This window comes from Blennius ocellaris, assembly GCF_963422515.1.
Source record: "Blennius ocellaris genome assembly, chromosome: 7".
Taxonomy (NCBI): Eukaryota; Metazoa; Chordata; class Actinopteri; order Blenniiformes; family Blenniidae; genus Blennius; species Blennius ocellaris.
Window position 1 is genome coordinate 11258278 of NC_137656.1, and position 288358 is coordinate 11546635.

General features: G+C 39.7%; 14 protein-coding genes across 16 annotated transcripts; 10 read left to right on the plus strand and 4 right to left on the minus strand.

Annotated features, from left to right (window-relative positions):
• Positions 1 to 13202: 13202 nt before the first annotated feature.
• htr1aa (5-hydroxytryptamine (serotonin) receptor 1A a) lies at positions 13203 to 14512 on the minus strand (the record flags this gene model as incomplete). The annotated part of the gene is made up of 1 exon (XM_080499401.1): positions 13203 to 14512. Exon 1 carries the CDS (start codon positions 14484 to 14486, stop codon positions 13203 to 13205), a length of 1284 nt encoding a protein of 427 aa, XP_080355527.1. The 5' UTR covers positions 14487 to 14512.
• Positions 14513 to 18066: 3554 nt separating this feature from the next.
• rnf180a (ring finger protein 180a) lies at positions 18067 to 25800 on the plus strand (the record flags this gene model as incomplete). The annotated part of the gene is made up of 4 exons (XM_080499991.1): positions 18067 to 18210; positions 21300 to 21570; positions 23681 to 23814; positions 25603 to 25800. The coding sequence occupies 4 exons, from the start codon at positions 18067 to 18069 to the stop codon at positions 25798 to 25800; spliced, it is 747 nt and encodes a 248-aa protein (XP_080356117.1).
• Positions 25801 to 28923: 3123 nt separating this feature from the next.
• Positions 28924 to 34646, plus strand: rgs7bpa (regulator of G protein signaling 7 binding protein a; the record flags this gene model as incomplete). The annotated part of the gene is made up of 6 exons (XM_080499158.1): positions 28924 to 29073; positions 30037 to 30203; positions 32929 to 33059; positions 33297 to 33441; positions 34394 to 34464; positions 34555 to 34646. 6 exons carry the CDS (start codon positions 28924 to 28926, stop codon positions 34644 to 34646), a joined length of 756 nt encoding a protein of 251 aa, XP_080355284.1.
• A 2173-nt stretch (positions 34647 to 36819) lies between these two features.
• Positions 36820 to 43639, plus strand: c7a (complement component 7a). Of its 2 annotated transcripts, none has more exons than XM_080499681.1 (18): positions 36820 to 36930; positions 37170 to 37231; positions 37347 to 37425; positions 38101 to 38263; positions 38354 to 38498; positions 38586 to 38724; positions 39089 to 39232; positions 39346 to 39589; positions 40570 to 40683; positions 40786 to 40952; positions 41060 to 41288; positions 41477 to 41648; positions 41747 to 41834; positions 42046 to 42178; positions 42264 to 42452; positions 42547 to 42643; positions 42756 to 42940; positions 43025 to 43639. In XM_080499681.1, exons 1-18 carry the CDS (start codon positions 36916 to 36918, stop codon positions 43207 to 43209), a joined length of 2550 nt encoding a protein of 849 aa, XP_080355807.1. In that variant the 5' UTR covers positions 36820 to 36915; the 3' UTR covers positions 43210 to 43639. The 2 variants fall into 2 exon arrangements, with proteins under 2 accessions (XP_080355807.1, XP_080355808.1); XM_080499682.1 differs by having other exon boundaries at positions 38122 to 38263.
• A 4627-nt stretch (positions 43640 to 48266) lies between these two features.
• On the minus strand, positions 48267 to 66336 carry plcxd3 (phosphatidylinositol-specific phospholipase C, X domain containing 3). Its single transcript, XM_080499411.1, has 6 exons — positions 66219 to 66336; positions 55986 to 56242; positions 55156 to 55329; positions 52180 to 52355; positions 51771 to 51872; positions 48267 to 50601 (listed from the first exon to the last, which is right to left on the minus strand). Exons 1-6 carry the CDS (start codon positions 66319 to 66321, stop codon positions 50442 to 50444), a joined length of 972 nt encoding a protein of 323 aa, XP_080355537.1. The 5' UTR covers positions 66322 to 66336; the 3' UTR covers positions 48267 to 50441.
• A 2080-nt stretch (positions 66337 to 68416) lies between these two features.
• Positions 68417 to 114445, minus strand: oxct1a (3-oxoacid CoA transferase 1a). Its single transcript, XM_080500170.1, has 17 exons — positions 114216 to 114445; positions 112812 to 112920; positions 112019 to 112109; positions 107372 to 107507; positions 107019 to 107168; positions 106482 to 106588; positions 105638 to 105698; positions 92940 to 93047; positions 92508 to 92622; positions 91892 to 91986; positions 91182 to 91230; positions 89585 to 89657; positions 88584 to 88659; positions 78704 to 78793; positions 77734 to 77814; positions 69567 to 69668; positions 68417 to 69471 (listed from the first exon to the last, which is right to left on the minus strand). Exons 1-17 carry the CDS (start codon positions 114333 to 114335, stop codon positions 69436 to 69438), a joined length of 1599 nt encoding a protein of 532 aa, XP_080356296.1. The 5' UTR covers positions 114336 to 114445; the 3' UTR covers positions 68417 to 69435.
• A 1020-nt stretch (positions 114446 to 115465) lies between these two features.
• rimoc1 (rab7a interacting mon1-ccz1 complex subunit 1) lies at positions 115466 to 119284 on the plus strand. Its single transcript, XM_080499629.1, has 6 exons — positions 115466 to 115570; positions 116175 to 116284; positions 117410 to 117556; positions 117792 to 117923; positions 118040 to 118154; positions 118243 to 119284. Exons 1-6 carry the CDS (start codon positions 115477 to 115479, stop codon positions 118476 to 118478), a joined length of 834 nt encoding a protein of 277 aa, XP_080355755.1. The 5' UTR covers positions 115466 to 115476; the 3' UTR covers positions 118479 to 119284.
• A 94-nt stretch (positions 119285 to 119378) lies between these two features.
• fbxo4 (F-box protein 4) lies at positions 119379 to 123303 on the plus strand. Its single transcript, XM_080498934.1, has 7 exons — positions 119379 to 119622; positions 121021 to 121292; positions 121361 to 121581; positions 121868 to 121943; positions 122156 to 122328; positions 122423 to 122640; positions 122739 to 123303. Exons 1-7 carry the CDS (start codon positions 119455 to 119457, stop codon positions 122829 to 122831), a joined length of 1221 nt encoding a protein of 406 aa, XP_080355060.1. The 5' UTR covers positions 119379 to 119454; the 3' UTR covers positions 122832 to 123303.
• An 8555-nt stretch (positions 123304 to 131858) lies between these two features.
• On the plus strand, positions 131859 to 163388 carry ghra (growth hormone receptor a). The gene is made up of 10 exons (XM_080499129.1): positions 131859 to 132102; positions 140532 to 140653; positions 153285 to 153414; positions 153970 to 154139; positions 155095 to 155273; positions 155883 to 156036; positions 156186 to 156276; positions 156404 to 156473; positions 157361 to 157596; positions 157688 to 163388. The coding sequence occupies exons 2-10, from the start codon at positions 140536 to 140538 to the stop codon at positions 158445 to 158447; spliced, it is 1908 nt and encodes a 635-aa protein (XP_080355255.1). The 5' UTR covers positions 131859 to 132102; positions 140532 to 140535; the 3' UTR covers positions 158448 to 163388.
• A 3584-nt stretch (positions 163389 to 166972) lies between these two features.
• Positions 166973 to 170726, minus strand: selenop (selenoprotein P). Its single transcript, XM_080499543.1, has 5 exons — positions 170610 to 170726; positions 169835 to 170065; positions 169060 to 169272; positions 168816 to 168933; positions 166973 to 168726 (listed from the first exon to the last, which is right to left on the minus strand). The coding sequence occupies exons 2-5, from the start codon at positions 170035 to 170037 to the stop codon at positions 168379 to 168381; spliced, it is 882 nt and encodes a 293-aa protein (XP_080355669.1). The 5' UTR covers positions 170038 to 170065; positions 170610 to 170726; the 3' UTR covers positions 166973 to 168378.
• Positions 170727 to 174731: 4005 nt separating this feature from the next.
• znf131 (zinc finger protein 131) lies at positions 174732 to 180762 on the plus strand. Of its 2 annotated transcripts, none has more exons than XM_080499407.1 (9): positions 174732 to 174807; positions 176431 to 176590; positions 176679 to 176780; positions 177988 to 178132; positions 178274 to 178379; positions 178565 to 178756; positions 178865 to 179240; positions 179371 to 179501; positions 179904 to 180762. In XM_080499407.1, exons 2-9 carry the CDS (start codon positions 176449 to 176451, stop codon positions 180426 to 180428), a joined length of 1719 nt encoding a protein of 572 aa, XP_080355533.1. In that variant the 5' UTR covers positions 174732 to 174807; positions 176431 to 176448; the 3' UTR covers positions 180429 to 180762. The 2 variants fall into 2 exon arrangements, with proteins under 2 accessions (XP_080355533.1, XP_080355534.1); XM_080499408.1 differs by having other exon boundaries at positions 178565 to 178744; positions 178868 to 179240.
• Positions 180763 to 187942: 7180 nt separating this feature from the next.
• Positions 187943 to 191148, plus strand: nim1ka (NIM1 serine/threonine protein kinase a; the record flags this gene model as incomplete). Its single annotated transcript, XM_080499881.1, has 5 exons — positions 187943 to 188244; positions 188379 to 188491; positions 189533 to 189654; positions 189786 to 189932; positions 190390 to 191148. The coding sequence occupies 5 exons, from the start codon at positions 187943 to 187945 to the stop codon at positions 191146 to 191148; spliced, it is 1443 nt and encodes a 480-aa protein (XP_080356007.1).
• A 2895-nt stretch (positions 191149 to 194043) lies between these two features.
• On the plus strand, positions 194044 to 201173 carry creb3l3l (cAMP responsive element binding protein 3-like 3 like). The gene is made up of 10 exons (XM_080499534.1): positions 194044 to 194130; positions 195772 to 195912; positions 196097 to 196490; positions 196576 to 196688; positions 196834 to 196926; positions 197296 to 197402; positions 198121 to 198189; positions 198304 to 198388; positions 198502 to 198595; positions 199532 to 201173. The coding sequence occupies exons 2-10, from the start codon at positions 195772 to 195774 to the stop codon at positions 199936 to 199938; spliced, it is 1503 nt and encodes a 500-aa protein (XP_080355660.1). The 5' UTR covers positions 194044 to 194130; the 3' UTR covers positions 199939 to 201173.
• A 2787-nt stretch (positions 201174 to 203960) lies between these two features.
• gadd45ga (growth arrest and DNA-damage-inducible, gamma a) lies at positions 203961 to 205578 on the plus strand. The gene is made up of 4 exons (XM_080499012.1): positions 203961 to 204088; positions 204187 to 204288; positions 204405 to 204615; positions 204790 to 205578. The coding sequence occupies exons 1-4, from the start codon at positions 204036 to 204038 to the stop codon at positions 204901 to 204903; spliced, it is 480 nt and encodes a 159-aa protein (XP_080355138.1). The 5' UTR covers positions 203961 to 204035; the 3' UTR covers positions 204904 to 205578.
• Positions 205579 to 288358: the final 82780 nt, after the last annotated feature.

The following is a 288358-nucleotide window of genomic DNA, read 5'->3' on the forward strand; positions in this document are numbered from 1 at the left end:
TCAGCTTCCATACTGCAATTTTCAGTTTTGACCAATGAATCTGTTGTGTGATATCTGTAAAAATGTCACATTTTCCCTTTCATGGGACAGTATGACATGTGAGGGCAGATGAGAGCAGCTTTACATGAAAGAAAGTCAATCAGGGCATGCATAGGGGTCCTAATCCTGTTCACTTCAAATTATCAGTGAAAAAGCAGGTCGCCACTATTCATATTTCATCAAACAGCATATTGTTCCAGTTCAGACTTTTTCTCTGTCGATGCCTTCTGTTCTTATTCCATACAGAGAGGGGATCTTTGCAATAAGCATGTTACTACAGTCTGTGTCAGGAAAAGAAAAACTATCTCTCAGCCAAAGGAAACGTATGACCTCGAAATATAAAAGTGTCACTTCTCAGATTTACTGACATTTAGCAAGCAAGTGAGTTTGAGTTTAATATATTGGTTCATCTGATCCAAGCCTCTACGGATATGGAGGGTTTGAAAAACAACTGGAGTCCTATCAACCATTTTGAATACAGAAATGTGGGAAATGCAATTAACACCGTGTCCTACAACATAGCCATTGCAACATTATGTAACATGTATGGTGGGACTGCCTCTACTGTGTAATTATTCAAATGTGGTTTCACCAGATTAGTGTTCATGGATAAACAGTTTAACCATAGAACCATGCGTGGTGCGTCTCATCCCGTCTGCCTTCAGCTGAAAGAGTTCAACCGCATGTCAAGAGCATCCCGTCATTTTTTTATTGCATAACTGCAAACGCATAGGTTTGACAATGAGGTAGTGGTACAGTAAAAATGGTCTCCCCGGTCGCTGCATTGCTTTCATATTTTTTACAGGACAGCCCTAACCCTCCCACTGCATTCATAAAGTTATTATTTCACCATGTCTCATGGTCTGCTCTCTCATCTGTGATCTGAATGATGGCATGGCTGGTTTGCTTTTGTCAAACGACAAAGGCATATTTTAATTTGTTAACACCAAGGAAAACAATATCTGGCTTAGTTGAGTATTGCCATTATTACTCTACTTTAAGAATTCTGACAAATGGGTTACAAAATGAAATGCGAGCAAATACTGTGTATTGTAGATTAAAAAAAACAGACAAAATTAAAAAAAGTTAACTGTTTGATTTCTGGCGGCTGGTTTCTGTTCTTTGACACTGACATGCTTCTGTGATGCTTTACCCACTGAAATACAATGACAAAATAACTAAAGATTGTGATTTTGTGATATATATATATATATATATATATATATATATATATATATATATATATATAACACAGAATGTGTGTGTGCATGTGTGTGTGCACACATGCAATTTGTGCGGTTTCACAAAAAATGGAACATTAGATGAGATGAACCTGGATTGTCTTTCGCATAATATTAAGTCATTGAGCATTTCATATCAACAGCATTACAGAACAATTGAATTGTGAAGCTTTACTGAAATATATGTATACCCTCACGCGTCTTCAAAAAGTACACAGCTTGTTTTCACTTCAATTGAAAGTGAATATCTTTCAGACATCTTCCCAGTTGAAATAAAATTTCCTTTTAAATATGCTCATGACCCTTTCCCGAGTTTCTTTTAGCACCTCCTCCTGAAAATTGACAGCTTTAGTTGGGTTTATCTCTTCCTCCCTCCCTCTTATCCTCTGCTGTTATTTTCCTCAGGCATTTTGAATTAAGAGTGCAGCTCCACATTTTACAGCATTCTGTCACTGAACCTTTCCTCTTACAGTATGCAACTCATTGCTACCACACGCATGGGTAGATGGCACCATGTCAAGGTGTGAATGTTAGCGGGTCAGCTGATTGGCCCCCGTCACTTTGTATGGCACTTCATGCTCCAAGCTGATCAGGGCTGAGCATGTGTTAAATTCTAAACAACACCCTTGAGACGGACACATAAGCATTAGCCCTGCCAGCTGTCAGCGGGCCTGACAACTTGAAATGCAAATCATGTGTGTCAACAGAAATTCTAATATGATCACTGGCATTGTGCACGCATCACTTATGCAAACGTGCAAAACCTCATGCAAACACGCAAACTGCTGAATCAGCCTACATGCCCAATGAACCTTCTCAGAGGACTTCAATATATTTTGGAGCAGTTTTAAGAGTAAGGATCGTAATAATATACAGAATTTTTGCTGACTTTGCAATCATTGACAGTCTGCATAATTAATAGGAGCTAAGACAAGCATATATTATCTATCCAGGCTGCAGTATCATTCCATTTTTTTTATTTACTGAACAGGAACTATTTTTGTGCATCTCAATTCTCCTTGTTCATATTTACTTATGATGATGGTTTAAATATATACCGATAATTAACTTAATAAACAGATCAATTTATCGTAGTGTTATATTTGAAAATGTTAAATGAAAATGTAAAATGCCTGGTGGTACCACCCAGTTTCATAATGATACACCAAATCTTTACCAAACTTTTTTTTTTAATGTTTCCCAACAAGAACTAACCAAGTAAATCAATCTATCCATTCACATGTCACATGTCAAAGCTGACTAAGGTATGACAGGTCACCAGTCCATCAAAGGACAAACACTCAAATTCACCCCTACAGGCAATCTAGAGTGATCAATTAACGTGAAATGCATGATTTTGGACTGTGGGAGGAAATGTGAAGTACCCAGACAAACCCCACACACAGAGGGAGAAAATACAGACTCCACTCAGAAAAGCCCAACGTCTGGACTTGAATCAGGTTATTGAGACAAAGTTGTTAACAACAATAGTACCATGCATCTCCACCCTGTGGATAGCAGACTGCAATTCAAAGCGATACGGAAAAAACGTTGCCCAGCTTAACAACTTCCAGCTCACTCTGTCCATCTAAATCTGTGTTTCTTTCAGCAGCTTCGGAAGGGCCTCTCAACATTCAAGACAAGAGGTCATGTAAGTGGGACCACAGCTTAGAAAAATCTAATAAGATCGAAAGGTCAACGATTTCTGCCAGCCAGGCAGCATTTGGGTGCTGCTCTTCATTGACCTGCTTTTCTTTCTTTGGATGTTAAGTGGGAAGTCTATGAAGCTTGACATTCGGGAGCACAGAGGACTGTTACTGGTTGGGGATTAGAAAAGGTAGAAGGAAAGAAATAAGGAAAATACAAACAAAAGAGAGAGAGAAAGACAGATAAAGAGATGAGCGAGAAGTTGAGCAAAGATGACATAAATGGAAATCGAATGAGTGTTAAGGGTTATGTGGAGAGATTCCTGTGCTCGTCACACACATCTATGTCAACGACTTTGTTATTTACCCTCATTGAAATTCATGTTGATTTTATGGTTATTGATTCGATAAAAGCAAGAATCTAAATCCCAGTCGTGGAAACACCTGTAAATTATATACAAAGAAAAGCCTTCAAATCCTTTTCAAGGACGTCTGCCAACTGGGAAGAAACCCCTGAGTAGATTCAGAACACGCTAAGCTTTTCCTCAGCCTACCTGGGAAACCCTCAGGGTTATGTGCCAGATGTATTTACGTCACGGTTGAGTGAATAGCACACACTTGTGCTGCTGGGAATGTTTATTGTTCCTTTTATATATGGTCTCTCTATATGCTCCTTGTGTAACACCCATGGTGTGCCTGTGACTTCTTACTCAGCTTTGTACAAATGACCATGCATGGCTTCCCACAGAGGTTTGTCTGTCCATGCCGTCTGTCCTTCTGTTAAATGGTGTGGTCAGAGCACAATAAGATAAGCCCCTGGCCACTGTTGGCACTGCATGTACCTAATTGGCCTCAGTTATTGGCTCGGTTTGCAAATGATGAAGTGTCAGTGAGCTCTTATCCTTTAGGCACACAGAATTGGAGCTACACAATGACAGAAACTAATGGATACACTTTGACATGGGTACTTCGGCTCATCTCCCCTATCATTAGTCGGCAGTACATGGATTGAAAGAGTGCACACACATTGCAAATTGTAACAGAAATGTACACTATAGACACAGTCTGTTTACCCATGTATGGCAATCTGGTATATTCATATAAACACCCCCGGGCTATCTGCCTATGTCCAAACACATTTAGATGACCAAATAAAAACTCATCTGAACAACACATGCGGTTTACACAGTATGTTAGTAGAAGCATAACATATGGGGTTTCTTTCCCATGCTTGAAGGAGAATTGTCTCCACATGTGCACACTGCTTCAGTATTTCTCATCTGAACCCTCAAGGTTTTTTTTTAGCTTAGCCTTTAGCCTGGAGCCCCCTCCCCTTACACAAGCCCCAAACTGAGATGTTCTCTGACTGGTAACTAATTTGTGAAATTGTGCAGCAGCATGAATTTAAAGCTCAATTTTTATAGTGAATAAAGGATTGATCCATCAAAAATCTCTCAATTTTTTCCCCTCTTTTCATGAATCTATATTACTTGGTTTCTCTCTTATGTAGGCACATATGACTCTATTGTTGAATCGACCTGCTTTAACGTATGAGCAAATCTATATTGTGGCATCATGCAGGTAAAGTGGCAGTGTTAAGTTAGTCAGTCAGACACACAGACAGACAGACAGCAGTGACAGTAATTGCAATGTAGCTCTTGCCATCTATTATTCAGCCTGCCATCCCTGAGTTCTTTCCGCGCAGAGTACATGCGAAGATTGAAATAATAAACCTCTGTTGCATAATAAACCACAGCAAGAATCACTCCAGATATGACTGGCTGCATATGAAAATGGGTCTGAAATATGTGTGAAAGCTCATGGGGTCTGTCCTGTTGGGGTTGAGGTTTGTTTTTGCAAGTTATGATGTTTATTTCACTGGCTCAGAGCCACATCGAATCAGGGATTTGTTCACGCAGAGAATTGTTTCATGGTATTTGGTGAAGTTATGCATATCATCAAAAAACAAATAAATAGCTCTATGCATACTTCATCTACTCTATTTGAGTTTATGTATGTATTCAACTGGACATATTATAATATTTAAGTCTTATTATCATCTTTAATCTGAGACAGTTGTTGAAAAACCCATAAGGTTAACACATTTCCACCAAAAACTGACAATGAACCAAGTCACATCAGTGTGAAAAAAAACTTTGTTTCCTGCATTTGAAGGCAACACAAATGCTGCTCAGTAAATTGCTCATTCACTCAGCTAACTTGTGTTACAAACTAGAGATAAAGGCTTTTACAGAAAGGCACAATTAATTGAAAACCAGGGTGTCAGGGGGGCTTAGGGGGGAAAGCATGTTTTGTTTGTATCTGTGTTTGAATGGATGTGCATGTGGGGTTTTTTTAAGTTCCCAATTAATGAGCACATCTTCTGTCACTGTCGGTATCTTTTAGGCAATTAAGTCAACATGACAGAACTGCTAAGAGGTTGTCTCAGAAGACACAAAACAGCAATCATGGGTATGATGTTGTTATTAAAGATCTATGAAGCAGCCATAAAGCCATTGTTACTGGTGGCGTAGACATGCAACTGCCAAAAAATCATACAAGGTGGATTTGAGGTTACTTGGAAACATGAAGGAAATTAAATACTGAAAAAAAAATAGTATGAGACATTTTCCCTCAAGTAAAAACCTGACATGTTAAGTTATTTATACTCAGACTGTGAACATATTTACAGGACACATGGTGTGATGCTGTGAAAATGCATTGCAAGAATTGGCACCAGATGAGAGGAAAACAGAGGGAGCTATTTTTGTGTGAAATAGTTCAATTTAAGGCAATAGATCTTACTCTTGGCAACATGCTTTACTGCTGACAGGCTCTGCAAATGATGCAATAAGCCAAGAGATGTTTCCTCTCCAAGACCTCCTTTTCTTTCCTTCTGTCGCTCACCCTCTGTCGCTTCTTCTGTCTTCCAGTGCCATTAACAAGGTGCCAGAGGCAGCACAGTCCAAACTGACACCTATATTAACTTGGTCTTATGAGGGAATCACAGCTACTGCAGTACTCACCAACACCACATTGTTATTTTCCACAAAATTTTTTAAAGTCTGCTAGACAGTGAAAGAATTGTTGATACAGGTTTATGGGTCTATAACAATAAACACACTCACAAACAACAACAACAACAACAATACTATCAATAATAATAATAATAATAATAATAATAATAATAATAATAATAATAATAATAATAATAATAATAATAATAATAATAACATTGATGATGATAATAATAATAATAACATTGATGATGATGATAATAATAATAATAATAATAATAATAATAATAATAATAATAATAATAATAATAATAATAATAATAATAATAATAATAATAATAATAATAATAATAAAAAGAAGAAGAAGAAGAAGAAGAAGAAGAAGAAGAAGAAGAAGAAGAAGAAGAAGAAGAAGAATGTAGATAATATAGGATACTGATTCCAAAGGGTGGGGCAACAATCAGCCAATGAGTGAGAAATCCTCAGAAAGATGCTGAGAAATACCAAGAGTTGAAGGAACAGCTGGAAGAGAAGAGGAGGGTTAAAGCTGATATGGTTCCTGTAGTAGTTGGAGCACAGGCTCCATTCAAATTGCACACAGAAATATCTCCAAGACTAGAATTGAACCAATGAAGCAGGAGTACAATCTACTTCTCCATCTTGCATTCTGGGTTTTAAAGTTAATTCAGTTCAAGGGCTGTGACAAGTAATTCCCTAAATTGATGGAAAACTGAATTTTTTGTGCATAATGAGTTTGCCTGTTTCCTCTGAGTGTGGGTTTTCTCCAGGTCGTCTTGTTTCTTTTCACTGTCCAGAATATCTGAAGTTAACGGGTTACTGTTAATTGTCCCTTAGTGTGAATATGACTGTCTGTCTCTCTCTGTGACCTGAAGTTGCATAAACTGGTAGAGAGTCGGGAGGGTGGATGGATTGATCAATGGATGAATGGCTTTTCCCCCCAGTGACGTGCAGGCTAACTTTCTATGGAGCACTCTGAAAGTCATATTTTGAAATGTGTGCACTGGTGAGGAATTTGAAAGCTGGTTACTCACAGAGATATTGAGCATGTAGAAAGGCATATATAGGGTTGTACTTGCTTGACAGGTCTCACCATTGTTTCCTCAGCCCACCCTTCCCCCCTACTGTTGTTCATATCTGAACTGTCTGGATTCAGACAAATGTAATTTCTATGAGTCAGATGACAGCTTAATGGTGAGCTGTAAAGCCATGTGAACCATTTCAACTTTCTTTCAAGCACCTACACATGATGTCTCCCGGATCACACCTCACACTTCAGTGATGCCAAGTCAGTCAATTCAATCACAAACCCTAATGTGATTGCTTTGTGGATGATGTTCAAACCGCTGATGAGGATGTGTGGGTTGGATGATTTTGGCTGGATGTGCTGCTGGATCATCATTACTTAAAAGAGATTTTAATTTTCCTAAAGTTGGGATTTTTGGGGGGATTTTCTTTCCCAAATACTGCCCATCAAGTCATTTTAGTTAATTTCTTCTGATTATGCTCTTTTAATGTTTCTTGCACTGCACCTTAAACAATTGTTTTAGAATTTTGCTATAACATTAAACTATCATCACCATTATTGACCTGAAAAGATGTGACTTCTGTAATATCTGTTCAGCTGCAGACTCACTCTCAGGCAAACACACACACACACACACACACACACACACACACACACACACACACACACACACACACGCACACACACACACACACTCACGCACACAAGTACACACGGACAAACACATGCAGTGGAGGAGTAATTTTCCGCAACAAAACTGGCTGCTGGGGTTGTTTTGTTTAGAGTGGCCTTTATTCAGTGATCGTGTTGAGCAGTGTTTGGTCCTCCTTGTCTGCATCTGTCTGCTGACTTCCCACCACAACACTTTAGCCAAGTGACACTGAACAATCCTCCAAGAGAAAAGAGGACAATAATAAATAAATAAAAAAAAAAGAAAGTTTAAGGGATTCAATTGAAGTGCAGCGCAGAAAGTGTTTCAGTCTTGTTGATGGGATTGCAGAGGTGTTTCTAAAGGTCTCTAAAGCTGAGGTGAAGCATTCCTCACCAGCTGTTATACTAACAGCAGCGGTGGGGTGCAACGCTTCGTCTCTGTCATGCTCTCAAACTGTTTGTAAACGCAGCAAGTGGCAGAATGGACACTTTGTTTACTTTTACTGTTTTGGTCTATTTGTCCTTAAATACCAGTTTCCATCAGAGTGATGGGTTTGTGTGAGAGTTGTTGTGCAAGCGAGTAGCCATCTATCCATCAACATTTGTACGACACTGGGGAACAGAAATGACACATCTGTTTGCAAGTAAAAAAAAAAGAAAAAAAAAGCATGTCTGAAAAACACCCAAACCCTCATTTCTCCATGTCAGAGGCAGTTTTGCAGTGCGCTTTCCTCTCTGCCTCTCTTTTCAGGCCTAGATGGGGAGACAGAGCCTCCAGTGTGTGGTGAGCTGTGGGCTGTGAGATCCCTGAAAAAAACTGACAGATCAAAAAGACCCTCAAGTAGGAGGGGGCGAAGCAGAAACATGTGTTGTGCTTGAATGTTCAGTCATATCTATTTCTCTCTTACTTCCTCTTAGTTTCAGCCCGTTTCATCTCATCATTCTCTCTTCAACCTTTTTCTCCTGTCCCTAATTTATCGTGTGTTTTCTTTGTATGATTTTCTTCATGGTTTCCGTCAGCATTCCTGTCCGCTCATCCACATTCTCACTTTGATTTAACCATGTAATCTTTCCTTACAGAACCAATGACATGCACATTTAACACTGTTGTACTTGGCGCGCGCATAATTAAGCACAGATTAAAATGAACTTGATTTGTTTTCATTGTAATGCAAAACAACTAAGCTTGATTCATTTGAACTGATATGAGTTGAATTGTCATCACAAATGTATTTGCAGTATTTTATAAGAAATATTATCAATGAAAAAAAAAACATACGCAACAAATTCAGTAGCTCCTTAAAAGAAAATATGAGAGATTTCTATTTGATGTTTGGCTGTCTTAACCACTGTTTTCTTTGTTTCTATTCACACAATCATTCCTATTCCAAAGGAAATTTGCAGAATGTTGCTTCAATTAACTTTTCCATGATGCTACACTCTATTAACAAATTGTATTTTTTTAATGAAGAAGTACTATTGTTTAAAATCTACTTTATTCAAATGGTAACACATTTGTTGCATTGAACAACTGCTATCCATTCATCTTCTATACTGCTTCATTCTGCTCATGGTGGCTGGAAGCAGAAGTCGGTCTTAGCTAACTGTGGGCTCGGCCAGGGGACATCTGGACCCGCTGCCAGTCCATCACTGGGCATCACTGGGCAACAGAAATTAATTTAATTGCCTCCTTCGTATATACAATGTTGTCTGTGTGTACAAAGTTATGTCGTTCTTGTGGACAAAAAGTGGCATCATATTTTAAATTGTACTTAAAATCTGCTGTTTGACTTGCAATTTTGTGATTGTGGGAATATTACAACTTTTTTTTTTTTTCATTGGATGTGACCTTGCGGCCACCAAAGGCCACTGGAGAGCAGAATAAACACAAAAAGTGATAAATCTATTAACTCCTAAACTTTGAAGTATGCATACTTTATTGATACTTTGTGTTGCAGGCAGCTTCTGGTATGCTGCTATTAAAAACCAAGAGGCTATGATGCCAGTACATTTTTCGGGTGCCAGCTTTTGTTTAATATTGATCAGTACAATCAATTTCAAAGTAGCACAGGGAAGAAAGCAGAAATTATGCAGCCAAATTAAATGTCACTTTAAAAATGACAAAGTTTCCTTCAGAATAACTCTTGTAATTTCCTGTGTTACCTTTCCATACAAAATCTATAAATATTTAATATGTCCTGCTGAAAGAGGAAAGAAACATAAGCACTCTAACTCATAATACTGTAAAGCTTTCCCTAAATGAGACCAAAGGTCCTTTATGTAAAGCAGAATCTGTCAGATTTCACACTTTATGGCCAAAAGACAATGCACCTACCATTGTCTTTAATCTGTATGCTAATGGAACAATCTTCTATCGTAATCCTCTGATGTTGCCAGGTTGGAGGGAAATCTGCTGCATTATCATACACAGCACCAACCTCCCTAAAGTACATTTGAGAATCTGAGAATGAGTAGGATTAAATAACAAAGTCCCACAATCCAAACCTGATATTACAACATAGTTCAAAACAGGCCAGCTTCTTCGTAATCCAGCATATCATATGTAATGATTTTAATGGTCTTTACACAGAGTATGACTCTCAACTGAGAAATATACTGGATTTTGCTCTGTACTCTATGGGCTTCTCCAAGCACATCACGAGGTCCAGACCTTGACCTTGAGGTCACGGTTATGGGATTCATTTCCCATGAAGTGTTTTGAGCACTCTGATGTGGTACTAGTCCACCACTGAGTGATGAGATGACATGAGAAATCCCAAAGCATGGGGAGTTTTTCATAACTTCCTCTCTCCACCTCAGTTTTTTTTTCCAAAGTTAAATTTGAAATCTCCATGACTTGAAAACACTGCTGCTTTGCAAACTGTGAATTGTTCCGTTCACCGGGTTTTTGTATTATTTCAGTTGTGCCATTGTTAGTGCTTATCAGGGCTGCAACAATCTTTGTATTCAATCAGGTTACTGTTTTTGGGTGAATACATTTGATTTCTGCCATATGTACAAAACGAAAAGCATTGAATTCCTGCATGAACAAGGTTATAGAACTTGATCAATTGGTAATTATAAGAATACACAATACATATATGCAGTATTCATTGTGCTTTCGCCTCAAGTGTACTGAATGCACATCAGTTTTCATCACGACATTGCTTGAGACGGAAACTGCAAAGGGTATTTACAGTGCCATCTGTGGATGTCTGATCCCAGGTCACAGCTGTTAACAAAAGGGTGATGGAGCTTTTGCTATTAGAGCTTCCACACTGTGCAAAACTCCATCTGCTGAACTCAAAGACAAAACAAAGACAACATCGGTATTTCTTTTCAAATATTTATAAATGATTCACAATTTATTTATAAATAAAATGTATTTATTTAATTTTGTCTGTCTTTTTTATGAAATTAAACTGCAAATTGCTTTTTCTTGTTATATGCAGTAAACAACAGAAAACGGTATAACCTTCACTAATATTATTATTAATATTATTATTAATATGATGATGATGATGATGATGATGATGATGTTGATGATGATGATTATTATTTTTAGTAGTAGTAGTAGTAGTAGTAGTAGTAGTAGTAGTAGTAGTAGTATTCTTAACAATTAGTAATTAATCATGCTATATATAATCCAAACCATAAATATTCTCAAATAGAGGCCTCAAAATGTGCAGGAAATGGAACAAATTGATTTTTTAACACCATTTTGTGAAATTAATGCTCGAAATGGATATTACTTCCTGAAACATGAAGACAAGTCAAGGATATTTTTCATGCAGTACTTGCGGCAAAGGTTTATAGGCTTATCAATCCTTTGTTAGCTATGAAATAACTAAAAACTGATTTCTTTATGGGATGAAAAAGCTGTATTGAAAGATGGAACCATATAAGAGATATTAAAGTAGTAGTAAAATAAAGATTATCCTTGAATCTCCAAGTACTTTAAGTCAAAATAATTCTTCCAAAGTAACAAGTAACAAGAGCTTATGGAACATGTGTTTATTTGAGTTTCACACCACTCTCTTGACTGGAAGTGTTTGTGTGCCACAGGTGTCTTCTCTAAATTGCCATCCTGCTTCTCCCATTCCTGCCTGTCCTCAGCCGGCCTGTCTGACACCCTATGTGACCCATAATGCTTTGGGCTTGATATGTTGCCATGTGAATGAGTCAGATAGCCACCCATGTTATGAGGTATGTAGGCTTCACTGGCTGCTTCTGCTTGAAAGTTGCTTTCCTCCTCCTTCCTCTTGTAATGTTTTGACACTTGTATCATGGTAGCTGCTGTAATATTTTTTTTTTTGTCTCAAATTAGTTTGGGAACAATTTCTGCAGTGAATATTATCTGAAAATGTGCTCTCTTTTCAGAGCAACCTCATCTTATTATGAGTATATGTGCAAAATTTAACTGAATGATTTGATACTAATTATGTAGTAAGCTGTCTATCCAACTCAGATTTTTTTTTCCTAAAAATGCTCCCTGCAATAATATAAAATAAAGGGAACATTTTTGATATGTCCTTTTTGGTTGTGTTTTTCCCTCTCACATGGTGTTGATTGTGTGTTTCTCAAAAACAGGAAGGTAGCCTGACAGTCTGAAATAGAGAAAATTAATAGGCCTACCCCAGGGAGAGATAGAAAACAAATCTATTCATCAATGTAATACCAAGCTGTATTTTTGAATAAAATAAAAGATAAGAAAGAAAAGCTACTTTTAACTCTGAAGTGGGTCAGTTGATAGATCGTTGGCTTTGTTTAATACCTATTTTCTGGAATATTTCAAATCCCTAATCACTGAAAACCTGGTTGTCCGTCATCATCATCATCATCATCATCATCATCATCATCATCATCATCATCATCATCATCATCATCATCATCATTATCATCACCATCATCATCATCATCATCATCACCATCATCTTCTTCTTCTTCTTCTTCTTCTTCTTCTTCTTGTGCAGTCTGTCAAAGCAAACTGATAAGTTTGCTAAACATTAGTAATGTCCCATCCCTAATGGGGGGGGGGGGGGGGGGGGGGGGTGACGACACAGGTATGAAGTGAAACTGTGGCCATTCAAAATTGGGCCCGCTCTTTTATTTACTCTTTTTTTTAATTTTCCAAACAAAAAAGATGAACTCATGTTTCTTAATGACAAGCTTGGATTGCTTTTATTGTTCTGGTGCTACAAAGCTCGTGACATGGGACAGAAAACCCTTCGTGCCTCGTGATAAAATGCATTGAATCAGCACATGACACGTCTTGCATGGCAATACAAGAATGGCTGCCTTCGCATATAGGCTATATACTGTAGCTACAACACTGATTAAACATGAGCTTGTACATTAAGAGCGAAAGTTTTTTTTTTTTTGTCTGGTCTCATTTCGCCGATGGTTTTATTTTTACACTATCTTGGAGCACACGCTGTAAAAGAGACTGTCCCTGAATCAAAGTCTGTGTATTGTTTTTTTTTTGCTGTACAATACAGCCAGCGAACATTTTACTGCTGCTTGGTTTGTCCACTTTTAAGTTTGTCATTTCTCATTGTGTGGTTTAGTGTCTGTGGAATTTACATTTAATGATCTTCTTGAAAGCATTTTGGAAGTCTTTGTTGAAGTAGGCATATATGATGGGGTTAAGGAGAGAGTTGGAGTAGCCCAGCCAGTTTATGACAGCGCCCAGCCAGTCGGGCATGTAGCAGCTTTCTGCACAGAAAGGCAGCACGAGAGCGACGATGAAAAAAGGCAGCCAGCAGAAGATGAAAGTTCCCATGATGATCCCGAGTGTTTTCACCGTTTTACGCTCCCTGGCCAGTGCAAGCTTCCTCTTAGCTCCCGAGTTCTTCTCATTCATATGTTCATAACCTTGTGAGGAAGACTGCGGAGTGTTGGGCAGAGGCAGGTGCGTCTTTGAGTTGCTGATAACTTCTATGATCTCCAGTGACTCGCCCTCGTCTCCATGCTTCACCGCTCCGTTTACGCACGGAGAACTGGATTTCGATTCGTCGCTGCGCTTCCAGCCCTTGTCGACGGCTTCCCCGTTGTTTTTTTTGTGGAAGATGGCCGGGGACACGGTCAAGCTCTTTTCTGACGTCTTCGTTTTCTCGGTTTTCTTCACCGTCTTCCGAATCCGAAACCGAGCTGCCCTGAATATTCGCCCGTACAGGACCAACATCAGAATGAGAGGGATGTAAAAAGCCCCAAACGTGGAGTAAATCGTGTAGCCCGGGTCCTGGCTGATCATGCAGGCGTCTGGATTCGCCCTGTCTTCATCGCTTCTCCAGCCTAACATAGGCGGAATAGAGATGGAAAAACCAATTAGCCAAGTCACGCTGATCAAGATCGCAGCTCTTCTTGGTGTCCGTTTATTTACATAGTCAATGGGGTCTGTTATGGCCCAGTACCTGTCCAAGGCAATTGCGCACAGATGTAGAATGGATGATGTGCAACACAGTACATCCAAAGAGATGAATAGATCACAGATCCCCTGACCCAGAGTCCACTTGTTTAAAACCTGGTAGAGGGCTGCCATTGGCAGAACCAGCACGGATACCATGAGGTCTGTCACTGCCAGGGATCCGATCAGATAGTTCGCCACATTTTGGAGAGACCTCTCCAAGGCGATCGCCGCCACGACGCATGCATTGCCAAATATGGAGCAGAGGATGAGGGCCCCCAGGAGCAGAGAGGTGATAATCTGGTAACTTAGCGCCAGATCTGGCAGAGACCCAGACCCCGTGCCATTCTCACCCCGGTCCCAGTCCGCAACTACGTCCACTCCGCCAGGGTAACCGCTGGTTGCGTTGCTGTCGTTGCCGCTTGTAGTTATAAAATCCATACTGCGCGGCCACACTCTGAGCGCAACTTTCCCAAAACAAGCAACTGTACAAACAGACAGGAGACAGTCAGCCCGTCAGACTCCTGCGGCTGTGCGTTTTACCTTGTCCATCGGAGTTACCGAGTTCGTGCCGTCGCTCTCAGGACGCATGACGCAGACGTGTGTGAGTGTGTGTGAGGGGGGGTTGTGTGTGTTGTAGCCCATGAGTGTTGACAGTCGGGTGCACTCACTGGTATTGCGAATCATCTGAGCTTGGTGACGCCGTGAATTCATTTATAGCAACTGGTTTGGGTACGTCAGACCGGGAGGAGGTCGCCCTGGAGTTTTGTGCCTTTGCTCCTCTTGTTGCGCCGCTTTTCACTGCCAACAGCTGGTGAGAGTGCAGCGCACCACTTTCTTCTTTCTTATACATAATTTTACCCTTTTGGAATCGCCGACCAGATCCTTTTAAAAACTTTTATTTTTCAGTTTAGCCTTCTCTGCGGGAGCAGTGTGACAGCAGGGACGAACTCTTGTGGGCGGATTTATTTTTTAAATATAGCAAATAGAAAGGCAAACAGGGCGAATTGGCTTTCAGGCTGTTAGAAATTAAGCTATTAACCGAACAAAGATTGGAAAAAAGAAGTTTAAAATATATATTTTTGAAACAATTTTATTCGAATCAATTTGTTTTTATTAGGTTAAAAATTATCAGTTGAATCAGGACAAAGCTGAGTCTTTACGGGTGCAGCTTTGTGTTTTGAAACAAGATTGAGAGAAGGGAGAAAATGCCCTGGGCGCTGAAAGCAAAAGGTAATTTCAGGACCAAGGACAGCTTCTCCACAGTCCAGAAAGGATTACTGCTGCCATCTGCTGTCAATTGCCAGCATAACAATACGCAGAGGCAGCTCAATCGCTGCCTTGAGTTTCGTGAAGACTTGCGCTCCGGAGCAATACGGTGGGAACAAAATGAGGACCGATATTGTGAGGAAGCTCGAGACATTCAATGCATTTGCCCGAAATTAACTTGATTCATCTAATATGGCCACTAAGAAGTAAATACATTACAATAATGAACACATTGATGGTTTAAGAGAGTATATGTGTTTGTAGGAGATGGGGGGTTGTTTATAGCAAGGGTGAAACGTGGACCTTGTAGAGAAAGAGGACCAGAATCATTCCAAAAAATTATAACCAGAATTATTACAGCAACAAAGCTGCTCCTCTATTATAATTATGACCTCTCTGTAGTCAGGCAAGGCCCTTATAAACCTTAAAACCCATAAAGCCAATCACTAAAGTGACAAATTGATATTTTGGCATAGTCATATGAAGGGAAAACATGAACTGTAGGTATAAAAGGGTGAAAATAACAGTTAATTCAAAATAGAAAACTGGATCCAAATATTGGCAGTTCGATAACCTGCTCTGTCTGTTTATGTGCCAATGTGTTTTTGGGCAAGACAATGAACCTTTATGTGTCTCCCAGTGGTCACTGCCATTGCTGGGAACAACTACAGTCCCCCCCCAAAAAAACCTCTGAGTTGATAAATGTAATATTTTACATTGTCCCCCACCATTTTCCCCACTTCTGAATATGTACAATTGGGACATTTTGACAATACAGATGCTGGTTGCTTGCAGGCATGATGTATTTTGTGAGGGGATGTTCATGATTCTGAGAGTGATGTGGGCAGCAATTTGCATATATAATTCCTGTAAATGTTTGTTACTCGTGATGCAAGCTGAAAGGTAATAAGCAAATCCACAAGAGTCAGACTAGTTCCATCATATCCATCATGAATGATGCTTCCTATGTGCAAATACATTAAATGAAGACTCACAGCCAAATACAATCTTTTTCAAGTGTATCATAAATAGTGGGGAAATGTCAATCTAAAAAGTCATTGTTATTAAATATTAGCATATCTTTTGTTCATGCCCCAAATTTTTCAAACAATCAATTGCCCCCATGTGCCATTGTGTAGGTATTAATGATGGGTTTCAAGTCGAACTAATGATATTGTGGTGTGGCAGCTTATAACATTGTGCAGCTTTGATGGCGGAGAAAATGTTTGTACTTCACTTCAGTGTGAAAGTGTAGCCAATTACCTTGAGTTAGAATGAATTCATCAATTCACATCTTGATCCAAACCTGGAGAAAAACCTCATACCACACACACACACACACACACACACACACACACACACACACACACACACACACACACACACACACACACACACACACACACACACACACACACACACACACACACACACACACACACACACACACACACACACACACACACCCAACCATCCAACTGCTTTATCCAACTTCATTGGGTCGAAGGGGTTGTGAGTGAAAAAAGCTGACGCAATGGTAGTGTACATGAGGCTAAAAAGGTGGCTCTGGCTTTTTCATCTTATTTTAGTGAGTTCAGTGCCTGCATAGTGGTGTGTTTTCTATAGGGCCCACGGGACAATAGAGAGGCCACGAACAGTGCATCTATTGTGATGGGCTCAGTGCAGGGACTTTGTCTGTGTCAACAGTGTGGAATGCCCCAGGGGGGCTGACAAGGGCAGGATAGTCCAGGCTAGAGAGCTGAGCTGCTCACCTCCTGTGCAGTGGAACAGTATTTCTAGCTCCTAAAATATAACCGAAATCTATACATTCAGAAGAGGTGGGGACTGAAAGGAAACTCGGGGAGACATGATGGAAGGAATACCAGGCTAGTTGGCTGCTCTGCTGACAACTGAAGGGCTTGAAAGTGCTGTTATGAGCGCCCACGTGGGAGCTTCCTGTGTGAATGTCTCAAGTAGTGTTGGAGGTGGTGGAATCGAGGAAGGAAGTGAAGAAAACTGTAACAATGAAACTCACTCTGTGTGCTCAAAGGTTGTGACACCTCGGCTGAGGAGTGCTGATCCAACGGGAGAGGAAAGATCGAGCAATGTGGAGCAAGTGGTGAGGCCTGGCCAAGCGGGGAGAAAAGCTTACAGGAAGACCAGTAGTGAGGGAAACAGAGGACAATGGAGAGAGAGGAATCAAGACAGGGATGAGGAGAGACTGAGTGTTGAACACATGAGAGGCTGGGAAAGAAGAAAACGGCAACAAAAAAAGGAACGATCTGTCACAAGTGGAGAGGGAAGCTGGGAAAGAGGAAGTACTGAAAGTTTGACCAGCAGCACTTCTAACGCGCAGCTCTTCGGAGAAGGGTCGAACATCTTACAAGGGGGACCCGCACGTCAAAGACCTCAGAGTATAAGCTCTACATGGACCACCAGTTCTCACTCGCAGTTCTTTCGGCCTGCTGTCCAAGTCAGATCCACACCACACTTTCCTTCAAAACACTCATCCAGACCAGCAGCAGGAGATCGACCACACTACTCATTCAGTTCAGTCAGACAGCCTGATGCATTCCGGGCTGAGCTGCGATCAGGAGTGGCAACTGGATGGCCATTGCATGGCCAGGCGCGCATACCACCGCTCATCTTCTCAGAGCCTGAAGAGGAAGAGGGAGAAGATGAGGAGTGTGAGGAGGATGAGGACGATGGCAACGAAGGCCACAGTGGTGTGATGGAGGTGATGTGTCAAACCATGCCATCGGCAGTCTTGGCACCGTGTGCTGCCTTTGGAGAGAGGAGGTTGAGTAAAAAAGAGAAGAATAGGATCAAAAGCTTGAAGAGGAGGCAGAGGAGAAGAGAGAAATGGAGGCAAAGTCAGCAACAGGAGAGCAGACAGGTAAATATTGGTCTCCAAATTTTTCTTCTTGCGTATTACCATTGAAACATTGTGTTACTATCATATATTTCACTTGTGTGCTACAAGAACAAAAACAAAAAAAGTTAGTAAGTCCTTCGTTCTGTTTTTATATCTTAAAATTATGGTTCCATAATGTCTTTACAGTGTCACTTGTTTATGAAGTATTGAAGTACTTTGTTTAATATGTGGCCATTAACAAACTTGTAGAACTATGTGGTAATGACTACAAACAAGTGGGACATCAATGCTAATTCATTGGCAGTCTCTGTGATAAACAGGAAAACTAGAGTCTACAGTGGGGCAGATAGTGGCGCTGTGAACTGCAATGTTTTTTTTTCTCCATGCCTTAATGTGTTGTGATCAGGTACTCAAGCTTTAAATTGCTTTAATTGATCCACTTAAAAGTCTATTTATATTTAAAATGGAACATTATTGCAAATCTTAAAATGGAGGAACACAACACCACCATACAACAAGACCTAAATATTGCTCCACAGCATCTTTTTTTCCTTGTGTTTATTCACACAACTTTTTCAAAGGCAGCATTAGACTAAATGTGTGTCCGTGTACATAAATTTTATGTGGACCTTGACTGTCGACAGTCGTATTAGCACCCAGCTCATTTCAATAGCCATTGTGTGTGCAGTTTAAAGTGGGGTTGCATCTGAATTAGTTGCATGATGAGGCTTGGGCAGAGAGCCCTTCACATCTAACCAGACAATAGAGCAGATTCTCTTCTGATTGGTTGCTGCGGATCTGCAGTCACGTTGATAGACTGAAATGATTCTGTCTGATGTAACATAGAAAGATAAATAGAAATAGTTACTTTCAGACCTTCATAGAACATAATTTTCTCAATTATTTGTCTTTATAGTGATACTATTGAAATATTCCTCACACACGGTGGTCAAACGGTTCATATTTGGCTTTTCTGTGAATACACAATGTAGTAACAGATATAGTTCTATTATTACATGGAGGCACCAGTGGCATGAGCCAATGATTAGCTTGGGGGTGAGGTAGATGACTTTGCTTTACCCAACTTCATAACCAAATGTTTCAATTTTTTTGTACATGATTAAATACCAACCTTGACAATGGACAAGGCTGTATATAAATTCATTCAGCACTAATGTCAGCAGACCCAAGAACACAAATAAAGTGAGGTCCCACTACTCCCTTAAGCCTGGACTCCTTGCAGCTTCAGCTCCCTGAAGCACCACCAAAGTGCCAAGAACTGAGTTGTTTGTGAACTGAAAAAAAAAGAACAGAAAAAAAGAACAAAACGTTGGTGACATTTTTAAGCAAAGTTTACCTTCACATTCTGGTAACAAGAAAGAGACCGTTTTGCTTTTCTGTATTCAGTACTATATCATCCAGTAAGTTGTGCATCTATTTGACCCAAACCACAGGAAACTATTGCATCATTTGTGATGGAGACAGCAATTAGTGGCTTGTGCAGATTATGTTCCAGTTATGTTGAGTGCTATAATTGAAAAGCTAATGTGGCTGCTATTTGGAGTTCTTTATGGACATCATGAGCATTGTCTATATTGACATCGTAAAAATGCCTCTTCCAGGTTCGTGAGTTGAGCTGCTCCCAAAGTCATTGGTTTTGAGTGGATGCAGTTTGGAGAGGCAAATTCAAAGATTAATCTAAGATTGAGTTTCCTTTATGCGAGTCAACTTTTCTTGGATCATTCGTTTAATTATAGTGTTTTCTGTAATTATGGAAACATTTACCACTGTAACCAAGACAAAGCTGCCTTGTTACTGTGCATGCTGCCAAGGGAGAGCCTCGATGTTCGTGATTACACAGGAACTATGTGCTCTATGTTCTCTCTTCTGTGTTAATGACACACCTTGGGAGGCAGGGCTGGTGTGACAGGGTAGTCCCTGGAGCTCCCCCTTGGTGAGAAAGTGGTAATTACTCTGGCAACACCCCGAGGCATCTCCAGGTCTGGAGCTTTAGACGCCGATCCTCAGGGGTCCTCTAACACCTGTCTGAGGAAGAGGTACAGGACACGAGGAGGCCCAGATACTGCTCTCTGTGCATCCTCTTCTATAAGTTATTGCTGTGATAAGACATGGAAGAAAAGCTGTGAGTTAGAGAAATTAGCAAGCAAATGGCAGCAAAGGTTTTGTGCTCTAACAAATAAAAGGTAACAAAGTTTTTTTTTAGGGCAATATTATCAATTTTATAAGTACAAAATGGTTGCAATTTCTTATATAATTCTGAATAACCTATAATGTGTGATGCATGGAAAACCACCAAAATGCAGAAGTAGTAAATCCTGAAATACAAGCCTTTATATTTTCTGTAAAGCAAATGACATTTGAAAGAAGGGCAACACTGAGGTCAGATCGCTCTCTCTTTCTAGCAAACAGTGTTTTTGCTTTACTGTGAGATTTCAGAAAATGTAGGGAGGCAAGCATTACACTGAACTGAACTCACACCTGACACCCTCATGTCCTCACACATATTATTGTGCTGATATGGTGGGCGTTGAGGAGGCTTACACTCATCAAATATGGTGGAAAAGAGATGAGAATTCTAAACAAAACGGCTAAAGAAGACATTTTCACATATAAGATATTTAATTCCAGTTGCGCACACATATCTCGTGTTGGTAATATTTCATTTGCATCTTATATGTTAGGGCTCAGAATTGTGTGTTTGGGTCTTTGATACTGCTATATGATTTCCAGCAAGTTATTAACACACCTATTTAAGAATTCAATTCAACTTTATTTTTCTAATACCAAATACAACACAGTCACTTCTTGGTGCTTTTTACCAAGAGAAACCAAACGAATCCACAAGGAGGTCACAAGTGGAAATGACTAACTCAATCAAAATCTTTGCAGAACTATAAAAACAAGATATTTCAGTACAACTATATGAACTCCTAATTGAATCCTTAGATGCATGGATATATTAATTTTCATCAAAATGAAGTAATAAAAAAGTTATTTCTCGCACATGTCGACATCAACTTTCAACAAGCTGCTTGATTTGTCTTCACTCAGAAGTGTCTCTTCTACTTGTGCCTTCTTTCCACACCCAGAGTTCAACAGGAAACCCATCAAGCAGCAGCAGCAGCAGTAGCAGCAGCAGCAGCAGCAGCAGCAGTGAGGACGAGGAGGCCCGGAGCAGCAGGGACAAAGAGGGTTACATCTGCGCTGTGTGCTTGGATGTGTACTTCAGTCCATACATGTGCCAGCCCTGCAGCCACATTTTCTGTGAACCCTGTCTAAGGACCCTGGCTAAGAACAGCCCCACAAACACCCCCTGCCCCCTGTGCAGAACAATCATCACACATGTGTTCTTCCAGAAAGGTAAGCTTTTCCGGAAATGTATTTAAGGAATATCATATTGTAACAGTAGTGCAGTAATATTTGCTTATCACATCCATTCATACTATTGCTTGGCATACTAGAAACTAAAAATGCAGTTTAAATGTCCTGACACAATTCATCCATTGATTGATTGATTGATTGATGGATGGATTGATTGATTGATTGATTGATTGATAGATTGATTGATTGATTGATTGGTTGGTTGATTGGTTGGTTGATTGGTTGATTTGTTTTATCTAATGTTCATCTATACCAGGGGTGTCAAACATGCGGCCCGGGGGCCAGAACGGGCCCACCAGAGGATCTAATCCGGCCCGCCATGTGATACATTTTTTTTTAAGTATAAATATGAAAACTGACAGAGGCTGATCTAAAAACGCTATATTAGCAAAAATGACATTCAAAAGCATCCTTGGTCAGAATTTGACCCTCAACATTAATGCATCTGTGGAGGTCACGTAACACAACGCCTTTCACAATAAAACAATGAGTCCAATTTATGTGAAGTGATACTTTAGACATGTAAACTCAAAACAATTTCCAGGTGATGACAAATTGTTTTAATCCTGAATAAAAATATGATATCCAGATACAGGTGACTGAGGGGTTTTTGTTTGTTTTTTTGCAAATATAATAATATCTGACCTCCTTTAATATGTATATTTCAGAATAGACTGGCAAATTCTTGCAGTTACAAAAGGATCAAAAGAAGGAAAGACTTTGCATTTGTCTGTATCTGCAGTTTAATATGTTATGTTTGACTTGTTGGGCCCTCCAGAGGTCAGATTAGATTGAATGTGGCCCCTCAACTGAAATGAGTTTCACACCCCTGATCTATACCATACCTACCCACCAATTGAGTGGTTTCCATTTCTTCCTGGAGAATAGACTGAAGAAAGAGTCTTATTTACAACCCTTGATTCGGGTCAGATGGAGCTTAACCTCACAAAAAACATTTTTAATTGAAATTCCAACCCATGGGCCTTCAAATATTACCACTTATTCAAATCTCAAAAGTGTGGAGATTTCATCTCACATGTTTCTGATACTGTGAGAGGAAACCAGGATACGCAGATGAAACTCGCACACACGCAGGGAGAACATGCAAACTCCACACAGAAGTGCCCCGGTCAGATCTGAACCAGGGCCTCCTTGCTGTGAGGCGAGACTGCTAACTACTGTTCCACTGTGCAGTTAGTATCGTAGTATAGAATTGACTAAAGAATCCAGAAAATGCATTTACTGCACATTAGTTGGATAAAATGCGGCACCCAGTAAATTGACAGACGTAACAATGGTATAGACATAAGCTTGAATGTATCTCATTTTTCAGTTGTTTCTTACTTTTCTTCATTGTGACACAGATGATATCTGAGCTGCAGATTGCTGGGAGGGCCCAGCTGTAGATGTCCCACAGGGAGCACAGTAGATCTTTAGCTCAGCTCCGACCAGATGAGTCACCCACACAGAGAAGACAGATTCAAACACAGTTCCAACTCTTGACCTGGTGTTGCTTCCTGAAGAGAATACCAAAGTCACATTTCTTTAGGGTGGAAAGTGTGCAACAATGAAATAAGAACTGACATTTTGTGGTGTTTTATTTTTCTAACAATATCATCCAATTTGTGATATTGCACACTGACTTCTGTAAAGTGACAAAAGCTTTTTTTCTTTTTTTTTTTTTTTATGTTATCTCATGATGATTGCAAAGTGATTGCATACAAAGTAGTCTGATTCGGACACATTTATGAATAAGTAATGATCCTCTGTGATTCATGCTGTCCTGCTTGGAGATGTATATGGCAGGAAGTGAGTGGCCGGGATGTGCTGGTTATGAGGACTGTAGAAACACTGAGGGCTCTTGTTAATGATTAGATGACAAGATTAGATTCTTGTGTTGATTACCAAAGCCAAGGTCACTCCGATGCAGAACAAGGAGAAAAATGGGTAACACCAAGTGATGCTGCATTTACTGTTTTTGAATACACTCAGCAAATCAAACCTTTTCTGTCTGGCCCATTAAGAGGTGAATGTGAGTAATGTCTTCACTTCAGATGGAATTACATGAGTGTCTTTGTCTTTCTTACAGATCTGAATCAGACAGCAAGGACATTCTTCCCAAAGGAGTATCTTTCCAGGAAACAGAACTTCCAGAAAGCGAGTTGTGCAAAGTGGCCTCTCCCGAGCTGCAGAAAACTCTTCCGCATCTTTGGAGGCAAGTTTGTAATTCCCCGTTAGTGGGATCAGTCATAGGACAAATATCCAGCTGCTCAGAAAACATGCAATTTGAGTCTAAAGCACTGCTCAGTTTGTTTATCTTGTTGGCGGAGTGAGAAAAGTATCTCAAAGCATCAAGAGGATTTAGTATATTAAAAACAATCCTTCAATTTTGTTGTAAACAGAAGAGAAATACAGGATTCTGCACAGACAACATTGTTTATATTTGTAGGGGGGGTGGATAAAATTAGAATTTGCATGTAACAGGTTTAAATTGACCTTATTTATATACAAATCACATATATAATATCATTTTTTGATTTTCAGGTTGCTACTGCCTGCTACTGGCCATATAAGGAAAACCGCGTTTTGGGCGAATTTCTCGAATTTTGCCACTTTTGACAAGTTTTGTGATTTAATGGCTCAACAGTAACGTATCATATATTACATTCACACATTTGTCATGCTAATCAATGTTTTATTTGTTTATTTTAGGTAGAAGTAGCCAAGTTTTCAGAATATTTGCCACTGTGGGACGAAAGAGAACAATGCTAACACCAGAACAATTTGGCAACAACCTCAAGATAGTTTTGGGGAAAACAACTGACAGATCCACTGTTACCTTGACAGAATCCCGTGCCGCGATGGAAAGACTGTCTGTTCAGCCATTATAATCATTAATAATGTGCATGCTATTGATTTTTTTTTTGGTGTGTTCTAGTATAAACCATACCTTTTAGTTCATAAATAAACAAAATAAAACAAGTAATCACTATATTTGTACACAATGTTGAGACAGAGTCATTGTCCATTATCATATATAGCTGAAAAAAGCGTGCAAAAGTGTGATATACGCAGTACATCAAAACATGCCAGTAGCAGGCAGTAGCAGAACCAAAATTGAAAATGCAGGTTACTTGTGTGTTTTATATATAAATAAGGTCAAAATAAACCTGTTACACGAAGGTTTTGGGAAAAAAGGTCATTTATCCACCCCCCCTAATATTTGCTGTGTAAATCTTGGATAAAAGGCTGAGATTAATAATCCCACCCATCCAAAACATGTCCCACTATTCACAAAGCCATTTCATCAGTGGAGTTAAAAAATGTTTCCTTTTTTTTTTTTTCTTCAAAAACATTTCCTCTCCTTTAAGAAGAGTCTGTGGTGTAGTGGGTAGAGGTTAGCACTCGCAGTGTGATTATCCCATCTTCTCGTCCGGGTTTGGCTTGGATGTCTTCATGATGTTTTCTCAAGCTGTGTGGGTTTGTTTTCCAAGTGCTCCAATTTCCTGCCACTGCGAGGTTAATTGCCATCTTTAAATTGCCCTTGTGCAAGAGTGTTTTTTTTCTTCTGTGTGTTCTCTGTGATGGACTAAGTGTGCCTTCAATCACACTCAACTGTGATTTAAATGTTGGCTAACTCAAGATCGATTGTGAAAACTAAAAGTCAAAGCTCAATATGGTTACTTGAGCATCTACAGAATGATTCTATAGCAACAATCCAATATCAAAATGTGTGTTAGTTACAATAAAACACAGTATGTATATTGTACACTTCTGCAGGTGTCAGTAAATTACCCACACATTTCTGAAGCATGAGACGAGATGTCAGATGCATCCTCTGTCACGTTTTCAATGCTACAAAATGCCAATGTAGTCCTTCATATTCAGTACTTCATATTCATTTAAAATGGGCAGAAAGAGTAGACCTATTTCAGTAAAGTTATTGAAAACCACTGGCTCCAACAACCAAATGAATAACAAGCGGATTTGTCATTCTAATCAGGCTTCCAGAGGCAGTCCAGCCCCATCGCTCGACGGCAGTTCCCCCATGGAGGAGGCTACCGGCTGGATACCATCGACTTCGAGGATGACTCTCGAGGCTGGCGATTTGACATGGACATGGTTATCATCTACATTTACTCAGTCAACTGGGTCATTGGCTTCTTTATTTTCTGCTTTATTTGCTATCTCTTCTTCCCTTCGCTTTGAGAGTCTTGGTGGTAACAAAGACGATGAAGAAGAGGAGGAAATGTTTGAGAGTACAGTTAGGAACTGGTGGTCAACAAGAGGGCAGGCAAGCGCACATAGAGGAGAGTGGACACTAAGCTGTGGGGGTTTAGCAAGAAGTTCGTGAGTGAATTTCAAGCAGTTAGGATGGCATGGTGGAGAGGAAAACAAATGTGTGCCAGCTTGTTGTTTCTCCTTAATAAATCATTGAAATGGGAAAAAATCATGTAGGGGGATGTTTGGGAATCCAATGTTCTCTGTTCTCTGCTCAGATGTAATGTAGACTGCACAACGCATCCTGCTCCTGTGCGGACAGGAGCTGATATGATTCCTTACAGATTATTTCACTGGAAAACATAAAAGTTACTGCGACTTGAACTGTGAAAGGAGCCTCTCACATGTACGATTGGAAGGTCAATTAAAATCATGTAATTGGCAAAAGAAAAAAGGAGCAATGTGTTACTGTGTGTCAATGTGCATGAATGATTCAAGTTAAATATTGCATTTTGAACCCAGACCACAACGTTTTGCATTTCACAGTCATGGTCACTGTCCAGCATGGAAGAAAATTGTTTAGAGTGAAAAAAAACAACAACGAATGACGCTTGTGGACATTGACATTAGAGTGTCACTTTATCAGGTCTGAACTGATGAAGCCTTTTGAATGAGAAGTGAAATATCTTCAAAACTTTAACCGAGTCCAGTAACATATAATTACATATTTATTAAACAAAATTTGACAAATATACACCTTTCTGCCATTCTTTCAATATTTTCAGATGTTTTCATGAAAGCTGTACAGTTTCCCATTTGCTGATCAATAACGCCTTCTGTATTGCTACCTTATGAATTGATTATAGCATATTTTGCACATTTTTATTATGTTTTGTTCTCTAGCAAAGTGACAGTGTTTTGTGTGAGATAAATTGTATTTTCTGTCAAATAAAAATCACACAGATACATACAGGTCTGTGTATGTGGATTTTAAAATGAATACAATTTCAGCCATGCTTAACTTTGGTGCTAAACTGCTAAACTGCTTAACTACATTCCTTTTATTTATGTATTTTTTTAATATAATGAACTTCTTTTAGGCAAAGCATTGACAAAAACTGTGAAACAGGAATATTTCAAGTGGATAAAGTAGATATTGATATCAGAAGTTTGTTATTTAGCCACACTTTTGATAAGAACTAAACTATTTGTATTTTCTTTTGAACACAATTCTTCCATTATCTTTTATATTCAGGACACTCAACAAGAGTTGCCAGCTTGGCCATGTAATGACCTCTGTCCATTACAACAACCGGGACAACTGGCTTTGTCATGATGCTGGGGTTGAAATCCTAACTAAAGTAAAAACTCACATAGCTCCACTGAATTTATTTGGGTTTCCTCTGTGTGAAAAAAAACAAAGTTTTGATACTCCTGGGTAGAGACTGAACCATGATCTCTGTCAGAGGTTCCATTACGAGAGTTGCAAGGTTGCAGCAAAAAGACAGCAAGAGGAAACTATTAATTGAAATCAACAGTGCATTTCCCATCAATTTATCTGCAAAAAATGCATACAATCTTTTTTTTTAATGAGCTTTATGGAGACCTAGAGCTTATCCCAGGTATCACTGAGTCAAGATCAGGCACTAACATTCTGAATAGACCTTTAGAGACTTTGAAGAGAAAATCATCCACACACACAAGGCTACTTTAGCTCTGTGTCAGGTAAGTGACAATATTCAGAATATTAAATATGCTGAAAATGTGACTCCAATAATTTAATATTTTTATTGCATATACTTTTATATCTTTGTGTGCACTATAATTACTCAATGCTTTCAGTTTTGATAGCCCAGCTCCAGGGCGATACAGTGATCTGTTCTTCCAAGGAATTGGTGTTGGGGGTATTGACCCCCTATCCACCATTGATTTTCACCTCTGAGTTAAGTAGCTGAAAGTCAGTAATAGCATTTCTAGCATAAGAAATCCACAAAATTAAAACATAAAGTGGAAAAAATAACCTCCCAAACCTAAAAATTTAATTAAGACAACCGACATGCAAAGATAAATAAATACCATCAGGCAGTGCTAATAATACTTTTATGTGCAAACGTTTGAAATGTGCTCATTTCACCATCCAATATCTTTATAGAAATCTGGAAAATACTTTATTGTGCTTGAAAACTATAAAGAAAGTGTCCCGCAGTCCACATGTTACACGTTTGGGAGTTTGCACCTTAGGGCGGCGGAAGGTGGATGAGTCCTATTAGTATTCTCATCCTTTGGGTGCAGCAGTGTTTGCAGCCACAGAGCCACGTCAGGCCTGTATACTGCCCCTCTACTGCCTCTCCAAGGTTAGAGACAGGCCCGCCCGTCGAGCTCCAGACACTCTGCAGTCCCAATCCAAACCGACTACGTTCAAGTTTTGTTTTTTTGTGTTTTACTTTTTTTTTCAGGACCGTTTTTTTCCCCCCTCTCTCTCCCTCAGACTCTTAAAGTGAAGGTGTGGACTCGGGAAGCCGTCGGTGTGGACTGTGTCTGCTTTATTTGTCATCTATAGGTGGTGGCACAGCTACAGATCGTTATCGGCCGTCTTATTGGCACTTCATGGGAACGCGCAGTCACACAAAAAATGGGCGCATTTGGAGAGCATCCGTGAGTGCAATCGTTTCCTCTTGACATCGGTGCGTCAGGAAAGACACCTCGACTACAGCTGGAGTCCGGGTTGGGTGTGAAGTCTTCACTGTGCACCGTGTGCTGCTGGAGTGAAGGTGACTTGGACCCGACGCAGTCGAGGCAATGCGGAGAGGAGTCACGGGCGCTCATCCGGTACTTCTGCGCTCTCAGGCTCGTCTGGGAAAATATCTGCTCCCTCTCCCACGTTAGAGGGAAAGAAAGCGGGAGGGATAGACGGAGCGACACCAGTAAATCGAGGTGCAGCCCAGCCAGCAGTTAGCGAAGGTGAAGTGAGCGTAAACAGAGGAGAGGATAAGGTGAACCGTCGCTGAGGTGCAGGGTGGTGAGGCAGGAAGAGAGAAAGTGGCGGAGTTTGGAGGGGGATTACACCGAATCGTTCTGTCCTAGGGCTGTTTTAATAGTGGATGTGTATGCATGAGTTCTGCATCGAATGGGCGCAAAAACCGCCCCAGATCCGCCGGGAACATCTTCCAGATCGGCAAGCCTCCTTACCGAGACCCACAGAGGAGGGAGAGCACCGAAAGTACCCGCAAAGCCCAGCGCGCCGTGGCCGACTGCAGAATGGTAGGTTTGCGGCACGGCAATGCCTGCATGGTGCCTCTGATTAGGATTGCTGTATGTTATGATCCCAACCTTCTCTTTGTTCCAGGACCATCAACTATCCCGTGCATGCGGAGGGTGCATGAACCGCAGCTGCTAATAGCTGCAAAAAAAAAAAAAAAAGAGAGAGAGAATGTAACCTGGTCTGGCAGCCTAAAAATAGCTATATGCATTTGCATTGCTTTGTTGGCAGTGAAGACAAACACCTTGGCGTGCAGATTGACTGTGATTTGCATTTTTTTTTTTTTTAGAGTGGAAAGCTGCTGGTGATCTTGGTTGATTTCAAAATAGATTATAAGATTATCTCCGGAGATGTTCGCGATCATGGAGTCATCATGCAGATGTCCCGTGTTTTGAATCTGTCAGGAATGATATAGCCTCTTTCACCCGTTCATACATCACCGATCGACATGGAACCTCGCTGTTCGTTTACGGGACTACGGCAAAATGCAGGAGTTGCACACAGCCCAAAAAAAAAAAAAAGAATTAATCGTGCCCCAAAAAGAAGCTTGTGCAGACAAGCGATTTCAACGAACCTACCAATCAGTTCATTAGTCGTGCACTGTGTTTTATTTAATGGCGCTCAGATATAATTGTGGCTGTGCAAAGCAGCAGTTTTTTCACACTGCTGGTGCTGATGCATGCCATCATGCACATGCACAATACACATTATGTGTCCCCTTGTGCAGAGAAAAGTAAGGCTGGGTATGATAAGGTGACGAGCCATGCTGAGGACAGAAATTGCTGCAGTCATCAAGCCAAACTTATGCGTTAAATTCGCGTGATTAAGTTCATTCGGGCGCTAACTCCTTTGTGGGGGACTTCTTTCTTTTTTTCTTTCTTTCTTTCTTTCTTTCTTTCTTTCTTTCTTTCTTTCTTTCTTTCTTTCTTTCTTTCTTTCTTTCGCTCTTTCTCTTTTTTAAACAGATCGTTCAAGAATTCAATACACTCGTGGCTCTGTACCGTGAGCTGGTCATCTCCATTGGAGAAATCACCGTGGACTGTCCGACTTTACGGGCCGAAATGCTGAAGACCCGAACTAAAGGCTGCGAGATGGCCCGAGCGGCGCACCACAGCCTCTCCTTGATATCTGGGTGAGTTGGCACAGACGCTGTCCATGGTCCTGAAAAAAGATCCCTCTCACACAAACCCGCACCCAAACGGGGCGCTGTGCAACACTGCAGCGCCCCAGGTTGCAAAGTGGCTAATTTTACCACAGAAAATCTCTCATTTGCATAAGTATCTCAGTTTCAGCCTCTTCTATGGCTTTGTAAGCCCACTTATTCAGTCCTCGAAGAAAGCGTCCAAGTTCTAAAGTAGGGCAAAGTGTGCGTGGAAGAAGAAAACACAGACAGTGGGATGAGCTTCTTAAAAACATATCTAATTTGCAAATTTCACTTTGAGAGCGTTGCCAGGAAGCAAACACAACAACTGTAACTGATCACTTGCCATTAGCTGTGCCTAAAGTATTAATGCACCAAGTGGACTGGAAGTGCGAGGCATCCCAGGATGAATATCTGCGATAAAAGTACCATTGTGGAGCAAATTAGGTTTGGTTTTTTTTGCTTGTAATGCATTGTGAGAGTGGCTGTGACGATGCTTTTGGTTTGTTTGTTTGTTTGTTTGTTAATTTGTTTGTTTGTTTTTTGTGGGTTGTGTCTTTGTTATGGTCGTTTAAACGTTTGGATTCTTGCAAGCTTTTCAGCAAAGCAAAATATATTTGTTTTGCATTTTAGAAAGATGTGTGTAACAATCCAGGTATTTCTTTTAATTTCTTTCATAGATACACTACACAATTTCCAGATGAAACAATCCATGTCGAGCAGTTATTTTTGGAGTTGTTGAATCAGAGTATATACTTCAGTGCTGAAATGCCATTACAAGTGAATTGTTAGTAATTAGAGATCTGTTGTAAGAGCTATTCTGCTATTGTTGAAACCAAAAGTTGCTGTTGACTTAGCCCATAACATCCAATCAATATTAGACTGCTTTGATGACATTGGAAAAAGGTCAAAGAGAGAATTTGGAATTTTTGGAATTCTGGTTGTAAAGTTGCTTATAAACAATTGGATGGACTGAATCCAGGGGCAAGGGAGATTTTGAAGGAGGTCTCCAGCTCCATGACATAGCCAATGCAGCTTTGGAACTATAACAGCATCAGGTTTACATAGATGTATGCAGAGGTGCAAAAAGTAAATATGTTTTGTCCTTAAATAAAACCACTGCTTTTAATTATATTGCATTTATTCCATACATTTACCTGTATAAAATAATCAGAAATACACATTTAGGCAAATGATAAGCAGATACAACTGCACAGTAGACATAAAGCAGGACTTTTCTGTTGAAAGAATATAGTGATTGACTAAAAAATTGCAAGTCAAACGTTCAGAGTTTTGATTGGAACTATGGCATGAATAAAATTGCAACCTTCTGGAAAAGAAATGTATAAAGCACAAATGCCTTGCAACACTACCCAAATACAGTAGTTTATTTAATCCGTTTGACTTCTTCCTACAGCGACTTCCTTCTACATATTTTGCACACACATCAGAAATGTTCCAGTTCTTTGAATGAACTTGTAGTAAAAGCTCTTTAACTTGTTTCTTGACTCAATAATTGTTCTTCCTGCTGCGGGATATTAACAATGCATATACTTCACTGCTTGATACATGCATGACAAAATATCTACATTGAACATATGAGGGATTGTAGCTGCATGTGCATGCGTGACACTTATTGTTAAAGCCTGAAAACACATCTACTCCAAGCTTCCTGTCAAGTGGGATGAATGAGTCACACAACAATTTAATAGGCGCAGATTATTTTTATAAACAGCCTTTTAAGAACCGATTACTGAAGTAGTTGGATAAATAATGAAGTACATCGATGTATATTTCTGTCTTGCACTATTCCTTTTTTAGCATATGGCTCATAATCATACAGAGAGAGTGAGTGATTTAATAGTCCTGAATATCCTGTTGCTGTTAAATAAAAATTTTATAGCAGCTTTAGACACAACTCAAAGTTCTGGCTGATAATAGCATCAACATCATTGTCATAATCATCCTCAGCACATACATTCTAAACATTGGCTTCTAAAAGCTCTCCAGGCCATTCCAGTATCTGCACCTACAAGTTTCACACTTTCAGTTGTTGTAATTTTTCCCGAAATGATATCACACCTCATATTAAAAAACAATAAACAATAACAAAATTCTCTTCAATTCAATTTTTACTTTGTAATTTTTTTCTTTTATCATATACAGCACTTAGCCAATTGCCCAAACTCAAAAAAATATCTGTTCGTCATTTGATAAAACAAGGATCATTTTACTGACAACTAACATTTGAGCACAAAATGAATAAATAATATGTAGTTATTGAATTTTATTGTTTGAAGTCTAGTGGATGCATGTTGGTTTGATAAACTTGATTTTAATAACTCAGAGACCACTTTTCATTCAGTTGTTGACCATATTTCTCATCAAATTAGAAGCATTTGGTCATAATTTGGCTTTTTGTCACTTACAACATTTTTGGGGCCCAAAAAATGGTCAAAGTTGTCTATCTCTGATCAAAGTTGAATAAGCGGAGCTGGTGACAGTTTTCTTCAACACATACACCCTAAATAACTAGAAGAACCTCACATAGACACATCTAAAAACACTTTTTTCCCCTATGCAGTAAAAATAGCATCATATTTGTTTTCTAATTAAAACTACACTTTTGAATCTGTGTGAATCTCCTAATTAATTATATTTTCCAGCAAGCCTCCAACCTTGTTCTTCTGTCAAAGTTTACAATGTGTCATTTCAGGCCAGAGGACGGGGAGATCCACCCTGAGATCTGTAGGCTCTTCATCCAGCTGCAGTGCTGTTTAGAGATGTACATCACCGAGATGCTCAAATCTGTCTGCTTGCTGGGTTCCCTGCAGCTCCACAGGAAAGGTTAATACACTGTTAACCCTTTGGGTTGCTCACATTCAGCATGCTTTGTCTCATTCTGTTGTTTGAGCTGCACTACTTCAACAATATCCCCAGTCTGATCAATAAACCATTAAATGTGTACAACTTGTGCACCCCCGTGAACATAAATCTACAAGGATTGTGTTTGTATTTTTCTCTCATGTTTAAACATGCCTTGCAATTTCACACAATTAAAGCTCCTCCCTCCGTGTTCTTCAGGTAAGGACTCCTGTGGACCCTCTGGAGCCGACAGTAAAACTGACGAGAGTTCGGACATCCCCATCCTGGAGGACACGTCTTCCTCCCCCACCGACTGTCCTCAGCTCTGCTGGCTGGTGGCCACTGACATAGAAAACATAGAAAAGTAGGTGGACACAATGTGCATTGGGTTGTGTGTTTATAGTGCCAAAGATTTGGCATGCGCGTCATTTTGCGAAAGGGAGAAAAAAAGTGTTGCACGCAAGTGAGAGTTTCCTCAGCTTTTGTGCCTTTACAATCTGATTTTACAAGGTGAAAAATATAACTTTTGTTATGTTTTCATCAGAAACATTCTTCAAAATTAAACACTATAATATATTAATGATATTTGAAAAATGACCGCACAGAAATGATCTCATAATAGTGCCACAGTTAAACATTTGGTTATTATGACCATAAGCAATCATATGCATGTTTCCAAGTTTAGATCTTTATAAAACCTGTAAACACTGAATTGTTTTTTTTTTTTTCTCAGAATTGTCAGAAGTTAGCATTCAAAAGATCCTTGGTACTCTATATTTTTGGAGTCTATACCTTATTGTACTGTACTCTTGGCTCATTAGTCAAGTTTTGACCTTGTGGGGACCATGGTCATAATAAATATAGTGAAGTCTCCAGTGCAGGTCACAAAAACTCACTGTGGCGACCTCTGCTGACCCAGCTGAATAGAACTGACTGCTAATAAAAAAGTAATGCATTTAAATTTAGAGACTTATTTTTCCCCATTTTGTTTCTTATTTCTAACTTAGTAACACAATTTAAGTTGTTTTTTTTTTTTTTTTTAAATGTGCCCAGTTGTTAAAATCATGTAGTGTTTGTTCCTTTTTTTTCTATTCAGATTGAATGCTATGTAACACACAATACATGTGATTAGATGTTAGATGTTGCTACAAAAACAGTTCACAATGTATTTGTGGAGATGATTTGTGTATACAATATAAATACCGAAGGTTTTTAAGTGTGAGGTGAGTATTATTCAAAAACGTGTGCTTCCATGTACCCAAATGCGGTAGAACCTCGAGTGACACTCCGATAAATCCTCGTGCTTGTGTCTGCAGGGATATGAGGGAGATGAAGAACCTTCTCAGTAAACTCAGGGAGACAATGCCTTTACCACTGAAGAACCAAGGTAAGAGACCAAATGGTCCCACCTACATACGGAAGCTCCCGCAACGCCACATATGACTTAGCCGCGGTGTACGTGTGTCCGTGTGTCCAGATGACAGCAGTTTGCTGAACCTGACTCCCTACCCGCTTGTCCGACAGAGGAAGAGGCGGTTCTTCGGGCTCTGTTGCCTGGTAACCAGCTAAGGTCCCCGCCTTGGTGGGTCAGAGGCGGCAACAAAGACACCATTACCTACTGTCCTTCACCACTTGTGTCTCCCACCAATCTATTACTGCCATTTTCCAATAAATCGTCTCTTTCTCTTTTTTTTAAAGGCTGCCCATTTTCTATTTTTATTTTGTAATACAAAGAATTGTAACTGCAATGTAATGAAAACAAAAGTCATGAACATATATTTTAAGATATTTTGCAACAGATTTGCCATTTTTGGGGTAAATGAAATCAGATATCTGCTTGTCTAATGTAAAAGAGAATGCAAGGTCATCTGAAATTGTGTCAATGTTCACAAGGCTGTGTGAATGCAATGAGGATTTATGTTTATTAAAAAGGGAATATTAATGTCTGTTTTGTCAGAAATAATGTGATAACTTATGACCAGATGCCATTCAAATACTTGAGGATGGCGCTTGCAAAGGCAAAGTTACACCTTGGTTTGTCTGAGCTGAAATGACAGGCTTGTGCAGAATAAGTTTGTTGTGTATTACAGTCTTTGTTTTCTGTTTCTTGCTGTGTTCCTTCTTAATGTACTTAATTTAGTCTTCCATAAACCAAGAACCTGTACCCAACTTTAGCTTTCCAGCTTCAAAATGGAATATATGATACAATACTCAAAAGAAAACTTCTTTGCACACAATATCTATCTATGAATCAAGACATTAGACTTGTATATACACATACTCTTTACGCAATGCTCTCTGAATTATTTTCAAAGCTGGAGGTGGTTAGTAAAGAATCTGTCTGTTGGTATAAGCAGAGCTCTCTACTGCATACGAGGCAGCCGTGTCAACAGAGAGCCTCTAGTATGAGTCTTGCTTTTTAAGGATAGTGATCAGTGTTTATGGCATGGTGAAGGTACAGTAGTCAATGCGGACATAGGTCATTTTACATTGTTAATAAAACTTTTGTTATTGAAACTTATCCACGAATGTTTGTGATTGTGTTGCATGAAGGACACTGAAGTGTCCACTGGGAGGAGACAAACGCCAAGTAGAGATAATGCAGTGAACCTGTCAGTCACACAGAAGGATTTTTACATTAGATAATTGGGTTATTATCACCATCTGCAAATTCAGTTATAGCTTAAAAATCAATCAATATTTTAAGTATATTTTACATTTATTTCTGTTCCTTCAAATTGTGGTGTGCTTCAACAAAGCATGCTGTAGCAGTTTGAACAATTAGTTTGTTTAACAATGCCTCAAATGTTCCCAACACTAAATCTGGAAATGCTCATTAGTTAATATAAGTTAAATATTTTGCCATGTTTTAACAATATGTGCAATTATAAATTGAATTCTATGTCAAATGGTTGTGAAATGCTCAGTGCTTATGTATCATTGTGTCATTATTCTCATTTTGAGGCTAAATACTGTATCAAAATGACTTGTGGGTGTGAATCTTCGTGTTTGTGGCTGTCTGTCTCACTGTGTTTAACCCTTTGATGGACTGGCGACTTGCCCAGGATGTACCCTCCTTCACTGATACTCATCTGGGATTAGTTCCACTGACCTTTGACCCTGAATTTGATCAACCGGTATAGAAGATGGATATTATCACTAGGCTGCATTTTATTGGTTAGCACTGTCACCTCACAGTCAGAAGAGTTTGAGTTTGTGCCCGTGAGATTTCTCCAGCTCCAGTTCAAAGTCTTGAACATGAGGTGAGTTGTAGTTTTAAAATTGGCTGTAGGTGTAAATGTGGGTTTGTGTGACTGTCTGACTTCTTTGTGTTCGCCTTGGGATGGGATAGTGACCTATTCATTGTGTATCCTTCTTTCATTATAGACCTTGTATGGATATATTTTATTAGCAAGGTAATAGAAAAAGTAACATGCCAATTTGTACTTTGTTCCTCAAATTAGAACTACTTTATCTATTTGTGTGTGTGTGTGTGTGTGTGTGTGTGTGTGTGTGTGTGTGTGTGTGTGTGTGTGTGTGTGTGTGTGTGTGTGTGTGTGTGTGTGTGTGTGTGTGTGTGTGTGTGTGTGTGTGTGTGTGTGTGATTCTAGAATCTTAGAATTACATCATTGCTTGAAAATATTATTGTTACCAGATGTGTTGCTCAATTTCACATGTTGCAAGCGCTGCTCGCCACACACACACACGCACACACACACACACACACACACACACACACACACACACACACACACACACGCATACGCACACACAGTTTTATTCCAGGAATATTTTCTGCGCCACAGTCTGATCGTTGTTTTTCAGCACTTCTCTCAACATGAAGAACACAAAGGTAAGTATGGAGCAGATATTTCAAACACGTTTATCAGCTACTTCACGAAGTTTGGGATAATTGATTACAGCAAGACAGTGGCCTTTGCTCTCTCTCTCTCTCTCTCTCTCTCTCTCTCTCTCTCTCTCTCTCTCTCTCTCTCTCTCTCTCTCTCCCTCCCTCTCTCTTTGTCTTTCTCTCTTTCTCTCTCTTGCTCAATCTGTGTTAACTTTAACCATAACAATGTCTTCTCTTCTCAGAACAAAAGACAACTTAGAAAAACAGTCCTGCCATGGCTGTTTTTCTTGTTCATCACCACAGGGTAAATCTGTTTTCTTCACTGCCTCAAATGCATCAATGACATATATGTTGTCTGAATTTGTTTACCCAGTGTTAATGGTCTTGGATTATTTCAGAATTTGACTTTCCTTTTCAAGGTTTTGTGACCAGAGAGTCCATTGCCAGTGGGGGCCCTATGGTGCTTGGTCTGAGTGTGATGGTTGCACCAAATTACAGGTCAAATGACTTCTCTATCTATCTATCTATCTATCTATCTATCTATCTATCTATCTATCTATCTATCTATCTATCTATCTATTACATAATGCAAAATAATGTATTTTTGCCACTTTTTGTCAACCAAAAGCACAGTAGCAACAATCATTTCTATTAGTCAGACTTACTTTGCAGATACATTCTTTGGCCAGATAATGTTCTCACCACAACCTGACTGCATGTTAAATATTTGACTACCAAAGGACATGGATGATGTTTACAGTATGTCACTACAGGCTGATCAGGCAAACAGGAGGTTACAGACATAATGCTGCAAATTTATATTTGTATTTGCATCATGCTATGAAAAAGCTTTATTCTTTGAATTTTGTGTCACAAAAAAGTATTCTAACAACAGTATCAGTCATTTTAGTAAATTTTACTTAAATCTGTCCACAATCGTTCATTGCACTTTGCCCTCATGTCCTCAATTTCTTTGAAGTAGTGTGTATTGCCTGTGATGTGTTTTTTGCTTTGAATGGGATGTGGATCTGATGTTTGCTTCTGATAATTGATTTAACAGTTTTACAGTAATGTACTGGGCTTTCAGTCCACTATAAAAAAAAAAAAAAACAGCAACAATCCACAAAGTACTGTGAGAAGTGTTCCATATTTTCTGTTCTTTCAAGTTGATAGAGATCATGTAACACGCTACAGACTAGAACCCGAGCCATGGCTGTCTTTGCTCAGTTCAGGGGGAACTCCTGTGCTGGAGGGCACAGTGAGACCAGGTCTTGTGAGACCACCAGAGGTTGTCCTTTAGAAGATGGATGTGGAGGCTGGTTCCGCTGTGTATCAGGTTAGAAATTAAACTATTCTACTTTGCGGTCATATCAAGTCCATCAAACAATACCTCATGTGTGTACATGTGGGGTTTTTTCACCCCCAGGAAAGTGCATCAGCCAGTCTCTGGTGTGTAATGGAGACCAGGACTGTGAGGGTGATATGCAGGATGAAGTACTCTGCCAAGATAGAAGATTCAGTGTCTGTACGGGATCAGTTCTGCCACCAAATATTGAACTTCTTGGACTCGGGTAAGCAAGTCTTGACAATGAATCTGTTTACATCTGTCTGGCATGTCTGGTATGTCTAGACTTGGAGATATTTTATTGTTTCTGTAGGTTTGATGTGGTAACTGGGAAGAGGAGAGCCAGTGTGATCAATACAAAGAGCTTTGGGGGCCAGTGTCGCCACATCTTCAGCGGCGTGCACAGAACCACCTATCGTTTGCCCCTCAGTACCACACAGCTCAACTTTTTGGTCAGTGCAGTTTTGTGTTACAATATCAGTGCATACGGTATAATCTAATTTCAGCATTTATGAACATCTTTGAGGATAAGAAAGGTTTTTTTGAATTAATGTACCTATGTCTATTTTTGGTCTGTTAAATCCCACTTTGGTTCCATGAATTCACTTCTTTTTGGCTTTTCATTATTTTATCCCCACCATTTACAACAAATTAGTGCAATCAAACTGACAAATACAAATGCAAGTTAGGAAACAAAGCTTTAATTCAAGTGAATCAAACACTGATATTGTGCTAATACAATATTTATTTTTACATATCCCCCAGGATTAACATAATACTTGAAGTTACTAACTTTCTCCAACCTGCCATTCTCAGGTAAAAGCTCAGAATGACTTCAGTGATGAGATGTTTACCAGTGAGTGGCACTATGCAAAGGATATTGTGAAGAGGGAAGAAGTGTCTGGGACCACGACAGGATACAACAACTATGACTTCCATCAGAGAAATGACAGAACTCAGGTGTGTGAAAAATGTGGTTTCTGTGGCTTCGGTATCGAACCAGACATCTTTTTGTAACGGAAAATCTAAATAGAAAGTGATATCAGTAATCTTTTTTTTCCCTTTTACTGTAGACCCAGAGACTTCTCGTATTGAACAATGACATTGAGATAGCTCAATTCCAGAGTAACTCTCCTCAGTATCTCCCAGTATCTGAGGACCTGTGGAAGGCTCTCATCAAGCTCCCATCTATCTATGACTATTCAGCCTACCGGAGAGTTTTAGAAAAGTTTGGGACACACTACCTATCTGCAGGAAGTCTTGGAGGCTCCTTCAAAGTCATTACAAGTCTGGATGAAGAAAGTGAACAAATGACAGGTGCAATTTTTTTTTTTTTTATCATGTGAGCACTTTATGGCAAAGGCCCAGTAAAAGACTCAAAAAAGAGTAAATGAAAGATGAGTTTTAAATGAGTTTTAAATCAAAATTTAAAGGAGTTTTAAATCATAATTTATAGGAAAAATACATATGGACAAGTTCCAATCTTAAATGTCATTTTTCTTTTCTGCTATATGTTTCATAATTCATTTGAGTTTAAAAAAAATGCATTTAAACAATTGAGGTTTAACATTTACAGCACGATTACAAATTGAAACAGATTTGATACACACACCAACTTACTTTAGATGTGTTTTTGAATGGAAGGCGAGTTTGTTATAGCAAAATACCAGATGAAAAGAGTACTGGAATAACTGATGCTGATATACCAATGAATGTTCTCTCTGCACGTGTATGGGTTTTTCTTGGGTACTCCAGTTTCCTGCTATAGTCCAAAATTATCTGAGATGAAATGATGACTAGAAAATTGTCAGTAGGCGTGAAAGTGTGTGACTGTGATTGCCTCCTTCGATGTTTTCCCTGTTGGGATCCACTCTAGTTGAGGACCACAGTAGTGTAGAACCTGAATGGATATTTGCATTTTAAGAGTCCAAAAAGCCTGAGGCATGATTGTTTTTGTAATCAGCAACCTTCAACTTGCATGCTAACATATGACTGCATGGGGTATTTTTGTTAATAATATTATGAATGATGATAAATAAAATTCTTTTTGGCACAACACAAAAGAATGTATCTGAAAATGTTATAATTCCCTTCTATGTTGCAAAAAATGTCGACCTACAATTCAAATAAATAATCCTAACAAAATAAGCACATGTGGTATTTGACAAATTAAAAATACAATAATAGTAATTGTATCAATGGGCACATCACAGTAAGCTACAGAACAAATTGAAAATGCTGCCTCACTTGTGACATTTGTTTCTATCACTGACATTTGTTTTCTTTTTGTTTTCAAGTCATGCAAAGCCATGAGTCTAATGAATGTGTACGGACCAAACGTTGGTTTCTAATATTCCCCATCACCCATGTGGATTGTAGGAGTAGTCAAAGTCAACATCAGTCATCTAACGGTAAGTCATGGATGTAATTATATATATCAAACAGCACCTGTACAGTCTTTGCATCATTCATCACCTCTGTCAACCTTTTTTTTTTTTTGTGGGGGGAAAAAGGTCATTCCGAGAGGAACAATGTGATCAAAGTAGATGTGGAGGGAGGCGGCATCTCACATATTGCCGGTCTGAAAACCATGCAGCTCAATAATGTGGATAGAAACTGGGAAATGTACACAAACTGGGCTGATTCTGTTGGATCATTTCCACAGGTCATAAAACAAAAGGTTAGGAGAAATAAAATTATCTCTTTTAAATATAAAACAAACATGATCAGAAAACACCTCAGCATCTCATCCTCATCATATAATACATTTCTCATGAAATCTACCAGCTGCGGCCGCTGTCAGAACTGGTAAAAGAGGTTCAGTGTGTCGGAGTGAAGAAGCTCTACTTGCGCAGAGCCATAGACCAGTACCGCTCTGAGAACGACCCCTGTCACTGCCGGCCATGCAGAAACAACGGCATCGCTATCATGAACGGAGCCGAATGCAAATGCATCTGCAAGCCCAACACATCAGGGCTGGCCTGTGAGCAGGGATCTGAAGTGGGAGGTCAACAAGGTCTGTCTGTCATTACTTTTTACAGCATGATGTCCTGTTTGGTAAAACTTTACAAGAGAGTCTCAACCACAAAGCTTTATTTTCATGTATTCATTTACATTTTGACTGTTCAGACTGAAAGTTTTATCTTTGAAATGATCCTCCAATTTCTGTTTTTTTTTTTTTTTTCTTCCTTTCTGCTCATTGAGGGGTGGTTAATGGTCGTTGGACCTGCTGGTCTCAATGGTCATCGTGCCACGGGGGTCGAAGGTCACGAAGTCGATCTTGCTCTAATCCGACCCCACTGAATGGAGGACAACACTGTATTGGGGAAGCTGTTGAGACATCTGGCTGTGAAGACCAGAAACTGCAATACCTACAGTCAGAACAAGCTTAAGCTTTATTGTACATGTGTTTGATGTGATTTCCATAATGGCCACAGCCAGTGAGAGGATGATTCACACATGTTGTTTTTACAGAACCATGGAACCTCAGTGCTTTGACCAAACTCTTGCAGCACCTCCAGCGTGTGGACCTCCACCTGTTTTGATCAATGGCTACATCCTGGTAAAAAAAAAAAAGAAAGCAGGGAATAGTATTGATACAGAGTTCTTTGCAAAGTCAAAACTGATGCTGTTTCTTTTGATTCAATTTTGATTCACCCATATAGTGATAAGTTATGTCATTTGTTAAACATAAAAAGTGCTGAAAGCATTAACGCACATCGGATAAGAAATTAAAACTGTTCTATTGATTTGTTTTTATCGCTCCTTCATAGGATCCGAAAGACGTTTATTATATTGGTAGTAAAATTGAGTATACCTGCACTGATGATTTCCATCTAATCGGTCACAGCATCATCGAATGCACTTCTGATCTAATCTGGTCTGCCAGCCCTGGACTGTGTACTGGTGAGTTCATACAACCAAAGGAAAATATTTCTGATCACAGTGAGTTATGTAGCTGCTTTATGAAGCACGTTTTTCCCTCCCATAGTTTCAAAGTGCACAATTGAGTCCCTCGCTGATGGTGTCACAGTCATTCCTTCAAATCAGGCATATGGCATAGGAGAGTCTGTTACCTTTTCCTGCCCGGAGGGTAGAGAGCTGCAAGGTGAAGCAACAAGTATCTGTGATCCCAGTCTTCATTTTTCTCCGGACCCAGCAGGTGTCACATGCAGCCAAGGTAAATTTATAATAGTGAGATTTTAGTCATTCTTCTCATTCAGGGTTTTGCATCTGTAACAAACGTGAAAGACTGGTGTATTTGTATCCTACAGTAAGAAGAGCAAAACTCAGTCCTACTTTGGTTCAATGTAAACAGTGGGAAAAGTTGTCCGGAGGAAGATGTATTTGTAAAATGCCCTTTGAGTGCAGGTTTGTTTCCTTCTTCAATCACCACTTAGCTGATTTGATTATTATTATTGTACTTGTGGTTATTGTCTTTGGTGCTGATGGTGTATGTATTTTTGAATTTAATTGTGATCAGTTCCTCCTTGGAGTTCTGTGCCAGGGATCCTGTGAGTGGAAAGTCAGTTGTTCTGAATGCATGCAAAATGCACTCACTGCAGTGTATGGGTAAGGACTACATCATCGCAGAGGACAGAGCCTGTACGTGGCCCCAGCAAAACACAAGAAGCTGCGCAAACTGTCACATATGGGAAACCTGTGATGGTAGGGAAAAACAACATTACAACAAAGTATGGTGTTTCTCATTTGTAGCTATCTATCCTGAGCTTTTACTTCTTTCACTTGCAGATGGAACTAAAGACTGTCGTTGTAAGGACTTTCCAGATTGCTTGAGCCCCGGATTAGATGTGTGTGTCCGTGTTGGGGAGGATGACAATGCTGGTAATCAGACCATGACTGAATGTGAAGCAGGACTTCAACAATGTAAAGGGGAAAAGGTAGTAGTTGTGGGTGTCCTACCCTGCACTACCTGAGGATTCAAATGTTCCATCTTCCAATAATAACTTCTGATATTCGTTTACTTTTCTCACAAAGGTGCATCTAAAAAAAAGAATTCAATGGAAAAGTTAATTTACCATATGATTATTTTGAAAATTAAAACATCCATATATTTTAAATTTGTTATCAAACTTGCCAATCCTTTATGATTTATTTTTCAAGGCTTTAGCTTATACATTATGGAAATTGTGTATGTTGTAATGTGTTAGTGCAGAAATACCTGACAAAACAATTAAATATTCAATGATATACATTTTTTTGGTTGCACCTATGTATTCTTTTCAATTACTCATTTTATCTTTCTGTAGAATAGCTTTTCTTAACACACTTAAAGAGCACATTGTTTTGGATCTGTAAAAGCCAAAATGACCTGTATAAAAATGTCAAATAAAAAGCACAAAACAAGTCATGTTTAATTCTCTTCTTTATATAGTATTATACTTCAATTAATGATGTGAAGGAACTGCCCTCATAATTAGGCACTGTGAATGATATAGACAAGTAAGTATCCCAGACACACTTATTTTCATAATATACCATAAAACCTGGGGTTTTCATCTGGAGGAAATTTTCCTCTGGCCTTTTGTCCTCTCATATTGTGTGTGTGTGTGTGTGTGTGTGTGTGCGTGCGTGCGTGCGTGCGTGGGTGGGTGGCTGTGTGAAAGGAAATACAACATTGCTCATGAGACCTTTGGCCAAACTCTCCCAGACCATCATCCTGAAACTGAAAGTAAATCTTGCAAAAAGAGTCAGAGCTTTCTCCAAGTGTACATTTACATTTTCCATTGCAGGAAGTTCTGGAAAACCACAGGTAATGCAGAAAGCAAGCGAAGCTAACATATACAGTATATATGGCCTGCCTAGTGTGGCATTGCATTTGACTGATGTCACAGGTCTAAAGATATTCATCAGCAGTAAAGCTTTATTCAGTTTTGGACCAGAATCCTATCCTAAATTGGCTATGTCACCTTCCAGCTAGAAGTCTTTTAATTATGTTTTTTATATATTTTAAAAGGCCCCCTTGGTAACAATGATTATTGATTTGTAATCCCAAGCCTTAATCACTGGATGGCGCCAAAGATCTGAGAACCGTCCGCCGTTCATACGTTGAATTAGGATATAAGATCGAGCACATTGTTTGGAACAACTGTTTTAAGTTTGCCCCACATTCAGAGAAAAATCAGTTATCGGAACATCCACTAAAATTAGCTGTGATACTCCAGGGGAGACGTCTTCCTGGAGACCTTTGCATGTGTGATTTGTGTCTCCCACAAATCATTGCAATACATCTGCTGTCACGACCAGTGGAAAGAGTCAAGCTGTGTGTATCCATCACATACTGGCAGCTCAAGATGGCACACTGATGCACAGAAATGTGCTTCAGCTTCTGTAGGGCACTCAAGGTTGGGCTGTGGAGCAGTGATTTCTGTAGCCTATGATTTATAAAAATAACCTGGAGATGGTTCTTTCCAAATTTATGATGTTAGATGAATGGGGGGGGGGGGGGGGGGGGGGGGGGGGGTTTAAGAAGTACAACCCTAAGCGAACTATTTGTGGCCACAATCATATATTTTCATTCACTGAAAAAGACGCTTTCTTGAAATGACCTTGAAACCAGCAAAAACCATTTTGTTGAAAAATTACCTCTAAAAGCATTCCAAGGTGACCTCTGGTCACATGACAATTTTCAGCAAATCAAAACCTCAGTCATGCATTATTCACAGACATCAGAGAAGAAGGGGAAAAAATGGAATGGAAAAGTGATTTTTTTTTTTTTTTTTTTTTCTATTTTCTCTTGCTGCATTGACCACCCGATGCTAAATGACTCAGCTACAGTGCAGCAGCAAGCCAAGTCTCAGCACCTCCGGCTTGAATAACAGTTGGCTCAGAGAATAGACCACCAGACCATGCCCTCAATTAGTTCTGCTTCTGTGGGTCTCATAATGTTCAGAGGGTCATCTTTGACCGCCATCTGCCCTGAAGTTGGGTCTGACAGAGGAGTGAAGTCTGTGATGCTGAGAACAATAGTGGAAGTGTATATTTTAATGTATAGTCACTCACAACACTTTACCATTTCACATCCAAAAGATTTGGCCTACAACATGCTGCAGATTACGAATGGTGAAATTAGAATGTCATTAACAAAGCTTTACAAAAGAAAGAGTCAATTGCACATAAATAATCAGCTTAAGATGATAAGATGACCAATAATGAGAAGTGTCTGTTCCCTTTTATATGGGTTGCCACAATTTCCACTGTCTTCAGTAAATTGTTCAACATGAACAAAATGCAAAGCTATATGAGATAACTTGTAACTGGTGTCTCAAATATATTGTTGTTCAGATCTACATATTAACTGAACCAAAACAGTGACATTATATATTCAAAATCGATAAATACCAATGAGTCCAAAATCTTCTTGTTTTCATGCATAAACATACAAAATGTTCTTATTTTATGCAATTTTTCTGATATTTCTTAAGATGTAGAATCACAGTCTGGAATGACACAATGTGTACTTGATGTATGTCTTCAGTCTAATGTTGGTGAATACCTGTTGCAGTATTTCTTGCAGCTTTTCGCATGAATGTTTCCACCAGCTCAACCTCAGAGTGTGGTTTTAATGTTTACTACTATTTTGGTACCAACTTAGGTAACTTTGACCACTGTTTCCCTGATCTACGGTTCAGTTCTGGATGTGGTGCATACTGTTTTCTTCTCGTTATAAAAGCGATTTTAGGAACAACAGTCAATATTTTGCTGCTTTTGTTGATATCTAATCACACTTTACAGAGGAGCTACTGTTCCCTCCTCTATCGCCCAACATTTAATCTAACCGGGCTATGACCGGCTGGAGCGGATCTCAGCTGACAAATTAGCAAAGACAATTTGAAATTAATTGGTGAAGCCAGATGCTCTGGTTTCATCCCACAGCCCAATGTCAGAAAGTGGGAGTGAGTGAAAACTCATGCAACTTCCAGAAAGCAAGGCCTGAAACTGAACTGGCTTTAAGTCTAAAGTAGTTTCCAGGAAATCAATTAAACTGTTTGAAAACCTATGAATGTGCATCAGTAAAGGCTTTCAAGCAAACATGCAGAACTCAACACAACATTACAAGAATAGTTAAAAAAGAAAAAGAAAAGAAAAAAGAAAACTGATTACAGTACTAATGACAATTGGAAGGAACAACACCGCTGCAATGAACAGCTCTTATTGAAGGTTTGTTAACATTTATCAAAGACTGCTAATGCTACAAAGCTACTGTGCAGAAAACAAGGCTTGTCTAAAGATAACGGCCAACACAGCGACCTAGAGCTCTACAGCTCTTTCCATTTCGAATACTAATCCTAAACAATTACAAAAGTAATATTAGACAAACAAAGAACTCCAGTACTTGTAAATGCTTTATTAATTAAATAATATTAATGTGTTACCATTATTGCTAAAAGTAGTGGATTTAAAGTAACTTGTAATTGTCTGACGCTGATGGTACTCCCTTAATGTCTGGGCATTTCTGCCCCAAGTTCTTTCAGTTCTTTCAGCTCCTTTCAGTCTCTTTTTGCACACTCCTTTGTGTTTCTTTAGTTTGCAATCTAGCCTCTTGTTTGTGTAGTTTTTATTTTCCAAGGTGAGGCCCTTGTGGCAAACTTGCACTGTTTTAACTTATATATTTATCTCGTTGTATTATTATCGACTGTTTGTTTGCCGATTTTCGGCCTCTGTTCGTGTACCTTCATGAGGAGACGCAGGAGTGGCTGGTGAAATGACTGTTCCACCTCCGCACACTCCAAACTTTTTTGAAACTGTGCATCTCACTACTGCCCCTCTTTAAACTGTCTGAATGCCATCATCCATCTCTACCTCCCACACCTCTACCTCCTCTTCATCTGTGTGCCTGCTTGTTTGTGCGTGACAGAAAGAGACAGACAGAGACAAACACGAGCTCGCTCTTAAGCATACAGCAGCAGCATATTTATATCTTCAGTGTGTGTGTGTGTGTACTCGTATTTTTGCACATTAAGCATTATTAACCACCAGAAGTCCACTGAAAGCAAAATGAGTCCCTGCAGGCAAGCAAATGTAAAGACTCCTTCCTCTATGTGAAAAAGGATCAGCAAAGAGAAATGAAATGTGCCTTTTCTTTCCCGACCCAATGTAATAAGCAATCAAAGCACTTAATACCCATCTAGAAAGTTAAGCTGTTGTTAACACCGTGACACTGCTACTGTACTGAGCGGCTTCCAGAAGAGAACGATTCTGAGAGCTGAAAAACAGTGACTTTACTCAGGCAATTAAGCTGTGCAAATAAGTGTAAAACAACCTTAATATGACAGCATGAATTATTCAGTCCAACACAGTGATTTGTTGCATTACTACATGCTTAGATTGCAAAATTCCCACAATGGTATAACTCAAGTGGCACCTATCAAAGTGCAGCAGTGAAGGATTCAATACCCACCCCCAAGCAAACATGTGAAGAGTGCTGCGCTTGGCTGTATGTACACCCTGGTTTCCCTTTCATGAGCAACACCTGGCTGCAGAATGGCAGAAGCTGAATTACAAAACACTGTCTCAGTAAGGTCACCCTGGGTGCTGCTGCCCACCCACCTTCATCCTCATCACCCTGGAAACAGGAGGATTTTTAGGATGCTCCTCGACACAGATAGGGAAAGAAAAACTGATGTGCTCATTTACAAGATGAACATCAACATTGGACCTCGAGTGCTGCCGCTTGCTGATTGAATTAGTTAATAGTTTTGATTCTCTCAATCAAGCGCCTCAGCGATTAAGCAACAGGTGGCGAGGCAGAACCTGTTGAGGGAATTATACTTCAGTCCATAAAAGTTTTAACTGGCCATTTTCCACTTAGAACAGAGTCACTTTTATTTGAACAGAGGATTTTTGAATTTTACAACAGCAAAGGACTCTCATTTTTTACAGCAGAACATAAATGCAATGACAACAGTTTGGAACAGGGGAGACACAAATGTCTTTACAACACAATTTGCAAGCATTTCCAGGTCTGCTCGTGTGTGGGTGTCATTCATGATCTGTATTAGGTTGGCGCAGTGCAACAATTAAAAAATACATAATGTTTGATATCCGTCTTGAAGGGAGGGGACATTTTAAGCTGATGTGCACACATGCTTGAAGGCAGAAAAAACACAAAGTTATGCACAACCCTGGTGGGATCTTGTGTTGTGATCATGCACATGAATGAAGTACCGCTGAGTTTGAACAAGAGTGGTTTGGCTACTCAGAGTACAAGTTAAGAAAATGTTAATGGCTCTTCGTTACAATTGAAATCATTTACAATTTATCGACAGTATACAGAATACAGAATGTAGAAACTTTGCACAATATAAAACATTTCAACATGAAACCACACAAAAGTGGAAAGAAGTAAAATAGAAGCATATAATAGAAACATGTCTTTCAAGTTAAAATCTATCACTCAAATGAAACTTTATTTTTTTTTAGGAATGGCACAGTTACGCCTCACGAGATACATACATTCACCACATCCAAAGAGAGCTTCCTGTTTTGGGCTTTTCATTACCAAACTTGATAAAAATGTCCCAGCAGAATACATTCTTTGCAGAAAATAATCAGACATGAATGTCTGATGATAACGGAACTTATTTTCATGCATAATACTGTATGCAAAACCTTTCAGTACCAATAATTCAGTTTGTCAACATGTGTTACTTTAGTATATCTGTTCATCTTGGAATAATTCAATGAAATGTGTTCAACTTCTTTTTCCCAATGTGAGTGGACCAAATCACATGGTCTTGCGCCGAGATAGCAGAAAAAAAACGTTATTCAGCCAAGGTAAGCATCTGAGAGCTACACCTTGATCGTAACCGAACCCTTTATTGTGTTGTTGTCAAAGTACTGCTGTCACATTCAATCCTCTTGACTCTGAATTTTGATGTTAAGCCTTTTTCTATCTTCAAATAAAATAGGTCTCTGAGTGACTGTTAGGCAGCTTTATCTCCTGTTATTATGAACAACACAACTCAGTTATACATCTCACGGTGACTCATGTACACTATATGAGTGCAGTGCACACACAAACACACGGGGGGGGGGGGGGGGGGGGGGGGGGAACAAACAGCAATGCAAAGACAGACTGTGGATATACTCTTGCACCCAGAAATATTATATTTTTATATATTTGGCTGTCACGACTCAGCACCCACCAGATCATACAATAACCGTGTCAGGCAGGATTTCTCACCCTCACAAATGAATAGTTACATTGACTGCATTTCCATCAGATACTTGCTGCTTATATAACATTTTTGAACACAAGGTTCATGAAAGTTCTTGTTGAATTGGCAGATTTTCTTGACTGGCCAAGCTGCAATCTAATTCTCTCTTCCTCTGTGAATTTGAATGAGTGAATCAGTGGATTTTCTAAGTTAATCCATTTCGTATCAATATACAGTCTTTACTGGAAACATAGCAGATATCAGTCAGTTAGAAACAAAGATTGATTAATTTAGTGTAGCACTATGTTTTAAATCAATTATGCATTCAAGCTGCTGGAGACATTTTTTTTTTAGTGTATGTAGAACCAAAAAAATACATGCAGTGATCAGATCAGAAATGCATATTGTTAGAACTTGGACAGATTTTCATAAACGAGACATAGACTGCTAGCTACTAACACCAGCCTACAACTTCAGTAACACAGACTTTAATTTATAAAACAAACCTCTGGAGAAACAAAACCTGTTACAACTAGAATACCAAGATTGATGTACCAGTACATTTAGCAGAGAGTTCACATATGCTCTGAGTAACCTACCTCCCCCTCCCTGGTAAGTCTAAAAACAGTGGACAAAGCAGATTATTTTACAGCATGGGGAATAAAATAAATTTAAAAAAAAGTATTTGTTTAAAAAAAAAAAAAAACATCAAGAACAACATGAGCATTTCCATCCTTAAAATTAGAAAACGAAACCAAGAAAATCTCGTTCTCCTGGCACTCCAACCAAACATCAGCAATGTGTCTTCCAGTTGCAACTCGCCTGTCAACCGCACTTGATCTCGCAATTCACTATAGCCCTAAATAAAGTGAAAGGAGCAATGCGGCTCCTCTCTTTAAATAAATGCTAAAGAGAAAAAAGTGAGGGCACACACCCAACCACTTGTGGTAGGAGCTGTGACTGCGCTCCCCGACGCAGCCTGTCGGCTCTCAGGTGGCATCATCGTCATCGTCTTCATCCAGGTGATAGTTGAGGGTGATGACGGCGCTGATAAACTCTCCGAGCTCTACGAAGTCTGCCGTGATAATGTTGATGCCACTTTCACCTGGTCTTTGTGATCTGATCCACTGCATCATGCCCGGTAATGCCCTTGGAGGATGCACAGAGAACATCACGTCAGGGGGAGGGAGCTCGGGGGAAGAATAATGTAGAAAATAGATGGAGAGGGGAAAGAATGATTCACGGATGGTTGGTTTAGCACAGAGAGGGGCACACTGTGATAAAAGATCTCTGTGACACAGCGTGTGATGTCTGCAAGCCAAACACCAGCTGTGAGAAGGACACACTGAACACACACTGGACATGTTCGTATAAGCCAAGCGCCAGGGGAGGGTGTTACTCCTGCAGATGCTTCGCCCAGATTTCTGCATGAGAAAATTTTACCAGTTGTCTCCTCCACACGCCTGCTTTCTCGTAGCGCTGAGGCCTACGCTGGCAGCCTGTGTGGCAAAACGAATGAAGTGAATTCTGAAGGATGTCTACATCAAAGTAACCAAATGCCTGGTGAGAATAGCTGATAGTGGAATTATCACATGAATAATTCATGCAAAGAAAATGGGTGGTTTACTTCTGAGGCTTTTACAGTAACAAACTGGTGACATAAAGAGGAAGTGAAATACACACAAAGCTGCGAGTAAATCAAGAAAAAAACATATCCTGCACCAAAACTGAAATGGAAAAGGGAGATTGGTTGCATCTCTTTTGGTTTGTGGCAACTGTTTCGGAAAGAACCCTCAACATGGCCTGTTATTCAGAGCCTACAACATGGCTCAGATTGTTTTAAATTGAGCCAGTGACAGTGACTTGCGTGCAAGTGTATGTGTGTGTGTGTGTGTGTGTGTGTGTGTGTGTGTGTGTGTGTGTGTGTGTGTGTGTGTGTGTGTGTGTGTGTGTGTGTGTGTGTGTGTGTGTGTGTGTGTGTTGCAGGTACACATGCCCATTTGTTTTGGGGCGTATTTAGGTGGAAGTCATGTCTCTCCTGAGGCGCCTGACTGCTGAGGTGCTGCTATAATTGCATGTCTGTGAACACAGCGAGTGCCACCAATCGTGCTAATCCTGCATCTTTTCCAGTCCTGTACAAGGCTGCATATTAATTCAAGCGAAAGCTTATTTTTTGCATTATACACAATCACACACACACACACACACACACACACACACACACACACACACACACACACACACACACACACACACACACACACACACACACACACACACACACACACACACACACACACACACACACACACACATACCTTTCTGTGATCGTCTCTCTCAGTCCGCTCGCCACTCCTTTCATCACCGTACTGGCTTTTGGAGTCAGAACCACCTGGGAGACAAAGAACGTTCCCTTCCTCCTACAGGAAGCAGTTTATCATTTGTTGGACAATTACATGAGGCTCCTTTACTCATTTGCTGTGAAGAACGTGCAAATGAACTTTATTTTGTATTTATTTATAAGCCAATGACATGATTAAGCAGAGGAAATTATCCTCTAATGAGTCACATAAGTTAAAGCCTTTCAAACTCCAACCATCATGACATCTATTTTTGAAACTAGTCAAAGTCAGTGGTTGCACACTTCATTAGGATAATGAGAAAATAACCTGCGGATATAACATGACAGGGTACCAAGTTTTTGCTGCCATAAATATACCGACTGACCTGCGGTCCGTGACGGATGACTGGAGAAACTGAACCAGCTTTTCTGGGTCAGTCGTGTTGGCCCATGGAGCGGGCATCATCTGGCCTGGCCACAGAAAGGGTACCTCCAGGGCCATGGGGTGGTGGTAGAAGACAAGCACCTGGTACTCCTTCTCCCACAGATACTGCAGACTCACCTGAGTATTAAAGGGTAACAATCAGGGAAACAAGAAGCTGAATGTAGGAATAATAAAACATTCCTTTTTTTAAAACAAGGTTAATATATGAAAGATAAGCACGTTTAATTTTCCTTCCCCATACGGCTGTGTATAGTCATGACTAATCATAGAAAGAACCACATAAACAACCACAGCTTTATATCGGATATTATAATGCTGTCTAAATAACTATATTTGTAATATATCACACTATATTAATGATGGGGAAGAACAAATTACAAACAATTACTATAACAAAGGGATTCATTAGGATTAGGAATAGGATTCATTATTTAACCACATAAAATGTATATCGCAATGAATTAAAAGAAATCTGAGGACTGGCTGCAAAAAAGATTTTACGTAGATATATGTTTTTATGTATAATTGAACTCTATAGTATAGACAGCATGTTTCTATGATGTTTCTATTTTCAGAAAAATTCAGTTGGAAGACTCCAGCTAACAAAATAAATAAAAAAACAACATCCCTTAGTCATTAAAGTGAGCAGCCAAGTACAGTAATGGTGTGCAGAGAAGTCAAACCTTTCGATCTCAACCCTTGCTGGCTGCGGCTGCATGGGCTCTGAATCTGAAAACTGAAGACCCCCTATACTTCAACTCTTTTAATGTTTACTCTCTCACACGAGCAGGTTTACTTTGTGGCAAGGACCTCAGAGCTGTACACATTTTCCTAAAATAGATCAAACAGCAGCTGAAGAGAACTGGAAGCGTGCGTATAGGAGAGTAAGTCTGAGAGCAACGAGAAAACAAGAAATGATAAAGTAATGAAGTGAAAAAGAAGAGGATAAAATACTGTTTCAATATCAATACCAGGCACGTTTCCTTTCAGAAATTATGCATCAAGCTATGTTTCCCACCGCATGAAATATGAGCATTTACTATCACTCTGGAAACCTAAAGTCTCCATTACGTTTGTCGTCTTCCCCTCACTTAATCCTCAGTCAGCTGCAGCACCTGTCAGGAGTGGGAGTGGGAATTTTACGCTCGACTCCTTCCTGCAGGTTCGTCAGACAAAGGGAGAAGGTAGAGATGGGAGAAGGGATGGATGATGCAAGAATAAATCAAAACAGCAGTCATGTCATTCCACTGATGTTTATCTGTATGTAACAATGTTGGCAGGTCACCCACCAGCTACAGCTTCTCGAGCCCAGACTTAGTCCAATAAGGAAAATGTCAAGAATGAGTCATTAATCCTTTATAGCATGGAAATGGAGACTTTGATCACTACAGATTTCTTAAAGAATATTTAAGACTTACTTTATGAGTCACTTAAGAAAGGCACAACTAAATGTTATCTATATTTGTAATAAAAATGTGTTGGAAAGTCCAAAAATGGATCAAAATTATAATGTACAATGTTTTATCAACGTTTTATCAGCAAAAAGTCTGAACACACTTAGATTTTCACTAATCCTAATCACTGCATGGTGGTATTGTCCTGCGGAAAGAAAAATTGTGTTTCTATAATTTTCTCATGCGTTTTAAAGAAAGAAGCAAAATCTGGAATTTAACGTATTTTGCTACTTTGGGGTTAACAGAAAATAGGGTTCAGCTTGAGGTAATTGCTAACTAAATATCAATCTACTGAAACTCTGACAGAACTTCACAAGATCTGGACTGAAAAAAAGTTTTTATATCTACCCTCACCTTCAACTAGTTATTCTGATTATTTCCAGGTCGGGAATCTGAAGTCATGGCTACATGTTCAGATTGAGGGCATACCAAAGACATGAACTGTGTTGGTGATATGTATTTTGCACACAGCAGTTCTCGCACACTTACATCCATCCAACTTATTAAACTAAAACTTTCCTCTGGGCCAAGAAACTCATGGATTACATGCATCATATCCTTTCTCAGATAAAAATATAGTACAATTAAATGCATGAATTATTATAATGTAATACATTAATAATAACATGTTAAAGTTTCAAATTACTACCAATCATGACAATAACATGACAATAATCTCAAACGGAGCAAGCCTTGCCAGTGTAAAGTTATCATCCAAGCTATTTGATAACTTGAAGAAATTTTGAGTATGACCGCCCAGGGCCAGACCTGACTTACAATCCACCCTTGTGTAGTATTTGTACTTCAATTGATCTACAATCATACCATGTTACCCTAAGTTGATAAAGGAGGTTACGCTTGCTCAGGTAATGATTTGAATGTTACTTTTGCCTTATGAATGCCATCCTTAGTAGTACAGGGGTTGTTGGGGGTTGATCCACATGTGACATGTGGGTGATTCTTCTTCAATTTCTCAAGTCTTTTCCATTTGGGTAGTTTCTGACTACCTACCAAATTGGATTTGATTGTTGTTGTTTCCCCTCATTTCTGTTTACCAAACCCAGTTTTCAGTAAACCCTCTTTCCCATTTTCACACCTTATCTTCTGCATTTGGGTCAAGTCGCATCTTTTCAAGTCATTATTTTCCCAAGGCAGAGCAGACAGAGAGCAGAGTCTGATCACGCAGCAAAGACTGTCTTCTGTGCAAAAGGGCATGTTCAGCATGGAAAAACTGAACTATGATTAGGGAGGTGATAATCATCATTCTGCATCGCAAGTGATCAAAACGCATGAAATACTGTCGAGCAAGGCAGAGAAACTAATAATTAGCAAACAGTCCTCAAACAGAAACAGAAAATGTCTAAATTCAGCATAATTACAGTAAAACAAGCAACTGCATTATAGTCAGTACAATATATTTGTGGCTGATTCTATCCAACGTTAAAAGTGAAGTGTATTTGTACCTCCTGAGCAAAAACAACGGGGCAGAGCTTCTCTCCAAACACTTCCTTCAACATGGCCACCAGTTTTTCATGGTGTAGGTTCTGCACGCCATAGAAATGGTTGAAATCCAGGAAAACAACCTCTCTGGCATGAGCTGACAGGAAGCTACTGATCTGGTCCAGACCTTCTCTGACCTGCAAATAAAAAGATCAGTGAGGAGACCCATACTATTCATTAGTAGGCCAGACTGTTATAGTAGGAGTGGCCAAAGGGGTCCATGACTAATGTTAGGTTCCTTCCATCACATTAGCATTAATAAGATCTCTTCTTTTGTACATGTGCATTGGCAAGTAATGGCAACGAATTGAGATTAGTTTAAAGCTATTTGAGAAACCACTTTAAAATAGGTTGACGTATTTAAACTGGATTCACAACAAATTACTCACTTGATTTACCCAGTATGTTTCAATTACTTTGATTATGTATCATTTAATGCAACATCAATAGCCTGTCCATCACCTGGAAGGACACCTGAGAAGACTAATCCGATTTCACAGATGTTCTATACTAACCCAATCACTTCTCAATCTCCACCTCTGAGTGCGATGTTATTCTGAGATTATCGCCCTTAAAACACATGCAAATCTATTAGCATACAATATGGCACACTTTAGACAGGATCTAGATAAAAAAAGGCCCTTTCAATCTGAAATCTTTGAGGGACCTCGCTCAACTAATCTGAGCATGCAAGTACCAATGCCACACAAACTGAAATGCACAAGCGCAATTTAGCAACCAGAGGTATTACACAATATTCAAAAGCCATTCAAACTCAAAGTTCTCTGCTGACCGTGGCACTGAAGAGTCCGTGGGCGAAAAACAGCTCATTGTCGGGGTCACGGGGCTTGGTAGAGATGCGCAGGTCAAAGAAGCGGATCCCAGCCTCCAGTTGGCTGATGAAGTTCATAGTTTGCGTTGCCAACCACTTCCTCATTAGCTTCTTGGCCACCGTGCCGAAAACAGAAACAAAGTTCTGCACCGTCTCCGGCTGCTCAGGGCCCACTGGAGACGCCTCATCGATGTAGAAACTGAAGGAGTCATGCGAGCCTAAAGAAGACAAAACAACATAAGAGTCTGTGCAGGAGAGGATTACTGCCTGCAGTCTTGTTGGTGCCAGACAGCTATTGGATCTTCAGACTTAATTCACCAGCTCCTAGAAACATGAGAAGAATTGAAGCACTGACGGTCATATCTTCAGGTTAGGACACAGTCTGCAAACTGAACACTGCTTGTGCTCATTATTTTACATTTTCTCACCTTCCAAGCACATTTCTATTGCAATCACTTGTTTCTTTCCTCCAGTTAATGTTTCATCTTGAAAACAGCAGCCTGACGAGGAAACTCTTAACAAAAGGTCTCGCCAAAGAAAGTATTTGTCTTCATCAGCAGATGAAGTTTCTCAGTTGTCATGGAAACTTTTTACTTGTTACGGAAGAGCTGAGGCAGGAAAAAGATGCATGTGGAAGGAGTCTGACTGTGTGTTGTGAATTGGACAGATGAATGAAGGCATATAATCATGCTCTTCAACAAATGAATTATGTTTGGTTGAGTGCTATCAATGACTTAAGTGTCTCTGTAATTGTACCATTCTCAACACAAGGGCACTTATGCTGAACATATGCTACAGGATTACAGCTAATTGTCCCATGCATCCTTTAAATAACTTGCAAATATTACTTGTGATCAATTCCTGTTCCATATTTGAATGCTTGCACAAGAATGTTTGCTGGAACACCAGGTGACGCATTTGCAAATATCTTCACAAAATTGTGAAAACACAGTTGAGTCCTCAGCATTTTTCAATTTGTAGTTTTCAAACCACCCTGAGATATGCACACTAATTTGTCTCGTCCCACACAATTGTTCATTCCCATTAATAGAATTGCTCAAGGTTGCATCCTCCATTTATTTTATTCCTAATAAACCCAATAAAGTGGAAAAAATAATGCTGGTAGTTAGTATCCAATAAAGTTTTAAATTGGCAATTTTGTATTTGCTCAGTGCAAATACAATCCTAGATGTCATTATTATTAAGTTTAATAATGTGTAGTATAGTTTTGATGCATGGTCCACAGATCAGGGAGCATTTTGCTGATACAGTACTGTATATCTCAAAACCTCAGCAAGTAAAAACCTTCATCTAAATGGATGATGATGGTGATGATTTCAAATACGTATCTTTATGAGGTATTTTTGCATTAAAATGAAACTGAGAATACAAAATACTAGAATGTAAAGGTCTGTCAATACGTTGATACAGTCTTCGGTGACACTTTGAATTGAACTGATGGAGAATGCTGGTATTTAGATATGAAGGTCATATGTTCATCCACTTGGGAGAAGGGGAACACGCACACACGGTATGCACAAATCAGTTCATGCTGCTCTTGTTGCTGCAGTCTCTCCTGACTTTTCATCACATTCCACCGTTTCTAAAATACATCAACACATCCAACTTCCACCAGCACAACACGGTGACCTGAAGTGACCTTCAGCTATCTATTCTCCAGTGCCCGATCTTCACATGCGGCACACAGAATGACCATAAGCAGGATAGACAGCTGAATCCCGGGGCAGGGCAGTAAATCGTATCACTACTGGCTGAGCCACAATACCAGGGTCACAGCGTAACAGAGCATGACCTTAACCAGTCACAGCAGATGTGTCTCGAGAAATCGTTTATATTTGGCTTTGAACGTTATGCAATCAAAGATCACAGAACTAAAGTCATTACCTCTAGCTATCACTGACCAAATAATGTATTTCATTCACATTTTATTTTCTCAATTCATCAATGAAATTGATGAATGTGGTCAAAAATACACATTTTGTCCTCAGTTCATCATAAAATCCTACATCTGTGGATGTAGGTAGTATTGGGCTTTTACCTTCAAAATGTATAATATTTGTATGATTGTAACAGCTTATTTCTGTGATGTCGGACCCCTGGATGTCCATTTTTTCATAATCTTCACATATTTATGCAGAAATCATAATCCCTGATTGTGCATGTGAAATTGTGTAAATTAATAAATAAATAAATAAATAACTTAGATATTTATCATTTATAGTTATATTAGCAGTAAAGGTGCAGTTAATATGAATTGAATCTAGCAGTTCCACCGGACTGTCTAATGGAAGGTTTAATGAATGCTAATGACTTTAGGGAAACGGATAACGGCTTGTTAGTGCATTACAAAAAAAAAAAAAAAAAATGCATCACGCTAAATGTGTATGAGCAGAAGTCATTGGATACTCTGTTATTGCTTTACTGAGGAAAGAGCGTCAACTCTGTAGGGTATAAACATGTTGCTGTGAGTGCACAAGTCCTGCTGTAGACGCAGTGCAGAGACATGGGGACTGCAGTCTAACAAAATCAGGCACCTTCACCTGAGCTCTGAAAATGATTAATTACTGTTTATGTTGTGAAATAATTTGCGCCACCTCAGAGCTGTGCCTCAAGGGCAACATTTTCATTTGGAAATGTGAGGAAACATTTTAATTGTTCAGCTGTGGCAGACATGCACTCTTAAATTGAGCTGCTTTTTCTACAGGAACTGCAAATAACTTTCATTAAACAATCTCATAACAAAGGTTTGATTGTCTAGTTGCAATCTTAAAATTAGATGAAGGAAAGTATCCAAAGAATGGCTGCAGTTTGGGGTTAATTTCTACCCCAAAAACAACTAGAATACACTCAAGATAAGATATATATCATGCAATCAGAAAATGATAAGTTGATCTCAGTTAACAAAAGCAGTGTACACCTGAAACAGCTCACCAATTAGGCACAACATGTTATCATATCCGGAAAACTGGAAGCTCTGGATTTGAACGTCTGACACGATATGAGATATCCACTACTCTGTGGAGAAGAGGAGAAAATGGATGAATGGATGGATGGATGGACTGAGAGGGGAGCAGCTAAAGTTTCAAAGTTTCTGTGTACAGGTGACATGGTGAGGCAAAGTTTTGTTGGCTAACTATAGAACCTTTGATTCTGGTGCCATGTTTGTCACTCAAAACTGTGAAGTAATAGTTCCTTCAAACAATAGGTGCAGCAACAATCAAAATCATAAATAATTGTTTGAAAGTCCCAGGGAGCCACTATGAAGGGGCTAAAAAGCCATATGCAGCACCAGAGTCACGTTTGCAGAACTGCGGTGAACTCTGGCAACACATTTCCCTCTGACTATACATGTCAGGTATATATAAAGAAAGGATTTGACTGAAAGTAGGGAGTGATTCAAAGAGGTGGGAGAAAAAAAAGATTAAAGCTGGAAGTAGGTGTGACAGAGTGATCCACTTATGGTGATGATGACGACAACAACAGTGTGGACGATGGTGAAGGATGAGAATTTTTACCTTAGAGAATTGACCTGCATTATCTGAGTCATTCTGCCTGAATGAGAGCATGCAGAGAGGACCGCGGGTGGCTTCGGTCTTGTTTGTGACTAAACAAAGCTCACAGTGACTCTTTCAGATCTATTTTAAGAGGAGAGGAGAGGAGAGGAGAGGAGAGGAGAGGAGAGGAGAGGAGAGGAGAGGAGAGGAGAGGAGAGGAGAGGAGAGGTTTTGATGAGTCTGAATTAGTTGACTTTTTCTCTCAAGATAAATATCCATCTGCTGTAAACTCAATTAAGTGGGAGTGCTGAGGTGAAGGGAAGCCGTAGAAAATGCATACTGATCCATTTCCCCCGTTTTTTAGGCTCTTTTGACTTACCGAAGCAACTTACAAGATTAAAAAGTTTGCAAGTGGATTAAGGGGCATTTATTTTTACAACGACTATGATTATACTATGCTAATATAGAGGCTTCTCTGGAACTGAGAATTCAGTGGATTGGTGTTTGGGGATTATGGATGTTACTGTGTAAATTTCTAAGCTTTTAATAGGCAGGATGTATACCTAATCAAACACAGAGGCTGCACTGATTTGGTTTGAATGATGGATGCACCTGCCAAACAGGAAATAGCTATACCTCCTGAGATAGATATGACCTCTCTCTCTATGTCCCTTCACCAAACAATTTCCCCCGTTGTTTGTACTGAGCATTATATTATCGGGTTTCAATGGCTTTTAGCAGGCTGATTTCCTGCCCTTCAAAAATCTCTCTGCACTACCCATGTTTATTCTGGTATCTGATACCGTTCACCCTCCTTGTATTGAGACTCAAGACACAAATCCAGAGAGGAAACAGAGGGTGAGATTTACAGATGAAGCCCCTGGATTGCCCTTTTTCTATATCCAGAGGGAATCGCCAAGACTTAGAGGTGCCACTTCTCTGGAATGGATTTGTTTCCATTGCCTGGAAGGCAATTTTAGCTTAATGCAACTCAAACATTTCCCAAGTGTACATTATTTATCTTTTCACCTAAAGCCTCAAGCTTTTAGAGTTAGCCATTCAAAAGGTAAAGAGCAACTCCCCTGAGTTCTGTGCAAATCTAATATTTAGGCATTATGTGAAAACTGAACTAACTGACACAATCATTTATGACATTCAGCAATTGGTTGGCTTTAAAGAGATTTAAATTAAATTTAAATGTATGTTGTTTTGTTTATCCTATATGTGACTGGCAAACACAGAGTCATAAACAATAATTCATTAAAGAACTGCATTTGTCTGAGTATGTGTAGAACTGTAATTTGGAGTTCTACTCTGGTTAAATGTTAAATCATTAAGTGTTTAAAAAGCGGAGAAATGTTATGTGGATTCTTCCTTTGCTTTCAGCAGGCATTCAGAGTCTTCCAATAATTATTTTCTCTGGTGAAATAATGACCAGAGCATTGCTAATTACCACTGACTAATACAGTGATAACCAGAGTATATTTACATCTAATCACGATGCACACCTGCATGACACGGACTGCTTCAAATTAACTGTAGCTCCAAACCAAACATGTTGAAAATCCTTATTTGAATGACCATGACAGTGATTATGACATCTTTCTCTTCCCATCATCGAAGCTTGATCACGGTGACAAAACCACAGAGAAATAGATGAACATGTCTGGCAGCGCACCGTTACAGACTGTCTCAGTCAGGAAAATGCACAGCCGGCGGTCTGCAGTACACACCTCGCAGATCTAACAATAGCTACAGGAGACCAGCCCACCATGTCCCCCACTGATCAGCTTAGGGGAGAAGAAAATGGCAACCTCACTCTATTTAACCCTTCCTTCCCTTTTCTTTGAATGACCCCCCACCCGAGGGTGACTCGGATATATATTCTTGCTCGTCTGTAATTTACATCCCTTCGTCATTTTTCCAGTACCCCATTGAGAAGAACTATTAATACTGCGTGAAATCTTGATGGGATGGCAGATTATGAGTCTCCAGCAGCATGGTGGATATAGATATAACCATCCATCCATCCATCCATCCATGGGGCAATTTACTGTGAAGATTGGAGGGATAGACCTACTAAGTCAGTTTTATCTTGGATCAAATGTATTTCATCTTCACATTACCATTAGGCAGGACCAGAACACATCAAAAAAAATTCTTTAAGATCGAACAAAAACCAAGCTGCCACCTCTCACACAATGAAGGTGGAACTCCATATTAAGCTTACAGGGGCACTGGCTCCAATCAAAGCCAAACAAAAGATAGAAGGTCAAACAGGTCACTACTTTGTCCAACACAGGGAGACACATAATCACAGACACACACATTAATTAACCTAACATGCCTTTTGATTGTGGAAAGAAAGTAGAAGAAAAAGTCCTGCATGCACATGGAGAATATACAAACTGCACACAGAAAAGATGTGAGTTCTGAGTCCTAACACTGACCTCATTAGGAGGTCCCCAAATGCCACAGTAACATTATCAAAACCAGTGTAGCATTTTGCTCATGACACAGCTAAAGTTGAAATGAAGGAGATGCTCCCTCCTTGTAGTAAATATAGGCCTCTTATAGATAGATAGAGCAATTGATAGATCGATAAACTTTATTGTCATGCAGGATCAACAAACACACATAAAGTACCTGAGTATAATATTCCTGACATAAAATAAGGTGTCTAAAATGCAGTGCAAGAATAAATAAGTGGAAATAAGTTATAACAGAAGAATAAATAAGTATTTACAGTCCTCTTTTTAAAAGACGGATGATGGTGGGGGGGGGAGGGGGAACATATTATTGAACCTGGCAGTTTTACACCTGCCTGCAATACCTCCTGCCTGAGGGGAGGAGAGAAAACAGTCCACGGGCAGCGTGAGTGGACTGTTTACCGATTGTTCACCAAGCCGGTCGGTGCTGAGCAGGTCTCCCCATTTATCCGCAGCAGTCCGAGTTCTCTCAGTAGAGCGTATTAGTGGTGGTTAGTGTAGCGTTGTCCCATCTTCAGCTCCATACACACCGATAGAAGTCCCTGACGAGTGCATGTTTGAGCTTTACTGCTGGTCAATGTTGGATTGTGGTGATCTTTGTGTGCCGCCATCTTCATTGACACACTTTTTGCTTAGTTCTAAGTTGATTTTGATAAATGTATTGAAATACATCTCAACCCAATGTAACAAAAACACAAAAAGCCTATTCAATATTAGAAACTGTTGCCAGTAATATGATGATATTTATTTAATTGATGAATGTCATCGGGTCCAGCCCCGAATGCTGTGTACCTTTAAGAATGTAGCAGGATTAAAGAAATATCTTTACCTTTGTTACAAACTGCCACCTGTTCTTAAGTTATGTGCCTTTTTATATATACACAATGGTATTGTGTCATGAGTCACATAATAATGAGAAACTACTGTACATACCTCAACAATGGTCAACAGTTAAATTCAATCATCAGAAAATCCCATCTCAGTTTAGCTGCACCTCCTTTTAAACTACTGTTATACAAGGCTCTTGAAAAATATATCTTTTTAAAGCTCTTATTTTTCATGCAGGCAAATTTCACTCTGGCATCACAATAGCATTAATTCAGATCTCCTCTGGGTGACAAATGATTCACTGGTGTCTCTTGATTCTGAAAACCAGGCAATTAATTCAGTGTATTTGCCACTTTGACAAAGCTGGTGATTGTTTTTTTTGTTGTTGTTGTTGGATGGTTTCAGCCATGTTATCAGCATATTTTGAATAATTAACAAGAAAAAAAAACCTTTTTCTCTAGATTCATGCCTTTGGCTCTTCAAATTCTGACTGACTCCAAAATGTTCGTTTTCCACTATATGACTACTGGTAAACCAAACTAAATTCATATTCATATCCTTTAAAAAAATTTAAGCACCTAATGAATAGGCACCATTGTTATTTGTTTTAAAATCTGATCAATCTTTGCAGAGCATGACTTGATAACAGACTTTAAAATTGACCTCTGTAAAATATATTTAACTAGGTTTATTACAGTTTCTTTTTGAATGGTCTAATGGTCTAATGGTCTAATTCTATGAATTAATTGAGAATCTTGATAATTAACAATCACTTTCAATATTCGCCTGAAGATATGCATGGGCACTGAGTTTCTCATATGTTATGTTGATTAAACAAGTTGTTTTTTTAATAGTTTCCTGAGATAATAATTTTTTGACAAACTCAAGCAGGCAGTCTTGTATTCATATAATCTTTGGCATCACCCTAAATAGGAGGCAAGAGCCCAAATAGAGGTTTAAAACATGCCATCAGATCCATCTCAGCAATTACCTGATGTGATCACTTTTTGACCTATCAACCTATTAACCTGTTTTTAGTTTAATTGGAAAATGAATAGCATTTAATTTCCACTCTTCATTGTCAACAAAATTAATACACACACGAGTCAAACTCTTTACTCATCCAACAGTTTTTGATGCTATTAAGTTTACCCAGTCAACAACTTGAATACCAGCTCATAGCGGTTCACAGTGTGTATCAAACTCCAGATCAAATGTCATTGCATCTACAGTATGGCAGGAAAATACATGTCATGCAATTCTGAGAGTGTTGTAATAAACCGATAAAGACTATTACATTTTGATCTCAAAAATTACTGCATGAGATAATGTAGCAAATACTCAAAACATGAAACTCTGTCAACCATCCAGCTTTTGTACCTCCTTTATCAAAACTGCAGAGGACTGATAATTCACCAACAGTGAGCTAAGGGCAAAGTACATACTGGATATATCACCAGACCGTTGCAGGGCTACACACACACACACACACACACACACACACACACACACACACACACACACACACACACCCCTCAGGTATTTTAGAGTCACCAGTTAACAAGCAAATTTTTGATATATTGGAGGAAAATCTAAATACCACGGGAGAGAAGGTCCAGACAGGCACAAAAATAATGGCAACTTTGCATTGTCCAGTAAGTTAAAACAATGAACCTTTCTCGACATAAGCACTACAAGACATAACTGAAATAAAATTACTACCAAGCAGCTTCTTGTGTATAGAGAGAAATATGGGATGGTCGTGCAACAGTGGGGACAAAGACATACTGTAGGATGTTGTATTTTTTAATAACAAAATATTACCTGGATATCTAATTATGACACATGGTGTACATGTGCATAACTCTCACTTACATCATTCAAACTGAGTAGCTGTGGTGACAGCAACAAGACATCACAGTATTTAAAGGAGGGATGAAGCTTCAAAAGGAAATGAAATTGTTGTCACTTGTTTTTTTTGTTTTTTTTTATCTGTCCCAGTTTTATTCCAGCTTGAACAAAGACTTAAAGCTGTATTCAAAAATGAGACAAAAGAATGTGATATGAGTCGCTCCTCTGAAAGAAATCAGACATACAATCAAGCATGAACACACGGTCGATGCTAAAATGGGCTGACAAAATCCCCTGGATCCGAGAATTTATCCAGGCAAACATTGTGCCAAATGTGTTCTCACAAACAGAAGAAAGTACACAGACTTGGTGCATGTTTCCAAAATCTGTATCCAGATTGGTGGTAGATGAGTGACTGAACTGCAGGGCCAGTAAGAACTGATGATCTCCAATTAGAAGGGACAGAGCATCATCCCATGCTGATCCATGTGATTCAGCAAAATTGCAGGCATGAGGTGATATGCTGTGCTGTTTCTGTCTTCAGTGATGGTTGAACAAATCTGGGATGAATTTGGTGACTCTTGGCATCATTCTGGTCAGAATTGGTAAAGTGCCACGCCTCATTGGACATCAAACACTCAGCCATCTGCATCTGAAATGCCGTCATTGCATGCCAACCATAAACACAGCAGGTATTTGCAGTTCATCAAGAGGGTGACTGGCAGGGGGCAAGTGCAAAACTGAGACAGCGCAAGCGGGGAAAGGGAGCACAAGGGATTAGAAATTCAAGAGAATGAAGAACGAAAGCTGTGTGTGGAGGTGTGATAATGGCTAAGCGGCAATATGGAATTAACTGGCTGCTAATAAGCCATTCCATCAGTCAGATCAGTGGTGGGCTTTACTACCAACATTTCCAGATTGAATGGAGCTGAGGAGAGCTACGCACTGATTGGCTGAAGGTCCAACAGCTCATCTTGTATGAAGAGGGCTGTGATCATTAGAAGCGCAGACAGAACCCATCCCACTCACCGTCTCCTCTCCCCTGTGGTCACCACCCTTGTGCGAACGCCGAAAGTCAGACACAAAACAGAGCAGCATGGTTCAAAGGCTTTGAGTGCATTGCCTCCTTTTAAATCGGATTTTTGTCGGGTGAACAAGCAGTCATCTGGGAATTATTTATGAGCTCTGGAGAGAGCGCACCATCACACCAGCGAGGCTCAACTGTTCAAAATGCGTGCCACTTCTTGTTGCGCAACAGGTCTTAGCCTTTGTTCTGAAGAGGCACAGTGAGCGCAACAAGCATTTATTTTAGGCTTCCAGGAGTTGCCCTGCGTGCAAAACTAAAAATCAAAGTTTGCAAAGCTTTGACGCGCACATAACGCCGAACTAACAGTCAGTTTGCGTATTTCTCGTCTTCTCGTTGGAGCCATACGCAGCGCGCACCGGTGAAAACGACATGAGCGTCCTCTTTCTCCCGGTATGCATTGGAGTGAACGCAAAGAAGCACCTACCGGGAATCGCCAGGTTGGTGAGCGGGGTGGTGTGCATGCTCTGCGGTAAACTCGCCATCCAATCCACGAACCGCAGGTCGCTTCTCCCGTGAGACGATGCCATGCTGCCACCTCGCGCAACGATCCGTTCTCCCGGACCGGTGCCTGCGCCAACCTGGAGAGTGCGCACGCTCCCCTCTCTTGCCCTTCTCTCTCTCTCACACACACACGCACACACTGCCTCACTTTCTCTCTCTCTCTTTCACACACACACACACACACACACACACACACACGCACGCACACACGCACACACACACACACACTACTGAGTCTGCCCACACCCCCCCTGAGCAGCTCACATCGGCGGGCAACATGATAATGAAAATGCGGTCGGACGGATCCAAATATGGCAATAGTCGTTAGGTAGTTGCCCAATAACATGAAAAAAACCCAAAACAAAACAAGGACACAGGTACATGATTGATGAATATAATTGATTAATACAATGGTCTGTGTGGTTATAGCAACATGTTGAATAATCCATGATTCCAACTTTGAGCTTTAGTACGCTCTTGTAGAATACCTTGGTGGATGCATGTGAAAACAACGTGAGTTGACCTCGTATTTCTCCAACCACAAACTTGTGATTATTAAAGAGGGTTGATATTCAAGCATGACCGTTTACAGCAGAGGTGAAAACCTGATTCTCAGCCAACCAGAGAGCTCATGTCTGAGTTGGTGTGCTGGCAGGATTGAGAGCCACACTGATGTGATTCATTACAGTTACAATTCATGACACTGAGAAAGAATCACTGGCATATTCAGTGTGTTGATAATCAGCTGGCAGGCCACCTTAAACGTGAATCATTTTGACAAATAGGCCACATTGGTATAAAGATACAGAATAATTCAGTACAGTGGAGGTTTTCATGGTATGGACCAAAGTGCTTTGCTGAACATGGTGGTTATTGCTGTGTCAAGATTTGCTTTTTGACATTTTCGCTTCGAGTTCTTCCATAATGAGGCGATGTGTCATAGGAGGAAAGGTTGGAAGGCTATTATTAGACATTCAAAGTTGAGTGTAACAATGATTCACAATCAGAAATAAAATTAAGGGTTGTGTCCTTAAATACATAAACAAGACTGTCTGCCACGAGATGCAATATCTACCACTCCACAATAAATAGAAAAAAAATACAACTTTAAAGTTGTTCAATTAAATTGTTCCTTTTTAACAACTTTCAAATACCTACAAGTTGCATTCCATGAGCTGTTGGCAAAATATGAAGAGGCATTAGTGAGTTGGGTTTTTTTAAAGCTTGTTTCATCACTATATACACCGAGTTCATGGTTTTTCATTGGCAGATCTGGAGAATGTTTAGAGGAGTCACATGGAGTCTTTTACTCATGCTCCATTTGGACTAAGTGGATTTAGACATTTAGATTTTTAATTTATGTGTTTGTCTTTCTTAATCCTGCTTTGATTAATGCTTTCTTTCTGTAAAGAGGAGGCATTTGGCTTGTTTTTCCATTGTGACAATTAAAGTAGGGTCGGGCAGGTTTTCCTCGGCGACATTGTTCTTTTCAACATATACTGCTTCAAAGCAATTCACGATAAACATAAACAAAAAACACAGAAATATAATAAAAGTGAAATTGAACCCTGCATTTAAGACTTTCACACTTGTTTTATTTTGACTCCCCCCCCCCCCCCCCCCCCCCCAAGAGAAAAAGTGTCCTCTTTCTTAAATTATTTTATTGCTGCATTTGAGTACAAGTATGAGAAATAGGTTACAAAATGTAGGCTTGTAGGATAGCACTCTGGTTTGAGTCATGAAGCATTACTGGTACAACAGCCGGTGGCAGAAGCCCTCTGTCACTTGCTTTCATTTTTCTGCTTGATGATCCAACACTGTTGATCTCCTTGGACCTAAAGGCCCAGCAGCCAGATTCTGCAGTTATGTAAGAGCCCTCAGGTAATGGCAGCGCCTCTCTACTCAAGTGGACAAATCACATCAAGAATGTCAATGTACATCCAGGACACGTATGCAGAAAGCTGTAACCTGTTAATGTGTCGGAAACTATTAACCTCACAGCAGGTCGATCAAGATGTCATTTGATTGATAATTTCAACAAACAGGTGGACTCTTAATTTTAAGAGTGCACTCATGCAGAATCACACCAATTAATCAGAGGAAACAATGAAATTCAACACATTTTACTCTGCACACCAGGTTGTACTTTATTTACATACAAACTCGGGGAACAGCAAATGTCGGCGTAAAACGAAAATGGAAGGCTTCATCTTTTTCTTGATTGGAATACACGGCCTGCCAACTCACTATGAAATATAGGAGGCTGGCAGATAAAGGGCCAGGTTGTCATGGCTGAGGTAATTATTGCAAACAGTCTTGAGTTGGAAAGACGAGACTAGACATCTCCTTCATTTTCCATATGCAGGAAAAACACGAAATGTAATGCAAAAAAAAAAAAATCCCTTTTGTTGATGTTTACATACATCGTTTTTTTTTATAATGAATGGGGAATCATTCAAACTACACTATACATTTTTAATCATACTTTATTAATTCCCCTTTGGGAAATTTCTTTGCTGAATCGATCCATTGGTAGGCAGCCACAGTACGGCGCTCAGGGGAGCGGGTGGGGGTTGCAGGTCTTGCTCAGGGACCCACGGTACATGTCTTTTGGACGTTCATGTTTTGTAATTCAACACATTTCATCTATAATTTATAGTAACTCATTCAACTAACAGTACAAACGATTCAAGTGTTTTGTTTTACTTTTTTTCAGCTTACAATAGCTTATTAGTCCTACAGTAACTGTGATTAAAGAGAGATTCTATGTCACGTTCGACTTGAAAATTAAGTAAATTTGAGCTTTACTTTACGGATTTAGAAAAGAAAATTATAAATAGTTCAAGATGAAATGTAACTTATTATTTGGTGAAAGCTGGACAAATGATATAGAAATTAGCTTAATGGTGAGACAAATGTCAATATCACAAAATAAGAGGAACCATGTACAATGGCTCAAAAAAAAAAAAAAAACCCACACACATTAAAAGTGACTGAAAACAACCTTTCCCTTATCTTCAAGCTGGCAGGGAAGTCAACCAAGGGTTGGCCTTTTATATGCAGTTTGTCCAATCTGAGGTCTTTTTTCATGAAGAACTGCAGCATCAAACACCAACAAACACAACTCAGTGCCAGCTCTTTTAAATCTGTTGCATGGCCCTCAGGTTAGGGGACACCTACAAAGCAGGAGAAAGGAAAGAGAGGTCATTCTTGAAGTAGAGATTTAAATATGCAATACAGTGCCGAGTTGAGAAACTGTTCCAATACTCACCGCAAAATCTGTGCCCGTGCATGCCTTGATATCCTCAGGAGTAAGCCCCTCCCATACTTCCGTCAGGGTCAGGCCTTTTGTCTGATCCACATCAAACACAGCCTGGTGGACGGAAAGAGGAGAGGAAAGAGGGACGACATGGAGGGTGGGAGAGAAAAATGACAGTACGTTAAGAGGGAGAGAAGAGTGCGAGTGATGTATTAGAGCCCCGTGGTGTGTGTGTGTGTGGTCACTGGGTCACAGACAAGAATGTGAGGGCACCACTTCTCGACCCCCCTACAAAAAGCCATCTGTGCCAAGAAGAGTGCCAGAGTACCACTCGAGTGTCTATACAGCAGATGACAAAATAGCCACCGTTGTGAGTGGCACATTCACGAAGGTCCTACGAGAGTAGTCCTCCAATCTCGGAGGCTGCACCATTATAAAAGACCGAGCAGGTCTATTTTAACTCTACTCTCACTTTGAATGGTTCAAATATAACCATAATTATACTGTTAAGAATAATGAACCAGCAACGTGAAAGTTCAATATTAATGGGGAATGATTCACTGTCAGTCTGTTGACAGAAATGTAGCATGAGACAGATTCACCTTCAATGTTATGCTGCTGGAACTTCGAGCAGTCAGTCATACTCCGAGACAATCAATCAGCCATCTATCACCCGTATTTTAAATAGCTCCGACTTTCTGTTGTTACTCTGGCACTCTATACATGTGATCACACTTCTCTACAGCCTGCACGGGCACTGCAGGAGGCGGTTGCGAATACACACACGTGCGCAGGCGAAATTGATAAATCCGTCGTCGAGCTCACAGATGAGCTTATGCTGAAATATTTCGAGCACCCTCAGGTTTCGGCACAAGACAGACTGAATGAGCTTTCCAGAGAAGAAATACTCAGTCATATTTGTTATAAAGGTATCTGCATCAATGGAAACAAAACAACAACCACAAAAGCTGGACAAATAATCTTCAAATATTTTTTTTAATGCCGTTTTCCCAAAATGAGACATCAATCAGACAAGCCATTCTTTTGGAGTACCATCAGGCAACACGACTACTATCACCCTTGGGAGCTTTAATTATGAGCCGATTAAATTATTTTCATTACATGATCAATTACGTAACACTCTTGTTTTTAGCTCAAATCGTCCTCTTGCTTGGATTCCTGCACATTTCATGAATAATTACAATTAGGTGTGCAATTTCCTGCTCCTCTTTTTATTCTTTGCACTGTCTCAATAAAGGTGAGTTTTTCGCACAAATGTGTCTGAAGTCCATCTCTCCACAACACAACTTGGGCAGAGAGGGGGGGGGGGGGGGGGGGGGGGGGGGGAGAAGAAAACTTTAACCTTTCATCTGCGCTTTTTTTTTTTTTTTTTTTTATTAATTCAAGAACGTGATTCCATATTTGGTTAGATTTATGCAAAACCTTTTTTCTGGATGTAGAGTTTCATGAGGAGCACGAAACAATTTATAGTTTTAGTTGATGTGAGGAATTAGCAGAAAAATGCTTCAGTTTAGTTAATTTACCCAGGATAACCTTAAACCCCCCCAAAAACATTTGAAAATAAGAACTAGGGCTGCACAATATACAGCAAATTTGGGGCGTGATTACAACTTCAGCGTGCACAATATTTAAATCGCAGAGGACTGATTTGCGATAGATTATGTTTCCAGGCAGTCATGCTCATCACATTCAACAAGGTAGAATATTAAATATAAAATAAATTAAATGTATAGAATCCATTAATTCACAACTAATTAAATAATTCCAATCAACTGACAAAAAAGAGTTATTAATAAAAACAAATCTCAAAATGCAGAAATATATTCATTATTGACATATTTAGTCCTGCTCACCATTATCAGCACTGCTTCATTTTATTATATATTTTTTTGTTTGTTTTTTGCATAATCTGCACAATATCTTCAGAACTAAAATGATATGTACCAAACTCATTATCAGGATCTTTTCATTGAAGGGCTGAAGTAATTAATCAAAGACAACAGTTTCTTAAGCTTACAAATTGTAATTTCAAAGAAGAAACAGAGTAAAACTCCACATCCAGCAATAATAGCACCCTTCTTTAATGTTTGGTTTGACAGCTTTTGACAGTGATGAAACCCTCCAAACGTTTCTTGTCATCATCGATAAGCTTCTTGCACTTCTCCGCTGATATTTCAGTTTGAAGCTGTTGTTTATCATTTACTTTTCTGTATGAAAAAGTTCTTTCACTTGATTCATTTTTTCCAAGATATATTCCACACTGATTTCCACTTGAACTTCATGGGTGCAGATTCAGTAGCAAATCAAATTGTTATTGCAATACTAAAGAACATTATAGCATATTACAGGTCCACCCAATGCTTTGCCTCTCCAATAAGCAGTCAATTGAGTGTGAAAAGCAGACAAAGTTAAAAGTATTTGTAAATCAAGCCATTTTTGAATGAAGGTCAAATGGTATGATGAGAGTTTCTACCATTTATGGTATCATCTAATGAAGTGTATATGTCAAAAAAAGGAGGGAAAAAAAGGCTTGATTGGTGTAGATACAGGAGGATATCAGTGACTGACTATAACTCAACTGGATGGATGTAGTTTTGCAGGTCAAAAAGTGACAACAGACTTGAAGAATGTGACCCACATCACCAAAGAGCAGAAAGGTCCGTCCATAAATATTCTATTACCGCTTTATCAACTTCAGGGGCGCTGGAGGCAATCACAAAGGCAGTGTCTTGGTACGGGACTGTGGGAGAAACCGGGGTACTGAGAGAAAACCCAAACATGTACCAAGAGCCTTGTTTCACACGTCACACATTGTTTAAACACATCATAGGTAAAGGAGTGGTAAAGCACAAATTAAAATGGAGTCGAACTCAAATGACTGCTCTTGTCCAGCAATGCAACAAACCCAAACCCTTTCATTCATAATTATTCAATTGCAATGAATTCTGGTTTCTTATGTTGAAATACTCACGTTTCTACTACCAAGAAACCACTGCTCTTATGCATCTCCATGATTCATTCAACAATATACAGAAAATGTATCTTCTGGAATTCAGATATAAGTTGAGGCTTTTGCTTCCCGATACAGGTCTGCACAACTGTTAAAACCGCCAGAGCATGCCATTCTTTCCTAAACATGCAAACAATGCAAAACTATTTCTTAACGACAGGCCGGGCACACTTGTGCAAGTCAGCCCTGTCTGCTTCTCCCAGCAGGGCCTGAGAGGCTCCGCCACAGTCACATCCAGCCAAAGCCTGTCAGGACTCACAGCTCATTAGAACCACAGAGGCAGCGACAGGGCAGGAGGCAGATATCTCACTCCAATAGAGCAAGACAGATGGAATGTCACAAGGAACAAGGGCGTGTGGATAGCACCAACTCTGACATGCATCTCTAATTGTGACACGTGTCACGACTGATTAAGGGAAATTAAGATTTTGTCAAAATGTGCCAGAGGTGTCGGATTTAGATGTGACCACAGTGCACAATCGCGGTGAGCGTTGGCTTATGTCGACATGAGGAAAAGAAAAAAGAAAAAAAAATCAGTGTGACTCCATCCCGATTCACAGCATCTTGATACTAATGGTTTAAAAAAAAAGAAAAAAGAAAATGCAGTCACCCAGACCATTAACCATTAGCTGACCTCATTTCTACCATCCACACTTCAATAATGACAGAAAAACAAACTGCGCCTCCATTTACAAAGCAGCCTTTTGTTGTGCAAGCGTTGAGTCACCTTTCTTCACAGTTCTCAAAGCCACCACCATCATTAACCAGATTGATGAAAGTTAGTCAGTGTGAAGCTAGTAGTCTGCCCCATGTGCTGTCTGGCAAGACGTCATGAAACAAGGAGCTGCCATCTCTCAGCCAACTTGATGTTCGGGACAAAAGCGAACACCAGAAAGTGATAAGCGTACAAATTAGCGTTTGACCTTCTAACGCACCAATAAAAGCAGAACCAGATTCTTGTCGGTGCATTCTGGCAAACAAAGGCTGGATTTGAAGATGAGTTAACACAAAAGCTCATGCAAAGTCCATAAAATTAAATTTTGTGGCTGCAGTAATAATTGCTATCAAAGATATTGCTGTCATTATGGAAAATGCCAAAGTCATTGCTTTTCTGAACTCCTTATACAAATTGAATAATTCAAGACTCATTTGGCTTTATGTGTGAATTAATGGGTGATTATCTTTTTTTTTTTACTTTTTTTTTTTTTTTTAACCAGAACATCAGGAGCCAGAGAGCAGATGTGATTTTCTCACTGAAAATCTCATAGAAATGCACACATGCAGACAAACACACATTCAGTCACTCATCAAGTAGAAAATGCTACAACCGAGTCAACCTGTACATGGCAGAAATACAGTTAAAAGAACTGGCAGCACGCAGTATAACATGATTTTACCATATAGAGGAGCCGAGTAGAGAGACAGCCTGAGGCAACAGGTTTCAGTCTCAAATCATAACATTACTGAGAACAACACTTATCAATCCCCCCCTGGCCACCGTGAGTCAAGGAACATGCTGCAATCATGAGAATATATTGCATCGTGTCGCCACATGTACATGTCACTGTGTGAAATTTTAAAAATTGGTACATTCGGAAGGTTTTGATGCTCCTGCATTCTGCTTTTATACACAAGCACATTAGAAATTTAGAACCACTGTATACTTGTTTAAAATGTGGGTTGTCTCTTAAGTCATAGCCACAGCCGGTTTTCTTAAACAATCTTGCAGTGAAGTAGGAATGAAAAAAAAACAACCCCAAAACAAAACAGCTTCAATCTTTTATATTCTGTATGTAGCTGCTGATTCATGCATATTCTTATTTGTCTGTGTAGGAGGCAACTCAAAGAAATCAAATCAGGTCTACTGGACTAACTCGCACGTCACGAGTTCAGTTGACCTGATGAATGTTAAATTTACAAAAATATCAAAACCGTAGCCTGAGGCTGTGGGAAAACTGTTTTGCTGCCATCAATCTAAAACAATTTACTGAAAGAATTCAATATTTAGATTTTCGGTGTGTGTGTATGTGTGTGAGTTTTCTTTTTCTCCCTGCGTGCCCTGGGTTTTTCTTTCGGTAATTCAGTTTCTTTAGAGTCCAAAAATGTGTGCTTGAGGTTAATTGGTGGCTCTGAACTGTCCACTGCTGTTAATGTGAGTGTGTGTGATTGTCTGTCTCAGTGTGTTTCCCCTGTGATGGACTGGCAACATGTCCAGTGTGCACTCTGTCTTCACCCTTAATCAGCTTCCATGTCCAGCGATCCTGAATTTGATAACGCGGTTATAAAAGAAAGACAGATCTTGTGTATGTTCCACTGTGGCTGAAGTATGGCTTATATAAGAGTTGTAAATCTGTGAATGCCGTTCTGGCATTGAGGGTTGTACATTGGGCAATCCAAGCTCACCATCACTGAACAGATGCACTTCAATAGTCCATGTACCAAATGTGATCGTGGCTTTTGAAATAACTTGCACCATTCATGACCATAATTAGGTGAAATGTAAAGCTTGTTTAGGTGATACAAAGGTTTTCCATGGCGGCCTCAGACATATAACTACTGTCAACAAACACGTCTTACGTCTTCTGACTGAGGACTGACAAGTGGGTTTGTTGTAACCTTATATTACTAGCGAGTTCTCTATGATTAAAGTTACTATTTGTTAATTGAAAAAAACTTAATCAGTCATTAAAATAGAACACGAACCCATTGATCGTTCTCTGAAGTATATGAGGATCTTACATTACCCCAAATTTTCCTTCTCTGAGCAAATTCTATTTCTCAGTCTAGTATAGTCTCAAATGCTCCTGTAAGCCCCGAAAATAATATTGAGTAAAAAGAAACTATATTCAGCTGTCCTTCTTTTACAGTAGGTGACCCAGTTTAAGCACGACATGACTTGGTGCAGACACAATATTAGATGGACAAACTGTCAGTGTCAAGAAAGAGGGCCTGAGGACATATAAAGCACGCTCTGAGACTACATCTACTGCAGACTGATACCTTTTTTTTTTTTCTTTACCGCCAACTCCAACTGTCCATTCTCTTAGAAGCTTATTTTGTCTTTCGGTGAAGCTGCGTAAGAAATGAGCATGTTGTAAATTACCTACTTAACTGTTGGACAACATCACTTCCCAATCAAGAGGAGAAAAAAAAGACTTTGCTGATGTCAAGACATATTGATACTCCAATTCAAATCTGTATTTTATCTCTGTATCGGGCATAAGATCATATCAATGATAGTTCTTACTGTTCAGTACAGAAGTCTGACTTTCAAAACAATCAACTCAATAATGACGAGAGGTGACAAAAAGTTGGCTTTCTTAACATTGCTGTCAAGAATAAGCTTTTCTCTGAGGTCGGAAATCTGAGACAAAGATGAATTGTCATTTGCATGCCAACCATTTTGAAAAGTTCCTTTTTTTTGGGGGATCCAAAATACAAAAGAAGGATGGACATCAATGGCACAGTGTTCTGCATGAAATAAAAGCATGTTTGTGAGGCTAATTAGACTTTAATATAGCCGTCGGTGTAAGAGTGGGTATGTGATTGTCTGTTTTTACGTGTTGGCCCTGTCATAGACTGGCAACTTGTCTCGGCTGTATCCTGCCCTTCATCCAATGTCAGCTGGGATAGGTTATAGCCCCCGCAGTCGTAGCCTGGACAAAGTGGGTGCAGATGATGGATGAGAAGGCAAATGGCACAACAATATTTTCAAATTTATTCGAAGCGCAACAGACTTGGTGTCAGGAGATCAAGCAGGAGGGGGAGCGTGAGAAGGTCAGGAAACTAAGCTGACAAAATAAATAAAAGTCATTGTATTGATAAATAAGAAAGACGGGCTCTAATTATCCATGAAAACAATATAAGAGAAACATTAAGTAAGTGTATTTATTGAAACTCAGGCTGGGAGAGCGGTGAAGTTTGCAATGGGATAGGTGAAAAGGACACAGGTCCAGTACTGACAGGCGGCAGAAAGATGTTAAAAGTTTGTGGTGATTGAATTCAGATTGCAGAAGCAAATAAGGAAGGGGTTCTCTGGGTGCAGTATCTTCGCATGATTTAAAAAGCCCAGTGACACAAATACCCCCTTGTACTTCAACCTTAGTTACTACTCTAACTATTAACTGGGCTGTATTCACCATAGCTTCTCACTATATGACATCAGCATACATATATTTAGTTGTCTAATTGGTTAACATGTCAACAGGTACGCATGACCCCCAACTCCCTCTGGGCACATAGGACATGTTTCTTGGTTATCTACAACATGATTTCACACTACCTTTCACCACAGGAGAAAGCACAAAATATACAACAGTTGTACAGTTGTAATCCTGGCACAAACATCTGTTAGAAGATCCAGGTAGCATGGAATCAACAAAGCACATAATAATAGGAAGTCCAACCCAGGCCATCCAAATAGGAAAATCACCATAACAGAATGATGCGCCTCCTCTCAGAAATCAACAGATTAAATTAGTGTTAAATGAATAAATGCAATTTCCATCCACTGATGCCACTCTATTGTATCCTGCTAATTTATCAGTGTGTATGTGTGTGTGTGTGTGTGTGTGTGTGTGTGTGTGTGTGTGTGTGTGTGTGCGTGTGCGTGTGCGTGTGCGCGCGAGTAATGACATTTGGAAATAAAGATACAAGGCAGAGATGTGTGGCTGGTGGTCTGGCTTCACAGTTTATGTGTGATGACATAATTGAACTGCTTAAATTGCATAATTAATAATTAGAGTCAGGCTGCATTAGAAATCTATACGTCACCCCACACTGAATGCAAGAGACAGGTCCTCTGACACATATTCAATGAGTACTAAACCTTACCACGTGACTGCTGCCAACCTGTTGTATTTTTGCACTTTTGAATTTAAGAAGACATGCACAGAAGACATTAGTCAAATGGGCGTGAGAGCTTTAGGGTATGAGTGCTTCTCATTTATGGTACTCTGGTTTGCTCCCACAGTCCACAGGAGACATGCTCAATCATAGCTTACTCACTGGCACCATCCAGCAAACATGAGTAAGCCAAGCAAGTTTATGACTAATGGCTCACCCATCCATTCATGCATGCATCCACTTCTCTTCAAATTTGGATTGGACACACATTTTACAAATACAAGCAGAATTATGAAAGCGCACCTTTTCTGTGATGATCCGATCCACACACTGCTTCCCTGTCAAAGGCAGGCTGCATTTGTCCAATATCTTGTGCTTTCCTCCCTAAAAGAAAAGAGGAGAGAGGCAAAAGGAAAAAAAATTATTAGACACTGAAACCTGGCAGTGGCCTAGATAGTGACCTAATTTTGTCTTGGAAACCTTTTCTATTTTGATGAAGAAAATCCATCAGCTTAACTACAGTCGGAGCACAGTACATGCAACATGTATTCCGTGCAAGTCTGTTTCAGTTTACCTGACGGGCATCTTTAAGAAAAATACACAGACAAATGACCTTCCTACGTTGTCTGAGAAACCCACATCAAACACTCGCTGCCTCTTCCCCATCATGAATGAAAACCGGCGTCAGGGCGGTAAATTTATGCTCACCTGCTGCACCATCTGGACTATAACTGGGCGCCAGAGAGAGTCCCATTGGCAAAAAGCAGCATGCTTTGTGAATGCTGAACGTTGTGCTGCCATTGCATTTTACGAGTCAGGATATTGTAAATGTAAATGCATTCAGTTGCAGTATCAACTGTTATTGTCAGAAGGCATGGAACATGTGGGTTTATTCATTTCTCGCTGCAGAAGCAAGCTAAGTAACCAGCTCTTCCTGAGCCTTCAAGTCCAATTCTAGTCTTGTATTTAAATGAGTTGAGGACAAACAAACCGGAGATAGTTTGTATGCAGGAACTCACCAGAATGAGGTGGCGCTCTCTGGTAAAGAGGCAATAAGCTACCCATTAACAAAATTAGCCCTAATCAGCCATAACAGTCACATTAGTTTCTGTAGAATGCAGATACACAGAAAGCTCTTGAAGGTACAGATGTATTTTACAAAAAAAAAAAAAAAGAACAGAGGACAGCATCTGATCTGGACTCTTGATTATGATTCTATTTTACAGAGAATAAAGCGAACTCAAAGCATCAGCTCACAAAAATGTATACACACCTTAGCTGAGTGCTCCATGGTCACCACCACCTTGGTTCCAGCACTAGCCACTAAATCCATGGCTCCTCCCATTCCCTTCACCATTTTACCCTGAGGACCAAAAAAAGACAGGTTTTGGTTATTAAAGACTGAACAGTAATATAAAGTCCTGAGAACGTTACCATAGTCCAAACCAGAGCATTGTTCAAAATTGAATGTAAAGTTGAATGCAAAATAAACAATATCAAATCATAGAAAATATTAGGCCCTGGAGAAAGAGGAAGAAATACCACACATATACCACACTGCTTCCCCATTAAAAATAAAGAAAAAGCTTAAAAAGTTCCAAAGCCATTTCATGTCTTTGGTGTGGGAATATATTACCATGTTTTGTGCTCAGTAAAGCCTTATTGTACCTCTTCACTGGAGCAACCCTCAATATGTGTGCATATACAAGACAGTGAGGTTACAATAACAGCATTACACAAAAGATGAGAATTAATGAGGATTAAAAGATTCAACCTCAGAACTTCATGTATGCATGAAATAGACTGATTAGTCCCAGTGGTCACTAAAACATTTTCTATTAACGGCTAATTGATTACAGGAGGCATCAGCTAGTCACAGCAAGGGATGTGCCTAATGAGTTGGCGAAACAACTAAACATTGGCTCCATTAATTATAAGTTAATTCTAAACAAAACATGCTTAAATTTGACTATTTTCTAAGCACTGACAGAGATAATAGGTGCCAGTGACACTCCCAGTAGCAGCTTAAGAAGCCGAAAATTAAAATTGAGCTTGTAGATATTAAACCATTTTCCACATCAAATGTAATCAACACATTTAGCGCTGAGAAAGAAGGTGGATGTATGCTGTAGCCAACAAAAGAAGTCAATGATATTCTACAACACAGGACAAATTAGGAATGTTTCTTTTGGAGATGGCCACTTTAATAAAAGCCCCTGGCCCCATGTTATGTGCATTATAAAGAGAAGCAAAGCAAGTATTTCTCAAAATACAAGATAGCTATGCTGTTGGCATCACAAATAAAATAAAATGTAAAAAAAAATCATGTGATAAAAATATCCAGACCAGATATGTCAAAGCCTGAGCAATTTAACCTAAAGCTATAGGAAGTGCACTGAATAGGACTGGAGGTGACTTTTCCCACTTGAATCCTGCTCTGGTTGCTGTCTTGTTTTGAAAATTGGGAGTAAAATTGGTGAAGTAGGGGCTTTAAAATGTTCACAATGGTTTCATGAAGAAGTCAAGTGTGCATATTCTTTTTAAAATCAGACTTCAATGTATAAATAAGACAAATAAATGTGTTCTTCAATAAAAGTCAATACAAAACAAGATTTTTTCCCATTTTAGGAGCCAAAAAAGACACTGCAAATTGTCTTCCAAGTCGCACATTGGTCCCCGTAATGAAGGTTTCCAAATAAGGACGGTGAACACACATATATAGCCACAGGGGGAAGGCTGAGTAACTGAATTAGAATCCCATTTCCTCATCAATCATGTGTAGAGCCTGTTTTCCTCTCTGCTCAATAACCAGAGGATATATAGCCAAGTGTGGTGCATCATGAGGATACTGTCTGCCTCTGGGGAGGCCAGCTGGGAAAAGAAGATATCAGCTGAGAGCAGAAGGAAGTTTAGGAGAGGGGAGTTGGGCTAGAGGAACCGTGGAATTAGCGTAGGCTAAGAACATGAAAGTAGCACCACCTAATTTAATCTTGTGGAATCCCAAGAGAAAGTGAGTTTATCAACATCCTTGACTAAAACCACTGATATCTGTTATTAAAATACCATCCATTTAGAGTTTTCATCTTGGAACAGTCTCACCAGAGCTTCTTTTCATTCAAGCTTTTTTTTCAATGCACAAAGGCTCTTCAGATGACACTCCAAGAGGAAAGTGTGTCCTCTTTCATATGGTCGATGTTAATGCACTTTATGGCAGTCGACGGCCTCAGTAGAGTGAGCATGGACGATAGGAGATAACAGTGTTTGATCTGACAGTAGCCAGCCAGGATTTATGGCATCTGTCTGATCCAAACACCTGCTGACATACTTTACCGAACAACAAGTCGGGGTCTGAGATCATCACCACACCTATTTTTAAATGTTGGTCAGGTTAAGATCGATGAAAGAGTCCATGATTTATTGACATGACAAAAATAATTTCTTTATTTATATTCTACTATGGATGGCGATGAAACACTAACTGGAACCACACCACCACAAAAGGTCTGCTGTATTTCTATAGCAAACAGAAAATAGATATTATAACAAGCCTGCCATTTTTTTAAATGAAAGCTCTCTACTCAATAAAATGATGCTTTTGGTGTGGTTGTGACGATAACAGAAAACGGGCAACAGAAAAGCATAGAGTCAGCAGCTCAGTCCGTGCCGGCCCTCGATTACGTGCATGCGTCCATCTGCTTGTGGTCAAATGTGTCACTAATGCTCACGACCTTGATAGATGTTAAATAGTCTAATAAAAGAGTGTTGTTGTAGCGACTCAGACAGGTTGCAGCTCTGTAGCTTCACTGAGCACGGGCTCTGACCCATTATGCTGGGAAGACTGGCATTTACATGGCTTCAAATACACCGTTTTTCAAATTGTTTTCTGCAACAACGTTGAGCTTGATTGTTCTGTGCATTACAGGTCAAATTAATCATGACCTATTTGTATATATCTGTATATGTGTATATGTATATGTGATAAAGACCAACATTAAGCAATACAATTCTGAGAACATCTATTATGCTAAAGTCATTTGATCAAAGGAAAATAATGATGGGTTGTTTGCTGCATGTTTTTTGTGCCTGTGTTCAGTCTGCAAACTCTAATACAACAGCTGTAGGACAAGGACAGTTTCTCCAGTTGTAGTCTGGTCTGAGGGTATGTAGAGATTTGTGTAGTTTTCAGGTCACTAACAGTGATTTGAGTTTTCTCTGGGTACTGCAGTTTCCTCCCAGTCCTAAAACGTGTTGGAGGTTAACCCTGCCCTTACTTACAGTCAGGTGGATTTGACTTCAACACCATACAACCATTAAATAAAGCGGTACAGAAGACGGCTGGATGGAGTTTTGTACTATTTCTAATTCATTCATTCAGTCATTCTTCTTCTTCTCGCTTTGACTGATGCAGTCACTCAAAAAACACATTAAAAAATCATTCTGCTTGTTAAATAAAAATAAAAAAAACCAATGCCAAGGGGGAAAAAAATGTCCTAAACCAAATACAGTATAGATATAAATGTGTATATTCGTCATCACTGTTGCTGTTCATTCATGGTGGAAATAAATTGTCTTGCGTGCTTTATTTAAAATGATGACAAATCCTAAACACCTTTATTATTATTCAGTGACCGAAAAGCCGAGTTACTATGTATGAGACGGGGCACAATATCTGTGTTGGCCTCCATTGTTGTTAGTTGCTATGCTTTGGTAAACCTCTTCATCTATGACTGTGGCACCTAAAGCAATTAGCATTTGCAAAGTACATAGTAGCATGAAGAAATGGAAGGTTGACATGGCAATTGACTTTTGACCTGCAGAACCTGCAACAAGGCAATGAAGTGGAACACATTTATTTTCAGAACAATATCCATGGAAAGAAAAATCCTCTGCCTCAGTCGCTAACAAGGGCAGGGTAATTTAGTCAGTTAATTAACAAAGCTTTGATGATATTAACCTTGCCGGTCTAACTGAGTCCCCACCGGTTTTTAATTTCTTTGACTCTGTGATTGTGTCCATTGCCTACTGTAATCATACCACCACAGGGACACTTGGGTACTTGAAAGTGTCTATCTGGACACATTTCATTAGCGGAAATGCAAAAATTTAATACACAGTGAAAACCCACCTTTTTAAACAAACATTATTAAGCTCCTCAAATGCAATCCACGACTACATTCATGCACATTAATTTAGATTAAATTAGTTATTGGTGCAAAATGTGTTTTTATTGTATTGTTCTTGTTATCACAACTCTCTAATGTGGAAGTTATTTCTCCTTTATTAATGGCGAGATTGATAAGGATGAGAAAATGCAAAACATAACATATATTAATTATTTCACAGCTCAGACAGACATACAGTTGCCAACAGATATGCTGATTAAATGGCCATTTCAGAAGATGGCAGCAATGGAGTAAGGATTCATTTAAAATACGGCTATCGAGGAGGGAGATAAAGTACATATAAAGTTGGAGTATCAGAAGTGCAGGACCTCGCTCTCGCCTTCACTTGCTTGCTCCACCTTTTTGCGAATGTGTGCTCATACAAGCGACTCAAAGATTTTCCCTTTATGACATCAACTGGTGAAATAACCTGTCCATCTGGTCGAGATGCCCCCTTTAATCCTCCCACAGGTATTTAAGCGCTGCCCTTGAAAATTACAAGCGGGTGCCATTTTTGCTCCTCACAAATGCTACCGAAAAGGGCTTGGACAGATACCGCACATCAGCATTCAAACATACAGACACAGAAACGGCCTATTCTCTATAGAGCTCATGAAAGAGACTTTTAGAATGGCTGAATTTCAGGACCAAGACTGGATGTGGGGCAATACCCTTTGAATACAATGTTGTTGGACCTCTGACACCCATGTGAAATTGTTGAAAAACTGTATAATGATCTGACTTTTAACATCAGACAGGAAAGACTTTGACGAGGTCAGTGCTAAAGAAATTACATAAAAATACAAATAAGGCATTTTACTTTGAGTGTATGAAAGAGTACAACCCCTTAAGTTATCCAAAGAACTATGCCCAAAGATTGACTTGGCCTTTTTTACTTAAAAGTTTGGAAAATCATTCTCAGTTTCAGTCCAACCCCGTCTCTGGTTAATGCACTGCCTTCTGTATTTCTGCATAACTGTATTTCGAACTCCAGTTATTCCAAACCACATGGAAAATCTTACATTAACATGGCATGCAGTGAAAAGAATCACACAAAAACTTTCCAGCGCACATGTGAACTCTCCCTTAGTTACTTCAGGATGTTTGACCGGAGCTATAAGCTGGGTGAACTGTTTCACCCCGAAAGAGCCATATGTTCCTCAAATTAAGCAATGTACATGCACTCAGTCTGTGTGTAATGTAAAAGAAAGCAACTGACAAAGCTAACCCACTTCTCCTCTTTTCATTGTTTCTTTTTACCATTGTGAGATCAAGACGTACCACTGCAGAACACCCAAAGCTAACCCTAACCCACCCCAAAACAGCTACAGTTTGGCAAAGGCTCTGACTCAGTCGTCCAGCCTTCACAGTTTGGTACAAGTTAAACTTTCTCAAACCCTTTCACTTGCCCATTTCACCTGCTCCTACCACACCAACTTTGAGGAAAAAATGTTGACTTGATGCTTCATATATCTCACGTAATAACAGGTGCCATGATGAAAAGATAATCAATATTATTCACGTCCCCTCTCAGTGGTCACGATCTTATGACTGCTTGGTGCATATTCAAGAATAATGGACAGAAAGCATAAGAAACACCCCCAAAATGATTAGTACTGTATCTCTGACAAAGATTAGGGGTTGCTTGCTTTTTTTGTGTTGCCATGACAACTCGACACAATGTTCTCATTTGCAATGCAAGTGTTCCGCTTTCCAGTCAGTGGCAGAAACACCACAGAAAATGACCCCCTTCACAATCCAAGAGTTCCCACTTACCAACTGGCATCTAACCCCCCCCCGACAACTTCCACTGTCTTATACAAATGGCTCTCTGTCTAATAACATGGCGACAGACTGCCACAAGCCTTCATTACCCAGACAGCTAATGACACGGATACGAGAGAAAGAAGTGACAGGGAGACAACATGCAACACACTCAAGAGTGACTGTGAAAAATAAATGCTTACAATGTATCATTTTGTGAATACAGTGCTGTTTGTTCTTAGTCGTGACATTTAAATATGAATATGAAATTCAGAAGAAAATATCCCACAAAAACTAGATTTTTAATATATGCACAACCTTTACTGGGAACTAAAATATAGTAGCATGTACCAATAAACTATCAAGATGTGACAGACAAAACGATAACTGTGTGTTACTGTGCCACATGGTCAGATGTACCAGTGTAAATATACCATTAAATGGTTAAAAATAGCAGTGTACATGTATACCTTGAGTTGTCAACATACCATACATTACAACGTGTGAAATAATCAGCCAAAAATCACCTTCACATAAATATTGTATCATAGATTGAGACCCATGTCTCATTTATATGATACAGCAGAAAACCAAGTGAAGAAAAAAAAATACAGTGCTATAAAGCAGCACTTTCATTAATGTTGCCATCAGGCCTTGCTATGATCACTTGAGCTGGTAACTGCATTTTAATATCAAGTAGCTCAAATTATTGCTGCTGTTTAAACTGCAGTTAAACTGAGCCTCTGGGCGTTGTGGAATTTATATCCAATGTTTCGATTATTTTCCTTCATCCACAAGGGCGACAACTATATGAACCAGGGGAACCAGGAAAACCAATACTGTTCACTTAAACTTCTAAATGAGCTTTTTGAAAATGAGCTTTTTGAAAAGGAAAAGAGAGAAGTGGACAACAAAAACATGAATAAATTATCATAATTATAATCATTGTCATCATCCACTCATTACTGAAACCAGTTTGTCTTCCTACGCTCTCATGCAATACCCACATAAAAATGCTGATTAACATGTCTTTTTTTCCACAAACAGCCATTTGAGTCACCATGACAAACAAAAGACGACAGTTTCCACAAGAAAAGAAACTAAATAATTTTCACCCCCCCCCCCACTGCTCACTGGACACATTTCTCTTGCACCATAGAAACCTGAGGCATATTGACTGAATGGATTTTAAACGTTTTGATCAACAGACTGGACCTTAAAATCAGTATAAACAGTGTATCAATAATTTTATATTTTAATCCGGCTTGAAGGTTTTAATATTCAAGCGTATTAAGCACACTGTTATTACAGCTTGTTCACTCATACATTTCTCCTTTTTCATTGCCTGTTGCTGTGAGCGCCTTCTAAATGTTCTGCATTTAAATGGCTGTTGGTACATTTCCACAGCAGCTCTGCACTCAGCTTGCAACTCGGGTTCGTTCTTTACATTATCTGTAGTGGGTGAGCTGTACATATATACTTATTTGATCATTCAAATTACATAGCACAATATAAACATGACTTTCCCACGGTAACTTGAAATTGTTCAAAACGTTCACTTTAAAAGACATCAACTAGACATTGTTTTCTCCAGTATAAATAATTCTGTCTATTATACTAATCAGACAGTTTTATTGCAAATCCTTATAAACATTTATTTGGCCTTCTTAGTATAATCCATATTCAACTTACCTTCTCACTTTGTTTCTCGTGCAATTGCCTGAAATCTTATCAAATATTAAATGGTGGAACCATAAGCTCCATATGTAACTCTTATGATCCCGAACCAAACACCAAGCGAGGAGTGTTTATATTAAGCAGCTGGGATGGTTTCTTCTTTAGAATGTATTGATAAAGCTCCACCACTAAAATTATAAAATGAGATACCAAATGTGAAATGCGCTCCTTTATTTCACTACCTTTCTCTCTCAACCTATTGTTTTTACAGATGTTTCAGCATGAGTGGAGATGAAAAATGGGTTTCAAAGCCCTCAACTGGAAAACGTTTATCTGCATTTTGCATATTAAAAGCATTGAAAATCAACATAATCATGCTGAGATTATTGCATCCCCAACTCCTACGTAAAACATTTCCAATTTCACGCTACGCAGCCATCTTTCGATAGTGAATCATTTTCATTATCAGAAATGTGGGAAACATAATTCTCTTCATCCACCCTTTCAAAAGAGGGGATAATGAAGATTGAGGCAAAAGAGAGTACAGAGGTATTTGCCGCTGTTGTGCCGTTATTTTGCCGTTTAAACTGCCCAACAATTGAATGACCAAAGAAGATTAAGAGCCTGCTGCTCTGTGGAATTCAATGTCTGCATAACATGCTTAATCAAGCGCCGTTTAATTAGCTATTACCATGGACAAACAAGCCCCAGTCAAGAGGTGTAGGGTGAAAAATTTCAGAAACCACCGTCAACAATATTATCTGCACTACCCAGGGTGAGTTATATTAGAAAATGTGTTTATTTCAACTTAATGATCTTTACTGTAGCTGTGTTGACTTGGTTGCTTCAGTAAAATGATGCACTGGCTCAGACAAATTTGCATACACACTTCAGTCGAGCAGAAAGCAGCCGTCTACCAGCGGGCATTCTGCTTGAGCCCTTCCACAGTCAGCACAGGCGTTAAATGCGTCCTCGACCTATCACTGATGAGGACCGGGACCACCATGGTCTTCAGACCAATTGACCTGATGAAACACCCAGCAATGATGTCGGCCACTCATTACACCGTAGCACTTGCAAACACACCCCGCCTGTCAGCTTCAAGTGTATCCTTGAGCTCTCGGTTAACAACCGAGGCTGCACCTTTGTGAATTCATTTCAGCAATCCTGTCTTTGGGGATATTCAAAAGGACATGTTCGCAAAACACAATATTCAAATGGCAAAAAAAAAAAAAACATTTACAAATTGACCACTGACCTAGAAGTTGGCATCAAACTTAAAGGAACATTCAAGAAAAAAGCTGAATATATGTGGAATTATCTCATCTTGCACAGAATATACAGGTATCCAGAGAACACGTGCAACCCTTGAACAGAGGTGTAAGAAAATCTACTTAAAATACTTCAGTATTATGTCTTGTGATCTTTATACAATTGCAAGTACAGTTTTTCTTAACATGAAAATGTCCACAGGCAGTAGTGCATGCTATTATGGATGCAAACATATGTATATAACTGTATAATGTGTTGTTGGCCTATTCTATACAAACCTATGTGCCCTTCCCTGAATTACTGTTAGTTTAATGTGATGCCAAGCTTTGTAAAAAGTAGCCAACCATCATTGTTTGGATTAGAAAAGGGAACTAAAACAAAACCTGAAAGTAATTTGAACAGAAACTTAATCAGCTTCAGTTTGAGGATATTTCTATTTGTTTTTCACTTTGTTAAACTGAAACAAATGTCACACTATGTGATAATTGACGGTGGTAAAATACACTTGTTAGGGTTTGTTGTTTAACCAAGAGCACACGACCAGCCTAATGACAGTTCAACTCATGCCACAAAAGTTTGAGAAAGAACTGAATACACCAACTAAACAATCAAAAAGTCTATTTATACTTGGTAATGAAAGTATTGACGAGGGACATCAACCAAAGCGTCAACTCAAGGTAAAAATCTTGCTACCTCTGTTTTGCCTTCTCCTAAAAAAAACCTGTGGATCCCTCCCATGTAGACAAATCTATTAGAGCAACTGACAAATCTGCAACTGTCATGGATAAATTATATTAGGATTCTTTTCATCCTACTGTTGTATCTATAGCATCACAGCAGCTCTGAATAGAAATGATATCAGTGACTGGCATGCTGTGCGGCATGCTGTGAAGAGTAAGCGTATATTGGTTTTCCTGACAATACACAGTCACATTAACTGATGAGTTGATCAATGGAACAGTAATCTTCAAGAGCATGACCTGACCAACAGTTTGACCAATAAAACACTTAAGTGGATATATTTGGCCTTCAGGCTAATAGCTCGACAATTTGAAGATGTCGCTTCACAACAGAGATGAAATAAGAACTGCAAGAAGAACAGCAACAGAAAAGCATGTTTCTTTTGACACAAAGAAAAAAAAAAAAAGATTGCCATCAGCCACACAATGCAGCTTTTTGTCATGCATATTGTCGTGGTGTGTTCATCCCTACCACATGGTGGCAAAAGCATAGGTATAGAAAAATGTAACAGGTGCACAAAATTAAATCTAAACTTACTGGGATCATCCAGTTGGCTAAATCTCCGTGTTTTGACACCTGCATGGCTCCCAGCATTGTCAGGTTGACGTGACCCCTGAAGAGGGTGACACAACAGAGGACGACAGCTGTCAACTACAGAATCAACCAATAAGTCCACTTGTCAAAAAACAAAACATTGTACAGTTGCCACACTTTGTGTGACAAAATTAACAGTTTGCTATCTAACATCTGAAATAGAAAGCGTCATTATCAGATATTGTCCCGAAAAAGCATGATGGATGGCATGGTGTGAGGCCACATAGAAACACATGCAAAGACTAAGAAGTTATGAATCCCATATGAAAAGTATCTAGTGCGTATTTTGAAATAACGTGGTACAGATGCTGCCATGTGTTGAGTCATTCTTCCTCAGCATCTCTCGATGCACGTGCGCATTGCACACGCACAGCCTCCATTTGGTCCCTGACAGGGTGACAGGACGGCGCTATTTATGAGCACTATTGAATTTCGACTGGGTGGACAAACAGAAATTATGCTGCAGGGGAGTGCGGGTGGGCAATCTTACTCTGCTGAAAATCAATAAGAACCAAAGACCTTGGGAATATTGACAATGCAGCTGTCAAGTTGTATGGGTGACAGTAGCTATTTGTTATTACCCGGTGTTACAATTTCTGGTTATCGACTGTGGTCAAATTCTACTTAATGTTTAAGTGCAGACAATATATATATATATATATATATATATATATATATATATATATATATATATATATATATATATATATATATATATATATATATACATATACACACACGCACGCACGCACGCACACGCACACGCACCCACACATCAGCAGAACTGAGAGATGTGTGATGACAACATTTAAGTATGTCTGCTGTTACAGTTCATGCGGTCTACAGTATTGAGAAAATTATTCTGAAAGGACTTACTTGCAAGTCTACAAATGTCAGACATAGCGATCAAGCTATCAGCCTGCAAATAAATATCACAGCCTTACCCCCGGATCATGGCAAATGACTCATCACTGGAGAAATAGGCTGCCCCTGGGAGCACAGTGACTGTCTCTTTTCCTGAAAGGAGACAAAACATTTAGACTGATTTATCCTAGCAATAAATTTAACCACAAAAATCATTTAAACTGATATATATATATCTTTTTTTTTTTTAATAAAGAATGGAGAGAGGGCAAAATACAGAATAACAACCACTTTAAAAAGAATCATAAACATTTTGTAAAATTAGTCATACAATCTTACCTGGATGCAAATATACATGTTTGATTTTTATAAAGAATGTGTCATCCACAATATTATGCACTAATGTGCAAAGGTTTAAGACATGCTTGGAAGAGAAGAGAAGAGCGCTCTTCCATCAAGCAACACCATCAAGAAGCCATATGGCTCTGGAATTACTCTGCAGCGGAGTACGATGATCTTAATCGCACAGCCAATGTCATTACGAAGGGGATTTAGATGAATTATGAGTCCTGGACGTTATGGTATGGCCCATACAGAGCCCTGATCTCATCTTCATGGAGTCTGTCTGAGATTACATGTAGAGACAGAAGACTCCCGAGACAGCCGACATCCACTTCGCTCTGTTCCGAAAAGTGTTTTACATAAACTTCCTGCAAATGCCCTTCAAAAAAGCGCCTGCAATCCACCCGATAAGTACTGGAGCAAAGGGTGCCATACTCAATACTGATTTCTCTTCTGTTCAATAACTCTACATTATATCTAGTAATATAAATTGAGTAATAACACTGTTCACTTTTAGAGCATTCCTAGTGTGCAGCATTTGGTCAACCTGTCCTAAACATTTGCACAGCACTGGTCTTGAGTTTAACCATCTTGCATATATACCACAATTTAAAAAAAAATCTTTAAAAAAATGTAGAGTAGCCACAACTGGTTGATCTTACCGCATAAACAAAGTGACTCAAAAAGCAAGAAATTGCAATTGGTAGTTTCTCACTGACATAGATTCCCCCCCCCCCCCCCCCCCCCCTCTTTTGGCTTCACTTTATTCAAAGAGAAAATGTACTTGGCATTCAGCTGAACACACACAAGTGTTGTGGTCTTATGACATATGAGGCGAATTTTGAGGTTGCAGAAAGCGCACGTGACATCACATCCCTTGAGTCATGGGTTCTGTAGTTTACAGTGTTTTCCAATATTATATAATTAAATTAAAAATGTGCATAATGAATACGGGTCTAAACATTGGTGCAATATAAATCTGACCAGATTTATATTGCACTAATCTGATCTGTAATAGTTAACTGCCACAACATTTGACATGTTTTGAAAGAATTCAGACAGGTCATTGTTTCCCCCCCATTTAAGATCAGTCAAAATATATGTCCTAAGAAACAAATGCTTGAATATGAGCTCAGTTTATCCCCTGTTCCAAGTTTTGTTAACCGATTTGGGCATCTGCTTGTAAGCTAGACCACGCTTCTCTATCGCTACAACACGGCAAATAATGTGGAAAAGCTCCCCTCCGGTAATTCAGTTAGACCCATGACAAAATACATTTTATTTTCTGATCTGTGAATTTATCACGGACAGTTATTGATTATAATGGAACCTCACCTGCATTAATCAAGTCTGCATCCACTGCATCCTCAGTAGGGTACGGGCCCTATATAAAAGAAAAGCAACAGATAAGAATGTGCACTCAAGCAGTCATTCGGCCACATATACACTAAAACATGTCCCTCAGTTTAACCACCAAGGATGGTTCAGGGGTGAGACACACACACAATCACACTTCTCTGATTGGATGACACATTGACTTTCTCTGTGCTCAACAAAGGGAGCAAGTCCTTGCATGACGGGGGAGTGAAGGAAGAAGCAGAGATCAGTGCCTTTCTAAAACTGGGCCTCATAATTAGCAGAAACTTTTACAAATAAGGTCTTAGCATAAGCACTTGCATCCTACTTATCAACACAGCTGATAGGAAATTCCCCCCACAGCAGAAGCAGAAGCAGCAGCTCCCTCCGATAAACGGCTCAGCCAGCAAATAATGATCGTGAGAAATAATAATGGGAGAGAACGTGTCAAACTGCCAACAATCTGTTACATAATAAACCAGCATATTTCAAATGAAGGTTGCAACTATGAATGAGACCAAGCTTTCCATCAATCACATCCTCAGTGCACAATATTTGGTGTAAAAACATTTACTAATATTGAAGCGTTCAGTTGACCAACCAAATAAAGGGAAAATACTGCTTGTCAGCTCATTTTGCATCTCACAGTCCTCAAACCTGAGCAGAAAGAAACTGAGTGGGTATCCTACCAGTCCCAAAATCCCATTTTCACTCTGGAGGTGAACGGTGATGTCTGGCTTTATGAAATTGCTGGCCAGCATGGGAATACCAATCCCAAGGTTAGCTGATTGACATTGTGTTAAAGAATGCACAATACAAAACAGTAAACAATTCCATAGATGTGTGATGATGAACAATACATTCTATATACAAAAGTAATACAAACTTACTTTAAATTTAAAAAAAAAAAAAATGCACAAAAATAACTGCATACAACACTTCAGAGTCTCCCACATATCACGAGGTGTCTTTTTAAACCCTATAAGTCAGCACATTCTTTTTGTGTGAACAAACTTAAAAGCCTTGGTGCTGTGAGGAAAAGGCTTGGGTTAAAAAAACATTTATAAACGTGACATTTATGATGCATCAGACATGCCATAAGTTGTGATTAAGGTCACAAGTTAAACATACATAAGCTGCTTTGAGCAGCATCTTCAATGACCAATACACAAGTATGTAAATGCAGGAGGGAAAGTATGTTCCACTCTGCCTCTGCAATCAACAGCCACAAAACTATATAAATCTGAGTTGTAGGAGAAGGCAAAGTCCAAGTTTCTTTGCTTCGCAACTTTGCCCAAAGGATACCATACATCCCGTCCTCAAACTCCAGAGCAGCTCTTCGAATGATCCTCTCACGGACAATGTCGGAATCCTTCTTTGGTTTGGGCTTCTCTTCCTGGCCTTTCCTCACCGTGCGTTTCTGAAAGAATGGAGAATGATAGAAGTAAAATTAAGAAAAGCAGCACAAGAGGTTAATTCTGATATGAGGATTAGAGACTATGTTTGAGATTTTGAGGATTAAGTTAAAGGACGTAGAAAAAAAATGCAGGTAATCCATCCACTTCTATTGTTACAGAATACATTATTTATCAATCCTGATCATGTATTAGTAAGTATTCATGTGTAATTAGATACTGGAACTTGAGATATTGCATAGATTGAATAAATAATGGATTCATCATGCTACTGTGTAGCTTAACTGTACACTTCCTACACTTGTGATAGCTCTCGCTGTACCTCAATCCTTTTCTCAAAGCTGGAGCCCTGGACAACTCTGTGGACGTAGATGCTTGGTATGTGGATGTCCTCTGCAGCAAACGTCCCAACATCCACCACCTCCTCCACCTGCACAGAAACAGAGTGGTGGTCTCTGCCTTCACCTGTAAAATGTGCTGCAGTTGTTGAGACTGAATGGTGAGAAAATGGTGGAGCCATGCCACCAGAAAATACCCTCTGCCTGTTCAAACATGAAATCAAAGAGGTGAACTGATGAAAATCAGCTACCACACTGTGAGATCATCTCAAGAGTTGACCTTGTTTTTTGTTTTTTTTTAATGTCAGAAGGTAATCTTTAAGCAATATACAAACAGTGGAGAATGTTACCAGGAGTTAGTGAATTAGATATCTGCCCTTTAAATATCATCTCACAGGTTCCTATCTGAATACTGCTACCACCATGCCCTTCACTGGAATAGAGAAGAAGAATTTGTGGAAGACAGTGTTCCATTTTTTTCTTTTAGCAACTCCTCTGAGTCTAGTGGGAGCCATCTGTTTACCTAAAACCAGCCCGGCCATCTGAAAACAAGATAGCATCATTTAACATTGCCGCGCCCACGGGATGTAGGTTGATCCTGAGTTCAAAGGCAGTTGGTGGTAAAGGTGCAAAAAGGAGATTGCATTGGTGTTAAAGGCAGCCAGGTTGGAAGTAACACAAGGGTCAGAAAAGACTTCTTACTTGTATAGGGAAAATACTTCCTAAATATTTCTATATTCAGTAACTTTCCAAAATACTCGCATCAAGACTGTCTCCCGGGGTTGACATGAAGGTTGTGTTTATTCCGGCAATTTCAATAAAGCCCACTGTTTTATCTAAGTATACATCCTGTTATCACTTGAAATTGCTTTTGTACTTTATATGGCTGCATAACAACGACAGGTCTTAGCGGCCTGCCAAACAGCATCTAAGATGGAAGTAAACCACCTTTGTGTGGAAAGTGTAGACTCTGAGAAGGAGAGTGTACATAAGGGATTATTTCTATCTGACTAACACAGACAAGGATGGAAATGGCTATTGATTCAGGCAGCGTTAGGTCAACATGACACGGATAGAAATCCCACAGGGAACACACCTGCTCCCATCTCCTTCGGTAACATTAGGAACTGTTACAAACTTAGCCTCCACTTGTACAGGGGTTTAGGGGATGTTGTACAACCTGTGTAGGCTTCATGAAACCTTGCAGTCCTTTTTTTAGCTTGATCCGGGATTTAAGTGTTTAAAGACAATTTCATATTTACACTGCAAGATAGAGCAATAAAAAGAGTCAAAGCAAGCTGAGGGAGCCAAGGGATGCATGGCCATCCTTCTTTAAAAATCTGGCTTTTCATACCAAACACATGAGGATACAGGCTGTTTCTGAGGGGTTTTCAAGGTGGCAAGGTATGGTTATTGATAAAAAAAAATTTTAAAAGGAGAGAGCATGAGATTTATCGCCACATCTCGTGGGACCAAAAGGGGGACTTTACCATGAAAACACAATTTTCGCTTTACCCTCTACTGTTGTGTGCATCACTCCTGTGTAGCTCAGATAGTAACCCACTTATTCCATTTACATGAGGGGCAAGCAGCCGTTCACGGCAAATTGAATTGAATCTCTTCTTATCTCCACTTCCTCCCTCAGCACTCAGCGCTGACTGAGAAGAGTCAATGGCTAAGAGTGGATCCCATCTTAGTGTTGTCATGGATACACAGGCTTTGGTCTCTCATGAGCTCGGGCCACTCGGGTCCATAAAGTGATTTTAGACTCCTTTTCTTGTTCTCTTCAACAGTTTATGGTGAATCTCAGATGCTTTTGCGGTGAAAAACGAGGCCAATGCGAGAAGAGATTGGTAGCGCCAGAGCGCTGATACAGCCGCCCCACACATTCACCCACATCTTTCTCCGGGGGCTTGATCTGTCTTTTGTGAGAATGATGATTCCCTTAGACGTCTTCATCAAGCAAGACTACACTCATCACATCATGAAACGGCATCAAAAGAAGAGGCTGCAGGCAGGGAAATCACAACAAATGTTCAGTGGCATACTGTAAGTTTCAAGACTTCACATGAATGGACTTAATTAACAGTATGAATGTCTCATATTTTACTTTCGATCAAAATAACTTGGATAGTAAGCTTCCTGAAAAATGGAAGGAAAAAAAAATCTATACTTCAGTTTGTAGATCTCTCACACACGTGCAGACAAACATGTATTTCGCTTTTTTTTTTTCTTTCTTTCTTTCAATTAGCCTTCCAAAGCTAAGTCACAGCACAATAACAAGCTCATACAATTTAAATGTGCCCTGTACATAAAAAAGCCTTCATTCCTTTCATCTATGTGATATATCCCGGCTGCACGAGCCCTCAGATGTCGTTCAGACAGGAGGTTCGATGGCCGGGGGAAAGATAAAGCATTTTAAATGGGAAAAAAAATAAACACAAAAAACAATCACTCACACTCAGAATACACACACGAGAATACCGCAGACACGCACGCAAATGAGCAGGTGTGTGGAGCGGGCAAACAGGCACACACATAGACATTGATATTCCTGTATCTGTGGAACGATTTTCACATCAATGAGAGCAGAGTGAGAAAAGAAGTGAGCTGGCAGGAGGATAGAGGGAATCAAAGTGCCCTCTGGGGATGCAGCGAGCGCATTTTCGAGAGTTTGTGCTTTTTTAGGCTGTGAGCTTAGTCAAATCTTGTTCGTCTCAAACTGATTGGGACACAATGCAAACCCAATTCCTGGAATAAATCAGCAGCAGTGATGATGCACAGGCAGTCCTCGATGATTGAGAGACAGTGCAGGAAATGCTGTATCAATATATACCTGACCAAAATAAAATGGCCACATTTTCATTTGAACCACATTTTCATGTAGAAGAACAATCCAATCAAATGTGAAAAGGATGCAACTGTGCTTATCCTCACGGTTATTGTAAATGTGGACGATTGCCATTATGTGTGAGGCACAAAATAAGTTACATCACACTAAACCAACTCAAAGCCCTCTGCATAAAACAATTTACTTCAGCGGTCTAAAACTTTGAATAGCATATGCAAACTGTACAGTGACATTCATTATGTCAATATATCATATTTTAAATTTCATTTATAAATTACTCTTTTTCTTACAACTTTAAGATCAGATCACATTTTAATAATCACACTTTTTCTGTTACACTATATCTTGTGCTGCCACACTACAATTTCAACTGTTTTTTAATAGATGTATTAACCTTTAAAGTATATGCGAGTCTCCTTTACTGTGCACCAACCAGGGGCTCACGTCAGTGTCTTTGTATGTTCACATACAATGACAACAAAGACATTTAAATCTACTCAGATCTCAGAGACCAGTTCGAATCACAACTAAAAGCAGCATAATGCACACACTGTTTTCGATCTATGAACTGTTAGTATGCCAAAACCACATGAAGGTAATAGTTCTTACCCTGTATAGAAAGAATTAAAGGAGTGAAGAGAGTAAATTGATCATTTTACCATTTGAAGACTTGTACTTAATAGCGAGGTGCACAACAGATGGCATGCAGCAAATCGTTCTTTTTTTACTTTAACATATACAACATTTAACTATCCCATAACATCTTGTTCACAAAATATATCAGAATCCAGATGGAGGGCGCAAATGAAGAACTCAAATCAGATCCTGCTTTTTTTGTCAAATGTTTTTGGATGTATAAATTCAGCCTGCTGGTGGAGCAAAAAGCTGCAAACTAAACAATTGGGGTTTGTGAATGCTTTAGCTGATGAAGCTAACACGCTGTTGTTTTCTCTGCGTTTGTATTTTGTTTGGGGTTTGCAGCTTCTGCAACACAACAGTCAAGAGGTCAGAAGAGAAAGATGAGGTGGCCGTGGGCAATCGGGCATGCGGATGACAGCAACACCACACTCTCATTACTGTGTATATTTATAGCCTCTCCATCTTCCTCCCATTGTGTGCGTGTGTGTGTGCGTGTGCGTGTGCGTGTGCGTGTGCGTGTGTGTGTGTGTGTGTGTGTGTGTGTGTGTGTGTGTGTGTGTGTGTGTGCATGTGCAGGCGCTAAGCCAGGACCAGTTGCCACTTTCAGAGCTCAGCTCAGGCTCTATCCTCTAACCCAGAATACTGACATCACCAGCGATCCATTTCCTCTCAGTGGATGAACGCCTTGCCTATAGAAGCCTTCAGAGTTCCAGGAAATATGGGACACACGACCAATGCAAACCCTGACAGCATTACACAGCTGGAAATACTTCTGATGAGGACATAGTGTACACTAAAGCATTTGACATTGAGATCTCACCTCACACCTCAAATCACAACGACTTGCACTTCATGCAACACCTAACCCCGCATACAATATGCTCTGTATTGATAAAATTGGCAGCTGGAGAGAAACTTTGAACTTAAATTGAGACATTCAGTTTGTGCATATGCTTAGAAAATCTGTCCTCCACTTCTACCACCCGCCATCATCTCTGATTAACCAACACTGTAATGATCTATGTAATGGCGTTTAAACCCAAACCCTCGATTGCCAGCTTTGGTTTCACTCACTCGTAAATGTCAGTGCGACACTAGAATCGAGGTGTGTGTCGCCCTGACCTATCTCCAGACATGACAATCTGAGCCTGTGTGGTCTGACTGTTACATCTCAGATAAAGCCTCGCCACATTGTGCAGTTTGAGTTCTCATTTTCCCAATTTAAGAGCCTTTTCTAAGCTCAAGGCAATTAATATTTTTACAGGTTGAGCGTCTACATTTGGCATAAATGAAGAACAATTTAATAATAATGTAATAAAGCACCTTTATAGCTACCAGCATGCAGAATGTATAAATCCTGTGTTGACAAAAGATATTGCCAGGCAATTTTCACCTCCAAGTAATCTCGACTCTTAATTGCAATTCAAGTGATGAATGCTTTCTATCAGAATAATATGAACATAATATACTTTAAGTTCACTGCATTGGGCAAGAGTCTCTGACAGGTTTAAAAACACAGCAAAGTAAAAAATCTCTTAAAAATCAAAACCAATACAAGAAATAAATAAATGTTACAAAGATGTTGAAATATAGTGAAGTCTGTGTGCTCGTGTCTGGGAAGAATAATGTTTTCCCACATTTATCTTGCTGCTAAACAGTTTTTAGTCCTATTTAAGCTTTTTTTCAATGATGTCTTCAATGCTTTCTGTTGGTGAAAGGTCTGAATTCCAGACAGGCTTCAACTGTGAAACCATGCTGTTGTGAAAAATGCCATATGCGGTTAAGCACCGTCTAACTGATATATGAAAGTCCTTCCCCAAAGAGGTGTTATCTGGATGGGAAAAGGCACTGCTCTGAAGCCCTCTGACATCGTTCCATTCCATATGTTAATTTGGACAGCACAACAGCTTTCCGTTTTGCCTCAGCTGATTTTAAATGAGCTCTATACCCCAGTGGAGAGAGCAGCAGTTTTAAAACTGTGTTCACACAAGCATTAATTTGCAATTGTGGATTCTAAGTTTTTTTCTCATTTTTAATCATTCTCACAGATAACATTTTCTGGAAGTGTTCAATGCTTTCCTTTCCAGAAGAGAATCAATAGAATCACTTTTTAATTATAAAAAAAAAAAAAACAACAAAACAAGCAAATCCTAAGATGCTTTAAAATATTGCCCAAAGTCCTGAACATCAACAGTTTCCAATATTAATCTGAAGCCTTGTTCCCTACAAGCAACAATTTCTCTAAGATTCTCTTAATCCTTTGATTAACATATGGAGTGTGGATGGTGGGATGTTCCAAGCCTTTGTAATGTTCTGTTGAATAATATATTTTTTCTAAACCACTACTGAACTTATAAATGTATTTTTGCAGATTAGTGAACCTCTGTCAATCTTTACAGAGACTCTGCTTTAAAAAAGAAAATCTGGGATGAAACGTAATTTTCCAATCACACAGCTCCCTCTTGCACAGTAATGTAAATATTACAAAATATACATACACAGTGACTACTTGCTCACAAAGAATATCAAAACTGAAAGGATTTGAGAACCGACATATTAGGTTCAAAGACTTTGTTAGGTTTAGTGCAACATGTTGGGTCCTGTTTCCCGATCTTATCTTTTTATGTTCTTATGTCATGTTTTACAGACCAGCATCCTTCGCCTCAGCTTGTCCCTCATTGGAAGATGTTCGTTTTCACTCCACATATGTATAAACCATTGCATAAATACCACGTCCTTAGTTTAATAGGATAGAACTGATTTCCAGAGGCTTTTATTGTTAAACTTAGTTATTGTCGTTTATATTTTCTTTTGGGGCTCGTTCATTTATTGAACAATCCATCGAAATATATAGCGTTTATTTCACCAACAACACCTTGTATTTTTCTTTCCTTTTCGTGGCAAATCAATTCTCTCAAAAGATAAGCTGCTTTTGGTCCTGTCATAACCCTTCGTCTCTCCAAGCAAATCACTGTCGAAGCCATTAATGCTTTTTACAAAGCTTCAATATATGGCTTCTGAAGACAATTTCGGCTCAACTGCCATTTAAATCAAACATTAATCCCATCAGGGTGACATTTACTTTGCTGAGGATAGTAACATTTAGGAGAACGCACTATTCAAGTTTTTTTCCACGATCTGTCCACATTGCAGCAATTTAACAATCTCTCTGAACACAACTATTTGCCCTCAAGAGATGTCGCCCCTCGTTCATAAAACAGCTTTTTAATTCAAATAACACATTTCAGAGTGTGTAAAATATACAGTAAAAGTCAAAATCACACTATCAAAGAACTCGTACATTTTGTGTTAAACGAATATGAATATTCTTCATATTTAAAACTGGACACTTTATATATTTTGCTTTTGTGACATGTCAGATTCAAGGATGATACTCTCACATGAAGACTTGAGTCATTAAACCAAAAAGTGTATCTGCACTTTTTACTGGTACTGTATGTTTTATTTACTAGAACTGACAAAACTTGTTTGTAACACTGTTGTGTTTATCCAAATAGGCTTGAAAGGGACTCCCCTAATCCTCTCGCTCCATTCTTTGCTACAACTTGAAAAGACAAATATGAAAAACATTCACTGCATATATTAAGCACACAAAAGTGAATTCACAAACCTGTTTATGCAGGAAATGATGAGGTAAATGAGCGATTTTCTACTTAATTGTAATCAATAGCTTGAGTAATGGAGTTAGTGAGGGGCACAAGTAAACCCAACAAGGCATACGAAGTGATGCAAATAGCATGAAAAATCTTGGCTGGGAAAACTGATTGAAATTCCAGCTGAGAGCAATAAAAGATACAAGACATTCTATCTACACCGCACAAAAGATTACAGCAATGGTGCAAGATAAGATGTGTCATTCCAAGGACCCACATTTGCTGTGATTTTTTTTTTTTTTTTAATTAACATGCACTTCAGTCAGTTCAAGTTCCCCTGTCAATACTGAAACTGATATTGTCCTTTACGAAATGTGTAAGCTGTTTTTGGCGTAACAATAATGAAAAGCCTGAAGGACAAACCCATATTCTGTTGTAGCCCTGAGTATCTATTGGTGTTTGTGTTTCGACACATATTTACAGAGGGAGGCGGATGCTGAAACCCCTCAGGATGAAGGTCATTTATATCCAATTAGACCTCTTTGCCGGTTAAAAGAGCAAAGCATGCTTAAAAATATATTCACGTAATTCTCGCATGGCTGGCTGGCGGGCTGTGCGCGCACACTTACACCCACACGGCTGCATTTCACTGCATCCAAAACGCAGTTGAGTCATTTACTGTGACTGATAGTTGCTTTGATTTGGTCTCTGGTGCATTGTAACCCACAATGCACCAGGGCCTTTCACTGTACCTGCGATAAGGGAATAACCGGACCAGTCGGATACTGTGCAACATTGAACGATTGAATAGCACTGCTTGGTTGCTTAGCAACCCTGGCGGGAGCTGGCGATGATCTGGTAATTTTCTTTTGTGTAATTTGCCTTTGTGTTCTCGTTTTCTGACACCCCTCCAAATTGTACGAGTTTAATTTAGTTTTTAAAAGGAAATATACGTGTGGAATATGGACACAAGCTGTACCAATGTACAAACTCAGAAAGAGGTGACGACATGCCATCAAAGGTGTATTTATGCATGGATAGGAAGCACCGGCCATGATGTGAAAAATCTTGAACATCGCGAATGTGGAACTGGTTAGTCATAATTGTAGGGCTTCTGATGCATAAATTAGAATCATTTGAATTTGCATCCAACAATTTCTATTACAGGTTTTTGGAGGTGTCATCACATATCTACATACCTGACAGAGCCACTTGGATTTAACATATCAAACACAAATGTACATTCATTGAGCTATTAAGACATGACAGACGGGTGAGGGTGAGGGAGGGCCGGCGTCCTGCAGGGTCTCGCTCCCTCTCAGTTGCAGCACACCTCGATTGCAATGAAGGGCTCGTTTTGGGGCTTTTTCACAACCTTGGCGATGACATCATCAGTACATTCAGGTATGCTGCAGTAAGGGAGAGAACTAAAGCATTCAGGACACCAGCCCTCCAGGACCGAGTTTGGACACCCCTGATTTAATTTATGCCTTTAAAAAAAATAATTCAGAGGTTATGGAAGCAAGTTTGTGTTTGGAGGTTGGCTGAATTGAATACCTCTGGGTGATGTGTTGCCCAACTGTAAGTCCGTGAGCAAAGCCATTAAACCCAACTGCTCAGGGCATTCAGCATGAAACTGGTGTCAAAACAAATATGCAGATCACATGATGTGATGCAGCCAAAACACACTGCTACAGAAAATGTGGATGTAGTTCCTTAAACTTCACACAAAAAACTGCTGTAGACTGATTCATCACAACATGCAAAGTTTAAGCACCTGCAATTGAAACATCTATTAGGCAGGAGTGGATTTTGTTTACTCGACAGTTTTTCCATGTGTGAAGGGGAAACTTGACAACTCATCATGGTATACTTGAACATGTTAGCGTTCAATTGGTTTTTGAAAGCAATGATGAGCATCATAGTGATAAGAACATTTGCTCATCTCCCCAACTATAGGACAAATTTCCCAGTTGATGAGGGGTTCTCAAGACAAGTGTTAATGTAACGTAGACTGATCCAATAGTGTTGTGGGCGCCTGCAGCCACTGTGTAAGCTGCTGCCCTTTGACTGAAACAATTAAGTGGCTGAGAAATCATTTTACCAAAGCTCCCGACCTTGGCTTGCTGTGACAAAGGTTACCAACAGCAGAAAATGCCGGCATTTTCTGCTGTTGGTAACCGTTAATTGCTCTGCGGGTGAACGGTTTCAATTAAGTGTATTTACGCACTGTGATTTTCACAGTCCCTGATAAAAGAAGGGAAATTGTAGCGATATCTTTGGTCATGGGTTCAAATGTGCAGTTTTATGTCGTTCATTGAGAAGGAACAGAGTGACTGCTGCTAAAGCTGCATACGATCAACAGGAACAGAGCAGAGAGTGACGTAACAACCGCAGAAATACAATAGTCAAAGGCGACAACTAAAATATTGTCCTACTTCCATATGAAGCATTTTGCTTGTGGAACAAAAGCTAGATTCTTGGTTTGCTTAACTTTTTGTGTGAAGACACCAGCGATGTTTGTAGATGGACAACTCAAATTGCAGTGTGCAGGCGCTGGAGGAATATTATCATTGTTAGGGCCACGACAATGTAACGACATTGCAACAAAGCACTTCAACCAATCGTAAAATAAGTATTAATTTCATAAAATAACAACTACTAGTCTGCTACTGCTTAAGTAGTGTGCAGTGCTTTTTACATTTTGATCCTAAAAACATTTAATATGGAAGCAGTTACAAAGTAAGTATGGTACCACTGATATCTGGTGCAAATGTGGTTACAATGAACATCAGCCGCCCAAAAGTGAAACGAAAATAATTTAGTATTGGAAAATGTGTGACACTGCCCGTCTGTTCCAAAGATTTGCTGCATACTGAGCTGAAAGGCTAATTGAAATGCAAAAAAAATCTAAAGTAAAAAAAAACAAAAAAAAACCTTGTCCTAAACCTTCAGTGTAGCAGCCAGAGTAATCGCTACTGATGAGAAACGTGCAGCTTTATGATTGAGCACACACTGACAAGACAGATGTTCAAGATAAATACATTTTTATGGCCACAATGACTGCTTCATTATCACAGATAAAGGGACCATAATGGGTATTACGATCTTCGTCCTTCATATTATTGTCACCAATAGCTTATGTCATAGATAATATTCATATAATCATAGTAAAACGTACCATAAAATATGATGTGCACACAGTCTACATGAGGATTTCAGGAGCTTTCAAAAAAGTACATCTAATGGACATTTAATCCTCGTTCCCAACAAAAAATATGCTTTCCTTAGATTACATAATTTTCCGACACAAATTTGAAAATGCTCGTCCGCACAATTAGGACAATGTTTCAGGTTTAGATTAAAAAAAAAGAAAAAAAAAAAGCCCTCAGTCTTTTAAAAGTAAGTAAAGTCAAAATTATGATTTATGTTTTAAAATGAACCACATACAAATTGAACATTTGGAAGTTTTGCAATTAGACTGCTCGACGAACCACAATCAGTACGACTTCACATTGGAGAATTTAATTGACGTGTTTTGTCATTTGAATCACAGAGACGAGGCTGAATCTGACAGTTATATGACATTATATGATAATATAGTATTTTACAGCTGGTTGTAACTGTCAATCGACATTTAAACAGACTCATTGGGTTCATACACAGATACGGAGCCCTCGCCTGAAAAGTAAGATTAATTATATCAGGTTGTGTTTTGGAAGAGGTTAATTGATTGATATGTGACGTTAAATCTTTTGGCAAAAATGCCGCGTTTCTCAAGGCCACTCGCATAACATTCACGCCGACTATGTCCTTGTTTGAAATATCAAACAACAAAAAGTTGAGATTCTGTTCTGTCGTTGTGTTTATAAGGTTTCTCAGGCCTTGTTAGAAGTGTGCCTGGCACATCATGGAGAGTTTTGATTGGGTGATCTAAATCTCACTTTCAGCTCTGTTAACCACTTTTTCCTCCTATCATTGCTGCCACTCGCCACCATATGGAGGCAGAAATGCCACAAAAACAATCTTAGAAAGGCACCTGGCTATTCTAAATTGAAAAAAACTTCCAATTTGTCAGTCAAAGTGAAGGTTGGATCTATGAGCTTTTTTAACTTTTACATCTTTTGAACTCCTCAAAACGCCTTCAGCACATGTTTCTGGGTGCATGAAGATTGGAGTCGATGGTAGACACAAAATCCCAGCCAATTATATTTGCTTTTCGTGTCGTTATCACCATTATCATTATCATTCATGTCACTGCAGTGTATAGCGCAATTCCAGCAGATGTCACACAGACACACGCCTCAGCAGCATCTCTGCCGAGAGGGCAACTAGTCTCATTATCTCTGTGGAAGGAAACTGGAAAATGACTAATATACCATGGCATTGATTCTTCATAACTCACTGATAGCCAACACTGGCATGGCTTCTATCATCACACCTCCCTCTGAATTAGGCCTGCTGCCAAGTACTTTAAATATAAGAATCCTATATGTAACGGCTGTACCTCCAGACACATTTCTGTGATCACATGACCATTAATTTACAGCTACACGGTGGCCAGATTAATTTCCCCCTTTTGGTTCTGCACAGTTTTAATCACCAACAGACTCCACATTGAGTTCAGCTCCCAGGGAATAATGGAAAAGGTGCTTCGTGAAACCCAGTTGGATATGTAGGACCCAAATTATTTTCAGTGTTTTATGCTTTTCACACAGTTTTTCTTCCTGCTGCCTCCTGAATCAAACTGTGTCTATACGGGAGGTGTGAAGCTGTTTGTGTGTTGGAGGACCAGCGAAGGACACCAAGACAAAAACACTCATACACACAAAGGAAAACCATTTTCAAGTGAGGAAACCAGACGCATGACAAGAATGCTTGACAGCTGAGAGACAGTTGGAAAACAAGACAAATGGATCTTAAAACTTCTAAACTTAGCATGATATATACGGACTACAAGTATAATCAGGGAAATATGAACAACTGAATATAAACAGAAGACAACTGTAAGACTTTACACCTGTTGCACATGTATTTTCCTGACCATGAGTGTAAAAAAAATTATAGAAAAAAAAGGAACAGCATGACCATGTTTGTAGAGAGTGTTTAGATGTGTTGTTGCTTTACTGGCTTCAGTATGTAACATTGTGTGTTGCTATTATGTGAAACCTTGAATCCTAACCCACTTTACATTGCATTTGCATCATGGTCACTGACATGGTATCGACACTTTTTTCTCCAAATATTCTTTTACAGATGATTTTCATCCATCCATCAAACTTCTATTTGAGTAATTTAATACAGATGTCTTCCAGGAGAGAAGAGGCTTTTAAAAAAATGACATTGATATATGCGATATGCAATGTCAACGTACAGTTTTGTTTGTTTTCTTAATGCTGGCTACTGTAGCTTTTTTGGAAGAAAGATAGCCTACATCAGGGTTTTTTTTTCATACATGAAAAGTCATAAAACCTATTAATATAAAATTAAAGTACAAATTTTTGAGCCAGTCACTCAAATGATAAGAATCTGTGGAGAGTTCATTAAATCACGCAACTGTGTTGTTGAGAAGACGTACCTCAACGATGGTTGTTTTGGCTGCTTTGCACATGGGCTGGTTGAAGTTTCTGGCTGTTTTCCTGACAAACAGAGGAGCATATTATAATACTGGAACAAAAACAAGAGTTTTGAAAACCCTTAAGAACACACTGCACAAAATTAAGACTGCCACTGTCTCCATAAAGGCCTGTATCAGCTCAAGTTAAAATTATAGTGGATGACACTGCCCTCGTGTGGAAGAAGTAGTCGCAACATCTTTTGACTTTGACTTCAGATATGGGAAGATTATTGCAGATTCTGGGACTTGATGTCGGTGTTGGGACTATACAGAAGCCAAATTAGGTTATAACTTACAAGAATAACAAGTAAATACTAAAACTGAATGCATATGTTTAAAACCTGTGTATATACATGCAGTCATAACCATAGACATGCGAGTATTAACGCAATTTTCAGCATGTCACTTTTGTTCACGATCACAATAGAATAGCGGAACATTTGAGTCTCGCCAGAGTCAGAATAAAACCACGATTATTGTTTTGTCATAAACTGTAACTCGAACCAGCTCTTTCAAACTGCTGCAAGCCTTCATAGAAGAGAGGACACGACTCCAAGTAGTCATTCATAACTGTTTAACACCGCCAGCATTGTGCACACTAATAAATCACTTTAGGTTTTTTGTACGTTTTTGTGTGAATACCCTCTATATATCTGATGCCATCTGTGTCCCGATAAGGCAACTTTGGTGGCAGAAATGTTCCTTCTAAAAGTCTAACCTCACCATGACAGAATATAAAGTGTCAAGAAGAAGCTGAAGTATTGATAAGACTGATACTTTGCTTCAACGATGACACGTTTCTCACCTGAAAACAATGTTTCCTGCCCTGTCAGCTTTCCATGCCTTGATGAGTGCGTAGTCTCCAGTGATGGCCTTTTCCATGACATAGTGCCTGCCATTGAACTCTCGTACCTGTGCATGAAGACAGCAGCTTGAGCAGTGAATTCAGTTGGGGACTTTACTGTAAATTTAATTGATTAAAGCACCAAAGCAATAAGCTTTTGAAATCTTGGAGAAGTTTATATATATGCATGTGCAACGCTGATTTAAAACACAGTCAAGTTGCAATTGTATGCCAAAAACAATGCCGTTTCTCTCAGATATAAGATTTTTTACAGAACAACAACCTCACTTCACATGAAAACTATTGATTTCCGTTGTGCTGTTGGCTGCAACATCACACCCTGAATTCAAACGGATGTGGAGCGAACATAAACTTCAAAATACTAAAGCCCTCAATCAAACTTAGTAAAAAAAGTTCCGAGGGGAGAAATATCTGCCATGATCTGCAGCAAAGTTGCATTCAAATAAAAAAGCCTTACAACCACAACAGCACTTTCACCTCTCTTTTTTCACTGGCAATGGCGATACTGCCATCTTTGTTGTACTTGATAGGAGAGCCTCCCTCCTGGATCAAAGTGCCATAGCCAGTGGCTGTGAAGAAGGCTGGAATCCCAGCACCCCCAGCCCTGATCCTCTCTGCAAGAGTACCCTGGTGACAAAACACACGATTGTGGCATGTAGGTCTACTGTATGTTAATGTAAGTGTAATGTTTAATTAGTATGCAGTCTAATTATAAGGATACTCGTCATGTTTACAGTGAATTTATTGAAAAAAAATTTTTTGATTGATTTGAAAAACTATGAACAATCAATTGTATATTTTTTGATGTTTTTTTTTTTTTTTAAACCAACCTGTGGTGTTAATTCCACCTCCAACTCCCCCGACAGATACTGTCGTTCAAACTCTTGATTCTCTCCAACATAGGAGGAGATCATCCTCTTGATCTGCTTAGTCTGGAGCAGGAGGCCCAGGCCAAAGTTATCCACCCTGAAGAAAACACACACACACACAGTATTACTGAGGTTTACACATGATTATTGTTCTGCAGTACACTCAGAGCAGACATATGGAGGTCTGCACTAACTTGTGCTTAGGTTTTGTACTTCAGTAGATTTACAGGCGTTACAGGTTTACCTACATTTCAACACAAATATTTGTACTTTCTACCTCTCATAGTCCTCAAACTGTCTCATTACTTCAGTTATTCTCCCTGGGTAATGATGCAGCATAAGGTTCAGAGCATGATGATAAAAATTAATGAGAGCGGAGGTGATGAGGGTGATGATATTAAAGGTGATTTCGTAATATCAACAAGATTAAATGCCAAGACGCCCTGCTTGTTTTCACAATAGAAGTGTTTCCTGTGGCAATGATAATGATTAAGCTTCTGGATCTACAATGACTAACACAGCATTACACACACAAGTTACAATGCGTGGGTGGGCACTCATGCGTGTATGAATTCCAATACCACCCGACAAAAAGTAAATAAAATGCTAAAGTTGAAAAAATATTCATTTTAATTTCCATTTGGTCACTTCGGTATATTTTAGAACTGCATTTTTACTTCTACTCATCCAAAGTATCTGTACTCCTACTTGAAGAAATAATGTTTATACTTTTGCCAATTCTACTTATTTTACTTTAGTAGTGGTGACAGTGCAGGTGACAAAAATCTGGTGCTGAGACGTGTTATGAGGTACATATATATATAAATATATTCAAATTGGTAAATACTTTTAATCCACTACTTAGCCTTTCGTATGATTCCTTGAAGTTACAAATTTACATCTTATTTTTAGAGGAATGCATGCATTTTGTATTTATACAAAGAATCATTTTCATGTGGACTGACCTTCTCGTTTCAGTGATCATAAAGACTCATTTAGCGTTACTGTTTGACTGCAAGAGGCTTCCCTTCCTACAATCAGTAACTTAGTTAACATCATTATCATAATCTCCCAGAGAGGTTATTTAGAGTTTAGTGCAGTTCAGCCAATGAGCTGCCTCTTTTAATGGTTTTAAAACCAAGGCAAAGGCACACATCCACTTCAACTGAGGCCATAATAAGAAACAAAGAGTAAAGACCCATCTTTGTTTATAATCTGTAAAACTACAGAGGACACTTGACAAACAAAGGTGAGATTTACTTCAGTCTATACTTGTTTCACAACTCTCACAGCCGAATGCATAATCCTTTGAGCAAGATTCCGAGATGGAAAAAAAGTTACTGTGTCACTACGGTTATGACACCGAATGTGAAATCAGCCAGCAGATAAAGAGACTCTTTCTGACAGATAGTCATTAAAACAGTTTTAGATGAGGTAAAACTTTATGAAACCTACGAACCTGTTTCAAACTCAAACTGTATAGTCTTGTGATACAACATGAAAGCTTAAACTATCAGATATTTTATATCACTGTAAAAGTCAAGGTCATGAGGGAACTGGACCTTATTGGAGCCACTGACAAAAAGGCATGCAGGCACACACATACACCTGTGGGCAACATGGAGTCACTGCACACCTATACAGGTTTGCAGAAAATAAATGTGAAATGATGCGAGGTGAGAATGTTAATCACTACACTACTGTGTCCCTATAAATATCTCATAAAGTACAGTAATTCTCATTCATTTGGGCTGTAATAACATAGAGTACATTTTTAATTAATGCCCTCCTTGCACCTATTACCAAAGCATGAAACTGGCCTGCTGTCGGTCAATATGACAGCATGTATCCGAAAATACTGTCTTTGACGCTGCTCCAACTAATCCGAGCCAAGAGGAAATCTGAGCTTTGCAGGGTTCTTGTTGTTTTATCGTCCCGAGGCACAAAGACTCACAGCCTACTACTTTGTCCTTAGCTCTAATCTCAGGTCACCTGCCAAGAAATCTAGGCCATATTGTTCTCAGAATACCAAAAGCAGATGATGATGATAAGGAAGACACACACAAGCACTTTTACGATTCAGTGTTTCTTCCGTATAACCGTTTTGGTAAGACACATTTGTGCTACCGTTTTTCCAACGCTATGTATCAAAGTGTGTGGTTGTTTGAAGCCTAAATCCTCAATGCTCCTTGAATGGAGCAAATTGCAGCTTTAATGTCAGACAAATGTTCACCACCTTTTGTCGTTTGTACAATAATCTTGTAGCCCGAGTCTGTTGATGGTTGTGCAAAGCTCCGAGGGGAGACGGTTCACTCTTGGCCCAATAATCTGCTCGGGTACAGCTGCATGCGTCTCATCTCATATTACAAGGCATAAAGACCTACTGTGTTGCTGCTCTGTGAGGTAAAGTAGCAGAGTATACTTTCAGTTCATAATCGTTTATTATTATTTTTGGATTATATATAGAAATTAATCTGTATTTTTAGGGGTTCTTAATTTTCGAGTCAAAGAACACAACAAAAACTACAAAACATCAACTTTTTTCATTCCTCAGAAAAATACTTGTGTAAATGACCTTGCAACAAGACAACATATCACTTCACTTCGGTTAGCGACAGCTCAGCAACGCTCACGCGTGTTCAGTCTTGGTTAGGAAGTAGAAACAGTTTCATTTGTTTAGACCCACTTTCAATCCTGCCAACATGTCAAAACATCAAGCTTATGACATGTTTCATATGGACAAGCACATACAATACTTTCAAGGAAACAAAACAAAAAAACAGCCACCTCACAGCAAGAAAAGCTGGAATTCAGCTGGGGATCTTTCTGTGTGGAGTGTGCATGTTCTGCCTGTGCAAGTGTGGATTTTATTTTTTCAGGCGCTCTGGTTTTTTTCCTCCATAAATGTGCATTTGAGGTAAACTAGCCTCTGAATTACACGTACGTATGAATAGGAGTGTGTGAGACTGTCTCTGAACTGGACAAAGCAGCATTAAAGACTGATCGGTGGATGTATTTTTGAGAATAACAGTAGATTCTGTGATTTGTGTTTATAATATCGAGTCATTACAGCAAAACCAGTACGTTTCACACAACAAAGCAGCTATTGTAGTGTAAATAGTTCCTTTTAGTACTATCTTGTGGACAATGGACAGTGATGTGAGTGGTTTATTAAGCTATTCAAAAACAACCCAGCACATGAGGGAGCGTATCCAGCCTCAGGAATCTTCCCTCTAAAATTAAAAGTTATATAACTACTCTGCTCTCCTTTGAGCACTCCTCCTTCATCTCTACTGAACCAGGGAATGTAAATGATATACATTGGACAGATCACTAGTAGGATACACCATACAACACTACAATCATTAGTTTAATCAGTTACACATTTCCCTCCTCTGGACAATGTGAATTCCAGTTAACTCCTGTAGTTGAAATCTAACCCAGATGCATGTCTGTCTTTATCTCTGTGAACTATGCACATTACACACAAAGCTACATAAAAAAACAAGATAAGCCACGACAGCACATGAAAGAGTTAAACAAACCCTCAGCAACATAAAGCCAATATTACTGAAGTTGGGACATTGATGAGAGGGGGCTAAGTCAAGTAAACATTTTGAGTACATGATCCAAGGATCAATATTCAATTGTAAGAATATGTTAAGTTTGATTATGACCACAACTGCTGACATCTATTAAAAAAAATCCAGTTTCTGACTGTACAAGTCCAGCAACTTCACAAACTCAGATCTGTAGCATTGCCAAAGAAATCTTGACTCCTCACAATACAACTGAAAACATTTCAAACGTTTTTTTTTCCGTTTATGAGAAAAGCTTGACTGTAGACGTGGTAGTGAACATGGTAGCTTTGAATCAGTGCTCTCAAGTTTCTTTGTTTCGGGTGTAAAGTGTCTCAAGTTTCAATATCACCATGTAACATTGACTGGATGCCAAACCACTTGTCATTCCACTATACTTGTACATGTGCAATGTCAGAAAAGTTACCGCAGGGAGAACTGGCTTGTGGCGGCCAAGCGTTCATAGCGACGTCGCTTTTTGATCCTTCGATGTCGGCTCTTCCTATCATTGTGAAGCAGAATTCACCAAGCGCTGGATTGTTCGCCCATTAATAGGGAATGCGAGCTGGGTTTAGACCGTCATGAGACAGGTTAGTTTTACCCTACTGATGATGTTGCAATAGTAATTATAGAGCCAAAGCATTTCATCATGCTTGATTTGGCACAAGTGGGTTTGCTGACTCAAGCCAGCAAACTTCTCGTGGCCATCTTCAGGCCATCACAGATTAAAAAAAAAAAAGGGGGGGGGCAGCTGAATATGCAGACCGAAAAGATTAATAAGGGAGAGAATCATTCACTGAATCCTACTTGAAGTCACATTAAAAATGGGGGCAATAAACAGAGCTTTTATGTTTGAGTATAAAGGATATTGTGCAGTAGAAGTGGAAAAACATGTTATTCTCCTATAGACAGGTTCATAACCCTGAGTTTAAAAGCTAACTGGGCTGTGCATCTGTATTCTTTTCGGGTTTACTGGAAAACAAATGTAAATACAAAACATGAAATGTTCCAGTTCTCCAAACAAACTTACCCTGCATTGTTACTGACTGCAGTGATTCCCTTAACGCCAGTCTTCAGTAGACTATTGACAAGATTCTCGGGTATTCCACACAATCCAAAACCTGTGGTGGGATTACAGAGAAGGACACAGAATAAGCGTTGCAACACTAAAGAAATCAGCGGGGGGAAAAAAGTGAATATGGTTAACATGGGATGAAACCTTCCACCTATAAATCAGGCCATCATTGATTTGTGCAGACAGAAAAATATCACATGATGTTTTCAACTATTGCAAATCGCACAGAAAAACCCAAAGTCCATTCGCCTTTGGAAAAATCCCCGGGCAAACTCTTGCCCCGCGTGTATGAAGTGTCAACACGACGAACCATTACTGTCAGTGAGACTGTTGTCTGTGCGTCTGTGGAAAATCACAATGTCACTCGGGACTTGACTATAAATAAGAGCTGTGGAATTTGTGCGCGTTCATTGTTGAGGGTGGCCATCAACCAGCATGCTGGAGAGACTTGAAAGTCACTCGTGGTCACAGCTGTTATTTGAATAAACTCCAGTTTATTAATTCTATTGTAACTCAGTTCTCACGAGAGCGACAGGAAAGAGCTCCCCCTGTAACGTGAACTTTTAAACTTTTAACTTGTATCCAGTTCTTGTAACACATAAGCATGAAACTTAAGTCTTTTAAAACCTGTTTGCTTTTGCCTGCAGGTTTTTAGTTTTGTTCCTTGTTGTCATCAGCTCATAAATTTGTTTCTCTCAAGAAGCACCAGCATCCACATTATAGAACATATATCGTATATATACATTACCTCCTACAAGGAGAGTAGATCCATTCGGGATATCCTTTACTGCCTCTAAAGGATCTGAGTAAAACTGTGAGCTTCTCTGGCTGGAGGTGGAAAAGTAACAACCGCAGCTCTGTGAGATGGAAAAAAGAACACAAAATGTCACCGATTAAACTTTAAACATAAAACAAAAGTGCGTTTCAATAAATGAGAATTTATGGTTAAAAGTGTGATGAAGTGCTATTGGAATTGTGCTGGGGGGGATGTCAATGTGTTTGTAGAGTTTAAATGGTTGATCCAGTTTATTCTGCAGGAGAAGGAAAGACAAACATCGCTGCAGAACAAATCTCATAACAAAAGCTGCAGAGAAATGGGGGCATCCACTGCCAAGAGTCCCAAAACAACAGTTTTAACTAAGGGGCTGTAAATCAAGCAGTGACACTCAACATCTGAAAACAATACATGCGGTTAAGCTGTCATCCATTTCACATACTAACTGTGACTTATGAGAGACTGAAAACCACTAATAGGTATAAAAACCTCAGATTTCACATTGATTCAGTTTGACTAATAACTAATGCACGGTACATTGATTTTTATTTGTTTTAACTAGTTTATTGTCGTTGTCCCATTACTCTCTTAACAAATACATAAAATCGAATTGCTATAGTGCCTTTATTTGTGACTTTTCTCTTTTTTGCCCATTTAGTTGTCATCTTGCATCTATAACTTTCTTAGAGCGTTTAGATTGTTATTCTTACTTCAGACATGGACCAGATCAGTAAATAATTTCACATTAGTGAAAAAACAAAGCACATGTTAGTGGAAACAATATAATAAATACAGATTGAGTGTCTGAAAAAGAGGTAAGAATAAAAACAACCTATTCAATCCCACCTCCTCTCAATGTATTAAAAGTAATTCGTAATCAATTCACCTTGAAACCATACGTTCAATAACTAACCCTCACCCCAAAGTAAAAAAAAAAATATATATATAGATGCAATCATTATAATACATGATGTAAGTGAAACACACCGAGTTGAAGGATACGTCATATCAGAACTTGTGACTGTTCACCTACAACACATGGCCGCATGAACTCCTGCATATAAACATGTGGGTCATACAAATAAAGTCTGGAGTGTGAAAAGCCACTGATCCGCTTCCAAAGATGTTAATCACATTATACATGAATTAAAAGTTGTCAACAGTTTGCCACGACATGTGATGATCTGACGCCAGATTGTGCAGCGAGCGTGTACATGAATATAGTCCAACCTAAACACAACACAAACAACAAAGAGAGAGAGAGGGGGAGATAGAGAGCAACCTTCAGGATCTGGTGGCATTATAATAATACTTAATACCCCTCCGGGCGCTCTCACAACAAACCCTTTACGACCGTCACCACCGGTAAGGACAAACCTTGCTCAATTGCTGGACGGCGAAGTTTAATTTGGCTGTGCGGGGACCGGGGAGGCTTTTGAAGAGCACACTCTCCGCTCTGCACAAGGCTGTGAGGGCCGCCATGTTTTGAATCCACATCAGAGGCGGATGAGTCTGAGTGGGTGGTGGTGGTGGTCGTGGTGGAGGCTCGAGCCGCTGGTAGACGTCAGAGGACGCAGGCTGAAATGTGGCAACGGCACAGCTCCGAGCCAGCCTCACATTGGCTGCTGCTTCCTCAGAGGGATGGACCTGTCCCGATTCCTAAGGCTCGACACAGTCATTTAACCCTGTCACCGTCGCGCCGCCACGTTTCCTGCTGACAGTGATAGTGGTGCACGGCGTGTGGCGCGCGCCTCCTCCAGAGGGCGCCAGAGGGAGGGCGCCAGAAGGCACACTTTATAATTATAGAATGACGCTTTGGCGCAAAACCAAACGTCCAATAAATTCAAATTAAGAATCTGAAACTAGCACGAGAAGATATCTATTTGACTTTTACACTGTCCTATCAACTTCAACTTTATTTGTCCTAGCATAATTTTTTCTACCAATTTTTGAGACGTGATCATGATTTAAAGTGATTTAATTTGACTGATTTACAGTCAAATATATATTAAAAAAAAAAAAACCTTTGTGTTTCTATTCTGTTCTATTCTATTCTAAACAAAAGTGGTAGGTGAAAGCATTCAATTAAAGCACACATGTCATAAGTTAATTTGATGAATGTGTAATAGAGATAAAGTTGATCCATTTCCTGTGCAGCACCGTTGGGGTGCTGCCGCTAACTACGGACGACGGCAAGGTGCATCTTTAACAGGGCTAACACAGAGGGGAAAAAACGCATTCACATTCACACTCACACGAATGGGCAATTTCGGGTTTACAATTAACCTCATATTCGTGTTTTTTTGGACTGGGACAAAACCAGAGTGCACAGAGGAAACGCACACAACACGGAGAGAACATGCAAACTCCAGCATAGATAAAGGTATTTTAGTTTGAAAAGATAAGTGTAACAACATTTATGATACACATAAAATCATGTGACACGAATAGAATTATGTCTTTTCGTTGGCCATTATGTATTTGTATGACAATGACTTTGACATGCCTGGTACACATTAATAATAAAGAATAGTGACGATTAATTTTAAATTGTCAGTCGCGCATGCGCTGAAAAGACGAGATGACGCTCCATGGGCACGTGAGTAATCCCCGGCTCACGTGACGTATTGGTTTAGTCATGGCCGACGACTACAGGCGACAAGGTTTCGAGTTGGAGAGAAGGATATTCGAGTTAGACATCAAGTGTTCAAGTCTTAGAGCTGAGAAGCAAGGTATCGATGAAACGCATTCGTTGTTTTTTGCCTCGAGGGGGCTCGTGGCAGCTCGTGCGCAGGATTCTTTGGTTTTTAGTAGCCGATTAGCACGCGGGCTAACTTATCCGTTAGCTGCAAACCATAACAATCGCTGCTGACTGTTGAAACGCAGCACATCAGCAAATTACACTTATCCAAACAGTTCGCCAGCATGCAGTTTATCTCCACTGTTGCGATGTTGGACTCGTTGAGTGATAGTTCGTTTTTAATTCAGTATTTAGTTTTTCCGGAGTTGACGGTGAAGGTAGTTTTTTTGCTAACGCTAGCTAAAAAGCTGAATTGTTGACAAATGTTGAGCGAAGACACGAAGATGATCTCTTGCAGTCCGCTCGGAGTAAAACGAAAATCCTGAATTTACATCGCTGTATAATTGAGCTGTGCCGCTTGAATTTGTTGTAACATCAAGAGACATATTTCGTGTCAATACTTATCTCCAGCTTGATCTCAGGTTAAAAACTGTACAGAAAGTCGATGCATGGCATTTTGGCTTGTCTGTGGTTTATAATATGTCGCTGGCTGTTGGTTGTACTCAGTGATTTGTTAACCTGTCGTTTTTCCATAGATGATGACTATTTGCAGAATGCATCTTCCATACTAGACAAGTTGAAAAGCTTTTACAGACAAGGAGGGGAGAGTAGCAACCTTTCCAAGCTCCTACAGGATTACACACAGGTACTTTACTAGATAAAGAATGCATTAAATATTCACAATATGCATATGATAAAGGTAGATGTAAGGATTTCCTTTCTCGTATTTTGCTCATAAAACCACAGATTGCTAAACGTAATTTGCGGCTTGCTACATGGCAAACCACTGACTGTTTAATCAATTTTGGAGAGAAAGTTGAAACTAATAATACAGTTTACATACATGAATGTGGTACAGTTAGTATCGTCAATCTGTGTTTATAAAGCATTTATTATACTCAAAATGTAGTTCAAATTGCTTTACAAGCTATAGAGAGCCCCTCACATTCACAACAGTAGCAGTACATAGCACATGTTTTTAGTGAAAGAGCAAGTTAGAACATTGATTTGGATATAAAAGTATCTTAGGGTTCTTAATGATATGTTAAATATACCCTCTAATGAGTCACTTCAACTTTGTGTTTACACCTTAAGTACAATGTGGTCTCGGGCATAGTATAGAACAGGTCACTCATACTAGATACTAAACTATTTGTTGATTAGACTGCTAATCTAGTTGGAGCTCAAGAGTCAATTGTATATGATGTAATGGTGCATGTCTGCAATTACCTAGATTTCAGAAAATACTTGTGACAATAGGACTTGCACTACCAACGTTGGGCCTTTGTCACGTGACAAATAGAAAACGATAATCTATAGCATGAAGGATCATGCCAGTAAATATAAAGATTTAACTATAATGTCTCTTCAACACCTTTCCCTCTTGCATCCACTATCAATCTGCTCTCAAATGAACACACATTCATGACAAAAATGTGTGTTATGGAAAAAACTTCAGTCAAATCTAAAGCACGTCAGATGATGTGTAGTTGATTTGACATTGATTAATTATACAAGGATTAATTATATCATATTACCTGTAATCATAGTATTAAGGAGGAATTGATTTCCTAAAGGTTTTGGCAGAAAGACAATTTAACCTCAGTTTTTTTTGTTGTTTGTTTTGTTTAGTTTTGTAAGATTGCCTATGTAGCAGCCTACAACTTTGGTTACCACATCCTGGTTTAATGACTTATCTAGTTCATAAATGTCAAATATAATGCAGAGTATAGTGTTGAGTATGAACCTACATTTGTTCCTTATCCTTCAGGTGATTTTAGACATCACTTTTTATGAGGAGAATAAGCTGGTGGATCAAGAATTCCCTGAGGACTGTTCACCATTTAAAATCCAGCAGCTGCTCCAAGACCTGACAGAGCCAGAGGTTTTGGCAGCAAGGCTAGCTCCAGCACAAGAGGTACGCATCTGTGTCCGAAAACTGTTTTGTTTACCTTGTGCATCACAAGACAAGGGAAATAAAATGTCGGTATATAAAAGGAGATTTAAAAATAATCATCCCTATTATGATACGGTTGTGATAGAGAATGTCTCCCGAGTTTGTGGTTTGAAAGCACTCATTTGTACATGTGTACCTCCATGGCCATGGGTTCCTATTATCGTTGCGTTACAGTAAAGTTAATGATCTGTGACAGGTGCAGTCTGTGTTGGGACTGGAGCTGTTAGAATGCCTGTACTGGAGACGTGGAGCTCTGCTGTACATGTACTGCCACACCCTTCATCAGCGAAAACAGTGGATCAAGAAGAACAAGGACACATTCCTCAAGGTACCATCCTCTTTTTAGTTTAGTCATTGAACTGAAATCGGTGCAAACAGAAGATTAATTTGCGTTACTTTTTTGTTGACATGCTTATATCAGGCTTAATGCACATTTTGACCCAGTGTATTCAGGAGGGCGTGCGCTACCTGATGCGGATGCTGCAGGTTAGAAACTCTGTGAAGCTTAACGACGGGGTGGTGCTTCATGACAGCGCCACCGCCAACTTCCTGTCTGAAGGTGAATATGCAGTAATCGTGGATTCATACAACCTATGAACATTGCATTGATTTTGCCGTACTCACGTTCTACCCATGTTTTTGGCCAGGCATCTTCTCAGACACACACCTGCTGACGATGATGTACATCGGGGAAATGTGCTTCTGGGCAGTCAAGTACGAAGATTGCAGTGCTGACACTATGGACCGCAAAGAAGATCGCCTCCAGTTTCGGGACATTGGCACACAGATCCTTAATAAATACGTGCTTGCCTGCGAGGGACCTCTGCAGGGCCAGGGCTGGAATACAGAGAATGCCAAGGAAATCCTGAGTATTTTACAGTAAACCAAGCTGCTCTTTTGTTGAAGTTGCCCTCAGGCACAGATCTAAGTTCAGTATTCAAACGTGTCAATCCCAAATAAAAATGAAACCCAAACCGGGTGTAAAGTTGCGGAAGGTAAAGTGGAGGCATTCGGGGAAGAGATGAGTCTTTGGATCCGTGTCTGCAGGCAACCCATTTCTATGCCAAACGGCTCAGGCCAAAGCAATTGAATGAGAGGTTAGAAAGTATAGGACTAGTGTGGAAAAAGAGGCTGCACAGAAGGTTGAGTAATGTTTTGCCCCGTCCTGCTGATAAAGCAGTTATCTTGATTCCAGAGTGTTGACAGGGGCACTTGTTTTGCTCTAAGAATGTGTTATAATATAACATTAATATGACTATAAAGAGGTTATTAATGAAAATAATTGACTGTTTTGTTTGTTTTTGTTTTTAAGATTGTTACAAGTTTAAAGATAATCCAGCTGGAGACGAGACATTGCACAGTAACATTTTATTTATTGTTGCCATTTTGGTATGCTTTTAATATATTAAAATAGCATATACATTATCGGATTGTGTGTATGAAATATATGCACAAGGCAAAGGAAGGCAGTGAAGACCGATTTGACAATGATGTATTCCTGACCAGTTTTAAACATGTAACGAAACACTTTTCATTTTCATCTATTGCAAGTTCATTTTTCTTTCTGCCACTTTGGTAACATTGATAGTGTAACTATTAAATGAAAATCTGTGTTGTTTGGACATAAAAATAATAATTTTCTCCTTTTTTTTTTAAATGTCCTTGTTGACAATAAACACGTGCTTTGTTTTAAGAAAAACAGCAACGAGTTGGCGTGATTGAGAGAACTACAAAACCCACAATGCTTTGCGTGCGCCACTGATGAGGAAGTGAGACACGGACATGTCGAGGTGTCTGTGGTGATTTCATTTAGGGAACACTTCATTTCTTGTTCGGCTACTTTACACGTATGTGGAGTAATGGCAGCAAAAATCCATCAGCTTGAGTCTGTGGTGATCCGAAGTTTGAGGCGGTTCAAAGACCGATATTTTCCAGATAAAGCTGTTCCAGATGACCGGGAACCCACTGAAGACCCAGAGCAACAACAACAACAACAACAACAAATAGGACTTTTGGACTTTTTACCGGTGAGATCTCAAATAGGACGTTTAACGTAACTATTGATTAAAAAAAAGTATAATCAATTTATACGTCAACTATTGAAAGTAGCCACAAACAACAAAATAGAATCCAAGTTGTGCGCTTAAAATATACAAGGTGCGTTAAAGAGAACAAATGAAATAAAAAAATATATGTATTTGACGTAAATTCCTAATTTCAATCCCACCCATACCAAAAGGAAAACGATAGTCTGAGGTTCAGGAGAAAAGTTACTTTAAATATACAGCTTGACAGACATGGAGAAGCGAAGTGACAGAAACAAACTGAGCAAAGTCAGATATGTACATGTGAACCTAAGTAAAACTACTGTTTACATTGCTTTGATTGTACTAAGTTTTAAGGAGTGTTGTTAAATTACTCGCATGAATGTACAAGATAATCCTTTATTTGTCTCGCTATGAAGAAATTTGAATTGTTGCAGCAGCTAGAACTGGACAGTAATAAACTAGTAGCAATGGAATACCAATTATATTTTACATTCTTGCATGATAATGTTAAAAATATAACATGTTGTCATAAAGCACTCCCATCAATAATGAATCATGGTTTGATTTACTTTTTAAACACATTTACAGATAGAAAACATGTAGGTTCAACATAGGTTTCTTGTACAAAATGAAGTCAATTATCTGTAAACAATTGCAGCTATAATGCAGGGAATTTATTTGCCTGAAAGATGCAGATCAAAAGGATGAAATGTTAAAGCTTTGACTTTTAATCAGTAGCTTTGATTTTTAGAAGAGTGAGATATATTACTTACATTGAATTGCATTTACAGTGAGTAGCAGTAAAGTTGCATGACTAAGATATTCAAGTACCCAAAATATGTATTTACAGTAACCTGAGTGTTTGTAATAAACTAGTCAATTTATTCCTGGTAATAACATGCCTGTTCAATCAGTAGAAAAAAAACTGTCCAGTATCTGTTTCAGTCCTCTGCATCATGTTTCTTTACTCTGGCCTTGTAGACGTCACAAGAATTAATTTACCAATACAGATTTTTTTCCATACTAGAATGTGGGAGTGTACTTACTTGGAATTACCTCATAACTAGAATTTTGTGAGCACAAGATAAGAGAAGAAATATTCATCTAAAACTATATATCAACTAAGCAGTGACGGCCAGGAGATTTGTGTTTTGTTAATTTTTTTTTTACATTGAAATAATGCTTCTCAGCAATACATCTCATACAGTAAGAACAGAATTTGATTTCCTATTTAAATTGTGGTACATTCAAGATGCATTTGTTGGATGACCCAGCTGAGCGCTGAGTATGCTGGCTCTGTAGAAAGACAAAATAGTCTACCAACTACAGATTTCTTCATTTCAGTTGTTCTCAAAAAGTGTATCATCTTTCCTGAAGGTGGACCTGCAGTTTCTTATCATGACCTTTCTGTCTCCTGCGGATATCTGCCGCCTGGGAGCCACCAGCCACTACTGGAGGGCCATGGTCCGGGATCCATTACTGTGGAGGTACTTTCTGTTGCGGGACATGCCGTACTGGCCCTCCATCGATAATGTGACCATGCCTCGTCTGGAGATGCTGGATACCCCACTAAGCAGTGACGATGAGAGCCCTGATGATATGGAGGGAGACAATGGAAGGATGGACCTTAGGTTTGACTTCATGTCAGAGTGGGTATCCTTTACTTTCATTCTTCAGCAGCATCAGCTTGAGTTTTGACCACTTTTTTTTTCTACAGATATCTGAAAGGTTGCCCATCCTGCAGACAACAATGGCTTCCTTCACGGCCGGCATATGAAGTTGTGACCTCATTCCTTCAGTCACTGGTGCCCTCGGCTGAACCACGATTTGCCATGTTTGGCCCTGGCATGGAGCAACTAGATGTCTCTTTTGTCACAAGGCTGATGCACGCGCCAGATATGCTTCCTGTGTTGGGAACTCCACACAGACAAATAAATGGTGAGATGTCAATGGTGTTGAGTGTTCATGAAGCGGGAAACAAATCTCTTGGTTAATGACGTTGTAAAACAAAGCCTCAATTCAAGTCGGAATATTGAAGTTCAACAACTTGAATTTGATAATTTTATATGATAATTGTTTCTGGTACCCATGTAAATATTACATGTATGCACACTAATAGACGTGTTGGGTTATTTGTCTTCCACTAGGTGGCAGTGTCAGCCCAGTATCTCACATGTTACTGTTGACTGTTGCTCGTCCATCGCTAACCTTGTATTCATTGTAGGTATTGGCTCAGGAATCAGTTACATGTTCAACAACCAACACAAATTCAACATCCTGACTCTTTATTCAACCAACAGGTAATGAACTTACTGAATGACTTTAAATGGTTCATCCATCTTCTGTACCACTATCTCCCTGTAAAATGCTCCCAAATGCACAGGGGCAAAATGTGAAAAGGTTTTCACAACCAGACTCAAACTGTCAATGTGAACCTTCTAGTGATGATTTTTTTTTTTTTTTTTTGCTGATTTTCCATATTATTTGATCCAAACTGTGTATCTGTGTGCAGGGCGGAGAGAGAGAGGGCCAGAGAGCAGCAAGTAAGCGTCAATAACAAACTTTTCACTATTGAAAGAACTGATGAATCTGGCTGCCCAGTGTACAGCCCTGCTCCTCAGGTCCAACAAGTGTGCCAGGTGGTGGACGGTTTCATTTATGTGGCCAATGCAGAGTCCGGTAAAGGTGAGCTAACCCTTTGTGTTTTCTTTGCTGGCCCTCCTCTGATGCTTCGAGTGTTTGCAATGTTTTTCACTGATCATTTGCATGTCTTCAACAGGTGACGGAGAGTGTGAGGAAGCCCAGATTCACGCTGTGCTGAACTGTGCTGGTGGCTCCACACCCAAACCCCTGCTTGTGCTCTCCTGTGTGTCCAGAGAACAGCCGCAAACAATCAGCCAGCAAAACAGAGCAGACGAAGGCGGGACCCGGTGTCGAACTCCCTGCGTAGACATGGCTAAGAGACTCGGCCTACCGAAGATCAGTAACTGCTGGATGGTAACTGCTTAATATTTGCGCATGTGAAAAAGTTGAAACCCAATGTATCCGGTGTTATTTTGGGTGGTTTTCCCAACGTATGGTTTTTCTTTTTCTAGGTGCAAGATACAGTGGCAGAGTCCCTGTCAGGCCTCCTGGACGGTATTTCCTGGTTGCTGAAATGTTCCGGAGTGAAGCTTTATGGTAGCTAGTTCATTAACTCCTTCTGCTGCCAGATGGATTAAAGCCACAGACCTCAGTGTAATGTCATCTTCACACCAGTATGCACTAGAGTATTTCCTACCTTAACATACACCAAGTGTGCAGCAAAGGTCTTCAGATAGGAATGCTGCACTTTGGATTTAATGACCTGGATGAGCAGAAGAGGTCACTTGATAACAAGAATGCATCTGAAAGATCAAAAATGAAGTTGTTTACAGAAATAGCCAAATGAAGGACATATCGTAGCTCAAAGAGTTCTACAAACACATGGGTGCTTCATGAAGCAAACTCTGAAAAATGATTAAAGCAATAAAAATGTAACCAAATAAAACATTCATAAATGCACATTCTTCTTCATATTATTCATAACAGTAATATTCACTCTGTTAATTGTTTAAAAAATTGTCAAAAGCCAGGAGCATTTTGACTTCTTTGGTGAATGTTTTTTTTGTAGATTTTGGGCTTCAATGGAGTTAGTTTATTTTTATATCACTTGCTGTTTAATTTATTTATCTTTTCATATATGGAATACTAGCTATACATGCTAGTGGAACACTTCCCTGACATTTACAATGACTTTTAAGGGATTTTAGCATTGCACATGCTTTCTGTACGTTTGGAGCATATTGAAATAAATGAACGGGTGAACTTTCAATTATGATTTTTTTGATACATATAATTTCTAAAATGTGAGAGATGTGTGTTCAGTCCATTTTTTCCCCCTCTGAGGTCAACTCTACAATGTGAAGTCGAAACAGAGTCAGACTCATAAAAAACTTTATGTATCCCCAAGGCGTAGTTAAGGAGACATGCACAGCAGCAAAACGCACGTAAAAATCAGTGTGACATAAAAATAGACGTCTATATGTCAGCAAGCATGAAGGAGCATGGTGCTTGGCTCCCAAGAAGATGCCTTTTCTAACTTGTTTTCTTTGAATTTTAATGATTGTGTTTGTTTGCTCGTAATTTGCTGAATATAAACATGCTTACAGAATCACTGTATATTAAATTTGCCCTCATAATTTGCCCACACCTGCAATATGTGAAAGCCCAGCAATAAAACATAATGCTGATTGATCCTACAGAGATTGCATCCACAATACCCCAAAATCAGATTTACTTCCCATCAGTTTAACATAAAATACATATAGCAAAAAACAACATTTTGAAATTCAAATCTTGGTATGCTCTGTTTCACCATTGCTGGTTCAAAATGACACGCATGTCTGCCTCCTAAAACTGCAGCAATACAATGCCAACACAATTGCAGCAGTTATATCATTTAATCTTTTATGCGTTTCAGTTCTGTGTCCTCTGAAAATGACCACCTGCTTCATATTAAGCATCCTGGCTGGCAATGTTCACATGCTCTGCTGGCAACAATGGAATAACTTTTGCAGCATGTAAGGCATGACAAGATAATGTGTTTCACTGAGGCTCTTTTGTTCCTGTCCCCTTGGAAACCACAAATCATTGATAAAAGTATATCTACCCGGACCATCAAAATGTTCTGAAGTCGCAACTGTCATTTTCATACACGTACAGTTTTAGAATAAGACGATGATTACTGCAATTTGGATGCATTAAGCCGAGCAGAATGCTGGTGGAGGGGAGAGTGGCTCTATTTTTTTTTGGAATTTATTTTTAGCAAAACGATGGAAGTGTGTGTGTGTGTGTGTGTGTGTGTGTGTGTGTGTGTGTGTGTGTGTGTGTGTGTGTGTGTGTGTGTGTGTGTGTCGTGCGTGCGTGCGTGCGTGCGTGCGTGCGTGCGTGCGTGCGTGCGTGCGTGTGTGTGTGTGTATGTGAGATAGAGAGAGAGAGAGAGAGAGAGTGAGAAACCATGCTGCTTACACAAACTGTCCAACAAGTAAGATGCACCACATCAGGAAAACCACATAAACCATGAGAACTTGTTGTCAGGGCAGGTATGCAGGGAACAAGAGTGTGTAATCCTCTGTTATTACTCTGTGATCCTAATGTAGCCAATGGAGGTAGAAAACTGCTGAGTGGTGCTGCCTGTATGCATGAACATGGAGTTTTGTGGCTCATCTGAACGTATAAAAACATGAATGAGCAGAGTTGATAAACTAATTCTATGGGGATGCAAGATGAGCAAAGAAAAGTGCATTGTGGGAGTTAGTTTGAGTTTGCACTTTGCAGTCAGGGTGTGTTGCATTCACTGTTGGAACTTGTCTGGATAGCAGGATTTTCAAGGTTTGTTTATTTAGACTGCAGACTGTGAAACATTAGCACACATCCCTTCGTAATGGTGGATGGGGGCTTGGTGGGGGAGGGTCTCATGTCGTGTTTTTCAAAGGGTGAATGAATACCAGACCTCCAGCTGCTTATTGTCCCAGAAGGGGCCCTGCTGAGATTTTCTGTCATGCAGGAGAAGCTATTTACTGACAGCTTACAGACACATGTGGTCTGTAACATTTTGAGAATAGCTGAAGCATACCATGCAGCTAATAAGTTGTATATAGAACCACTGGGACAAATATTTTAAAAATACTGTGTACATAACAGCAAAGAGAAGGTCAGATGTGTCAGAATGTGGAGTCAAATGTCAAAAATTGGATTTCAGCAAGTTCTGATACTAAACAGTGGCAGTGTATGTTAGAGAAAAACAACTATTAGGATACATTTAAATTGTCATGTGAAAAAAAGCAGCTGTAACAACGTCAGAGATTGGCTTGATGCACAAAAAGCCACATAATATTAATTTGTTGTTCTTATTGTTATAACTTGCCTCAGGTTTTTTCAAGTCTAGCTCGTTCGGTGGTGAAGAAGTGAATATGAAGTCACTTTAAATATAATAATCTTACTGGAGCCAGAGATCAGGCATCAATGAACTTTGAACTTAAAACATGAGATAGAACAATTAGCATAAAACAAATAGATGCACTGTGGAAAAAAACGATATAGCTGCCTGTTAATATGATGAAATAGACTGTATAAACCCTGTAACTGAATGAAATATGTCCTTTTTTATCTTCTACTTGTTCTCTTTTCACATATACAACCATATTTCTGCTTCACGCTTTCCTCTTTTCATTTAAGATAAGTTACTCATTTGTATTCTATGGCAACAGCCAAGATTAAGGCAGATCTAGGAAAAAAAAAACATAATTTGCATGATGCATTGGCTGATTAAGCTAAGCGTCCCTCTTAATTGTGTTGTTTTGCACATGGTGGGGCTTTCATGCTGATACTCACTCATCCCATGCAATCTTACCAATTCAGTTCAATTTCCTCCCCTCTTCACTGCATCCATCAGACCTACCTCTTGCTGTTATGTATATGGCAGGTTAAGGTCATTGGAGTACTGAATGAATAGTGAATTATTTGTGAGTCACTTTGAGTTTATCAGCAGGTCTATATTAACCAGGAGCACGGTGATCTGTCCTCACATTTGCTGTTGTTGTTTTTTTTCTCTCTGTGCATGTGCGCGCATGTGTGTGTGTGTGTGAATGTGTGTGTGTGTGTGTGTGTGTGTGTGTGTGTGTGTGTGTGTGTGTGTGTGTGTGTGTGTGTGTGTGTATGTGTAGGCACATGTTGAAGTGTCCTCCCTGTAGCCAGCTCTTCTCTTTTATCCTAATCCAATAGGCAGCAAGGCACTGACATAATTGTAGATGGTCACACTTCGATGTGAAACTGCACTAAACCCATTACAAGTGACTTGAGGGGGATGACACAAAGGGCACTCTTACATTATGTGTCAAATAAAATCAGACAGCCAAATACAAAGTACAAGGCTATTGTAAAGCATGCGAGTGCACAAAAACCAATTACAAGAATACGGTTGTGACTTATGTTGCCTGGAGCAGCTCAGTTAGGTGCAGGTGAAACTGCAAAATCAAACCATGAGACAATCATCAAACGTAGCATCAGCTGGGGGGAACTTGAAACGCCTCGTGGGATGGTCAAACATAAGCTACAGCTGAAATGGCCCCTCATGGGATGAGCTATAACACATCATACAGCGTTGTTGGTGTTGTAATCCAAGTATTGACAACACAACAAAGGGTAGAACAAATGACAAAGGATCAATTTATATTATGTGTTATCGTCCAGCAAAATCAAAATGTCTCCGATGAAATCATCTTCAGTTTATTTGCATTAAAGCATTATTATCAACATAATATTGAAGAAAATAATAAAATAATTCAGACACAAATTCAACAGCTAAAGATAATAAAGCTGAATGTGCAATTCCACATCCTGAAGCAAGCAACATGTACACATCATCAGTCTGATTCAGCCTGTTTTTCTCTGAAGACTCCTTTTAATGAAAGTAGTGAGGTTTGGATGTCTCACACACTGAAAAGAAGATTTGTGTTTTGCATTAGCATTTACATGGCTGTGTCCAAAATGCAGCATTTCATATATTTTTGAATAAATGGCACAACATGGTGAGCATTTTTCTGACCACTTTATACAGCACTTAGGGTATCTCGCATGCATGAAGAAATAACAAGCCCAGCATATAATTACAAACCCGCACATCACTATCCCACTATCAACTGAGCAGAAAATAACAAGAGACCTTCAAGAGACAAAGAAGCAATGACAATAGTCTATAATAGCATCAAGAAAAACAGTGCTGAGGAAAGCATCCATTTTTTTTCTTTAATGACTTTTTTTTTTTTTTTTTTTTGCTGAGAAAGCAAAATGGTCCACAATGTATATTGATTAAGGAGTAACACATGAGTTACTGGTTTGGACAAAGCCATTTGTATGTGCCTAGAGGCCCTGTGCCCCGGTTGACACTCCTCAATCAGTAACATTGGATAGATTAGTTGACTGTGCACGTTATGCTTACATTCAATAAGAATTGTATACTTCATTGTAGATTAAGCAAATAAAATTGTTACACTTGTTGTCTCCAAATATGGTAAAAGTAGCTTAGTACCTTATTGTTTGCTTATGAATTAGCTGGATTAGCTCTCTGTGTCTTCTGGCTGTACAAATGCACAAAACGTATTGACTTTAACCTAAAATAAAAAAAATCTATCTGAGCAAACTAAAGTATTTATTTGTGCCCCCAAGCTTAACCTGAAGCATTAAGGGTAAGGATCAATTAATTCTTACTATGTAATAAGACTTTTCACTTGGAAACGTACAACTAATTGGATACCCTAATGAATTCATCCAGTTCCACTTAATTTCATGGTCATTAGAGTGACTTCCAAGACTGCGTTAGGATGCTGTGAAAGTCATGAAGAAAAACAGTATTTCATTTGCAAGTGGCTGTTAAAGTATTCACCATACAGCTCATCAACCATGGATATGATACTCCTGTTAGTCCAATGGGCCTCATGCAGCCCAATTCGGCATTGAGTGGGTCACATCAGTAAAATCAATTAAAAACATTATAATTACATTTGCTCCAGTGCATTTAAGATGTTCACTTGAAAGCTGCATGTGTTGTACATTTCCAGAGGCATTTGTTATGTGGGTCAGATGAATTGTTCTGCTGTTACACTTGGTGGTACAGAAGTCCTTATGATTTCAGGACAAAGGAAGTAATTTACTGCACGCCCCCACACTGCTCCAATCAGGGTCCTCTGTAAACAACACACCAATACAAGGGCATGCAGGTCATTTATTACATCCAAACTGTTTGCCAATATTTTTTCTCTCTGCTTGCTAATTAAAGTCACAGGTAAGCAAAACAAACCTTAGTATTAGACAATTTTACATATGGCTTCAGGCAATACAGATTTATTTATATCGCAACATTAAGACACAAGGCAGTTCAAAGTGCTTCAGAAAACCTTAGAAATAGATTCAAATGAAAAGAACATGAAAAGAGTAAACAAAGTTATTTTAACAGAGCAAACTGATCAATAGTATAAAGTACCTGTGAGCCTTGTTAAATATATTTCCATTCCACTTTATTCGTCTGCATTGGTCATAAGTCATCATTTGTATTGTTTATTTTGTATGAGAGGAGCGCCAGTGTCTCATCAAGTGTTTTTATGTGCAGTGCACTGGAAGTAGCTGGAAAAAGCCAAGCCATAACTTGTGGACCTTGTAAACCAGAGGGGGACGAGGATATAAAAATACAAGGACGGCTCAGCTCAATACAGACGGGCCAATTCCATTTCTTTGCCATAGCGTCACAAATCATGTCAACAGGGCATCGATGCATTAGCAGGAAGAAAAAGACGTGGGACCGGGGGAGTACAGACACATCCTCCGTCAACACCTTTATCAGGGCATTCGTCTGCGTTTGCCTGTTTATAGCACAGCGTGTTAAATACTACAAACGACACTAAAGTTATAACTGTTTCTTTTGGTTTTTGTACTGATTCCTGTACCAGGTCCGAGAGCAGGGGGTTGTCACATACAATCTGGAGCCACATGTGGTTCTTTAACCCTTCTAATGTGGCTTCCATCAGCTTTCAAAAAGTGACATGTACATCACCATTTTTTTAAGATCTTTTTTTTTCAAGAAATTTTCATTTGATTTTCATTTTTAACAGGCATCTTAACTTGCAGTTCATGGTGTCAGGTATGATGTTTAAATTATACCGAAATAAACTAAAATATGTGTCACATTGTGGCCTGCATGGTGTCTTTTGCTTCATATGATAAATGTTAGTTTCAACTAAAAACATGTTTATGGAAGATAAAGTATCATTCAATATGAACAGAATAATAATTATTCATTGCCATCATTTCTGGTTTATGCGGACATGTGTGAGGAGAAATTACCAAGTTATATTAAAATAATTTAAAAATTAAATACATGTTTTAAAAATGCTAAATGTGTTATTTCTTTGAAAGAAAAAAAAGGTAAAAAAAAAAGAAAAAAGAAGTGGAATGGGCTTCCAGGTCTTTGAAACAATGTAACAATGTAATCTAAAACTCAAAATGCTCGAAGGTCTCCCCATAAGTTAATGTACCTGTTGGTACGAGGTTATACATCTTTGTTTTGTGTTTTATTTGTTCTTTTGTTCTACCCATTTGCCTATGAGTCTTTGATTTGTTGTTTCTTATACAAAAAGAAAAGCAACTTTTTATATTATAAAATCATTGTAGGCTATTAAAATTTAAAAGCTGTAATATCTTCAATTTCCAGTTTAAATACATTTTGTGGCTCAAAATGTATTAAATTTACTGGAAAGTGGCATGAATGCAAACCCAGATATGGGGTGTTGACCTCGCTTAACATCATAATTTGCAGGTGTGCAAAAATTGGTCCTTGTAATTAGAGGGTTTGCAAAGAAAGTATTACTGCAGCTGCCTCACGCTTTAATAAGGACATTGATTTTGTCTGCGGTGATGGATGCTCTTGATGTACATCGATTAGAAGTTAAATCCTGCAAAAGAAAAACAAAACAAAAGAAAAACAAAAACTTCAAAGTTGACATACGGCACAAAAGTGCAGCTTTGGGCAGGCTGGATGTGTTTTGCGCTCACGTGTCAAGGCGGAGCGTCCCTTCCTGCACTGTGGGCTGTGGGGGCGAGGTGGGGGGCAACCTCACCCCCCTGCAACCCCTCCCCCCCAACAGATGAACCTCTGGGCGAGCCTCTCATGACGTCACTTCTCCAATGGACTCTCCACATGAGCAGGCTGCAGTTCTCCCAGCCACCACAGCCCGCTGCAAGGATCCAATCTCAGTCATTTACATAGTGAAACGTGGAGTTTTTTGAGAGGTCTGGAAGCTTTGGACACTTTCAAGTGATAAAAAAAAACAAAAAAAAACATATTGAAGATGCATTTATTTTATTTCTCCTCCCTACACTATGTTCAACCTGTTTGACAACCCATAAAAACTTAATTCAACCGAGGATACATTTCAAACAACACAAGATGAAGTGATCCTTTATTTTAGTGTGGCACGTTTTTAACCTACTTGCTATTAATACTGATACCGGGCTTAAGATAATAATCAGGATTGTTAAAAATTCAATTTAAATAAATCAGTTTTTTCAACTGTAGTATTAATTACTTTTTAATCACTTCCTTTTGCATGGTCAATAGCAGGCATTCAGCTCAGCCTCTCTGTAAGTATACTGAATATCTATGATTAAATCCTCTTTTCCAGGTACACCCAGACAATGGTCTATGTATATTACTGGGAGTTGTCTATTAGAATAATTAACTTTTTGACTACAAAAACGCAATAGGTTAGACATGCAATCAAATTTTCAACAAACGTGATTTCAGCAGCAGCAAAGTAGATTATATGATGTTCATTGTAATCAATTATGAGGAAATTACAAGTTCATTTGACAGAAATACTAAGACTGCTTCGTTACAGTAATGTAATTCATTACTTCCAGCTCTGGTTACAACAGTAAGTGGACTGCAACCAGTAATGTGACAGATGATTGCAAGGAAAAGCTTATATGCACTGATATATTGTAATAAAGTTTGATTGGGTGATTGATTGGTTGATTGCTTTTTGTTTAATCTATAACTGAAAGTAAATATAGTACGGGAAAATGTCTAAAATCATTACAAATATATATGTTGATTAAAAAACAGTAATACAACACAAAGTATAGTGAAGAATATTCCATGATGCACTCATATCTACATACCCAAGTCTAAATTCCTTTAAGATGTTTAAGTTGCTGAAACGTACATTCAGAGAGTATGCATACACGACTAATAGTATACACATGACAAGGTTATCTATTAATTTATGTAGTGGCAACTTGCCCAGGTGAAATTTGGTGAGTTTGAGGGAGAGGGCTTCGATGGCATATAGGGCTTGGACTCTTTTGCCAGACACAAAAAGTGGAATCCAGAGTTTGTATGCTGCAGCAAGGTGTAAATAGTAACTGTTGTGAGAGATCGTGGCAGCTCTCAGCCCCTCTGATGGGTTTCTTTCTCCTGTGTCTGTCCCCCTTGGTCTCCTGAGCAGAGTGGATAGTTGGCGGATGAGGGCGCTTCTCCGCCATGTGAACGCTTACTCTCTCACACACGCACACACACACTTTGTCCGTTTCTGCGGCGTAAAGGGTGTATCTTCCCTCCAAGTCGACCAGATGATGAGCTGAGCTGCAAATAAGAGATATTCATTAAAAAAAAAAAATAAAGAAAGAAAACCTGCAGGAGGAAAATACGCACCAGATCGCGAGTGTTGGTGCGGGGATCGTCTCGGCCGGAGACTCGCTCGGAGCGGGCTGCAGAGAGCCAGCAGGACCCCCGCCTGTTGATGTTGACCACCAGATGACCAACTTTTGAAAAGTCGATCTCCACGGTCGTTGATTGCAGCTTTCCAGATCCGAAACGCGTAACAAGTAAGTTTCGTTTATGCTTTTTGAGCAGTTCCAGCTGTGTGTTTGTCCAAAATCTGTACGCACGACTCGGAATCTTGAAACTACAATTCCCCCCTTTTTTCCTAACCCCCACCCTCCTCCGCATCGGGCAACTCTGCAAATATTACTTGTCTGAAACATTTAATGCGATCGGACTTGTGCTTTACACACTGTTCAAAAAGACGCGCAGGCGAGGTTAAGTCTTTAAATTTCTCTACAACTTGGCTTGGATCGACCAAAGTCGGACGGTCTGGAGGGGATGAAGTGACAGCCGGGGTCGGATTTGACGGCTTTGGAGTCTCAGCAGTCACCCGAGAAGTTGTCTCCCCGGGTATTTAACGCACGTTATACTGACGAGCTCTGACAGAAAACTACAACCTGGTTAAAACGAGGTGGAACTGCTCCGTTGTTGAAGAAGGTCATCGTGAAGGCGACTCCTTCATGATGACAGTCTTGCTACTGAGTGATTGTTCCAGTTAACCACACATGTATGTGGGTCTCCGGGTCGTTATTGTGTCAAGCAGCAGCCAAACCATAGTAAATGTTTCAGACAAGTCAAGGATATTTACAGTTGGGTGCCACATGTTGCTGTTTAAAACGAATACTTCTTCCCAATCTTTCTTCAGATTACTGAACAAACACGACATAAAGCCCGAATATACAACCCATATATTAAGGTAGATATTTATTGTCTTTAAAGGTATATACAGCTCAAAGTTACACAGTTCTATTAAACTACTAGTATAGTCTTATTTGATAGATAGATAGATAGATAGATAGATAGATAGATAGATTATCCAATGTTGACCAATATAGACTGAATACAATTTTAAATACCACCGAGGTTAGGTAAATCATTCCTAATATGGAAAAGTGTTTACTGCCAGCACAAACTAAAAAAAAAAAAAAAAGTCAAAATTCTGCTAACTCTTTGAGCATTTGGGATATTTTAAAGCTTCCAGGTTTCCTCCTCGGTTTGTTTGCTCTTTATAAGTAAACATTTAATTTGTACTAACTGGTTGTACTAACTGCCTCAACTGTGTTACTGTTAATTAGGGAGCACAGTGACTACAGTGTTGTGATGCACTGCAGAGATCCTGGAGGGACAGAGTCCTGCATGTGTTTAATGTGTTCCTGTATCAACTCAAATGAATGTGTCATCATGAAGCTCTGCAGAAAGCCTGAAAAATGACTCAGTGCAATCATGCAGGACTTGCATGAGGACACAGCACTGGTGCACACAATCCAAGGCCTTTTTTCAGCTCTGATCTTTAGAGTTTGGTGGCTTGTTTGTTTTGCAAAGTAGCCATTTACTTTACAGGAAAAAAAGTGTTTTTCCCCCCTTTGGTCTTGCTTATCTCACTCTTTTGTCTATATGAAATGTTTCTCTCAATGTCTTCTGTATGCGATGGCTCTTTCAAATGAATTATAGAAATCATCAGCAACTTCTCACCTTACTGAAATTATGGAAATTATCAACACCCTTTTGTTTAAAATTACGCGGTTCAACATTTAATCTGAAAACAGCTATGTTTAATGAGATTTATTGTTGAATCAGTCGCTCAGAACGAGTCCAGAGGAAAACGTGATGACCGACATATAATGGCCACAGTTGTACAGTTACTCTGACAAGGCAGCTGAAGAGAAATTTTAATGGATGAGGCGAGGAGTTTTCAGAGACATTAGTTCCATCAGTTTCTGTCTCATTAGTGCTGCACTCAACGTATACCATTAAGTACATCTTTATTTTTCGGTACACTTTGATAACTAAACAACACTCTGTGAACATTTTTGGGATTTTACACACTTACAAGTGCAGCTTGTCTTCATAGACGATTAGAAGCATGTGGCATGTCAGACTTTCAGAGAGAAACAGCATATTTTCGGTAAATAAGACGAGAATGATATCCATCTATTCCTAGTCTGAATCTAAATCATATTGCTATTAGTCATGACCATTGGCTGGATTGGACTTCCGGTGGCCACCATGTCATTGTCATCACGGGGAAATACTACTCTATAAAAGACAACTAATACCCGGATGTATATTACTCAAAACAGTAAATGTTGACAATCCGAACATCAAATGGCTCCTTCTGTTTGATCAGATTATTTGAAGAGCTGGTTCTGACAAAAGTAGTTAAGAAAAACAACTGTTACTATGTTATAAAAGTGAAAACATTTGCTTTGTGGTCCTTTCCTTCAGAGCTATTGGTTGTGCACCCTTGCATGTCTGTACATGCACAAACACAGTTTGGAATTCTGCAAAGCAGACATTTTCCACAAAGATCGATTTTTTAGATCTCTGTCACACATGTGTTTATTGGCCTCTGCTGGACTCTGTCTTTTGCGAGAAGTATTCTGCTCTGATAAATACAGATTTTCTGCATATACACACACACGTGAGCACGCCCATGCAAACACCGAGTTGTCTCTTCTTTAGATTTACACACACTGCCATGCATGCACGTATAAGTGGGGCTTGCAGATGTGTGACCTGATCTGCTCCAGGCTGCTCTCATGCAAGTGTGCTGACTCTGAGTTTTCCACACTCGCTGAAATAAGAGAGGAGGCATTAGAGCCATCCAGTAGCCATATCTGAAGGGCTGATAGCGCTCATAAACACACATGCACACATGTTTAAATTCAAGTGTACTGTGCCCCCACCGAAAGAACACACCCGCGCATGCACACACACACACACACACACACACACACACACACACACACACACACACACACACACACACACACACACACACACACACACACACACACGCATTTATGCACAAAGGGCATTCAAACTGAAGGAAAATTCAGTTTCTCACTATGTCAGAGTTTTGTTTCACTGTGACAAACCTAATTTTTGCAAAGACATTCCTTCTTGTTTTTACAAGCTGGTACAACGGGTTCCCATGATGACATATATGGATGTCTTTCTTTAAGGTCTCACAGGGTTCGTACATTGTTGTTAATGTGTCACCTCCAATGACCTACTACACATTGGCCTCTTTACAGGACTCTTTTATGATGGGTTGATAGTAACAGTTTTTAATCTTTAACTTGTCGACATGTTCAGTGCTCGTGTTAAGTCGGACAGGTTGGTGTCACTTTCCATAAGGCAACAGCTCAAGTATCCTTTTGACGAGTTTACCCATAAAAGCTGCTTTAAGGAGTCACACTCACATCCATTGAGGTTTAAACGCCTTGATTATAGTTTATTGCCTTTGGGTACATTTTTACCTCATTGTCCTTGAGAAATAGTAGAGATATAGTTATATAGTGTTGTGAAGTAATTTATTTAGTGCGTCAAATAAGTTGACAACATTGGGATGGATAGGTTCATACCATTTTTCTTCTTTCTTTATACAGAGCAGCATAAGAGCTGGGATTTTAGTAAAAGCTTTGAGTTTCATGGTATTTGTTGTGATTGAGACTCCAATATATTTAAAGAAAGGGATGAAAGAAAGGAATTAACGACTATGAAGAATGACTAATAGCAAGAAAGAAGTAAGCAAGCCAACTCAACCCCCTCATGTTTTTATTTGGGGTTGTATGTTACTGTTGGTCTCGAGATGTGAATGAGACTACATATAGCTGCAGCTTTACTCCATAAGCTCAGAAGTTACTGGAAAACTTTACAAACGCAGAAAAAAAGTGCATAGAAAAAATAGAAAAAGTCCCAGTGTAAACAGCATAGGCTTTGTCCGCTAAAAATGATTTGAATCATATTTGATGGTTGACTATGACTAATAAAGGCATAATGTTTAACACATTTGTCCTCCTAAAACCGAGATCTTACAGACGACATTATGGTTTCTGTTCTATTCATGAGAAAGCAGACATACTGTACATTTGTTTATTGTATGATATGTTGGTATCCATCCATACATCCATCCATCCAAAACAAAAACAAACAATCACAGACACCTCATAGCAAACTGAATCAAGACATAAGATTAAGTCCAGTTGCTTTGAGATGCTTCCTACCTGCATAAATGAGAATAATGCAAAGACACATTCACACTCACTGGTAATTTATAGCTATAAGCTGACCTCCATATATGAGAGTACTAGCCACAACAAGGTAAATAAGTAGACTTAATAGTTTAGTTTAACTGAGCAGTGTCCACTTATTGTGCAAAGAGAAGGTATGTATAATGTCTGATCAATGCAGGCCACACAGTCCTGTCATTTTGGATGTTGCACAACTGAATAAACCTCGGCTTGGATGCATCCTTTCTTTCTGCTCTCAAGAGTTACTAACAGAAGTGACCTCTCACCTCGAAACTCTGTTTCCTCTCGCTTCACCCTCACACCGCCAACCAATCGATTGCTAACTTCCTCCTCCTCCCTTCTTAACTGTTTTTGAACAAACACTGATGAATAAAACAGGTTTGAGGAAACGCAGGACAGGCATGGTGTTGGCAGTGGGGTGCCAACTCAAGATGTGTGTGTGTGTGTGTGTGTGTGTGTGTGTGTGTGTGTGTGTGTGTGTGTGTGTGTGTGTGTGTGTGTGTGTGTGTGTGAGTGTGTGTGGGGGGGGGGGGGGGGGTGTTTTAGGGCAGAGGTAGTGAGAGGAGGGTTGACCACACAAGCTTGGACTAAATGTTTACCAAGGGACCCCAGAAGGCTCAAGCTGAGCCTCCCTCTTTTCCAATTGGCTTAGACAAGCTCTTCCTGCAACTCAGACGTCCTGTAATTGGTCAAGAGAGGGAAAAGAAATAAGGGACAGACATGCAAGAGATGGAGATGAAGAGTTCGCCTTGCCAGGGCTTTCACAGACGCTTTCACATGAAAAATGGGTGGGACTAATGCTAGGATTAACATGAGGCCACATGGTGGACTTAACTGGCTGTTTGGACCTCGTATACTTTTCCTTCACTGATCAGACTACAAAAGATAAGCTAAGACGGTGGGAAAATGGTGTAACGAACTTATCTTCTCATTGAATAAGTACTACATGTTTGAGATATAACCAGAACAGACATTTCTTAATTAATGGATGTTGTAAAGATTGCTGGCAGCGAAGAAAGTGGAAGGAGTCTGAGGTGATTTGATGAGAAAAGCAAGTGTGGAAAATTGTACAAGCAGCATTTTAGTGAGACCAGATGACCCTGCTGCTTGACAGCTCTCTGCCATGAATTCTTGTATTGTATAACTTGGCTTTGTATGGCCCCTGGACAGTTGGAATTCATACACACACACACACACACACACACACACACACACACACACACACACACACACACACACACACACACACACACACACACACACACACACACACACACACACACACACACACACACACACACACACACACACACGCACACACTTATACTAAAGGACAATTTCAGTTGCTCACTACATCGGGGAGTTTTGTTTCACAGACAAACCAAAATTTTGCAAACGTGTTCTTTGATGTACTTACATGCTGGTGCTTCAGTTCTCACTTTTCTGTGATTTTTTTTTTTTTTTAAGTTAACTGCGTAGGCTATGTTTAATTGGCACTGTGGCACAGAGACTGCTAATGGCTTCACACAGCCCTTTTACCTGTCATCAGTTCTTGATGTTCTCTGTCTGAACTTTTACCTTTCAAGAGGCTGAGTTTTATAAGATTAACTTGTCAGGCTTCAAGTTATTCTCCTGGCTCGACCACAGAAGCTGAACAATCAGGTAGTACAGGCATGATTTAGCTGTGATCACATTGGAGTCCATCCCCTGATCAAATAGTTACTCATTACTAATTAAAATGCTTTTTGCACACATTTTCCCAATTAAGATGACAAGAATTATTCTCTGAGCTGAAAACTCTTCTGTTCAGTTGTTTTCTAACACATCATGTGGATAATTACAGTAATTAGACCAGTTGAGTTTACCCCACGATATACAGTGAAACACACAAGTTACTCAGTCACCTGCCAAGTTCGTGAAAGTGTCGTGCCTGCGTTTTTCTAAACTGCTTCCAAAGTCGACTTTACAGCTTGCTCTGTTTAACAAACCATCTGGCATCTCAGGTTATCCAACCTTGTTCAAAATGTGGCTGAGGTGCCCACATCATTGGTTGCTCAGTAATTCTCAGTGTAAACATGAAAATAGATATGTCCTCAAATTGTTTTACTCAACCTCAAAACCTGTAGACCACAAGACTAAGAAAAGAAGGACCGGAGAAATCCTCAGTGTTGTAACATGCTGGAGAGCCTCAGTCCTCAGACGACACTAGAACTGGGGAAAATGCAGGCAGGAACATAACCTCCACGTTTAGGGTTGTTGCCTGCTCGGCGAACTTGTGGAGACACAGCTGTAAATAGCCAAGGGTGCGGACTGGAAGTTTGGCCTATATTTAGAGGCCTTAACTGGGGGAACTTGTCCGTCAACAAAATCTTATTGACCCACAAGTTTTTTTTTTTAACTTATTTTCTTTTTCTTTCAAGAAAAAGGTTTTTGAACATTTAACGTCTCGCTCGTTGTGTTCAAAATTATTTGGTTTAAAAATCAGCAAAATAAGCTGGGTTTGTAAAGATGTGTATTAAAAGAACACGTTCCGTTTGCAGGAGGTTACTTAAGGTGAGAAACTGTGAAATATAATTCAACTTAACTTTATACTCTTTTCCTTAGCACTTGGCGGTTTTTATTGCACAGTTTTGTTTTATGGTCTGCAGCTACACAGTTTTTGTTCACCCTCTTCAATCTCATCAATACAGGTTCCAGATGCAGAGGAGCAGATCTACTTTGTGCAGGCAGCCTGACACCAGATGCAGATAATTAGGCACACACTCATATTTCTCTATTTAGTGAGTCGAAACCAAAAAGAGAACAGAGGGTGAATGTCAAACTTACCAGGCATCCTTGTGCAACACAACTGTGAATAAACATTGTTTACAATATTAATTCATTGACATTTACTGTTACCACATGCAGTGCTCATCAGCACTCTTATTAATATTATTTGATACTGCTCGATGTGAAAAATATTTTTTTTCTTTACCATGCAAAAGACATTTTGTATAAGGGTATTAAAGAAATGTGCCTTTTCTGCTGTCTCTCCTCTCAACACCTGCCTGTCTCAAATAAAATACTTGTAGACCTCAAACTACCCAAAACGTAACAGTAACAAACCAGAATCCATCCTAATTGGAACCAAATATGAATTACTATAATACTTCTCTTTTTCTCCCACCATCACATTAGCAGTCTTGGTGTTGTCCCCAATAGGTCATTATTTAATTCCCACATCACTATATTACCTTTATTACTATAGTGTGTATTACAACATATTACCTGGTCTGCGTATTTCCCTATAAATAATTCTATTTGTCCTTCCCCCTACCCTCAAACCACTTTAATGTTCTATATTTCTCACAGCCCCATCATCTCCTATATATGGATTGTAAATCTTTCCTATTTGATATTTGTCACAAAAAACTCCAGACATGTAAAATGGCCCAAAATTGAGCTGCTCATATTATCATCATAACACCCTCATTCCACCACGTCACCTCAGTCTTACAGCATTTATGATTAAAATCAAACAGACTACGTAACTCTTCTTTGTGCATTGAAGGTCTCATCTGTCAGACCATCTCGATATTATCAGCTCCTCCCATCCCTCAGACCCTCCTCCTCCATCCACCTCACAGTGCCCTCAGTCTGCCCCAGCACCATGGGGAACGAAGCTCTCAGCCTCTCGGTTCCAGTCGGACATCCACAACGTCCACTTTTCTCCCTGTTCAAATCCAGGGTGAAAAATATACCGTTCTCGACATGCCCCCGCTCTGTAATCACATTGCAACCTTGACTCTGTGAGCTCTTTTTTTAATTCTGTATAATGTCTGTAATGTCTGTTTTAAAAGGTGCTTTGAGTAAAATGTGGTAATGGAAAGCAACTTTTTTTTTTCTATATTGTAAATAATAGGATTGAAACTAAAAACTACATGTTACATCAGTTACAGATCCAATGTACCATTAGAAACATGATTACTAAGATGCTGAAAGAAAACAGAACAGTGTTTTGGTAAATGTGTTTATCATTGTGTAAATTAAATTATGAACTTTTTGTCTTTATTATAAGTTTTGGGGATACACCTGTGCTGTTTGAAATAAGAACTTTAATGAAATTGTTTCAAATAACGCAGAACCGGTACAATCAGATTGAAACACAAACATAATCCCTTTAATGTTGCATCTGCAAACTGGCATGATCAATAAACACTATACGTTATCCGAGATTTCATATTCACCAGGTGCAAATAAATGGCAACCCAATATCTGCTCACCGGTCAGCCAGACAGAGACAAATACAAGAGATTTTTTTTTTCCCCACAAGGGCACATCATGGAGTTTCTTTCTGATGATAATAATCACGGTGCCTCTGTCCCGCTCTCATTCTCTCCTCTGTGTCTCTCCAGCATCATGGCTGTCTGGCTGCCCTGCTCCGGTCCTGTGCTGCTTCTCATTATTTCCTCCCTGGTTTGGACATCCACTCCAGGATCTGCATTTCTTATTGACGGGGACAACGTGATATCAACAGGTACGTTAAAGTCAGCGTTGTGGCTTTGTGTCGAGATAACTAATCAGGGAGAATAATATGGGGTGATGCCTAATCACTGGCCAGACAGTTTTTCAGACTGTTTACATGCACATCATCAGATATTAGCGTGTTTGTGCGCAACATGCTGTTGACACGTGTTATCGCGTCTTATGTCAGACATCAGTTGCAGAATTCTGTTTGCTTGGATATAGATGTGGAAAGGTTCACTGTTGAGCAAACGTCGCACTTTCCTGATTTGGCTTGTCAAACAGGTTAGCGATCAATCGATCCGGGGCAAATAGACGGCTGGGGAGTCTTAGTCAAAGTCCAGGGACAGGACGATGCAGGATGTTCAGCCAGCTAATCCAGCTGTCACTGAACCATTTGAAATAATTAGGTGAAAGAATGCTGCGGACAAGAAAACAGGCCCAGAGTTTGAAATAATTTAGCACTTAAAGCCTCAAAGCCAAAACGACATCCAAGATCGCAAATTTAAAAATCAAGAACAGTGTGTTTTATTACATCATTTCTGCAGCACATGGAACTGGCTAAAACAAACTATAATAACCCAACTGGAATTACAAGTTGTTAAACATTGTAGCCTTGGCTTGCAAATGTGTTATTTACTTTAAGTCTGGGCTACCTGTGAGCAGACAGCACATGAACGAGGGAAGCTCTAACACCAACCCCAATGAATGGCTCGGTTCTGTTGTCGCCTTCGTCAAAATGCCTCTATTACTCTTTAAGAGAAATATGTTACTGCCTGTTGTTTGGTGGGTTCAGTGTCTGCATTCCAGAGTTGGAGTTTATGACGGTTGCGTCTGGAAGATGGATGTGCAGCGATTTTCTTTTAAAAGTTTCTGTTGTTCATGGACCAGCTCCACTTTGCATAACGATGACTTGACTTACTTCAAAATGAAGTTAATGGACTGTGGATTTCAGGCATCTGCCTGCGTCTCCCTTCCAAAGTGAACTGGTGGAAAATTCAAGCTGAGATTTTTTTTTTGTTTTGTTTTGTTTTGTTTTGTTTTGTGTGACTTGGGTTTTGGTAAGGGCCATATGGAAAACCTTTGATGAATACCTACTACCACCTCCTTGGATTGACTTAAAACTTCAACACCACAGAAATAGTTAATTTATTTTCAGTAGGAATGATCAGTTTGTATTGGAATAAGCAATGGTTTATATCATTTATCAAGTTATTAAAGGTCTTGTTCAAAAATTATGTAACAGGTTGTTGTTTTTTCTGTCTTTCATTTTTATTTTCCTGGAACTAGTTCAACCTTTGTCCACTTCTACTTAAACGTGTGTGCACTTCGTGACACTGAAAGTATTTGGGAACGCGACGAAAGTCATCCTTGAATATACATTTTGGCAAGCCGCTGTCCTGCTAGTGTATTCTTAGGCGCATCTGCTCATTGCTTGTAAGAGCTGAGCCAGACGGCATTAGAAAGAGACCTGAGAAAATCTCTAAACCATCTCTGGACGGCTCGTCTGGCTGCTCCTGCACTTGTTTCCAGAGTGGAAAGGACGCTCATTACCTGGAGAAAACACTGGGGGAATTTTGGCTCTGTCATGTGGATTCTGATTTGGCCCTCTGCACATGCACTTATCACATGAACACCAATTGTCATCTCTTCTGTATTTGCAGTGCTTTGTTTGGTGGTGTGGATCAGGATGCTATCAGACGGTTTGAACGTGGTTTAAGTTATTAATAGTGCAGCTGACAGCATTGGCTAATTTATCATCTTCATTTTTGCTGCATAAACATCTACAACATATTGGATACAGCTGACATTTAATGTTGTGCGGTGTTCACCTTCCCGATTTAGGATATGACCTTAAGCGTTGAGTGTAAAAATAATATACATTGTGACATGAGAGAGGATATTTTACACTCACTTATAGGCAGACGCAAAGTACAAAATCAATGTTTCATGAGCAGTTTAGCCATATTGTCTGACATGTTGGAACCGGGCAATAGTTTGGCACTTAGCCATGACACTTTGTTCTTTGTGTGGGTTTAGTGAAAAACAGCTGGAAATATAGCACTGGAATCTGCCGGAGAATGCAAGCTCATCTCGTCTTTTTCTGCCAAGTGTAGCTCAAACCCAGTTCTTTCCCTGTTTCTGTGGTGTGCTTTCTCTGTGAGGAACGTGGCCATTGTTAATAACTACATGTTGACTGACTGATGTTGTGGACTCGCACTCAGATTCATTCAGTTAAATTGGTCTTGGATTTGCTTATTATGGTTCTTTGTGAATCTGCAGCTTTCTGTTCTGAGATTAATGAATGAATCAAGGCTTCAGCAGCCATAATTTGTGAAACTAATTATTTTACAAATTCTTTTTGAACTGGTTACTTAAAAAAGTGGAAGTAGTGGTTTAAAAATACTCAAAACACTATAATCAAGGCACTTTTTTTTTTTCCAAATTCAGATCATGTAATCTGCTTTTATTACTTATAAAATTACAATCTGTTATTGAGTATACCCACATTGTAAATATAAATTTGTGTTTTTATAACTAAATTGCTATTTTATACCTAATGACTTTATTCTCCCAGCTGAGAATTTTCCTGTTACCATTGTGTAAAATGTATTCACTGACATACATATCCCATTTCCCACTCTTTTCTAATCTGTATCTTTCCTCACCTTCCTTCAACAGTCACTTGAATCAAGTCTCTTGGATAATGTTGGGTATAGAGATGTGGTGATTGACTTGCCTAAAGCACCAAAGCGTGTGTCGCTTTATGGTGCATAGAAATTGTTCTTTTCATCCCATTCTCATGGCGATTTTATGGTGGACACGATTATTAGATGTGCAGTTCCTGTAGCTACTTTTATCAAAACCTTTGGGAACATTTAATTTCAAAAGCCTGAATGCAGCGTTCATAGTCATAGTATCTGTGAAAGGTAGCAGTAGTTGTACTTCACTACAAAATCTTGAGTACTCTTTCCAGATTTGTAAAACATTAACTTGTGAGGAAGAGCAAGACTTACAAGCTCTATCTTGTCGAGCCAGAGGGAGTTTGGACCAATCTGTTTCTCCCAGAAGAGACTACTTTAATGACAGTAATGAGGAACCGTTTCTTGGAATGGCTCGTAAGATCACCTTTATCTTTTTTGTTCTTTTTTTCTTTTTTTTATTCTTGCATTTTCCCAAAATTGTGTCAAGGATGCTGTCACAAACTGTCTTGTGTGTGCAAGGTGTGAAGCTAATCTGGATGGACACACTGTAAACATTATCATTTGGATTAAGTGATCATGGTTAAACACCACATTGGCATCCTGATAATAAAGTAATTACTGTCATTATTTTCCTTTGGAAGCACATCAGCCATGCTTTTGTTTTTGTTTCTTTTTTTTTTTGAGGTTTTCAAAGAAGTGTATGACTGGTAAAGGAACAGAGAAGACAGCAGGGCATTGTTACTGTTATTTACTCACATTTTAGTGCCTTGAGATGATGCAGCAGCACACATTTAATAATTTCCAAACACCAAGTTCTGAATTACTTTCAGGATATGTAAAGCAAATTGCACATACATTTATATCAAAGTTATCACTTGATAGTCACACATAAAGAGGATTTAATTGCAGTTACCTCTTGTTACATCTAAATACGCCTGTAAATATTCTCATGTCAAACAAAAGGGTGTGTGCAGTTAAGTACTTTGTACAAACAGGCCGAGTTCTGAGCTGTGTCTTTACCCTTAGGAATTTTGACGTTGCATTAGCGAGCAAACTGTACCAAACGTCTGTCTCTTTGGATTGTATTTACCTATTGATAAGGTTTTCAGACAAGCTAATGATAACCCAGGTGAGGTCAATGCGCTAAACATTTCAACGGTTCTACCTTCCTTCAAATGTGAAAATGGTCTCCAGTGGCGATGTGGCTCCGGACTTCCTCAACAACCGTTAAGACATCTGTAAACACAGCACGGCCAGTGATAGCATAAGCAAACACATGCAGCTTGTGCCTTTCTCAAGCTCAACCAACAGCAACAACACTGGCTCCACATTTTTAAAAAATGGCACATTTAGTTGTTAGAAAGAGTGTTTTTGTCGTGTTGACTCAGTGAGTGATCCTCAACATTGAGCTTGTTCAAAATAATCCTGTTGTTGCACAGAAAAGCTTCCGCAAATTGTCTTTCTGGCGCATTTTTATGTCCATTATCAGGTCAGCCACAGAACAAGCCGAGAGTCGATGTTAGTAGATGCTCCTGTAATGTTAAAGGAGCAGTTATAGGCAGTGTTTCACTCTATCTTTCCTCACACATGCACACACACTTTTCCTTCCCCTCTCCTGCAGCCTGCCCTGTGTGTCTCAGGAGGACTCACTCCTCAAGCACAGAGATTGATCCAGTTGAGCCGGGCTGTGTTCTTGGCCACAGAGGTGGTAACCAGTGGTAACCGTACAGAGGCTGGGTCTGCCCGTCTTGTACACACAAGCTACGGTTACATCTGCTTCAAAGACGAGCAGTGGGTGTGAGCAGTGAAGTTTGGGGCCTCATGTGGGATACTTTGCCTGAAGTCAAACACTGTTTGACTTCAGGCCAACAACACCAACAATGTTGGAGACGTAAAAAAGCAGGCGAAAGAAATGCATACTGCAGATGGTGGGAGCTGTGGGAGAATACACATTCGGTGAAATTATGTGTCATGGAAAGATTGATGTAAAAATGCAGAATCAACAACAAATGGATCTGAATTGGCAACATTATCTCAGTTTAACAGCTGCAAGTTTAAAAAAAAAAAAAAAATATATATATATATATATATATTGTTTATAAGCAGCCAAGCTGCCGAACCACTGAGAAAGTATTAAAAGTCAAGTCAAGATCATGTTCAGAGCTACTGGTGTGTTTGCAACACAAACTACAGAATACAACAGCAGTCACAATTTCAGCTTGAACGTGCAGCCACAAACATTTGATGACTGGGTGGTTTGTTACACTAAATACAGTATTTAGCCTGAAATGCATTTCTTTGGACTGTAGAAGGAAACTACAGTCCTATTGAAAGAACCCCCCCCCCCCCCCCCCCCTAAATAATTTTTGTTGTAAAAGTCTGAACTTGAACCTATGAACTTCTCACGATCCCACATGTTTGTAATATACCTTTTACTATGTTATGTATGTGTAGCTCCTTTATCAACTCTTCTTACATTTGTGAAAGTACTCTTAGTGTGTAATGTTAAAGTGTGACGTTAAGGTATGATGCCTTAAATTTACAGAAGCATCTTGACGAATTTGATTAGAATTTCAGTGAAAATGTAATTGTTTTATTAATTATTTCCACAGACACAACAATCAATATTTCAAGTGTATTTAAAACACTAATTGTGAAAATAATGTGACCTAGTTTAAATGAAGGTTAAAAAAAAACATGTCATCTCATATATTACAATGTTTTAATTTTCCTTGATCAACAAGCCAAAGTCAAAAACAATAAAACAAAACAAAAGTCTTGAACTATTTAATGTGATGTATAATGATATCAAAATGGCAAAAAAGTTGACTGTTTGAAATTAATTGAAATTGAAAATGAGCTCTCTCATTGTGTTCATTAAAATTAATAAATAATGAAACAAATAAACAAACTGTGGCTACAAAGATGAGCAATAAGATGAGTAATAATAAACTGACTGTAAAATGAAAAAGAAAATGAAAAAATAACATATTAGAGTAAGAGAGCTCTAAATTAACACTTACATGCCGGTTCACGCTTGACAGCACAGCTGGTCTGGAGTGATACAAGTGTGTAAGGGGTGAGCTGGCCAATAATGGACCTTTGGGAAAGGCTGAGGTGTGCTTTAAAAACAAGCAATAAAACTTTTAAAATGAAGCATTAACACAATGGGCAGTCTGTAACGAGACAAATGCATGTATGCGCGTGTGTGTGTGTGTGTGTGTGTGTGTGTGTGTGTGTGTGTGTGTGTGTGTGTGTGTGTGTGTGTGTGTGTGTGTGTGTGTGTGTGTGTGAGGGAGAGAGATTGATCGGTCACATGATGCCTCAAATGACCACTTAAAGAAATAGTACACATGTGGAACTCAATCTCGTGAATAAGTGCAATAAAAGAAATAATTGTTCATGCAATGAGGGGTATGAGTTGTTAAAGAGTACTTTTTGCAAACATGATGTCAGGATTGCCGTTGTCTACAGGAATCCAGTGGAGGCAGCCATTCCATAAAAGATACAGGCTCTTTTGGATTGATTTAGTTGGAGTGTCACTTATAACAAACAGCTACAGAGGGAGTTGACTCATAATTTAACCAGAGATCTCACGCCGCAGTGTGAGGACTCACACACACACACACACACACACACACACACACACACACACACACACACACACACACACACACACACACACACACACACACACACACAGCAGCTAGATGCAACATTACTTGGTCTCAAACCTGTGACAATCTGCTAAAGTCTCACGTCTTTCCAGGTGTCAGGTCTCCAGACTATACGCCAGATGCTCAGCACTCATATATATTTACTCCCACTTGGACATGATACGCTATAACTAAGCCAATTTTGTGGGTTGTAGTGGCATTAGAAGTGATTAACGTCATTAGTTCAAGCTAATAAATTGCTGGGAGCAGAATAAGCTGACGGGGTCACTGCATGGTTAAACACATCAGCCTGTGTCAGATAGACTTCAAAGCTCTAAACATTGTTTGGAATCATGAGGATCAGGTGAACTGAGCTCTTGTCATCCAGACCTTCCAAACTTTAAAGGAGAAGAAAAGCCATGTGTCCTGTTGTGTTACTAGGAGGAAAAGCAGGATGCATTCAAGCAATTGAACAATGGCACTTTGATATTCTTTGTCAGTTCTTGTTTTGAAGGTGTAAGTTTAGTGCATATGTATTTGTGTGCGTCCGCGCACCTACATGTGAAACTGCTCGTGCGTGCTGGCAGTTATTTATATCACCTGTTTACATTCCCTGGTTTGTATCTTGTTGCAGTCTTTCACCTTTCTCCCCTTCTCTTCTGGCCCACTTGTTTTCCATTCTGGCTCGGTCAAATGGCGGAAGGGTCCTTAAATCAGTTGTTGGACTCTATTGAAAGACTGTTGGACTTTCTGACTTGTTTTTTTGTTTGGAAATATGTCCCTGAAAGAGAGAAACTGGTTAAATCAAATGGTGAAACGGTCCAACAATCTGATCACAAAGTCGGCTTTAGCCAACGTCCCTGTACTGTCAACAGGTGCACAAAGACTACTGATAGTAAGTAAGTAAAGTAAGCAAAGTTTATTTATAAAGCGCTTTTCACAGATAAAATCACAAAGTGCTGTACAGTGATATTGGAAATGACTGCTCTCATCCACTCAAATCTGCATGTCTGTTATCTCTGCAGCACACTATGTCACATTTTATTATGACTGCAACATTCACAACTGCAATATAGTCTATTTGTTTAATTCGTGGTCACTACTACACACTGAAACACTATCATATGTTCGACTGGGATTGTGCATCCTAATTTAGTATTTGCATTATTACAGGATCTTTGCACATTTTGCATAATTTCTTTCAGAACTATGTTTTTCATTTTATCGATGGTGCCTGTTACCTTACTTTTTATCAAAATTTTTACCAGTTTTTTGGTGTCCTACCAGTTTTTAGTTAGCATATTTTTTTTATTCATTGACATTCTTTTTGGTTTTTATTATTATTTATTTGTTGTACTCCTGTGCTGCATGACTCACTGCAAAACCACATTAACTAAGGGGTACAAGTAAAGAAACATAAACTACCTATTAGCTGAGTTTCTTTCCTTCAGAAAATCTAACACATATGTTTGAATAGGGATTGTGAAATCATTTTTGGAGTATAATGAAATTCTATTTTGATGAATTTTTACATTTGCCTATTTTTTCTTTTCATTTGCAACATGTGCAATAACACAACTTCCTGTGTGCGTGCATATATGCGTGCATGTGTGCGTGCATGCATGCGTGCGTGCATGCGTGTGTGTTAACATAGGGTTTGGCATGTGTGTACAAACTCTTACTCTGAGCACAGTGTCAGTGTGTGCTGCCAGTTTCTCCATCTGGATAACAGAAATACACACACTGAGGGTGACAGAGTTGCAAGAAGTAAATATCTGGCAACAGTGTTGTGGTGACAGTCAGAAGTCAGCAGGGAACAGGAGCACAAATGTGAGCACAAGTGAGGTTAGGACCTGTGTTCAAATCAGTACACCCTGCGTTTGGACATGTAAAACAAGTCAATACTGAAAATTACAACAATAAACCAAATCTGCATTGATTGGAGAATAGATATCATCTGTAAGAGTCACAATATAAATTTAAAAAATGTTTCAATTGACACCCTAACCTGCTTCTGAAAATTAAGTCCAGATCAGCCATCCATCTTCTACAGCTACTTTATCGACTAAAGGCCGCGGGGGACTTGAGTCAATCCCAGTTGATATTTGGCAAAAGGCAAGGTACACCATAGATAGGTCCCATTTCAATCACAGGTCAAATGAAATGAGGTCCAGAGTGCACGTGGTGGGCTTCATCTTCCTGACAATGTGCAGAATCTTCTGCTCAGAGACAGGGAGGAAGGAGAAGAGAGGTTGGAAGATACTAAACTGTGACTCTGTGGTCAGGTCAAGTGGACTAAGTGCAGAACACAGGGTAGAGTGGATATTATGGCTTTTAGCACTGAAAATGTACAGAAATGTATTCTAGTGATCATCTTTTTTTGTCAGAATTTGATGGTGTGTGTGCCCTGAAGAGATGGTGGATGGTACAAAAAAGCTGCTTGGAGTTGCCTGAGCTGCTCTGGTTGACAGAAAAATACAGGAATCATGTACTCTTCAGGTAGTTGGAGTCGGCTGCAACAATAAAAACAACATCATCAAAAGCAAATTTGCAGTTTTCTGATGAACCAGAAAATTTCTCTTAACTCAACCCTGCTGTTTTGATGATTAGCTCCCTGGTCTGTTGTTGTTGTTTTTTTTTTTTATCACCTCTGTCAATTGTCCAAACAACGAGCTGATTTGTAAAAAAAAATGGTGGCTCGTCAAGGTAAGGTAAGAAACAGAATATCTTCCAAGACATATGAACAAGGCCAGTTGACCTGATTGATTTGAGATGCCTCCTGGACAAATGAAAATATGCCTAGCCAAGCAAGCAGAGTCAAATTCAACTGGGGAGATTTTTTTTTTTTATCAAAGCCTTGCAAGAATGTTTTCTGAAACACTTGGACATTGACTTCCTAGGTCAGGGTCTCCATCTATCTTCAAACTCAATCTATTCCAGCCAGTCCTCTGTAGAGAAAACACAGCGAGGCAGATGGTCATGGGCACCTATGACAAATGTAGTATCAAATGCATGTTTTTGTAAACCAGGATACATTTGAAAAAATCCACACATGCACAGGGGAACCTGTAAACTCTGCAGAGAAAAGCCTAGCTCAGTGTAACACACAGCATTCTTACCATGAGATGAGAGTGCTAACCACCACACCACTGTGCTGTCAGCGAAACTGATAAGAGGTTTAAACAGTTTAAGATTTGTACTACATACTGTTCCTATGTTCCTATGAGTTCATTTGCATGGAATTCTGGGGAACGTCTCTTTCGACGATACCTTTGACATAATAGATCACCTTCAATGCTTGTGAACCTTTTCTGGCAGAACCAGTTTCAAAAGATCAACAATGCCCTACAGTTCTAAACTGGATTTGCTTCTGCTGCATTTCTGCCTTCAACATGAAACCAATGCTCCTATTTCCATTTCAAAATGTGGAATTCATTAAGGACAATCTATAGTTGAATCCTATGAGGCTGAAGTTATATTGGCATGCATTCACACAGGATTTGACAAACTTTGTCTTCTCCTCCTGTGTCCCCCCCCCCCTCTGTCCATTGAGCAGCTTTGTGAAGCGTGAATTAAGTCAACACTAACTTCAATCTGCAAATGAGCTGGAAAGGGTGGTAATTCATATTGCCACAGCCTCATTTCGCTCCTCATTACCGGCAAGCCTTTCCCAATAACGATCACTGATAAATCCTGCTTACAGCTGGTGAGAAAGCCCGGGGCCAGAAAGCTTTCTTTAGCCCTTTTAGTGGATTTTAAATCTTAAGGGCTAAAGCTAATATGGGAACTAGCTGCCGCTAAGATCTTACATCTACATGTGACGTTTATTTCCAGCTGAGGGCTTGAATTTGCTGATCATGTAATAGCAGCCGACAGGCACAGACAGGATTTACCTTCCCATCACTGAAACGCTGTGATGGATGGTTATATATTGCTGCATGTACAGAACTGCGAGCACAGCCCTGAAAAAGTTTGGCAAGTAATGAATGACATACATCGTGACATTGCCTCTTAGTTGGCATGCCAGTTACAACTTGAACAATTCCTTTTTGCTATTTCTGTACTGTTAAAATGACATTGTGGTGAATAAAGAGACACTGGGGAAAAGAACATGAGTCCTTTGAGGAGTGGCTGCACAGCCTTTCACCTTTGGCACACTTCAGAGTATAGCTAAAAAAATGCAAACAGATCTTTTTTGCAAGAACAGAATTCCATTTGACCCTGATTATAGAGACAACAGCCTTTGCATTTTCAAGTTTCTCCCCCTCAACTTATATAAAAGCTGTGATGTAACTTGATATAAAAAAAACAACTTGTCACTAAATTTTATGATTAACACAGGTTATGGAAATATCAACATTTGCATGCTGCAGTGGATGCAAAGATGCAATATTAGGTCTTTTAATGAAAGATTACAGAAGGTATTTTAAAGAATTGTTGTGGTTGTGTTGCGCTTTGTCCCTTTCTATGAAATCTGCAGCCCACAGAGTTACTTTTAAACAATGTAATGCCTTAATATCAGCAACCTGTCCCTTTGTGGTTTTAAGTCCTCCTTGCATTCGGTGTCTGAAGAAAACCCTTTGATGGTGGAAGCTGGAATTTGTAGAGTGGGGGAAGGAGGCCGGGTTGAAGCAGCAAACCTCTGGGAACCATGACAGAGTGCAAGGGGATGAAGGGAGGTAAGGTGGAAAAAGCACAACTGTAGGAATGCAGTGCGTTATGCACCTTTACTGGCATCAAATGGAAACTAAACAAAGTAATTAAAGCTTGCACTTGGGGGAATTCCAAGTGTTGTGTTTGTGGTTTTATGTGTTTACTTGTTTGTTTGGTTTTTTTTGTTAAGTTGTATGTGTCTTTGAGTAAATCAAATACGAATGCACATGCTGTTAGTACATTATTTGTTATGCTGAAGTAAGCAATCTGAATTTATGTAGCGAACATTTGCCACAACTCATTGTGAACCCAAAAGCAGACTCATACAGGTTTATTCAAATGTCCAAAGGCGGTGGTATCTGATGCACAATCCGGAAGTCACAATCTGGAATCGAAAAGGACAAAAAACGGAAGACACGGATACTTTACACAGAAGAGCAATAAGGACATTATTTTGTATTGTGCTCCTAAACTATGTTAAGAATATGTTCTGCTCTCACACGTTTTAAATGCTTTGCCTTGTGTTCTGAAGCATGTGTATGTTGTGGGTCTGGGCGTGATTTACAATGCAGCCAGTGAGACGAGGGAACCGGGGGGAGTGTGGGTAGAGCAGAAATCAATGGTACCTTCAGCTGCTTATTTATGGTTGCACCAAACTCTAGCTCTCTGTGCTCGATGAGAAACTGATCTGCAACAGGAGAGAGAGGGGAGGGACCAATGATGAGGGGTGACAGGGTGCCAAGGGAGATGTGGAAATAGCTTAGTCAGTATTTCACTGTGGGGCAAAGGGGAAAGAATTGTACCAAAAGTGTGTGATCAACAAGGCAGGTTTTTAAAGTCCCAATTTTAAAGTTTTAAAGTCCCAATGATTAAAATCTCACGAAACACAACCCTATTGTCAAATAAGTTGTTTTTGTTCCACTTGTGTGCACATCTTTCTATTATTTCACATGTAACAGAAGCCAATGTTAGATGTCCACACTGCAACGTAGTCCAATGTCCTGCCAGCGTGTGTGAGCAGTGCTGCATAAGTTATGGTTTTCATTAGATATGTGTAGGTCTGAACCTCCGCCACTGAGACTATATGATGTTGATTTATGGGTTAACTGTATGTGCAGTACAGTATGTTGAAAAAAAAGTAAATCTGCAAGCAACCTGACTCATTTGTCGGCTTGAGTTGCTGTAATATTTTAAATGTAATATTCCATACAATAAAAACATTCATGGTTTCTATATTTTAGTGCATGGTCATCGTGTTGTTGGTGTAACGTGTAATAATCTAAGCTCAAAACCAGCACATTCTTTAAAAGGCATTCTGTTTTTCCAAGGGCTGTTGAACTTGAGTTGTTTTGTCCTGCCCCGTGGGCTCTCACCCCTTGAGGTTTACATTAAGCTGCAGTCAACCTTCTCGGATCTGCTGTGAGTAAGGTCACTATGTCGATCTGCTGAGGTCATAGTTGCAGAAGGAATGGGGTTAATTGGAATTGTTTTTTCTCAGTACTGTAGCAGCAAAAATCTAAATCCCTGCAGGGTTGAAAGTTATTAGTAAAGATTGATTGATTAGCTTAATGCAGTGACTTTCTTTGTCTGTCATGTCTCCAACCTTAACCTGTGCCTGACCCTCTTTCAGCTCCCAATGAGCCTCATTTCATTGACTGCTCTTCGAAGGACCAGGTGACATTCCGCTGTTGGTGGAGTCCAGGCACCTTTCACAACCTGTCCTCCCCCGGAGCACTCAGAGTCTTCTACCTAAAGAAATAGTGAGTAAAATATCCATATCGTACATTTTGGTCAAAGATGAGAAGCTTCAAATAGACTGTCATACAGACTCACAGTTACTGTGCTATAACTACCGTCATCAAAAGGTGATCGACGGTTGCCTTGGAGTCCAATACTTCTGAGAACAAGAGGCCCGTCACGCCGCTGCGACGCTATTTACACACGACGTCACCAGCTCTGCCACGCAGACGGCTCGGCACAGCGAATTGATCAATTAATCTGCCTTCTTCCCTTTTACTGATTTTGATTGCATCGGCAGTATTACTTGAGTGAGAGAAACATCGATTTTAGCCTGGCCACTCAATCAAATGATAAACAAATTGAACGGCAGACTGTCTATCTGTATGACCTTGTGATATGCCACTTGACCTACATGTTGGTGAAGCTGCTGTGTGGCCTGCGTATCACTTCATCTGACCTTTATGTGGGTCTTGAAATAGAAAAAACCCCACTACTGTCATTGTATGGCAAAGATTTTCAAAAGTGTTTTGCTTTCCTTCATTTGTCCTACTTTCATTGCTGTGTTACTCTTTCAGCCATCCCACCAGCAAATGGAAGGAGTGTCCTGAGTATAACTATTCAGCGAGAGAGTGCTTTTTTGACCGAAACCACACATCTACTTGGGTCACCTACTGCATGCAGCTTCGCGGTCAAGACAACACCACCTACTTCAATGAGGACGACTGTTTCACTGTGGAGAACATTGGTTGGTAGCCAAGATTTGAAGACATATTATGATCTTTCCCACGCAGGCTACATTAGATAAACCCAATAAACATATTGTGCTCTCCACGTTCAGAATATGGACCGTTTGTGACAGAATGCTTCATAAATGTATTCAGAGATTTTCCATTATTATTATTCAGAATTTGGAATACTGATAAAATGGTATTGATAGTATGGTAGCCCCCCCCCCCCCCCCCCCCACGCGTGCTGAACATTTCCTGGAAGCCGTACTTGTTTTTGCATATCAGCTAAATTGGTAAATGGCACATGCTCATCAATATCAGAACAAGCATGACATACAGTGTTCACATTATAAATATTCTGATTTCTGTCAGTCTTTATCTTGAAGACTGCTGATAACAACTGCCAAGTGTCACATAGCACTGTCATCTGCTCTATGATATTTTAACCATGGAAAAGTATGACTTTTTTGTCCTGTGCTCACGTTGACATCAATGTGTTTTAGTAAATATATTTGGATGTTGTGTTTGTAACCACTTAAACTGATGTGTCGTACATAAGTAGTATTCATCTCTCATTCTGCAGTCTGGTTCAGGTTAAAGTAGATGTGAAAAATGTACATGTAGATTTTGTAGAGGAAACAGATACAGTCAAAAGATTGAAACATCACACTGTTAAGATTATGTTTGGCATTGTCCTGAACATCTTGATTTATTTTAAAACGTTATACATGTAGCTCAAGCTCAAATAACTTTATTAAGAAGATAACCCTCTGAGATGTAACATGTCATTTGCGAGGGGGTCTTAAAACAAGAATATTAAAACAAAATGGGAAAAAAAGATAAGAAAAGTTGTAAAATGACGACAAAACAACAACAACAACATGCATGCAAGACAGTGAATCTCTGCATCATTGTACCACCAATTAATATTTTCTGTTGTTTTCTGTTCTGAACCTTTGCTTTTCTTGATAGTTCGACCCGATCCACCAGTGCTCTTAAACTGGACCCTGTTGAATTTAAGTCCTTCTGGGCTAAGTTATGATGTCATGGTCAACTGGGAGCCCCCACCCTCTGCAGATGTCCGGGTGGGCTGGATGCGCATTGAGTATGAGATGCTGTACAGAGAGAAAAACACCACAAACTGGGAAGCTGTGAGTTCCGCTCTTTGATTTCCTCACAGCAGGCTTTGATTTTAAGCACATACAGTTAGCCGACTTATAGAAATCTCACTTTCAAAAGTTTACAAAAATCACATTTTGCACATGCATACACTCTCACAGATGAAAACATGCATGCACTCTCCTAATAGTAAAATTTAGGTAGGTCACAGAGGCAGAGTTTCAAGTTTCCTTTCCCCTCCCCCATGAACGCTTATGACTAAAATTCAGTATAGCTTTGTTGGCAACCCAGAGAAAGGTCCTCTGAGAAAACACTGCCTCTCTGAAGGAAGTGAAGGGAGGGATCTGTAGGTCAGAGGCCATGGGACCTTGTACAGGCTGATATTCATTACAGCTTGGCAAGCGACTTCAACCTTGGAAACTGTTTTAGACCCTTCCATTATGTTCCAGCATGCTCCGTGTCCAATATATCTGAAATAGCTCCACAATTGTACCTTCAGAAAGGTCACAGCTACATGCTCCAAAAATAAGCATGGACTCCTTGGACCCCCCGCGTTTTCCTCACGTGGCTTTGATGTGTCTGAAAACTCTGCCGTTTTCAGTTTGACTAATTCATCTTCATTTTATGTCCTTAAATTTCAGTTGGAGATTCAGCGTTATACAAAGCAGACAATCTACGGTCTGAACATTGGAAAAGTGTATGAAGTTCACATTCACTCGAAGATGCAGGCCTTCACTAAATTTGGCGAGTTCAGTGAATCGATTTTCATTCAAGTGGGGGAGACTGTACCATTAGGTAAGCAAACATTGACAGTTTTGCTCTTAAATTAATAAAAAAAATATGTCTGACTTGATATTTTAGGGCAGAAACAATGTAAGATCTGTAGTTTTCTTTTTAACGATGACAATGACAAAAATGTGTTTTGTTTTGATGTATTTTTTCAGTGTCCTCAGCCTCGCTCACACTAGTTCTTATTTTTGGGATTGTGGGCATCCTCATAATGATCATGCTGATAGTCATCTCTCAGCAGCACAGGTAGGAACAGTCTCATATTGCAAGTGTCAAATGAGCCACTTTGTGTGCCACATGTGCCCAAACACAGACACACAAGTATTGAAAACTATGAGCACATTAATCATGTCATGTTCTCATATCATTGCAGACTAATGATGGTTCTGTTGCCTCCAGTTCCTGCGCCCAAAATTAAAGGCATCGATTCTGAGCTGTTAAAGGTACATTCATTGGGAATAATGACTGCATTATTAATGAATTTATGAACGAGTAGATGCAATTGTTTATCAAGAGTGAATCTTGAAAACAACTTGCTCACTGCAGACAGCACATACAATTGTGTGAATGTATGAATGTTTTGTACAAAAGTAAATAGACAATGAGAGGATGACTACAACATGATGAGGGTTTTGGTTCAGTGCTGTGGGCGTAATATTGTCAGGTGGTGCATTCAAGAGCTTTATTTACACAAACAAATGCCTGATCCTTCAAAAAAAAGAAAACAAATCATCATTGGAATAATTAAAACAACAATGCTGCTCTTTCATAACAAGACAAAGGTGAAACACAGTGAATTGTGATTTTATTCTCACATCATCCGATGACTCACACTGCTGTATAGTTATATTTATCAAAAAACCATTTGTTCAGTGTTAATTTTTTATATTATTGTCATTATTTGTATTTCATTTGTATATTACATATAGACTGTGTAAGAGTCCCTTTTGTGTCTCTGTCAAGACCTGTTTGTCGCTTCCTGTTTTTATTGCGAAGTCCTGTCTTGTCTGCATTCTGTTCACTTGTCCTTCCTGTTTACCCTCCCTCTGTGTGTCTGATTAGTTTTGATGAATTTCACCTCTGTCTTCCCTGGTGTACTTAAGCCCTTTTCCCTCTCTGTGTTTATTTAGTCCTGCCTGGACTTTGACTACTCGCCCTTGGATCAGCCCCCTGTTTTTTAATAAACTCTTTGAATACCTGATCTGTGTCAGAGTTTGCATTTGGGTTCACCTTGATCCGTGGCAGACTGTTACATTACTTTCCCCATCTTCTTTGCTGCACACATCTGTGTGCAACTTTTGTGTGTGTGTGTGTGTGTGTGTGTGTGCAGAAGGGAAAACTGGACGAGTTGAACTTCATCCTGAGTGGCGGAGGTGTTGGTGGCCTCCCTCATTACGCGCCAGATTTCTACCAAGATGAGCCGTGGGTGGAGTTCATCGAGGTGGATGACGAGGATGCAGACAGTGGAGAGAAAGAAGATCACCTGGAATCGGACACACAGAGGCTTCTCAGCCTGCCCCAACCCATCAGCCATCACATGAATAAAGGGTGTTCAAACGCTATCAGGTAAGGGTGACAAGCCTTTTGTCACATGTGACAAGGTAACTTTTGCAAACAAATTTCTATTCTTTGACTTTTGTCCTTCCTTCTCCGCTAGCTACCCTGACGAAGGCTCAGGCCGGGCCAGCTGTTATGATACAGCCCTGTCTGAGCAAGACTCCTTAATCCTGATGGCCACTCTTCTGCCAGGCCAAACAGAAGATGAAGAAGGCTCCATTGATTTTGTAGAAACGGCCCCAGCCTTGGAGAGAGGGGAACAGGCTTTTGTCCAAGCTCATCGTGGAGCGCAACAGACATGGGTCAACACAGACTTTTATGCTCAGGTTAGCAATGTTATGCCATCGGGGGGTGTGGTGCTGTCTCCAGGCCAGCAGCTCAAAATACAAGAAAGCGCTGCAGCTCCAGAGGAAAAAACACAAAAGAGGGGAAGAGAGGGCGAAGACAACAAAGAGACTCGAGAGAGGAAGCAAAAAGAGTTGCAGTTTCAGTTGATAGTAGTCGGTCCAGAGGGAAGTGGCTACACCACAGAGAGTAACGTCCAGCAGATCAGCACTCTGCCTAACTCCCATGTGCCTGGAGATGGATACCAAGCTATACACCCTCAACCGGTGGAGACCAAGCCTACAACTGCAACAGAAGATATTCAATCGCCCTACATTCTTCCTGACTCTCCACAATCCCAGTTCTTTGCTCCTGTTGCAGACTACACCGTTGTGCAGGAGTTGGACAGTCGTAGTCTGATCCTTAATCCACCCCCCAACCAGTCTCCCCCTCCCTGCCTGCCGCAGCACCCTCTCAAAGCCCCCATGCCCATAGGTTATATTACCCCAGACCTGCTGGGGAACCTCTCCCCGTGAGAATGACAATGCCACTTGACCTTTATATATGGGACTGATTAATCAATAAGTCCCCTGTAGTCACACTACCTGATTCCTGCTGGAAACTGATAGAAAAAAAAGCAGCACACTGGGTGGGCAAGTGTGCACAAGTATCCGTTTCCACGGTGGGGGGTGTGTGTGTGTGTGCTGAAATGAAGATGCAAACAGCGACAAGGTGTACTCTCAACATTTTGCATCAGCTTTATCAGTTCGTGCGATGCAGATGTTGACACAAGATGTAAACATCACAAACTAAACGTTCAGTTTCCTCTTTTTGTCTACATCCGTACATCCATGCTTGACTGTAATGAGTCAAAAAAAAAAAAAGCGGCATCACATCAGTGCTGATCTGCCTAAGATTGCATCGCATCTCTGACTGCTTGTGTTTAGAGCATTGGCATTGTTAAAGTCATAATCTTACAGAGCAATGTCAGTCAAAGATTAATGAGGGGAAGACGAGCACACTATAGTCATGGTCTCATGCTACTTTGAGATTCTTGAGATTCTTATCTTACTCAACTTCGCCATTTTATATTAGTGCTTCAGCAGAAATATATTTTTTTACGAAGGAAATAAGCCGAACACAATGTTAAACATAGCTATGCAGATGTAACTTGCATTCCTGTCCTCAATATGTCTCAACAAAAGCAGTTCATATTTTTATAAATACATGGCGAAACTTTGAATAAATCACATTAACCATATTATGTATTTTTTTTTTCACATTGGTTATGTTGAAAGGCACTCTGGAAAATGAAGGAAATCTTAGAGTAAAGTAAATATAATAGAGACAGATATAAAGGGAAAAACAAATAAACTGTGGCTCATTACAGTTGAATAAAACAATTGAAGTTTAAACCTTCAATTTATTTTAATTATATCCTCTTTTTGACATCACTGAGAACGTAAAATTGATTTCACCATCTAAATGTGACTCTTGCAGTAAGAAGTGTAAGTCCTTCACTCACGGCTGCGAGCCACTCAGTAGAATTTGTAGCACTGCTAAGTGCCTTGCTGAAGGGTACATTTATAAGGTTAATTTAGGAGAAGGAAAGGGAATCACATACACGTCACACTATTCAGATAAAACTGATGTTGCATCCTTCAACAGCGACCACGTTTACCCTCTGCTCTCACCTACAATCCGCTTTTAAAATGGACACTTTAAAGGGCATGGTGTAAAATTAAAATCATGACTCTCCAGCACAAAGGGGGGCAGTGTTGAGTCACTACATGATCCTTCACAAACTTTGATTGGGTTGGATCCTTGTTTTGGTGAGTAGTTGCAGTGGTCCAATTGGTAAAAGATAGAATAATGCTCATCATGCTGAGTACACCACTATTGTAGTTGCCAAGAACTTCAGCCATTGTTGTGTAAACTGTTCTTCCAGCTGCTTCTTTGAGTGATTTAACACGCCATCATGTGATGCAAAGCTGCATTGCAGGATTAAATAGGTCGTGAAAAGTTGGAAAGCCCTCTGACTTTGGCAGATATACCAGCAACATCCCATAAAATCATCTTCGAGGTGGTGTCAGAACTGTTTTGCCTCATTTGGCTTATTATCACAGGTTATATTAATTTACAGTAAACTTACATTTTTAACATTGTACCAATATGATTAAGCTCTTTTCGCAGGACTTTGACTTTCTATATAGAGTAATGATATTGCAGGGACAGTAACTGGATTAAGCTGAAAGACTGTGAAAGTAATGTAATAGATGTAATCAGCCAATATGTTATACGTCTTACTTGCCAAGTACATTGTGCTAACTACATGTGCCTATGACAGTGTTACTGGCTTGCCATTTCTGTGCTACGGTACTATGCTTGTGTATATAGATTTGAGCATTCATGTATTAAGTAGAAAAACGTTCTGCTATATGTACAAACAGTAATGCAATCTTCTATGTGCACAGATTTAATACTAAAATATGTGCAAAGATTGACACAGTAACACACAAGCATGTACACATACACGTAATTCATAAGAAAATGCCTTAATATTACCTTCTCAGTTATAAAATGATGAGCTGTCTGTTAAATCACAATGTTAAATCACAATGTGCATATTTCCAATCAAACTTATAGAAGCAAACAGACCAAAAATGTTTTTTATGGTCAATGGAAATATTTAAAACATTTAGTTCCATGTTGTGCTCTAATATAAAGCTACTCGTAGACAATTATATAGATCTATATTGGCTGTACATCTGCTCCTCAAAAGAAACAAACAAAATAAAACAAAAAAACAACATGTAGATATATGTTGGGAAATATGTGCACAATAGGGCATGATTCTCTTGTTATAGTGTTGCGTAAAATACTTATTGGTAAAATAGCAACATTTAGGGCATTTTTAGGGAAAGGGTAGGCTTAATTGTTTAGCAGCATGAGCACACAGTTTAATATGATCCTCGTTTGATTGTAAGTATAAACTTTTAAAAATGTGTCCTATTTGCGTGAGTCCTTTACATGTGTTTAATCCTTTGAATTTTATTACAAAGACTCGACAATATGCCTGTCACATACACGACAGCATAGCATACTGTGTAAAACAAGCTGCGTCAACAGGCTGATGCAGTTTGTCTCAGATGCATGGTTTGTGACACAACACAGTGTTTTTATTACAATAAGTCCATGATTGAATCATGGGCATTGTTATTGTCATCAAGCTGGCCTCTAAATGAGTACTTCTCATTACAGGCAAAACACAATTTACAATACAGAAGAAATGCAGCTATCATTTGCATTATGTTGCTTTGGACACATTTTGGGGATATGCAGGCAAATGCCTCAGACAGAGTTGGTGTGTTGTTTGGATAATGTTTTAACAAAGACAGAGACAAAGCTAGAGCCATAAAATGACAGTTTTTGAAAATGTGAATCTAAAAATATAAATGTGTGTCATTCTCTCTCTCTCTCTCTCTCTCTCTCTCTCTCTCTCTCTCTCTCTCTCTCTCTCTCTCTCTTCTCTCTCTCTTTTTCTCTCTCTCTCCTGTTGTTCCTGCCTATAGTGCAGATAAAACCAGCAAGTCAGTGCTGTTGCAGAAATGTCTTAATATATTTGCTCGTGCTATTAAATTACAGTTATATATTTTCATGTTGTTAGTGTTTGTAGTCAAAATATAATGTTGATGCGCGGTACATATGTCCTACATTCAGCCTGACCGCAGTGCGAAGGGATCATCCAAGAGAGTGCAACGATCACTGTGTTGTGTAAAATTGTAAATGCTTTGTGATAAAAAAAAAAAAATCGAAACAAAATTTGAACAGAATAGGACTGATATCTATAAATGGTGCATCGTCTGGATACAATGGAACGCGATGATTTGTTTTAGTTGTTTGTTTGGTGATCTGTAGCAGCACATTTGGACTGTTAGGCCCTCAGACTTTCTTTTTTTAACAGTGTTTACTCTCAATCAGAAATTCCCAGAGAGAGACCCGTCTTTGAATATGAAGGAAAATTACCCCCCCCCCTCAAAAAAAAAATTATAATAATAGTATTGTGGAAAAGCACTGTTAATGTTTCAGCTGTGCCACAATGATTGTGAATGTGTGCAAACTGGAATATGCAATGCAAGTATAATGCTGAGAAACCATTTCCCAAAAAACATTTTAATAGTTACATCTCTGAAAGTATTTACAAAGGTTACAGTGAGCTGGATAAAATCGGGGTGTTTGTTTGTTTTTCAAGCTTACTGTATTGATGTTTACGCATTGAAACTTGTTTTTCTCTTTTTTTTGCCACGTTTATCATGAGCTTGTTTATGTTATTGTGAGCTTATAAATGTTACAGACACTTTAGAAGAAGCACTTTGCGTGCGCGTGCGCACACACACACACAATGTTTTAAAAAATACTCAGATTTTGTATTTTCAGACTCAAGTGTGAATTACTTATTACGATATGTGTTTCAACATGTGATTATGTTTAATAGCCAGCACAGTAATCAGACCACAAAGAGCTGAAAATGTAAATAAGCTTGTACAAATGTCATGTAGTTAGAATGTATTTCACACTAACCGTTTGCTAGAACGATATATTGTAATGGAGTATTTAATATTTGTTATCAGATTTATGAATAGATAAAGCAAATAGAACTTTTACAAAATTATATCAAAATATAGGCAGAGTTAAATAATTTTACTTTAACTATCTACTCTTGTTTTGTTTTTGTTTTTCCCCCACTGTGCTTTTCCTGTGTCTCAGTATTGGTAAGTGCATTTTGGGTAAGCTATTTTATAATGATGCGTTCTTGATGTGGGCCTCCCAATTTTGCATCGTGTCTGGGGTCATAGAAATGTGTTTGGAAGTGATCTGGCTTGAATTTGTGCTGGTTGTTACTCTTTATCAAACATGGAAAAAAGAGCCACACTTTTCTCAGCTAGTTAGAGAAATATCTTAATTGTTGACTTGAGTGCAGCAGTTTTTACAGTCTGGTTTTTTGGTTTTTTTATGATGATGTTTTGTGGCTCCACTCTATTTTCCTTCCTGTGTTATTTATTTGTTTACTCAGAGCCCTCAGATCACCCCACCACCTTACCTGACAACCGTAAATGGGGTAACATTACGAATATGTTCTCCCCTATGTGTCATGCAAGCTCATAAAACTGGAATAAGCCTACATGCTGGATTTAGAAACATTTGCATTGTCGTCTGAAGAGTGAAAAACAGTTATCACTTTGTATTGAACCCAGCAAATCATTATTTTTTATTATTATTGCGCCACAGTCATATTATCTGATCCACTCTGTCTTAGGAGCCTTGTCTTCATGTGTTGGCTGCTGTTTTACTCAGGGCCAAGAACTGTAATGAGCTTTGATGATCTGCTATTGTTCTTTTACCAATTAAGCCTTTGTGGTGTTGTATGTGTGATCACTAAGCTCTTGACATGTTACACAATAAATATATGCAGCATTTTGTGTGTCCTGTCTGTCATTTTGTTTTAGAAATAGATTGGATGTATCTTAATACTACCTCTGATTTGTACATTGGATTCATTTTCCCACCAGTTTATTGCTGATGCCAGCGCAATCAAGGTTGTGTTATGGATTATTAGTAATTTGCCATGGCATCTTAACATGGACTCCATTTAACATGTAACTTAATATAGTCTTCATACAATCTCATTAACTCACTAACAAATGTGCCATTAAAAGCACACCAGCAGCATGATGTCAGGCAAAGGTCAACTCAGGTCAGCCTCATGACAGAGAAAAAAAACAGAAATGAAGAAAAACACAGCACACTGGTGAGTGTTAATGTGCAAATGGTTTTGTGCACATACGCCAGAGTAAAGTGGGAATAGCATGCATGTGCTTCGAGAAGGGAGAATGGGTTGTTTGTAAGCAACACAGAAGAACTTTGTGTGAACGAGTTCACAAGTGTGTTGATTTTCTCGCTGCCCGCTGGTGGAATAATCAGAGAGGAAAGGGCTGCAGAAACAGTTTGAGGAGAAAGCATATTGGACAATTAAGACAGAAGCTGTGTACTGCACTGCTCTGTGTGGGGCTGATTGAATCAGAGAGACAGCCACTCAGAGCTCTTTGTCTCAGGACATTGCAGGTAATTACCCATAAGTCACTGTTCTCCTGTATTGGATCTTCAGCCCAATTACGCCCACACAAGCCGCCCGCCTCAGCCTCATTTATTACCTCCGGTTGCTTGTTGACCTTTTCTGGACACACAGTCCAACAGGTAATACGGCTACATTGCACCGAGCAGAGCAGTAGGTGTTGCACTTTGAGGTTTGAGACAATGTCTCAGTCATTGAGCTACACATTCACATCATTATGCAACTGCTGCCATAAAAAAACTAAAACAAAGTATATAGAAAAAGAAGTAGATTAAATTTAAAATAGGTCAATTGTTACTTTATCTCCTGATTCAATTAAAGCAAAGTAAAAGTATTACAAATGTTATCTGTACAGCACCTGGAATATCATCAAGTTTACCCTTTGACACACAAATGATCATATTTAGTGATTTCCAGCAAGTAACGTGTTAATATTCAAACAGACTTAATGTATAGTGATAGTAAACCATATTTAGGCAAACAAGCCCTTGTATAGTGGAATCACTGAACTCAATATGGAGTGTAGGTAACATTTGCCACAATTGAAACAGCACTCTTGTCATGGTTGAAAGTTGTAGGTTTGGATCGAGGCTGAACCTTTCTGTGCAGAGTCTTCATGTTCTCCCTGTGCATATGTGTTTTTTTGGTTGTTGTTTTTTTCTGTGGGTTCTCCAGTGTCTTTTCACAGTCTGGGAAAATGTATTTGGAATTAATTGCTGACTCATCTGTGACTGTCTTTTTTTTTTTTTTTTGGAACTTTGTCCTGTGATAGACGGGCAACTTGTCCAGGGTGTCACCTGTCTTTTCAGATTAACTCGAATCAACGTCAGTGACCTTGAATCAGATAAGAAGGTATAGAACATACATGATTCTGCAAAACCCCCGGGGTGAAATTCCCAAGTATTTGAAGCTGCTTTCGTCACAGAAACAGTTCAAATTAAACTGAACAGTGACAACTGCATAATCCTAATGCAAAGAAATTGTCAACGAGCAAACCAAATTGACAATTCAAGGTTTGTTTTGGGGTTTTTTTCCGTTTTTTTTTTTTATTGTTTAGTCTTGTTTTATCATCAGTTGTCAGGTTAATGAACTAAATTGTTGAACAATGAAATATGTGAAACAATCACTGGTTAAATAGGATTTAAAAATAATTATACATACATTTTTAAGGCTGATCTGCTGGTGGAAATATTTACTAAATTCTTCATTCTTGAAAGCATTCGCTTCTATTGTTTTTTTTTCCTGTGGGTTCTCCAGTGTCTTTTCACAGTCTGGGAACAGTGTCTCCAGTGTCTTTTCACTGTCTCTATTCTCTTTACTTGACAACAGCAAATATTCAAAACGCCCTATTAAGCTTGTGATGTATTCACTGAAAGTAAAACTACAGGAAAAGGTCAAGTTACTCAAAGAAAAATCATAAAGGACCGCTATTGCACCTATTAAAGTTACATTTAATGGCTCGGCAAATTTATGAAAAAAGAAAGGATAGGCCGCTATCAGTTCAGTATGTACAAACTTTTTCATAGTACTCATAAACTGTCAATGTGTCTTGGTGGTTGCGCGTGCAGAGCTGTATTGCCATCTGCTGACAAATGTTGAAAGAAGCAACATGGTTAGAGACATTTTTTTCCCACCTTCCTACTTGGTTTAAATATGCAGGCTTGCAAATGACAGGCTGAATTTATGTCTGTTTGCCTGTTGCTATCTGTTTCTGTCCTTTTCTCTCCCCTATTCCCTACCCCAAGTTCAGACGGGGGGAGCATGCATGCAAAAGTCCACACACAAACTCGATACTTTAACATGAGGCAAGAGTATTAATTACTTCATGTTGACTCTACATTTGCATGGAGAGACAGATGGAGATAGATCCTTTTTAAGACCGAAATTGAATTCTTCTTTGTACTTTGTACTCACTACTGTTGTTCTCCTTGAACAAGTCTTTTTGTCTACAAGATGCATTAAAAGGTTGAAATTGTCAAGAGGTCAAATCACCAAACTTATGACCCAAAATTAATAAAGCATGGAACAATTAATTTAGACACACATAAGATTTCTTTATAACAGATTATATACCATCAATGAGGCTCCGCTGACATCTGCTGTTCCTGAACCTTCTGTGAATTGGTTAGTCTTCTTTTTTTCTTCATCATGATAAAAAGTTTCTCTGCTTTCCTCCAGTCCCTCACAACTTTCTCACACACTATCAACTCTCTCTGCTACTCTTTCTCTGTTTTCTACCATGTTTTTTTTTTTCAATTTTAAGTATTAATTCTACTCTATACCTATCTGCAACATATAACTTACCATAACACAGAAGTAGTGGAGGCTTTTTGATTTACCGATAATGCTGTGCAAAAAATGAATCCGTACTTAGCTAACAAATTGACCGATCGCTCATGTATTGGTCGACAGTGCAGCGCTAAGGATTCGTCTTAGGGTTGAGTTAGGCAGCACAATTGATGGATCTTTGAGCAAACAATGGATCCATTATTTGTGCAGCACAGTCGGTAGATCAATCAAAAGCACTTATAGTCGAGAAACTATGTTATAGATCTGGAATAGAAAATAATGTATTTACTGGAATTAAAATTTCAGAGGCTTATTCTGGATAATTAAAATAACTACACTCATGAGAACGACATCCTGTGATAGTAGGTCATGCTAAGGTACTGTTATCTTCTGTAAGGGATGAAATCTGCTGATTAAAGTCCAACAACTCTTACCTTTATGTATCCAGGAAAACTTTACAACTGAACAAAACTTGTTTTTTCCCCAGTGGTGAGAGGTGATTAGATAAATTATGCAGCCTGCTGCTTATTTTTAAGCACCTTTCACCCCCAAATATCAGCTTCGTTCTCACACATATCCAATGGTACATGCTGTTTATGTTTTACAATGTAAATAATGAACACACAAACACACTAAACATAAGTAGCACCATCTTTATTTTACCGTCTTGATCATCTCTCTCTCTTTCACAATTTCACAAGCTCAGCTCAATACAGCTCTCTGTACGTGCATCAGGTATTCAGGGTGATTGTCACCTTCCCACCGAAACCATCATTAAGTACAGAGTGTATTCCAACAGTTACTCTTTCAATGCTTTCATATTTCACTTCATCCGTCACCGCTGGGCTACTTTCAAAACAAGCTTTGTATAAATGTATGCAAATTATGAGCTACATAGAAAATGTATGCAATCAAGGAAAAAATAAAAAATAAAAAAATCCAACAGGAATGCTAAATACTCCATATTTGAAATGTGTGACTTTATATTTTTGTGTTGAAAGCCTATTTACTATTATGTGCCAAAGAAAGATGATCTATAGCAATTATTACAGACACACATTTGGTTGATAACTGTTTTAGGTCTGGTCTGGTTTTAAATCCTTTTTGTTTTTACCCAGTGGTGGGCCAGTGCTTCAGGTTTAGTTTTTTTTTTAATACTCAGAATAGGCAGCACTAAATAATACTTATCTTACACTGTCGGGCTGACTGTTGTTAATATAATTTCTTAATCTTCCAAATGTTTCAGTGTTTTTGTACATTCTTTGTCATTTTCTGAACTTTAAAGGTTTAAAGTGTTGATCGTGTTCTTGAAGAACCTCGTCTTTTCTCTCCTGCCTGACATCATTCAGACACCGCTAGAGCATAGTTTATGTGCCTGCTTTCATAAAGGATGGAGAGAACAAAACAGAAAAGGCCATTTGTGAACATGATGACCACATGCACTGCTGAGAGAGGAGGAAAGGAACCCACTGACGGACATGTTGAGGCAGATAAAACAAGAACTATTCTTCAGTGCATACTGAGAATGTGTGCTATGCTTTGATGGATGTTTTTCATGCCTTGCATTGTCTGTATCTGTGTTGGGAACCACTTGTTTATCTACTCCATATGCCGACTGTTGATTGATCTCCCCTCTCTCAGAGTAATACTTGTTGGTAAAAAGAGCGCTGAGCCCTGATGTTGCTGGTTGGTTCGAGTGTGAAGCTGATATCTGGACCAGCTTACAGCTGCTCTCATCCTCAGCTAGCAACACCTTGGGGTCAGGCTCACTGGGCTGTCTGAGGCTGCTGTCAGTCAGCAGGAGGCAAGCGTCACTGTCAGGTCTCCCTGACATTATCAGCTACATTGCCTGTCAGCCTGTGTCACCGTCAGGAGGCTGGCAGCGCCTCATCACAGTGTCAGAGACCGATTGGCTGCTCGCTCTCTGCATCGCCAAACAGCCTGCGTCAGTGTCAGCATCAGCTGGTCTTAGGAGAGGCTTCGTTGTCGGAGCCTGCTGCACTCTGTCAGCTGTACTTTGACTTTCACTTCATCTTTTCAGCAGCTCAAGGCGTATCAGCCTCTGCGTGAGCACCCCGTGACATCACCTGCACAGGCTGAGCTAGCTGCATCTGGCCTAAATCTGCACGATGTTGGTCATGTGCCTGTTGCTGAACACCTTGTTGACCATGACTTTGTCCATGGTCAGAACCAGCATCACCATGGCTTCCATGATGATGACCATGGTTGTGATCATGGTGCCCACTGCCATGACCATGATGATGTCCATGATGATGACCATGACCATGACCATGATCATGGTTATGATTATGGTCATGGTTTGCAGGAGAAGCACCATCTGTGTCAGGCTGTGCATCTGCTTTCTCTTTGCATTCGTCTGGAATCTCAGCACTCTGCAAAAAAGAATCAAAGTCATAAGATACTGCAGCCCAGTACATATATATTTAAAATAAATATTTGCAGAGTTACATGTGATCTATACCTCATACGCGCAGTCGCCACATAAACGCTTGCAATATGTGTCTTTGATTGCACCCTCGATGTGGCCCTGTCCAATGATGGAGTATGGAAGCGAAATTTGGTTGGTGAGACGGCCACACCTGATGGTAGAGAAACAGGTTAATGTGAGGTTACCAACAGATTGTAAACAATGGTATATAAAGGCAAAACAAAACATATAGTCTTGATTTCCCTGCTATGTGAGAGAAACTCTGGACATAACAAACCTGTCGTAAATGAGAAAGTCATCCTTGTCTCCATTCAGTGCCTGCCAAACATCAGGCTGCTGCTCCTCCTGTTTGTAGAGTGTGATGTTCTCTGAAAGTCTCTGGGCCATCATGGAGTGCAGGCGCTGTGCCTGCTCCCCCTTGTGGTTCACAACCATGTAGACCACATCCTTCAGACCGTCACGCTCCATCTTCTGGCGCAGGCCGTCCATTCTGCTCACATGAGGACATGATCTCAAACATCATTTTAAAAGTAACAGACCAATAGTTCCCCTCTGAAATAGAAACACGCATGCTCAGAGGAAGGAACTATGCTACAGTTGCAAACACGTCAAACACAAGGTGTAAAAACTGCAAATATCCTTAAGTTGTCACCCCAAAAAACAGAAACTATTCATTCTCATTATACTACAGGTGGTCATGCTGTTTGAGTCGAGTATAAGACAAACATATCACAGCTTTGAAATATAAGCAATTACATTACTGATGCAGCAGTGAATGTGGCTTCATGGCGAGCAAAGTAGCGTTAACATGTGACCTATTTGTGATTATTTTAATAACTCAAAGGAAAACATTTGGAGCTATATAAAGGTTCTGATATAATAATTATACTGCTCCAGCACACCTTAGATCACTCTGAGCTGTATTTGGCCTCTGAACTAAAATGAGTTTGACACCCGGCCTCGACTGCTCTAAATGTGACTCGGATGAAGCGTTTATTTTTTGTTTTTCATGAGTGGCTGCTGAGGTGCAGGCTTGGTGATTGAAGCGGTACCTGGAGGCCTGCACCAAACAGAACAGTCAGCTGGCCTGGAGAAGGGCCACCACCGTCACCCTGCCCATTGACGCCTGCATGGGATACACCTCTCCTATGTTCCAGGCCGGAGGCTGCTGACAGCGAGGCCCGCCCCCATCACTCTCTGCCTTGCCCCCATGGAGCAGGCAGAGAGTGAGGAGCAGGCTGAGGCACGCCCACATCTCTGTGGTGCCCTCTCACTGCCCCGATCTGAGGGAGGGGAGAGAGAAATTGGGGAGGGGACACAAAGGGGTGAAAGAGCAGAAACAAGCTGGTCAAAGCCTGTACACAAACACGACACGATTTTAATAGAAAGAGCCATTTTCATAGTCTTCAGTGGAAGTTCCTAACTGGAACTACTCTTTACTCCAGTGCAGACTGAATACAGAAGTGTACATTGAACTTATCAGTCGTCAAGTCACCGATCCCAAGGATCCCAAAGTCTTGCTGTTATAGTAAACACAACCAAAAAGGGCAGTGTTTAAATTAAATCTACATGTCTGCATTCCGTGACAGCATGCATAACAAGTACAAACACCAAATTGTGCATTTTGTTTTTTCAAACGTTGCTCAGTAATACACTGCATGCACATTTACACTGTTTGCATTTATTACAAGTAGAGCATTTCAATGTCCTCTACTGTAATGTATGTTTTTATTAATCTACTCTCCCCATCTTTACTGTTAAAACCTTCTTATTAGATTTTTTTTTTCCTAAATTATCTGACAAAATGTAATAAAGTATGTCTCTTACCCCTGGGTTAAAAAGTTTCCTTCCCTTAGTTCAGCTCTTTGTCCCTGCAACTCCTGGAACAAAAACAAGCCTCTTCCTCAACTGCTCCCCCCTTTTATACTCCGCCTGTTGTTTTTCTGTCAGGAAGGAGGACAAAGTTCATGCATAGCCGTATGCTGATGCCTGCAGTTTTTTAAAGTTAAAGAAGACACTGTAATGAAATCCCCTCATGTGGAAAGGACACAAACATTTACAAAGGGAAATGTTTAGTATCAACTGGCAGATAGATACAATTGAACAGAACAATGAAAACAGGAGGAATCATTTGCTTCTGTTGTGTGAGTGACTTAGGTAGAAGCTAAATCATTGATTTCTTTGTTAAACATTGTGCATTTTGTTGTATCAAGTTTTTCGCTAAGAACATGGAGCAACATTGTGCAATTCTCTTTTGCTGAAGGAGGGGAAGTAAAAAAGAACATTGGGTGGTACTCTGGTCAGTGTCCAGTAACTATCGGATAAACAGCCTGATGAACAGACTCATGCATACGAGACGTGCTTTTACAAAGGCAACCAAACACACTTCACTAATAAACACATGACAATGTTACCAGGATGTTCATGAAGATATAAGACCCTAACAATACATCTGTATACAGTTTATAGTAGCAAATAATGAAGTAAAGGTGATCATAGAATAATAATCTAGGTCACAAAAGTAACGGGGGAAAGCTGAGTGATAAATTGTGTGTTTCAATGTAAAACGGAACTTTTGTGGAAGAACAACCAAAGTTACCAACTATAATTTAAAATTTGAGGCACTTTAATGAACTACTTTGATATATATTTTCACTCTGTTTAGGAATTATTACCTACATCTTGCACAACATTTAAATACAGAGTGACTTTGAATCAAAGAAAGTAAGACAATGTTCTGTTATAGACTTGTTATGTAAAATAACATTAAAAAGTCTCAAAGTGCAACTAACCAGGCAGTCTGTCTGTAGATATAGGCCATGCAGTTGGGAATACAGTGTGAGATAAGTAGGTTCAAAAGTCATTTCATCTTCAAGATAGTGAGTTAGCAAAGAATCGATGTGTTTCAAAACTCAAGTGATATAAAGTGTTATCTGATCATAAAAGAAGTGCTATCTGTTATGGATGTTCTAACTTGCTCATCTGCTTTTTGTCTCTATGTGTAAGTATGTTTATTGTCTCTGTGGAAAGATCTTGGCTGTATTTTGTGTGATGTTGCTGAAGTGACATGTTTTTTTTTGTGTGAAGGACTTTGTATTGCAATCTGTACGGAAAATGCTGTATAAATAAAGTCTGGTTTGATTTGATATGTGTTATGCTCATGGCGTCAGTGCACACAGTAAAATGGGTCACCTGCAGCACTTCATCAGCACGGTGAGAAATCACAACTTCATGCAGATTATCTGTCAGGTCATACAGCAAAGGACTTAGAGTTCTCCAAGTTTATTCAATGACTAAGTGTTATTCATTAACAGTCCGGTGTTGAGTTCATGTCCTATTTCAGGACTGCGTGACCTTGATATGACAGCATAATGTTAGAGATGTGATATATTGTTAGAAAGACGTGCATTTTGCCAATTTGGCTTTATATGAACAGCAATAAGCTACAGGAGATGTTCTTCAAGCATTGATATCATACAATCAAATAAAGCACAGTCAAATGCTTAGACAAAGTTATCTAGGTAAATGCTGTTGGACATTTATGATTTAATCAAACATGTCCCGAACATTAAAAATACAAGACCATTACGTGGGGGGGGGGGTAATCTATGTGCAGATCATTTTATCAACAGCTACAGTACAGAAATACCCTGATGGTGAGTTACTATGGGACCTATTAGAGTTTTTCATATTTGATTAAAGTTGAAAGAAAAACATGTGTGCAAAACAGGAAATGCAAAATTGGTAGAGGAAAAACACAGACCTGCATAATGATCGTTTCAGGAACAAGTAAGTCATCTCAACCAGTATGCTCCAGAGACACCTAGAGGCCACAGCAGTGTTGTGCACAATTTAATTATCAATAAAATACTGACAAAAATGAAAAGTAATGGCGTGATCAAGAATCCTTTCCATCTATCTTCTATTCTGCTTATCCTGTTGAGGGTCACAGGGTGCTGGAGCCGATCAGATTGTACTGTGGGCGAGGGCAGGATACACCCTGGACAGGTCGCCAGGGGAAGCACATATAGACAAACAACCACACAATCCCATTCCCAGTGGCAATTTAGTGTCACCAACTGACCTGACATGTCCAAAAACCAAGATACCAGGAGTAAACCCAAACACACTGGGAGAAGATGCAAACTCCACACAGACCATACTGGAACCCATGACCTTTTCGCTATGAGGTGGGAGCGCTAACCTCTGCCTCACCATGTGGCCTCTTAAAAACTCCTCTGATGATGAAGTTAGGTGTTTTGGCCACTACACCAGCGAGCCACACTGTGGTTGACTGCCCATTTATTTTTATTTTTCATTTTCATAAATGGAAACTCAGCAAAACACATCTTTGAATCTCAGGCTCGCCAGCTGCCTCTCCATTTGTCTTAACAAAATACATTAATGTGTGAAGCAGGTGTATACTGAGGCCTCATTAGGGTTTTCTCCATTGTGTTGAGTACAGATATGAAAAGTGTTTGAAGAAGGTGATGCTGAAATGTGTATGTTTAAAATAAATTCATTGTTAGATGTGAAGTAAAAAAAAAACATTGGATATATTGTACAGTTAAATCAACACAAGAAATTGTGTCATGAAGCAAAGACTGATCCTAATACTAATTCTGACCCATTAAAAACACTCATCTGTCTGTGTTAATAATTGCTGAAAGAAATAGAATAATTTTATAACAAGTTACTAAACCTTCCACCCAGTGATGGAATTACACTGTGAACAGTTATACTACAGGACAAATTGGCCACTGTGTTATTAGATCAAAAACCCAAACTGAAAATATTTCTAATCTAAAACCTGTGGTTAAATTTTAATTAATGAAATTATGTGTATGCATACAGTGTTATTATGTATGTAGACTCAGCTTAGCACTGACCTACTGTATATGTTCAGGCTATGAGGTGGACACAGGACTGAAGTGGAGCAGTGGTTTGCACTCTCACCTCACAGCAAGAAAGTCAGGTTCAAATACGAGCAGGGCCTTTCTGTGTGGATTTTGCATGTTTTCCTCATGTGAGTGTGGATCTCCATTGGGTACTCCGGTTGCTAGTTAAATAGTTATTCTAAATTGGCCCAAGATGTGAATGTGATGTTGATATGTTTTCCAGAGTGCATCCTGCCCTGGCCAGCTGCCCAGGATAAAGCAGCATCAAAGGTGGATGGATGGCGGTAGACACAACACAACAAATCATCACAGAAAATATCTCAACCCTGATGAATACAAGTGTACTCCTCTACACATGTCACAAATCCTACTACAAACTCAATCGAACAATATGACTAAAACTCCTCCATGTAAATAGTATTTGCTTTGTTTTTAGGGTTTGCTCTGTGTGTATTAATTAATATCACTCCAATATATCACTTATTTAACTTTACCCTTCCGTAATGCTGCTATTACATCAATTCTCTTTATTCTGTGTTATTTTCTGTGCGGAGCAACTTGATTAATCCAAGGGAGATTAATAGAATATTTCTATTCAATTATATTCAATTATATTCAATTCAATTCAATTCTATTCTATTCTATTCTATTCGATTCTATTCGATTCAATTCTATAAGGCTGCACTACTTGATTTGTATTAATTTTCAAGTATTTTCAAGGGAGTAGTTATGGAATTGTGCGAAACATTTGATCTAATAGTTTCTAAGCCAAAGCTTGAATGTGTATCAATGTTAACTAATGACAATTTGTTTTGATCACATATTTTGCTCCCAGAGCAAATGAAAGAATTCCATCGTAATATGTAGCTCCTTCCACTCCTTCCACACTTGTATCTGTTCGAATAAATAATTCTGCCTTCTTTAGAATGACCTGTCTCTCATGTAACTGTAACTGTAACTAAGCAACGCGAGTTGGCGTCCTGGACTTCGCAAGGGTTTATGGGATACCGAGGCCCAGCTGTAGAACGACCGCCCTTTTCGTAGCAACGGTGCTTGAACAGCAGTACATGCGTCGTTCTAAATATCGTCCGATAACAATTGTCTGAAGCAGCATAGCCAGACTTGGGGTAAGTATACCGATGGGGATTAACGCTTAATCGAACCCACAGTGGTTGCAATATGATATTCTGTCCGGGAAAAGTGTATTTTAATGCGCGGTTTGATGACGTAATGTTGTCTGTCAGACGCGAAATGGCGAGCATGCTAAAAGGCCCGTTACCTGCAGCCCTGCCGGGCTGGAGGTCGTGTCTCCCCTTTACTTCTCACTGGGGGACCGGTTGGATAGCTGTATCAACACCTCTTATGATATAATACGGAGTTGTGTATTTGCTGGGAGTGTGATCAGTTTTGTTTTCGAGCATCGGCGAGGGATATCGTTTTGTTTTTGCTAAATATGCTAACGCTAAGCTAGCAAACCTGTTTGGCTAGTTGAAAAAGCCCCATGTGACACTTAAATTACTATTTTCCTGTTAGTAACTATGTGATTAGTGATATATCTGGATCAACTCTTAAACTCCCGTGTGCATTAATTTTACTGCATTTATTAAAAGTTTTTCTTAAAGTTAATTTCACATAGAGCTCTTCGATTTTTGGTAGTAAGTTGTAATTCCAAAATACTTCTGTCCTAACTATTGCCATTTTACACATGTGCAGTCCTGCAAGCTTTTAACTAACCCAAAAGAACAAGTGCTGCTCAAGAGAGGGATACTTTGTATTGATGATGCAATAATTTCCCAGCATTGTCATCAAGTACTTTGTGGTTTTTGTGAAAGTAATCACACAAATAACATAGTTATTCTATTGCACTTCTTGAACAAAGTTGCTTCTTCCAGTATTTCAATCCAGGAAATCTGTATTCTTGAATTAAGTTGAGATTAACATATATCTTCGGTAGGTTTAATGTTTATGTGGGATGCCAACTCTCATCACTGAAGGCAATATCAATGCAAAGAGACATTGAGGTGACATTGTACATCTAGTAGAATTCCCCCATCGGGCACCTAACTATTTTCAAAGATGATACTGCTCACCCATAAAGCCAGATTTATTAAAGACTACCTCTACTTTCTTGGCATTGAAATGTTGTAGCGGCATGCCAGCACCAGGTGTACTTTTACTGTTGTATTGTCCAACACAATCATGTTGGCTTCACTTGTGATAAATGCTTGTTGAAGAATGAGATGCCATCCCACAGCAGTGCGTGAGCAGGTTAATGGCCACAGTAAAAAGAAGTTTGTGGCCACGCAATGTTCTTCCATATGTTAGTGAGGTGTCTGTTTGTTTAATAAATACATGGTTGAATTTCCAATATGTCTTGTTTTCGCAAACTTCAACGAATCAGAATCAACAGCAAACAACTGTCTTTCACTGGTGGAAAAGATTTGGCTTAATATTCATGGCTAAAACACATACAGTACTTGGCTCTGCATATTATTTCACATTCTTTTGATTGGGATATTGTGACAACAAATGCTGGCTTTAGAATCATCGGCTGATTCCTGCACCCTTAAATCTAACCCTTTAAACCAACGTTTTTCTTATGGAATTAATTATATAGGAACAGTTTGCATAAAACTAATTCTCTGCAAACAAATTCTAATTATATGACTGATCCATGTAGATATTGTCTATTGCAATATGTTTATAGGCCTCAGCTTATTTTTCTATTTGTCTTTCTTTTGCTCATACAGAGAGGCGTCAGGTCACTAATGGCAGAAGAGATGCAAGTGGAGGTGGAGGTAGAGATGAATGGAAGCGGTGAGTATCCAGCTCATTACAAAGTGATGATGGACAAGCTTAATGAACAACGGCAGCTGGATCAGTTCACTGACATCACATTGATTGTGGATGGTAAGTACTATTATAACGCACCTTTATTGCTAAAATTTGTAAATTATATGACTTTTTTTTTTTTTTGCATGTTTCTTTTCTACTGCAGGACATCAGTTCAGAGCCCATAAAGCGGTATTGGCAGCATGCAGTCAGTTTTTTCACAAGTTCTTTCAGGATTTCACACAAGAGCCACTGGTGGAAATTGAAGGTATTTTGTGTTTCAATTTAATTTATTCAAAGGGTGCACTCCAACAGGGACGTGTGTGAGTTGTTTAGAGCTGTCGCTCACATGGTCAATCAGATTTTCTTCCAAAACAGGGTTAATGGTGTGCCTCAAGAAGTTTATGTCTTTTGGATTTTGTAATTCATTTTGTCTTTATTTCAGAATACAGGCATTTAAAGTAGGACGTCTTCTTAGTGAAAATTAAGCCACCAGTGCTCTCTGGTGGTCATTGTATGTCATAGTGACCCTTCAGTGACTGTGAGACAGAAATCAGTCATGATTCTTTACATTGACAGATTTTGACAATCGCTCAGCTCGTGACCCAGGTTGCGTTCATTGCTGCCGTCTTTCACATTTCTGTTTTTACTTTCGGTGTTGTGTCTTTTTGGTTTAATTGACAACGCTTATATTGGGTACAGATCCATGTATGTAAGATATGTTTTGTTCTCCTGCAATTTAGCTAAGAAGCCAAATTGGCCATTGATATTTAATATTTGTGTGAGGAATACAATAATTTTGACAGTTTATCCATTAGCACCTTCTCAAAAAAGAATTTGTGTTGTATTGTAAATATGTGATAATTTTATTGAAGGAGATTTTAAACATCAAGTAGACACCCTTCAGCGCAGGATTTGGGTTATAATCTGCTGGAAGTATACGTCACGTCTGAAACTCCTCTCATGCTGTGATTAGCCTGTTTACATCTACTTTGTCTCTGCTGCATTTCGACTTGACCTCAAACCAACTTGAATCAAAACTCATCTCAGTAATATTTCGAAGAAGACTGAAACCTGCTTTTGTTTTGGTCTCGTTGTTTTGTAGTCAACAACCACGCCAGGGCTCGTTTATATCAAACCAAACCTGACATGGGTGAACGAATTCTTTCCATAGCTCCCTGCTTCATCTCGCCTTATTTGAAGTAATGAATAGCTATGTAGTTCTGCAACAGTCTAACAACAATACAATAGAATATAATAGAAATACCTTATTAAACCCAGAGGAAAATGCCTTCCCTCCACTCCACAAGTTATACAAGACTTGTGGCCTGCTTTGATTATACTGTACTGTGGCTTCTTTGCACTTAGCAGCTGACTTGTACTTTGGCTTCAACATTTGTTGGTATAGAGATCATTGCACCTCTTTGTCAGAGCAGGATTCACTAACCACTTGCCGTTCTGACACATTTAAACAGGAGTGAGTAACACAGCCTTTCGCCAGCTGATGGAGTTCACTTACACAGCCACTCTCGCTATAGCTGGGCAAGAAGAAGCGCATGATGTGTGGAAGGCGGCTGAATACCTACAAATGCAGGAAGCCATCAAAGCACTCAGCAATCAGTCAGTGTTTCATCTGAGTATTTACTTCTTAATGTTATCAGTGACATATTGAATGAACATGGTGAACGAGCTTGGAAGGAATTTGTCTCAAGAATACTCATACTAAATATTTTAACCTCTCAATGATCTCTTCTGTTGTAGACTAAATGAGGCTCCCTCACTGATGAAAAAGAAAGGTAAAAAAAGGAAGATTGCAGAGACGTCAAATGTGATTACAGAAACATTGCCCTCAGTGGAGGGTGAACAGGTCAGTATGTTTTTGATAGCCATTTACTTTAAAGTTACATGATGTACGCACAATTTTCATTGACTAGATGTGTCTTTCACTTTAGATTTGCCTCTTGCCTTGCAACTGTCTGTGCATGATTTAGAATTAGGTGAGCTTTGAGTACATTTTTGTAGCTTGAGACTCCTTTTGTTTATTGCTTGTAGAGGGAGATTGAAGTTTTCGGGGACGGAGCAATTGAAGTACAGGAGTCTGGGCTGGAGGAGGTTGTCGATGCTGCAAAGAATGCCCAGGTGACGTCGGATGACTCTGCTTTGGCACTCCTTGCTGACATAACGAGCAAATACCAGCAGGGAGAACCGACTCTACATGTGATCAAGAAGGAAGTAATACAAGAGGCATGAGGACTTTTTGAAATTTCTAAGTCGATGAAAGTTGGGAATAAGACATCTGATTTTGAAAAGATGAATTTTAACTACTGTCATTTCTGCGTTCATGCATTGCAGGAGGTTGTGTATCAGGAGGAATTAGTAGCTGCCCCCAAGGTATTGGAGAATGTCGAAGTTGTGGAGGTCCAGATTTCTCAAGTAGACAACATGTTCCGCTGCAGTAGGTGTGACCGCAACTTCAAGCAATACTACCACCTCAAGCAGCACTTGAAAACACACCAGGGTTCACTGGAGAAGCCCCATGTGTGTGGCCACTGCAGTAAAGCGTACTCTCGAGAAGGTGCCTTGAAGCAGCACATCAGCACGTTTCATTACGATGCTGAGGAACTGTCTCGAAACCAGAAGCCCCAAAAGAAAGTGCATGTTTGTGAATACTGCAGGAAGCACTTCGACCACTTTGGTCACTTTAAGGAGCATTTACGGAAGCACACTGGTAAGGAGAAAAATAAAAGTGTATCACTATAGTTTGCAGCCTAATTCTAAGCAGTTTGTTTAGCTATATTTGCCCATTACTCACATTATGAGTCCAACATATGTGCTTGTCTCCGTGTGCTTGTTTTTAGGTGAAAAACCTTATGAGTGTCCAGATTGTCATGAGCGATTTGCAAGGAACAGCACACTGAAGTGCCATATGGCAGCCTGTCAGAACGGGGCCGGAGCCAAGAAAGGACGAAAGAAGCTCTATGAATGTCAGGTACTGTTTCACCACAATCGAACACGGTGCTGGCAGGAGGCAGGCCTCACTACATCCCTTCAGGTCTGCCTCCATTCTTTGTGAAATAGATTCAGCCTCGCACTCAAAATAAAAACACACCAAAACTTTGTGTTATTCATAAGATAAAAGTGCAAATTTCAAGCACGGCAGTTTTTTAATTTTTAGTCCTGCACAACCTGTGATTTTAACTTGTATTTAGATGCTAGATCAGTGAGAGTTTAAGATCTGGGGTGGGAGTCTCCGGGTGCAAGGACAACAGGAAGAACTCCGCATTGCAAGTGTAATGTAAACAATGTTGGCCCTTTGTTGACAACAACCATCACCCGACACTTGAAAAATGTATTATTTTTAACAATCTCATTCATGTTCTTCTCCCATCAGGTCTGCAGCAGTGTGTTCAACAGCTGGGACCAGTTCAAAGACCATCTTGTGAGCCACACTGGAGTCAAGCCAAATCACTGCACAATGTGCGACATGTGGTTCACTCACGCCAATGAGCTGAAGGCCCACCTCAAAGACGTCCACTCCATCGAGGAGAAGTCAAGTGAAGAAGTGGTCATTTCGGACTCCGCCGCCACAGCCGCTCTCACCATTGCAACGCAGAGCATAGAGGGAGGGGGAACGGTCCTGCTGGATGACGGGATCCAAGTCGAACACGTTACAATGGAGCCTGTAGAAGTGGTGGAAATGGCGGAGACGACGACGGTTGTGGTGGAGGACGGCGGGGTGACGGAGATGTGTGAGGAGGACGTGGAGAGACTAAAACAGGCAGGGGTGCAGATCCAAGTGGTGCATGTGACCACGACTGCAGTGGATGAGGAGCATGTGGTGAACTCTCAGGTGGGAGTCGAGGTGGAGGAAGAGGTGGTCAACGTTGAGGACGCAATCCAAACAGTGGTTGTATGAGAATGTGGATTAAGATGAGCAAACACTTTTTGGATGAGGGTGGGATGCAGCATGTCGCCTCAATATGACCTTGAATGTCTCTTTTCCCAATACCCACAATCTGAACTCTGAATTTATTTATTTTGAAGCTGTTTGCCATTATAATGCACAGGCATGGTGTCTCCAGTGCGTCTTCAATCCGTTTTCATTGTTTGTTTTTTTTAATGTGTCGAGTTTGTCATTTTTATGATTTCCTTTTAAACTTGGCTCACTTGGCATCATGATTTGACAACAAAGGACATTTTGCAGCTCATTTAACACCTGTCATTTGCTGTAGTTTTCTCAAACTGTTATTGCTGCAATTTTGCTAATGTTTATTTTCATATCAACTTTTGGTGTTTTCATAAAAAAAGAGAGATCAGAAATAAAACTGGTTTTGAGGATGACCTGCTATTTTATCCATATGAGGTTTAGTTTTGATCACCAGCTGTTGAATGTACCGGTATTGATGTTTGAAATGTTTCATGAAATGTTTTCCACAAGAAAAATATGACTTTGGTTGCAGTGTAACATAGTGGTTAGTGCTATTGCTTCACAGTAGGATGAACTGGTTTCAGTGCAAGGGTAGGTCCTTTCTGTGTAGAGTTTGCATGATCTCCACACAGTCAAAAATTGTCTGTCTCTCTGGGGTGAACCAGTAATGGACAGGCGACCTCTCCAGCTCCACACGCCAGAATGGTTGGAGTAATCAGAACTTTATTTGGAATATTTTGCATTTGCTCTATGGAGAATAGCAATATTATATTTTACTCAGACATCTCTGAGTAAACTTCAGCATCATATAGGTATCAAGACTGGGACAGCTGTCTACTTTTAGGGGGGAGGAAATCACCCGACTTTGGTGGCTTTTGAGTAATCTCAACTAGAGTATCTCACACTACTTTCAGGAGGGTGTCTGCTGGGTTATTATTAGAGATTAATCTGTGTTATTTGGGTGTTGAGAGACTTGAAGACAACCTAAATGACACATTGATTTTTTTAATAAGGCTTCAGTCCACAGAATTCATGAAAGTGGGTGCTTATATTATAATTAGAAGAAAAAAAAAATCAATATGCTGGTGTTTGTTTAGCTCGTAAATACAGGAAGCACGCACCTTTCAACGCCATTAGATTACTCTTACGGCCACGTGCTGGTCCCCTGACCCCACCTTGACCTGGTGCAACACGCACATGCACGCGCGCGCGCGCCTACTGAGTTCAGGTTACCTGGGCGAGTGTGCACACAACACGGGACTGCTCCCAATGAACCGATCTGAAGAGGAAGAGGGCTTAACGTCGGCATCTGATTGGACGCGGGGTGAACGAGGCCCTCCTCAGGCAGCTGCTGATTGGTCCGCTCGCCCGCCCGTTAGGTGGATTTCCCTCGCAACAGCCTGCAGGGAGAAGCTGCGGAGCAGACGATGGGCTCAATGTCACCCGGCTCGTCACTGAGGATGGCTGTGGCAGCGGGGTCGGTAAACGCTGTCGCCGCGGGCTCGGGGAGACGCTCCCGCATGTAAGATTGATTCTCACCGGTCACATCCGAGGTGTTTTTAAAAGGGCTCGGTTATTGACGAGAGATGCTCTCAGTGGACGGCCTGCTGCGGGGGATTATTAACTGTTGACTGTCGTTAAATGCGTGGAGACAAATTACTTTGTGTTAATGGCAATAAGCTTTTGCTCAAATACTTGCACGTTTTTTTTCTTGTAAATATTGTGTTTATTTTAAAGTAGAATTCATGGCAGTCAAGAATCACTGTAATCTCACTATTGCAGGGTTCGAATCATCTACCCATACGAGGTTAAGACTCAAAATAGACATTCTTTTTTGTCGACACATGCATTTTTTTGTGTTTGTTCATGTTTTTTTTTTTCTGTTGAAACAGTACTGGTCGTTATTACGTTATGGTCGTTATTACGTTATTAACTTTTCTTCCTTGACCACCCTTTCACGCACGTGTCACACGTGCGTGAAAGGGTGCACGTGCACTGTGTAATGCTTCACTTTGGGGTAATCAGCAGGAGTCCAATTAACTTCTTTTCCATTTCTGATTCAGCAAAACTCACTGACACCAAGCTACGAATGGACTGATCCTGCACCTGTTGCACTCAGATTGAAGTTTCAGTTATTATCTTTTTTTTATGACTAATCTAATGTTCATTGGAGTTCTTCCTCAGTGTTTTGTTCAAGTTGAAACCAATCAAAGATATACACAGATGCACATTAGAAACACTAAATCAAGTCATCATGAAATTACTTCGTTGTAAGAAATAACTGGCTTGTACAACCACTGAAAAAAAAAAAAGTGCAATTAAATAAGGTGTCATAGATAATATATGTGTTTTCTCCCTACTATAGGAAGCTGATGACCATATGATGTGGACAATCAGGTTGGTGAATTGTAATGTTTTGCAGGATGAGAGCAATCTACCTGAATGTATTTCCTGGGAAAGTGTGTTTTTCTTATTGACAACATTGTCTTCAGTTGTAATTCTTTTGAGGACCCAACAGTCAGGGGGAATGAAGCAGTGTGCTTCCGGCGTTTTGTTTCGTTTTTCTTTCTGTGAAACAAATCTCTTTCATCTGCAGATCATGAATGACAAGCACACTCACATGGCTCTTTAAAGCTAGAAGAAATAAATGACCAAATAGATATTCCATTTGGATCATGGGCTCCAGGATTTATGGTGTCTGCTGCATTGTTATTTTGCTCTCTGCACACACAGTGTCATGGTAACTTTGTTCAGGCCTCAGAGACACACAGTACCTAGCTGGCTGTGTTGCTAACAACGATGTGCAGAACAGTATTATGTGTTCTGTTGTGAGGTTTGTGTAATCACAGTTTTTGTCTTTTGCAGCTACAGTAGTTAATGTACAAATGTACAAAGACAAACAACATTAGCTGGAATAAAAGGAACAGAGTGCTCCCATATTTATGATGACCATTCCCAGAATATTTCCTTGTGCTGTGCCTTCAGTGGACACAGATGCCAATGCTGGTGTGGTTTGGACTGTTTGTTCATGAGAGTGAAGGAAAGAGTTTAAGAGGTCAGCCCGGTTTTTCTGAAATGTGAAATATTTGCCCCGTAGATTCCACAGGCCCCTGCCTCTCTGTTCCTATGCGCCCCGTGTCCTTCATTGTTACAGTTCTTTCACTCCTGTCAGCTGTGTGTCTCAATTACCACAGTGGGGAGCTTTGTGTGCGGATCTCGCTGTACGAGCACACTCGTGTATGGATTTACCCGGCTGTGCTCGTGTCTGGTCTGAAGAAAAGATGTATGAATATGCACCTGGAAAAGAGTGAGTAAGATGTAAAAAAAAAATGCTGGAATGAAAGGCAAATTTAGAGACTTTCCAATGAGAGGAGAATTCTCTCATTCAGAGAAGCAGCTCCTCCATGTGCTCACCTTCTCTGAGTCGTGACATAGAGGCTTGCTTTTGAAGGGAAACATAACAGATGGAAAGAGCGCGTTAGCGTGGATCCACAGCTGCTGTGGATGGGCTCTTATGTTTTCTGTGTTTGGAGTGTGTGAAGAGGCTGCTGAGGCCAGCAGAGTGATCAGCAGGCAAGTGCTTCGGGCAAGCCCCGTCTCTTCTCCTCGGGGATTCTCAGACAAATGATTGACTGTCTGGTGAGTGAGAACAGAGCTGTACTTGACAAAGCTAATTGTGTTTGCTCATTAAGAGCTGTTTGCAGACTCATTGACATATCCGTGATCACTATATACTGATATGAGTTTTATATATAAGAAACAAAGGACTGGACTGAATGCAAGTCACTAAAATGTTTTTTTTAATATTTGTGACTTTTGTGGACAACTTGTTAATTTTACCATCAGGGAACTGCAATGGATATTTCTATAATGTGATGCAAAATCTGTTGGGATTTTCTTAATCTGTACAAAGTAAAACTGTACATTGAAGCAGAGTACAGTTTAAAACACAGGCTTGTCCAATAACAGACTCTGCAGTTTACAGATTTTCCTGTTCATATTTAAGGTTGTACAAGTGCTCAACAGTTTTTTATGAAACAATTGGTTTACACTCATTTTAAGGTCAATTTAACACCTTTTAAATCAATGTTAGCAAATTGCTATGAAAAAATAGAACTGCAATGAAAACAAAACAATTTGAGAATAAACATACACACATTATTCAAGGAACAATAACTCCAATGAGTACACAATAGCAATAACTGACAGACAAATGTACTTCAAACATAATAGCAGAATTTCAAGTAAAATGTAAAATAGGCTCATGGAGTCAGACAAAATATTGAATAGGATACAAAGTAACAGTTAATATTCAATTTTGAGACACACACGGTAAAGTTGAGCTCTAAAAAAAAAAGCTACGAGGAGTTCTCTTCGCACAATAACAGCAGAATTCATGTGACAGATTGAGTCAATTTATGCCTTGATCGTTCAAAATGTTAAAAATCGATCCAAACAAACATTTTATGAGGAACCCTATTACACATTGTGCATTGATCTGTCTCCATAAACTCAGCTCAGAATATTGTGATATGGTATATTCCATATTCATGAAATCAAGCATACTTAATGGATATAGTGTTATTTTGAGCCTCTGTAGGACTCGAACCTCAGTGCACCCAGTCAATTGTAAGATATTTTATGCATTGTACCCCTTCTTCGTCCAGTTACTCTGTTGCTCATCTTTTTCTGACAGCTTTGACAATTATTTTCCATACTGTGTTCTTTTATTACTCAGTCATGTCACATTTCATTTCATGCTTGGAGGTCCTTAGCACACCATGTAATGACTTCATAGTGAATGCAAGTGAATGAGCATCAGGAAAAACACCATCCCAACTGGATGTTTTGTATGTGGGGTCTATTGCATGCAAATCCATCATTTGAATACTGCTGTTCGTGGTGTTATTATCAGCTGATCATGTTCATGCTCACAAACTGAAAGTGCAATCTACTTGCTTGAGCATGTAATTTCTCACACTTTGTTAGTAAATCATGCTGAGAGCCTCTTAAAACATGTTTTTGAACCGTGAGAGGAAAACAAAGAGTACAAACCCCGCAGGCCCCCTTTTTGAACAATCGGTCTTTCCTTCTTCCAGCGGAGTGCTTTTTCTTCAAGGTCCACGTGTATCTATGTTAGTGTGCTTTTATATGGATTGGCCATCTTATTCATGCAATTAATGTGAGTATTTTCTGCCTGATTGAAGCTCTATGTAAGTGTCATTAAAATACTGTCTGCTCTCTTCTTTTGCACTCAGTGCTGGTTAATGTCTAATCCTCAGCCTGAGGAAAACAGACACTGAGTGTCCATCACTAAGCAACCAGGTTTCATTGTCAGTAAAAGGAGTCCAAAAATACTTTTAACCTATTCTTGTGTTTTGATCAGAGGGTCCACTTACTTTTTCCAAATAGTTTTGCTGAGCCTTGGTAGGTGTTGCTCTGGCATAGTACCTTAATATTCTGGTTAAAAAAAAATGAAGGCACTAATGGTTGAGACATATTTGTGTTTAACAGATCCTAAGAAAATGTTTAACCGAATATTACTCTCACTGAAAAATACATTGTCTTGTTTGTACGGTCTCAGAGTGCTCCTTCCTCCCCTCTTACCATTGAACTTTTTATTCCGTGCACAAATGTCCTTTTAGTCTTATTTACACACATAAAAGACGACTAATCAATGTGTGTTGCTTTGTGCTTTAAAGTGGAGGCCTTTTTTCTGTTCGCAAGTCTTTTTAGGCCGCCTGAGATCAATGCGTAGATATTCATGGTGTGATGACAGGAAGGCGTTTGAAGGCTGGGAGGCCTCACAAAAGAGAATAGCTTTGATTTCCTCGTAAGGTTTTAATATAGACTAATTCATTTTAACATAGGGACAAATGAGAGTGTCCCTCTATGAATGCACCTTGTTACAATGAGTTAACCATCTGTAGCCTTGATTCAAAATTATCATCTTCTGGCTCACAGTTTTAGTCATAGCAATCATACAACTCATTTTTGCATCATTTTGATGTTTTTCTTTTTCCTCTCATGGGGCATTGTTAGAACTTTGTCCTCAAAGCAGCATGGAATTATCACCTACTTACTCTTATACAATCTCACATGCACACACAAACACACATGGTGGTTGCGCTTACTAGGCAATTTAAAGTGACGCAGGCATAGTTTGTGTGATGTAAGTTTCCTTGTTTTCTCAGGGAGCAATGGGAGCTCTGATTTGTTTTCCTTGGTTCTCATGGCAACATCAGCTTGAGCTGCACTTGGAGTAGGATAATTAAGTAAGATTTCAAAAGATACTCGTTTTAATACTGCACGGGCACAATTGTGTTAACCTTTACATTTGAACACTTTAATGTGGATGCTGAAACACTGGTTTCACTAATTGCTTTATTGCAGATAAAATGCTCACCATTCTGAAACATGAACATGTAACAAGTGAATTTTCGTATGCAAAAATGTTTATGTTTGTATGTGTTTTGTTTTGGTTTTTTTTCTTCCAGGTTGTCTCATTGAGAACATAATGGCTGGACCCTGACACTATCATCTGTTCAAACGCCCCCCATCCAGCCCCTCTTCCCTCCTCCTCACCCCGTGGTCTATTTATACCCTGGGGACTCAGAAGGGTCCATTAAAGCTCCAGCAGATCTCGTCAGTAGGCGACAGCAGTGAACATGCATCCGGTGACACATGGTCTATCTGACCTGTGTGTTCGCCACGTCTACGCCTTCTTGAAGCTCGATGTGAGGAAACCGAAAGCAACAACCAGTAGAAATTCTTAAGATGCAACGAGACGGCTTCAAGCTACAGCTGACCTGCTGACTATGACGTTCCACTGGTGTGAGGACAGTCTCAGCTGCAGCAGATGTGGGACATTTTGAATGGAGCAAAACTTGTGCATTATGTCCTATTTAGGCTAAATCACATACCATTGGTTTATTGACTCGGTTTACTAAATAGTTCTGTTCTTTGGGCAAAGACACTGATGGGATTTACCTCCTAAATGGCTCGAACTTATGAAGGTAAGTCAAGTTTCAGAGCAAATTAGCTTTTACTCTGAATACTTGATCATTTAAGTCAGTAAAATGTTTATGTTGAAGGATCATGAATGACCTTTTGCATTTGTGTTTCATACTGTGAACATTATTTTCTACTCTTTGTTAGCATCAAGAAGAAACTATTTCCTCTGTTATTGTAAAAATGTCAAAAAAAATCTTTGGAAAAACTATTGTAAAAATATTAAAATGCATTTGTAATATCTAAAACAAGTTTAAGAGAAGCAGCACCAAATATATTTATTTTTGCTTCTATCAGGTTATTTTTGGACTTTTGCCTTGTTTAGCATCACATACTAAATAGTGCCTACGACTGTATGTTGTTGAGTAACACACTGTCTTGAACTATGTACTGCATCAGAACCAAATTGATGAATTTTTGTTTCTGTGCTTCCAGCCCTGCATCTCTCAGCTATGAGTTAATTCGGCTGCACCCTGGGGGTTCCTTGCAGGATGACGGCTGTCTGCCCTGCTGAAAGTACCCCAGAAGGGGCTGATCCTGGGGCAGCAGGCTCCAAAGGGTCAGGGGCAGCAGGCACCTCAGGGACCAGCTCAGTTTCAGGGGTGGAGACTGGGGAGTCTATCGGAGAATCGATCAGTGGCTCCATCGGAGGGACAGCTGTGGGTGCCAGCCAAAGGTACTCTCGCTCCACCCGCCAGGACAGCTCCGACATCAACACAGATGACGAGGGCGCCACTGTCCGCCGCCTCACTCCACTGGAAAGGCTGAACCTGGATATGTGCCAGGACGAAAGGTAAGGTTAAAAAAAAAAAAAAAAAAACTTCTTTGTTATAATTGATATTGTCATCACTGTTCCATAAATGTTTTTATTGTGTGTGTTATGGCTCCATTACAGTAAACATTTTCTCTTTCGTACTGTGCTGATAGGGTGGTTCGAGAGCTCACGGTTGGCAGAAGGATCGGCTTCTACAAAATTCGTGGAGAGATCGGTTGTGGCAATTTCTCCCATGTCAAACTCGGAATTCACGCGCTCACCAAAGGTGAAGCCTTATGAGTAGTTTGACTAAATTGACAGTGCGGAAAAAAAATCCAATGTCACATTCAGCATTACATTTGCGTGATAAGTTGTCTGATAAACAGTTGTTTTTTTTTTTTTTAATGAACCGCAACATAAATTTTTCTTTGTACCAACTCACTAACAAGGCCATGTGTGCCTGCTTGACCAAGTGGGCTGATTCAGCCACAAAGAGACAGATTGTCGGCTGCCCTTGAGCAGATGGATTGATTAGAGATCTACAGTTTCCTTAGCGACGGCTAAAATTGCTGCATGCCTCATCAAAGGCTAAAGAGAGATGGAGGAAAGTGAGTGTGAGCGTGTGTGTGTGTGTGCGCTATCAAGTCAAAAACAGTATGAGCTGCAATGCATATTGAATGTTCCTATTGAAAGCTATGTCACTGTCACTGAACAGGAGCCTAATGCCAACCTTAATAATGCATACTGAAGCACAATTAGATATCTCAACACCATTTTGCTTCTCAGCAAGTTTTCAGGATTTAGTTACCTGAGTTTAATGTGGTGTATGAATCATTCAAAGGATACAGCTGATATTTGTGCTATTCAAATTTTATACTTGTAAAATATTGAGATTTTTTTTTAAGTGCTCACTTTCTAGAAATCATTTGTTTCTCTTGTGTTTAAAAAGGGTATTTAGGGAAAAAAAGGAAAATTTTCCCTGATTCTGAGAACCTGTTTTATTTTTTTTCTTCTTCTTCTTTTCGCATTTGGTCTAAAGGTGAAAATAGATCCCCAGAGAGAAGATAATCAGGAAAGGTGCTTTCCTTTCACGGGGCAACTAATCCTCCATCAAATTAACTATCGACGACTGTCAGTCTTGTTAGCTTCAGGGTCGACTCTTAGTTTAAAAGGTGATCCCAGACAAACACGGCCATGTTAATGCCACAGAAATATGCTTATTTTATGTTTTTTTCATCTATAAGAACAAGTAAATTATCTTTCTTTATTTTAGATGACCTACTGTATATAACTAGCTGTCTGTAAATTCCTTTCTTGGCATCACCAGACAAAGTAGCCATAAAAATTTTGGACAAAACCAAGTTGGATCAGAAGACCCAGAGGCTGCTGTCCAGAGAGATTTCTAGCATGGAGAAACTACATCATCCCAATATCATCCGCCTCTATGAGGTTTGACTCTTATTTGACGAGCTTTCTTCTCCATCTTTTAGATTAACTTTATCACAAAGTGCTGCTAATCTGGTGTTTCTATTTATAAGGCATTAAGGTGTTGCTCACATATTTGTTTTATTTTGTTTTAGGTGGTGGAGACTTTGTCACGGTTACACCTGGTGATGGAGTATGCTGGAGGAGGGGAGCTCTACACCAAGATTACTACAGAAGGGAAACTTTCTGACACAGACAGCAAGATTGTCTTTGCTCAGATCCTCTCCGCTGTCAAACACATGGTAAAGGAAAGGAAAAGGCAGTGTGTAATGCTGAGGCCTACCCCAGCTCTTAAACCCCCTCCCCACCAGCAGTATTACTGAAATGTATTATTCCCAGAATACTTTTGGAAGCAGTATTGGTGATTTGTTTTTAAATTTGACTTTGAATAAGTTAAGTATTTACAAGTAGAATTGTGTGCATCAATCAGTAAGTCAATCAATCAGTCAGTCAACTTTCTACCAAACACAACAGTGGCTGCTGCAACATATTTAAGTCTCATCAGCATCTTGTCTAAACATGTTTCTTCTAACAGTTTTGAGGCCCTTAACCCTGCTGTATTCTATGCACATTGTCATTTCTTAGATTATAACAAACTGTGAGAAGTGAAGGATCTATGATGTGTAAATACAGATTCAGCTAAATTGCTTTTTCTATTCTCCCATCACATTTTTAAGATTTTCCTTACATCTTTCACAGCATGAAAACAACATCATCCACCGTGACTTGAAGGCAGAAAACGTCTTCTACACCAGTAGCTTTTGCGTCAAAGTGGGGGACTTTGGCTTCAGCACACTGAGTCGTCGTGACGAGACGCTCAACACGTTCTGTGGTTCACCGCCTTATGCCGCGCCAGAACTCTTTCGCGACGAGCATTACGTCGGCATCTTTGTGGACATCTGGGCCTTGGGTGTGATGCTGTTCTTCATGGTGAATGGCACCATGCCATTCAGGGCAGACACTGTCGCCAAACTGAAGCGATGCATCATGGAGGGGGCCTACGTCCTGCCCTCCTGGATGCCCGACGCATGCCAAAGGCTGATCAGGGGGATTCTGCAGCCGATACCAACTGACCGCTGCACGGTGGAGCAGATGATGGGTTGTGAGTGGCTGCTCCCTGTCGACTTCCCTCGTGCCATGGAGCCATTTAAACTTGACCCATCACACCTGGCAGAGAATGAACCATCTGAACTCCCGGAGGAGGAGGTAGAGGTCAAAGCGGCACTGGAGACACTGGGAATCACCTCAGAACACATCGTCAATAACCAGGGGAAGGACTGCAGGAGCTCCATCACTGGAGTTTATCGGATACTGCTCCATCGTGCTCACAGGAAACGGGTCACTGACAGCATACCCGCCGTCACACCAGCAGTTGGACCAACAAAGAAAAGTAAAAAGGAACGGCTAAAAGTATACCGAAGTTTACGGCACACTTCTAAACTATGTGTGATTCTGTGACAAAACTCCTGGCTTCACACTGGAGATTCATAGACTAATTATAGTATCTTCATTCAAAGTCTGAGAGGAGACTGCATGAATTACATTAGATTTTCTGGGGGAAAATTTACTTTTCAACCCAGTTGTATGAATTAAAATTAGGGTATATATTATAATTGCACTCAGCTGTTTAAAAAAAGACATTTTTGACTTTACTACATGGGTGTGACACTCATTTTAAGGGCCACATATGTGGTCATATTTGATTTCAAGTGGGCTGGACCAGTAAAATATTGGAATATATAGTGACCTTGAACTAAACACAACATTGTCCCTTTAACTTGCAGTGGAAAGGAGCATGATTACATTGTGAAACAGACTACATTGATACCTTTTTACTTATTTGTTGGCAATAAGGTAACTTTCTGCCTCTGATCTTTCACTCTCTTCCAGTGCTGGCAGCTATACACAGTAGTTTTGACCGCTTCAGATGGCCAATATCATTGATCAGCATTTAAAATCTGTGGTCTGTAAAGAAAGAGGGTCCCACTCAAGCAACCACAGGCCACACAAGTTCATCTTCAGAAATATCATGACCACCATCTCAATACAACACAGTGTAACTTCTGCCACAACAAGTATCAGAAGAAACACAAAAACAAATGATGTGATGTTCAAAACAACACCAGTGCTGGATTTAAACAATAATTGGCAAATTCCTATAAAAGTAAATGATGGACAACATCCAGTTTCTCCAATTACTCCCATATCTAACATGTATTTCCTTCCTCATGGTACTGGCAGTGTACACAGATGACATACAATATGTTATTCTCACTAACGTGCTTCATAACACCTCAGTGGGGTGATATAGTGCAGTCCAGACTTACTTTCCTGATAGTACTGCTAAAATTAATTCCAGACTAAACCAGCCATCATTGAAAAAATTTAAAAACAGCAGTTACATTGGTTGAAGAATTTCAATCAATGTCATTAACATTAATACACTTTACTAGGTCATTGTCTGAGCCACAATAGACCTGATGGCAGGTTGGTTTTGACCTACAGGCCATACGTTTGACATCTCTGCTTTAGTATGCTGGCAAATCTTCCGGATTGATCCAAAAGGGTAATTTATTTTGATGATAAGAAAGCATTTGAGAGTGGATATTATATAAGTCATGTAGAGCAGACATTTATATTTCATATCTGTTCTTTGCTAAGTTGTGTTGTAACAACATTGAGAAATGTAGCATATATTTTCAGGAATTTTAAATATACCACATCATATTGAGATGGTAAAGGGATGAAACATGCAGTCAGTACATAAAATGTGTGTCTATATTGTTTAAATGCACTTGTCTTTGATGCCTTAGGAATTTTTTTTTAACTGTTGTGAAATCGCATCAGGTGGTTTCATTGTAATCAATATTGTTTGTGACGATATAGAGGTCCCACATCTCCTGTGATGTAGATCTAAATGACCACACTGACCTCTTTACTTTGATTGTGGCCTGAGGAAGCTGAATGGCCTTAAGCTATGTGTACTACAACAAAAACAACCAGAGGTAATGATTCATGTGGAAAAATCCATATTCAGTTTTTGATTGAGACAGTGTGACTGATTCAGTCAGCAATCATGTGACGCCATGGCCATGCTGCTGAATGGGCTTAAAATATTGAATAAAGGAGATTTCCATGTTATTGTTGTTTATTATTATACAGCCTTGGTAGGTATATTTATTTAACATCAATTACTGCAGTCATCTCAACACTGAGTCAGACTTTCATATTCCATCACAATAGCTGATGCAATGCAAACATGATGCAATGTGATGATTTAGGAACTGTAGAGCGTCCAACCCTAGATTCCTGCATGAGAGCAGCTTTGCGAAGATCCTAATCACAGTTTCTTCTCACAATGGCTGCCTTAAACCTGTTAGAAAGTCTTGCAATTTAATTACTGGCTCTTATCACACCTTTCATCATATTTTTACATTCTTCCCATCTCAGAGTACATATGTTCAAGGCCTATAAGACTGAAAAAACTTCTTATTTCAGACCAACACCAGTCTCCATCATGATCCTGTCTGGTGTTCATTATTCATGAATACCTGATGGTAAAGAAACATGATCTCATTCAATATATGCCTTGTTGTATAAGAAAAGAAACGTTATACTGCCCATCAAACAATACAGCATATCTTAAATTACACTTAAATGTTGATGTGTAAAAACTTAGCAAGTCCACTGTGCAATATCACGGATGGAACTTGTATAGAGTACATCCAAAATCCATCCATCTCCTGTACTGCTTTAGCCTGTGCACTGTTGTGGGGTGCTGGAGTCGAGCTTACTATGAACAAGGGCAGGATACAAATTGACAGGTCGCCAGTTCATCAACGCTCGCTCACATTCACACCTAGGGGCAATTTAGGGTCACCAGTTAACCTCACAGTTAAAACCCATGCACACACGAGGAGAACATGCAAACTCCACACAGAATAGCCCAGCTGGTGTTCAAACCCATGGCAATGTCACTGTGAGGCAAAATAATTAACTGCTGTCTCCACCATGCAACAGCCTATAGAATGTATATATGCTTATATATCTATTTTGATTTTTTTTCTTATATGTGCACGGAAGGCTCAGTGGAAAAAAAATATTTCACCACAATTGACTGAAACTAAACTTCCATATTATTTGGATTTATTGCATATACATTAAAATATTTCCTTTTTGTTTTATTGTTTAGTCGCTTGTGGCTGGAACATATTTTGACGTGTGCGGAAGACCATCAGAACTACATTTCCCAGAATCCCCCTGAAAACCAGCACGTTTTCCTTTCCGCTTGTACGTGATGACGCAGTTTCTGCCGCGTTGGAAGGTGGTTTCTGGAGGAAGCGCTGTGACGGAAGCAGTAGGAGGAAAGCTGAGTCCACAAACCAAAAGACGCCCAGACGCACTTACTTCAATGTTATTGAGTGTCCTGTCATCAAAACGGTAAGAAATCTAAGCGGAATCCGCTGAGTTTAACGTTTTCTTTTAGCGTTTTGAGTGACTCGAGGGACCACACCCTCAACAAGTACACATTTTGGCAGTTTTATGAAGCGAACGTGAGGGCTGGCCTGGAACATTTCCACTATTGTTCATATTAATAACGACAATAATGCAGATATGCCTTTGATCGAGTTGGACAAAAAACAAAAACTCGTGAGACACTCAGTTTGTGCTATTTCCTTTCTTAAAGTCTTAATTAGGTCATTTCGTCGTCTTGCGGTATTTCTGCAAGCTATCGCTCAAATTCTTTAAACGCCCCGCTGCATGCAGACTCGATTCCACTGTTTAGAACCGCAGCAAAAAGCACTGCATAGAAATGCAAGTTTCCTGCTGTAAACCAAAGAGTGTAAAATATTATTTGTTTTGACACTTGATATCTTATGGAGATCTCGTGACAAAGGCATGGAGGGGGCGTGGCCTGCCAGACGATGAAGTCATGTTTAGACTGATGCAATGTAAGGCTGGAGGACTCAGACGTGGAGATAGCACCTTGAGATGAGGTTATTGGCGGTTATTATCATATTTGTTGAATATCGTGGTCACTAATATGCAGTAGTAGCGCTTTTGCACGTGTGCCTACAGCCCCCACATGGAAGCATTGCACACTATTGAGCTGCAGCAGAATCAGACACTGAAGCAGGACCATCCCCCATTTACTCCCCCACATCCTTTTGTCCTACTGTTATTGTCTGCAGTTCAATGTCAATGTGATACTGAGGGCAAAACAGTGATATGGTACATACTTGTATATGTACTGCATGTCTGAGATATGATGCCCCAGAATGTTGAGATGTTTGTAGTTCATTTTGGTCAGATGATCTGAAATCAGTTCACCTCAGGCATGGGGGGGGGGGGGGTTCCAGCACCAGATGGATTGCTGAGAAGGACCACATCCATCCTCCCACTCAGATCATCACCTGTTTGAACTGATGCCTTCTGGCAAACACTACAGCTCGATAATGGCCTGCACATCCAGATTACCCAACTGTTGTTTTTATTATTATTATTATTATTATTATCATCTTTCGGCCATCAGATCATTAAATAATCATTAAGCGGACATTCATGTTTTGATATCTCAGTCACATGCAATTCTGTTTCACGTTACCTTATAGTTTGTCTTATGAGTAATTTTTTTTTTTTTACATTTCATATTGATGCACAAAGTGAGCAACACATATAATTTCATTATATTTGACATATAATGTCAATAAAGCTATTCAATTTAAATCTCAAGTTGTAACTGAGTACGCCCTTAATTTTGACAGTCTTTTAACAGTTCTAGGAAATGGTCTGTGACCCCACATAAAAAGAGAATACAATCACTTTTTCAACAATTAGGTCATCACTCACTCAGCTGAGATCAATATCTTGTTCCCAGTTTTCTCAACTGTATTGGGTGGAAAAAAAAAATATTTGCACTTTAACCAAAAACAGAAGTCTATGATGCCAAAAGCATTTAACTTCCATCACTAACTTCCATCCAGCATTATCTTGGCAGTGACATCACATCAACATGATAATAGAGAACCTTTCTCCTGTTCTAGTATTTAACATGCTGTGGTGTGTATTGCTTTCCTCCAGATGTCAGTCACTGAGGACCTTCCCGACATGGATGGAGCTGACCTGTTAGGCTTGCTGTTCCAAGGTGGAGAGGATGGATCGACTGAGCCGTTTTTCCCTGACGGGAATGGACTCATTGAATCCTGGCTCTCAGAGCAAGAGGTAAGATTTCGTGTGTGTGTGTGTGTGTGTGTGTGTGTGTGTGTGTGTGTGTGTGTGTGTGTGTGTGTGTGTGTGTGTGTGTGTGTGTGTGTGTGTGTGTGTGTGTGTGTGTGTGTGTGTGTGTGTGTGTGTGTGTGTGTGTGTGTGTGTTTCAGAATTTAACATTTGCCTCTTTGTCTCCCAGATGCTGACTGGGATGGACACCGAGGACTTTCTGTCCAGCCTGTTGGATGGGGATGACCACACAGAGGCCATCTGTCCCTCTCATTCTCCACTGGGCAGTGACAGCGGCATCTCTGACGACAGCAGCTCTGGGGCCGGCCACAACAATCTTGCGGGATGCCCGAGTCCCCAGGGCAGTGAAAGTGATGTGGTTCCCAGCCCCAGTTATTCTCAGCCCAGCCCGGTGCACTCCGACCCTGCCCTGACCTCTGGAGAACTACAGACGGAGAGCCTCGAAGCCTTAACAGTTCAAGCAGATCACAGCTACTCGCTGCTGCAGGGCAGAGACATGGACCTGGACATGCTGCAGAGTGTGAGGGCAGAGAAGCCAGATACAGACGTCTTCATTGATCTAGGTCTGTGCTCTTGTTAACGCGAACTTCAGTTTGTACATATCTATCCAGCATAGCTCATTTAGTTTTTTTTTTTTTTTTTGGACAGATGATCTGGTCAGTGAGGAAATGGAGGAGGAAGACATCACCACTGAGCTACCTTGCACTTTGGCCATTGAGGACACAATGGAGGATTCAACTGAGAGCAACCTTACAGACCAGGTCAGTTTCTTTAACTGTTCTTTAGCAACTTCACAGAGATTTTGTTTGCCTACTGGTATTGTCAGACATATGTTGTAGCTGAGATGCTTATAAATGTGTTTTCTTCTTAAACTACAGCTGTTTTTTTTCCTCTTCCTCACTCTAGTTCCAGTTTAAAGAGATTGTGCTCACTGAGGAAGAGAAGCGACTTTTGGCAAAAGAAGGAGCAACAATTCCCACACACATGCCTCTCACAAAGGTAATTTTCAGTTAACGTGAACCGATCTTTTTATTTATTGATACATTATAACGGTGTAATCATGTAAAATCAACCCTGCTACTCCTCGGGTCTGAATACTATGAAAGAGTATAATAACTGAATGTGACTTTAAGAGAAAACTACACAAATGCTACCTTAATGACTATCGCTGTAAAACAACTCGAATGCAAAGACAAATATAAACATAAAGGTTAGTTCTGCTTATGTGTTGATTGATTGATGCTTTCTCTTTAGGTTTGTTAGAGAATTTCCCTGCAATTATGGGTTTGATGGTTAATGTTGAACTGTGCTGTTCTTTACGTATTTCATCACCTGCCATCTCAACATTGTGACGTGACTCTGAAACAGGCAGAAGAGAGGACTCTGAAGAGAGTCCGCAGGAAGATCCGCAACAAGCAGTCTGCTCAGGAGAGCCGCAAGAAGAAGAAGGTGTATGTTGACGGACTGGAAAACAGGTGAGATGAAGGGAATTGATGCATTAAAAAAAACACAGTCTCCATGCTAAATACATTTCCTTGCATACACGTGTTATGTTGTATTTTCTATACATTGCACTCAACTAATGAAGTTCAGAATTGGCAAGTGCCATGATGTTTGGTCAATTCAAATATAGAAGAAGGCATATATAAAAATATGACTTCATCTACAAGATATGGGTAAATACAGCAAAGCTGAGGCAGGTATGTTTCTTGTTCCTAAGGAAGTATTGAAAATGGAATACAGCAGTATCATGAATATGAAGCAGCAGTGAATGTGTAAGAAGAAATCACACAAATATTCCCACTTGAGATTAAAATGTTGCACATTAACATCTGAGATGAACAAAAAAACATTTTTTTTAATGTATTTTATTCATCTACATATTGTTGCAGTGAAGTTGTGGAAAAGGTGAGACAAAGACATGGTTATAGATGACTGCTCCTAAGAAAAAAAAAAAAAATTAGATTAATGTTGATGTGCCTAATGTGTCTTAGATACTGTAGCCTGGAGTGTTTACTTATGTAGCTTTACCGACTTTTGACGAATATTCGAGTTTGATTTATTTGAATTAGCCTTACTTGCAGTGCCTTATTGTTTTCTCTTCATTCATGCTGATTAGCAATTTTACATGCCTTTTCAATAGTTTTGAGTATCTATTAAGATTTTGATCATCTGAGTCATTGTCCACTTTAGGGTCGCAATCTGCACGGCACACAACCTGGAACTCCAGAAGAAAGTCCAAATGCTCCAGAAACAGAACATGTAAGACATCTGCCATACTGTGCATGTGTTTGGTTGTGCAATCATTTACATTGCAGTCATGTTTGAGAATCTTTTCACGTGTAGTGAATATCCGTTTCAATCCTGTTCTTCCAGCTCTTTAATAGAGCAGCTGAAAAAACTGCAGGCGATGGTGAAGATATCAACCATGAAGGCCAGCACCACCAGCACATGTGTCATGGTAAATTTCTCCACTGTCGTAGTATTTTTTACTTTCCTCCACTGATTACTGTTTGTATAGGAAGTGGTAAGCTGTTTGTCATTCCTCACTTGTCTCTCCTGTTTGCCCTCCAGGTGTTCCTGCTGTCCTTCTGTCTCATCATCTTCCCGTCAGTCAATCCGTTTGGCCGGAGCTCTGAACAGAAGGAACTGTACACACCCTCTTCCAGTAAGTTCCCTTTAAAACAAACACAGAGCTGTGTTTTGTTGAGTTTTCTGGCTGGAATAGTTGATTATGACCACAGTGAACAGAAGAGAAAAACTAAATCTTTCGAATTTTAAGAGGAAAAATGATGCTGAAAATAATCCAATGATGTAGACGGTAAAATTATACATCTGTGTTACATACCAGTGTTGTGTCAGTCGCTCTTTCCCTCTAGGATAAAGGATTAAATGACCTATTTTTAGTTCAAAATGTAAATGACTTTATATTCAACATTGCAACTAAATTCTTGACATACTGAGTTTTTTATCGATCGACGTTCGAGTCTCAAAACTGAACAAATATTGCCATTAATTCATCCTTTACCCCGCTTTATCCAATTTAGGATCACATACAGAAACGTAGACAATGCCACCCACTGACAATTTCATTTAGCCTCAAATGTATGTTCTGAACTGTGTGAGCAAACATGAGTACACAGCAAAAAGCCATGCACACAGACGGTAAACATGGGACCCAACCTCGTCTCTAAACACTGGCCATCTTGCTAAGAGCCAAGAGTGCTAAATATTACGCTCTGCATCCTTTAACAAATATTGTTTGACTCAGGCGGTCCGGGGCAGCTGTTAATATCAAATTTGGCAAATGCTGCAGAATCACTGACTTGGACTTGTCTCCAAAATGGACATAACAAGTTTTTGGTGTGAAATTGGCATTAGTACTGCCTAAATACATTTCTGCATCTACACCCTCATTGTCTTTATCAAATCTGTGGGTCTGCTTTGTCTCTGCTCGTGGACACTGCTGCAATACTATATTAGATCTTCAAGTGAAAAGTAGAGGTTGCCAGTGCAGTTCTGTTTGGTTTTATTTGGAGCGTGATCATCAATGAGCAATCTCCTTTTTCAGTAGTGTGACTCATTTATTTGTTTCTTGTTGCAGTTATCTCCCGGACCTTGCGCTCTCTGCCACAGGAGAGCACAGATGCTATTTCCTACCTTGAGCCTGAAGAGGAGGAACTTCTCTTAGTCAGTCCAGCAGAGGTGGAGAACGTGAAAGCAATCTTTGCAGGAGGCCAGAACAACCACACCCCTGACTACCAAAGGGTGGAGCAGCCCAACTCGGAAACCGGCGTCAACAGCAACTCTTCGGCGGACTTCCCCGGGCCAGCCCAGGCAGCTGACATGCAGCCAGGATCGACCGGAGGCGTGGGAGCCTTACAGGAAGGAGCCATCGATGGCGTGGTGGCCTCTGCTGTGGCCTATGAGGTCACAGGAACTAAGGAGAACTGGATAGAGCGGAGCCCTCCGTCGGTCATATTACAGCAACACCGCTCCGATGAGATGTAGTAGGGCAACGTTGCTCAATTTCTCCAGCAGAGGGAGCCAAGCTTTTAATAGTGCAGAGTACCAGAAGGAAGCTTTTACCTTATAAGGACAAAAGGGAAGCCTATCAATAATACGCAAACAAGATCTGAATGTCCCAACTTTTTCTCCCCTTTTCTTCCCCCTCTGATATAATACTGTTATTTTTTGCACTTTGTTCTAAATACCATATTTGAGAAGGTATATAGAACTTTAGAGAAATTTATTAGATATTGGGAAGAGCTACTTAAGAAGCAGTGATGGTACACACCGCTGGAGGACACATGCTGCTTACATAGCAAGCCGTGCTAGTACTTACGATGACAAAAAGAGTCACATTTAATGGCACCAGTCCTTAATCATTTACAAAGGGCATTCAGTCGATTACTTTAAGAGCTGTAGAAACTGATGGCATGATGATTTTCTCACCAAATTTCAGGGATAGCTTTATTTTATCGCTTCCAGCAGATATATACTTTAACGAACAGTTTACATTAAGGAGCTCCCTAAATCATAATTCTCACAGGCATAGTAAGTCATTCGGAGCATAAGTAGTCCAGTGATTTGTAACGCAAGTATGTCAGCAACATAAATTGCTTAGTAGAAGATAGGCTGCTTAAAGCTCATGAAGCTTGATCAGAGTGGTTGCTTGACCACTGTAACGCTTAAGCCATTGCAGGACATTTGGCCATTTAGAAGACTTGTAAAGTTGCCTAGTATTTCCCTTGTAACAAGGGTATCCACACTCACTCATATTTTGGAATGCTTTGTTTTTATGTTGCACAGGAAAGCAAGACAAAATGCTCAAAAGATTCTGAACCCTGGTCAGCTCAGCCCAGTCTGCCCCTTGAGATCTCCTCTTTTAAAGACTTCACAGGACAGCTTTTACCTTTATAAACTTGTCTGAAATACTTATACGAAGGGGTTTGATATATTGGCTCTTGGAACTGTTTTGCAGTAAAATGTATTCAGAAATGTAATGATCTGTCAGTTTTGTCAGTGAAGCATTTTTTTTGTGCTTTTCCTTGTTACTGTCGGTGATAAATGGAATCTAAATGGTATTGAATCTACTTTGTAATCATGTTAAGCAAATGCACTGACATTTGAAGTAGAACTGTAATGTAAATATATTAAATGATTGTTGCTCTTTCTGTACATTTGAACTCTTCATGTATAAGACATGTCTGGACATCTATAATAATAAACTTTTTTTAAATATATATATATATCACAAAAAATCCCAACTGGTGTTATTGGGGAAGAGGTGGAAGAATCTCAACCATTATGTTGTTGTTGTGGTTTAAACTTCAGGATATTTGATAAGTCAAGTCTGCACCTACACAGAACTGTATCTGGAACTCTTACACAACCCTTTGAAGCTGTGGAGGCTCAGTTTCATCCTTATCAGGAATTCTTCCTGAACTCTTCCGTGAAATGTGTTTTAAGGGTACAAACTCAGTGTAGAGCACTTTGTCACACCTTTTCATTGTTAAAGTTTTGAAATAGGTAAGTTCCTGTAAAGCACATGGGAGAACTGTTTCTATTTATTCTCCACTGGGATTTTCACAGCCTGTGCAAAGGTCACTCCACTTTACAAACATGTCTCAAGCCCTGGTTTTGTGTGTGTAAGTATATGACAGAAAATATGTATTTATATAATTATGGTGTAGTGGTTAGCACTCCCACCTCACAACTGAATCTCTTGTTCAAATTCAGGTTTGGGGTTTTTCCTATATATCGTTTTAATAATCTAATCTGTGTGAGTGAATGACCTGTTTCGGTAATTCCTCAGACGGTCCAAAGACGTACATATTAGATGAGTTGTTGTCTCTAAATTCATTGCAAAAATGTGACTGGTGATGATCTGTCCCAGATGTACCTAGTCTTTCACCCCCTGTAATTTGGATTGTCTCCTTCCTTGGAGAGTTGGACAGACCCTAATGAAAGAGGAAACGAAATTATATTAAGGATGATTCGATTATACTTATGGTTCAGTGTATCCAAAATATTCATATACATTGTAGTTTGTGCACGTTTGTTTTTCTCCTGCTCCGACTCTTCCATCATGATAATCTATCAATATTTGTCTGACTTCATCAGCAACCTCAGCTGTGGGGTGAGTGACTCTCAAGCGTGATGAGCGAATCATGAGTCACGAGCTTATTCACCGTCATGTTCAGACAAGTTTCTGCAGGGGGTGACGTCTACTCCCTCGAAACGAACAGAAGGTGGCGACACTAGTCCAGATTTCTGACTTACTGACAGGGAGGAGAGTTCAGCAGAGGCTGAGAAAAGTGAGGATAAAGGTCATCCAGTTATCGTGCTGACACCATAATGATGTGATCAAATGTCAAACAAGTTCACGACTTGACTGGTTGCTGTACAATGAACCCGAAATCCAAACTTTTTGTAGCACTTGTACACCTTTGAGTACCATTCAGAGTCAATATTATTGTTTTAGATAATGTGTTTTTGTCTTCATTCTGCATTAGTCATTCAGATCCTACATGATTGCTCACACTATAGCAGACTCGTCCTTCAAGTTAAGACAAGATCAGCATCCCAGTGCGTAAATATGCACACACATGGGCATATGTCTGACAAGCGCATGTTGATGAATCCGTATTGTAACGATAAAATAAACTGGCCTGAAAAGGTTATTGGTCACAGCACGTGGCACTTTTCAGCAAGAGGACCCACGCGCATCTGCCCAACATGTGCCTCGGGGCACCTAATTGGAGCTGGAGCAACAAAGGCCCAAAGGGCGCACGCACATACTCACAACAACCACAAGCACAACCTCACGTCCCCATGCGCCATGGAAGCACCGGGGGCAGGTGGAGGACGTGAGTGATATTGTGACGCAGAGTCGCCCCCATCTTTTATTACTCTGAGAACCGACACGCGTCGAGACAGACTCGCAATTATAGGTTTGCCTTTCAACGGAGCGAACAAAAACCCGGCGTGTGCTGCCGGCCGGCCGGCCACAAGCTGTTCGGTCACTCCTCCAAAGACACCGTGTCATCAAGAGCTGCTTTGCTTTGGTCGGGTCAGGACTGGCGTGTAAGTTTCTGTCTCTCCTGAGACAGTTCTGTAATTCCCGGGCAGACTGTAAACACAGCAGCAGGTTGAATAACAGGTTGGCAAGCACGCGCAACGGCGCGCACTCAAGCTGTTTATCCAGGGCAAAAGGAAGGCTAGACAGGGAAAGTTTGGAAGTGCTAAAAATATATTTTTACAGTCTTTCCCCACGCTGGGGAAATCCAGACCATGGAAGATACTTCTAGCATTTATCATGGAATGAGGCTGCTTTCACTTCTGTTCACTCACATTAAAGATCCACGAATGATTATAGTGCCTCCCTTGCCCCTCTTTGTTACAAATCCCGTGAGGAAACAACATTTTGTAAAGAATTATATAACGCAAAAACGTAAGATACAAATCACAACAATACCACACACGCAAATAAGATGAACATGGAGGAGAAACATAGTAGATACAGTGATAAATAAACTAATGTCAAAAATCTACATTGTGCAAATAACCACAATATTAACTTTTTGGACTGCATTGTGATTTATTGACATGTTTTTCCACGTTAGATTTAGGTAATAAACAAGATCCTGTTCTTAGAAGGTATTATTGAAGGCATGTCTTGCCTTCTTGCATCAGTCATTTGTATATTGCAATAACTGCAGTCGTCCAGTAAAAAAAAAAAAACCCGGACCTTTAGTTTTCGTACACAGTGATGATGCTGGATGTTGACGAGAAAGGGAGAAAACGTTGGTGGGTAAGGGGGGGGATTTCTTGAAAGGTTGTAATCTTTCCCCACGTGGGGTTGTCAACAAGCCAAGCCAAAACTGTCCGGGGCTTTTGCTTTCCTAACCGGGCCGCTCCGAGCCAATGACAGGAGACTGGAGCGGAAAAGACCGCCCCTTGCCGAGAAACGGCGCCGAGCCGCTATATAACCACCCACAGCCTGTTCCGAGCTCAGAATAACACCGGAGACTACACGGACTTCAAGCTGCAACCTTTTTTTCATCTATTCGCTGCTCTTTCCCGATCGCGCTTGGATTATAACTATGACTCTGGAAGAGATCCGCGGACAAGACAACACAATGGACAACGTTGATAGGTAAATGTTTTACCGTATCCGAGCCGTTGAGTTTATTTGTCTTTTACTTTGAGTTTGAGGACAGTGTGCTGATGATGTGTTATTTCTTCTTTGTGAAGGGTGCAAAGTGCAGGTGCAGCTCTGGAGGAGCTGCTGGTCGCTGCCAAGAAGCAGGACTACCTGACAGTCGGAGTTTATGAATCTGCCAAAGTCATGAATGTGTAAGTATTGCCTTCAGTTCGTGAGAAATATACTCACTTATTTTTTAAAAGATAAAAGAAAAATGCGCACAGACGCACGGCAGTCTATTCACCGCACCGCATCTCGTGTCCCGCAGTGACCCAGACAGCGTGGCATTCTGCGTGCTCGCCACCGATGAGGAGTACGAGTGTGACATCGCTCTCCAGATCCACTTCACCCTCATCCAGGCTTTCTGCTTCGACAACGACATCAACGTGGTGCGCGTCAACGATATCGAGCGCCTGGCGGACCTCGTGGGCGCGGAGGAGAGTGGAGAGCCCAAGGACGCGCACTGCATCCTCGTCACGGTACGTTCCCGGCAGCACCCACTCACACTCAGACACGAGCCGGCAGCCGGTGAATCATACATGCATCATCCTGCTGTCTGAGTTTTCTGCACACGCTGCGCACTGACGACGCGTCATGGCTGTTGTGGGCGTTCCTGTTTCTAATTTTTCTCGCTTTTCTTTTTCTAATTTTAGAGTCCCAGTGCGAACCCATGGAAAGACCCAGCTCTGGACAAGCTGAGCCTGTTTTGTGAGGAAAGGCGCAGTGTGTATGACTGGGTGCCCACCATCACGCTCCCAGAACGCTGAAGTGACTTTTCTCACGAAGGTGCTTCACATGATGATGATGAAAAGAAAGTCAAGGAGCTGAGCTTCAACTGGGGCTGTCGAGCCTGTCTGCCTCATTTGGATTAAGAGGCTGTGGCTGCAACCCTCCTGCAAGAGTGCATCCTTCCAGGGCATTCTGGGTCAGCACATTGGTTCTGGATTACCCTGTGGAAGGGTTCAAGTTCAGGGGTCAAGTGTAGATTGGGTCAGGAGTGTGTGGACTGGACACTGGGATGGAGCTGGACTGTGCTGCATAGTGCAAGATGAGAGGTAGTGAGCCAGCGATGGCCCAAGATAATGGGCATCCAGGGATCTGAGCGGAGAACGTCACAGACAAAGACTGTGCAAGAAATGGACTATTGAAAGTGTGGAGGTGGGACTGAATCTCTCTGCAAGGGAACAAGTCAGAAGCTGGTCCAGAAGATGGTACCTGAATGTGTCTAAATGGACGATACTTTTCTTTTGCAGCACAGCTTTCAGGAAGTGTTTGGTGGGGAGGAAAAAAAGAAACTTTTTCCTGCAAATCCTGATTTATTTCAGCTGTATCTGTAACTGTGACACATTTACATGGACTATCAACATTACTTTCATACTAGCAGAAGAAAACTGCAGTATAAATTGTACTAATTTTGAACTGTTTTTTGAATAAACATTTGAATCAAACTGTTTTTCTCAGAAATGTTATTTTCCTTCTTTGCGTGTTTCACCAGCATTAACTAACCCCATAAGTTACTCCAGTTGCAGCAGAACATGGGAAGTTGCAGCAGATTACACAGATGTACAAGTTCCAGGAAGTCTTGCACGTTGTAGTTACAACAGAAGTTATACAGTAAAATGCAGGGTGGGTTCAAGAACAGAGTAGAGCATTTACAACACGAGGCTTGAAACATGTGCTTTTCCTGCTGACCGGTTACCGCACACCAGCTCATTTGTGCAAGAGTGTGCAAAAGCGCTGAAGCTGGAATGGAGGTTGAGTTGGGGCATTCCGGGTGGGCTGCAGGAGACGGCTTTCTGTTGTTTTGTTTGTGCAGTGGCAGCTGGGTCTGGAAGTCTGTGTGTCAGTTTTGTGCAGCCAAGTGGACACAATAGACCATAATTAATGATTACCCTAAATTTGCTCAACTGTACAACACACTAGTGACACTATTCACATTAGAAACACAATATTGCAAAATCCATCTCAATAAATCATTTAGTGAAAGACAGATTCCTCACAAACCGTATGGGAAAAAAACTCAGGGGAAAGTACTGGTATTGTTGCAGACACATGCACATTGGAGCTGAGAGGTGGCAGTTGTGGGGTTAAAAGACCATCAGTGGCGAATATCGGAAGCGTGTGAGCCGATGTGGTTGGCTGTGAGGTGAAGCTGACAGTAAATGAAGGCCCACATCAAAGAGTTAGGAGACTTCAGAGGAACTCATCTCGATTTTCTTGGCAGACCCTCGATCTCCAGCCAATCCCTGGTCGTGTCTTGCATGTGCACGTACACGGATGCACGGGTGCTCAGAATCATGAATCTGTTTATGTGCACATGAATGTTCACCACCTTGGTCAGTGTGCACAAAACTAAAAGAGGTAGTCTATTCAGCTCAGTCGATTGTCAGCATTGTGGAGAACAGAAGCAGCTTTAGTGAGAAATGCCATGAAGGGACTTTCCTTTTAGGTTAGTTTCTGAACCAAGAGGTAAATTCAAAATGCCATACATGCTGGCAAAAGTAGTCATTTTGCAACAAACCTTATTAAAACTAAACTAATCTAAGTTTTCTTAGGGGACTAATATGATGAGTTACTATGATGTACTCTGACAGAACGTGAAACCAAGGTCTGAGTGCAAAAGTAAATTTTCTGAAAAACATACTGATAAAAGTCCCAGCCAGCTGGCAGAGTAGATCAAAACACATTAAAAATGGTCCACAATGCCAATAATCACAGCTGGGGATAAACATGTGTTTCTATTGAGTACGTGTACCCCAAAACACCCCAAATACTCAAGTATTGTATTCTAAAGAGGCCATATTTTCTTAGAGAGCTTTCTTTGTTCTCTGGACAAAAAAAAGCAATTGCAATGTAATTGTGTTTAAACTTGACCCGTTTTCAGAAATTGCCCAGATAAGACCTTTTTTAAATGGGGAATAGAAATGTTCACTGTGTTATTACTTGCTCCAAGTGAGCATAATATTGAGTGAGCATATAATGATTACATTGAAAGAATTAACTGCATTTTTTTTTGCTAAATCCTTGACCTAGTTTAGATAAACGTTGCATTAACTCTTTGTGATGGATCTTATTTGTCTTTATGCTTTCGAAAACATGCTGGTCTGTATCACTCAGTTCAACATTAGCACTACCCTGCTCCTTATTTATGTACCAGTGGCTCATGCAAGACCTATGCAAGACTGAGGAGCCACAAAAACTTTTTTTTTTGTTGAAAAACACTATTTGCCATAGGTGTATATTTGCAAGCAGAGAACATCATAAAACCGGGCAACTGCAAAGGGCTGCTTGCCACTCAGCTGCTGCTGCTGCTGCTGCTATTTGTATGAAGGTAACAAACATTCTTCCTGAACTGACTGGTGTGCCAGAGCCTGGAGCAACAGTCCAGACTGTTGAGGCAGCAGACTGTCTGCACGAAGTCTGAGCCAGAGATCTAGGGCTACGATAGACTGAAAGGGGGGGAGGAAAAAGACCAGACAGATGTGTGCTCTGACTTAGAAACATTGGTGTGGCACAACATTAGGTAGTAGTTTCAGGAGTAGTAATTCTATCTGTATCGTTTTTCTTCTTCTTCTTCCCAGAGCACTGCCACAATGAGCTATAAAATACACAGAAAGCAGCTCGGTCATTGTATTTTAGAAATGACATCTGTGGTTAAACCATGCACAATAGATTTGCATGTTTTAATCAAACACACGTCGGCAAAATACGTCAGTAAATACCTCACTTGTTTTGTTATAATCAAAGTTGTCAATTGTCTTCCAAAAGGTGGTTGGTAACAAATGGCTGAATGAGAGTGCAGAGGCTGTCGGGAATGTGACATCATCATGAGTAACACACCCTCATTTGTATTTACAACTTTATTATGTTTATCTTTCCATTCTCGCAAAGTTTCTAAACATAAAGTTTCTGTGCAAAAGCTCATCTCGATGAAAACCACCTCAAGGAGGGTGCTCAATTTGAATACTAGGTTGCAATACACAGAATAAAATCTCAAGGGCAATTTTTCCAGGGGGCTCTACACATTCTAGATTGTTTGATTGTCTGTTCTCCAAGGTCCCCTGTGATCACTGCCTGTGAAAAACATCGATGTACTTTTTGTAAAATACCCACATCTAAAAAAATGTCGGGATTTTATGATGATGATGATGATGATGATGATGATGATGATAATGATGATTTTTTTTTTTTTTTTTTTTTTTTTTTTGCAATAGTAAATATTTCACTGAGATTTTGGTGAACAAGCTGCACTTGCCAGAGATGCATTGCTTGATAGGTAGCGGTGGCTCTTTTCCACTTTACTCCTACATTTCACCCATAGTAACCACAGCACGGTGAGGTTAGCAGGCAGCATTGCCCTCTCCCACTCCACCCAGCTCGAACTCTCTGGCACGGCCATATCGGTACCATGAGATCATGGCCCAGCTGGCTCAGGCAGCCAGTGTTGGAGAGACAGATAGATAGATTGCCTGCTGGTGTTGGGTGTCTCTAATTTAAGTACAGGGTGTGTGTCACTCACTGTAGAGATGAGCTGCACCCAAGCTCCTGCACACAGTGAGCTCACTCCTCAGAAGAAATGTGGTGAGCAAGCACAATATACAATACACAACTTCCAAAAGCCTTCGCAGGGAATTTCTCATTAGTGCTGTGGCTGTGAGGTGATGCCACAACAACATGTGCACACACTGAGGCACCTGTTTGTGAGTCGTCACTATCAGGTGGTCAGAATGACTTCATACAGGTGTTTTTTTTTTTTTTTAGTTTCAGTCAGGCTGTAAATTCTGGAGCATACACATGTACTCACACCTGTGCCACCGGGATGACCACAACTTACTCGAAGGGATGAGATCACATGATTCAGAGCTCTCAGCACAGAAGGTAATGATCGCAACTACCTTTCTGCAGAAGCTGTAATCAAAGTAAGGAAAACAGCTGTGTGTCTCTCACTTTCACAGCCAAAACACCTGACCTACACTTTTCAGATCCAACTTGTCCCTTTAGGGGGGTTAGAGTGACACACACACACACACACACACACACACACACACACACACACACACACACACACACACACACACACACACACACACACACACACACACACACACACACACACACACACACACACACACACACACACACACACACACACACACAGGTCATTGCAGATGAGGTCATGACACACATTAAACTGCAGCTCATATCAAGTGATACTTTTGTACCAAGTGAAAACCAGTGAAACAACCATCTTAAATTTACTGGCTAGGGAAGGGATCGTCTTAAGTGTAAGAGATAGTCCCTTCACTATTTGAGTGGGGATATAGTCATCTGGATGTTTGTTTTCAAATTGAAATGTCGGTAGAAATTGCCTTGGGATTGCATCAGGGTGTTTGTTCAGCAGCAACTGAATGGATTGACTAGATGAGATGTTTGAGTCGTGAGTGCAGTGTTGATAACATTAGCACGATTATGTCTTGCTTTCTACTGCCTTTTTTGTCATGAAATTGTGGCCACTGTATTCTATATGTGTCATGCAGAGCTGATTGTAGTGACCTCACTCTAAGTTCATCAGCTAAACTTAGATTGCATTATAGGAACACTGCATTCCTGTCCTGATAAAGTCTGGTGGTATTTTCTAAGTGAACACCAGAGCACCAAACATGCAAAGCACTCAAAAGCAATAAGCACTCCAGTAAACAAAGGACTTGACAGAATTAAGAATGCAACCCACAAGCCTACAGCATCCCAGATGCATTGATCAAATGAGATCAGGTCTTCAGGTTTGTCCTTTTAGCCACGTGTAAACAACAAGGGGGGCATTTCAGGGCAATTGACAGCTTGCTCTCAGAGTACAATGGAGGTCACATGGTTTGTTTAAGCATAGCAAAGAAGGATAGCGAAGAACAGTAAAATGAAGGAATTATGGTAAATACACATGGCTCAAATATAGCATTTGTGATTTATTCACTAAACTCAATGGAATTCAATGAATGTAAGAATGTATTTTATTTCTCTCACACATTTTTTTCTCTGATCTCTGTCTGCATCAGAATTCTATTCACATGTTCTGGTTTGCTCTGGCTGCCAGTCTGACTGAGGTGGGGCAATGCTAAGTGATTTGCTAAATATGGGGAGCAGACTGTAACCTCGCCGGGGCTGACACATTACTAACATAGCTGAGCTTATCCTCCCAGAAGCACATGTACTCAAAGCCATGCCAGGAATCCCTCTCCCACCCACAATTCTCAAGTAGAGCAGCAGGCCGGAAGGCATGACCATAGAAGCACAGCAGGCAGGAGGAGAAATGTACTAATGCTGCCATCCACTTGGATACAAGCAGACACTGAGACATACAAAAAATATGAGGAAAGCACGAGCTATTTTTTCCCCATATGAGAGGGTTTGTGCTCTGTCCCGGCATGCAGACAGAGAGGGCAGACAGTGTGACGGTGTGGATTCAAGGAGACGATAGAACATCTAGATTCCAAATTCCTCTACACTGATGTTTAAAGCCATTTCAGGTCAAACACAATGGTGCCTGAAGTGGCAGCATGCATTCTCTGTCCTCAAGACATTCTCTGTCCTCAAGAGCAGTTACAGCTTTGTGCATTTGCTTAAACAGAAAAGAAGAAAAGAGATAGGAGGACATTCTCTGCAGAATATCAATTCCATGTAGTTATCTTTTGGGCTGTGCAAGCATAAAGAAAAAAAAACTCAAAATAGAAGTAACATGCAGTTCAAGTTCTTTGTTGCATGCTTGCAGAACGACTAGAAGCAGCACTTTTATATATTCCCCCTCTCTCTACAGAGAGAGAGACAGACAGAGAGAGAGAGAGAGAGATTGATCACAGGGTAAACAAGGTGACTGCTGGACAGCCTCTCTGCTTTCAGTGCACAGGCTAATTAGAAAACTTGAGGGAGGCTGAGCTGCAAGCAGCATTGCCAGCCTTGACACAGAGAAAAAGAGTGAAAGACAGATTAGAGGAAAGAAGAGATTAAGGAAGCAGATGAAGTAGAAGAGACTGGGAGAAGTGAAGGAGGATCTCTGATGAAAGCCTTGTTTGCTTGGGCAATGTCGTCACTCCATTACAGGTCAGGGTTATTAGGGGAACGATGATGCAGCAGCTCATCATGCTTGTTTCCGTCTCATGCACAAACAAGTTGACTTTCTTTGAAAGTGTGCATGTGCCTGAGTAAATCCATGTAAACACATGTTCAAACACCTCTGAGCCTGTCCATACACACAAACACGTGTGAAAATGCAAAATAAGAGTGACATGTGATTGTCTCTCTCTATTTCACCATGATGGTGGAGTTAAATATGAAGTTGGCCACAACATGTTTTCAGTTTTCCTGATACATGCGAGCTCTTTATGTTTTCTCAGGAGTTAAAAACATGCTCCTTGAACCATCGGTGTATTGTGTAATAATACCCGATCTTTACAGGCTGACCATGTTCTTGGCAACATATCTTATCTAATAGTGCCTTTACTCCGAAAACAGCCTCCGAACACTCACTGACAGACCAAAACAAACAGCAGCTGGCTACATGTTCATACACCTTTTCTTTAACTATCAATAGCAAAGAGGAACAATGAGAATAAGTACAGCTGACAAACACACATTTTGTTTTGGTTAAATATAACTCTGAGAAAACACATGCGCGCAAGCACGCACGCACGTGCGCACACACACGCACACACACACACACACACACACACACACACACACACACACACACACACACACACACACACACACACACACACACACACACACACACACACACACACACACTGTAGGTGAAGCCTCTTCCATGCACGAGAGAACATTGTGTAAGCGTGCAGGGTCTAGCTTGATGTGCAGAATTTCAATTTGAACTTTCTCCCAGAGGATGATTTGAAAGCGCAATTAGAATTTTGCACGGTGCACCGGAGGAGAGAGCAATGTTTTTCAAGGACTTTTCAAGGGAGTGATGCAATTGCCCCTCTACCTTACACTAGATTTTTTTTTTCTTCTGAGCAACATACCATACTTAACCCAGTAACACACTGAGGGTGCATGGCAACAGTGGTTCATTCCTCCCACCTCCCCTACAGCAGTCCTGCTCTTGCAGCTCCAAGATGCTTTGTGCAATTATAAGATAAATACCTTTACATTTGGACAAGACCCATGTTTATGTGGGTGCACTGTCATTGATGAAAAACAAAAATAAGCTTTTTGTTTTGCTGGTGTCACTTAATCTGTAGGAATAGAGGAGCAGGCAGAAGGAAAACAGGAGAGGGGGAGGGTTAGGGGGAGCGGCTGTACTCCATGTCCTGAACAACAGCCAATAAGAGGGCAGGGTTTTTGAGAGGCAGGCATAAACATGAGTAGTTGCTGCTGGTAACAGAAATCTGATTGGATGTTGAGAGTTGTTGCTCAATAGGATAGGTGTTCCAATGTGTGGGTATTTTGATCACTGTTATGAATGTGTTTATCTTCTGTTATGTTCCTTAATAACCTTGTTATTCTTTCCCTTCTGTTTTAATTCACTGAAAAGAACTTTAAGGTCAAAATCCAAACCACAATAGACTATTTGAGCTGTTTTCAAACCTCATTGGGTTTAATCATCTGACCTTTGGTTACTTTTTTGTGCAGGCCTGCTCTGGAAAGACCAAGTTGTGTCATCTTAGCTGTAAAAGTAAACACAAAAGGCTGGACATCCAGTAAAACAACAAGGGGGAGCAGATGATGTGACGCCAGTTTGTGAGGACAGGTTGGTGACACCACTGCATGATGCACATGTTTTTTCATGCTGATGCAGCACCGCTGTTGACTTCAAGTGTACCTTTCAGTTACCTAATATACCATGAATATCCAGAGAGATTTTAATAACCTTTTGTTCTGTGTCTTTGTAGATTTTAAGTTGTGTTTGTCAATTCAATGACTAAACACCACGCACAATTCAACACGTTAAAAGAGCTCAATGGCAACAGAAAAACATATAATACTAGAGGTCAGCCACAATGTTGTTTGTCTGCATATGGCGTCACATTCTGTTTACCACGGAGTCTGAGGGAGCACACTATTTGGCACATGGCAGGTTTGCAGCTGATTTGTTTACATGGGGTTCCTTCCTGCAAGGGGTGGCGCTTCACACATGCATTCCAGTGTTGCTTTGGAAACAGCACCTCTGCTGTAGCCAATAGGAAGTTGGGGATTATGACATGTGCATTTGTGTCTCCGAATTAATCAAGGGTAGTATCTATCTGCTCCTGTGTTGATGGGGGGGATTTTTTTAAATCAGCTCACTCAAGGAAGGAAACACAGTGGACAATAACGCCAGGATCAAACAAACAGGCCACTAAGCCAATTAAAAATCAACAGTCTAATCTTTAAATGGAGGGTTTTGAGGAGCATATGTGCACATGTGCCTGCCTGTTGTATTTTGAACACACACGCTATGATTGCTCTGATATGTTGGCTGGGACAGAAACATTTTTTTTAAATATTTTATTTTATTTTTGCATGAGTAACTATCATGCTTCTCTAAACTCCCTTTCTTACTTGATTTGTGGACACATGCGTAATCGTCTGTGTGTACAGCTGTTATAGGACAGTATAAGACCGGCTGAATGTCAGCCCATGGTACCTGTTTCAGGCCCCTTTACCATCAGGATCTTTTTTTTCTCTCCATTTATCACTTTATTACTGTAGACACAAATAACAGAAGCTCTGCTATCTACCTCATTATAAAATACGATTAGCGTGCAGGTAACATGTATGGACACAAAAGGCAATAAAATCTTTCATATTTTTATTACTGAAATTTTAAGCTGAGTTTATGTATACACTTTTGATATATTGATATAATAATCAATTCATATCAAGGGAAATAAATGTAAACAGTCACAAATGAGGAGTCAACAGACAACAAAGAATATAAGTGTGTTTTTGTCTCACTGTTTGCTCTGTACTGTATGTGTGTGAGTGAGGAGTGATCTGGAGTAGGAGCTGTGTATTACCTGCCACACAGGATGCAGCTGCAGCAAGTAAACAATAGCTTCCAAAGGCGGTGTAATTGTCGATGCATGTGCTTTGTGCATTGCTGTATGTAAGTGTGTGTTTCACTCACCATTTCCTTAAAACAGAGCTTTCTTTGTTGTTGCTGTCTACTCTCTTTTCCTTCTGTCTAGAAATCACCTGCTCTTCAGTTGAGTGTACACTTAGGCCAAAAGAGAGGTAATCTAATCATCAGCAACGCATTGTTTTAACATTTTATTCCCCATTTCCCAACAACAAGTCACAAAACATTTAAAAAGCACATGAGTTTAATCACATTTGCATAATCAGTGTAACAGGAATGTAGGAAATGAGTGACTGCTTAACCAAACTACAATATGAACAAGCAAGAGTAATCCTTGATTGATCTCGTCACAGGGATCCCTCCGGAGCATTAGTGTCTTGATCTCGGACACTTAAAGACCTTTGCTTAAGGACACTTTTGAACAGACGGGTTTCAATTCGAGAAAAAGACTGATTCATGAAACAAGATATTCTTGAAAATATGTTTTACCTTCCATTAACCAACACCTTTTGTGCGTTCATGATGAATCTGAGACGGTTTTTAGTCCTGGTCTGCCTGGAGAGGACCAGACAGTTCATGAAACAAAGAAAAACAGCCAGCCAACCATAACATCCTCAGCAGACACCTCAACTCTACCCAGCAACTATTGTACTCTGACATTGTCTGGCTCTGTTGCTGTTCAAAAACACAGACATGCGTGTGTGCTCACAGACATACACTCAAACCACAGTCAAAAGACCTCACCCACTCTGTAACTCAAAGAGGAACTGTAGATTTGTCTATTTCTTTTAAATGCATGTGTGTAGTTACTTGTGCAAATCTTGTGCATCAAAGTGGGTGTCTGTCCTCTGCAAGCCTTGCCTGGATGCATGCATGCAAAAGAGTTGGATTCAGAATGTTCTGTAACCACTGTTTGTCTCCATGAAATAATCATGTTATGTACAGTATTTCCAGTGTGTACAGTGTGGGTGGAGGTAATAGCTAATATGCAGAAAAGGGGTCCCCGTGTGGGCAAACTTCATCCGCAGCCCCAGAGCAAGGCATGTTAGTGACGTCTGCCTTGGAAACTGACAAAGCCTGTCTTTGTTGCCTTTGTGGGTAGATCGAAACATCCTAGCCTTTCAGCATCCTTTGATTGCGTATATCCGAATTTGTATCAAGGGTGGTATTTAAATGAGAATATGAGGGATGTATTTTCAATTGAGTCATTATATCTAGGCTTACTATTAAAGTCATAAAATATGTGTCCACTGCAGGATTTGGGATAAACTTTGGGATTTCTCACTGCAACACTTCCCCTCATCGAGAATACTCTTCAAATCCATATCTAGTGTTTGTGTGTGTATGTGTGTCAGAGCACTTGTGTCCTACTATGTCCTTTGCAGCTCTCTCTCTCTTTCTCTCCGAGCAGAGCCAGACATGAGGCGTCTCTCATTCAAATGCAGTCCTCTTTGTTGGCGTGGATTCAAAAGCAGTGAATGTCTCGTCAAACAGACACATGCAAACAGGCGCAATGCACGCACACACCAGTCCCCCAGGGCTTGTTTCCTTTTATCTCGATCTTACTCAGCCATCGACAGTGTAGCAGGTGTGAGTCAGCCGTCAGGTGTATGTGTGTCCAGGAATAAGCCGATGTGTGTATGTATATTCAGCCTTTTAGCTGCTAACTACATGCAAATCCCACTTCATTTACCCACTTGAACAAATCATATAAACACACATTGACTTTCACCCCGTTTCCAAAGCAGCTGTAGTTTGGAGAAAACATTGTTTAACATAGGAGCAAGGGCAAATCATTGCTTTTGCCTGGCTGATACTCCACCAATCAGACAGCCGAGGGTGAGTGCAAATCAGAAGTTAAACCAATCAGAGGAGAGAAGAGAAGGATAACCAATAGGAGCAGGAGCCAGATGGTGAAGCAGTTGGAGATAGAGATAAACCAATCAGGAGCCAGAGACCAAATCCATTGAAGTGTTGTTTTTGAAGCTCTGCAGAGAACTTTGTCTCTTGCAGCCGAACATGCAAGATCTTAATGTTCTCAGTAACACTGAATTTAGAGCTATAAGTACACAAGGAGGTCCAAACTTTTACACATTGGTGTGTTGGTGAGAACTCTTACCTTGTTTACCAGGGATGCTGACATGTTCAAAATACACATGGGTTTGTTGCAGATGTTGCAAGATGATGAAATCACGGAACTAGGCAGTGCAAACAGTCAATTTGGTTTTGTTTTTCAGCTTTGGATGGGTTTGATGGGTGGACATCATTGCTATCTATCAGCACTTATTGCTTTTGTGTGCATATGTTGTTAGAAAGTTCAGATAGGAAAGCATGTCTTTGTGCTTGTAACAGGTCACCCTAAACCCTCTGACTTCATGGACAATAAAGCATAGAGCCGTGTCATCGACACACGTGCTGCCAACTGTTGCAGAGACACAAAGCCAACTTCAAAACCACTTTACTGACTGTGAAGGGCCCCCTCCCCATGATTTTGGCACACTCCAAAATCATGAGCCCCCCCCCCTCCCCAACCCTGGCCCCATTGTCCCAAATGAATGAGTGGAGGGGCGTGTGTCTGTGTGTGAGGACAGCTGGCTCTCTGGCTCCATCAGTAGCAGCTGCCTCAGCCTCAGGCCCTCAGGGTGGAACTCTGCAGATTAGAGGTTGGATTGGGTGGGGTGCAGTGCCTGTGTGTGCATGTGTTTGTGGCAAGGGGATGTGTGGCCCAGTCTGTGGCCCCTCACCGAATGAATGGACTTCTCCCCCTTCTTTGTCCCACCCCTGTATCATTTTCTATTTCATAGCCTCTAAAAACAAAAGGAGGCACACTTCTCTGCAAAGACGGAAAACTGGGGTGCAGTGTAATTAGAGGGTAAAGAAGGAATGGGGGGGCGGGGTGTAAACAGAGAGAAAGACAGACGGCGAAAGTTACAAGCAACGACTGGTCTAACAGGGAGACATTGGGATGGAGACAGAGACTAACAGAGGGAGTTGTGGATTTCCATTTGGTGCTGAGTTGGGGCCAGTTATAGTGGCTTAGGGACAGCTGTTACTCTTGCATATAGGATATTGGAGCCAGGCTGTTCCAAAAATACAAGAAGAATCTGAGGTCTACTTCTAATGTACTGTCTCTGTGTGTGTATAAGAAAAATAGGAGCTTTTGAATTGGACTGTTATGGATGTGTACCTCGGCAAAGTGTCATACTTCACTCCAGTGGTTCTGCAAATGAGGAGAATATCTTGGTGGGTCTCACAGGAGAGAAGATAAGTAGATGGACATTTGTCAACTAAAATATTGTTTTATAGCCCTGTTTTGATCCATGTTGATATATCAAAATACAATGGCATTTGCAAGACAGAGGTAAAGTTTATTGACACAGGACTCATTCAGTGCTCCACGATGACAGCATGTTTACACAGGAACTAGGGCAAGGGAGGCACATGCAAATCTGTTCAATCATTCTAGTGCAGCATCAACCTTGAATCCTCATGTAAAGTACACAGAGCAGAAGGTTAAAAGCCTTAAAGAGCCTTGAGTCATACGTTTGCAAAATCCAGGTGATGGGAATAAATTATACATAAATGATGGGTGATGTTAAACCCTGCTTAAAGCTGTTGCAATATATCACGAAAGAAACAGCAGCATGAAATGTCCATAATCAGATGCTCACCTTGGACGTGTTTTCAAAGTGAACTTCGGTGTTTTCAGATATTTTCTTTAATACAAATGAAAGTCTGACTCCCAGGTGATTCTTGAAACTAAATTATCTTTGCAACATCTAGACTTGTGTCCTTCTCCGTGTCCTCCTCCTCCCCCTCCTCCTCCTCCCTTCCACCTTGTATCCTCCACATGCAGTGCAAACCCACTGACCTTGTTGCCAAGGCAACATATCAGTCTGATCCCGAGTGACAGCTCTATTCAAGTTGTCATTGTCTCCCATGACAACCAACGAGCAATCCTTAATTAGGCTGAAAGATGCTCCAGAAATCAGGATGACGGTTGATTAAATTACGACACCCTTTGTCTGCTCTTTGTTCATCACACACACTGTCATCAGCTGCGATGAAAAAAGTCGTTTGTCTCAAAACATAACTTTGCAAAACAAACAGACAACAATGCATCTTATTGAGTTTTGAAAATGTTACTCACACTTCGTCCCACGTGGCCACATTGAGAACGATTCGTTTGGTTAAAACTGCTGAATCTGCCCGATATTATGTTGCCAGCAGCAACTGCCTGGGGTGTCTGAGGACATACTGGAGTCTTCCTGAACGCAGCAAGACAATTAGCTGCAAGGAGGCATCCAACAGAGGAGAAATTCAATGCCTGGGCTCTTATGCAAGGCTCGAGCTGTCAGAAGTGACATCATGTTGACAGGGATTAGACCAAATTAAAGACACAGATCTTGTGAATATGTATTGTAGGACAATTATTTCTAACCACATTGTACAGCACATTTTGAGATCAGTCAAAAAAAGAAATGAATGCTTATATAAAATTAATCTTCAGACCATTTACAATGGATTTTGGTTAAAAATTGCACATGTAATCCTCATAAAATATATCAGCCGGCAGAAACCTGTTCAACTCTTCTCTTTCAGGAAGCCTCTTTAGGTTTTTTGCTTATTTAGCAGACGTAAACAGAAACTTTTCAGAAGGTAATTATAAAGCAAACAGGACCCATGTGTTCATATTTGTTGTTTAATGCATTTTAAAAATGTGAAAGTTTAGTTATGACAGCTGCAGTTGTGGGTCATGAGCCAAGGGGGTAAATTACAGTTGAATGAATGATTGGATGCTTGTATTTCACACATTTTTTATAAAATAGGTTGGATTCATGTCGTCATGATGATTCTGGATTCTTTGGCATATCAACACTGTTTCATGCAACACTGTGTATATTCCATATCTATATCAGTTTTGAAGAACTGTGTGTTTTGCAAAGTATAATTTATTTGATTTATTTTGTAAATGGCAAATGCAATGCAATGCAAAATATGTGTTCTGTTTGTGTATGTGTTGTGTTTGTGTTTTTACACTGACTTTCATAATATTGTGAAAAACAATTTAATGGTTGATAAATAAAGTGTCACTGACTTAGCTCTGGTGCTCCCTATTGACCACCTTTGACAAACAAAACAAAACAAAACAAAAAAAACTCTTGCTCCACTGTTTCCACAACAAATTGACATACTATACTACTACTTAGTCAGGAAAAGTGCTGCAGGAAGACATGCAAGCACATTTTCACATAAACACACAAGCACACCTGTCCATATCAAATAAATGGCACACTTCTGCTGTTGAATGTCAACAAACACACACACACACACACACACACACACACACACACACACACACACACACACACACACACACACACACACACACACACACACACACACACACACACACACACACACACACACACACACACACACAGTGCATAGCGTGTGTAAATACAGAGTGAGCTTTTGGGTGTATCTTAATCGTTTTCCTCTCCTATCTCGGCTGTTTGCACATTCAACAACAAGCTTTACTGAAAGGCTGATAACAATCCGTCTACGTTGCCATCTGACGTTCCTGCGTCTACTCATTGTGCCTCCTGTTTTACTGCAGATCCATCATTGGTGCAACAAGTCAGCAGCTCCTGTAGCCCATACAAAGGAGATTTTTAAAAATTTTTACATTGGGAAGACTACATTTGTATGTAGATTGGATGATACACTTGACCTGATTATACAGTTTCATCTTCTGATAATGTGCTTTGGTGCAGATGTTGGGGTCGATGAGGTTTGGAGGTTTACAAAAGTCCACATGAGCTTTCAATAACACATAGTCATCTTAGTTATCATCATGGTAATTTGTTATGCATAGATAAAGAAATTGAGGATTATTGCATCATAATATACTGTTTTGATGTCTTTATCGGACACCTCCGTTTCAGATCTTGTGACTTAACACAAAAGTGCAAAAAGCTATGCACGAGTGCATAAAAATAAAAGACCAAATATATATTAAAAAAAAACAACAGCAAAAACCCCCAACTAAATTCTTTCTTACATATTGCTGCAACAAGGACAGCTGCACGGCTGTCTGGGGCAACCCTCTAACAGTATACACAGCTGTGCATATACAGAGCCCTGTTCTAAAATAATTGCAGCGCTACATTTTATACTCCCAGTGCTCATACAGGCAGTGCACATAAGGACACATTGCTTTTCAAAGCCCCGGGCCGAACAACAACACCAGAAAAACTATTTCTATCCTGAAACCACTCAATGACCTAAGATGACTTTAAGAACAAAAGAGCAATTATAAGAAATATTCTAATTGATTCAAACTTGTTTGGTAGCATGACTCATGAGGAAACACTACATATGAGGTCAGAAGCATATTTGCACATACAAGTTGTCAGACATTGCTTTGCTAAACGTCAAAAACATTTTATGATGAAACAGCGAAATCCATCCATCCATCAATCCATCCATCCATGACAGGGCGTATGCTGAGACAGACAGTATTACACATTAATTTATTCCTACAGTCAAATTACAGCCACCAGTCAACATTAAATGTCTTTGGATTGTGGGGGAGAACCTAAAGAAAACCCCACAAAGGGAGGAGATGCAAATTATAAGCCCCCAAAGCCCCCAAGCCCAGAATAGAAGTTGGGATGTTCCCGCTGTCAGTGGAGAGTCCTAACCAGTGCCCCAGAGCACACTCCTCACCATCTGACATTCATATGTGCGCTATCAGGATCCTTTTCTGCAGGAATTTGTAAAAACAACAACTGGAAGGAATACACATATCTGAAATACATCTCTAACACAGTAACTTGTAATTAAGAGTTAAGAATGATGCAAAATGTTATATTGGCCAACCATGCTTCTCTTTTAATCCACTCTAGTTCTTCTAATACACGACACAGAACACTAATAGTTACTGCATCGTTGGGCTCATCCCCATTCCCTTAACCCCAAAAGGTGGAGGTACAGAGTGTTTTGTTCACTCTACCATATCTAGGAAGCACTCAGTATTTCTCAGTTCGGGTTTGAGTTTGGGTGCGAAACCAGACTCCACATCGGCACACTCTCACACCCAAGTAACAGAACACTTAGCCTGCTCAGGCTGGAGCCCGAGCCCCATGGCGAAAACTGAGACAGTGCAGAGAAAAGGTGAAAGATCAGGCTCACACTCCTCTGAGACATGAGGCTGTCCAAGAGGCTTCCTAATCTTTAACCGACGGGGGAATTCCAGCGTCGGTTTGGATGCGTTAACAGGCCCAGTTTCAAGGAAGAAGTCGAGCAGTGAGGAATAGAGACATGGTGAGATGTTAAATACCTGTGTGAAATCTGGTCTCTCATAGGCTGTGCATGTGCGTGTTTTCAACACATGCCAAAAAAAAGTCATCAAGAAGTGAGATCAATAAAGATCAGAGGAGAGGCTGGAAAGTCCATGCTGACTCAGTATGCTGTCACCTTTCACATAAAGCAACAACCGAGAGGGAGAGAGAAGAAAGAAAGAAAGAAAGAAAGAAAGAAAGAAAGAAAGAAAGAAAGAAAGAAAGCAGCAAACCTATAGCTTTGCAGTCTATCTGAGGTATTATTAGCCAAATTCATCTTTACTGCAGCTTTTACCAATCTGTCTGCTGCTGCATGCAGCCACACAGCAAGTGTTTTTTTTTGGTCTTTGTTCAGCAGCAAAACTGTAGATGTTTGAACTCTTTGAAGCCTGAAAGACAGAGAGGGAAAAAAGGATCTTAAGATGAACAAATCCTTTGATCATGTGTCAGGGAGTTTTAGTCTTTGTTAAAGAGATGAGTGAGTTTGAGTAATTTCAGCGGCCTGCTGTCATGTGGGTCTGCACCGGTAGCATGCCGTGTCTTTGTATGAACTTTGAGCTCTGTCATTGAATCACTTCTGGATATAGATTAGTTGATGTATTGAGTTTTATGAGATCTTTGCTGAGTGAAAGGACAAGAAAGAGACCGAGAATAATCCTCTATCAAGTGATACATTTACTGGAAGATTAATCATATTAAAAGGGCTGCTACACTTCCTATCTCTCAGAACATATCTCCTCAGGACAAAGAAAAATGTTCTTCTGCCAGTGCTGCTGGAATGTCATCATACACTATGAGTCTCTTTTGAGTGGAGTAACGACTACATATTAGCCTGTGTTATTTTTAGAATCACCTCACTTTTAACCTAAAACACTTTACATCCCAATATAAACACATTAAAACCAGACAACTCACAGAAGTGGGATTTTTATTGCTCTGGCTAATGGTAACTCACTTTGATGTGATCGTGAGTACTGAATTCAAACGCCGTTTAATGTGAGCCAGACGTCTCTTTTTCTCAGCCAAGCAGAACTCACCTACATCCTGTTCTCCTCCACAGGCCAGCGATGAAGAGAGAGGGACTAAGCAGGTTTGTCTAGCCAAGGACAAAATGATTGATGTTCATCATAGAGATGTGGCTGTGTTGCTCTCTGAAACGGAAAGAACATTAGAGATTTAAAAAAAAGAAAAATGACAAACTCACAACTGGGCTGCAATTTATCTATTGTTAAAAATCTTTGTAACTTCAGTATTTTGACTCCAGAGGAGGTGAAATAAAAAATCCCTAAACCATCAAATTGCAAAAGTCTCTTAATAGTTCTTTGAGAAATAAGCAAATATTTCATTCAGACACTGTTTTTCTGAGCTTCATAAGCTGCATTCGGAGATGATTCGACAAATCAAACACTTAGGTCTAGACTTAAGTCACATCCCATAATGCAATCCTGGAGACATCCATTGCTAATTATGTTTCCTAATGGAAGAATGTTGACAGTATGAGCTCATCTAAATTCTCAAGAACCCATCAAGCCCTTAAATCCCTGGGTTATTCTGAAACTGTGGTTATTAAAATAAATTACACATCCATTTTTATCCGGAGCAGCTTCTCAATGGAATGTGTTATAGTTTGTAAAAAAGAAAAAGAATAAATGCATGGAATAGGCTTGATGACAGAAAAGGTTGTACCCAAATTTGACAATATTTTATATTGCACACACATGAAGAAACAAAAAAAGGCTTAGCATTTCTGTTTACTTTTTTTCTGAGTCATGCTTGACAACACGTTACTGAGTTGACCTGAGCTCGCTCTGTAACATCTAAGAGGGCGATGAAGGTGAGCATGAATCCATTCCTCTGTCCTCTGTACCGCTTTAGCCAATTCAGGGTTGCAGGTTCCTGGATCTGATTCCATTTGACAGGGTATACCATTAACAATCCATCCCATTGCCAAATTCATATGTTGATGTTAACATCAAATGGGTGCACGGTCCACGCACAAAAACTAAAGAGGTCCAGACCAGTAAAACAATTTAGTTCAAAAAGAGAAATCTACATTTAACTATCTTTTTACAAGACCTGAAATTGAACTATATAGCGCAGTTTCAACATTAGTTACATTTTCTTGATGTTCTGTGATGAATATAGTGTCCTGCCCAAAAACCCAAATGTCCCACATTGGCCTAATCCATTTTCTTTTTACATTTTGCCACATTCAAAAATGGACATTTTGCAAACCTGCTGAACTGAGCCTCAAAAGGTCATTTTGATTCTAATGCTATTTCTCTAGCAATAAAGTAGCTAGACCCACTGATCTCTCAGCTTTCAGCATAGTTATTCCTGCTACACCTACTGAACCAGTGTGATTTCTATAAACTAAATGAAACTGAAGTTTCTTTTACTGTAAAAGTAAAAATATTTTGTCTCCCCCCCAAAAAAAATACTTTGTGGGGTCCTCCTGCAGGACATGATGCCTGTATTTGGTACACATATTAGATAAAAGGCAGTTAGAAAATACAAGATTTTAAGGCCTGATTTGTTCATATTACTGCATGAATCGAAGACTCAAAAAGAAACAAAAATACCATTAAAATATCCCAAATCTTCACAAACTTCTCATTCTCAGTCACTTCCTCACTGGCTCGGTGAAGGGGACACTTCTTTGAAGTGGCTGCCAGAAACTGAGCTTTAAACAGGGCCGAGTTAAAAGAGGATGTGGAAGGAAGAGTCGAGCTGAGTATATTAAGCACAGTGTACAACCAGCTGCAGAGTGCATAATCGGCTGAATCAAGAAATCAAAATTGCAAAGTAATAGCATAAATCTACACAGATGCTTTAGTGCTGATACGATATCCTTACATAAACCTCAAATGCCCCCTTAGCAAATACAGGCTAAATGGCCTGTTGTGCAAATCCACTAGCAGAGGGTTCTTACTTCATGGAAATGAATTAGGTGAATGCCTTGTTAACGTCCCTGCTAAATGTCCCCAGTGCAGCATTGCTGTGCTCGATCCTGTAAACATAAGCAACCACAGAGCAGAGAGGATAGGATTACTTTCTTAGTAGTACTCTGTTTTCCGAGTAGTCCACATCGCACTCCTCCAGTGCTTCTCCAATGATGGAAGAGAACTCAAGTGCTCTTCCAATATAACTAATGTAACTCAGCTTTTGTTTACTCCTTGGATTTACTTTCTGTTTATAAATTGCTATACTTTTGTGTAATTTTGCACATAGTGAAGTAAAGATTTTAAGAAGGCGGTATGCATCAAGGCTTGTTTTACCTCTTCAATGTCCAAACAGGCACAGGGACTCAATCATGTGGTCTTCTGTTGGAAAAACATTTCACGCCTGCAAAACGGTGTAAATTTAGTAAAAGTCAAACAACCAAATCATTCTGTGCAGACTGTCACTTCCCAGGAAACCTTTGAAAAGATCTCTGAGTCATAGCTGCAAGAATGTCTCAACAGTCAGTCTGGCACGTCGGGAAGGTGAAAGAGCAGGAGAGCGTAGTTTACTCCTTTCTTTTCGTGATTCATTTCAAATGCATGAGACATATGAAGTCTGTGCATGCCACATGCAATCAAGGAGTCACACTGACCAGTTCTCCTCGCAGTATTTAATTACTTATCTCCAGCGTCATGCCGTCCCTCCTCCTGGACATCCATCAGCTCACTAAGCCCTCTGTGCAGTGTCTCGAGAGGACCTACTGTGTGGCAGCAGTCGGTGGTTAAGTTTCATAAACACAGACGCACACCGGGTGACAGATTTACACTTTACTCATGCGTTCTTTTCGTGACATGTTCAGACACATGCGGCTAATCACCAGAAATGAATAGACGGACAAATGGATGAATAGAAATAGTATATGAATGGAAGTATAAATTCAAGATCGAGGAGGAGCTCTTTTTACATTGACACCCTCCTCCCATACTTTTCTGCCCTTATCGGGCTTTTGGGGGCACAGCAGCTGCCACACGCACATAAAATCTTCAAATCCACATTGGACAGGTAGTGCCACATGTGTGGAATTAAAAGCCTCTTGGAGGACCCCGTCTTGGGTTACCAGCTGCACGCGACAGCTGCCTGTAAAGGGATCCAGTTTCTGGTGGTTTTTGTACAGTTGGTGATAGATGGGCAGAAAAAAGGAGGAATTGTTAACCCCCCCCCGCCCCACCAGGCCTCCTAGCGAGTAAAAGACAGTTTGATTGTCAGGAACAGGAGGAGCATTATCTAACTATGAACCCGATAACACCCTCTTTAAAAAGAGTGAAATATAGCGTTAAAGAAACTGTATGTGCAACATATTGTGTTTGCATTGCAAATATGCAACACTATTTAAAAAATAAGGTTGGCACATTTCTTTCCTCCAGTTTGCTGAGAAACTTGTAATTTTATCTGGCAAGTTATGAGAAAATGTTTTTTTGACAGACTGTAGTAATGCTGTCTCCGAAATCATTCTAATCTGATAAGAGGACAATGTACACACACACAATTTAATCTTCCCTCCTCTACAAGACAGACTTGGTGTCTGTACAAACTATGAGTGCCTGACTCTTTCTTTAACAACAAGGCAGCACTAAGATGGCCGGAGAATAGGCTTTTGTATAGGCATCCCGCAATGGGTGTGAGATAATAGCTGATTCATATGGGGAGATGACGAGCTGTGAGGGTTTATGTAAGAAGATCTCGGATGTGTGAGGCTGTCTCTGACGATTGTAATGTTCTACCTATCTCAGTAACAGCCTCAGTCTGTACGCTTTGTATCTGCTGTTTACTCTTCAGGGAGATTGCAGATTCTACCAACACGAGATGATGTCATGTTTGCCCGTTTTCCCTCTGTTTCCACTGCTGAATCGGATAGTATTCTCTTTATCTCAACCTGCCATGAATATCGCAGAGGGAATACTGCAACTGCTCATCTTCAAGCGATATACAGCAGCATGCAGACTTTTGTATGAATTGATCCTAGTCACCTGGAGGGCAATCCTCTTTTTGTAAGAAATCCAAATAAAAAGCCACATTAAAAGCATTTCATGGTACACTGTACTGTAATTGTTTGTGGCAAATAAAAGACTTGGCTTGACTACAGGTTGACTCAAGCCTTAAAAAAGTTGCTTAAGCTATTCATCGCACAGGAATGTGTATTCAAGGTGTGAATCATTCTTTATCTGTCTGCTTGTTGTTGACATCATATGTAAACATGCCTTGTTCCTGAGGCCTTTCACTATTTTGTAACTACGTATTATTTTACCACAGGGTTGTGCTCGTAACAGTATCAGTCAAGTACATATATTGTTTTTTTTAATGCAGTGAGGTAATTTGTTATAGTACCTTAAATATAACTATTACATTGTCTTGGTAACTTTCACATTTTATCATCGTGCTGCTATACCACTGCTATACTACTGTGCTGGAACTGTTACACTGTTGTTTGTAAAATAAATAAGTAACAATACTAAAATGAGTATTGTTTCCCCCATATTTTCCCCCTGTTTCCATGTGTATACATACTGTACATTTGTTTATCTAAATATCTATTTATCTATTTATATATACGTAGTATATTCTCATGTGTGCAACTATCCTGATTGCAACATTGCAAGTATTTGTGTAATGTTGAGCTGCTGTGATGACTGAATTTCCCCATGTGGGATTAATAAAGTCAGACCTTATCTTCAGTTATTAGTTGGAGAAAGACGTTATGAAGTTTCTTAGAAAAATTAAAAAGAACTAACAACATAAAAAAGCAGCAGAAACATTGCACAAATAAACCACAGCTGCCATGCTTTCATTTGTAACTTCTCTCTCAACAGAATTCAAAGAAACTTCCAAACTTGTACATGCATTTCTGGTTTCTTACAAGTATATGGTTGCTACAATACAGAAGAGTATTATGGCCACTGAAGAAAAAAATACAAATTCTGAGATTAAAAAAAAAAAAAAAAAATCCTCATGCACTTCCAGAAAAGGTCTATCCCTTATCAATGTGTCTCTAGCAGTGGAGAGCTGCATGCTGCACTGTCTCTTCAAAATCCGAATACTGATTATAACGGCACTGTGTTTATGAGCTAAAGTCGTTTCACCAGTTCATTAAACTGCCTGCAATATATTTTGTCGAAGGAGTCACATGCACTGGTTATTTAGACTTTCTGTCAGAGTACATGATGAAAAACAAAACTTTCGACAGTGAATTTCAACTTTTTTTCTTAAACTGCACGAGTATTTATTTATTTATTTTTTACCTCATAATTTTTTTTTCTTCAGTGCCCTAATACACTTCATTACTGAAACCAGTTTCAGAAGTACAAGCTTCACAGTCAAGCATTATTAAGCTCATCTTTCATGGTGCAGGTACACTTTGTAGTGCCAAGCAAGAATTGGAGGATCACGGCAAATTGTTCTTCCCTTTAGTTTCTTCCTTAAAACATATTATTTAACTGGCTGAACTGGCATGCAAAGCATGTACACACAAGGAGACTTGGAACAAGAGCAAAAACTCTGAGTTTCTGCCAATTGGAAAAACAATTTTCATGTGTACATTAGGATGCCTACAGTCTTTAAAGAAATATGTACAATGTGTGTTCGGTGTTACATAAAAAAACAAACATCAAGAGCTGCACTGTGAGATTTTAAAACGAGAAATGATCCCAAACGAATGTTACAGCATGTTGTAGAAGCCATATCAATCACTAACAAATATATCCAATTGCTTTGTTGTGGCCCTTCAGTTCATCCTTCATTTGAAATATTACATCTACTTTTTATCATGCTGGACCTTCTGTCCTGAAAGCCCATGTTCATTATACAGTTTCCAAAAAGCCTGAACTGGACATCAGTTCATTAAAATAATGAAGACTATGCTTTCCCAGGAAATTGTGCAATTGAAACTATTATGGAACAATTCTTGAAACTTTTTAAAAGCAATCAACAGATAATACAAAATATATAATAATCTTTTTTTTTATTTTAGTAATTTTCTTTGTCATGATGAAATGGTCAAGCTTGTGATATAAATCAGTTCAACATTTTACATGTGTTCATGTTCATAATGGCTGCATATGTGACTGCAATTTCAACCAATCAAACAGTCGATATGTCCGATGTCTTACGTGTCGTATATGCCCCGTGGCTTTCTTATGTGAATCTAAAAGAGTGAAAGTAATGGCCATGCACGTGTGCACCTCTACAGGAGCAGTCAATGAAACACTCCATAACATTCAATAGAATGTTAAACCTTATGTAAGATCACAAGTGACTTCCGTTGGTAGTCACATTGAAGACCAACAATGCATTAAGCAAGACCACTTTGTGCTGTGGCTGGTGAACAATCCAATGATTTACACCTGGGAAGGCAGGTAAATGTAATCAACTAACCGCTAGTACAGGGGTGTCCAAACTCTGTCCTGGAGGGCCGGTGTCCTGCATGTGTTAGTTCGCTCCTTGCTTCAGCACACCTGAATCTAATGATATCATCACCAAGGTTGTGAAAAAGCCCAATAACGAGCCCTTCATTGCAATCAGGTGCATTGCAACTGGGAGAGAGCTCAAACACGCAGGACGCTGGCCCCCCCAGGGCTGAGGTTGGACACCCCTGTGCTAGGATAATAAGCCGGCAGTTGTGAAAGTCCTCATGACAAGAGTCATTGAAGAGCACATGTTTTCTCATAACCAGTTTGTGGTGCGCTGTGTGAACCAGGGTTGTATAACTTTAAGGAAGCACGGGGAGACATCATGCTGTTTTGTGACAAGGCGCTCAGTCCCTGTCTGTGCATGCTTTAATATATAAGCACTAACAGGGAATGTGATTTGTCACATGGCTTGTGCACTGGGCAAACGGTGCTCCATTGTTGTATATAACTACTTTCTGGAATGCTATTTTCATACATAATGGAAGAAAAAGCTAGAAAGGTAAAAGATGTACTTGCAGAATTTCTTTCAACGTGGTGGGTTTTTGATGCGATTCATTGTTTCAGCCTAAACAACATAAAACCCACACACCTCAATAAAAACCAGCCCAAAACTCAGCCTGTGTAAGAATCATGTTATAACCCTTAAACCTTTATATGTGTGATAAAGAATACAGCATAAACGCACACCAATGCATGAAATAGACATTGCTAAAAGGTATTTGCTCACAAATTGGGGGATACCTGGCATATCTGGCAACGCTGGTCAGCCCGTGTAGACTCATTTTCAACTGGTTCTTAAATACAAGCCGACAAAATCTAGACAACATGAGGAGGGAAAGAAGAACGAGAATGAGGAAAAAAGAGAGCACAGCTTTTAACATTTTGGCCGAAGCCGCTTCCTCCAGCGCTTATCCGTGATGTCAGTCACACGTCAATAATGAAGCAGTCGCACGTAGAAAAATATCTGAACGTGTACCATATAGGAACGAGGCCTGGGCCTGATGTGAAAAAAATTGGAACTGGCGCTTTCACACAGAAACAAAACAGGTTGGATATGGGTCACTTGGAAAAATCTGAGTTTTACGAGAGTAAAAAATTTGAATTGGGCTGCATGTCTGTGTGGTGTCAATGAGGCCCAAGCTTCAGCACACCTCAATCTAATGTTCGTGTCATCATCAAGCCCTGTCAAAAAATACTTTTCTCTTTTTTTATTATTATAATTAAACAGTGATTCTGAAATCTGTGTCTGGAATCAATTAGGCTGCTTGGTCAGTTTGTAACTTTATCCAGAAAACAAATGGTTATATTTTATGGTGCTCAACTCTCCTATGTCCTATAAATGCATCATCGCTCCATTCCTCTGCTGAGGCCAGCAGAGGAAAGCATTGCTAACCTCTGATCAAAGCTGGATGGTGCTATTGGGTTAAAATGTTGAGTGACCGTATCATCAGCCAATCAAATGTTGATGTGTTATTGATGGAACACCCTAGGGCAAGCAGAGTTTCTCGTGCTGGTCTCGGTGTCTTCATTGAAATGAGCTTGATTGATTGGCCCATGGGCAGGTGCGGCACTGTTCTTATCTGCTATTCTGGAAAAGTGATGGCAGCTAATTTAACAGCAAGAGGTTAGGACCTGCTTCAGTTGTATTTTGATACTGCTGGCCCTGGATGACACACCACCACACGCTACTTCCTTTCAGTCATCTCAAATCAGCTTTAACCTACTGTAAGGGGGTTACAGTAGGTTAAAGCTGATCTACTTGATGAGTGCAATTGGCTGATTAGATTGACAAATGTAAACAACTGTTGCTGATAGTGTAGCTGGTGAGAGTATGTTCTATGTTCTTGATTAAAAACTTCATCCCTTCCCTGCTTCATTCAGATTAGGTAGACAAGATTCAAAAAAGGCTATACATACACAGAGATTTGATAGAATGTTACTGATTTTGTTTCAAAGCTGTCTTTATTATTTTCATTCTAAAATGATATGCTCCTAAATGCCATTCCAGACCATTGGAACAAATAATCTGTTTGAAATTGCTGCTTGTGTGCACAGTTTTGCAGATGCCCTGGAAATGGAAAGTAGGACACAACAATCCATCTCTAATAAATCGTTCTGCACATCCAGGCCAGAGAAAAACGCGATAACACGAGCAGCACACACCTGACCTGAGCACATTCAGCCTGTTCTTCAGTCCTGAGAATACGTCAATAGACGGTTGAATGATATATATTCAATTCAGAGCATACCTTCCACAATGCAACTTTGCATACATTTAGATTCCACAGAGTGTGCCCAGTAATAATAAATGTTTGTCTCTTCTGGATTGGGGCAGAAAAGATCCTCAGCATCACATGACACACTTTTTTAATAAAAACTGTGTCCTTGTTGTGAATTCAATAATATTTTGCAGGACAAATGTGGTATTAAGTCACACGGAACTGAAAAAAAAAAAAAAAAAAATCCAAGTTGTTAAATACTAAACACCAAAGCGAACATGTAACGAATGTATTTAATCCCATTGACTCATCATTGAAGAATATTGTATCTCTTCTTAATGCACTGGCTTAAAATAAAGGCTATGTGTTGCTTCCTGATATTTCCGGGGATTTTACCCTGTGGGGAAATAAGGATGTGCAGTAAAAGAATTGCTTGCTTTCGGGGGAATATTGTTATCTTTCCTAGCTGTGATACATAATCATGGAGGCTTTTTGCCCCATTGTTTGCTCTGTAGGAAAACTGATCTTACAGGAAGAAGGGAAAAAAAAAAATCTATTCATTTGAAATAAAGAACCATTGCTTGGAATAGGACTGACTACTCAACAAAAACTGTGTGGTGGCAGTTTCACAAAGACAGATTACTCTGATAAGTATAATTTCATAGCTCAGAAAGTAACAAAAATATTGGCACTGAATTATAGGTATTGCGTTTCGAACATGTGATTTCCATGTTGGTTTTCATTTTAATAAAAAAAAAAAGTTTTTTTTCTAATATCAAAACCAGATATACTATTTGGATGATCTACTATTTGACAAAATATTTTTCAGATGGGTTATGACGCTGGTAGACATTTTATGAGCACACAGTGTTCTATGCCAGTTTTAAGAAGAAATTATAATTAAAAAAAGAAAATTTCAGAATGTAATGTAAATGTCATGTCGATAAAAAAAAACTTGCGATCATCAAACTTTAGCACGATACCACACATTACAGGCTCAATAGTTATGTACATTTATAAGTAGTCATTGTTTTTACTGTAAAATTCAATTAAATTATATTTAAATAGCGCTAAATACAACTCGGTCATCTCAACACCTCAGACTACAGGAGTTGAGTTAGAATGTTAGTGACATGTAATAGTGAAGCATCACTATATGAGAGGAAGGGGAAAAAAAAAATCACTCAGTGCAGTAACAGTTTTCAAGCAGCCTAAACATATAGCAGCTTTACCAGAAAATGGTCCAGAGTGGCCCGAACCAGCTCTAACTGTAAGCTTTAATAGATAGAAAGTCTGAAGCCTAACCTTGAAAGTGGAGATTGTGTTAGTCTTTTTAACTGAAACTAGGAACTGGTTCCTCATGAGAGGAGCCTGATGGCTGAAAGTTCTGCCTCCCATTCTACTTTTAAAAGGAACCTCTAGTTAGCAGCACTCTGAAAATGAAGTGTATTTCTGGGGTGACAAAATGTCTTTATAGTACGGTGGTGCTTGGTTGTTAAGAGCTTTATAGATTAAAATGAGGATTTTAAATTAGTTCCTGTCAGGACTCTCTGCAGCATTTTGAATCAATTGAAGAGTTCTTAAGCAGTTATTGGGACATTCTGATAACAGGGAATTATGTTGTCTATGTATGTCTACTCTGGAAGTAACAAATGCATGCTTTAATCTTTCGGCGTCACTCTGGGTCAACATGTTCTTGATTTTAGAAATATTGCGCAGGTGGGAAAAAAAAAAGGCAGTCCTGCAGATCTGTTTTATGTGGGAGTTGAAGGATACGTCCTGGTCAAAAATAACTCCCAGTTTCCGCACAGTGGTACTGGAGTGAAAGTAATACCATCCAGTATCACTATATCGATAATTTGTTTCTCATATGTTTTGGGCCAAATATAATAACTTTGGTTTTATCTGAGTTCAGAAGAGCGAAATTTCACCTTATCCTGACCTTTATGTTTATTTGGTTGTTTATACCTTTAAATAAGCTTTTAGTTTGACAAGTTGGTATATCATCTGTATCATATATACGTAGTATCATAGAAAAATAGATAAGTGAATGATGATGATGATGATGATGACGACGATGGAGATAGAGATGTTTTAATAACCGTGAAGGGCAGAAGCAAACTCATCACTCCATCATAGCGAAATAAGGGAGTTAGTGAAAGTTTTAAACATGGGGACCAGAGTGAGGGTGTATCTGTATATCAGCAAATCCCATCCTGTACAATAGTTGACTTTATTTTCACATAAAGGGGAAAGTTTGGCTGTCATGTGAGAGATGATTCAGGTTTTGAAAAATTGAACTGTTGACTGAATACATGGTGTTATGTCATGTGCCTGCTTCAACTCATGCTTCACCCCTCATAAACCCACCCTTCTCTTGTGCCTTGTTGTGATCGTGGCCCACTGAGATGTCTCATCTTGATGTCATACTACTGGACCACAGAGTCAATACCATTGGACAGTTCAGCGTCTATCAATATCCAGCACCACTCGAATACCGTGACTATCATGTGCCTTCATGAGTCATGCGGTACCACATGACAGTAACAGTTAAACTGTAAATACTGTACTCCACTGAGTCAAACAAAGCTACACTATTTTTATTCATATAATATTAATGGGCAGTGCTACTCATGAAGTCTTCCTCAATAGATTCTTTGTTCAGTGAGGACAGTTAGAAGAGCTGAGAGGAGGCGGGGGAGTCATATGAAGAGAAGAGAGTTGGCAGGATAGTGAAAACCTTGAAAGCAAACAGTCTCTCTGTGTGTGGGGGGTTATTATTTCACATTCATTGTAGGAGGTGGAGGAGGTCACTGCTACCCCCCTACAAGCATGAAACTGTGAACAAGGCCTACTCCTTGCCCTGGACTCCCTCCAGACAGCCTTGCAATCGCACTGGCTCTGCGTCCACAGTATCTGGCCTCTGACGCAAAAAGGAGCCATAACCATTCAGCTGAAGCTGAGAAGAGTTTGTGTTGTTCCTCTGTTAATCAAGACCTTCAGCAGCTGATTATCAACAAGACGCAACCAACCTGAACAGGGACACTGAATGCAGAACTGAGAACATATGTGATAAAGTCATGCACAAACTGATCCATCGTTTGCACAAGCGTACAGATACATACAAACAAAGGCGCACAGGCAGTGAGAGATTTGCCTCTGGCCTCCAGTGGGGGTGTTCCTCCTGCAGATGTGTTTGATGTTCTCTATTGCCTTTTGTTGCATCAGCACAAGCCGGTCTTTGTATGCCTGTTCTGCAGTGCCATATAGGAACAGAAAAGTCTGGACCGTAGCATCAGCACTGTTTCTGACCACAGTGCAATCGAGGCCAGTGTGATCTGGGTCACACAAGGAGATTACTGTAGGTGAGCTCGGGACGCAGATGCGCACACACACACACACATTTTTTTCAATTACTGATTTCACTTGTCTGTGATCATGTCTGCAAATGATGATGATTGTAAAAAAAAAAAAAAAAACATGCACAGGGTTACATTTGTGCATGCCTAACATATGACTCTAATATGCAGTTGTTGTGCATAGTTTTCATTTTTCATACAAAGAGCCAGTCTGCTGAAAGCCACACACTCTGACAGCTGTTGTGTCAAGAAGTGAAAAGAAGAGCACAGCTAACACAGAAAACAATGTCTTTATCTCATGAGATAGGGTGCATACAAGACATTCTTTTTCTCTAAATATTGCTGTCATAGTGTACTGATTAAAAACGGAGTCCTCACTCGCAAAAAATTCTTGAGTTGAGCCTCGGCTTGAGGGTCTTTTTTTTTTTCTCATTCAGAGTTTTATTAGATTATACCAAGGAAGCCTTAAGATGCATGTATGTATGGATGGATGGCTGGTTGGATGGATGGGTTAGGCCTGTGAGTGTGTACATAAATATGCATTTGAGGCTGTGTAGACCAGTGAAAACATCCTGTATCAGTGAAATCCATTTACCATTTAAACCAAAAGCAATATTTTTTATTTTGGGTTGGGTTTTGTCTATGCATGTTCTCAATGGTTGAGGAAAAGCCTAGGGATGTTTTAGTATTTGTGTACTGTTGTTGCACTGCAATAGTTAGTCAGTAGAGATAAAATATTTCCCCCATTATCAAAAAAACCCCAATCATACTTTTATTAATTTCTATCATTTGTGTCAGTTTTCATTTGAAGAAGATAATTTACTCTCGATATCAAGGTACCTTGAAATATATGTTTATCTAAAATCAATCACTTTATTTGGTTCAGAAGCAATAGTTGTTTTTTTCTTTTATGTGAAATCTCATAAAATTTTATCAACTTCTTATTGGACTTCCATTGAGTATATTTTCAAAACATATATATTTTCATAATTTTTCAATCAACAAGCATTAACTTCTTATTGGACTTCCATTGAGTATATTTTCAAAACATATATATTTTCATAATTTTTCAATCAACAAGCATTAACTTCTTATTGGACTTCCATTGAGTATATTTTCAAAACATATATATTTTCATAATTTTTCAGTCAACAAGCATGAACTCAATTCTTTTAGGGAGTGTTGCCATTTAAATTAATCCACTCACTAAGAAACGCTATTCAAAAATGAGCTTTATATAAAAGGTGAAAAGCTCCATCTGCCTGTTGCCGGTACTCACTTTATCCAATCTATTAAAAAAACTCGATCCAAGGCCGGACACATCACTGTGTTATTTAAATGTGAAACACGTTTTAAAGTGAAATGGATCTCAGCTGTTCTGTTGTTAGAGCACAAAGACAGTTCTCAAGATTTTCTCTTTAAATTATTCTGTTCATTCATGGTAACGGATAGATCAACAATAAATACAGTATGTTGTGAGCATTCAGTACATTTGGCACACACCACACTCCTAAAAAACATTGTGTAAACACCACACATGGTTATTATTGTAGCTTTTTATACACAAATCAACCTTGTCATAATCCTTCCCGCACTGATCTGCATAGTCAAACAATCCTTTAATTAATTCAACCCCCAAAAGGGCACAGCATCACCATGTGGATGTCAACAACACGGCCGCCACATCAAAGGCCACATGGCAGAATACAGTGCGTCCCTGAAAACACAAAACAGAGCAAAGCATCCAGATACACATGTTTACATATTGACACATATGCACTTTCATAGGATCAGAGCTGTCTAAAATCCCCCCGGGATGTTTTTCACAGCAAGAGCCAGTGACTGACCGGCCCCATGAGGATTTGTGTGTGTGTGTGTGTGTGTGTGTGTGTGTGTGTGTGTGTGTGTGTGTGTGTGTGTGTGTGTACACAATATTTCATGGCCATGTCTTAATTGTCCTTAAATGTGTAGACCAATAACTTGCAGCATCATTTTGAAAAAGTTGATATGTAATAGAGTTACATTGAAGATAACAAACAAAAAGGACATAAAGAAAAGAAAAGAAAGAAAAGGGTAAAAGACAAAAGAGAAAAAGAAGAAAAAGAAAAAAGAAGTTAAGATACAGTTTTGTCACAAAGTAAAGTATCTTAATTAAGTATGAAGCGATGGCATTTTCACCATCAATGCTATTTGTGTTTGAATCCCTAAACAATGTGCTATCTGAAATTCCTTCAACATTTGGTTAATGTTGATTTTGTCATCACTTTTTCATTTTGCAGTTATAGGTTATTGTGTCACAATTTTACTGCTCATTCTTTTATGTCTTTCTATCCTTGTAATAGTCACTTGCCTTCACTGCATTTTTACGTCAGATTCTCTGCACCTTTTTAATGATGTGGTACATGTTGTAATAACATTAAACAGAAGGAATTTAAGCATTTACTAATCTCACACAGGAAGGATTACAATCATCATTCAATGAGGGTGAGCCTCCGCCATTCGCAAATAACCATAAGCCGCAGATCATGTCACAGTAAACAAAGCAGAACAAAAGAATTGGTTTGTTTTCTCTTTGGATGTTGAGGACAGTTTTTGTTTCACATAATGCTACTGCAGTTGGGGTAGTCAACGAAGCCAGGAATTGAATCACAGAGACTCTTTGTATTAAGGAGTTGATGTTTCATTTTCCACACTCTCTGTTGACCTCCTACATCACCCAGATTGGAAACAGAGTTGAGTTGTAATACCAGATGTTGTGTTGTGTTGTAATTTAAAAAAAAAAAAAAATATATATATTTATTCGTTTTGAGAATGCCAACCAACAACTCTGACTGAGCTTGTTTCACTTTGGTTCTGAAAACTGTGTAAAGTGCAAAAAAGAAACTGCTGAAGCATGGAGTTTCCTCAAGAGCCTGTATTATCTGTACTGTCATCACTGCAGTCAAGATGTCTGTGCTGATACAGGTCTGATCATGGCCTTCAAAACAGACTTTTGATTGTAAATCTTCAAAAGTGCACATGGCAAAAAGCCTGTACAACTGGCATTGAAGTACAGAGGGAGTTCAGGCCACCTTGCTGAAATGCTGATCTAATGGGCTTTTTTCAGTGGTTTGATGTTCAGCAGCAGGTTTTTCCAACATCACACACTTGTGTCTGCAGCTGTTGCAGTAAGCATTTAGTGTGCACTAGAAGAGATGGCCCTTTGGGGTTTCCCTCCCAGTGCAGTCTCTCTCTCTCTCTCTCTCTCTCTCTCTCTCTCTCTCTCTCTCTCTCTCTCTCTCTCTCTTTCTCTTTCTCTTTCTCTCTCTCTCTCTCACACCATGTGTGCTGGGTAAAATGAATGGCATCAGTGGTATGCATCTTAAACCCGAAGGCCTGACGTCTGCAGCGTGGAGTTTAACACAACATTCCTGTGGAGCCTCCTTCATAATCAAAAAGCTTGCGTGTGTGTGTGTGTGTGTGTGTGTGTGTGTGTGTGTGGGTGGGTGGGGGGGGGGGGGGCATTTTGTACATTCAACAAAGCATAATGAACACTCGGGGGCTTTGAAGCATATCGGATTAATATGGTCAGACTTTCGGATCCTCATGCAGACAAAGGTTGTTGTTTTTTTTTAAGGAAGACGCCGGCCAGCTAACTACAGTGACAGCTGTGTAACCAGCTGGATAAAGTGTCAGAACAGAAAACATTGTGAGTCCGTCTCTTTATGTCATTCTGTCACTACGAGTGTATTAATAATGTAGGAGAATGGAGGCTTGGCCTTCAGTTGCAGCATTTACCACTCACATCCAGTTACAGTTTACAATAATTCCTGCTAAATTTCCCCTCGCCTGAGATAAGTCACGGCAGAAAAAACAAATCCCTTTTACGGTAAATCTCCTGAACTATGAGAACTGGAAGGCTTCTGTGTATCACAGTCTGGGTGCAGTGCTGCATCTCTGCGCTCCCACTCACTGTAATAAGTCTCATAACAGCTTGTTCTGCATTTCAGATGACTTAGTTGTGCAGCCAGCCCTCAGGGTGTCTTCAGGCTGTCGTGCTTGAATATCACTGACCAGGCAATTAAACTCAAAACTAACCATCTGATGAGTAGCTCATTATTTCTCTTAATACATACCCTAGAGGGTTAACATGACTGGATGTGGAGGCAAGGAACTGCTTCTCTGAGAACTTTTCTCACTGTCTTTTTTTCAGTCGCATTATATATGTAGTTCTATGTAATTGTTAATTTGTGCTGCCTATTATCAGGGGAGGAGAAATGCACCACTGCTGTGGAGGTTTTGAAAGAGCATGTAGAACTGAATCATAAACTCTGAATTATAAATGAACTCTGAATTATAAATCATCTGAGTGGATTTTCTGACATTCAAAAGAAGCAGGCTGTTGACTCACCCTCACCTTGGAGTCGCCTTTCCCGATGAGAGTTCATAGCAGCGCTGATGATAGTTTGTCATCTGACCACTTGATTCAGACTTTGAAATAGTGAAGGGTAAATCTAATAATCAATTGTATTGTGGTTATGGCAGGGCTCATCTCATTAGTCTGTCACAGTGCAGGAATAAGGACATTGCAGGCTGGCTGCTTTTACTATAGAGAGCATCAGGACACTGTCGGTGTGATCAAACTACTGTGAAATTAGTTATTATCCTCACATCTGCACACTGTGAATGGCTTGATTAGCAAATGCTATGGAATGGCCTTTTATTCGCACATCTTCTATCTTTGAGGTTGCATACATTTCCTGTGTTTGCAAGGTGGGTGTCACTTAATCATTGTGAGAAAGGTTCCACTTGAACTGAGTGAACGGGTGGGGCTGTTGACGGTACTAATTAACCCCAATGTAGATTGTTTGTGATCCTTAATCAAAGCAGTTGACAGACTCTTCTGTAGAGGCATCCTGGAAATCATCCTTGGCCTACAGAATGACTTCTAATTAGTGCACAAACTTGCTGAAGGAGTGGCTTATCCTTAGTAGGCTTTTGGGCTTTGGAGTCTGTTGTGACTCAACTTTTTTTTTTTTGTTCATGTTATATTTTCAAAGCTGGCATTTGTTCTCACAATGTTTATGAGCAGTTACTGCTCGTCAAGCTCAAACGAAAACATCTGTTAGCTTGTTTTCCACTTCGGGAACAAAGACTGCGTTCACAGAATTTCCTGACGAGTAACACACACATCAACATGCCCACTCATCTGCAGCCACACCATGTGATATATGCAGTGCTCCCAACCGCTCCAGCAGGTGGTTATCTCTCTTGTTCTGACCTATGACCTGCATGTTCAGCTGTGGTTAGTCACGAGGCCTGATAGTGAACAATCCATCAAGAGGAAGGAGGAAGTCACACGATTAGGCCTCACTTATCAGCCGAAACATCCGAGATCCAAGAAAAACTGCTAGTTGGAGTTTCAGGAAATTGATCTTCATGTATTTTATTGTGCATAAACACTGTTCAATGTTTTAATTCCTTCGATAAAGCGTGCTGCTTTTTAAGTCACCATTAAAAAAACCATTAAACCAGATTTCTGGCTTTATTTTCCAGCCAGAAATATTAGGAGGGTAATTGGTCCTGAAAGTCTTTTAGCCACTCTTTGTAAATATCGCAAATGTTTGAATTTCCTGCATGTAACGCACCCACATGATCTTTTGATAAAACAGATAAATGCATACACATACATACAGAGTAGCAATATGAGCCAAAACCATCTGTGAAAATCTCAAGCCTCCTTGAGGGTGCATGCTTACATTGGAGACATCCATGATTTTTTGTTGTTGGGTTTTTTTGTTTTGTTTTGGGTTTTTTTTATCACTGAAAGAGAAGAATATGAGAACAGTAACAGTTGTTGAGTGAGTCACAAATGTTTTTAAATTAGTATAAAAATAACTGAGAAAATAGGCCAGACGAATTTCTTGCAGATAACAACTTGCTCGCTCTTGAGCTAATTGTGGACATCTGCATGGATACCAGAGAGCTGGATTCCTCTGATAAGCTTTACACCTATCACTCCACTTCTTAAAAGTGCGTCTCTCAATGGAATGGATACAGTGCGTGCTTTCGAGGACAGCTGTGTCACTTATAACTCCCCCCTGCTCTGCCTTCCCCGCTCTCTTTTCGCTGTGACAGATGCACACTGCACTTTTGCAGCTGCGCTCTCACCTGTTGGGTGAGAGTTAATGAGACATGAGATGTCACCAGTCGACGGCCGGTGAAAAATTGGGTCTTTCAGAGTGCAGCCACAAAGAGCTGTGTGGCTGTGTGGAACACAAAGGAAGTGATACATGTCTAGTATGCTGCCTGACACAGTAACCTATTTTGACTGTTTCGGTACAGCATGCTACTTTAAGGAAATGTGTAATCTCTTGTGCCTTGCAACACTTTAGATTAGAATTTAAACTTGTATGAGAAGATATGGGCTGGTTAACCATCTGACTTTAAAGTGTATATCACACTAGCAAAAATTGTTGTAATCGTCCACATATTGCTGACTTCCTCTGCAAGTTACAAAGCAGCCAATGGCAGTCTTTGTTCTTCAAAACAACTCACCTGCTCCATCCTCACTCTTCCATTTTTTTCCTCTTTCTTTTTTTTCTTTTCTTCTTTCTTTCTCACCCTGCTGTGTTTGGAGAGCATACAGGTTCACACCCTCGGGTTGCATGACTGGCATGAAGTAAGAAAAAAAAAAGAAGCTTTAAAGGTTCGGAAAAAGAACGGGATGAAAAGAAGGGAGCATGATGCAGGTATTCTGGATTGTACAAACCAAGAATCGAGTGGGAACACAGAGGGTAGTGAGATGAAAAGAAGGCAGCAAAGATCTGTTTGATGTGGTTCTTATTGGTGTTGTGCTGATGGCAATTCACACAATGATCTCACACAACTTCAATCATTTGATGTTGAATAATTAGGCATGAGGTTTACAGCAACTTGACTGCATCATACACTCGGGTTGGACCATTTGGGAACAAAATCCTGTTTAGATTTTTTTGACATAATTTGACTTGAAAAAGGTGACTTTACCTGCAAACCTCAAATACCTTGTCGTGTGCTCTCTTACAGTCAATTTTTTGTTGCACACAGTAACACTTACATGTTACTTCCTAATTCAAAAGTGAGACTTAAAATAATCCAAATAGCCTCAAACAATATTACAGATTTTTCTTTCATTCACAATAACACTAAATTAATGTCAGTTAGTGTGAATATTAGTGCAAAAACAAACAAAACAAACAAACACACTCCACCATCAACTAAACACTCCACAGTATGTAATAAGTAACATTTAATTAATAGATTACAATCAAAGCTACAACATCAACTGCAGAACTGCAGCATCATCTTTCCATAACTATGTCACAAGAAGTGTCACATTCACATGAGGGGTATTGCACAAAATTAGGATAAAGACATCCAGGATAAATGACCAAGCGCGACTTGACTAAGCCTGGTGTGGATGTTTGGGATAAGTGCGCGTGGCCCACCCATCCAGAACCTGACACCAGTAGAGGAGCTGGCCATCTATTCAAATAAAGGGAGGCCACAATATTCTACTGTCTGACTTTGAATTTGCTTACCGTGTCTGGGGACAGACTTGAGCTTTTGGAGTCGCCAGAAGACGATCCAGTTTGTATTTAACATTTTATTGCAATTACAGGCTTGCCACGTCCTTTCAAATGTCACTGTGAGTATATGCTGAAGTAAGTCTATGTGATGAATAAATCTTGCAAATTGGCATTTATTCTACAGAATTCACAAACCATTAGAATTCTGTATGCAAAACATCTGCAGAAACAGACAAAACCTGACAGAACTCCAAATCCAGAGGGAGAAACGCAATCTTGAAGCGATTGAGCTCAACCTTCAAATAGAAGAGGACTCTAAGGAAACTGGATCTTGAGATCCAGAAACTGGAACGTGAGGTGAGCATTGCAATGCACACTGTAACTATATTTAGGAGTTACTGTGTTAATCCTTGCGATTTTTGCTCTCTCTTCTGCAGGCTGAGAACTGACGACAATAAAATAAACAGCAAAATTTACGAGAAAATAATGGTGTCCTTTTATCTTTCATGATGTGAAATGTGGGACATCCAATTGATTTTGGAGAGGTGGAATGTAGAAGGTTGACTATACATTGCACTACCAGTGCATTCGGCAGGGTTGTTATATGGAACGATTAAGGCCTGTCTTAAGGAGGCGTTTCCTGAACAAGGCATACAAATTACTATTCTTATGTGTTGTGATTTATACAATTATCTGCACAACTGCTTTGTTAGGGCCCAGAGTTTAGTTTTGCTTTCACAAACTTAAGGTTGACATTAATACGACACGTGGTGAGGTCCACCGGTGGTGTTTTTTGTTTCCAATGCTGGTAAAGATTTGTTGTAGTGGTGTCTTTGTGATGGATATGCCAATGGCTTGGGTATTTGATGATTGGCTAGTGATGAGCTAGTCACTGTGTCACATCCTGATTTGACTCTATATTCGATCAATGGCCCAGCCCTATTTAATACACAGATTCAGCTGTCAATATGTTGTATTGTGTGGACCTACAGGTCTGTTTGTTACACAGACACATTTACCTCAGTGGGTGTCATACTCATACTCTGACAAACTTGAGTTGTAATACTGTTACAACACTCTGAGATTGTTTTTGCTGCTCATGTGTAGGTAAAATTGTTGATGTGCATGTGTGCAATCTGTATGTGCAGTTTGGTCTTTACAGTCCAGATGGAAACCACTGCGTCTTGGAAATGTGGCACTGTGAATACAGAATCCCAACACTGTTGTTGAGTAATATAACCAATAAGATGCAGTAGAAACCTTTCCTTACACAATCTGTAAGCAGGGCCTTAAAGGCACTGTACATTAATCCCTGTTCATGCAATTTGCTCTTTGTGCTGTGCCAGAAATTCTCCGGGGTATGTAGATGAAAGGTGGGTGAACAGGATTCTGGTATCCTCTCCTTTGGTAGAAGGTGTTACACTTTGAAGAAGCCCACAATTGATCTAACTTAGTTGAGTTTACTCCTTGGAGGACTTTTAAGGTACAGCCTGTCACAGATTGTACTCTTGTGGAAAAGGTCTTTGTGGGACTAAAGGAGGGAGATGTGTGTCTCTAGATCATAGACACAATATACATTTTTAACATGATATTAAACTTTTATTTCCTCATACCCCGGTTATGCTAAATACCAGTATATTGCAACAGCTTTAACCCATGCTGCAATAACAAAGGGGTCTTCTTTTCTCAACCTGTTTCTAAGGTCTGTTGACTCGCAATTCAGTCACCACACATGCATACATGTAAAGAGGCACATGATTATGTGATGATAAAGACAATGTTGACAACATCTGGAGGTTGCTAATCACTTTGTTCTGGGGGGTTATGGGGTTGCTTGACACCACATACACACTAACCCTGAAAACCTTCTAGAAAAATGCTTTACTGAGCAATAAACCCTTTACAATGAATGTTCCACCTTCTGCGTTTTAATCCGGGCTTGAGTGTGTGTGTGTGTGTGTGTGTGTGTGTGTGTGTGCGTGTGCGTGTGTGTGTGTGTGTGTGTGTGTGTGTGTGTGTGTGTGTGTGTGTGTGTGTGTGTGTGTGTGTGTGTGTGCGTGTGTGTGTGTGCACACACTCTCTCTCTCCCTGAGTACCCATATGCTGGCTGCTTTGAACTCATTAATCATGGATTGGAATAGAGGGAGGGGATATACATTGGAAAAAAAAACATACAGGATTGAGCAGGATTATTCCACACTACTTGTTAAAAAGTATTAATTTAGTGCCTCCACAGAAGGTTGCATTTACACAAGGGTCAGAAAGGCTGTATATCCCTAAGCTTGAAACAAAGAGCTGATATTACTGTTGGGAGGGCAGCTTTAGGGAGATACATAAAGGAAAGGGCAATAGGAAATTAGTGGTATTGTGAAGGAGAATCAAGAAATGCAACAGTGATAAGAGAAGGTGACACACAAAGGCCTTGTAGTAACTCCACACCTCTAGATAGACACAGCCGGAGTTCCCAAACGTGAAATCCCCGGAGTCTATAAATAGACATTAGTTTGGAATTAGACTTCTAAGCAGGTCAGGTTAAAAAAAAAAAAAAATCCCATGTGCAGAATAGCTGTTTCTGTCTCTGCTCTGCTATTTTGGAAGGACTTCCCCGACCTGGCTAAGTCCTCTCCAATAGCAAATTTGAACCTCAGCTGCAGCTGAATTTCCTGCTAAACGAAAGGTCGAGTGTGGATTGTTTCCGCGTCTTGTTTTCTGCTCAGTCATTATGACAACAAGTGCTACGTCAGCGCCAATAATGAGCCTCAGTCCCCCCACCCTCATCCTAGCCCCCCCTAATCTTCGCACTGCTCTGGGAGCCTGAGCCCTGTAATAACAGGAGCCTTGCTCCTATTGTTTATGGTTTCATGGCGCTCTATTTTTAGAGTTGCAGCTCTTTTTTTAGCCACAGTGACACAAATAGATCCAGCAAATCACAATGTCCCCACTGTGTTTTCGTGCAAAGGGCCACTGATGTCATGAATGAGGCAGAGTGGTAGTGAGTAAACAGCCCAGTCCTCAGCGACTTGTGGGTATTTTGTAATCAGAGTGTTTCAAACACCCTTTGTTTTTCTGCATTAGATCCATGGAGAGAAAACAAGTGGTTTTCAATAACAGACACTTCTGTTGTTAGATAATGAGATTCATTGAATATTCTGCAGAGTTCACTTTAATTCAACAGGCATTTTCCTAAACATGAAGGATGATACAACTGACAAAAACAACTGCTGTAATGTTTCGCTCAGCTGGGCTTGTCATCATGTACTGAATGTCTCATCCCATACTGTCACAATGTCCACGTGTCCACAGGAAAGATTTTAAATACTATGTTGCTCCTAATAATGGAAGTTGAGCACTTTGCATGGTCCCTGTCAGTGTGGTCAAAATGTGTGTGGATGTTCATGTAGGTGAAATGGATCTTGGAATGTGTACTGCTGAATTAGTAAACATTTTCAAAGTCCATTTATCATATGAACCAGAACCTCAGGGCAAAATGATCTGATCATACACTTAATTTAAAAGCCATATTACATTATAATGGACATCACTCAATAATCTTGCAACTTTAAAGCTATGTGTATGCCAGATAAATGATGAACAGTCTCTCGATGGACTCTGCAGGGAGATCACATGATGAAAGAGTGAGCAGACACATCATTAAACTTGCATGAGTGCTCAGTCAAAGTAACTTTGCTAACTGGACTTCTCTTATAGCTTCACAAGCTTTCTTTTTTTCCTTCTCTTTTTCAACTCGTGTATCTCCTGCTGATCACAAACAGTGTGAAGTCGGCTGTGACGGAGATGCCTTGCTGAACAGTTCTCTTAACAGTGCGAGACAAAGGCAGCCACTTGCTTCTAATTTAAATGTCAGTTAAACCATTTCAAAGCAAAGCCCCTTACTTGGAATACTCATGAAAGAAAATAGTCTGCAAGGGTTTTTTATTTTGAGAATCCTACTCATATTGCAATTACTATGATGAATCAGTATGTCTCATTTGTCTTCTGACTATTACTGTGAAATACAAGAGTCTTGTATATCGTCCACTCTCGCTGCTCCACACAAATGTGAACCACACTATTTGCCTGTAATTACTATTTCTCTCTTAGTTCTCTGTGGTTATCCAGCATGGTGGAGCTCAGATCTATTTAAGGAAACAGCTGAGCAGCCAGGATTTGCAAACGCTTCTGTTCCGAGAGCAGAAAAACTGCTCAAGTAGCAACATGATTTTCCCCTTTTGAGCAGCAGAACTTTCATAGTGATACATCTCTTTGATTTTTTTCCTTTTCATTTTCACAAGGTAAGTGAGGCGAAACCCGGGGCCTCTAGATCTGAGTCACCCTGCAAGCAACAGGAGTTTCACACATGTTGCTTCTGCACGTGTACAGCCAATAAACAGTGGTGAGACAAGACGGACACGTCTTTTGATGGCCTCGCTAGCAAGAATATTCAGTCAAAGATGGTCATCTGGTGCAAAAATAAAACATAAAATTGCAGAGTCAAATGAATGCAGAGAGTGTATTGGGGGAATTGAAACCATGTGAGATTCAGGTTACTGCTTGAGCTCAGATGAACCTGCCCTTGTGCTGAAATGCAATTTCACAGCAATGCATCATGATTGAGTTAATGCAACTAATGTACTGTTGTGACTTTTTAGCAGTTGCATACTCGTGCATTGGTTTTATAATGGAGATTCAGTGAAAAGGGCCCAGAAACAACAGGATTCAAATGCACACTGGGTTTAGAGACTTGAAGAGTGACTGAAGAAGTTTCAGTTCTTTAAAGCAAACTAGTGTTTGCCAAGGGACAAAAAAGTTATTTCTGACTTCAGGAAATCACAAGAAAAGTAACATGATCAGCCAAGAAGTTGTTTGGGAAGTTACTGAAACATAATAATGTTGTAGTTCTTGAGAGCAACTTGGTACTTAAAAAAATAACTTGGCTTTCTAAATTAAGATAACGTAATAATATGCGGAAAGCTGTATTGTGTCATCACTGTGTGGGGGTCAAATAATTGTTCACACATTACCGGTACATTAAAGTTGGAATTTCAAATTGCAAGTAGTCCCATGTGGACTGTATGGTTTTAATCAATGTTCTTAAACAAATACTTTTTGAACAGATGATAAGAATACAACAATAAAGAGCTTCAATAAACCACATAATGTGAAAGCAGTGAAAGCATCACAGGTACTATGAACACAGGCAAATGCTAATAATAATGAAAATACCGAAAAACCATAACAGGTAGTTTAGGAGGTGATTGACTTTTTTCCTTTCATGGTACTTTATATGGTGTTATTCCCAAATCAGCCAGTCAAGTCACACTTCTTTTTAAAGTTGTTAGATGTACAACACACACACATGCACGCACGCACACACGCACGCACGCACGCACGCACGCACGCACGCACGCACGCACGCACGCACGCACGCACACACACACACACACACACACACACACACACACACAGTCTAATTGCAAATGACTGGTAGTGTTCAACACGTGTTTCTGATCACTGAAAAAAAAATAGAAAACCCAATGTGATATAGAACATGCAGTCTTTAATTTTGTTTTTAGACATATTGCTCTCAATATGCCACAATTCATCCTTTATATCAACACAAATTAAATGACTTAAATACAGCCTATCACACAAACAAAAACTGCACATGCAGGTTTGTATCTCTTTGCCTTGGATGCTCTGTGCAGCTGCCATGGCTTGCCTTTGAACTACCTCAAAAGACAATTTCAGCATCTAAAAGCCCATCTTCTCTCTCTAATTACAGTGCATCTGTATTATAGGGCAGGCATAGCATTCTTAGTATTCTCCTGTGCTGGCTTTGAGTTGGCTTGAAACAGGAGTTGTTCTCTGTCGTCTTGATTACCCGTCTTCTGAAGCTGCTGTCTTAAACCCTCTTTTAAAGCATGCTAATTGTGTCAGAACTTTTTATGGAGTGAAGTAGTCTGGTGAAGAAGGTGCAGATGTGAGGGTTGTGCACACAAAGAAACTTTGTATAATTCAATACCAGTTCATGCTTGGCGAATGTGTTTTCTGTCAGAGAAACACACCACCTTTTCACAGATAGAGGCTAATGGCATACTTTTAACTAAACTGTACTGCTGCAGTGAAGACTGTCATTCAATATGCTTTTAAGCGATGCTGTGGCCTTGGGGTATGCAAAACTTAAAACAAAACCATTGTGTCTTCCTCGTTTTCGTGGAATACAATTGTCAAATGTCCCAGTTTTTTTCCCACCGTAAACACAAAAGGCACAAAAGGTTAAGATATCTGGGCCAATATATAACTGTTCGACTAACCTCCTTCCAGGTTCCGGCTGGTCTAGATTTTATAGAAGTGCTCAATTTGACCTACATGTGCGATATCAGAAAGCGTACATGTGTGCTACCCTAAAATAGATGGGACCATCAAAACAGGAAGATTGATCGGAATGAAAAAAAAGAAAAATAGAGCAAAAGCTTTGCATTTGCATGCATGTTTAATGTGTTCAAGATGTGAGCAAGGAGACAGTGATTCATCCTGTCGCTCGTGCTTGAACATGTGATCCCAACCCCAGGGAGTTCAAATCAATACTAGTCAGGTATAGCTGTTAGTCATGGAGTAGCTGATGAAAAATAGAGGCCAAAGTGGTGACAAAAACTATATAAAATAACACAAAGATGAAAGGGCACCCACACACAGCACGCACATAGCTACACAGAAACACCTTCTGGTTGTGTGGGAAGTCTGAATAAGTGACTCAGATCGTCGGGGTGTACGTGGGTGTGGGTGTTTATGATCCCTCAGTTTGGTCTGTGCACAGGCAGAGTTGCATGTGGAGGAGCACATCGAGCAGGGGAAAAGGATATGTTCCAGAGGGAAGTGGATTAATAGCAGGAAGCACCACAGACACACTCTCTTGTCCGCCCGACTGGAGGTGCACAATACATATATCTATCTCTCAAAAAAATAGGAAAAAAAACCAGAGGATTCTCTGTAAGCTGTCAGAACAACATAAGAAAGAAAATACTGAAAGAATTGAAAGTGCAATAAAAAAAAAAACTTATCCATGAGATTTACATGTACAGGTTTGTTTTTATTGTTATCTTCTCCATCATGTTTTTGACTTCTAAAACTTGGAATCAGCAAACTAACTGACTTATAGACGTCTAGAAAGACTCAAGCATTATGCAGTTGTTTCTATCAGCATCCTTGTTTTTAATGCAAAACCAAAATGTAACTAAAAATGCATGCAATAAAGCAACAGCTCAAACAATCTGAAGAGTAATATTAAAGCCCAAAAGCCATAAAATCTTAGTAGCAATGCATGCGTTTTAAGGGTTTCACTTTACTTTTTTAATTACAAGCATTCGTGCACAAAACATCACTGCACACACAAATGCATGCACACAGAGAGGTGCCATCTTTAGAAGCAAATCTTTCTTTCCTTGATTTATTTTGGCTGCAGCAGGTCAAGTTTAAGCTTGCTTTCAGAACTAACCAGAGAGAACCAGATCCTTCAATAGCTTACTCCCACCTGAACAGCAGATTACCTGTGTGTTACAAAGAGGACAGCCAAAAGACCACAGATGTAGGGCAACCAAAGATAGAATACGTGTCCCTTTAAGTGGATGACAGGACAGTAAATATCCCTTAAGATGGCTGCCTGTTGTTCCCTATGTACTTTCTAGTGGGGATTTATTCTGACCCAGCCTGGAAAGGTTTATTTTTGGAGGCTCAGTTCCTTTTTAAAGTAACCATTCCTTCTATTTCCAGCAAACCACATCTTTGCAGTTTCCATCTCGGGCTATCAGTGTTTCTAAATCCAGCATGGTTCCAAAGCGGTCAGTGTGTAATTATCTCCATGTTGGTTTTGGAGTAAGCGCATGTGATTGTGGCTATGCAGCAGAAGTCATGCTCTGAGACATGAGGGAGAGGTTGTGCAACTGTCTGTTAATTATCAGAATTACTCACTCTGGTCTGTTCACTTGGTAAACTATGCAACCAGACACTTCCTGGTGTATTTTTTAGACAGTTAAAAAAAAAAAAAATTATGAATGCAGAGGCTGTGGCCCAGAGTTGAAACTGCTGGGCTAAATGTTGACTTGAGTGTTAGCACTTTCCCAAATAATAGGCTTCGGTTGTAGCATGCATCACCGATTAACAGCATGACTGTCTGTCTGGTTCTTTTTCCATTTGAAGGTTTGATTTTGTGTTGGAACAGTTCTCAGATATGAGGGTCACGTCATCTGCAAATACTTAATTGAGTGTTTGTCTGTGTTTGACTCATAGTCTGGGAGTGTCTGCAGGGTGGAGAACACTTTGAATCAAACCAGGATGGCGGCTAAAGAGAAATACCATTGGTGGGAATAAAATCACTCTCATTTTCTGTTGCACTGATTGAAACTGAAGCATTACATTTTTATATTTAGAGCCACATCTGCCTGTCACATTGGAACGTTTTTATGTGTGGTCACAGGGTGGGTATTTAGCGTACTGTCTAGCCGGGGCAAAGGGTGCATGTGCATGTGAATCGAAAATCCGCAGCCGGTAAGTGTGAATCATTTTGTCAAAGGTTGCATGGATCTGTCTGTGTGTCTGTATGCATATAGTTGTGAACAGTCTGTCTGCGGGTGTGTGTCAAGAATGAATTGTCAGTTACAGTAGCTCTCCAAGCCCCAGACACCTGTATGTCATCCAGTCCCCATAAAAATCACACCAGCCAAAGCAAGCATTGCAAAGACACAGATACTTACCACTCGTGCACCAACAGGTTTTATTAATAGCATGAGACGTCCTGAAACGTCTTGAATAAGCATGGACATGCATGCAGGCATTGGATCCCGTATCAGACACCAAGCAAAGCCCAGCTTTACATTCAACATCTAATAGTGTAAACACAGAAGCACAATTTATATGGTGTTCCTATACACCACCACCTGCATGCAGTATGCAAAAGCAGTGAAAATTCTGTGTGTGTGGGTCTCAAGGCAAACCAAAGAAAGCAGATCTAAGCTACTGTGATAAAGTGCTCTCAGCTGTCACAGCTAAAGCTTTATTTTAAGAGCGTGTGCACTCAGGGTGATGTCCTGCCTTAACCTTTTTAATAGACCGACATGAGACCTTACACAACCCACTCTTGTTTACAGCTGAAGCCTGTGCACTCTGGAATTCTCCAGAATGCCACATCATGTGCAGAAATAATATGGTTGTTATGTTGCATGCAGTTTTGAAGGAATAATACTTTCACCAGTGAACATTCCCTGGAGCTTTCATTTGCAAGGAGGATTGCTTCACATCATGCACGAGTAGATCTAAACATATTCAAATAATACATTAAAAAATAATAATAAATTAAAACAAAAATAATAATAAAGGGTAACTGGCACATATGCCATCACCTCAAGAGCTGGTTTTGTTATTTGTTTCTTTGTGTCCCACTGTCACCTTCTGGCTTGGATGATTAGATAAAAAAACTAATACTAATGGGATTAGTTAGCCTTTCCACCTGCCACAGTATTATGCCTGAAAAAGAGCATCTCCTTAAAGTCTGCCGACCCCCCACCCCCTTGCAGTCTTTAAACTCAATTTCATTAGCTTAGAGGAGCAGCTGACAGTGAGGTTGCAGATCTCGGACGTAGCGATGTTTCCTCCTTTGCCTGTGTGTGATAAAGAGATTAGAAGAGTGTGACACTGAAAGAAAAGGATTAAATATGTGATACTTCATAGAAAAGCTGTAACAAACCTGCCGTTGCACATCAAAGATAAAGCCCTCTTCCGGGCAGGTATTGTTTGTCTCTTAAGTATATTTCACTAAAAATATATGTTGAACAGATGGGGTTAATATGTTTTTCAATTTAAAGATCTTACTTAGCACAAGCCAACCCTGCTGCTCAAAAAGAGATTCTGTTCTGTTGCTGACTTTTGTGGAGGTGTGCAATGTTGGTGGTTGACAACAAGGCCACCTCTGCAAGTGAGTGGTGACATACCCCAGAAACTCAGCCTACTCAACTGGGCCTTGAGAACCAAAGCAAGTACAGCGTGACATTTTAAATCCCACATTATTCCAGTTGAATATATTCTTCAGATGATGTACTTGATAGTGAAAGGTAATAATGCGTTATGTGTCTGGGTCTATTAGCTGTTGCTGTTGAATGGTTCATGCACAGGTTGAAAGTTCAAACACAATACAGATGACACTAATTCATATGTCACATCGTGGTTTTTTTCAGTATCTAAAGATCCTTGACAAGAGTATCCTGTTCTTTAAAATTGAAATCTTCACATTTATAATTATCTGAAAGAAAAACACAAGAGAGGAGCTGGTACCACTGAAAGATATTCAATTTAGCTGTTATTGTACACAGCATACATGAGCAGCAACAGATAAAAAAAATAAAATAAAATAAAGAAAAGTGTAGAATGTGCAAGACCACCATGATGGCTCCTGTATCCACGGCAGGGCTCTGTTACTCTTTATGCCATGAAACAACAGATGCTTAAAAATCAGGACTTGTAGGATTTTGAGGAAGGAAAGGGACACAGAACAAGGGATGGCAAAGAACACAACATGTAAATGAAAAGAGATGAAAGAGTGTTAGAAGGATCCTGCATCCACGCAGGTATCTTTTATCTGATTATTCAGACAAGGGACACAGTGAGGTGGCCAACACCGAGCGTAAGGCAAGGACAGTTTACAAGACCATCACAAGGTGCCAACACAAAGGCAACCACGTAGACCTACAAACAGCTGACAACTAACAATTGCCACACTGTGCTACTCTGATGCTGCAGATTTAGTTTAGATGGGCTAAATCCAGGTTAAATTCCGAAGGAGTAAAGGTAAGTTTGGGCATGATACACTGGGAAAACTTCAGCCAAACTTTTTAGAGGACTTTTTTCAGTTGCATGGTCAGGGTGTCAGACTGGGGACCAAGAGGATTGTGGATCCAAATCTTACTGTGGTAAAAAAAAGTCGCTGGGTGGCATCCGTAAGCCAAAACACACTCACTAATATACATGTGAATTCAATTGAAAATGTTTGCCTGTTAATTGCTTTTATTTATTTTTTAGCTGAGTGACGGTGAAATCTTAAAAAGGAAATCTATTATATCATGACCTCATTTCTTCATTATGTCTCGAAAGCTTTCTGTTGTATGTTCCAAATCACAACAATAAACAGATTTTCTTTTCCTTGTGTAAACATTGGACATCACATTTTGGATTTGATGTGGGCGCATACACAGGAAGCGAGCAAGAGTTCCAAACAATGGCAGAGAGAAATGGTCTTTCTGTCCCCTCATGCTCACGTCATCTCCTCTGCACGCAGTCAGATAACTCCAGAGACAAAAGCATTTCCTGTCAGTCAGATAATCATCAGACGCCACATTCACTTCCTCTACCCAACAGCCACAGCGACTGCAGGACGAGGAGGCACTGATCCGGGACCAGCTTTGACTTTTACTCTGGGGGGTGATGTAATTAGCTACAAGCTGACTCGAGCCAAGTCAGTAAAGATCATGACTGGCGCGGTGAACGGACAGGTCAGAGGTCGAAGATCATCACACTCCACTAGAGGGGTCAAGCTAATGATGACATGTCTTTTCAGCCGTCTGTTGCAATGGTGACCATTGAATCCAGGCGAGAAACACTGACGCTGCACTCATTTTGGAAAACTGGCAAAGTTTCAGGTTGAGGAAGGAAGCGATAGCCCCTGCATCTTGCTGTACAGTGTCTATAAAATCAGACTACAGGATTAACAAAACAATAGGAAAAGTAATTAATAGTTACTGCTATGAAAAGCACAGAAATATTTTGCAAAAACAAATGCACGCTTTTTTTTCCACTTAATGTAATCATTCAAGTCTTTGTTCACCTAGTTTAGTTTAAAGTTTTCATTAGAACTGATTTCAGTACTGTACTGAACAATTTAAAGAACGTCCTCATGATGCATGTGACTACGTGATCAATCATCCTTGCAAGACTGCATATTCGTTGCTTAGTGTTTTATTCATGCATAAACCATGGTCATGTGCATACTTGCTACTTGCAGGACATGGAAGTAGTCCATCTCCACCTTGCAGTGCTCAAGTAGCTCATTTAGCAAAATGCTATTTTATAAAATAAAAACAAGTTAAGCTTACTGTTTCAAGAAAAAAAAAATGGGGGCCATACAAACTTTCAACATCTATAGCTTTATCCACCATGCCAGTATGCAAAATGCTTTAAAGTGCTCTCAGTACAGACCAAATATTTTGAGGACAATATTTTTATATTATTCAATATAAATGTTGCAAAATTCAACTGCTTAGTGTTGTATATTACATTGCATAGTAATACATTAGTCTCCAGGAACATCTCTGGTACACTGGCCATAGAAAGTCAGTTCAACTTGCAATGAGAACCTGGTTGGTTTTCACTCTGGATGTTATTCCTGCTGCAACTGATATTCAAACCGGGCTCCACCACACTCAAAGTTCAGCCACCTGATGCTCCAAGAGGGACATGACCAAGTAAAAGTCAATGAAAGGTTCAAAAGCTGGTAACCAAAAAAAGCATTATTGCAGATAAAGTTCTGAATGAATGGAAATATGATGATGCTGCATCTTCTAATCTCACCTGAAACAATTAGAGCACACTGTTAAGTGTCATCTGGTCAAAACTATTCACAGGGCATTGTGCAAAACAGTTTTTCTTCAAACTGTTTGGAACAGTAGCACTGTAAGTTGTTTTCTGTCTGTGGGTGTTGTGTGAAATCTTGTGAGAGCGACAGAAACTAGGCCGCAGCAGTGGGGGGATTCCTCCGCTGAAGGAAACTCCACTCGTTGACGACGCTCGTCATTCTCTTCACTGAAAAGCATCATGGGCTCCACAGCTGAGGTTATTTTTCACAAATGAAAAAGTGTTTTTGTATCCTACATGTCAGTTAAACATCTGGAACTTCCATGGCTAAGTCATTTTCTTCATGCATCTCTTCTCATGCAGCTTCTCGACGTGTGCATGCATTGTTTGTCCATGATAATACATGACATTAGATGCCGCAGACCCACACACCAACACATGCTACCACGCATACTGGCAATCCCACATACACACACCTACTTGCCACCCGCATAGACAAGGGCTGAAATCATCCTGGAGAGAAAGAGCCATGAGTCATATGCCTGACTGCTGTGAGGTTCTGTCCCTCTCCCTCAACCCTGCACCATGTGGTCTGCCACATGTTTCAAGACACTACACTTTACACACTATGACTCACCCTACTTCTTTGTCTAAAAAGGTCAGGCTGATAGCTCATAACTGCATCAATTAGGACCTCTTGATCAGGAAGAGTATTTCAGCTTCTCTCATGAAGGAAAGACCTACATTAATTGCTGCAGGTATCTTATAAAAGGATAGAACTGCAGTAATTGCTGGACCATGTGGGATTAAGGGTGAAAAAGAAGGTTATGAATATGATATTCACAGCTTGAGGTTAAATTGGCTTGAAAAGGTCAGGTTTTTTGTCTACAAGATGTGGGGTTTTTATTTTTTTGCATCAAAAAAGAAAAACATTTACACATCAAAGATATTTTATCTTGTCTTGGACTTTGACTTGGTTTTCATCAATCATAGGCAAATTACAGAAAATCAGAACTTGATTATAGTCACTAGTTACTCCTGGCATGACTAATTAGTGACTGAGAATAAATAGTACTGAGTTACTTGGAAAAGGTCTCCTACTAACCTTTTAATCTCAGTTGGGATGTCTTAATAATATGCACATAGCTGTTTTATTACAGTGTTGATCACACATACTAACGAAACTGATTCCCCCAGTCGGTTCTGCAGAAGTCATATCAGTTAGTTGGAAGTTGTAATCTGCCATTAAAGTCCGATATCACCTGCTCTTGAAAGAAATGGAATCATAAAGTAATAACAACAACAAGCAGCTATAAAACAGCTGAGATATAGTATCAACACGCGGACAGCAGTCTTACTGTAAGTAACATTAGCAGTGCACCGTTCATGATGTGGAAAGTCAAACTGAGTTAGTTCAGAGGTGTTGAGGTGCTCATCCACTAGTGAACATCAGTTGGGTAATGTTAAATCTAGGGAGGAGGGCAGAGCAAGACAGCGGTTCAAGCATCTTTGTTTTATCTATGACAAACAAGTCATGAATAGGAGCTCTGTGAAATCTGATTAATTTTAATCATGTTTATAAGATGTTTGAATTGTGTTTCTCTGCTTCAGTGCATGTGTGCTTTTCCCAATACTGGTGGTCATATCATAAAATGATTTTGCATATTTTTGCACTCTTAGAAATGTTTATTTCAGAATTATTGTTTTGACTTCATAGGTTAGACAACATAAAGTGTTTACGTGCAAGATCAGATTTCTAGGCTGTTTTATCAAAAGTTGACAAAAGTGACACTTGTTTCTTGCAAATCTTGCAAATGTGCACATCTTGCACATTTAGAGTCAGTCTCTTTTAAACCTGATGTTAATCCTGACAACATCAATATCGAGGTTACAATTGAAGGCATATAAGTGAAGTGGAGTCTGCACTTGCTGGAGCAACGATGAATGTCACTGACAAAGAAAGTCTCTCTCTACCATAGAACAGTTGCTGTGGTGACTAAGAGCCGTCATTGTGCACGATGAAGCTCATGTTCAGCAGAAGTTCAGTTACACATAGCGTCTGCTGCCTCCTCAAAGCACTGAAGGCGAAACTGCTCATTGCTATAGCACTCCTGACAGCCCTCTGTTCGCCTCACTCTATTATGTTCCAACCTTTTTTTTTTCTCTTCTCACCCTGAGTCACTGCTCCCCAGGGAAACGAGGGGGGAATGGTGAATCAGCCCTGGGGGTATGAAACCGTGTTAGTGTGCGTGCATGCATGTGCGCACATATGTGTATTTCATGGGCGTCTGTGTGATTCAGTCGTGTGGGCTGTGAAACCTGAGTAGTGGGCAGAGATAGAGAGAAGCACGATGCAGGCAGTTACAAAGCAGCGGTACTTTTTTGCCGTCCCTTTTCTGCTCCTTTGCCCTTGGGGAGATACAACAGCTGCAGCAAATATACTGTAGAGCACCACCCCTCCACTTCTGCACCCTGTAGATGACTCTGGCTCATGGTGGCTCACAAGAAAGCAAAAAGCTCAAATGACTTCAGTGCATTTTAACCTGCAACTTTCTTGTACAACATTACAGCATCTGCAATTTATTATGTTTGTGTAAATCAGTTGTTGCAACATTGCGACAGCAGCCTAATTGGACACTGATAAGAGCCACTGTCAGAAAATAAGTGTACTTCGCACTCAATGGGGACATTGTTAATGTGTGTTTATGAGGCAGGGCAGCTGTCCATTCTATTTTATACAGCCCAGGAGACAGCAAAACGACAATACAGACAACTACCTCTGACCTGGTGACCTCTCAGCCTGCTACTTATTGACCTCCCACCGACAGTGCAGTGTGTGGCCCTTTTAAAAAGATAGACTTTCGTATTATTTTTTTATCTGTCTGTCTTAACCTTGGACATATTTAATTCCAACAGTTATCACTTGAAAGGTCAAGGCTTGTTTTATAGTTCAAAACTGTTCATTCAAAAAATTTTCTCATTCACCAAACCTCTTTTTTACAAAAATCTGTTATAAACAGCCTGAAATCTTAAGCAAGGTGAGTGCAGACTGGAATATGATTTACCACAGAGTTCCTTTTCACACTTTGTTGGACACTGGCAAAAGCCTGTCGCTTATCTGGCTGCACAATTTCTAGCTTTCAACTTGTTTCCATAAACTCATTGTGTGGCTTCTAATGTGATTTAGTTCATTGTATGACAGCTTGCTTTTACTACTGCATTAATAAAGACAAAAGTCATCAGAAATAGAGTTTGACTTTGATCAAAAATAGCAGTTAATGGTCTTTTACATTATGCAATGTCATCCCACAGATCAGATCAAAAACTTGTTCTTCAGCACCACCAGAGTGGTCAGCTGCTGGTATTTTTAACTCGCCTTCACCCATTAAGCTTTATTATTCACTGTTGAACATCCTCCTCCACACTCCTCACATACAACAGAGTGATAATGGCGTATTTTCCAGCATTTTCTGCTTTTTTCTTTCTCACAACATGGCCTTGTCTAATCTGGAAGCACAAACCTAAGGTTTCACTTTTGTTCCCCAACAATCTGCTTTGTTGCTCTGACTGTAATATAACGAACACATTCGGAATTTTGGATCGTGCGGTTTGCAGTGTACCTGGGATGAGATGGCAGGAGTGTGTGAAAGTTACCCCTGACTTTAAAAGAAAAACAGCAAAGGTACATGAGGCCCTGTGGGTCGGAACACTGACTCAAAGCAAACAGAGGGATCACAGTGAACATGGTGCTTAATTAACTTACATACAGACCACATGCAGAATTTACAATAATGCTGTAAAAGATAAATGACTAATGACATGCATACTAGTACGCACATTTCTGTAAACATGGTTTGTGTCCTTGTTTTTGCAATGTTCCTTTTAGCAAATATTGGTGCATTGCATAAAAGTGATCATATTAGACTTTTTAGTCAGGGCTGCATGTTGTGCTCAAAAAGTCAGCTTCGAGCATTGTTAAGGAACGGTGCACCTTGTGTAGTAGCAATATCAGAATGTTCCCTCAAATCCTTAAATTCAATTTCTCATTCCACTGTCAAAGCACTATGTAGTTTCTTTTAAACTTTACTATTTGAACATGTGTGCAGGCACATGCCTCATCATAACAGCCTGTTCCACTAGATGGTATTTTGAGAACCTCCCTCTGTAAATCAGTTATTAAGGAATGGCATGCAGTCTTAGGCACGAGCAGGAACTCTACTATGTATGTATGCATCTATGTCTAAACTCTCTCCACAGCGATATGATAGAATGTCAGTCTCTTATGTACATATAATAGCCCTCACAGTAAGAAGGACTAAATATACCTTAAAAAGGCTTTCTGGTCATCACTCCAGTTTCTGCAACAAATATAGCATGTTTGCTACAGAGGGGTAGGCAGTGTGCTGCTGGTAATATTCAGTTGTTACAGTAATAGCAAAAGACCAGATGAAAAGAAATGACTCTGCATTTTTACTGAAACAAATCATGGCCAGCACACATTAGAGAGAAGCGAGAGAAACATAACCTCACAATGCTTTTTAATAGTTATCGATCTCCTCTCCAGTTCTCTCTCAAGAGAAAGTCATTAGCAGTGTGAGTATCTGCTTGGATGCATTATTATCTGAGTGTGTATTTCTGCACAAAGCCCATGTGATGTGCGCATGGTAAAATTTGGAGGTGTGTATGTGTGACCACTTGTGATCTTTTGACAGTCTTGGCATGGAGTAACCCGACAGGGGCCAAATCAGACACAGTGTTACTGGAGCATTGTGTTTCATTCTCTTCACTCGGGGTCAGAATGTCCCGCACCATTTCTTTGTTCCAATTATTTGCCTCCTCCTCTCCCTCCACTTTACCTCACCTCTCTTCATGCCTCACATGCACTCTTTAAACGACCCCTGCTACTGCTCTCTCTTTCTGCACAGAAAGAGCAAGAAGGAGCGATTCTGAATGTATGACGCTGTTTGTGTAACTCCTTGTGCTTGTAAATGCTTTGCATCTTTGCAGGGAAACTCTCCTCTCTCTTTTTCTCTCTGCTAATTGAGAAGTCTGCATGTAAAGCGCAAATTGAAAGCCCACCGATATCAGCTATGAGTCACCAGGCGCTTCCCACTCTCACTGTGGGGGAGGTGTAAGTCTTCAGTACATGACATGGGGGTTTTTGAAGACTGCGTCACAGTGAATGGGCGCACAGCTCCGGTTCTCATGAGAGATATGGGGGGCAAAATAAATAAAATGGCAAAAGTCAAAAAGCATTGGGAGTCAAATAAAATTATGATTTACTGTAAAGTGACACTCTGCCGGAAGGAAGGGTTGCTGGAGACATTGTAATGACACAAAAGCACTTCAAGCAAGAAGCACTGCTTGCAGCAGGTGTTTAGCGCCTGCAGGCGGCTACATAACAGTTTTTCAAGGAAAGATGAGAGGATTGAAAAGAAGGGATGCGAATTGTTGAATTTTACTCTAATGCACAATAAAGCTCAGCTGGTACAATAAACAGGCTGCCCCAGAGGACTTGACACCACTGTTTGTTGTAAATGCAAGGCTGAATTTTCTCCAGGAAAACCAACCAACACATTCCAGATCTTCATGCACATACTGGAAACAGTTGCTTCACAGCAACAGATAGATGAAATGGAAAGAATCTATATGCTGGCAAGCCTTGCCCCTCCTGTGCTTCATGCTACTGTGGAACGGTATTCATGTAATTTCATTCACATGCACAAGTCCTTCATAGTGGCTTTGTACTCAGTAGAAACATTTGATAGGTAATAGCTTTGGGCACTGTTTCACACAGAGATAAATGAGCAGTATTGCATAATGACAGTTGTCAGGTGTCATCAGGCTGAGGGTTACCCTCAAATCAGAAATGTGGAATGAATTCCTAAAATAGATGCAAGTAAGCATGTACAACTGAATGGAAGAATATGTATCGTAAACAAGAACTTTTGACAGCAGGGCACGGTGGGACGGACCTGTAACACGAGCTGTTATGTAATGATTAAGGTATTCTGTGGAGACGTAACTCATGCTGGCCAGAAACTCACAGATTGCCCTAATTGGGATTAATTTTTTTGCTCGACCTTTCTCAGTCCCAAGGCGACTTAAACCGAATCCAAACATAGACAAACCTTTTCACCAGTCGAGTGCTCAGCAGGCCAGTGATGTCACTGCGAGGCATGCCATAGCTCCAGAGCAAGCCAGCGATGGCATCGCGCTGCATACCAACACCACATGATCCCATCATAGGACAGTGGGGATCTGGCTCTCGGGAACGCAAAGAGAGATCACACAACAGCACTGCATGTTCTGTCACTCAAGTTTCCTGGTCAGGTGACCCCATGTGACTGTCTGACCCTCTCCTCTCCTCGCTTCTCCCTCTGACCTTCTTACAAAGCACAGTGGAGCTGATTCAGAGCAGATCTGTTTTGAATGTCGTTGCGAGGATCTGCACAGTGTTAGTAGTAAACGCATGCCACAACAGGTCAGTCATGTGACTCTGGTGCTGTAGCTCGATGAAATAGTACTTTCATCCTGCCCTGACTCATGTGTATCAGCTTCAGATAAATATCTAGAGTGAAGCACAGTTATTTAGCCAGGAAAGTATTTGATAACACTTTATGAGAGTGAATATGATGGAAGATGTAGAGATGGGGAAACCCATTAGACCCAGTACTATAATTAGGTCAATAAACCAGGCTGGAAACCACAGCAAACTTCTTAAAGATTCTACTTTTTACAGTAGGTCCCTCTGTACATCGGAGGACATGTCAGCATTCTTACCATAATACAAGAACGAGTATTTTGGCAGGAATATTTACGTTTTGTAACACAGCAAAAATAACAACAGCAACGTAAAACCCTAAATACAAATCATTTAACTCAATTCATGTCTTGTCTTTATAAAGAAAGTGCTAATTTTAGACTCATGACTGTTGATCGTCTTTATTGTAGATGACATCATTACCATCAAATACTGACTCATCAGTGTGAAAGCTGCACATTAATGACGATGGCAGAGCAGATACATCTGAAAGGGTTGTAAGGCGATTGATGACACAGAGGCCTTGTGACATAAACCCCCTGTGGGCATTTTCTTTTGGTTAGCTTAGGTTCTTTTAGATTCAACATTTCACAAATGCATGCTTGTTTTGCCAAGTTGCTATAAACACAGTGACTAAACAAAACAAACAAACAACAAAAACAAAAAACCAGCAACAACAACAACATCAAAATCAAAAGTAAGAAGGATTGTGGCATCTTTGGTATGAAATATTCACCCATTAAAAGATAGAAATGTGTGAGTATTTCAGAGGAGGACAATTTGTTGGTCAGCTGCAACCAGGACTTTACACATTTGAGATGTGGCCACGGCTAACTGACACCAGAGGCTGCACAGGTTGGAGACTACTTGTTAAATCTTATTAAATCTAAGCTCTAATGTCAAATCTTAATGTGACCTATAGCCATCAAATAAACTTAGTTGAGTAAAAGTGGCAATATTTTCCTCTGATGTGCAGATACATTATAGAACAAAGTGTCCGCAACAAAAAGCAACTCAAAGTTGTTCTCAGTGCAGTTACTTTGTTTCACTGAGTACTAGTCATGATCAAGTACCCAAATGAGCCTTTGTTCAAATACAGGCTTGTCTCAGAAATCATTGGAAATTGCAGGCAATGGTTTGCTAGATGACTAAGTATCTGGCGCCCCCTGCTGATCAGAGGTAAGTAAAGAAACCGGCCACAGGACTGCAATATACTTTCATCTTTGAATTTGCAAATTCTTCAGCTCGATAAATTACATAGTGGATGATGAATAGAGCAGAAATTACACAAAATAAATGTTCACCAAGGAATTAAGTGGGTTAAAAAAAAATCAAACACACACTCAGTTTTGCAATGGTGATTCGCATCCATCCATCTTCCATACAGCTTCATCATATGTGTGGTCACCAATTAACCCTACATGCATGTTTTTGGACATTGGGAGGAAACAGCAGTAACCTGAAGAACTCCACGCAGACTCGGGAAGAACATGCAAACTCCACGCAGAAAGACCCTGATGATATTTGAACCAGGACCTTCTTGCTGTGGGGCGAGAGCCTCAGTGATTTATTACACATTTTATAGAATAGCAAAGTGTTGGGAGCTATTTATCTACAGCATCAAAAGTAATAGTAAGGTGGTAGCTGCTTATATAACATCCCACCACTGTCAGGAGTGGTTTTCCTGATCGCTCTTCCTGGAAGTATGACACTGCATTTCCCTGCGATGGGGATCTGCCAGCAGTTCTTGTAATGGTATCCACACCAGAAGCCAGGAGTGAATACTGAAACTGTTTTGCTGCCCGTTGTTTGTCACACACTTTCCCAGAATCCACCAGCCTCCAAATCATTATGTGTTGATTTATGGCAGGCTGCTGACTTTCGAGTAGCCAATAGTGGAGCGGAGGAGCATCTTCCTCTGCATCAGCTGATGTTTCCTGCTCTCCCTCCTCCCCTTTATTGGAAGTCACTGCAGATTTTTATCAGGAAACAGAAGCTTTGCTGTTGATCATGAGCAGGAAGAAATGCACAAAGTACATGAGCAAAAGATTTCTCAAGTAAAAGAATTGTAAATGTATTGTGTGGCTTAATAGCTATAATAGCTTCACCTAATGAGTTTTGTTTACTTAGCACACTTTGATTTGGGAAAATCCAGATGCTAAATTCACCCCCTTCTATGTTTCTTATATTCTATTTCCTGGAAGTCCATATGCATTACCAGACTGGATAAGTTTGTTATGGATGATACAATGCACAGCTCTTATTGGGTTATGAGTACATTATTCACACATCCACTGGGATGTGAAATGTGTCTATGAAGTCTGTCTTTGTAGTCTTCAAGCTTCAGAGTGAGAAGGTCTGAAGTGATGGTTTTGTGTTAAGATCAGGGGTGTATCCATGAAGTGAATTTTAGGGGTTGGGGGGGGGGGTGCAGGAGGTACAAGGAACAAGTCACACTTGAAGGGTCATCAATAAGTGATTAACAAAGAGAGTTGCTACAACGACTGCACAATGTGGCAACATTATTGCATCAACATTTAGAATACACAAATCATTAAATGACTGACTTGCAATAATTTCTATCTAATATAAACTCATCCTCTGCATGTGAACATATTTGGCCAATGAGATGGAGCCCTAGATTGTGTTGACTACAGATTGTATTTCAGAAAGAGTACTTTTATTTGGAGGTACCAATTCCCCAGCACAAATACTTCAACATCATACATCATATGGATAAATGTTTATTGATGACAATTGCACTGTTCGACAGTCTTACTGTACAGTGCCTCTTCAAATACAATTCTGCAGAATTCACTGCCAGAGAGGTCACACTTGTATGTTCAGAGTACAACGTGAAAACAAACTTCTTAATCATTCAGTTAGTGTGTTTACATCTGCATCTTGCTTTATTATTTTTTTTTATTAAGATATTCCTCTCTTTATAAACATGATGAGGTTACTCCTTCATTTTTGATATCTGATGCTTCGTTTCGGATAGATACCATCTTGGATGCATACATGAGGGCAGCTCCAAGTAAACTTTTAGTTTGCTTTTCTGCCAAATACTTTTAATTTGGCCATATGTATCCCTGAACCTCAGTGCAGGTAACAACAGACACATCCTTTTAAGTTATTCTTTAGGGACTTGGGTGAAGCAATTTGTTAAATTAAATGGTTAAACTACCATAGATTTCCAGACAGCAAAAAGACATAATATAATTAAATTCTCCCATCTGAATTACTGCAATAGTACAAAGATAGTCATTAGAAGAGAATACTTTAAACCAGTGTAATCTCGAGAAATATAATGAGCCCATGGCTGGACATCTTTGGAGACCACATGGATTATACTGTGCGCAAATAAAAAGAAAAATGTCTTTTTTTGCGATATTAACAGACTTTAGAAGAGGAAAATCAAGTTAATTTAGTCAATTATATATATATATTCATATATTCGAACAGCGTCATATATATAGCGTATATACACACACACACACACACACACACACACACATATATATATATATATATATATATATATATATATATATATATATATGTATATATAGCGTCATATGAAATCTGGATGTCAATATTGTACTTCATTCGGCGTTGCCTTCGCTGTGAATTACTGCCATCAAGTGGTGTTAAAATGGAAGTGTATCCATCCGTCTATCTTCAAGAACAGTCGCTCTCAAATGAGGGTCCACTCCACTATTAATTAATTTATTTATTTATTTATTTATTTATTTATTTATTTATTTATTTATTTATTTATTTATTTATTTATTTATTTTCATTTCCAAATACAAAGCAATGTTGCACAGTTAAAGAGAACATAATTACAAGCTACAAAGTTGAACAAATCAGATATTGACAGTATCCTTTTCTCCTCAACAAAAATGCTTTTCAATAGTTCAACAAATATTTTACAGGGGACCCTTCACTGATAGTCGACCGAATCATCCAGTTCAGGGTCTTAGGACCCTGAAGCTCTACCCAGTTGACTATGGGTGAAGGCAGACACATACACTCACTCACGCACACACATGTTGCGAGGTGAGAGTGCTAAACATTACAACACCTTGTGGCCTTTTTGGCTTGTTGAAGAAAACCATCTATTTTCACATTCAACTGTGCCAATTTAAAGAAGTTAAACAGCTTTCTTACATCCCTTCCTCATTATCCTCATTCAGTTTATTTCTTTGTCTGCCTTTCTGTCCATTTTACGATGTTAAAAATCCTCTCTTGGCTCTCAGTTTATTATCATGAAAAGTTCACAGGAAGTGTTTTCTGACCAACTCAACGTGAGAAAGATTTTTAGAGACTCGTGCACTTGGTAAAACAGCTTTGGCTCCAAAATCATCTGAATGTACAAGGACCAGAGAGAACACAGGGGAAGACATAGGAATGAGTATATATGCAGGCAGAATGTGTCAGTAGACATCTTGGCATGTAATTTCTGTGGTGCAATACAAGCTGAATTGTTGATCACCTCTCTACTTTTCACAACTACTATGAGTAAATCCCAAGCTGGCGTCTCCTATAAAAAGAAATGGACATGAATGAGAGGAAAGATATCTAAGTCGTTCAAAATCCCCTTCAATTCTGCAGTCATTCCAAAAGTTTTCTGGAAAAGAGCATTCTACCGCTCTCCATCAGCAACAGGTGTTTAGCAGCAACCGTTTCCAGCGAAGTGCGGCTCCCCTTACAGTGATATGTCAACAGCACATCAATAACACATTCAGTCACACTCCAAACCATACTATCAAGAAACGTGTGACGCCATATGGTCCTTCTCACATGAAACCTCAGGAATGAAATGCGACCACCCAGTGAGAGATGCATGCAAACAAATATCGCTTTATGCACTTTGCTGCTGCACCAAGAGTTTCCATCGAAATGATCTGGTTGGTGCTTGGTAAACTTTAGATAGCCAGGTTGTTACAGGTTGATTGGAACAGACAAATAGTGGCATATTTACCATGGGCCAATTTAAGGCTAAATGGAAGAAGCTTGAGGATAATCCATTGCAAATCAATGAAACACAACAAATTTAAATGACTGTTTAATGCCTGTTTTGTCCACTTTTCAAATGAAGGATAAGGTCCTATTACAGAGCCTGTACCAATCTCCCCCACGCCCCCCACAAATCTCATGCTTTCTCGTATTTTCAAATATTCTTTTATTGTAGCACTTTGGGATTTGTTTACCAAATGCACATTGCATTACTACTACTACTACTACTACTACTACTACTACTACTACTACTACTACTACTACTACTACTATTAATAATAACAATTAGTATTATTATTATTATTGTTATTAATAATAATAATAATAATAATAATAACAATAATAATAATAATAATAATAATAATAATAATTTTAATTTTAAGCATTATTTTAATTTCTTTGCTCTCTGATTTGTGCATTTTTTTAACGTCACTAGATATGATTGTTATTCTTTGTTGGGATCTACAGGCAGTGCTTAAAAATTGCACATAAGACAGAATAAACCCCCCTCTATGATTTACATGAGATGACAACCATTAAAAAAAAAAAGTCAGGCTCTTATGACTAATATATATATATATATATATATATATATATATATATATATATATATATATATATATATATATATATATATATATATATATATATATATATATAAACAGTACAGTATTTTTTTTGAAATGTATAAATAAATGTATTCAACAAAATTGGTCTTTTGGAGAAATGTTTTTTACCTGCCAGATGCTCAGCAGTCCAATAATTTCTATTATTTAGTTGTTAAGCTTTTTAATTTGGACGTTTATCTCTGACAACAGCTTCTGCTTTATGCTCTGATTGAGTAACAGACACGAGCAGAGTAAGAAAATCAGAAGTTTTATTGTACTTTAAGTCTCTTCCCGAGTGGATTAAACGTGTGTAGGGTTTAAGGTGAGCGTTTCTTATCACTGTTCAGGCTTCCTTGTTGATTTCACCAATCTTGGCCACATGAGGGCAGTGGATGTATGGTTATAACAAAGTAATTTGAAACCATGTGACACTGGCTGTCCACTAGAACAGAAACCCAGGGTGCCAAGGCAAAGAAATACTGTCTAACAAATACATACCACAGCTCTATATTGAGGGGGAAAAGAAGTAAAAGAAATACTAAGCTATTTGGCGAATTCTTTGTATCCCTATGATGGATATCTAATAATGCTGAACAGACAGTTTTAGACATTTGCTCTATACTAATTATGATCTTAGAGATATGATATGACTGTACTTTTGAAGAGAGGGTAAAAAATCCACAGGTTTGCGGCTTCAAGCCAGTTTCAGCCAACTTCATAAAAATAGTGAATGAGAAATCATGCAAAAAAAAATCACAGGGGTGAAAAAAATAAAAGAAAGAATGGTTTTCTGGCTTGCAACGCATTTCTCTGTACAGTGTTAAACAACAAACAACTGTTATCTGTCCTGACAGCCTGTGTTTGAGTAATGGCACTGCTGAATTCCACGCTGAACCACAGGGGGGGGGGAGAAAGAGAGAGAGAGAGAGAGAGAGAGAGAGAGAGAGAGAGAGAGAGAGAGAGAGAGAGAGAGAGAGAGAGAGAGAGAGAGAGAGAGAGAGAGAGAGAGAGAGAGAGAGAGAGAGAGAGAGAGAGAGAGAGAGAGAGATTCAGGGACCTTTAGAGCAGCAGCTTCACTAAAAGATTGTACACACATAGAGATAGGACACAAAACACCTTGGGGGTGTGGAGGTGTGTACATTTGTGGGTCCACATCAATGTGTGGAGTGTATATGATTGTTGTTTGACAGAATCCTGTCAGAGTTTCTGCCTGATAGGTTATTTAATTCTGCCAGTCTTTGAACAAGTGGGCCGGACCTGCTTGACAGCCTGATTCTTTACCTGTCACCACACTCAGGGTGCAATGGGTAATCTGTATCAGGCTGACCACCCACACTCACAAACACATTCATGCACACACACAAATGCAAAAGCATCAATGCGCACGCCCTCATACACCAACATAATATTGCTCTCCTGCTGTGCAGAGTTTTTTTTTTTTTGCGATGCCCCAGCAGTTCAGTGACAGCCTGTCAATCAATCAAACCCATCCCACCTCATCTCACCTGTAAATGAGTGTCTGTCCGTCTCCAGGGCCATGATAGGCTGATTGGCTCTGTCAGTCACAGTGTCAGGCAAATGTAGATCAATGGGAACCATTCAGTACAGTGCCCTGTAGATTTAAACAGATTTCTCCACAGTCATGCACTGCTGATGGCAGATGTCACTGAAGATGGACCTGGGTTCAGTGAGCTTCTGAGTAATGCACGAGCAATGGGGGCCGAGTGGGAATATCACACATGTGTCAGTGGAAATAAATATGCCAAATGGAACAAAAATAAAGCATGTGTGACTATCAACATATCGCAAAACACAAATATACATAGTTATTATTTGTGTTAATGTTTAGCCATAACATAAAAAAAAACCTGACTAAAGGTATAGCCACACAATATATTAAAGTTATTGTCCCATATATATATTACACAGACCTCCTCTCACAATATGACAACCATATTTGCATTCATCAGATTTGATGGATTCTCCTGGTTCTTGAGAGATATAGTTGTGTATGGTGTAGATGCTTTAAAAAAAAAAAACACATATTATGATGAGTGGCTTTTGGCAGAGCTTCATGTGAACACATCCTGTTGTGATGGACCATGGAAACACTAAAAACATGCAGGACTGAAGAAATTAATTGCAATGCTAAAGGAGGTGGCTCCTGTTGTGGCATCAAGTATCATTCACAGGGATCCAGCTATGGTTTGCCTGTTGAAAAGTTTCCAATGCATCACACTGCACTGATTGATCAGTGTCTATGGGTATGAATATCAGAATTGTTGCAATGTTTATGATAGCTTCCTTTTCTCCAGCTAAACTGTGTTGACAGACAATAATCTGTGGAAGCGCACCTGGGCGCTTGCAGTGGTTTCCTATCCAGTACCGTGCCTGTGGTCAGTGCATTGCTGAGTGGCAGACGCTTTGGGATCTTCAAGCAAATTGAAAACATACAACTTCTAAAATCATTCTACAATTTTGTACAACGCCTGGATGATTGTGAATTGTGATTGTGAGTTTACAAGATTGGCAAATCATTGCATCTTGTTTTAACTTATCTATTTCTTTCACTATATTCATAAACATGAAATTGCATTTTATTATTTTGTAGGATCCTACTGAGCAATGGATGAATGCATGGGTTCACAAGCAGATGAATAAATAACATTGAATGCATATATTCATCTCATTAAGTGCATTTAGCAGCTTTGCTGATATGGAAAAACGGACATACAAATTTCAAGGGCGTGTTGATCTACTTTTAACCCTTGACTGTGGAGAAGCCTGTTTAAAAATGGATGCACCATATGTACAGAACAGTGCTCAGATGTTTATTTACTGCCCTGAGGGAGAGGCAAAGAAATACAAAGAAAAATATGCAAAACAGATGCAAAGCTAACATATTGTTCAATCGGAGAAACATGGTGCAGTACAGTTTGTTCTCAGACACCCTCCTACTAACAGCACTTTTAGTTACTGTATCATTGCACAATCCACATAAAGCACTCTGCAGTATAATAACATGTTTAAGGTCAAAGTTTATCTCACCTCAGTATAAAAACAATAACAGGTATTGTCTTGGTAAACAAAGTGTCCTCAACACAAGTGCAGAGAGTGGTTCTTGGCTCTACTGAAACAGAAGCTGCCATGCCAGAAATAAAATTACTTTTATTACATTCAATATTTTACATGAACTCAATACAATTCAACAGAAAAAAACTTGTATGTTACATTAGTAATATTTATAATCAATTTGGAATATTAACATCAGGTTATTATTAATATATTACAAAAGCAATGGCCCCGTGTGCAGTAGGAAAAATAGCTGATTGGTGATTTTAAATAGAAATAAATTCCTGAAAGTGAAGGAGAACTGTTACAAAGTGGAAGAATACAGACAGCCATGATTAACTACATTTATTACAGTGTGTGTGTGTGTGTGTGTGTGTGTGTGTGTGTGTGTGTGTGTGTGTGTGTGTGTGTGTGTGTGTGCTTGAGAATATATTCATATTCATATGAAAATACAGCAAGAAGGCAACATCTTGCAAAATGTTGAATACATGTCTGATTAACAAAATGCTGTTATGTTTTTATTTATTAAACCATTTACACATAATTCAAATTGTTATGCCTTGAAAAGCATAATGATTAGGAGGAAAATCTTATTGCAACAAATGTCTGACCAAAATGTTTGGCTTCACATTAAAATTATATTTTCATGATTTCTGTCATTTTCATGTAAACCGATGTGAGATATCCACAGATGTGTGAACAGGAAACTTTTCTGAAGCAAAATTGCCAAAAAAAAAGGGATTTCACTCGAAATGTCTAGTTAACTGGCCTTTACTCATTCCCATCCTGATCCTCGTATTTCTTTAAAACTGGCATTAAATATCAGCAAATATTTTGTATAAATACAGTTTCTTCCAGATTTCATTGATACATCAAAAACATTTTTCAAAAATGTCAATTTGTTTGGAAGATGGCTATTAACTAATAGGTCTTATAGCGAAACATGCTTTTAAACTGTTTTCCCAAAGTTTAAAAATGGTCTGGTCACTGTTTTTTATTTTTGAAAATGACCTGCTTGATAGTATAAAACATGCACCATCCACACTCCTCCGCTTGTGGTGCCGAGGATCTCATCAAATGACAGAAAAATTATTCATCATCTCAAGGTTAAGTCACTAAGCCCACAGTCTTGGGCTTCATGCTGCTCACAAAGTGATTCTCTTTTTTCATGCTCTCAGGGCAAAATCAATGAGACTCAGTTTGGTTAGATATTACCTGTTTTTCCAATCCATTTATGATTTGAAACACTTGATGCCCAGAGACAAGCCTGGTAATGAAAAGATAGCTGCCATAGCTTACATTTTCTTCACATAGATTTCATCACTTACTGTGAAGAGTTGCTTTTTCTTGGACTCTCTGAAGATCAGACTTTTGTTTAAGTGAGATGTTAATTTAATCAGGGGCTTTTCTTTGAATCATCTTGTCAACGTGAGCAAAAAGCTGTGTTGACACTAAGTAAATCCAGGGAAGATGTGTATGAGAAGACACCTGCTGTTTAATCAAATCAGCGCAGTTTTTTTTTTCTCGGAGTGAAGAGTCATGCTGTTTAACTGGCCTGGTCTATTGTAGTATATATTACTGAAATGGTAAATAGGTAGCTCGGAATAATATAGAAAAATCATAAAAAAAAACCTGTATACAAACAAATTGTATATTTAAAACTACCATTGTGATGCTTCACTGTGTAACTGTGTAACGAAGCATCAAATTGAATTAATGCAGGTCTGTAGGTGATTCATTGCAAGTCTTTCAAACGTGCCCTGCTGACCCTCATAGGTTCTGTATGGACAGTCAGTACCTGTGGTGCCCAATTTGGGGGCTGTACTGTGTTGTGGTTGGGAGTCACTGCAATAAAGTCCCTGGTTGGAGTCTAAGGTTGGTCCTAATTTGTCCACTGGCTACATTGCATAATGGAAAAAACAACACCAAAAAGACAAAAAAAAACCCAAAACAAACAAACTAATGATGACTTCTTAAAAAGGTCTAAATCCAGGGAAATCAAAGACTTTGCAGTGATTACCACAATTGATGCCACCTCTAATTTCTGCAACACTTGGTACCTTCCATTTACTTCACCATAAAAGGATTAAGGACTTCCCTCTTCCTGTTTGCAGTGAGCCCAGGAACCTGCTGATGACCTGGAGTGAACATTTTCTGGACCTGGATCTAACATTTTGGAAGCAAATGAAGAACACAAAGGTGTAAGTATCTAATGAACATTTGACCCAATATGTTCGTATTTCAATGGAAGTAATATGTCAATATGTAACAATTAACCAAACAAAGCATGCACTCTCTTACCATCACTCAACCCACTCACACGGCACACGACTCCACTGTGACGAAGCCCTTCAGTTTAAATGTGATTGGCTTTATACTTCATGTACATATAGAGGCTAAATGCTAAGAAGAACAATGAGTTTTCTTTTCAGAGATAATAAGAAAAGAATTAACATTAATTAACATGAATGGAAGGAGCACAGATACTAGTAGGTACAATAAGTGGTCTGTTGGGTTGTTAAGCACATCAAGGCCTCTCAATGGTAAATATTGTCAGTAGTTTCTCACAGAGGTGCACTTTAAAAACTTCAACTTTTTCTGTCATTCTCTTTTTCACACTGCCCCCACATATCCAGGTGCTACTATAACATTTGGTTGGCATCTGTGAACTCCTCATAGATGGACATGATAACGCATATAATAAATAAAGAGTAGATTGCTCTCTTTGCAAAGAAAAAGTGTTCAGAATTTTTTTCAGGATTTACTGTCATACCTTTTTTGCACAAATACCAAGATAACTTTTGAATGTTGTTACCATTTGCAGGTTATCCAGTGCAAATGAGTTCTAAGTGGCCATTGAAAGCACAATGAATTCGACAAACCCGGTTTATACATCAAAATGTAATATCAGGGGTCACGGTTGAGCTCAAAGTTTTACATATGACCTTACTCTGGAGCCACAATATATGGGTATTGCAGTAGATGTTTGGTGGCAGGGACTAGTTGGTCCTCCCTTATGCTCCGTGGGGGGCCTGGTTCTATTTCTGGCCCTTGGCTCTGATTTCCTTGGCCTGCCAGGCTCTGTTGGGCATCCATGTCAATCCAATGAATCCTCAGATCACCTGAGAAGAGCAGCTTCTCCCGGGATGCTTCTTGGGGAGCTGAGTCAATGTCTTACTGTTTTCCATAAGGTTATGTGTATGCGCATGTACAATAGACCACGTTTCTATTCCACTATGTTTCATTGACTATAGCTGGACGTTATTGGGATGAAAGTTTCAACCTCCATATCCCCAGCATTAATATTGGGCAACAAAATATGTCCTTTTCTCATGCGTAAAGGTTAAGTAAAATTTTGGAAACTAGTATTTCTTTACCGCAGTCTGTTTTTATGGTCACATTGTTAAACAGTAGTCTTTCTGAGGATGTCTTCAACTAATCTGAGGAAGGTGTCATTGATATTGATGTTACACTCATTTCAGTTAAAAAATAAATTAAAAACGTAACCTGCCCCACTTGGTATACCTCTCAGGTCCTCTATGTCCCAATTTTTTCCTGGCATTATTCTCCTGGCGTCCATGTTTCCCTGCTTATCGATGTGCAGTAGTTTGCTGATCTGATCAAGGCATATTCTTAAACTGCAGCAATGACACTGCAATTAGGTGATCCTGTAAAGTAAACAGAATTGGAATTTTTAATTTGTTGGGTTTTTATTTGTTTTAATGATATGAAAAGTTTGAAAGTCTGTATTAATCATTATGTAAACCATCAAAAATACTGCTGCATGCGTAATGTGAGCGGGGTTGTTTGAACTGTTTATTTGAAGCTCCCTTCAAATCTGGAGTGTTTCAACATCTTAAGCTAATTTTGTTTGTGCAGCTTGTATTTTAAATGGTTAACCTCTGTGCTCTCATTAGCTCCATCTCAGCAGTGGTACACAGCAGTTTTTTAAAGTAGCAATACTCTGGTAAACTGTTAATTTTAAGCTTCATAAGAGACTGATCATTTCCTTTACATCCAGTGATTGCTATAAAAGAGCCAAAGCGAAAGCGAATATTGGACTTTGTTGTGGTAAATCATCAGACACAAAGATCCATAAGCCTAAATTAATGATGATTCAATCCATGTCTGGTAAAAAAAAAAAAAAAGAAAAAAAAAGTCTACTTTGCTAACATATAGTTGTATCAATTTTTTGGCTAATTAACTTGAAATTATCAAAATTTCTGCAGAAACGAAAATGGGTATTTTGCAGTCTGCAATCGAATTTGAGAAGTGAGTTATTTTCACCCAACTTCATAAATAATCTTGATGCACAGGACTGCACAGTGATGAAACAAATATAAAATCACATTGCAAGAGTTCCCCGGGTGGTTCACTGTGTTCATCCAGTGTGGTTAGTGGCCACAGGCTTTAATGGACTGGTAGTAGGTAGGAATCTTATCATAAATATGTCTGAGGCGCCATGCCGAGTGGTGTGTGAGGTCAGCTCGCCTGAGGCACTGGAGGAGGTTCACACCAGGTGAACTGTGTCCCTGTGGAAACTCTTCTGGGAATCAGTAGCCCCCGTGCTAGGACCCAATCTCTATTCTCCATGCAGGCTAATTACCCTACTTGGCCTAATAGTACAAACATGGATGAATACTAAACGTTAAACCCCTCCTCTTCTTGCTCGCTCTCTTTTGACCTAACACTTTCAGTCTGTTTCCTTACCAGCACCTTTTATGCTCTCACCCACTCAACACTCTGCTCTTCCTCTCTTTCAAATGCTTTTCTCTTTTCCTCCCATACTTACCCCAACTCCTTGCTTGTTTTTAAGAGGGGGGGGACTGACTGGCCACTTCAGGGACCAAAGCCATGAGGTAATCCCAGTAGGATTGTAGGCTTCCTTTGTCCTACATCTCAAGACTTCCCACAGTTCCATGTGGGAAAGTAAGACCACCGGTTTGCATTCAGCAGGAAACAGTGGACTGAATAATCATGTTGACAGGTGAAGGGGAACTCTTTTGTATATGCCGAGGAAAACATGGTATAAAAATGTTTTGTTGCTGAGTACCCTTGAAGGAGCTGCCGCTTGCCAGTCCCGCCACAGCTAGTATGTAAGTGATGAGAACTCCTTTGGGCATGTTTTCAGCTTGGCTCCAGCCGCATAAGACAAATGTAACATGAAAAGGAACAATCTTTAATGAGAACTAGTAACTGTTGCCCAGTAGCCTCGCTTGTATGCAGTGTCAAAATAAAACAAATTGAGCTCGCAGTGGAGAGCCGATGAGAGTCCAGATTTAGCTGTAGAATTATTTCAACCTTTCAAAACACACATGTGTCCATTGAATGCTTAATGCTATGTATTTGTTTCTTTTAACATGTCAAAAGAATAGTTTGTTTTTTCTTGACACCAATCAAGTCCACCACTTAATTGAGCTATCGTTAAATAAATGTACCTTGACCTAGAAGCTGCACGGGACACTTGCAATACCAACGATGAGATAAAATGTTTCAATATCTCTATAAATTCTCTGTCATAGGTTTTCAAAGTGTACACCACACACGGGGGAAGCTGTATAGTTTTGGGAGGGGCAGCAGCAGGAACATATTAAGAAAATGTAAAGCTTGGTATGCTTGGGCCAGGGTGCCTCATTTCTCATTATATATAGTAAGAGTAGAGGCAGAGTCTGGATTGAGCAGAGAACCAAGGAAGTATGATCTTGATTACTCATGGATACTTACCATTAAGTGTCGGGGGGGGTCCATTACTTTCAAACACTCCTGCCCTAAACTGTAAAAAGGCAGAAAAGTTGTCATTTGCCCAAATCATAAACAATTAGTATATGGGCACTAAATAAGAATATGGTGCTTATCTTTGTGGATCACTTTCTCTGCATCTTCCAGCTTGTAGGGCACCTCTCACATCCTTCAACAGTGCCTCATAACGTCACATAATTTTCATTAGGAACTGGTTTCATCCTCACTATTACTAGATTTAAGCAGCCCCCATCTGGTCAACAGGTCTATGTTGAGACAATAGCTTAATTCAAACAATGCCGGCATATCGGTTGAATTGATTAGAGAAACTGCTGAGAGCATAATCAGATGAAGAGTGAGCCTATAGAGACGACACTGATCATTAAATATACAACATAAGAGCTATTGTATGCACCAAGTTGGATCATAACGTTGCAATGTGTCTTTGTTCTTGTTATCTGCAGCTCAAATATAGACACCATGCCTGCTCTATGACATCATGCAGGCCCTTTGTCTCTACCTCATCTAAAATTATTCACCACATACCACATGCACAGCCAGAGGAGTCACCGTGCCCCATTTGTCCTGATTGCAATGCGCCAGAGTACAATCATTGCCACACATGACATAACATTTTCCATAAGTATAGTTATGTTGTTGATTAGCCACCAAGCTTCCTAACAATGCTGATATTCTCATGTAGAACATGAAACATTGTTGGTTTTTCTGTTGACAGAGCAACAGTCTGATAAGTCCGGGTTTGTATTTATCAGAGCTCTATGGCTAATGGTGAGCAGATTCATAGCTGTACTGAGAAGCACTAAGGGAAAAAAAGGGGATAAAGAAAGTAGGTTAATTTGACATGACAGAAATGAGGGGGAATCAGAGGAGTTGGAATTTATTTGGTTTTAAATACCCGAGATGTTATTGCTTGTGGAGAATCGAGCTCTATTTCTGCCGTCTTATTTGCCTGTCATGTATTGTTGTCTCAACATTTGTTGTGACAATTTTTGTAACAATTAAGGGGTTGAGGTTTGAGTTTTGAGGAGTCTTGAGATGATAAAAAAAAGGTGCGGAATACATAGAAAAGAGCTGTCCTGCACAGAATTTTAGTTAGCTGTTTCAAGTAAAATATTGTATTTGTATGTTTTCAGGTTTCTAAAAATAGTCAATCCATCCATCTTCCCATTCGGCTTTTAGCTTTTAGGGTCACTTACTTACACCATTGACATGCCAGTTGCCCATCACAGAGCAAACACAGAGAAAACAGAATACATTCATCCACACCAATGAGCAACTTCTGGTCATAAATTGACCATGTTTTTTGACTGTGATTGCAAACGTACTCATCCACAGGGAAAAAATGCAAACATCACACAGAAAAGCCCCGAAGCCTGCACTTGAACCGGGGATTTTCCACTGGGAACTGAGAGTGTTAACCACTACAGCATTGTGCAACCTATCAAGAGATTAAGACAATAAAACAATAATTAAGAAAAAAACAAAACACTCTCGGGGGTCACAAGTAATGATCACTGTCTTCTGCAGAGAAACGGCTTCAGTCGTCCTCTTTAATGATCTCTCATGTGTCATTAATGAGAAAAATATAAAGTTAAAGTTGTAGCCTTAAGCAACATGTTGAATGAAGCCGTTAATGGTGTTTTTGCATCAGGCAGATTAAACCATTCTTCACCAAGCACTACCTTCATTCCTCACCTGCGTTAATGGCCTGCCAATGACGAATACAATACACCATCACTCCCAAGTACATCACAGGAGAATAGATGCTGTTGCTGCAACTGCTGACCGCACATCCTCGCTTTTACCATGCATGGGAATGTGTGCATGAACACGTGTGCATCTTGCATCTCTCTTTCTTTAATCTGCCGTATTACTAAAAGATTGTGTCACCCCCTCGTCTCAACTGTTAATCTGGAGCCTTATCATCATGTTCCAGCAAGAGCGCTGACACTCTCAGTTCCACTCAAGGTTGCTTTAATGTCACTTCGAGGTCAAATTGCTTGATATGATGCCTTGGAACTCCTGCTTGCCCAGTAGGGGACCGGCGTTACTCCCCTCAATCATGGATAAATTTACGATCCGAGGAGGGACGGACTCCCATATGCTACTGAGCGTCTCCCTGTGTTTAGCCTGCTAATCCCCACAGGAGATGGGGAGCAGCAGACCATGGTAATATGAAAAGCAGGGAAGGAGAAGAAGCTGTGAGAGGATGGAGGGAAAGGGATAGGCAATTCTGAGGAGGAGAGGAGAGTATCAGTGTCAGCAGTGAAGGTGGCCCTAACAAATCAGTGACAGTGGGGATAAAAACTCATAGCCACAGCACTTTCCCTGAAGTGTCTGCTATCAGATAAGCTGAGAGATTTAGTTAAGACTTCATATTTAGAGCATGGCTTAAGCTGTGAGACGATGTCTTAACTGTGGCGATGGCAATGTCACATTGTGCCTGCCATGCTCCATTTGTCAAATAGGATTTGATCTGCGTTTTTATAGCTATGATACTGTATGTTTTCACCAAATTATCCAGACCACACACAAATACTAAACACATTTAGTAATCCCTGCTTGGATCTTCTATCCAGCATTTCACCATCTAATGCCTCTACTGTAATAACACATTTTCATCTTGAAAAATAGGCTACGGGAGAATAAGCTGCTACCACATAAATTAATAAACAAAAAAAGGCACTTTGTTTTGCTTAAGCAGCCCCTCAGCACGTTCAAATTAAGTCAAGCACATATCGAATCCTAATTCACTCATCTCTCATTACACTTCTCATCATCATTAACAGCAATAGCTGTAGATTGTCGTAAAGAGATTTCAGAAAGAGACACTGAGCAAAGGCTTTGTCATTCTCCACATGTCAGTAAGTAATAATGCTGCCTATAAACAGCGACATTATATCCATCATCATTCACGCCCTACATGTCCGGGGCTCAGCAATAAAAGAACTGCTGGACAGGCAGTAATATTCTTTTTCAGACCTCCAAAAAGGAGAGTTTGAGGTCCTCTTATGCTAAATGTATCTTGCTGTGGCCACTGTGACAGCTTTAAACTTGTCTCCAAAACACTTGAAATATAGGGTTTAAGCAAATACATGTCATATTTTACTTTGTTACTTGGCTATTAAAGTACAGTATTATCAAAGCATTGTTCAACAATGGTGAGCAGAGGTTGATGCACTCCAGTGAATTATGATTGGAATGACCAAGAGTGTGCAGCTTTTCTAGTTAAAGTACATTTTAATGCAACTCTTAGTGGAAATCTGACAACCAGTGACGGCAAACCCTTTGGTAAAAATGATATGCTTTTCTCAGAATTCCTCCAAATGTTATCAAAATTGTTTTCATTCTGCGGTCATGAAATCGGCACAATCATAAATTATTTTGTATTTAAATTCAATAAAAAATACAACATTTCAGCCAAAATATTCCAAGCATACACTACTGCTTCTGTCAGGAATTGTCAAAACTAGATATGTGAAGATATTAATATATTATTCTAATATATAATGTACACATTGATGTGAACAGGTTTGCACATAGCTACACTGACGTCATCTTTAGGTGAAAACCTTTAGTGTGCATTTTCATTAAAATACACATCTTTTAGAATTGAATGTCATTAAAGAGCAATATCACATCTTTTATTTGAAATTCATTGGCTATATTAGAAATGATTTGTACTAAACATTAGAAAAAAGACATGCAGTTGTAGGGATAGTCAGTTCCCCAGCTAGATCTACATCGATGGCATTGTTTACTGGCTGCTTCAAAAAAGGAAATAAAAAAACTAACTTCTAATTATAAATTGTTTATTTCACTTAATTAGCAATAGTTTGTTGTAACTGGCTAAATTATGCTTATGCAACTGCTCCAAGATCAACAGAGGCACCAGTGTTGTAATGCCACAATTGCAATATACAGCTTGTCAATCAAGCTGCCCCCTGTCAAACACTGTAACCCCAGACATGTTGCCAGCTACACTTTAAACCAATTGAAGATGGATGTAGGGGTGAAGGAGCAGACTGAGTAAAGAAGCTGACTGCAGTAAAAAACACTTGTTTCTATTATAACACAACTTTCAGGATGCAGACTGGGTGTTTTCATATCGGAGAGGGCTAGGAATTTCCATTCCCAACTTTATGTGGGTCATAAAGCCCAGAACCCCCTCAGACCTGGTGCGTATAAGCTTATGTTATATTTTGTAGATGTAAAAAAACCCCAAAAAACTCACACACTGGAATGCAAATTCACTTTATGCACATGTCATAGCTGTGTTATCGTTGCTGCTTGCCAGCTGCCATTTGTGAGGCTGATCATCTTTTTTTAAGTCACTATTTAGCTAATTGACACAGGTCTACTTCCTCCAGACACTTGCAGTCAATCGAGGCCTTACCTGTAAATGAACAAGTGTGCCGGGGCTTGAAGTGATGGATGTGAAGCGCGCATCAGAGGTGGACAAATTGATTTTCTTCGGGTGGATAGCTCTGGTATAGTGGCTGCTTTGGCCAAGGGAGGGAACTGAAGATATGTCAGAGGCACTTGGCCCAATAGGCCCAAGAAACCAGAAAAAATGGAGCCATAGCAATAATGTGCTGAAGCTCCACTGTGTGAAGCCTCAGCTGGAGAAAGACTTTAATGTTTTGTATGGGTTGTTGATTGTGCAGGCACTCAATAAATGTCACACTCACTTTTCATAGTCCTTAAGTGAGACTGCATTTTCATAAAAGTGAGTGTATAATTAAAAAGAATTCCTTTTAACATTTATAAAGCCAAAATTTTAATTGCAAACCTGCTACATTAGCAATCATTTGAATTCATTCGACTGATCACTGGATGGTTGTTACTCTGTTGATCATTATTCTTTTGGCTTCAAATTGGTCACTACCAGCCCACAAGGGAAATATCCAACTTTTTCACAGCTGAATAATCCACAATGTTCACCTGCGAGAGGCTATCATTGTCTATCTGCAGTCTGGTGTTGTGAAATGAGGGCACAGGCAGTTTACTTGCTCTTTTGTTAATAACAGCTACCTTCTGAGAGCTTCGACTCTGAGCAAAAACAGAAGGTTTTGGGTTGTTAAACCAAAAGATTGGTGTGAAAAATTCAAAAATGCTTCATAAAACTGAGAGAAACTCTACATTCTTCACGAAAAGTGACACATTCTCCCTTACACTTTGCCCATTTTGCCCGTTTTTGACACACAGTGTTTATTGGTGCAGCATGAAAGATAATGAAAATACTAAAACTCGGGGGGGCCTATGGGGCTTATAATGACTATCGCATAGATTCTTTGATTCATAAAGTGTTGACTGGATGGTTTGTGCACTATTGAAAAGTAACTGTAGTGCATGGCTACAGCCAATTGTGCTATGTCACCCTCCCAACAGGATTACGACTGGCTGGCAAGTTTAAAGGTGCAGAAAGTGGCGAGTTCTAAAACTGTCACTGCAGTGGCGATGCTTGGGTAATTAAAGCCAGCAATTAAAGCTTTTATAATCAGCACTGTCAGTGAACTGGTGGGCCAGGATTAACGCTCAGAGTTGCACTTTAAATTGCTGGATGAATGTTCTGCCAAGGAATGTTTTTACATTCAGCTTCAATGGAGTGACTTATAGAATAGAGTACAGGCTGGATTGATAGAGAGGTTGGAGGCTGAGTGTTTGCCTGAATGCATCTGTGCAGAACTATATGTGTATTGTCTAAGTTCCTTTTGTCCCGGGTTTCCTGTGCCTCAAAGATAACATGTGATTCATCATTGTAGCTAAAGACAGAAATGAACATGTCTGTCTCTGGTTTATGAAAGCATAACAAATACATCACAGTATTCGTCGGTTCGCACCATATGGTTCAGTGCAGTGGTAATGCATCACGTCATATCACTAACGGTACTCCAGTGTGTCCAGGCCGTGAGAGAGCCGTCCTTAACGGTTAGAGTGATAATGCATAATAAAGGCGCATAAAAATGAGATTTAACTTTCTCTATACGATGCACCCTGGATGAATGTGTCTGCAGACCTTGGCCAAGGGGAGTTCTAGCAGAAAATAATGTTGTGTCTCTGTTTCCAATAAAACAAAATTGTAAATTATTTACAGCGGGCCACTGAGTGTGCATCCACCTCATTTGTATTCCCGTCGCAACGGTGATAGATGTGACATCACGGTGATGAATGAAAGCGTAGGGATTTTAAAAAGCGCTTCTTCTGGAAACCAAGGACAGATGGTTATTTTTTATGAGAGCTGCAGAATAATCAAACCAAATGAGCGGCACTATTTTGGTAGACAGATCCGTGAGACATGAAGGTGGTTGTGTAAATGCAAAAATTAAGATGTCAGCATCCTAAAACCCCTGTATGATAATTTCTTTGCACAGCTTGGATTGCCACTTCAGAGGGGGCAAAAAAAAGGTATATTCATGTATGATATTATCTGTGTGTGTGCAGTCTGAAATTCCTACAGTTTTGTGTTGGGGACCACAGTAAAGTAAATCTGTTTCTCCACCTGTCATGTTCCACTTAAACCACATTTCTGACCTCTCACTTTTAGCCAATTAAATTTCCGGACTCAGCTGTTGCACCTGTTCCTGCAGGGAAAAAACAGAAGAATTCAGCAACATGTTAAAACACACACACACACACACACACACACACACACACACACACACACACACACACACACACACACACACACACACACACACACACACACGGGGATAAAACCCGCAATGTGATTTCATACAAATTTGTTCTTTCACAACCAAGGTCAGCATATGGGTCTTAAAAAATAAATTGCCTCTGAAAGCTTTCCCAGCAGATGGCGGCCATCTTGGGTTATTGGTGCATAGGTACGACTTTTGAGCTGGGTTGCTCTCCATCACAGACTCCCTTGACCGGCTGATTGAACACAGGTGTAACAGCTGAATTACAGTCTCACTGTTGGACATTAACCCCCTATATCTGGACTGAAATAGTCATTACTGATGACACCCAATGTAATTGCTAATTTTACGCTTCAGTAGGCACATTTTCCACTCCTCTTCATTCAACTCCTCTTTCTCTTCTACACTAGTCTAGGCTTAAATTATTCACCTTCTTTTCTATCTTTCACTACATCCTAGCGGTAAGAGCAATTTATGCCTGTCGGTCTTACTGGGGTGTCAGTCAACCACCTCAAAGGGCAAAACTGCAAGAAAAACATCAGCTTCTCCACCTCTTTTTGTCTAACTGTCTTTGTATAAGTACAGCCACTCGTTTACTTTGTGCTGCTGCTTATAGCGAGATTGTATTGAAAGAACCACCATGGACACTTCATTAGTGTCCTTGTGGGTTCACACAGCAGAACCTCTACACTCAGCAGCAATTTAGAGTTGGAGCTCACCTGTTTGTTAACCCCCCCATTTCAGAATTTAATGAGGGAATAATTCTTTGGCCTGAACAGAACCCCCACACCATTGCTGCAATATGTGCATTACAGTACATTCTAAATAACAAGTAACCAACCAGTAACTACTTTTCATCTGTATTGAGGTACTCAGTTTGAGCAACTTTTCCAGCATGCCTCTCTCTCTCTCTCTCTTTCTCTCTCTCTCTCTCTCTCTCTCTTTATAGGTTGCACTATTTTTATAACCTTAATCTGATTTCTGTAAAAAAAAAAAAAAGAAAAAAAGGAAAATCAGGAAAATACAAACCAACACATACATATTGAACTAAAAAGTGACAGTGGCAATTATGGAGCGTACAATGGTTGGACATATTTCCAGAGGCATTTGGAAATAACACAGGAACAGACAGCTCAGCTGCAGCAGGATTACCTCAAATCTGCTGCGTTCTGGCACCAAGAAAAGAAAAAGTCTCAGAAATAATTTCCGTCAAAGAATGATAACATTTTCAGTTCTGCTGTACGTGTTCGGTATTTAAAGGAGAATTACATAAATTAGCTGGCATTTAGTTCAGCCATAATGACAATTCGTCTCAGCCCTGTGATACCAGAGTGTATCGAAAGATACAATAAAGTATTGCAAATGCAATATCATAATTCAAGAGCATTTTTAAGGTAGCTTGTTATATTTTAAGAAGATATTCTATTAAAATGCACTTAACTATGATTACAATGTAACATGTACTTTGTACAGTTTAAATGTATAGTCTGGGGTAAAATATACTCAATCTACTGTATCTGTAGCTGTATTTGTGGACAAATCTTTCTAGTATTTACACCTCGGGTTGTAAACTACACAGAAACTGTTATAATTACTGTCACATTATTTGTCGGTATGACAAACACAGTTATGGAATAGTATGATAACCGACAATTAGTGAGAGAAAAGCAAACAGAAGTGCCTCGTGTTGAAGTTTTTATTGACGTCAGCTGGGTTTCTCCTTTGCTCCCATCATGGTTCCTCTGGCCGTGGGTATCAACACGTGAATGTAAACGTACTCCATTTGGAGCAATTGGCTGAAATGACTGTTAGTTAATGATTGAGAATAAGGCTGCGGACATAATTGACCCCTGGGGGCATTTTATGAAAATGCACTCACCTGTATTTACAATAAATGGGCAACGTGTCAGTGAGTTGACTACATAATGGAACCATTATTAGATTTTTTCCCCCCCTTTCTGCTAATACAACAAGACTTGTGACACACTCTTAATATGAAGATGCTGATATGTTCCTCATCTGTTGTGATGTCTCGCTTCCCAGTCGTCTCCACATCACTCTTAATTGTGCAAGGGACATAATGATTCCACTTTATCTTTATTGTATTTCCCCAGTGAGTCGCATATCTTTTCTCAGTGTATGACAAAGTGACATTAAATCCACCATTATCACATTGTGCTGTTAAAGGTTATTGTGCTTAGCGAAATTAAGGGATGACATGCATACCACTGAGTACAATACGGCTGACATGCCATGAAGGAAATTGCAAACAATAGGCGAGGAAATATCGTCTGCTTTTCATGAGACCTGTTGAGAGTACTGCTGAGCAGTGACAGGATTTAATGAGACAATCCTAATCAGTGTAGCAACAGCAGGAAATCCAGTAAGATTGAACCTTAGATTTTTCGCTTCAAAACTTCAAAACATGGTAGGTGCCTGTAGTTCCCCACCAAACCCCGACTATTACTAATGATGTTAGTCACTTGTATGTCTGGATGCAAAGTGTGAGCTGTGATTTCTTGCCATTTGTTTTCAAGAAATCATGACAAAGCAGTGATGATTGGAATCTAAAACACATTTTTGAACATAGTAAAAATTATTTCTTTTTTTTTGTAGTTGCAGAAATGCTCCGAGCATTACAACAAAATCATGTTGCTCTGCCAGGACTTCTGCAAGTTTGGAATTTCTAGAGAAAAATAGAAGCTCATAATGAAAACAAATTTAAATGATAAGTTGGGCCATAGTATAAATTCAAGAATATAATCGGTAAGATGGTTGCTGTATTTTATATAAAGACCAACCCACCTGCTTGCTACATTCAGAATGAAAGCCAACTTGCACCATGCATCAATCCATCACAATACACCTTGGACATGTCGCCAGTCCATCACAATACAAACACAGAGACAGACAACCACACACTGTCAATTGCACCTAGAGACAATTTTGTGTCACCAGTTAATCTCATGCTTGTTTTTTCATGTGTTTTGGACTGTGGAACGAAACCCACCGATACACGGGAAGAACATGCAAAGTCGACACAGAGGAGCCTGTTTGTTATTTGAACCCAGACCATCTCACTATGAGGTAAAAGCAGTAATCACTGCTCCTCCGTGAGGCCTCAACCAGCACACTCCTCAGAATGTTTTTTTTAAGTGCCTGTTGAGCCCAACACATATTTACACATTGTGTGTTATTGGAGGACAGCTCTTTTTTTTTTATCAAGGTCAGCCTAACTTCTGAACTGCTGAATCTACTCAGTGACTGACCGGGTGCCAATAGAAGACAGATGAGAAAACAACTTTCACACATATTCTCATCTGAAAAAATAATGAAAAAAAAACAAAAATAACTGTAGGTACTGAAATAACGCTGCATGTTTGAACCAAAGGGAGCAAAGGCCACGATCTTTAGTTGGCAGCGGCCACATGCTCATCTGCATTTGCACTGAGGTCAGCTACACTCGCCGGGGGAACTACGCTGAAGGATGAAATGCAGGTGAGCAGGCTGCCCTTGACTGAAACGGCACATGGCCATAAATAGGAGACAACCAATGAGGATGAAAAATCATAATAGTTGAAGGTGAAGAACTTGACTTGGAAGTGTAGACATGTTTGAGAAGGGTTGATAAAGACATACAATTTAGATATGAAAGGGAATGTTATCCTATTAAAAACCAACACAATGTTAGAAATGGTTTTGGTAACAAATTCATTGATATGAAATGGGGACATGTGATGGCAATTAGTGCTGATTCCCTTTGCTATTCTCTGTTTATTGTTTTCTGTATCCTTGCTGATGCTTTTTGGCCTAATGATAATATTGAGGTTGATAGAGTGGAATAGACGATATCAATGTATTTGGCTCACTTTTAACAAAGTATTAATAATGGTTGCTTATTTTCAGGGAGATGGGGAATCAACATATAAAAAAGCTATCTATGCATAAATGATTAGATGTTATGTTGCCTTGACAGGAAATGTCACAACAATATGACACCACATTTCATTGCAATTGTAAGCAAAGAAAATTAGTATAAACACACTCCTATACAGAGGAAGATTTCAGGTGCCTGAAAATACTTTACTTACATTCTTTTTATATATTTCCTGTCACTGGTAATGAGCTTGCATTGTGATACACAGTGAAAAGATTATTTTGTCAGTCTTGCTTCACTTTTCCTTTATCATTTTCCCCAAGTGGCCTTCTTACGGAAAATTATTTTTTGCATTCATATGTATTGGAATGACTTTTTTTATCGAATAATAATACTATTTGCAAGATGGTAGAAAACAACAAGGTCATTGAGAGTAAATGAATAATGCTCATTAAAGCCACTATCTATGAACCCTTGCCAGCCACCCGCAACACTGGGAAACTGTGCTGACACATGACAGCTGAATGCCCTTCAATAATAAACACATTTCACAAATTCAAACGAGTACACAAACAGCAAATTCAGACAATAAACCACATGAGAGATGTGCCAGAGTTCACACGAAACTCAAATTAACCAACAAGCTTTCTCAACGTGAAGAATTATTAAACCAACATGAAGCCCAAATCAATGTGTTGTATTTGAAATTACTACTTTATTCTGTGTGCATGGCTCTGTGTGTGCCAATTGTTGTTCCCTTTTTGTGAGTGACATTAAATCTCAGGGTCAGAGCATCCTGTGGTAGATTCAGTAAAGCCGAGTTTCTTGACCAGTGACACTTTGTGGCTTGGTTCTAACCAAGAGTGGAACCTAACTCATTACCAGTGCTGTCATTACTTCAATTAAGAGGGATATCATGCTCTTGCACTTTTTGCAGGCATGTGTACTTTCGAAAATCGATTCAGTTCAGTCAACATTGCGATTTTCCAAGACACATTGCCTGATATACTTTTGGAGGCAATCGAAATAGTCTCCTTTATATTGTTAAAAGTAGCTACAAACATTTAATTAAGTGGTATACTTACTGTACCCTAAATATTTGTCTCTTTTTTAATCAATATTGCTCTTATATTGTGTTGATATGGACTGTGGTCACACAGATAATCATTCTCAGTCATATATTGCACAGTTTAAGATCAAAGCATATACGGTAACCAAAAATTCTCCAGTGTTCAACAAACAGGATATAAACTTACGGTTCATAGATTTTAAAATGATAAGTTTGCATTCTGCATCTGAGCCACTTTAGAAGTCTTTGTTTTCAGGTACATGTTTCTTCTGCATGAATCCACACTTAACAGCATTTTTCAGCTTTTTCCATTTAATCAGTAATTTTAACTGATTGCACAGAGGTGATCGACTGAGGTGATTAACAAGGGAACAGGAGCTGAAATGGCAACAGCTAATGAGGCACGCTGGGACTCGGAGGGTACGGCTCTGTTGTTGCTCCAACAACAACTTCAGTAAACAACATGCTGACTCATCCAACGACACAAAGACACAGAGCAAGCTCTTACCACCCTTTTAGCTCACCACATTTGTTTACTCCCAAAATATTGCATCTATACAGATAATGAACTATAGGCACACAGAAAATAAAACAAATACAGACCGGTAGCTGTCAAATCCATCTTTAGAAATGTGCAGTTTTCCCTCTGGTCAGACTTTTGTTTCTCCTACATCCTCTCTCATCCTTTCCTTTCACCCCTGGACAGAGAAGGGACCTGGAGGACTGTGCTGACAGACTTTCATACTACTTCAGGGAGGATGAGTCTCTGAACAGCTCTGGCAGATGTGTGTGTCTCATGGGTTTGAACAATCACTGGTGGTGGTCTTCACCTTTATTTTTGCTACAACTGAAAATGCAATATATCAGTACTGAGACACAACGGTGTCACAGTGGATGCTTGGATTCATTTGCAATGAACTGTGCAATCCTTTCACATCCAGCCTCTTCACATCTCCGCTCCAGACCAGCTGAGTAACATCTGGATGATTGTTAATGTTGGAAAAAGCCGACACACAACTTACAACATCTAGAAAATGATAGTGAAGT

Bases quoted from the DNA above. Each gene is read 5' to 3' on its own strand.
- oxct1a (XM_080500170.1), bottom strand. From the start codon at position 114,335: ATGTGGATTCAAAACATGGCGGCCCTCACAGCCTTGTGCAGAGCGGAG. The intron at 107,169-107,371 runs GTTGGTTTAAAA...TTTTGTCACCAG, and splicing joins AGGTGGAATTAACACCACAG to GGTACTCTTGCAGAGAGGAT. The intron at 93,048-105,637 runs GTACGTCTTCTC...GTTTCTGTGCAG, and splicing joins CCAAAACAACCATCGTTGAG to GTGGAGGAGGTGGTGGATGT.
- ghra (XM_080499129.1), top strand. From the start codon at position 140,536: ATGGCTGTCTGGCTGCCCTGCTCCGGTCCTGTGCTGCTTCTCATTATT. The intron at 153,415-153,969 runs GTGAGTAAAATA...TTACTCTTTCAG, and splicing joins GTCTTCTACCTAAAGAAATA to CCATCCCACCAGCAAATGGA. The intron at 155,274-155,882 runs GTGAGTTCCGCT...CTTAAATTTCAG, and splicing joins ACACCACAAACTGGGAAGCT to TTGGAGATTCAGCGTTATAC.
- plcxd3 (XM_080499411.1), bottom strand. From the start codon at position 66,321: ATGGCATCGTCTCACGGGAGAAGCGACCTGCGGTTCGTGGATTGGATG. The intron at 51,873-52,179 runs GTCAGTCGGTAT...TGCTTCCTGTAG, and splicing joins TCATCCGTCACGGACCGCAG to GAGGAAGGGAACGTTCTTTG. The intron at 50,602-51,770 runs GTATGTGTGTGT...GCATCCTCCAAG, and splicing joins AGAGAGACGATCACAGAAAG to GGCATTACCGGGCATGATGC.
- c7a (XM_080499681.1), top strand. The intron at 37,426-38,100 runs GTCAAATGACTT...TCAAGTTGATAG, and splicing joins ATGGTTGCACCAAATTACAG to AGATCATGTAACACGCTACA. The intron at 41,835-42,045 runs GTAAAAAAAAAA...GCTCCTTCATAG, and splicing joins TGATCAATGGCTACATCCTG to GATCCGAAAGACGTTTATTA.
- znf131 (XM_080499407.1), top strand. From the start codon at position 176,449: ATGGCAGAAGAGATGCAAGTGGAGGTGGAGGTAGAGATGAATGGAAGC. The intron at 178,133-178,273 runs GTCAGTGTTTCA...CTTCTGTTGTAG, and splicing joins ATCAAAGCACTCAGCAATCA to ACTAAATGAGGCTCCCTCAC. The intron at 178,757-178,864 runs GCATGAGGACTT...CATGCATTGCAG, and splicing joins AGAAGGAAGTAATACAAGAG to GAGGTTGTGTATCAGGAGGA.
- gadd45ga (XM_080499012.1), top strand. From the start codon at position 204,036: ATGACTCTGGAAGAGATCCGCGGACAAGACAACACAATGGACAACGTT. The intron at 204,089-204,186 runs GTAAATGTTTTA...TTCTTTGTGAAG, and splicing joins ACAATGGACAACGTTGATAG to GGTGCAAAGTGCAGGTGCAG. The intron at 204,289-204,404 runs GTAAGTATTGCC...CGTGTCCCGCAG, and splicing joins TCTGCCAAAGTCATGAATGT to TGACCCAGACAGCGTGGCAT.
- creb3l3l (XM_080499534.1), top strand. From the start codon at position 195,772: ATGTCAGTCACTGAGGACCTTCCCGACATGGATGGAGCTGACCTGTTA. The intron at 196,927-197,295 runs GTAATTTTCAGT...ACTCTGAAACAG, and splicing joins CACACATGCCTCTCACAAAG to GCAGAAGAGAGGACTCTGAA. The intron at 197,403-198,120 runs GTGAGATGAAGG...TGTCCACTTTAG, and splicing joins GTTGACGGACTGGAAAACAG to GGTCGCAATCTGCACGGCAC.
- rimoc1 (XM_080499629.1), top strand. From the start codon at position 115,477: ATGGCCGACGACTACAGGCGACAAGGTTTCGAGTTGGAGAGAAGGATA. The intron at 115,571-116,174 runs GTATCGATGAAA...GTTTTTCCATAG, and splicing joins TCTTAGAGCTGAGAAGCAAG to ATGATGACTATTTGCAGAAT. The intron at 116,285-117,409 runs GTACTTTACTAG...CTTATCCTTCAG, and splicing joins TCCTACAGGATTACACACAG to GTGATTTTAGACATCACTTT.
- fbxo4 (XM_080498934.1), top strand. From the start codon at position 119,455: ATGGCAGCAAAAATCCATCAGCTTGAGTCTGTGGTGATCCGAAGTTTG. The intron at 121,293-121,360 runs GTGGGTATCCTT...TTTTTTCTACAG, and splicing joins AGGTTTGACTTCATGTCAGA to ATATCTGAAAGGTTGCCCAT. The intron at 122,329-122,422 runs GTGAGCTAACCC...TGTCTTCAACAG, and splicing joins CAATGCAGAGTCCGGTAAAG to GTGACGGAGAGTGTGAGGAA.